Here is a 288,358-nt window from a genome sequence, read left to right as displayed (position 1 = left end):
CTGTGACACTTTCTCATAAGTACATTGTATTTTAAACAACCACTTCATTGACAGTGTTGAAAGTGGTATTTTCGAAGCAATCAAGTAAGGGAAAATTTCTATACAGCGTTCATTGTTAAGTACGAAATCACTACAGAAAATAGGAATAAGAAAGAAAAAAATAAATGGCAGAAAGCTAAGGAAGGCTTCTGAAAACATGAAGAGGACACACTGCACAACACAAAATAACTGCTGTGCCACTAAAAAGAAAGAAAACCACTATATGTCACTGGTATTCTTGATATTGTCATGCCAACGGAAGGGCAGTGAGCGGGAAACTAGCCGATTCAATGAAAAATCGACATGTAACGCCAGAATGATCAGCGGTGTTAACTGTCCAGGGACAAAAGAGGATAGAACGATCGAAGTGCTCGGTGATAGGTAGACAGAATGTCACCGGAAATTGCACGGCAGAGTCAAACACGAAGGAACGCAAGAATAGAGAACGACAATAACCGTAGAAGCTTAGTCGCCGAGATGGAACAGCCAGTTGATACCGGAGAAAATCTAATAAAGCGGAGCTGCTTTGCAGGACGCAGACAACGAAAAGGATATTTTTCTTCAGCGATGTTTGTATTCTAAAACCCTCAATACAGTAAGAGAGAGAAATCACACTTACATGCACCCATTGAGAATGACGGGGGGAAGGCTTTGGCCTCTGCCCCCATCACCCCTAATCGTCGGCTGAAATCCGTTGGGATTTGGTGGTGGTCATGGCGAGACCGATCACTTTGCGTTGTTCTTCAGCGCCATGGCTGAGCAGTAAAGCCTCTAAAAATTCTACATTTTTACTAGGATTGTTGTAGGAAAGGTTGGTCCAGACCACATCAAGAAGAACTGCGAAGCTAGTGTGCACACCTGGAATTGAACAGTTCCGGGTGCCATTCACTGTACAGTTTACGATGACATCACGACGTGCATTTTAACTTATTCAATGATAGGCATATTCTTGTGGCAGCTCAAAACAAGGGTATTGGTTTCTGCACAAGGCACTACGGTGGTTTGTGATTTCCATGATTCTCAAATTTCACTCACGGACAGTGCTCTATTATTTCTCACAAGCCACGACGCCAGCATCAACACTGATGCAGTCATCTCTCATTGTAGAGGAGAGTTAATAGTACTCTAAGCCGTCGACTATTTATGCTAACACTAGGTGTAATACTTTATAAGCAGGTAATGGTTCAGTAGTGGTAGATTGCATCGCATTATAAATCATGTATAGTTTTATTGCGATAGCCACTATATGAACACCTTCATCGGGTTTTAGCCGAATGCGTTGCCGTGCACTTTGTTTATTACTGCATAGGCATGCATATAGCATTAGGTACGCATGTAGTATATATAAAACCTACAAAGAAAAGTATTTTGAATAATCTTTTTTCCGACGCGCGTTACCAGAGATGCGAACCTGTGGCCCCTAGAACTGCAACCTGTTAAGCAACTCCGCCGGACAGCGTACTGTCTCGACCATACTAAAAGCGGGCTATTTATATGCATCATCAACTGCTAGTGGTAGGTAGAGGTTCTATTTTTTTTTAGCATGGCAAAGGCTTGTTCACTATCATCTGCGATATGACGCGAAGGGTGCGCTCTAAAGGTGCTTATCTCGCCCATATTTCGATGAAGTTGGGACGCTGATCTTCACGATCTACTTTGACCTACAGGGCGTGGTCACCAGTGCTCGCGAGCTTCAGTCTTAAAGTTTTTGATTGACGGGAGTTGCTCTCACCAGCTAGCACTGACGACAACTGTGGTCATTTTTGCGACAAAAATATTGTCATGGGCTTGTGACGGTGACGAAGGGAGCAGACAGTAGGTCGAAGATGAAACTGATTATTTGGCCGAAGTTGTGGCTGGTCAACGAAAAGTCAGCTTACAACGATACACACTGGGGCCGACAGGGGTTTACCGAGCGTCGGCCATTGATCAAGTGACATTTAGCGAAGTGCATCGGCATTTACACACGTGCCGTCGACTATTGAAGCCATAGCACTTGTCGTCGCTCAAGCTCCGCAATATTCTCAAGTGTTCGCGTCTTGCGCGCAATCTAAAGAGAATGATCAACAATAATCGTGACTGGCCTAGCGGTTTCCTCTGTTATGATTCGATGTTTCGCGACGGGGGTATGTCGAATTTTCGACTTAAATAAAAAGCTGTTCTTGTATGTCAGGACCAGGTTTCTGAGCTGTTCTTGTTTATGCATCGGAAGACTCGAATTAACCCCGAATCTTGGTTGAAGGGTTGTAGTCACCAGAGCGGACTAGGTGAGGGTGACAGCTATGCTAGCTTCTAGTATTTCTTCGACGTAGGCAACCATCACGCTTTTCCTCACGTGCTTGCACTTGTTGCTGAAGTTCGTGAGCACCACTCTTCCATTCTCTCCTCGCAGCTCATCTTTTTTCCTGTGGCGACGCAAATTTCGCGGTTGATCAACAGGTGATGGTTGCCTTCAACGACGCCTTGCATGTTTATTTATTCATGAGTGCCGACGAAAATGCTCATGTTGTAGCGAGAAGGAACAGTGACTTGGTGTTCCAGCACATTTGAGGCGTACCTTTTTGACGGCGTGTGCAGCGGCAGGGCTTTTTCTGTGGATAACGTTATCGACTCAGACCTCAGGTCAATGACAGTGCCGTGTTGACTTAAGAGGTCGATCCCAAGTATCACATTCTAGGAGCGATATTGTAGAATTGCAAAGCTCATAGGATTTGTTCGGTTATCTGTGGTGACTGTTGCTGTGCAATCTCAAACCAGCGTCGTTAGGTGGCCTCCAGCTGTGTGGATTTCGCGTTCATTTCAAGCAGTCTTCAATTTCTTCAGCTTGGCGATGAACGGCCCACTGATGACGGAATAGCTGGCCCCTGTGTCGTGGAGAGCGTTGACGTTGTGGCTGTCAATGAGAACGTCAAGGTCGCTTGTTCTTTATTTTTCGTTGCGGTCGAGCCACGACGTTAGATAACAGCTACCTCGGCTACGCTCTCCAATCATTTTAGAACGTCGACCACCCTCCAATCAACGATCTACAATGATCGCGACCATTGTAAAACAATGAGGCTCAGTTTCCGCAGAGCATTCCTTACAGGATTTGTTAGTGAAAATCTAATGAAAGAAAATGGAAAATAAGAAACACGCGTGGCATTATACACGCATTCTGGAGAGTAGTAGAGGGGTGTCCGTGGCGCTGTTTGGCCAAGCGTGGCCCTTGAGTCATTGGAACTAATATACGATCATTATGGAGAGGGTTACAAACAGCAGGAGAAGAAGCAGGTTTTCTTAGTGCATGCTCAGATGCCATTATTTGTCTAAACGGCACTTAATGCTGAAATGTGGGCCTAGTTAAAATATTTTTTAATGTGACAGATGGGAAGTTGATACATGAATGACCAGCCACAGTGATGGTAAAGGCATCACATATATCGTGGCTGGGGTTATCTTCGTACCAGAGCACGATGCGCGCCTAATTGAAGTTTGACGTGCATCCACATTCGGTACAAATTATAGCCAAACTGCTACCTGTTTTAGTTCTGATGTTGAAATATTCCCGAAAGCAATCGTTTATGCACAGCGGCTAGTCTGTCCAACGTATATTCTGCGAAAAGATGTGTAAACCTTGCAAATTAAACTAACCTTGACAGGACAATTAAAAACGTCTTTATATTCCTCTGTTGTTTTTCTTCTTTCCGAAATGCGGAGGCATTTCTACAAGAAAATTAAATGAAGTTGTTGATAGTCCCCGCTAATTCGATTTGGTCAGTCAAGTTGTTGTTTGGCGCAGTTTTTTTTTACGTTTAATATGTACCAATAAGCTCTAATTTGCACGCTTCTCGCCAGAAAGTATTGTTGATGCCATAGACCATGCCCAGCCATAGACCACACAAAAGTCACTTCTAACGCTGCAACGGCTGTCTTTGCAAAAGGAGTGAGGGACTAGCCTTTCTTCATAGGACATACTATTGCAATCAGCTGCTATCGCAATATTTGTTTCAATCTTGTGGTTGAACTGTGACCCGCAAGTACGTAGCACTGCAGGCGCGCAGCGTGCCGTTCATACACTCTTTCCATTTCGTATGGATAAGGCTAAAAATGCTTGAAACTGGTGTAATTTACACTAACACAGTCCAAAATAATAAAAATACATAACTACCCAATAAATATTTCTCACACTTTACGCAAAATTATGTAAACGATTTCTAAGCATCTGGCTGAGATCCGCGGCAAAATAGAGAAGGAAAATAGGAGGAAAAGAACGGCAGGAAGGTTAACCAGCCTAAGCAAAATAATGAGATGGTGATGAAATTGCCGAGGTGGTGACAAGCGCGCAATTTCCAAAGAAATGACTGGATCGTCTGATACTGATTGATTTATATGGGATGTTTAACGTCCCAAAACCACCATATCATTATGAAAGACGCCGTAGTGGAGGGCTCAGGAAATTCCGACCAACTTGGGTTCTTGGGTGTGCACCCAAATCTGAGCACACGGGCCTACAGCGTTTCCGCCTCGATAGAAAATGGAGCCGCCACAGCCGGTGTTCCACCCCGCAACCTGCGGGTCGGCAGCCGAGTACTAGACCATCACGGCGGGGCGGCTAGATCGCCTAGGCTCCGCACTTCACCCGGTTTTACAGTGGCGAAGCCTTATTAAACGCACGATCTAAAACTATACCAGTAGCTGCACAAGATGAACAATAACCCGAGATTTAGCGCGGGATTTAGAACTACAACCAAGGCATACCACAAGAACTGCACTAGCGATGCATTCAACCCAAAATTAACACTGAATCGAAGTAGAATCAGCCGTACATTAGGAGCCCAATTTAATTCTTTAAACAGTGAATAAATCACATTATTCATATAATTTGAGTAGTGGTCACTTACTCTAAACACACAATAAGTCTTGATCTACTTTCAAGTTTTCGATTCCTTCCCCACCATTGTGGCCCAGTGGCTGAGACACTCGGCTACACTGACCCTCAGGTCACGGGATCGAATCCTGTTGCCGGCAGCGGCATTTTTGATGGAGGCTAAATTATTGTAGGCCCATGTGCCGATTTTTCGGATGCACGTTAAAGAACCGCAAGTGGTCAAAATTTCCAGAGCCCTCCTCTACGGCGTCTCTCATAATTATACAATGGTTTTGGAACGTTCAACTTCACATATCAATCAATAATAATCAAGTTTTCTGTTCTTGTTGCAATATTGTGAAGAGAGCTAAATATAGCTACATATTACTAGTGTAATTGTATTGTGGGAACCGAGGCTAGCCCACCGACTTTGCGCGGGCGTTGGCGCCTTTTTCTGCGTTCTCTTGTCCCGACATGACTCCCCTCCTCCTTAGTCTGTCGCGCTGAGGGAGCGGGAAGTGACGTTTATCCCCTCTCACCCGGTAGCGGACGTCGACTGTGGCGCCGTGCGTGGAGTCTCACTCGAGCGACCACTCGAGCGACCACGTTTTTTTGTCTCGGTGTCTCCGTGTAACACATTTGCCCACGGAGACGTGCTTGCGGCACCTTGTGCAGTACGACTCGGCCGTGGCGTGGCTAAGCCCATTTGCTTTCACCGCCCCTGTTGCCACAGGCTCTGTGCTGCGTCTCTGGTGTCACCGCAGTCAATAAAGTGTTGCGACTTTGAGCAATATCTTGAGCAATAAAGTGTTGCGACGTACTTGAGCAGTACGCGTGCCCTGCGGCTCGCTATGACTGAAGCCACGCTAGTGGCCGTAATCCTTCGGGATACGTGTACACTAAAATGGTGCCGAACGTGTACACTACAGTATGTAGCTACCTAAATTGTGCACCTTTGTTCAAAAACCAGTTTTCCCTCGCACACATTCTCTTTATGATCGCAGGTTTATACCCCTTTTTTCTGCCTTAACTTTCCTGTAAGGTAGGGTATCAAACTGGCACTTTTTCTTCCGGTTAGCCTCCCGGCCTTTTCTTCAATTGCGTGGGCGAAGAAAATGGCTATTGCAAAAGAAAATCGCAGGCAGGGGCAGAATACATTGAACTTAAAGAGGTCATGAAAACGTCGCTATTAGAACGACTATGCGGCACCATCGACAGCCAAACGCGCTAGCTTGAAATCAGCCCAAGTATAGAGACCTGAACGGCCGCTTTGCCTATAGAGAAACTTGGAGCTCCACGGCATCTGCGAGCGCACGCAAAGGACGTCAATCGATGTTATTGCATAGCCGCCCATGGTTTTCGCCATACGTGATCAGCGTCAAACAAGAACACTGCCTTATATGACGTGAGCTGCAGAGCTCAAGTTAGTGCAGAGATTGTACGGAAAAGACGCCAGTGGGTGTTCTCATTGCACGCACTTGCAAGTACCATAAATTTTCGCATTATTCGATAGGCAAAACGTCCATGAAGCTCTGCTCTACTCATTTTGAGTTACCTAGTTGATGCTGTTGGACGCCGGTGTTTTCGAATTGTTGCTTTAGGAGTGATCTTTTCCCGACCCCATAAAATCGCTGTGTATATTGGATAGCTTAGGTAAAAAAGTTAGAAAGATTGCAGGTGCAACCACTGTAGTACGCACACACGCACCTACGCACACCCCCCTCACATGCAGACTCTCACACAGATATATAAAAACACGCACTCACTCTTTCTCTCCCTCCCTCCACAAACTAGTTCATCAAAAGCACCAATCAGACAAAGCAGTATGAGAGAAAATCCCAGCCACCGAAAGAATGAAAGGAAGCTCTGAAAACCTTTGAAGCTGCCCGAAGAAGCAAAAAATCTAATTTCGAGAGTGACTTCACGGAGCAGATGAGGGTCGGAAGCACTCTGGATAAATTTCTGGCTAACTGGTTCGTAACAATATCCGCCGCCTCCACAGGAGACCATCACACAGATTTCAGGAAGCAAAACTGTGAGAACGCAAGCGAGATGGCAGGTAAGCTACATTTATCCGTTAGTAATTTTCGGACGGCCACGTGCTTCACAGTCATTGGATGACGGTGATGATAATCACCACGACGATCAACATTTGAGATGCTTAATCACGCAAGGACCACTTATTTATATCTGACATAGTTATGTGCACGTTTTGGTAGCAGCTAAGCACTCTTTCCGGATTCCTCTAAATCACTGAACGGTACTTATTGGGAATAGGGGAAAGGATGTGATTGTGTGGTCACAAGACTTAAATGCTTAATCTTAGTTGATAGATGTGCAGCCGATGAACAAAGCTTACCTACAGTACGCGCATACAAGTTTTAACTTTACGGCTTCAGTCGACATTGTGAATGGTTATGAGGAATGAACTTTATTTTGCAGAAACCAGCAAGATTAGCTAGCTGGGTCTCAGCCTCCCATGAAGGCTTGGACGCCGGTTCGTGGGCATGTTGGGTCGCCCAAGTTTGTGCATGGAGCACGGAGCTCCGCAAAGCCTCATGCAGCATTGATGAGAGGGTCGTGGTCTTAGTGTGTGGGTAATGTGCATGGCACTCCCACAACATATGCGGAAGAGTAGCCGGGTGAGTACCACAGCTGTGACAGCTGCGAGTAGTGTTCACGTCCGGAATTATGGGATGGAGGCAGGCAAGTGAGGTATAGGTGTTAGTTCCAGCAGACGCAGTGTGTCTGCCAGAAACTTTACCACAGACACAGAATCCGCAGTTTACCACAGACGCAGATTCGCCGTTCGTCGTAAAAGGTCTTAACGAGATGATCGTAAGTTGTCAGATTGTCACAGGTGTCCAACTCGTCTGCAGTGGCTCCGGCGTGATTGACAAGACCTCGCACAATAGAGTGGGTGACCTGATTGATGTTAGGGAGGTTTGGATAGACAGAGCTTGCATGGGCGGGAATCCATTTTTTGGAAGATCATGCTTTCTTTAGAGTGTGTCGGCTGGCAGAGGATGCGAAGCGCTTGAAGGAGGGTGCGGCCTTTGCTGAAGTTAGTGACGGCTGAGCGAAAGTTGCACACGATGGCGTGACAGGTGGGATCTCGAGTGCGATGACCACTTCTTCAACCACCTCGACAGAGGGAGTAGTGACACTGGCTACGCGGTGTAAGACTCCGTCCCGTGTGGTGGCAGCCACGAATCTTGTGCCATGAAAATATTCAACGGTGCCAACAAATGGGACACCAGGCACGTGAGTTGCAGCGCGAGCTTTGCGCCTGGCCCTGTTATATTGAGGATGCATGCATCTAGGGGTAGGATCCGTGTAGATCAAGCTGTGGATGTCATTAAGAATTGATTTTTTAGGGCCCTGTTGCTGATTATACTTGAAGCCGAGCATGGAGAGAACGGAACATCCCGTTTCAGTGAGGGTGAGTCGTTAAATCTGAGAGCGTTGTTGGGCTTCAATGAGTTTGGCAAGGATGTTGTGAACTCAAAGTTGGTTGAAGAGTGGAGGTTCTGGTGTAATATTCAAAGGCAACAGCTTCTTTCTACACGAGTCATATGATGGCGTTGAGTTTGCATTGCTCAGCACGGTACCTGTTCAAGTACGCAACAACATTGGAGATGTGAGCTTTTTTTTTTTTTTTAGTTCTATTCGTTTGTTTAAATAGCCGAATGCCTCGGCGCCATCAGTAGAGCAGTATCCTGAACTAAACATATCGTATCAACTTCTGTTACTTGTCAAATTGTTGGACCTGCGGAAGAGCGACTGTGTCTTCTGCTCGGAAAGTGTTACAGGCGTTTTGCTAATTCATTATAATTTTGTCCTGAGATGTGTCCGCAATAGCTCTTGCATTTTGGCATCCAAACAGCCTCTTAAATCACATTAAATGCATTTATTATATATATATATATATATAAGAAAGAGAGAGAGCTTGTCAAAAAATGTAGTCAGCCAGTGACGCAGCGAACGCAAGCTGAACTTGCTTTTGCTTTCTATTCGATACAACGAAGGAAGTGCAACAATACAGTAAAAAAAAATGGCTAACTCACAAAAATGAACAAAGGATATGGTGCCTCAAGCAAAAAAGTGAGAAAAACTGCCGAGGCTTTGTTGAGAGTGCGAACAAAAGAGATTTCACATCCAAGGGGAGTACGTGGGAGTGAAAGCCAAGAGCACCTTCTCTTGGCTCGATAAGGCAGTGAGCTCTAAACGGGAGAAACCGAAGAAGAAAAAACGGGGGTGGCTGCAAGAAACTTGCGTCGTTCTGGCAGACAAAAGCGTATTTACGCCAACAACCTAGTGCACGTAAGCAGAAAGAAAAAAGTAACGCTAGGCAGTTTGCAAGAGCGTGAAACTACTAAACTTTGTATGCTCCCATTGTGTTAGCCCAGGGAGCGGGAGGTGAAGAGGCACAGCGTACTGTGTACCTTAAAACTTTACCTCAAGTCGATACGTGTAGTAGAGTACCTGTACTAGCACTCAACTTTGCCCTGCGATCTCGTAAACATCCAGTCTAGAAGGAAAGTTTTATGCGAATCTGAAAGCTTTGTTCAACCTCCATAAGGCTTACATGCGCACTACGATCTTTTTGGTCACTTCGAAATTGAAGTAAAAAAAATCGCAGCATATCCATGAGGTGAATGATGACGAGTGGGACGAAGCGGACGGACGCACAGATGAACGCACGGACAGACGCATGAACGGACGCGTGGACAGACGCACAGACGGATGCACAGACGGATGCACGGACGGATGGACGGACGGATGGACGGACGGATGGACGGTCCGGCGGACGCACTGACGGACGCACTGATGGATGGTAGGATGGACGGCCGGACTGACGGAAGCTTCAACCCACTCATCATCATTCACCCCGTGGATATGCTGCAACACCGTTTTTATTGACATGCGATGCAATGGAACTGGCTATCACGACTAAGACGACACGGGACATACGACTCGTGGTATAAGGAGCTTCACCCATAAAAGAATTTACTCCAATATATAGCGTAGCTGGTTTGGGACAGGACCTGTGCTTAGACGTACCTCATAACTCAGCAACATTACCAATAGTGACGACTGGGATATGTATAATGGCATGAATTAGTTTACACATCACGCATTTTGAGATAGACAAAAGCAGATTTATTACTAAACTATTGATTATCAAACGCTAACATAAAATGGTTCATGGCCACGGAAAAGATGGTGTGAAGATGGCTTTCCCAACAGTTGTTACAGCAGTCCAAATAAGAGTGCCATGAAAGTGCAATAGCCAATGACTGTGGGCTCCATAACCATCCGCTGAATTAAACCAATTGTTAATCGTAGATCGCAGCGGTAATGCAAAGGTGCCTAGTAGTATAGAGTACCCTTGTTTTGTTATTCTGTGTATAATATCCGCAATATGAAATACCTTAACTGAGCGCAGTGGAAGTACGCGCATGTTTTGGGACTCATGCACTGGTTCTATTCAAAAATGTAATAATTCTTATTACCTAGTTTTTTATGCAGCTGAGGAATTTCAAATATGTTTATATGTTCCGCCTCGAAATGCGACACAGCAGCTTGGAAGGATATGCACAAATGGGAAACATAGGGTACATAAGGAGGTTCCACTAAAGCACTTTTTGGGCTTTTTGTAACGTGAGGTTGTCATACGCTAACTGCAAGCATGAGTTGTATATATGTGACTTCCTGTTCGAATCTGAATAAAACATGAATCCCAAATATCTAAGCATAGATACCACCTGAAACAGTGCCGATATTAGATGAAAAGTAAAGCTATCAAAAAGAACTGCATCTTCCTAGAGTGAAAGAAAAACACATGTATTTTGTTTTGTCTGTATTCTGTTTAGGTGGTATCATTTAAACCATGAATGAACTCTCTGTAGCTCCTCGTTGATATCAAAAACTTACAAGAGCTTGACTACAAGCAAAGAATATTTGCGAATACTGAACATGAAGAATTGAACGAATCGCAATAAATTGATCAGCTATGGGCTATATTCTAGATGACTTCATTAAAAATTTTATTGTAATGTAGTCGAGGGTGCACTAATAATAAATAACTATTTATTTCCTCACCAGGTATGTGAATTACATTAGCGATGCTTTTGCACCCCCTAAAAGATAACAAAACCTGAGACGTTTTACAGGCACGTTAAAAAGCACAGACAGATAGCATGCATGGTGATGCTTACGCGAACTTCTCGGACATCTTAGATCCACGTATATCAATATCAGGCGCAATAATAAAAAAATTCGCAGGTCCCACGCACTTTCGGAATCAATGTTACGCGAAGCATGGGGGAAGGGGGGAGTGATAGTGTTGTAATTTTATATTTAGCGAAACCTTACGAAACGGTGCCATTGATGTGTACAAATATTGTACGCACAGATATGTATTAAACAGTCACATGTTTACTTTTGCTTAACGATGCCAACAGAAACACGAGCTTTAGTAGCGCCAGAAGCGGTATAAGCTCATGTGTATCGCTTGTGCCAGCGAGTATGGCGGCTCTGGACAATGCGAGGTGAATGGGCTTGAGTGGATAGCGCTTCACAATAATTGCTGTTAACCCGACGTGACGGCTGCATGACTGGAGTATGTGTTATGTTTATAAGTTTGAATAGCCAGCATTGAAACCACATTTGAAGTTTCATGAATATTACCGTCTATTTGAAAAGTAGTTCCGAGACCTGGCGAAGTTCTGTGGTAGAATACCACAGAACCTCGCCACATAGAATGTTGTGGTTCGATGGCTGGTGAGACCATGACATTTATTCTATGCGTTTCTTGGGTCAACGTTATACGGATGCCAAACTTTAGGGGCAAAGCTCCTTAACGGCCAACGTAGTTGGAGCCCATCCTGCCCCACAAAATTTCAACTGAAATTGAACACCTGCACAACAAAAAGCAAAAGCATATGTGTAAACAATTGACTTAAGTGTAATCAAATATAACGTTTTGTTAAAACTTTCAATAATTTACACTTCTCCTGAGCTAATGACGGCGTCTACGGATTACCTTATATCTACCGCGTCCAGAAGAACTATTAAGCCAGCCAGGATTCAACACTGCTATCTAGGCTTGCGCAGTCGCGAATGTCGAAAACTCATCATGAGTCATCGTGTACGACAGCTATGCGAAACAAGGCAGACCGGGCATGTGACTGCATGGTAAAGCAGGATAGGTTACAATTCAGAACAAATACATATCGAATATCGACCAATCAAGAGCTTATTCCATCTTGACGTCACGGAAAGAAACAACTGGCGTCGTGAATTGTGCCGCAAAGACTGAATATGCCGGCTGAGAATAATGCTCTCGTTCTTTGTATTTTCGGGGTTGTTTATGGTAACGTTAAGAATGTCATTCATACAGCATTTTACTCAGTTTGCTCTAACTTCAACGTAGAACTCTCATGAGTACATGTATTCACCATTGGGTATTTGCGATAGTGAAATTGAAGGAACATGTGTTTAATGTAGAGTTTGACTGAGCAAATTTAACCGAAGTACACTGTAAAAAAAGAGTAAAAGAAGAATTCTGACACGCTAATTCTCTTCGGGTACTCACTTGACAATTTTTGGAAGGTAGACGCAGAAAAATAGGTGCCGTTTACAAAGGAGTCATGGGCTCTCGCGAGGAGCGTTTAGATTGCCTTACATATCCCGCGTTTGCTGTTGAACGTCGTTGAAGCAGGTTCCCCTCTCACCCAGGCGACTTGTTGTCACGTGTGGCCACCACTGCGGGGCATCACCAGTGCTTTCAAGGAGCCTTAATGTGCGCGGGCACTGGCGCGCACATGAAGGCTCCCAAGTGCTTCCGCTGCCACTGCCTTCTCCCTATCTGTCTCTTCCGTCTATTGAATGCGCTGTGTTAGTTGCGCTGGTCGTATGTCTTCGTAGCTTCGAGTTAGAGCGAACATGCCCATCTTCGGTGGCGGTCAATCATGACTCCACGCTCGAAGTGACACTCGGATTAAAGAAAATTGATGGAGCAGCGGACACAACGTGCGCCTGTTAACGATGTGCGTATTGTTTTCATAGGTATTAATTATACAGCGCTAGCTGGGCGGCAGCAGCAGCTCTGTAGAAGTAGGCTACCAGCCATTTTCAACAGTACCATGCATTCGTGGGATTGTTAGGGATGCTCAATTAAAACTGTCGCTTAACGAGTTAAGACCGCTAGCAGCGTCACCAGCAAGAGTCACCTGACTCCCTAAAAAGCGGTAATGTGATTCTTCGTAAAAGAGTGCGTTCACTCTTCCTAAGAAGGTCAGGGGACTCCTAGAGCGCAACCAGTTTGACCCCCCCCCCCCCAAAAGAGTCACCCTGGCTCTCTAAAGAGAGTCGCAAACGTGGCAAGTCAGAACCATCCGTACTCTCCTTTTTTTTTAGTGTAAGATTACGGTGAATTATAATTGCAGCGCTCATGGCTACCCACTTGTCTTCACCGGTGCACACTATTTACGCTACACCTGGGAAACAAAGCCTCTCGTCCGAAATTAGTGTTGTTAATTTGTTTTTAACATTTCTCAAAAGCACCTAAACACCGTGTGCGCAAAAAATTTCACCCTGCAACAATGACAGCTCAGTCGTTAGTCTGCGCATTCGTCCGAGTCTTTTTGTCCCCACTTCTTACAGAGCTTCCGTCGTGTGTAACATAAACGTAGATTCAGAACAAAATATCTGTAAGTGTCTTTGTCGGCATTAATTGTCGAGTAATTAAGAAAGGAGAAAATAATTGGATGGTAAGAAGAAAACGAGGAAGCGTAAATAGCGTAGTAAATCCTCGCGAAGTGCGAGGGCCTCGTTTAATTATGAATGTGACCCTACAGAGAGGAACTGTGGCAACGCAAAACGCTTCGCATAGAAAGCTGCTGCGAACTTCTAGGAATGCATAGGACGTACGCCTGTGGCCGAACTCATTTCCCCACGTTGGTGGCATGGTGTGGCTGTTTAACCTAACGGAGTACGACTTGCGCAAGCACAACGCATACACCAGCCCAAATGAGATTCGCGCGCGGGGACGCGTCCACGCGTGGAGCGTGCAGAATCACTTCTGCCAGGCGTTTCTTCGCATTGTCGTGCTGCGCTGTCGCATCTCTATTTCGTAAGCTCTGAGGGAGAACTATCCCGCCACCGTAAGCAACTGAGACTGGAACGAAAGGTTAAGTATCTACGGAGAATACAGGTGCTTAGACGGGGTATGCCGGCACATCAAAGATAACGAAGAGACGTAACGGTTATACGAATAGAAGAAACACACCCACGCATGCACGTTCAAGCTACACTAAGCGGCACAAGCTATACTCAGCTACATATGATGGGTTTAGTGATGCAAAGTCTAGTTACGTTCAATACCGTCAGGAGCAATGAATTCATCTTCGCTGCGAAATTTCCGCGTGCGGGAATATTTTTCATTAATATAGGCTTCCGAAAGAATATCGCAAGGCTCTTCGAGCGCTATAACGCCATGCTATGCACCCTTGTGGTTGGCATTTGAGTCACAAAGGGGAAGGGCCTAGAACGAGGTGATACTGCTTCGTCCCTAACCTGCTTCTGTTTCACTCAGAGCCTTATTGACAGAACTTGCAACAACATCTAAACAGCAGGCTATGCAAATGCTAATTCAATGACGATTCTGGGGCTTAATGTTCCGAAACCATGACATGATTATGAGTAGAGGCCAGATTTATAGGCACTGAAAATTGGGCTATAGGTGCTCAAAACAGGCACGCAAAACAGAGTTTTAGGCCTCCAAAATAGTGAATATAGGCACAATACCTTTTAATAAAAACGCAAAATTTTGAAACAAATACGTGCGGGAGCGGTGTCTACGACAGGAAAGCAAGAATAAATCATTTAGTTCATGATAGTACAAGTGCACCAATAGTTTAGCATGGTGATGCTTTTTTTTTCGCGGGCTTTGCAGAACACGGTCTCGCCTTTTGTTGTCCAGCATAGTGACTTCAGTGTCCACCATCGAAAAAACACACTCCTGGGTCTCTCTCATTTTGGCACGGCTGAGGAAGGCCGCATAGGAACTAATATTCAGACGGCTAACATGTCATACGGGTGTTCCAGCCTCGTATCAACTGGGTCTAATCACACAGGGTCAATTTATCTTTTGTCTGTGAACTCCTCAAGGGGCCTCTCACTAGTTTTGAGAATTTCAAGCGGGCAATAAAAATGCGTGCACTGGGCGCTCACAATCTCGTCAGCCAAGATTTGCAACGCTAAGCGACCCGGAAGTAGGCGCGAAATTGCAGACCGAACCGCGCTTGCCCTTCATTTCACGAGCGAGCACCCCTACAGAGAGGAGATGACGTACAACAGGGAATCGTCCTGCGTAAGTCAAAGTAGTACGTGACACTTCGAGAAATATTCGCGGCGACGTATTGAATTTGTGCAATCTGTTGCTTCGATAGAGGATTGAAAGTTGCTGAAAAAAAATTGGAGGACCCTTAAGCTTCACCTTTAAGAGTTGAACGCGATAGCGAAATCCGGCCTCTAGTGCACCCTTCAACCGCTAAGTGCGTACTTATTCATATGTTTTGTTACATTCACATGTACGCACACAGTCGATTGAATCAGCGTGCGCTATTATAGCCAAACGGGCTCGTTTTCGTCGTGAAAACTGTCGAACAAAATGCGTTGAAGGGGCTCTGAAACTCTTTTTTTAAGTAATTATGGAATGAGTTAACTAGAAAAGCTTATTGCTTCACAAATTAGACGCCGCAAAAAATTTAAGAATTCGTTCAGTGCGAGTGGAGTTACAAAGGTTTGTCACATGCTTCCTGCAATTGCATTATCTCTTCTCTCATCCCGATGAAAGTGCTAGAGACTAAGCAGGAAGGGGTGGCAGAGCAAATAACTACCGCGCCTCGTGACCTTGAGCACTTTTTTTTTCTTCGAATGCACGGCTTTGTCAGTGTGATCGTGCGCGCACGGGTGGAAAAGTAGCTGCCTCCCACGGCTATCTCGGTAACTTGATTTCTCGGTCACAGAGGCACAGACTATTTTTCGCTCACAACCATTGAGATCGATGCCGGCGGCGGGTTGTCTGCGACACGAGCTCTTTAAAACTATCGCGTTAATATCTAAACATACAAATGTAATCAGTGTGCGTTATTCATAACTTCATATCGAGCTAGATGAGAGACTAAGCTGCCTCCATTTTGTTTGTGTTGGTGTTCTCACTGTTTTTGAATTGATGCGGTGCCACCTCTGACAATTCTTAGCGTATTTTTGGTGCATCGTCCTTTCCAGAAGTTCCAGTGGTGCGACTCTGTGTATCATAAAAAATACATTATCCATGTCACTCTCGAAACGTGCGCACAGAGACGAATCCATTCACAGAAACAGGGAGTACATACAATACAGAGAACGCCGAAACGACTTGGGCATGTCATGAGTATGTAACGTTGCGAGCACATGATGTGTTGATGCGCCTGTATACCGAAGAGGGCGGGGATAGAACTCGGCTAGCGAAGCCTGCACCGGGTTAGTGGCAAATGTTTCAAGCTCACCTCCTCGCATCATGTTTTCGTGGCTTGTAATGAACCAATCACTGATTTATTATGGTACAATGTGGTGGCATGCAACAAATTCCAGTGTATAACTAAAATTTCTCACGGGAGGCGGGGAAAAGTCATTGAAGAAGTAAACGACAAATCAAAAATTAAAGGCACGTGGAGATCAGATTTATTTTTTTAGCTGGACCCTATTTTACCCTGAGGACAGTCCACGGTGTCGCATTTTTTCCACCGCCCTACGGCTGCACAGAAGTACCTCCTGTTCCTTACGCGTGCGAACAGATGCCGGGGAGATTAGGAGCAAACGACGCAACGTGGATGTATCAATGAGTGGAGGTTAATGGGCATTTCTAATGACTAAGAGGCCTTGTAGCCTTGACAGTGTCTAAATGAACTTAAGAGGTAGAGTATGGGTTGCATCCTATAGAGTTTAGATTGCTCAATTTTGACTGGTAAAATGAATACCAGTCCGCAACAGTACTATATAGTAAAACTTGAGGTTAAAAAGTGGTCATACAGGCACCGATTTTGGAAATAGGAGTTTATAGGCACTTATAGTAATTAAGACACAAAAGTTGAAAATAGACTTATATAGGCAACATACAAAACACTATAAAAGCCATTCTTAATGTCTTATTCATGCTCATATATCAAAATGGCAGCATAGAAACCCGAGAAACAAAAGAGGCAGTTGCCTATAATCTGGTCTCCGATTGTGAGGCATGCTGTACTGAAGACCTCGAAAATTTTGACTATCTTGCGAGGAAATTCAAGTACACTGGCTTTTACTAATTAGCCTTCATCAAGATGCGACTACCACTTCCAGGAATGAACCCGCGTCCCTCGGCTAAGCAGCCGAGACGCGTAACTTTTCTACAATCACGTAGTTTACTGCGCTAGTATTGAATAACTGGAGAATTAAAGCTTGTGTAATATAGGCAAGCAATATTAATGGATCAAAATGTAACAAACGCTGCTCTGCTTCGCCTTGGGTGAGTATTAAAGAATATCTGCGTTATCAAATCTACGGTGGATTCTACAGAGGCATGATCACAATTACAACGTCGTTTGGCGCTCATAAACCGAGAATCGATTCGACTTCCCCTTCCCGACTTGTCAAAGGCGGTTCGAATCGATCAAGAAGCTTTCTCTTGATGGCGTCTCCTTACGAGACATCCGTACGAAGAAAGCCACAGGGGCCCGTCAATAAGCGTTCGATACGTCTGCCTTGTCACTTTCCTCGTCTGGAGCTCAGAGTGCCCCGGTGGTGCCATCTCGGTGCTTCAAGTACGGTCATTGCCACCGGCTCGAAACCCATTGTCCAGCCATCGATGGCAGCAAGAGCACTACCATTTCACACGAGAAGAGAGATTTCAAAAGAGAAGAGCGTGAAAAGCTGCCTACTCACCCGGACGTCCTCATGTTGCGACGACATGAAATGATGTCGAACAAGAGATATTTATCGAACAAACTTTAAGTAAAAGAAGGTTTTTCTTGCTTGAGGCAATGGTCACTTCTGAAGATAACACACAGATATATATATATATATATATATATATATATATATATATATATATATATATATATATATATATATATATATATATATATATATATATATATATATATATATATATATATATATATATATGTATGTATGTATGTATGTATGTATGTATGTATGTATGTATGTATGTATGTATGTATGTATGTATGCGTGTGTGTGTGTGTGTGTGTGTGTGTGTGTGTGCAGGGGGAGTGTGGAGAGAGAGAAAGAGCGAGAGAAAAAAAGGCAAAGTAAACGCAGATTAACTATATAACCATGGGTGAAAAGGTTAACCATATTGCACCCAGTTTGCAAAACTGCATTGGGGGAAGGGGAACGCCAGGAAAAAATCATAAAGAAAAAACTTGCACATGTCAACCCGTAACAAGAGCCGAGGGGGTGTTCAAGGTTAAACAGAGTAAAATAAGTAAGTAGCTTGCGGAACAGAATGGAATAGGATTAAAGAGTTTGCAATAGTTTGACGTAGATGGTACCACTTTAGGTATAAAGCTGGACAACGTTGAAACAAGCATTATTGTTTTACAACAAAAGTTGTTGTCTTAAAAAAAGTTTCAATGCTTTCTTTCGGTGAAACAATAAAACGCAATCTTCTAAACTTCTGATTAATTTACAAAACATAAAATTATAGTAGTACAAAAATATGAGCCCCAGTGTGACACCTCATTCGCGTTTTAAAAGCGATGCTTTTAAAGCACGAGTTGAAAAGTCGGGTGTCCGCAAAAATCCATCTGCAACATTGCTTATCAGTAAAGCCGCACCTGCCTACCACCCGAATTAAACCTCCCTTAACTATGCACGCGTCGCGAAGTGTCTCCGCCAAGCCACGCTCACAGACGGAGGCAGTCCGCGCCACCACCGCACCGAGTTTATTCGGCGTGACCCGAGCCGACTATATACGAGCGACGAAACCTTCGTGCTTCTATCAGTCGTGGCACAGCCAGGCTTGCACGTTAGTTTCTGGCTGTAGAATATGGGCAATATCGAATGATCTTCGACACGCTGTGTTTCAAGACTACTCTGACTGCGCCAAGGAAAGGCCTGGTGTCAGACAACAAGTCTACATTAAGCGCCTAAGGTGAACCAGCTTCACTGTTTCTTGATCTTCATGTGGCTAGTGTAAACTGCTCCTTTCTTTTTTATACCTGTTGAAAAAAAATTGAAAGTGTCTTTGGAAGAGAAGTTTTTTTTAAATAGGAGATATTCTTAAGCAAGATTACTGAAGTCCAATATGTAAGTTATTCAAACGCCATAACTGAATAACTCCTAATAAGGAAACCTCCCATATGTTTACGTTACCCGTGCTGCCATTCAGAGTCATGCTTTTCGAATGAAGAGCGTTTTACCGTGAAAAATGTCAAGGCATAGCTTCCAGTTCAAGTCATAGTAAATATGAATTAATAAACTGCACTAGTATTCCTGTTATGATCTACACTTGCCATATACGAAGTAAAAAAATGAAATGAGGATGTTCATATGAAAGACGCCCGTACGCGAAATGTTATTCGCTATATTGTATACATGCGGAAAAGCGTTAATGGGCAGTAATAAAACACCGGGCTTACCGGGATACCGGCGTACCGTGATAGCGGGATCGAAGTGCGCGTGAGCAAATACGTAAGTTACGCGTACCACTTACCGAACGCGCGCTATTTTTTTTTTTATTTAACGTTACCGTGGTAGCGTAGGTGTACGTAGTGTACGTACAGCATGGCGGCGCTCTCGGACGTCCACTTCGAAGTGACTTTGGCGTGGTTGTTGGAAGATTCACTTTGTTCACAGAAACGACTGTTCAAAGTGGCTTGGCTTGCCTTAGATTCGATGACCGAGTATTAAGGATAAGTTGGCGTAGTTTTCGAGATAGCTTCCCATTACAAACGCGTCTAGGCCTAACTACAAGATCGAAGTGAACAAATCGGCAACATAAATGTTTTCGCGTTTGGTGCTTCGTTCATAATTTATTTACTTTTATTTTACTAAAATAAACTTGTCACAATTCTTCACACCACGGCATAGGCGTTTTCTTTTCATTTTAGCTATTCTTTAATTTATTAACCATCTGATAGGTGGCACCAACATCCCAGCTGGAGCACCTAAACCACGTATACGCTATCCCGCTAAACTATAAGACGCTGTTCATAACGAACGTTTGCTGCACGGTAAAGCCATTCCTTTAACCTCCGTTAACAAGCTAATGGTGAACAATAACTGTCTAATCCCCTGACATGGTATCATAGCAAATGGTTATAGCCGGCCACTTGTTTTAGTGACTGTACGCATGCCGCTTTTGCCTATGATGTCTCTATATTTCCATAATGAAGTGGAAGTGTTCAGATTCAAACAAGAGTGAAATACTAATGTGAGCAGTAATCATCATCTTGTCCAAAGTCGTGGCTTTGTGTGATATCTTCTGCTTGACTTGTTTTGTTTCATCATAAACAACGCTTCCAACAGTATATTCACGATGAAAAAATCTTTTCGCGCTATGGGCATTGATAGCGAATCACCTCCCCACAGGTAAATGATGACGTTAAGGAAATACTTCTCTTTTCTTTGTCTTATTCAGAAGTTTTATATATGAATTTGCCCATTTTCGCTGCTTCTGAAATTATCAAAGTATATAATGATCCAGTTAAACTATGTATAGCAAGCTTTATTTGCAAACAGTGGGTGGTGTCAATATTTCACCTACTTTTCTCTGTAGACAACGAGTCCGCTTTTTTGTCGGTGGCTTGCAAATGCCGGATGGCTGCACAAGGTGTCCCGAGCACCTAGCCACCAATTTCGCTCCACTTCGCGTCCTAAGCCATTGAATGGCCCACCTGCGCAGAGAGCTCAACATCACGCGAAGTTGAACGAGCCAGCCCTGAGCGAATGGCTTCGCCGTGTCAGAGCTTCGGCGGTGTCGGTGATGTCATCACGATGCACCACGCTACGTATTCAACGGCCATCTCAAGAAGCTCTCGGCACGCAAATATTTGCCTATGTAAATGACCAAACTTTCCTCCTTGCACGTACTATAGCTTAGCGCAGCACGTATATCTTGTTAAGCCGACAGGAAGAGGCAGTATCCTATGCCTTATGAAAGCCTTCCTTCGCACGACACGCTGTACACGCACTACAGTGTCCTGGCACGCAAGCAGTCTTTCCAAATAAGACTCCTTGCATCGTTCACTACAGCTGTTGCTCATAAAGTGCACGGCCCTCTTGATAATGGTGGACGGTTTATTTGGGAAGGCATGCAGAGTCTCTTACGTCAGCTGTGTAGTATGTTGACTGGTTTTATGATGACTAAGCAAGCAATGTGCATCAGTTTACATGTCCGCATGTTCACTGAACATGCGGACATGTAACTGCGGACATGTAACTGCGGACATTTCCAAGCCCATTTCCACAAACCATGCCGAAAAGAAAGGAATGTTTCGGTGCGTTACATGGTATGTTCCAAACTCTCATGAAATGTCTACACAGTTCCTAAGTTGCACTGTTGCTAAGTGCCCACTACGCCATAATTCTTCCTTTTGATAATTGGCGAAATATGCGCTACGCCTCCGCAATGTGTCACATGCACTTGCACAGCCGCAGAGTTTTTAATGAGTCGGCAGCTTAAAACCACACGCTCGTTGCGTAGTTTCAACACCTGGTGCATTTCTAAGTTTCTAAAACGCAACAAAACATGCTTCAGGAGACTTTTGCAACATGAAATTCATATAACCTTTATTTTTTTTAAACAGTATCAAGTCATGGTGATTTTTCTAGTCTTGTGCGCTCTTCATTGTGCTGCGATAGGAGAAGAATGTGCCATGTAGTTCTCTCTCACCATTGAATACTGTCATGTTTATTTGAATAAATACCATGCAAAAAAGGCGTGGTTATGTGGTAAAACAGCTGCTTGCTGTGCAGGCGGCATGGGTTGTATTCTCTTTTGAACTAAAAATTTTTTTTTTGTCGGGCACGGACAGGATGAGAAATATTTGTTTGCTCACAACCAACGATGACAATACCAATGCCGGATTTTCCATGAAGCGAGCTGTTTAACGCTGTCGTGTTAAAATTGACTACACTGAAAAGTGCCGCTTCTTCCGAAGGTGGGTGCCGGAAGTACCGTTGGTCACAAGCGACTGCGGGTATACCGAACTGTGCACATTCATTTTCCTAAGCCTTGCAACAATGTGTATTTGCTCCTTATGCTCGCTTTAACACATAGGACCGATAGTTAGCAAGAAAATGGAGAATGTATCTTCCCTAAGCTCCTTATTTCTTGTCATACTTAGAACCAAAACTTTCAATGAAAATACGATTCTCAAGCAGCTTTTTAAAAGATTACTTTACGAAAAGCAAATATTTCTACCACTAGCTCTACTTACAAACGAAAGATTTACCATGTTTCATTTGGAGCAAAGACATGTTCAAAACGACGATATTAACAAAGAAAAATAATAAAATGATGCTGAACTGATTTCTTTGATTATGCAGGATTATTTCGTTTTAATCTGGTTGAGAATGTGGCAAGATTCTTTATCAGGGATTTGTTCGTCTGCGTCTTATGTTTCCTGCTAATATTGGAGCGTAGCTCCCTTTCGGCTGTGCTGTCCGTAATAAGCGTATATTCTCCTTGAATAGGGCTCGCAGTGCACTTTATTTCAATTTTTTTAAACTATCACCTTTTTGATAAGTTCCCTGCTCATGCCTGCGTATAATACAAGACAATGTTTCAAGTAAAAAGCTTGAAGCAGCCTTCCTTTGTAAACAAAATACTATAGTTGTAAAAAATTACGATAATAAAGCATTAACGTGCGAAAGCAATACTGGCTAAGCTACCGATATGACAATACTGACTCTTGTTGATGAGAAATGAAGCATTGGCATACGTGTATCAGCATGGGAGATTATTTAGACTCCAACCAAAAGTTTTGAAGATATCCGACGTTTCGAAACTGACTTGGTTCCTTCCTCGGGGGTGACTGTGCGGACTACGTAGCAGCGACGTCTTCAAAGCCCTCGGGGGTGGACAATGACCTCTCTCTCTCTCTCTCTCTCTCTCTCGTTTTGCCGTGAAGCGTAGACAATGTGTATACAGTGGGGGTAGGGCTCTGAGAGAGCGATGGATGTTATGGGCTGTCCTCTGTATGTGCCACGACTCGAGTAATAACCTTCTCCCGTCTGTTCAGATGTTGAATAGATAATGTTTCATTATCGGTTTTTGGAAGTTGTCACAATGCCTAAGAAATGCCTAAAATTTCTCCAGTGAACAATATAAGAGGTACCAGAAAAGGTGTGTAGGTTTACCAACTTTAAGAATTTCGCAAAACAGTTCCTTGCCAAATTTTATTGCAAGAGTGTTTCTCCTTAATAACAAGCTTATTGAGGCAAAGCACGCTTTAGGTTCACGAACTATTTGCGTCGAATGAAAACCGAACAGCGGCAGGCCTTTGCGATGGCATAGTGAACGCCCCATCAACAGGCACACATATATGTGCAGAGCTGTCGAACAGGATGCGTGCGCCTGTCAGTGGTGATAACTGGAGGGCACGCACTAAACTATCGCGAAGGCTTGCCGGTGTTCGGCTCTCATTTGACACTGCAAGCGTATTAGGTTATGAAAAATATTAGCGTTGAATATTATCGGTCGTAGTGCATTATGTAACAAGTGGTAAAGAAACAACCGAGGGAGAAGACATGAGAGATAACTATCACATTTGCCAACAGAGCCTAAAAAATACAGTTTATTGATTAGGCGGGACGGAGACGTGCTCGCATGTTACGTGCTTGAGCAAGCGGCAAGTCGCCATCTTGAACAACAGCCTGATCTTACTCTGAATGATCGGAGGCATTTTACTCCAAACGAACAATTTCAGCGTAAAAAGATACACTTGTACATTATTCAGTTCGATTTACTTCCTTATTTGCAGGCGTGAAAATGGAGAAATACCAAAACTGGCTAGACACATAGCGAAAAGCTAGGTGCGGGTCCAATGAAAAAGAAAAAAAAAAGATTTCCATCTACGAGAAGAATATACAGAAATATTTACGGGTTTAGTCGTTATATATAATAAATTTCACGAACGTACAAAAACAAACCAAAAGTATCGGCAAGTGCACAGCTACAGTTCTAGGCAAACATGTAAAGAGCAGTAAACAAGGCGATTTCATGCGTTAATATCAAAGGTTCAAATGTACATTTTTAACCTTGAGGAAAAAATTGTAAGCAGGTTTAAGTAAACTACTGACAACCAAAAGAAATGACATGATGAAACACGATCGTTCAGACTAAGTGAGTGTTTTTCTTTTTTAAACACGGGTGAAAAATTATTTGTTTGATTTATTTCTGCTAGTAGTTTATTCCAAACTTTTCGTCCTGAAAATTTCAGCAAGCATTTCCCGTAAGTATTTCTGGTTCGAGGAGGGTTAAAGTTTTTGCATGCTTGATTCCTGCTCACACAAGAGGATGTGTAAAATATGAAAATATGAAATATTAGGCTGTTTTAAAGCATTTCGAAAACGCATGTTATGATTTGTAATTCATGAATCCTATTATAGGCAAGATATAGCTTCTACAAATAATGGTAAATTAGATTGATCATAACGTGATTGGTTGATTATTCCGAAGGTATATTCTGAAGTTTGCGTACAGGTTCAATACCAGTTTTAGGGGCGAAGCTCCTTGAAGCGGCACCCGTTCATCCCTCGGAATAGTCGTAGTGCGTAACCAGCCTTACGTTGTGACCTGCAAGGTGGTGCCGGTGGGAGATTTCTCCTGTGTGTTCTTGAACAATAAAAGACTCGCAGCGTATGCGTTAACTAAAAGCCGAATTTTCCAGTCTCTCTTCACTGTTTAGCAGCCATTCGCATGTACATTGAGCACTTTCTGACAAGAAAGGGTTGCTAGGTTGTACTCGCTGGGCGTAACCTCCTTGGTTTTAGAAAGGTTTAGTGAGCGTTCAGCCACAGCGCCATGAATACAGTGAACTAGTATATACCATGAACTCGAGGAAGGTTAAACGTGGGAAGTAGACAAGAAGCGCAAGCCGTAAGAAAGTGTTCGTGTGCCACATCTCGTTTAGTCCTTGGAATGTCCACTGGATGGCGGTGCTTCTATATGCGGAATATATGATGAAAAGATGCGAGATGGTGGTACTTGGAGTGTGGACTAGATGGACGAACGGACGAACAGACAGATGCAAGGACGGACGCACAGATGGCTGCACGGACGGATGGACGCATGGACGGATGCAGGGGCGAATGCATGGACGAACGCAGGGATGGACGCACGGATGTACGTGCGGACGCGCGAACAGATGCACGCACGGACGGGCAGATGGACGCACGGGTGATCACACAGACGGATGCATGGACAGACGGAAGCATGAACGAATGGACGGACGAATGCTTCGCCCCACTCTCCACCATTCACCCCGTTGATATGCTGCCATTTTTTTAAATGTCGCATCCCATTAAGGTTCGCTTCTGAAGTTTGCGTACATGTTCAAGATCAGTTTTTAATGTCGCATCCCACGAATAATTGCAATATGTGGTATGGCTGTGGACGAGCGTGAAATATAAAATGCGCAAAATGTTAGATTCGAGTTGATGACGCGTTTGTGAAAGCGCGTTGCATTCCGAGGCGAGCTTTGCGCGAACTGCGTTTATTTGCTCTTTGCACTGCAAATTGCAATCAAATATCACAAGCAAGATATTTAGAAAAGCTGGCTTCGTCTAGTGCAAATTTGTCTATTCGTAAAGCTAGTGATTTAGCACATACCATATTTAGACATGTTCGAAACATCATGTATTTAATTTTGTGTGTGTGTGTGTGTGTGTGTGTGTGTGTGTGTGTGTGTGTGTGTGTGTGTGTGTGTGTGTGCGTGAGCGCGTGTGCGTGTTAATAGTAAGCTTGTTCGCTAGAAATGACTTACTTTTTTTGAGCTCGTTCTTTGCTTTAGTTTCCAGACCACAAATATTATAATGAGACTGTCCCGATCAAGCTTTCACAAGACCAGGCGTATATTATTTCACTATTGTCTTTGTTCCTATTATCACCGATTATTGCGATCTCACGCACCTACGAAAATGTGTACTCGTCCTCAGGTTGCAAGCCGTGACGGCTAGTCACTACGATAGGGATGCGCCCGGCGTAGACGGGAGGGGGGGGGCGAAGGTGCAGAGACTGCCTTATACATTGACATAATAGGGTGTATGTTGCTGCGACAAACCTTCGCCCCCCCCTACCCCAGCCCTTGCCCCTTCCCGAAAGAGAACATTGCGCACGCCTAATTTAACGTCATATGCTCTTGCAAGGCTCGTGAACTATCCCGATCCTCCCAACCAGGTATCAACGCGATACTGTTTATAGAATAAAATTTATATTGACTTTACATGGTCTCGTGACTTTCTGCTACATTTGTATTGAATCGAGTAAGTGAATATTGTCACGATGAGTCACAAGTACTGGGGATTTTATTGAACGACCGGGCAGCTAGCTCTAGGACGATGTGTCAGCCGTGGCTGGCTCTCGAGCCGAGAAGAGGCACGCAATCTTCAGATGGTAGAGCCGCTCTTGCAGTCGACCCACTACGTGTGGGTGGCATTATCCCCCCCCCCCCCCCTCGAAAAGAAAAAGAAGTCCTAAAAGGGGGAAAGAAAAGTACATAGCACCACCACGATGTTACGACATAGGCATGTCGTCTGCCTCTTCAAGCTATTTTTTCGGAAAGCTCTGCTAATCAACGTCTCTTAAAAAAAAACTATCGGCTCATTGTAGTTGTATTTAAGAGACTCGCCACATTTCCTTCATCGTGTTGATCTTTTTAAAAGTGCATGCAGAATTTTTCAAAAGTATGAGCCAAGTGACCGTTTAGAGAAGCGTTATTGTGAGAATTTATTTTCTAGCTGGTTTCTCCAGTGAATAAAAACAAATCAGCTATTACAACTCAGGTAATTCAACTGGGCTAGTGCAGCATTACTTTTTATTTAACCACAACCAAACCTAATGAGCACTTTTCATTAGAGCTATGTTCAGAGACTTCATAGAAATTCGAAGTAAAAGAGACAAATGCGAGAGATAAAATACGCATAAACCGAGGATTTCTTGCCCTGCTCTTGACGCATTTTTGATCTGACTCAGAGGTGAACGTGAACCGATTCCACCAATTGTGCTTCGAGGCTTTGGCAGAGTGCGCCACAGTAGGGAGCCGAACTGGGTCTTTCACAATTCCAAAAATAGCGAGAAATGGCGACGTGAAAATTTTTCCGCCTACCGCATTTTCGCCACATTTCGAAAGATGGTCATGTCCGGGCCGAATCGTTTCTCTCGCGAATATTGCAGTAGAATAAGCAACAAAATGAAGAAAAGAAAAGCTACGTGTCAAACTACAAAAGAAAGAGCTAGATACGTGGGCTAGGCGCGAGGGAAACGGAAGGTGCCACACGTCAGTCGTACATGGCAGTCAGACAAGCGAAGATGCGTGACCAGCTTCAATTACGCCAGCGCAGTCGTCTGCGCACTCACCATTGCTATGTCTGCAGAGTTAGGTGGTGTTCGGCGCGTGCACTCCGTGTCTGCAGTTACGTGCAGTGCAAGTGAAATTTTACACTGCCACTGAAACTCTACTGCGGCGCAAGCACTTTCGTTCCTTCGCTCATGCCGTTGCGAAAACAGTATGTGTTTAAAATAATGAATATGGTTTAACGCTACATACATAGTTCTTCTCCCACAAACAAACTAAATGGGTTAACAAGCAAGGCTAGTAAGGTGAAAGCCTTAGGAAGCTCATCAATGAGTAAAAAGAACAGTCGACACCGACGGTGTCAACATAAGTGGTGGGAGAAATTGTTACGTTTTGACGTTACCATATGCCGTCAAAGATCACCAATCATTCTGACGTAACATGACGACGTCTTCACATGCACTCTTCACTTGGTCAAAAAGGTGGACCCTTGGTCGAGGCATTGCAAGACCAGGCGATGTGCTGAAAGCTAGCAATGGCTCCAATCCTGGATGCAATGCAATGCCACGTTAGGAGCCCAAAGCTGCTAGGAGAGGGGGGTAATAATAATCGCTTTTGCCTTCGAGTCACGTTGACTGAATGCGTAACAGACTAAGTTTTTTTTTCTTTGTAGTCCACCCCACAATGGTGTTAACAAGGGTGGAGTGCTAGTGTCCAAATAAACATGACAGTACAACTTCTACTCAGCTTTAAAGTCGCACTCAAGTATGTGCAGTTACACAGTAACACTATTATTGACGTTTCCCACCACGAGACAAGCAATTTACCGCATCACAAATAATCGTTGCGACGCTCAAGTAAGTGGCGTACCCAGGGTGTGGAACACCGCACCTACCCCCCAATTTTTTTTTTTTCGCAAACACATACAAAGTTAAAAATGACCATTTAAAGGAGGTGCCCTCACCAAAACCAAGAAGTTGACCTCGCTTTCCTAAAATAATTTCTGCCTAATCCCCTTACCGAACTGCCCCATTACAATTTATGTGTTTTTCGGCTTCCATTCTATGAAGTCCCACTTTACTCCAGTATGGCCAAGGAACACCCCTCTTTATCAGCCCCTGAGATTGAACTAGCTAGATTGCATACATAAACATTAAACTCGCTATTACGCTTAACGAAAGGAAATGTTGACAAGGTGAGCCTATCAGTAGTTCGCTTTTCAAAAATGTATTATTATTTCGTTACGTATTTCACAGAGCCGCTTCAAAAGGGGAAGGGGGATTAGAACTAGTCGTATTTCGTAGAAGCCGCTGGTGCACTGAACTACGACCGAGGACGCAAAGCAAGGAGTGGAACAACTGCGGAAACGAAACGTGATTCGAGAAAAGCTTCGCGCAAACCACAAGCACGTAGCACCACCCAGGCCAGACACCACGTCGACCATAATGGTTGGCTATTGGCGCCGTTCCTGGAAGACTGTATGATAGCTTCACCTAAGTCGTACTCATCTATCTGGAAACTTGCACTCTCTTTTGCTTTCATAGACATTACAACTAAGTGCACATATTCACAATATATATATATTTATTTATTTATTTCGACATACTGCCAATCCCATCAGGAATTTTAGCAGGAAGGGCGTGAACATAAAAATTCGAATAGGTACACAATAAAGACATACATCACGATAAAGTACAGAATGAAACTAACAGAATCGGATCATTTAACAATTTTAGATCAAAGAAGGCATAAAACATTAGTGTAAAGAAAAGTTGTCAGAAGAAAATAAATGCAGCGACTAGGTTGACACATTGGTTGACATATTGGCATATGCATCAAGAAACACAACAAGAAATTACAGCAATAAGAAACTACCCTACAATATGGCGAAGTATTTCAAGGAAGGGCAAATTTATACACACTGAAAAACAGAAACATGTTCAAGAATCAACAGGGCGATTTCTCTTCACCTGGATTCAGTACTAAAAATTGCTTAAAGAAAAAATATGATGACATGATACTTCGCTCGTACATTGTTCACACGAACACCCATATTAAAATCAACCAGGTGATTCCGTTTGCATAATACAAAGTTCATTTTCGACAAGGGTTAGAAATTTTGCTAATTCGGTAGTGCTGGAGATACTCGGATCCAGTTTATTCCATTCATTAGTGGCTAACGGAAAGAATGAGTACCTAAAGCAGTTTGTGTTGAAGGAGTATTCGTTAAGTCTCATTGGGTGTTTTTGGCGTGTTTTTCTAGTTTGATCAAACGTAAGATAGGCGGATACATCAATGTTTAAATGACCATGTATTAATTCATGTATGAATTTTGCACGTGCTAACCTTGTTCTATTCATTAGAGTAAGTAATCCAGCTTTTTTCATTAGTTCAGTCGGAGAATCTGTATGTCTGTACTTGTTGTAGATGAACCTCATAGCTTTCCTTTGTATTCCTTCCAGTTTCGTGATTTGCTGTTTTATGAATGGTGACCAAATAATATTACCGTATTCCAGTAATGATCGCACAAGGGAAGTGTATGCAAGCAGTTTTAGAGAAGGCGGGACCTGGCGAAGCCGGTATCTGAGTGTAAACAAGCGGCGTAGTGCAGCTGAAGTAACGTAACTTATGTGTGCATCCCATCTTAGATCTTAAGTTATAATAATTCCAAGATATTTATGCTGGCTTACTCTAGTTATGGGAATGTCATTAATGGTGTAAAGAAAATTTGACCTAGTTTTTTTTCGACTTACTGATAAAATTGTACACTTGTTTGCATTAAGTGACATCTGCCATTTACGGCACCAGCAGGAAACATCTTGTAAAGCACTATTTAAAGCTACATGGTCCTCCGTTGAGTTTATTTCTCGATATAGCACGCAGTCATCCGCGAATAATTTGATTTTTTCTTTAATATTTGTAGGCAAATCATTAATAAAGAGAAGAAACAAAATTGGCGCCAGCACACAGCCCTGCGGAACTCCAGATGTGACGGAGGTGGTAGCAGAGGTTTCATCGTTAAATTCCACATACTGTGTACGATCAGTAAGATAATTTTTGATCCAGTTAAGAACAGTAGAATTTCCTAAGGTGGCCTCAAGTTTTTGAAGTAGTTTCTTGTGTGATACCTTGTCGAATGCTTTGGCAAAATCGAGGAAGATTAGATCAGTTTGTTTTTGGTTGTCAATACTCTGGGATACCTCATGTGTTAATTCCACTAATTGAGTTATGGTTGAAAGACCTCGGCGGAAGCCATGCTGATAGGGAGATAATATACGTTTTTCTTCTATGTAAACAGTTATTTGTTCAAGAATTATGTGCTCCAAGATTTTACAGATTGTACATGTCAGGGATATAGGTCTAAAGTTAGATATATCATTTCCGCATCCTCCTTTATGCACAGGAACAACTTTGGCCTTTTTCCACTCCACAGGTAAAGAGCACGTTGATAGTGATTTGTTAAACATGACGCACAGATATTTAGCTAGCACCTCTGCATATCTTACAAGAAAGATGTTAGTAATGTTGTCAGGCCCTGCTCCTTTTTTTGTGTCCAAGTTTAACAAGAGATTTATGACACCGGCCTCATTGACAATAATCGGTTCCAGGGTACCTTCCGCACTAGTGTCGATGTTTGGAATGTTTCCGTCATCGACAGTGAATACAGACTTGAAATAGTTATATGAAAGACGCCGTGTTGGAGGGTTCCGGAAATTTCTACCACATGTGTTTTTTTAACGTGCACCCATATCTGAGCATACGGGCCTACAACACTTCCGCCTCCATCGGAAAAGCAGCCGCCGCAGCCAAGATTCAATCCCGCGGCCTGCGGGTCAGCAGCCGAGTACCTTAGCCATTAGGCCACCACGGCGCGGCACTTTTTCATCAACGCCAAAAAACAGAAATTGTGAAGGAAAGGCAGAGAGATTAACCAGAAAGAAATCTGGTTGGCTACCCTACATGGGGAAAGTAAGCATGGTGAACGCGTCTTGGAAAGCCGGCTTGCTACCCTACACGCGAGAAAAAGAAAGGAGAGATCAGAAAAGAGAGAGAGGAAAGAGTGGGAAGAGATAAAGGTAGCACATAATAAGGCGCACACAAACATGCAGTCAGTTACATTCAAATCACGCTCGCGTGGTACCAGACATCGCTGGGTTAGCACGGAGCTTGAAGTTTCTAACAAAAACGAAGTTAGTATAAACACCAGACTCGACGTGTCTGGCAAGCCGAAGATGGGCACAGTACTCCTACTGCAAAATCATGTCGATCTACGTCTTAAAGATTGGGTCGCTTTCAAAAAAAAATGCCGCGCAAATACCTACTCACTGACTGCTACACAAGACAATGATTTCCACAATGCGTGGCATCTGCTGAACCCCAGGAAAGTAAACTACCTGGTCAGGGGGAGACAACGTTAGTGTGGCAGTTGAGGTTATGAAGATTGCAGCTACAAAGTGGCAGCAGCTGCCACAGGACCAAGTTTACTGGCGGAACATGGGAGAAAAATTCGTCCTGCATTAAGTGTAGGTAGGCTGATGATGATGAAGATACCTTATATAGATTACTGAACCAGTATGACTTGTGCATCCATAGACTTACGCTTTGCATTACAAGCTCACACAGGAGCCGGAAAAAAATGAATAAATAATAATCGAGTCAGCAAAAGGAGCCGTACGCGCACAAATATTTTCACCAAACCTAGCACTTGGAGCCATATTTGAATCGGCGCAGCATCCGTATATATAGAGTCCGTTAGCCGAGGTTAAAGGAGACGAAAACAGCATACGGTATTACGTTGCAAATCAAGAAGTATAGTAAATACTTGATTTTCATAATCGAGTCAGTATTCTTTCCTGAACATTAACCAATCAATAACAATTTTTCGTAGGGACTCCCGTGCCCTTAACGGATAGCAGCCAAACTGAATAAGTATGTGCGACTGGAATTATTGACAGCTGTGATGGTTGGTAAGTGTTCATTCTAAAATACCAGGTGTGCCTACGCGGACACTAAAAATAAGTCAATAAACAAAGAGCACGACTACAGCTATAGTTGTAAATTAAAACATCCGATGATTTCACCACATTCTCGAGAATATCCCAAGTGGTAAACGCTTTACACTATAAGGCCATGGGGCAATTTAAACATTATAAACACAGTGGCACGCCCACTAGCAGGCACGTCTTGATTGATAACCCGAGGAGTGTAGATGCGTTGCAGAAAGGGGGCGCTCCCTTTGCGAGGGAGCCAGGCCAGTCACACACGTCAACAGAGAGTCATTATTGGTCTGACAACAGACACACGCTCTTCCAATCGCCCACTACGGAAGAAAAAAAAAGCGAAGAGTGCCCCGCTAACTGCCAGGCTCCTGCGTTGCACCCAAAGAAGCAGCGCCGCATCCGTCGCTTCTTGCTTGCTTGCTCTGGGGGTTTGGCTGAAATCTGAGTAGCCTCTACTGAATTTCTTCTTGGATAGGCGTATCTAAAGCCTTAGCATTGATTAGCTAGTACCCTTCTGGCTAGTCAATCCAGACAGATGCCGCTTTCTTCGCCTGGACCAGGGACTTATCTCTGGTCTGCTTCTCTTTCACCGCAGGAGCTACCAGTGGACCAGTTCCTACGCAATGGCGTCGCTTCCGTTCCTGTGGCCCTAGTCCCAAGCAACGACGGAGTCATTAAGATGAAAAACCCTAAAGTGATCCAGTCGGAACTCAAAGCAGCGACAACTCACTATCACACCATCACAGAGGTCCGGCAGTTTGGCAAGGGAGGCATTGTCTGCTTTTCTCCTGACCAGCTCTGTGTCAAAGACTTACTTAAATGCTCGATGTTCGCTACCAATCCGGTGAGCGCCTTCATTCCTCCTCACCTAGCATGCGTCAGAGGTATTGTCCGAGGCGTAGACATCAACATGACTCCAGCTGAGGTCCTAGAGATGTTCTCTGAGGCAGGTGCTATTGCAGTTTATAGATGCTCACGAGTTGTAGAACAGACAAAGATCCCTACTGAGTCTGTAATTGTCACATTTGCCGGGTCGATTCGCCCCACTGAAATCAAGGCGTGGCCTTTAATATTCAGAGTCGAACAACTGTCACCTCGTCCCCTCCAGTGTCAGAAATGTTGGCGCTATGGACACACTTTAAAAGGATGTAGGTCAGCTCCCAGATGCCGAAAATGTGGTGAGGCACATACTGCAAATGAATGCAATTGTACTGAAGAAAAGTGTTGTCTTTGTCATGAGCAGCACTGCGCAGATAACGCTAATTGCTCAGCCAAAGCGCGGGAGACTCAAATTATGGAAATTGTTGATCGCAGACGCTGTTCACGAAAAGACGCCATCGCTGAAATTCAGGCAAGAACCCAGGGATATGCTGGTGTTGCAGCCCGACATAATGCAACTTTAGAAGCTTCTCTTTCAGTGTCCATTGCAGACATGATTGAAAAAGCGATGGAGAAAGCTATAGATCGCCTGGCCACCACCCTTTGTGACTCCTTATCTCATATTGTAGCCACTCAGTTGACGCAAATATATGGGACACCAAGAGATATGAAGGATACTTCCCAAGACAACGTAACTCTCCCACCAAGTGAAGCAGACGCAGAGTCATCTCCTTCAGGGGTACAGGCTGCAGGGCCCTCTTGTACAGACAACCAGAGGATAGGTGAAGACATACTAGAGGATGATCAGGATTATGATGATATGGACATGGACATCAAATCCCTAAAGCGCACTCGATCCCCTGTCTCCAAAAATACTGGCTCTTCAAAACATTCAAAAAACAAAAAATACCAGAAGGAGAACCTATCGAAGAGCGATTTTCTTAAAGACAGCATTTTAGATAAGGTAGTTGCCGAAACAATTCTGTCAAAATGATAGGTTCTATCAAAATTCTTCATTGGAACTGCCGATCTATTCATTCAGCTAGTACAGATTTATTGTATTTATCTTGTAAATTCAATCCAGACATTATTGCACTGCAAGAAACGTGGCTGTCAGCACATAATTCGTTTTACCTACCTAATTTCCGGTCTTTTCGCCTGGATCGCCCATCCAAAGGTGGAGGTTTAGCGTTCTTTGTCAATAATAAAATTAGTACAAAGATCAAAACTTCGTACAAAAGTATATCCCCCGAATGTGAAATTTTCGCTTTAGACATCACCTTGCCTGGATGCTCTCCCTTCTCTCTGGTAAATCTTTACTTTCCTCTGGGTGTACAAGACACGCGATGTTTAGACATGGCTGTTAGTTCGTGGTGCACAGAAAAAATTATGGTTGGAGATTTTAATTCTCACCACACTAGTTGGGGTTTTAGGACTGATCAATGTGGACAACGCTTGTGGGACTGGTCTATAGACCATAATTTATCATGCCTCAACGCTAGAACTCCCACATTTATCCGAGACCGATCCCGCTCTGCCTTAGATTTGAGTTTTATAAGCTCGGGTATTTCTAGCGTATCTTGGACTACTCTAGACTGCGCCACCAACAGTGACCACTTACCAGTACTGTTTGAAATTTCTTGCCCCATTATTCCATCTTACTCCCAAGCTCGAACCTTTATCAATTATTCCAAATTTAAAAATGACCTAGAAGTTGCTTTGACTACCCCCACTGAAGACAACGATGAAAATAAAGCCATGAAATTAAGTGCGGTAATTAAAAGAACGTTCAAAAAAGCAGAATTTTCTATTGAGTCTGATACGAGAAAGCCTTGTAGTCAGTGGTGGAATTCTGAGTGCTCTCGTGATCATAGACGACGACAAGCGGCTTGGAAGCAGCTAATTCATAATCAGTCCCCCAAAAATTGGGCAGATTACAAGTTTATTGCTGCTACATTTAAGCGCACCGTGGCTAAAGCTAAAGAAGACTATGACAAAAAACATTTCGACTTTCTTTCCAAACCTAGAAATAAGAAAGCGTTATTCCGATATATGAGATCGCGCAAAATTCTGCCGTCTCTAGCTAACTCTGATTATGACAGGTTATCGACGGAAGAAATGACTAATTCGTTAGAGGCAATCGGAAGAGGTTTAGCTAACAGATTTTCGTCGACTTTGACAATCAACTGGCAAAAGTCCTCTATAAAGACTGACTACGAAAAAGTGACATTGTCCGAAATGTCAAGCGTAATTAGAAACTTACCCTCTTCGGCTCCTGGTCCTGACGGTATAACAGTTCCTATGATTAAAATTTTATTCCAGATATCACCCGGCGACGTCCTCAACCTTATAAACTATTCCTTAAGCAATGCCTGGATACCACATGACTGGAAAATAGCTAGAGTGATTCCCATATTAAAAAAACAAGGGTCAGGTTTTAACATTGACAACATCAGACCAATCTCTCTAACATCTCACCTGATCAAAATTATAGAGAGAGTTCTTAATAATAGAATAAAAGTTTGGATGGCTGACAAGCTAATATTGAAACCATTTCAAATAGGTTTTCGTAGCGAATGCTCAATTTGGTGTGCTCATGCCGACTTAGAGAGCCGAATACAGCTTGCCCGAAAAAGACGACAATACGCGGTACTAGTAACACTAGACATAGCTAAAGCTTATGATAGCGTTGAGCACTCAATTTTATTGAATTCTTTACACGAATGTGACTTTCCGCGATATATTGTTGATTGGGTAGCAGAGTTTCTAAAATCGAGAGAATTTTATTGTGCAAAGGATGGATGTCACTCATCTAAATTCAAACAGCAACGTGGAGTACCTCAAGGGGCGGTCCTATCTCCGCTGTTATTCAATGTGTTGATGAGCTCAATTCCCATTGAACGAGATATCACTGTCTACATTTATGCAGACGACATTGCATTTTTCGTTGCAGACAGTGACATTTATTCTTTGCATCAAAAATTGCAAAAGTACATGTATTCTCTTGAAATTTGGCTGCATTCAATTTCATTGTCTCTAAACATCAGTAAAAGTGCGCTCCTGGTGTTCCCTATAGCAGATTCTATTCAAATTTCAGTACTTTATAATCAGGAACCGATTCCACAAGTAGAGTCTATCAAATATTTGGGCATTATTTATAACGAGAAACTTAACTGGAGCCCTCACATAGACTATAACGTGGCAAAGGCACAACGAGCTTCAGGCTTATTGCGAAGGTTGAGCAACAGAAAATATGGGTTACGTAGACACACCTTATTAATGATATATAAAATGTACATGCGCCCAATACTCGAATTTGGGTGTATATTATTTTCGGGTGGCCCTACGTACAAAATTAAACCGTTAGTTCTATTAGAGCGAGAAGCGTTACGGTTGTGTTTGCGACTCCCCAGGTATGTCGCTATTAATGTACTATATCAGGAAGCTCGCATACCAACTATTCTTTGCCGATTCCGTATCTTAACAGTACAAACATACTTGAAATTTTACGGCTTATCAGCGAGACGGTCTGCATATGCCTTTATTAGTGACCCCGACGCCTTCTTCCTCGCTCACTGGCCACGCTTTCGTACTCCCCAGATTATTTTTGTACAAAAGAAACTTGAAAGCATAAAGGTGGATATCAGATCGGTAATTGGAACCAAAGCATTAAATCACAATATTACGATAGAATGTGATGAAATTTTTCCCCCACTATCTAAGTTTCAATCTTCGAGTTACTTAAATGACAGGTTAGAAGACTACATAGCTCATGCGGAAATAAAGAACATAATAGCCACAGACGCTTCTGTGAATAAAGAAAAGGCAGCAGTAGGAATCGTCTCAGATTACCTCGGTTGGTCATTCTCGGTAAGACTACCAGACTTCACTCCGGTTTTCGAAGCTGAGCTCCTGGCTATTATTTTAGCGCTACGAAAACTTCCTTCAAACGAAGAGAGTGCAATGATAATTACTGATTCTCTTTCGCTGTGTACTACTCTCACAGCTTCAGAACAATCAAGAGCTCTAGCGACATTACAAACATTAGTTCCACCTCATGTGAAGTTCCTGAAGTTAGTCTGGGTCCCGGGACACTGTGGCATACGGTTGAATGAAATAGCCGATTCACTATCTCGAGCCACACTTGATGGCCCTGTGATCTCGGTACTACCAGAATCGGAACACATAGTGTCGATCAGATATAGAAAATGGGCTATTTATACGGATATTATGGAAAATATTACTAAATATACGGACTATCAGCACCTAACATACCCCTGGAAACCTCAGTGGAGTCAATCTAAAAAGTTAGAAGTTATTTTAACCAAATTTCGATGTCGTGTCCCTCCATTAAACTTTTACTTGCACAGAGCTGGTCTGGCGATATCCCCCCTCTGTCCATTCTGTGAAGAAACGGAAACAATAGAGCATTACTTTATAACATGTAAAAACTATTCATTAATTAGGAAAAGACTTTTAATTGTTCCGTTTCAAGCAGTAGGTTTAAATTTAACTGCAGATAATGTTCTAAGTTTCGGTGCCTTTAGCTTGGGACATTGCCACAGGAGCGTATTCGATGCTGTATGCAATTTCATTCGAGAATCAAAGCGCATGTCATAATAATGCCTGCTTAAATATATTTCTGAAGACACTTGTCTAATTTTGAATGAAATTTGCATATTCATTTGATTGTGACCGGGTGAGATAAGCTCGATTGTCTGGTCTACTCAAAATTTCTGTCTTCCACTGTAGTATTACCTCACCTTTTCTCTTCTTGATTCAATCTTCAATTATTTGTTTAGTTTAATATTCCTTTTTAGTTAATTATTATTTTCTATTACATCATTAGTTTTTTCATTAAGGATAAACCTTTTAATATATCTCATATAGGATACTTCTAGATTTCATGGCCAATCCCCCATAGTGGGTATGTGCCAGTGCGAAGGGGCAACAACAACAACAACATAACTGCCACCCACGGAAGCATTAGCAACCCTCGGCTCAGGAAGCACGGGATCATTCATTCGAGAAGAATCGCCTCGGAATGAAAGGGCCTAAGACCGTGGAACACATTATTGCCGTGCGTACAACAATCGGCGCTAATTAAATGGAGCTTCCAACGGAGATATTTGAGGCAGGAAGACTGCGCGCTGTGTTGCGTGTTTTAGTAGATAAGCGATGTATTATGTAGCTGCCAGAGAAAAAGTTATCTACACGCTCTGAAGGAGACGGACCCTACCAGGTGAAACTTATGCCACAAGCTCCTAGATCTTTAGCATGAAATGTTTATCTAAACCAATCGGTTCCCCCTTGAGAGCCCACTTATACCTTTATTTCAAGAACTGTTACGAACAAATAAATTCTAATTTGTAAGCCGTTCTAGTATTGCCTTAAGGAATGCTCTGATTAAGTGGGACTCACTTGTAGAGGCAGGAATTCTGGTGTTATTTGAGATAGTAGACATGGCACTGCTAGAGGTAATGTGTTTCATTACCTCCCTTTAATTGGTATTTGTGGGGTGCATAAGCAGAGTTGTTACCTTGACGTGCACGCATGAAACGGGCTGAATATTTTGGAAATTATGCATTTATTTTACTCTCTCGGGGAGACTTTATTGAAGTTTTCTTGTTCAAGCTCTAGCTACACCTTATAAAAACACAAATGGGGTTAAACACACAGCTTGAGGGCTATAAGGCACGAAAACTTCGGAATACCTTGGTCGACGTAGGCCTCTATGCTCGCTTAAACAACAACAGATATGCCTTTATGTAGTGAAAATATCTACCGCGAACATTCCATGTTCAGACACAGAATGTTATAGCCACTTTAGTACTGCGGAGTATAACATCATTATATATGTATATTAAACAACAATAAACATTTATAAAATATGGAGGAGTACGTAAGCGCCCAGCCACTCGTTCGCCCCAATAAAATGATTACGCTTACAACCATGCATATGATGATTTTTTTCAGCTTGCCTATTCACATCTTTCGTATTACACGAGGTTAATTGGCAAAGGAGATTAGCCTTGTTAACCACCCATGTCTGACTCTTCGTGCTTCTTGCTTTTTCGCCTCTTCATGTAAAATTCATCAACAAGGTATTTTAGAGGGGGTAGGTGGGAGGAAGAGGAGGGGGGGCATAATTATTGAGCAGTCCTAACTGGTCTATAAATATGTTTAGGACATAATAAAACAAATACTACACTATACTGTAAATCTTAGGCATGGAAGACACTGCTGCTTGCGTTTATTGCGGCAGCGATGAAATGATATAGCACTTTCTCTGTCACTGCCCTCATTGCAGCGTGCAAAGACGGCAGATAGCCGCTACGTTAGCTCTTCTTGAGAACAGACCCCTGTCAGAACAATCAGTGCTTGAAAGGTGACATGATCTGTCTTCACATAGAAAATCAGTGAAGGCCTTATCGAACTTTTTGCGTGGTAGTTGCCTATTGAATAGGCTGTAGCACCCCAGCTCAATTTTTTATTTTCTTTTTCGCGCGTCTATATCGTTCTTCTCTTTCTTTCCCATCTTTGTTTCCTATTCTTCCTTCTCTTAGTGCAGGGTAACAAACCAGATGCTCCACTTTCTGGTTAACCTCCTTGCCTTTCCCTTATTTTATTTTCTCTCTCTTAAGCTGTATGATTTCAGGAAGCTGCACTGGTGAAAAAGTGGCAGCATATGAATATCACTGGGATGTAATCATGGCTGTTTTTAGTTTTGTTTACCTTTTCGTACTTCATACTGGCCTTCTAGTTTTCCTTTTTTGAATCTGATTGATTTGTGGGGTTTAACATCCCAAAAACCACCATATGATTATAAGAGACGCCGTAGTGAAGGGCTCCGGAAATTTCGACCACCTGGGGTTCTTTAACGTGCATCCAAATCTGAGTACACGGGCCTACAACATTTCCGCCTCCATCGGAAATGCAGCCGCCACAGCCGGGATTTGATCCCGCGACGTACGGGTCAGCAGCCGAGTACCTTAGCCACTAGACCACCGTGGCGGGGCCTTTTTTGAGTCACTTTAGCACCAATACCGCATGCTCGTTTATCATTCACTCTTTGAAACTACTTCAAAAAAAAACTGTCACAAAGTCTTTATTTTCCCGGGTAATAGCGAGAAAACGAGCACATGGCAGCAGAACAAAAATGAAAATCAGAGAAACAAAAAAAAAGGAAATATTCTTTCGCATTACTGACGAAGCGCAAGCTAAAAATAGATTGCCCCTAATCTCGTTTACTCGGGAGGCACGCCAATCAAATCAGCCCAACGATCGCTTATGATGCGAGAGAAAATACTCGACGCGTAGCGCTGCGAGAATAAACGCTGCCGCGAAATCGCCCTCGAGGCTCATAGCGACCTGATGTAGCGCGCCCCGTCAACACAGTAGCAAAATTATGCTGATGAGACCACCAGATGGCTTCCGCGAGTCAACTAACATCACTAGTGCACTCGACGTTTATTGAGGCCTGAATTTAGAGTGATTGCTGCTCTCCCGCTCCTGATACGGTGAGACAAACTTGTCGCTCTCCAAGAGCGTATTTTTTCGCCGGAGTGCTAAATTCTCTTTGCGTCTACTTCGATACCAGCAACCTGGAGTGCGTTTTGGCTGTTGAGTCTACGAGGCAATCACAATTTGCCTCTTCACAACCAACGACTTTTTTTTATACTACTATGCAGTTCTTTGCAGGAACTGTTACTCTTCCTTCTACCGTCTCCAGGAACGTTGTATTGGCGAAGACATCTTCTGCTGATCGCAAGCATAGTCAACACACTCAAAAAAACAACTCATAGCGGAGGGAACCAGTAGTATTACTAGTAGAAAGTAGTAGTATAGTATAGTAGTGGTGGTGACGGTAGTAGTAGCAGTAATAGTAGCAGTGGTAGTGACGACGGTGGTGGTGGTAGTACTATTATTAGTAGTAGTACTTTATATAGCGGCGAGAGTAGTAAGACGGTATGTATGCAGAAGAATAAAAAAGGTTGAAGAGAAGCACGTATTGTAGTGTAGCTCCCAAGCTCAAGCAGCCGACACCTAAACAGCGGTCATCAGCGAAAGAGAATGTACTGCACACAGATTACTTTTTTCACTTTTGGAAAAATATTGACATTGCACATGCATACGAGAAAGATTTCGTTTTATACGCTGGTTTTCGCCGTGTCTCACTAAAGATGCCATTTTAGTAAGCCCGAGCTTGATAGTAAGAACTGCCCTTAATACCCTATGTACTGCTATGTAATACCCTATGACGGACGCATTTATGATAGAGTTTTCTGATCGAGGCTTGTGAACTTAGTTAGTTAAAGAATTACTGGTGGTAAAAATTTTTTGGGCCCTCCACTATGGCGTCTCATAAGTATATGGTGGTTTTGAAGGATTAAACGCTAAGACAATAAAAAATAGATGGAAAGCATTTCCAAAAAAGAAATGCAATCCAAATTTCATGTAGCGATATGGGTTTCCTTAAAGCGTGTATTGCGTTGCAGATTATTAGAGTTACACGAGGCGTTGATGATTGATTTGTAGGGTTTTATGTCCCAAAACCACCATATGATTCTGAGAGACGCCCTAGTGGAGGGCTCCACAAATTTCGACCACCTGGGGTTGTTTAACGTGCACCCAAATCGGAGCACACGGGCCTACAACATTTCCGCCTCCATCGGAAATGCAGCCGCCACAGCTGGGATTTGATTCCGTGACCTGCGGGTCAGCAGCTACATGAGGCGTCGACACACGTGAAATGTGCGAAGAATGAATGGTGCCAAGCTTCCTACTGATTACTAAGTGCGCGACGCAGGCGAGTGTGGTACTTTACAAAGGCGTAGAGGGTACTTCACTAATTGGGAAAAGGAAGAATTATGCTGCAGGGAGCATGTCGCAACTGTATTTGCAGTAGGCATTGTAGGATAGCGTGAAACAGTCATAGTTACGGCCACAAATGTTAAATTTCTTGTGGCACGGTCGAAGGCGAGGTGAACTGATCCGATTACGCTGACGCGTTCGACCATTTAGGCGAAGCTCAAGGGTCAAGATTTCCCTAAGAAGCTGTTGTAGATCGCCTAGTTTGTGTGGTGTCACCAAGAAACTCTGCAAGTGGGTGAGCATCACAGCCATTAGCCAAGACCTACTACCGTCTAAAGGACGTCCCAATGTTAAACGTGAACGAACACCCGAATAAAGTGAAAGAAAAAAAGCAACAGAAGGAAATAGAAAGCAAAATATATAGAAAAATGAATAGAATGAAAATATAAATGAAGAGACAGGGGGAAAAACAAAAGGAAAAGGGGGTAAAAATGAATAGAATAAAAATGAAGAAAAAATACTTTAAAAGACAGCAGCTGAGAGAGAAATAGATAATGAAATGAAAGAAATAATATCTAGGATTTACGTCCCACAAGCATCATACCATTATGATATTGATTAAAAAATTAGTCAGGGGTAGCTGTAAATCGGTGTATACTTTCCAATTGTGTATTGAATCAGAAGTATAGTGAAAATTGAAGCACCAACTTCTGTGGTTCGGTGATGCCACAACTGTAAACACCACTCGCGTACAAAACATAATTTACAAGACCACTTCAGCCGTTGTTCGAGAGTGCGATTATGATCCAAATGTGTGGATTGATATCCCCTGCCTTTCTTTTCCACAACTTCTACCATGTAGCTCAGGTGTGTGAACTTTCTGTGCAATAAGTTGTGTAATTTTTTCTCTTAGAGAGATATCACTAGCGCTTAAAAGGCTATGTTAGCGCTCGCAAGCAGCCTATACGAGACATTCTCTGAAGAGGTGGGAAGCGTTTTAACGGTGTTCGGTCAACACTTTTTGGCGGACCGAAAGAACGAGTGTTTACACATGTATATTGTTTGATGGTGAGTGGCCCACTTTCTTAGAACACGACACTTTAGGTGCGGCCGTGTTTTCTATAATACACAGTGGACATGTATTTTTGATACCAAAGTTTTAGTTATGAGGGGTCCATTTAAGTGTCTTATGTTTCTATCGCCAATACCTATCTATCGTGAAGTAGGGTAAAGTACAGAATAAAAACCTCAAATTCGTAATGCATTTTACATTTGTGAAGGACCGAGGGGCAACAGCCACATTGAGACAAGCTGGTACGTATACGAGAGTGCATGTAATGGTATGATGTTCGTAGAGAAATACAAAGCCTTTTTTATGGATTTTGCAGCTTCAACCATAAAACACGCCTTCGAGTATGACCATTATTTACGGCGGCTTTCAGGAACGCATTACGTCTTGTGTGTCACGGTAACACCCATTTGGGATCAGTTTGCTCGTCTGCTCTGCTGCATATAAAAATAGCGACAAAAAATGATATTCGTACAAGCGGTGTTTGAATCATGGTACTATAAGAAACAGCTCTGCAAAATTTCAAACACTGTATAGTAATGTAGATAGAACTGTTCGATTCCCCGTAAACAGGTAGAATAAAGAAGCTTGTAAACAAAAAAGGACATTTTGCATTCAAACACACATTATTCCGCGCCAACAAATGTGCCTTTGCGAATAAAAAAGAACATAACGGAAGAAAACGACATTGAGCACGAGAAATATGCGTATTGGAATGAAGCAAATTTTTTCATAGCAGCGAAAACTAAGACATTTCTTCGCAACGGGCCGGCTAAGCTGCTTCACACCTTTCAGAAAAACATTTCAACCTTCTGAACTTCTCATTGACAAATTTCAGCATTAAGACAGGAATTATCTATCGTATCGTATCGTATTATCGTATCTTATAGTGGTGCGCCAATTGCAAAACCGTTTAAAATCTGTCATGCTAGTACACATCCATGCAAAGAGTAAAAACTAAAAAAAGAAAGCGCCGCAGATCTCAGGAAAAGAAAAAGGCTCTTCTCGTTGAAAGTTGACAGGCCGAATTACAATGTTTTGCTGGCTTTCTGAAGCGTCTTCGTCAATGAAAGACGAGAGCCGATGAATAATTCATCGCTCACGAGAGGGCACTATAGCTGAGTGTGTACATCACTTCAGAGCTAGGACATCTCACCTTCCTTGGCAAACGTCACTGAACACTGGCTTCGCAACTACTTTGCGTGAAAATTGAAAGCACTGAGTGCTACACAAACAATATAACATCATTGAAAAAGAATCAAGATCAAGTGGCGATTTATGTAAATATGCACAGTAGCCACGGTGTTTGACGAATTTTATAGTGTGGGATTTCATGGTTGAACCTCCGTGCTGCTACGTATAAGTATAAACACGTTCTCAATAGATCACAATGAAACGACCACTAAATCAGCTTGTAGCATTAATGCCAATGCTTGAAGATGAATGCCGAAACATGCTTCATGATGTGTGAATATCCAACCATATTTAATACCCCACTCTTTCCCATTATGCGTATGAGATAAAAAAACGTACACTATGCATTACATCTTCCGACGTTGCCACATGCACATGCTCTAGATTTACAAAGGTAACATTCGCCCCTGATGAGTGAAGTGCTACATCAAAAAGTTGAAGTTGTTGTGAAACATACAAAGCCGTATTTTATCGTGAACTTCAAATCATAAGATAACGTTATGAAGTTCAAGTGCAGAAACCCGATTTCATGCATATGCATTTTTTAAAAGATGCAGACACAAATGAATCGTAAGCGCACTCTTCACTGGCCCTAAAGTATTCTTTATTTTGTTCCTTGCGTATATCACCTTCCTTACCGATAAAGTACCGAATAAGAGTTTATGTTCTTGCTCATTTTTGCACGCCGTTTTCAAAAACTCGCGTAGATTTGTTGCGTATCATACTAAATGTAAACCAATTGAAGTTTCATTCGCCCACCATCGGTGTAATATACCTCTGGTGCCTTTCAGGTGTCTGTAAGCGGTTTTCCTTAAGTTTCCTGTTCAAAGCGTACACTCCTACGAAAGCATTGCGATCGTTATAAACGTGAACTAACCAGGGTTCTGTCAGCGCCCTATTTCAACGTCCGCGAAAAATAGGTAAACAAAACAGAACAATTACAAATCTGGGTGAACAAAATAAAGTGTATGCACGCTATAGAAGTATAACTTAAGTGACTCATATGTGACACAGCAGCGTGGAAGGATTCCCGCGAATGAAATTAAGGCACGCGTCGACGTCATCTTGGGATGTTTACGCAAAGCTGTCATCATTATTTACACTCAGTGGGGGAGAGAGAGAAAATAAGGAGAAAGGCGGGGAGGTTAATGAGAGCTAAGCCCAAAACTAAAACCCAGAAAGGCTTGCTCACAGACAGAAGAATGGAAAAAGATCAGGAACCACATATTGTGCTCTTACTTAAGGTGCTTTTCTGCACCTTGAATTATTTGCTTGTCTTGCGCAGTCCAAAAAATGAGAGAGGAAGAGACGGTGACGTTGAAGAAATATCTGGCAACCACGCGCCGGCTCGGAATTCTTACTAAGCTGTCTGCGTTTACATTTAGGTGCAGCAGCGTCCAACAGTGACGAGCGTAAAACGTCTTTGACGTACAATGTTTGGCGTTCCTTGAGAACACTTACACCTCGCTGTTGTAAAGATCGTGGTATTATATCTCATGTTCGTGTGGACGACCAAGAAGGTACAAAAGAGGGAAGTTTCTTTAAGAGGTGTTTCTCGTTGTGCGCCTCGAAAAAGCTTTGGTACAAGCGTTTGTTTAGTATCTGAGGAAGCGCGTAAAAGCAGACGTCTTAGACAAACATTTACCTTGCTCTTTTGTAAACTGCGGAAACGAAAACTTTAATAATAATAAGCTGAATGAACGGTGAAAAGACAAGTGCAGATAAAATACAATCGGGAAGAGTTTAGGCTCATCCCCAATTGCTCTCAAAGTTTCATTTCTGTAATACTTTGTAGATAGAGTAAAGATGACCATAGCGCGTGAATGTAAGAATTGGGACTGTCACACTCCGAGATCCAATAATAGAACACCCAACTAACGAAGACCGCACGTCAAGAAACAGCACATGACAGCACGACCGAGGTACACAGCACAGGTAATCACTACAGGTAAGGACAACACGTGCCAAGAAATGTTTAGTGCCCAAAGTTAAATAGACTGCCGGAAGAAAGCAAAAAAAAAGTTGCTCATCAGAGCACGTAATAAAGTTCGGCTGGCTTGCTCACAGTTAGAAATAAAATGAGCCACATGTTCTTATGGCGTTTCGGGCTTCCACTGAAATGCGAGGGTTTCTGCTTCCTAACTCTGGGCACCTTGTGCCCCTTGTGAGCTCGCATTTTCTTTACGAAGACCAGAGAAACACTTCACGTTTGTCTCATCCTGTTATCCGCAGTTGTACCAACAAACTGAAGTTGTTCCAGGTAGTGCAGTACCCGGAACAATTCTGTTAGTTACCTCTCAACACCCCCCTCCTCCCTCCACTTCTTTTTCTTGGAATTACAATACCAGAACAGCCAAAGAGAACGAGTTGGTTTTGTAAAGCTTCTTACTTCGCAGAACTCACCCAATGCTGTATAATCTCTGAAATGGCAGGAGATAAATCTCATGTTTCGTTTTTAATAACAAGCTTTCGAAACTAATTTTTATTTTGCTTTCTCTACATATGCCCTTTGCTTTCCCCCGTCTTTGGAATGTAGACATTAAAATTTGGCAAGCTGGGAAAAATATGGACCTTCACTATTTGGCATGATGACTAATACCGGCGGATAATATTTAAACTTTAACTTTGGCGAGTTGTTTTGTATTTGGTTGAAAGAGCAGCGATTTCACTGTAGGTCTTGGTGTCCTGGCTTTCTCTCAGTCGCGCTGGCCATTTAAGCGAGACTGACCACTTATCAAAGCTTAATCGTCATCTCTTTTTTCTTTCCTTGCTGGCTAACCTGCACACGATGAATTACATAAATGACCCCCTACAGCAATAAGCTGTTTGCTGAGACGTTTTTATTTATTTAAAAACGCAGCATTGTCAGAGCAACCTTAAAAGACATGCAAGCATGCGACCCGCCAATCCATGTAGCCTGCGGATGTTTGTGTGTGTTCAGATGTTCGAAGTCGTCTGCCGGACCCTTTCTCAACAATGAAATCACGAGCATCACTCATTCATTAGATTTTTATCAGCAACAACTCTTTAAAAACCATAAATTTCGCTTCAGCTGTACGTCTGAACGATGCTGCTAGTCTGCTAAATCTATTGTTGTCCGCGCTCTCTCGCCATCCTTTTTTTCCAGCTGTTGCCATTTCGTGAGAACCTATTGCACGCCTTGAGTAAGATGAAACGGTTAGGTTGGCGAGAAGGCGAAATTGAGCGTAAATAATCAACTAGCTTTTCTACCTAATGCGCTGGCTGAATGAACAGCAAAGAAGGGCTGCAATAGAATGATTTTCTGCTTCTTGTAAAACTGTGGCTCTTGCCGACACTGCCATTTTCGCTCCCTCGCCCTCTGCGCTTGGCCAATTAAATTAGATGACAGATGGGCTAAAAATATTAGTGAACATTGCTTAGTATGTGGCCTTACGAAGCTGCGCCAAGGAAGCTCGATATACGGATGTATCAGCGAAATAGCCCCACTCGTTAAGAGAAGTCGTATTGAATGGTTAAAACAAAACTGAGTGAGTAAAATAGCGCTTGCTGCACACTACCACTTAAGCTTAACTTGATAGCTATTTCAAATGAAGTGCTCCGTTGGGAAAGTTACTCTGAATGGAGCGAAATTTTGAGAAGTTGTGCATAAGTTTCTGTATTGATCACTTCTGCAAAAAGAGACGACAGTTCATTGTGGTTACTGCGTTTACTCCGAGTTCATTTACTGCTACACAAGCATGGTTCTACAGCAAAACACCTCAATATTACTTCTGCTAAAGTTTTTTGAGATTTTCATCTATATATTGATATGCACATGACGGAAGGCGACTCTCGTTTCTCAATTCCTACATCATCGACATAGAAACGGCCAAGAAGCCAGCTGTTTCGTATAAACTCATTGGTGGAATGTGAAAGATGCTGCCGAATATATATTTAATAGGTTAATAGGACTTTGTTCGGCAGCGGTGCGTCAACAGTGCACATACTAACCGGCATCTTCTCATCTCGCAGTGGGACGATTATCTTTGAAGCACGATCACCGTCCGCACCAGGAAGGTGACATCGCCCGGTGCTGCTGCTCTACACCTGACAAGGAACGTCGCATGCGCAAGCGTCAGCGACACCTGACAAGGAACGTCGCGTGCGCAAGCGTCAGCGACACCTACAGCACCTATTTAAACCGCTGTGACATTGACTGGCGACTTTGTTCGGCAGCGGTGCGTCAACAGTGCACATACTAACCGGCATCTTCTCATCTCGCAGTGGGACGATTATCTTTGAAGCACGATCACCGTCCGCACCAGGAAGGTGACATCGCCCGGTGCTGCTGCTCTACACCTGACAAGGAACGTCGCATGCGCAAGCGTCAGCGACACCTGACAAGGAACGTCGCGTGCGCAAGCGTCAGCGACACCTACAGCACCTATTTAAACCGCTGTGACATTGACTGGCGACTTTGTTCGGCAGCGGTGCGTCAACAGTGCACATACTAACCGGCATCTTCTCATCTCGCAGTGGGACGATTATCTTTGAAGCACGATCACCGTCCGCACCAGGAAGGTGACATCGCCCGGTGCTGCTGCTCTACACCTGACAAGGAACGTCGCATGCGCAAGCGTCAGCGACACCTGACAAGGAACGTCGCGTGCGCAAGCGTCAGCGACACCTACAGCACCTATTTAAACCGCTGTGACATTGACTGGCGACTTTGTTCGGCAGCGGTGCGTCAACAGTGCACATACTAACCGGCATCTTCTCATCTCGCAGGTAAGCACAAGATTTTGTGCTCCTAAGTCCATAGTACCTTCTTGTTTTCTTGCACTGCTGCCGAGCAGAGTTCTTGTGTCACTTGCATTCGTTTTCTTTCAACATTGTGTTTCCATGTTCTTGCTGTCTGTGGCCATCTCGAAATGACTGGCCGCAACACGCGAAAAACGGGTAAAGAGGACACTGACGATAAACTTAGCGATAGCATGACAATGCAACAGGGGATTGATAGCCTTAGAAAGGAGGTGATGTCAGAACTTCGCTCACTGAAACAGAGCGTTCAGTACTGTAGCGAGTCTTGTGACAGCGTGACTGAGATGGGCAAAGACATAAAAGAGCTCATAAATGAGATAAAAGAGCTAAAGTTAAGCAATCGGAAACTAAAGGAAGAGAACGAGAGGTTGACTGCGCGAGTCGATGAATTGGAGCAATATACTCGCTCCAATAATGTAGAGATTAAGGGAGTTCCGGTAGAACCAGATGTGATTGACGTGGTCTCGAAGATGGGTCAGCTCATTGGAGAATCGGTATCGAAAGACGATATTGACATCTGTCACCGCGTCTTCACGACTAAGCACAGCGAACCAAACATAATTGTGCGCTTTGTCCGTCGTGAGAAGCGAAATTCTTTCCTGGCGAAGGCCAGGAAGACTCGCCAAACGGGCACATTGCTTGGTTGTAGTTCTACAAAACCTGTGTTTGTTAATGAGCACCTGACACGTCAGAATAAGCAACTTCTCGGTGCTGCTGTGGCTAGGAAGAGGGTGGCAGGCTGGCGATATGTCTGGACAAAGGATGGACGAATTTTTGCTCGTCGAGACGAAAACTCTGCCGTTCTGCGCTTAAATTCCGCAAGCGACTTGGAGAAGATGACGCAGTCAGCCGACGCGTCATAATTATGAGACTGTTGCCTACGTGGCCCTTTTTTCTTGTAGATTACTGCCGTCATGGCTGTAAAACCTTCTTCACTTAAACACCTACCTGGATATGATCACTTGTCTTTTCTGCATGTGAATGCGCGATCGCTGGAATCCAAACATGACGAATTCGAACTATTTCTTGCTAGCACGGGCGTACCGTTTGATATCATCATGGTATCTGAAACGTGGTACACAAAGTATTCCGTGCCGTTCGCCCAACCAGGCTACCAAGGCTTTGCTTTAAACCGCTCTCAACGTAAAGGAGGGGGCGTGCTGTTGTTGGCTAAGGCTGAGCTAAACGTGAGCATCATTGACGAATTCTCCGTTTCAAATGCTAACTTCGAAGTTCTAAGCGTGCGTAGTCGATCAAATATCTTTTGTGTCGTCTACCGCCCACCTGACGCCAATATACACACCTTTTTCTGTTTTCTTGAAGAATATTTTGACTTCATTCGTTCCAACAAATATTCTCTTTTTCTTGCCTGTGATTTCAATATAGACATGCTAAAAACCTCAAGAGATCAGATCGAACTGTCAGCTTTACTGCAGTCAAACGGGTTTGTAAACACTATTGTAAATTCTACCCGCATTACTCATTCGTCAAATACCCTTATCGATCTATTCATCACTAACACCGACAGAAAAAACCTTTGTAGCGGTTCGATTGCAAGCGATATGAGTGACCATCTTCCCATCTTTACTTTCATCGAAAATGAAGTGCCAACTAAGCGGATTATCGATCCGCCTCAGCGTTTCCAAGATATAAACAGTGCATCTCTGGACGCTTTCCGTAACGAGGTTGAAGCCCACGACTGGCGTCAAGTTTTTAGAAAACATGACTCAAATTCCATGTACGAGACCTTTATTGCTGAACTGAGGACACTGTACAATAAGCACTTCCCACACGTTGTCAGGCATAGAAGTAATAAATCGCGAAAACCATGGCTAACCAATTACCTTCGCAGCCAAATCAAGGTAAAAAATAACCTTTATTGGGATTTCATCAGGACCAGAAACCCTGAAACATGGAAAAAATTTAAATCTTTCCGAAATCGTTTGAATGCTACGCTAAAGAAAGCAAAGGAAGAATATTTTTTCAAGCATCTCTCTGTCGCGGCAAACACTGAGCTGTTGTGGAAACGACTAAACGCCATAGTTCATCCTAAGACTGACCGTGCGATTTCGAGCCTGTGTGTAAACGGTCTCATGAAGTGCGGTTCAGATTTGTCAAACGCACTCAATGACCATTTCATTGCGGTAGGCCAGTCAGGCGCTTGCAACGTAAATCCATATCCCATTCAAGGTACCAGTTCACCCTACTCCAGTATGGTATTTTTCCCAACAACGGAGAGTGAAGTTGTCGGTATATTTAGGAGCTTAAAAACTTCTAGATCACTGGATGCAAACGACATGCAAATCCGCCCTATAAAGCACATCATTGACATTATTGCTCCTATTCTGACAACACTGTACAATTTAGTGCTTGAAAGTAGCTGTTTTCCAGAAAAAATGCAAACAGCAAGGGTAATTGCCATACACAAGGGGGGCGATGAAAATGATTTGGGAAATTTTAGACCAATTTCTATACTCCCAATCTTATCAAAAGGCCTGGAAAAGATTATTCATGCACGACTTGTTCGCTTCCTGAATAAACACTCTTTCATTTCATTGGCCCAGTACGGGTTCTTGAAAGGAAAATCCACAGAACAAGCACTACTTGCTCAAAAAGAATGTATAATAGATGCCTTTGAAGATAAAAATATAGTACTAGGTGTATACATCGACTTCTCAAAAGCTTTTGATTGTGTGCAACATAACCTACTACTGTATAAGCTAGAACACTATGGCGTGCGTGGGAGGTCCAATGACCTTCTGCGTTCATACCTTCGCCATAGAAGTCAATTTGTCACAAATGACACTTTCGATTCAAAGACTAAACGCCTGAAGTCCGGGGTGCCCCAGGGCAGTATACTCGGCCCGCTCCTATTCATCGTCTACATAAACGACATTTTTTCCTCTTTTACTAATTGTAAGTGGGTAGGTTACGCCGATGATACAGCCCTTTTTTTCAGCGGAGTAAAGCCGGATGGGTTGGTATCTTTAGCTAATGATGCGCTTGCAGAAGTATCAGCGTGGTCAAAAAGAAATTCCTTGAAAATTAACACAAAAAAGACTCAAGCCATAATTTTCCGCACTAGAAACAGAGTTATTGAACTGACAAAAAAGTTGTATCTTGATAATGACGAAATTAGTGTTGTTAGAGAGATCAAAGCTTTGGGTGTCACTTTCACAGAAACATTGTCGTGGAATAAGCATGTGCAAAATGTTTGCAACAAGTTAAACTCCGTCACTGCATTAATTAATAAAAACCGTCAAATATTACCAGTAAAAGCTAAACGTCTGATATATAATGGATTATTTTTATCGACATTAAATTATTGTCATCTTGTATGGGGTACTACATCCTCTGACAACTTGAAAAAACTCGGTATATGCCAAAAGCGCGCAATTCGTGCAATAGCCAACGTTCCGTATGCTACTCATACTGCCCCTTATTTTGAAGCATATAATATACTCAAAGTTAAATTCGTCTACGCATTCCGTCTTTCCTGTACATACCGTCTCGCCATGAGGACTAATAACACCGAATTCATCAGTTCGTTTCGCCTAGCAAGACGTCACTATACATACGACACAAGAAGTCAGGATGACTGGATCCAGCCAATATGCCGCACAAACTATGGCAATCAGTCTGTATCGTATCAACTAGCCGTAATCTTAAACAAATATGCAAAACATGGCATAGCCACTGAGTCGGCCTCAGCACGCACCTTTCGCTCATTCTTATCGGGTGAAGTTTAGACTTCGTTTCACACTAACATCTAGTCGTATTCATCAGTCGCAGAATGATACGCACGGTTCATCTGTTTGTACATGGCGTTTTTTTCTCTTTTTGTCTGTGTGCGTTTGGCTTGCTCATTCTCTTTCGGAAATTGTTTACTTTTTTTGTTTTCTTTTTTTTTTCTTTTTTTTTTTTTTTGCATATGAATTTTTTTGTACTGTGCGTTGAAATTGTAATCTTCTTTTCACCAATAGGACTTATTATCATGGTCCACATAATAAACCGAGGCTATAACATTTCTCATACTAGAGAAATGTGCTCAGTGTTGGTAACTACTACCTGTTTTAGATTTCGTTCAAATGACTGTTACGTTCATGTCGTTTACCAATGACTACGGCATGTTTTTTAACGTTTTTTTTATGTTCTCAGTGTAATACTGATTTATTGCCTTTGCAGTTTTTTTGTTGGATTATTTATCAACTTCTGTTGTACACGTAATCATTACCTACAACTGTTCGTGTTTTTTCTTTTTTGTCCTTTTTTCCATAAGTCTTATGAATGTGTATTACTATGTATAATGATGTATAAAGACCAAGTCCTCCCATGTTTCTCCTAGAAATCGCTACATTTGCCTCTTCTTGTCAATGTGCATTCAAATCAAATGTTTTATTTTCCAGCAAAATCAATTTTTGTGTGGTTGATCATTGTTACTGCTGGACTTTGTAGGGGGCCGGAGCTTTGTCAAGCCGCAGTACTGCGGCTTTTTTTCCGTCACCCCCATATTTCTCTATGAGAAATAAAAGTTGATTGATTGATTGATTGATTGATTGATTGAAAAATATTTACAAAAAATATGTTACAAGTTTAATATGACGAAATGTTAGGTTATGAACTATTCAAACGTATAGACTGTTGTTTGGGTATATAATTATGAAACCACTTTTCAGCAACATCACTGTGTGACCCCCTGTCAAACCTGCACTGTGTGCGTAGTGTGTGTGTTATGCCCAAAGCGTATCTTCTCGTCCTCTTTCTGTTTTTCTCCATCATTCCCCTCTCTTCAAGCATAGCGTAGCAAACTGAACATAGTCTAATTAACCTCCCTACCTTTTTTATAACCATCCTCTCTCTCCCTTCAATGCATAGAACCTTTTTATAATGCTACATTGAAGTGAATGTCGTTGAAAGCAAAATGTCTTCGAAATTGAGAAAAATGTAGAATCTCGCATAATAATTACAAAATAGTCCTGGCGATTCACAACAACTATTGATACGAGAAACCCAAGCGTATGACTTTTCTTTAAGATATTTCCTAAAACATACTGATAACTTGCTAAGGTACCTCTATTTACCCTATTTTGGTCAGCACTACATTATTTTTTTATTTATTTTTGGAGAGCTCTAATGTACTTTTATCTTACAACAATCGAAATATTTTATTGTAAGGAAAGCCGAACCATCCCCTAGGAGCTGTTAACTTTAAAATAGCGTCACCTCAAGGTGCTGATTACACTCCGCAAGAACATATCTCAGTTTTCATTGGTTATTCGTGGGAAGCCGAATACTATGACAATACCATGACAAAATTAAAAGGTGTGAAAAACGTAAAATATTTAGCATAAGCTAAAGCGAAGGCTGATATTATCAGTCATCACAGAGGCGGTCACCCTTGCGAGCACAAAGGCGTAGGCGAGAAAGGTACATAATAAAATCGCAGCAGCCAGAGGGTCGCAGATTGTGCTTAAAGGTGAAAGCGCGTGAAGACAGAAGCTTGGCGTCACCGCCATTGGAGCGATCTGAAAAGCTCGTTCCATCAATCTTGCTCGCGCCATCAGATCCAGCCTCCGTCGAGGTTTCTTTTCAACGCATGCGAAACTTCGTGGTTCTAAGTTATTCGTCGCGAGCGATGGGCGCATCGGGTTAATCTATTGTTCTTTCTTCGCGAACTTTATTGTAGGTTTTATTGAAACACTTTCCGGGGAATCTCATCTATTGGTCTTCCTCTGCTGTGATTTAACACTGCTTAATTTATACTTGTAACTTTCTTACTTTTAAACAAAAATATTGCTATTTTCATGGTTTCTTACTCTTTCATACTCTTTTCTTCTTTCTCGGGACATTTTGTGTACTTCAACCAGGAAAATTGTTCTCGGTAGAAAGACTGTGCCGTATAATAAGTACACGTGCCAATCGCCCTCGGCATGAAACTCATTTATCAAAGCTTCCCTGACCTTTTTTCAATAAGTCGCTTGTTTCTGTTCGTTTTAGAGCCCTGCAGACTTCTCACAAAATTTCACTTTTGAATATAGAAACAGAAGTCAAGTCACCACCATCACAGTGACCTGAAAAGAACGTCATTGGTTCCCATAATTTTGATGAAGTACTGACACACATTTCATGCATTGTTTTTTTACTTGCATTCTTCAACTACGTCATACTGTGAAGCATCAATATTAGGCAACAATTTGGAAGACATAAATTTAAATATTTAGGTATTAGAGGGAGTTTATATGCGATTGTGCGACTTCATCGATCAAATGCGTTTTAGCCTAAAGGTATGCAAAAAAGGAAGGGTGGAGAGGTGAATAAAGAAATACTTCATTACGAGCCTCGCAATGACAATCGTAACCATATCCGATAACGTATACTAAATCTTCTGCGATCGGGTCCTGGCCTCGGGCACCTCACCTACATTTTACTGCATATTGCGGGGGCGAGTCGGGACGGTGCAAGAGCACAACATACTAGCTACATAGTGCCTAGTCGTATATCGCACAAAAGCAACGAGTGTAAAGTAGGAAACTAAGTGTACTCAAATGCGGCGTTGAATGAGGAATGAGTGCCATAAATGATGTCCCACGAAGTTTTTTTTAAATGCCCCCCAAAATAGCCAATCTGTCAAATGACAATGTTCTGTCAACGCGATATGGGGCTCATTCGCTTTAACATATTTGAGGGGACGTACCTAGTTTCTTGCATCAGGCGATCAATTTTAGTGGACCGAAAGAAACAGTGAATATCATGGTTACAAGCACAGTGTCGAAGCCATCTGCTCAAGAAAATAACCATGGGCGCATACCCTGTACTCTGTGATCTAAGTTGTCAACAAAAACGCTCTACAACGCCAGCCTGCTAATCAGCAACGAGTTCTCTGTTCGGCCAGCTACCCAGTGTTCCCGGCTCAAGAAAAGACAATAAACAACATACTCAATGACCAAAGCTGGTGGACAACACTGCGATGATGAGAAGAGCTTAGTTAGAAACGATTATACCTTAAATATTGTGCTTATTTATAAGAAGTATGCTTAAATTATTTGGCTAAATATATATAACTGTATACACGTATTCTCTATTCGGCAGTGGTTTCCAAAGTACTGTCATATCTGTGAATTTCACGCAGCCCTTCTGAGTGCGGAATGTACGACGGCATACAGTTCGCTTTGATTCGGTGGGGCACATACGCAGCTTTTTTTTATATTTGGGCCGCCAGAACTCAATAAAAATGCTTTATTAGGAAGCAAACATTTATCAGGAAGCATACATAATCTTCCTCTCTATCAGGACCGCAGAAATATAAACATGTTCTGCGCACAAAAACACTGCTGCGCGCATTCTTTAAAATAAAGAAGAAAAAAGTTAAAAGATACTTCTGGACTATAAAACAACTAGTCATAACAGAAAAGAAGTTTAAGTCTTCTGAAAACAATGTTGCGCTTACGCTCGAATCCTTTTTGCACGTTGCAACATCACAAAAGTGAAATGACGGCAGGCAAACATTTCTTTTGCGCGACTGGAATGCAAACAACCAGAAGTACTTTTCTTTACAGTTACCAAGAAGGAGGACTGTGCATCCCCTCAATATGGTAATCCAGGCTCTTTAAGACTCGCAATGCATACAAAGCATATTCAGTTCTGCGTGTCTGACAAGCGTGGCCTTTACTAAGAAGCGATCTGCTTTCACTGCGATAAGCAGCTCTATGATATGAAGCAAGCTTCGTGTGGAAAGTACGTAGGTTCAGAAAGCTTACCTTAATTTTTGCTGGTGACCATGAAGAAGGAAAACCTTCAGCAGATCCTTCGCATTGTGGAAGTCGTTTTCACACGAAGTGGTTAGCGAGGCTACGCTGTATCTGCCTTCCCCTGCCCCCTCTCCTTCGTTCCTTCTTTTTCAAACACGCATCATTCTATAACGCCGTTCAATCCTGGCTTGACTAATTAAGCGTCAAAAATAAACCAGTTGATTTTTCAGAAAATTTTCAGCGGAATATTGAACAGCGAATTGATTATTTAAAGCAGTTAAGTTTTATTATGGCATTTTATCATCAAAAATGGGAGGGCGCCTAATGCAGGGCTCCTTCGGCCCTTGCTATCATATCTGCAATTTAGACCAGTCAAAGCTGATCCTCCTATAGGATGAGCTGGACAGCAGTGCCTCCTATTTTTCCTATGTGTTGTTCATGTTGGGGTGTTCTTCACTGGGTGGCGTACACTTCCACGTGATGTAAAACAGAGTTGGCGTGTTCCCGCATGACGGAGATATATTTTTTGATGCTGTGGGTAGAATAAAGGTAGCCTGTGTGAGTTGGTGTGTGTATTTGTCCGGAGTTTGCGTAGCGCCGTAGATTCTATTGATGCGAGATCATTATGCAGTGCTGGATACATTTCGACATTAACCCTGCAATACTGAACAATTTTTGCTGCGTATTCAGAGTCCGCTGTAGCCTTCATGGAAGCTCAATGGTTTGAGATGCCTCGAGCCGTCTGGTCTACAAACTGATGCCCATATGACCTGGCACCCAGAATATGTTCTGGGTGTATTTGGTTGAGATGTCCTTAAAAGAATATTTAGAATTTTGTATGCATTTGTACGTACTTCTTTCGTATTTCCTACTTGCAACTTTCGAATTCTCGACAGTGGGGCAATTTCGCTCTCGGCCTTGCTTTCTTACCTGTTCGATTGTTACCTCTCCATTTTCTGTTGGGGAGACTTACGCTATTGAAGCGCGGCTTGCAAGTTTTGCTTTTCGGTACGCAACCATTGCCACCGTTTTGGTAGCGTTTGACTGATATGGTGGAGTGTCTGTAATTCTCTATAAGTTGTTTGTCCGAGACGAAGCTCCCGATAGCCTAGCCTTGTCGGCGTCTGTCACGCTACACAAAACCGAAACCGAAACTTAACACTTGCACAATGAGAGGCGAGAACACCTTTGTAAAATCCAACCTTATTCGTACATAAATCAAGTATATGACAGCCCAATAGATGGTCATCTGCGTTGTCCATCCGTAATTCTGTCCATCCATCCGTCCGTGCATGCGCACGTAGTCCACCCTACCATCTTCCCGTCTTTTATACAACTCAGCAACTTCGACGTAAACTTACGGACCTTAGGACCTAGCTTCAGTTATTAGTCATCATTCACTACGGAGAGATATGAAAGTTTTTGTCTTCTAAGTAAACTGTAGTTGCTTTTCTTCTCCCAGTATCCAGAGTTCGATCCCTGTTCTTCGGTAGTGATATATATTGCAGAGTCTTTGAGAAGGAAGGACCAACTCTTGGTTCTTCGGGCCTGTACTTGTACGCCGAGGCTAATCCTGTGGAGTTGCTGCAGGGTAGTGCTTGCAGCCGGAGGTTAATTAGGGTTGGCAGTTGAGCTTCTGTCAGCTCCTAATTGTGTTGTGGAGGCCAGACGCTAATAGCTTCTCAGCCGAAGGTCCTTGTAGCAGTCGTAGAGCTGTTTTACACGCCATACTTATTTGGTTTGCCTGTTCCTTAATCTTTCTATTCATGTGGTGCTAGGGTAGATATTATATCTGCTGACGGCTAAGCTTTTTACCAAACGGCATGCGTCTTATTCTTTCAGTCCTGCTCGACTGTTGGCTACTCGGACGGTCGTACGTAAAGTTTGTCAAGCTGTTGTTTATTCATTATATTCAATGGGTTGAGACACTGATTGCAAATAGCCACATCCCTAAGAATTGAATGGTTGTTCTCTCTGGATTGATATTTCACACTCATTTTACTTCAAGTAAACGCTCGAGTCTGTTCTCTGCCTATTTATTTTAGAGGATAAAATGAGCTCCAACTGGTCAACTAAGCACTGAAGTCCTCTTTCCAATCTGTAATTTTTTATTATTTTAGCTAGTTGCTAGTTGGAGCCGCTCTTCCCCTTCTGCCTAAATGCCCGTCTTTGTAAATACTGTTATATCATCTGCGTTGAAACAGCATCAGCTGTCTAGAGTTCCTTCGAGTTTTTGGCAGGACTAATCATGGCTGTGTTGAAAATAGTGGGAAATATGAAAGCTTTTTTAACGTGCCTTTCCGAAGGATCACTGAAAACAATGGTGAACAATTATTTCTTCCTGAATTATTGAATCTAACTGGGCTAACATAATCTGTCTTTTACAACATGTAGTGGTTCGCAACCTAAGGCTTACTAATGTTTAAGCCTGCTGGCAAAATTATTTCCTTCTTACTCTCTGCGTTGCCGTGGTTTTGCTAAAAAAAACATTTTTTTTAATATGTGATGCGGATAGGTAGGTCGCTGTCAAGGAGATAGCGCAGGTACAAGAAGCGAACTTCGAAGCAATCAAGCAAAAAATAAAATATATATATGCATAAAAGAGAAATACTTTCACATAAGAAATATCTCCAGTTCAGTCATCTAACGATATCACCTTGAAAATGAGATATAACTCCTCAACGAGCATCACGCTGATTATGTTGCTTGCACGGACATTCGAATGGCACCAAAGCGCAACGCAGATGCTCGTGCATTAAGTAGCATCGAAGAAAAAAAAATAAGCGCCAACAAATACACGGTGAACTTGTGGAAAACTTGTGCCAGTGACGTAAATGTGCGCACAGCGCAGCATCGTTGTCCCAACGTTATTGCTGAGACAATGATGAAAAATAGATAGATACTCGGCTTTTTGGTCTGTGTGAAGAAAGAAGAAAACATATCTTTCTTTTTTCATATCATGCCGACTTTGAGTCGGAACTTACGAGATTCTGATGACTTTCTGATGACTGCAAACGCCGCATAGTGGAATGAATACATGCCAGAATATAGTGGTGTTGAAAAGTACAACACAAAACGAAAGCGCCTCTGCGCAGCATAAAAATTTATAAATAAAAATGAAATTCGTCTGCTAAAGAAGGCTTCGTCTGCGGGGGGTGGTGCGTACATTCTTCAAAGGTGATACCATCGCCGGCCAAATCAATAGCTCCCGCCACTATGCTTACCCACCATTCCGCCCTTAACCCCCCATCTCTCTCTCTCTCTCTTTTGTTTTTAATCCCCTTCTACCCTCCGCTTTTTTTTTTTGAGATTTGGCTCAATACGAACCACCCTGACGACCATAGCCGCCTTTTTTCCGCATTAGTCGCTCGGCTGACCCAGAGTGGGGCTGTTCCGGACGCGTCTACTGGCGAGGACAGTGCCATCGCTTTGAATTGCAGATAGATGTATAGGAAGACCATGCAAAAGATACTGTTGAATCGAAGACGAGTGTGCCGCCATTAAAATGGAAGGATTCGTGCTCAATGCGAAGTGCTATTGTTGAGCCGTGAAATGTCTCCGGGAAAAAAAGGCTACTACATAGTGACAAATATGCATAATCATTTTCGACAAATATTCATAATTTTTTATGGAATCTCATCCGAAACGAAAACGTGCGTTTGATTCAAGACTATCTTGGGATAGTCAAAAGTGATTATAACAGTAGGCGCCAAATAAAATGAGATATGAGGCATTCAATAATTTTCCAGCCGATGGCCTGAGCATTATTTCTAAACTATGAAAAAAAAAACATTATGTACGCTTTGTAACTTTCCCTAATATCAGTTATCAGTTGCAGTTATCGCACGCCACTCAGATGGCGTGCGATAACTGCAACGTCCAGTCACAAAACCTTTCCTAAAATAAAGTATAACTAACAGAGAGCCTACTTGCGTTATACAAGCTGCCCAACTGAATTTTCTTGATGGTAATGAAATCTCTGGACGTGAGCTGCAAAGTTTATAAGACCGTAGTAACTATTGTATTAGGTGCTTGTTCTGTGATTGTCTCGTGTTTGCGGTCTTTACAATCTAGCAATCTTGCATTGTTAGCATTATTTAAACATCAGCTCCCAACATTGTGTTATTTCGCTTACGAGAACGTACTAAACTTTGTTTCTTATCTTATAACCTTTTGTTCACTTATCATCCTTTTTTCGTTTTTTTTTCTGGCAAGAAATCGCACGGATATGTATTTAACACATCCATAAGATGTATCTTATTTTATATGACGATTTAAGACATATTATGGTAAATATCGCACAAGTTAGCTCTAAATACCAGTAAATGATGTTTTTTTGCGGTTGCATATACCTCATCTAACGCAACTCCTTCACGAAGAGCATTTTCAAGCGATAACACACAAGAAAGTTGTACTAGTGCATAAAAGATGGCTTTCTGCTACCACGCTTTGGCAGGTTACCTCGCGTTGCTGTCATAAAGCTGAATACGCAGGTTCTCGTGCGGTAACTACTCTATACGAGCCATCAGCTCACGTGAGGTCTTTAGCGGGCACGCAACGCCTCACTCAGCGGCTTTATGCAGTAACGTTAAGAAAATACACCACTGTAATAATCCCTTGATGATGTACTTCCTGCGCCATGTGAGAAAGAAAGACGGTGCTGTGGGGCGAGTGTAGCATAGGACAAAGTGATACCCGACTCTCCGAGACGCCCCAACACCCTGAGCCCCTAAACGCGCGTTCTTTACAAAGGACCATCGCCAACGGTGCCAGTGACCGGACTCACCTCCTCTGCAAGGGAATTGCAGGGTGGTCACTGCTTCCTGGTGCGAACGTATCATGGTTGTAAAAACCTTACATCATTGCGGTTTCATGAATACTGAACATCTAAACAATAAAGTGAACCTATAGAAGTAACGCAGTTTCACTGGTTTATGCATTGTTCATTACACTTTGCCCTTGTGGCTCAAAGTTTTCCTCAAGCGGTCTCGCTCACCTGGACTCTAACTCACTACAATTTTTCTCCACTGTAACTCCTCTGTACTCATACTCAACAAAATCTTACACACTCGCACTTACACAGACTCTCGACTCAATCAGAGTCTCAGTCAGTCTGAGTGCATGGACTAATGAGTAAGTTTGCCTCTAAATGCTTGTATATTTTATCCGTGATTTGAGTTTTACGTGCATGTGGCTGCCTCGCACTTTTGTATACTGATATTAGGGGGTAAGTAACACTTTTGTCAGTGGAATACAAGAAACGCTTCGACAAGATAGCCCGTAGCAAAGTTTAATTGTGGTTTCCAAGATTACGCATGCAAGACAGTCATCACTGGCGCGAAGCTCCTCCCCAATGGGCGGCACAAGTTCCGTGCGTCGTATAATGTGACAATGGGTCGAAGGCATTGGCAAAATGATATTTTGCCCTCTTACTACCGGCTGGTAATAGAAAGCTATGACTGTTCGTCCCATCGGGTAGGTACATTGCACCCATCTTCTCCTTGCCTGCGTAATCATGAAAACCACAATTAAACTTTGCGTGGGATAGCACAGACATGCTAGAAGAATTTTCCCAAGTGTAACTGTGCAGAAACGCGAATGACTCCAACTTCTCAAAAGAAATATGCCCGCTTGCTCCAGTCACTCAAAAGTTAATTAATAAGTTGGGCTACTGAGAGCCATAACTACAGTCTCACTGTTTTCCCCAGGATACACAAGATATGTACAAAGGTGCTTTGTAAGTTCTTCCCGGTGCCGTATTTGAATAAAACCATAACGCTTTACGTTGAACAACCGGTATTTTATTGTTCTTTCTTTTCGAAGAAGAGGCTTTGGAACACCCTATGTTGTTTCATTTTGGTTGTTTGTGCAATCGGTAAACAGTTTGGAACAAGCAACAAATTCCTTCTTTTTAGATGTCGTGCCCGTGAACATGCATGTATACGAGCGTGCCGAATTGCGCTCTAATTATTTTACCAAGCTATCAACAAGCTAGGCCAAAAACAAGTTTTGCTAGGCCCAAACGTGCTGGTAGAAAACGTCTGTACCGGTCACCTGAGCACTCACTCGCAGTGATTCAGCTTTCGCGAGCGTCCTTCGTCACAATATGATCCGTCGGCACGCTGTCGCTACACGCAACTCCTCCTGGCACAGCCGGGGTGCACTCCGCACACATCGCTGCTTTTCATTCTCTCTTTCTGCCTATTTTGACGCACATACTTTTTTGTCCGCAGAGAGGAGAAACTATGCTGCAAGCAAGTATTTTGCGCAGGACACAGTGACCTTTATATGGCAAGTGCGGGCATCCTAGTTTCTCAACGCGTTTCTCTAAACCGGTGTGGAAGCCATTGGTGCAAAGTATATATGGTGGGATGTTATTAGAAGTAATTGTAATGTACATGTTAAGACGAAAACTAGACGAAAAGAAATTGCCGTTGGCAGGGGCCGAACTTGTGACCTTCGAATAACGCGTCCGATGCTCTACCAACTAAGCTACCATGGCGGCTATTCCCCCATAACCAATATTTATTTATTATGTCTATTTTTATTTTTATTATTTTACTGGTGCGAAGGTAGTATTTGAATTGATGCTTTCTTAATATAATTACGAGCAAGATCCCCTGGCACAGAACAAGGCATCAACTTTATGCAAGACGCGCAGACAACGGCCATATACAAACGTATCCATATAGATTAATTGATTACCGTAAATAAATAATCCGAAAAAATTTTGATGAAAAGTTTTTCGTGCACACATCACATTACTTTCTTTTTCTCTTTCCTGATATTTTATGCAAACTATGGTGTCACAATCCCTTTTTTTTCGTGAACAAAAAAAGATTTTGCAAGAACTGAAGTCTTCGCCAAGTCTTGTCCGCTCAACGAATGGAGAAATACATGCACGTGACAGCGCGTGCGGGTATGGATTTGCTTACCGTATACCATCGCAGTTCACGCGTGAACAAAAAAGCAAGCTAACTATAACCCGATATACCTACAAAGATAATGCACAAAAAATAGTTTTGTACTACAACTAAACAAGGATTTATAAATTTAGGAGCACCTCGTCGCTATGACTGCTGCCTTTGAATAGAGCCAAAAGATGTTCGGATGGCTGCCCTCGAAAGGAACCCGCCGGTAATCTTGTCCTATCTTTCCTCGAAAACGCCGCGCACCTTTTCCAGCTAGAATGCTCACACAGAAAGCTCGACAACATTCAAAAACAATTTTTAAAAAACGTACTTATTTTGAATGCATCATTTCTTGCTTGCGCGCAGAACTGCGTATACACATAAGTGAAAGAGCACTCTGAAAGTCAGAGCCTGCGTCCGCAAGAACCCACGCACTGTCACCGCACAAAGTGCTACGACGTTGACATGAATAGAAAGAGCCTCGAAAACATGAGATATATGCGGGTAGGAACGGTGGGTATGTGGGTGCGGTTTGTATGTGTGCGTGGTTAGAGTGGAGGCGAGGCAAGCCTACGAAATTCGTGTTGTTTATCTTATATATAGCAAACTATAAGAAGTATAACAAACATTCAGTTTGGCAGTTTCGAAAGAACAATAGTAAGAAACGCTAGCCAGCCTTTTCTTTTTTTTTTTGAACTTGGGTGGCTCGAACGCTTTCCGAGTACGCTCATCGCTATCCTAAGCTTAGAACCAGTATGACTACGGCCCGGCAAGAATACGATGACACTGTGACTACGAAACTGAGATATGGCATCATTCCGCCTTGGCAATGATTTTTCAGTTTTGGTAAAGCTGCGCTGTTATATATTCATAGCGGACATAGTGGGTTATGGTTCACTAGAAATACATTTGGCAAGGTTGTGAGTTAACATAATTATCTGCCAAGTCACAAAGGCGGAACTTTGTTTTTCTACAATTATAAAACCACTAAATGTGGTTCAAGTAGAGATTTACTAGTAGTTGAAGAAAGAATTTATAGAGATTTATTGTTGTTAAATGAGGAATGTTGCCGAAGAGTGTGCAATGCTGAAGAAAGCTAAATTGTAAACGCACAAACAACATTGAACGGCCAGTCAATTGGCTACAACATTTTGTTACAACCCCCCCACTCCTCACCCTCAACAAGCTCGGCAATTTGTAGAGTAAACAGCAGCGATCACGTTTTCTGAGTATTACAACGTTGCGTGCTGCGCAGAGCCTTCGTTTGAAAAAGCAAATACGGTGCTCATTTCCTACGCCTGACGAATCCTCCTTCTATGTATACGCTATTGACGCAAAGTCGGTGATCGGTGACATGACGCAGCACGCAGCTCGTCAATTGGTTTAAACCGGGTCTCAACAAACAGTAGTGAAGTCAACGTCAGTTTCTGTGTACACCCACAGCTGCGAAACTGCCCCTTGTTTCTTGGCACTGCGGTGACACATTTTAGGCCTCGCTGTTGTCGCGCGTACATTCCTCGCTCAACTACAGCTAAGCATAGCACCTGCACGAATGTGCTTGGCCCTCAATATGAGCAACACGGGGAAAAGCGGTGCTTTGTTTTTGGCTGCGAATCGAGCGACTGGGCGGCGGAGAATCATCGGCACCATGTGAATAGGGAACAACCAGGCATCACAGCAAACGAAAGTGCGTTGCGACTGATCGAGCTCGCAGATGACGTCAATTGCTGACGTCGTGTCAAGTTGCTGAAGTGGGTGGAGTCATGATGACGGGCTACGTCTTCCCTTCCATGTGAGGGAGAAGCGTGCCGTGGCCACGCAATAATGTGAAACCAACTGAAACCAATGTTCGAATACCTGTAACTTCCTTAATATAGCACGTATTCGCGAAACACTTGCGGCAGCATGTTCACGAAGTAAAAGTGCACAGATTTATACCAATTTTCGGACCTTGGGGTCGCATAATGACCCTTAAAATTTGTATTATCGGCTTACTGAAGTTAATTTAATTGTCAGAAACAGCGATAATATTACTTCATTTCCCAAACTGATGGCATGTCTTCAGTAAAAAGGCAACTTCACTAAAGTTGCTATTCAGGCCTGTTGGTGTGCAAATGGGTGGTTTTTGAATAACGTACGTAAACGATATTCTTTGCGGTCACTGCCACTGCGCATGTGTCATAACGGTAACCGACGTTATTGTTTGTCGTCCACCCGTGAAAATACGAAATGGCGTGTGGCCCACCCGCAGAGCACGCAAATACCCTTTGCAGCGACTCGAGCAGGAGCGTTAGCGTTTGAGGGGGACGAATGCTATTCATAAACTCATACGGCAGCCATTCGCAAACGCTACGCCCGCAACGCCCGCTAACTTAGCCGCTAAAACTGCCTAATAGCGGGTATCACATTGCGCATGAAGGACAAGTACACAAGAAGAGACAATGTCAGAGCCTGCGTCCGCAAGAATACACGTACGGCCCCCGTAGTGCTACGTCATCGTCATGGAGGAAGGGAGATATCCTCAAAAGAATGAAATATATAACGGTGCGCCCTGTGTGTTACGTCATCTCTTGTGTCCATGCACTTTATGTGCAACATTGTACACACTAATGGTGGCAAGCGCTCACTGACACATTTTCGAACAAGAACACGCACAGTCATATGCATATCATAGCGAACGTGCTACACAACATTGATAAATTGAGCTCTTTTAGGGGCGAAGCTCCTAATGGCGTGGGTCGGTCGTCACCGATGTATGTAGTACGTAGCCACATCGTGTCAGAATTCACCGCTAGATGATAGCTGTTCGTGGAATAATGGAGATGTTATAAACAGATGCGAAATGGCAATTCTCAGAGTGTTCACTAGATGGATGGACGGACGGACGAATGGACAGAAAGACAAGCAAACGAATGGATTTATGGATGCACGGATGAACGGATGGACAAACAGACAAGTAGACAGACAGATGGACGAACGCCCGGATGGACAGCCAGACAGACAGACAGACACACAAGCAGACGGACGGATGGATGGATGGACGCGCGGATGGACAGACAGACAGACAGACACACAAGCAGACGGACGGATGGATGGATGGACGCGCGGATGGACAGACAGACAGACAGACGGATGGATAGATGGACGCGCGGTTGACAGACAGACAGACAAACAAGCAGACGGACGGATGGATGGATGGACGCGCGGACAGACAGACAGACAGACAGACAGACAGACAGACAGACAGACAGACAGACAGACAGACAGACAGACAGACAGACAGACAGACGGATGGATGGACGCGCGGATGGACAGACAGACGGAAAGATGGATGGACGGACGGACAAAAAGCAGACGAAAAGATGGACGCACCGACAGATGGATGCATGGACGGACGGAAGCAAGAACGAACGCACTGATGGACGCTTCGCCCCACTCATCATCATTCAGTCCGTGGATATGCTGGGATTTTTTAATCAAAATCGCCTACGCTTTTTTTACGTTCAGTACAAGTCTGTTATTTGATTTATTAACATAATCAGACGAAATAAAGTAAGCAACTTTTATGTTATATATACCATCTCTCGTGGTAGTGACATCGTTATCGATATGACCATCAGTGTAGAAAAGCGTCGCAGGCAGCCTTCTCAGAAAAATCGCAAGCCACATCACGTCTTTCGACCGCCAACTGGATCAATGTGGTCGTTTTGGATCTCCGGCTAATAAAAATTGACATATAAAAGGAACAGCAACAACAAAAAAAAACAGCTTCAGATGTCCTTTTAGGTGCCTCTATAGCAGCAGCAGCAGCAGCAGCCACTTCGAGTAGTCATCTTTGGAAAAAGAATGGCAAAAGTAAAGGCCCGATAATGCCACTGGCGAACCAACCAAGCATCCACTCCAGGCGTCTGTTGAGCCGTGATATTGGAGTGGTATTTACCCTATATTCGCTATGTACTTGGCGCACTGCATTTGATAAAATTTAGGTGACAGTCTCTCACTGCAATAGTCAACCCTTCGGCGTTCGTTGCAGACATAAGGCAGACAGAAGTTTGATTGATTGACTAATTAATTAATTTATTTATTTATACATACTGTCGATCCCAGAGGGATTACAACAGGTGGACAATCTAAGGCAGTGATTAAGTACAGTCAATAGAAAGGGAAAAAATCATAAGAAAAAATTAACAAAACAACAACAAAAAGAGAAAACAGTTACTTAGTTAACTAATCCAATGGTTGATTGACTAATGATTGATGCAAGTGGGTTGGTAACTGACAAGGGTGACGAAAGCAGTTAACCAATCAAGTGGAAGAACAGAATAAGTGTGTCTGCCTGATTCCTGCATTTGTATAGCCTTTGGGTAATTTCATATGTCATGGGCATTCTACCCACTGCAGCAACATTGCTACCATATAGCTACGCCAGATCTTTCAGGAACATGGCGCTGGCTAATCAATAAAATGAGATAAAGTAAATTAATCTCAAAGCACGCATTCACAAAAAAATTGTTTGTCAACACAGTAATCAATATTTTCGGTTATTACTCAACGTTGTCTATAGGCTTAACACATGTCTAGCATCAGTATTAAAAACATAACCTATACTAATTAGACCACTTGCAATCTCTGCCTATGACAACCACCTTTTAATCAGGCGCACTGTTATGGTTCCGTGACTAGGGCCCAGAGACATCGTTCGTGCTCACTGTACTGCGCGTCAGCAACTTTTAATTAAGCGCTTGTGTTAATTTGGGCCACTCACCAGGGGACGCGATAGACGGGCGGCAATTTCATGCGAGCCCACCGCATCATCAGGGCTGATATGAGGCGGGCTTGCGTTCGGAAGCCATACATTCGCGAAATGACTATGTGGGGGAGCGCGGGACAGTGCATATATATATGAAGGATGGCACGGTGATATGGGCCGCACCTTAAACGACGTTGCACCATGCAGAAGAGAGCTAAATAAGAGATATCGTGGACACACGTGAGTACATATAAGCGCGAAAGCAACGAAATCGATCAATAATTTGACGCAAATCTCTCTTGTACTCCCAGCAGGGGTGGGGATAAGTAATTATAAGGCAGGGCGCTTGAAAGGGGTTCTGACAAGACATGATAAATAGAGGCGCTTTCAATTAATGCGTGACCAAGGGACGAAAACAACATCACTTACTTCGGGCATGTAGTAGCCACTTCATGCAAGCTCTACATATCTGCAAAGGGTTACAAAAATACATGAAAGTCTTAGTACATCAAAAGGGGAAGGGGCGGATGCGTGAAGGACGCGCTACATTTGCTGGACACAAGCTAATGAAATCAGTAGGAGGTAAAGCCAGGGAAGACGGAAGAGAGGACGGAATTCGCAGTCCTTTGACTTTTGTGTGGCATGTATAATACAAACGTGAAGAAATCGTAGTGGATGAAGGAGAGCTTGTCGACGGCATAAAAACCGAGCCTACAACCTTCGGATAACGCGCCTGATCAATTGAGCTACGGCACCATCATTCTTCCGTCCCTTTTATACCTGGCAGTGTTAGCCAACGCCGCGTTTAAAAGCACGTATGCGTTTAAAAGATGCGTTTCAGGAAGAGTGAGAGCTTTTAAATGCAAATAATTTCTTAGCGAACTTCGGCTACTTTGAGCGTATCTATCAATCAATCAATCATCAATAATCACATTTATCATTATGACAAAAATATCGATTGTATGTTACCCACCCCTTATGTAATACCCTCTCGGGGGTCTTTAAGAAATAAAAAAATGAAATAATGTATCTATCTATGTATAGTCGAAATTTTAAGAGCCCTCCACTACGGCGTCTCTCATAATCATATCGTGATTTTGAGATGTAAAGCCTCAACAACAAACACAACATTTATTATCATCATCATCATCATCATTATAATTATTATTGTTATCATTATTATTATTATTATCATTATTGTTATCATTATTATTATTATTATCATTATTATTATCATTATTATCATTATCATTATTATTATCATTATTATCATTATTATCATCATTATCATTATTATCATCATTATCATTATCATTATCATTATCATCATTATTATCATTATCATCATTATCATTATCATCATTATCATTATTATCATTATCATTATCATTATCATTATCATTATCATTATCATTATCATTATCATCATTATCATTATTATTATTATTATTATTATTATTATTATTATTATTATTATTATTATTATTATTATTATTATTATTATTATTATTATTATTATTATTATTATTATTATTATTATTATTATTATTATTATTATTATTGGTTTGACGTTCAAAAACCAGGATATGATTATAAGGGACGCAGTACTGCAGGGCTCTAGAAAGTTTTACCATCTGGTGTTCTTAACGTACACTTTCTGATTTTGTTGCCATACCTTGAGGACGCTCTTTATCATTTTGAAGAGGCATGAGCACCACCTGTGTAATGGCTGCTTCAGGTGTTGCTATTGCGACGTTGCGACATGTCCCGTTAATAATGATGTACACCATGTTAGACGGATCGTTTGAGGGTTAACTGTGCTTTGCATGGTCACGTTTGCTTCCCTCTACAAGATTTCGGTAACTTGAACTTCGTTTTTTTTTATTCGTGCCCGTATATTTTGGTTTAGATAAAGCAAGAACGAAAGAGATATTTAAAAACAATATCTGTTACTGTCTTGTATATAACACGTATTCCATGGAAACATGATCGCACACAGCGAGCATTCGCCTTCAAAGGTGTCCTTTGTAAGTGTAGCCTATGGCGACACACACACACACACACACATGTGTTTGCGTGCGCTGTTGCGTCTGTGCAGAAAGATAGAGAGGAATATAATGCGAAAGGCAATGTCACAATTTTGGCATCCAGTTCGCTATACGCCACACCGTGGGAAGAGTAAGTCGCAAAATGTGAAAAATTAGAAGCACTGAAACTCAGAGGCGGAAAAAATGTCTACTGTATAAGTAGGCCATTCATTGACCACCATTATTTATTATAACAAGATTAAGAAGCAATTGTTAAGTGTATCCTTTAGACAGCAGCAAGCTACCACAATATGCTTGTAGTATAAGAATGTCGCCGAAGTGCCGGCCGCGCGTAAAGCGCACGAATGGGAGGTCTCGTCTTTTATTCAAAAGATCGTGTCTCATACCGCGGGAAGGGATAGGGCACATAGCCACTGCTGAACCTTGCAGTACCCCGAGATATTGCGGCCTCCGATGGTCTCCGGAGGCCAACAAAAGTCGCCTAATTAAACCGCGTGCTCCCTATTAACGACGCGTTTGTAGTAATGAAACTACGCCGCCCTTAGGCGTTAGCAGCATGGAGCCCGGTAGACGATGGCTGCTCGTAGAACGTGCACGGGCAAGCACATTCCGGCCTGTAGGCGAGTCAAGTTTGCAGCCCGAAGCGAGCGCATTCCCGGCAAATGTGCTCTTCGAGGCTAACTCGAAGAAGGCAACGCGAAACTCGTCCGTGCTTCTACTTTCGCCTCTGGGGTTCACGTTGTAACGGTACTAATTTAAGCAGTGCTAATATATTTATTGTACAGTGAAAGTCAGATCCCATTGTACATCCAGTTCAGTGGAGAGTCTACTTTGGGACCGAAATTTTCTTTCACAGAACCCGAGACGTTCCTAGAGAATAGGCCCTGTCGTAAATTATGCGAAATGTATCCTCGCTTCGTTGTCCTTGGAACTGCCATCCATTCGAGCGCACCATACGCAAGACTTTGCTTTACGGCATGGCGCTAACTGTATATGCCACATCGTAGCCAGCGATCTTTCACAGTTGCTTATAGATACAGCGTTGTTGATTGCAGATTCATTATTATCCTCACCGTGGTGGCCTGTTTCTTCCACGGATGCATTCCACGCGATGTTTACAAGGTGCTGTAGCTATCTCTACCTAGCGGTAAAAATATACCAATGCACTCTGTGACACCACGACCATGCATGCATATTGCTGATTATTATATGGAGTAGGCATATTTTGGTTTACTGCCCAAATCCTTAGTTCATCAAGATTACATAGGTTTTGAAGGCACGTTGCTGAACAAAATATTTTCATAAAAAGCTGTAGATCAGTGTGTAAATCACCAGATTAGACAGTTTCCAACTTCCTATCTATTAAAAAACAGGTTTTTTTTCCTGTTACTAAAAGTTCCCGGGAAACGTACAAAGAGATACCACGTGACATTCCCACATCACGCATGCCATGCTGTCAGTCTTCCTTAACATTGCGCATGCACGAAACCCTTCCCTCGCGGTAGTTCACGACAGCGATAAGTAAACGCAACGGTGACCGCGTCCGTGGCCTCAAACAACACGTGCGCCAATGCAGAACCACTGTAATCTGTGTTCTGGGGGTAATCCTTGCACAGTACGGTCCACCGCTAGATGGAACATGCGAGTGCGGGGCCACCGGTCCACAGAGCGCTAACTGCTGGCGAGATTCTGAAATGCGGCAAGTGTCATAGTTTCTTCAACGCGGTGTGTGCCCCGCGTCGTCTGCTACTTAAATCCTATGCACTCGGCGTTCGCTAGCGAGCTCTGACTCTTGGCGCTTTTCGTTTTAGGAGCTTGCTCCTTTTGGTGGGGGGTTGTCTCTCGTCATTGCACCGGTGTGTACGCTAGTGCTCATTGCTCTCGCTAGAGGCGCAGCTGCACTCTTCGTTTCAAGAGTGCTCAGTAGATGGCGCGCCACCGCTCCATTTTCGGTGCGTGCTCTAGTTTGGAAGGAGACCGGTAGGTGGCCGCGCCTTTATATAGCACTTGCTCTCGGTGCGCTTTCTTTCTCTTTCGCCGGACATCACTCAATGTGCAAACAATACCGCTACCCACTATCAGATGACACTCGCTCCCCTCTCGGCGCGTGCTCTAGTTTGGTAGGAGATGGTTAGGTGGCCGCGCCTATAGATAGCGCTCGCTCTCGGCGTGCTTCCTTTCTCTTGCGCTGGACATCACTCAGTGCGCGTCGATACCGCTACCCACTATGAACAAGGTAGAATCCACTGTGGTGGCGCGGAGGGCTCGCAATGAGGCTGCAGCGCGGCCTTGCCGTCAAGACCCTTCTCGAACTTTACAATACATCCTATAATTCACACACAAAACCATTATATCAGAAAGAAAACGTTCTTTCGAGCTTATGTGATCCGTAAATAATCCTTTGAAGAAAATATATCTACTGCATCAGTACTTAAATAACTGTATATAGTACATTTATATGTAAATCATAAGCATTGTGTATATAACCGGTATATACAGACACACAACAACTCTCGTGTCATGTCTTAATATTACAATGATTGAGCATATGCACAAAGGATTCATGGTTAACCGGATTCAACCTTCGGAGCAAGCTCCTTCATCATCATTCACTGCATGGATATGCGGTAATTATTTTTGCACTGTAAATCAATAGATCCCAACTGGAATTTACGCTGCTCTGAGCCGGTATTTCATGATCGCAAATCCTAGCCTAGAATTCGCGCTGTATCAGACTTCAATGGCCTTATCTGTTATCAAAAGCGACCAGTTCAATTGACCATCACGTAATAAATATGATGGGCTTCATATGACAAGCTTTCGAAACACTGCAGTAACAAAAAAAATCATCCATTTTTTTAGGGGTGAAGCTCCTTAGGTCGTGGATCATTTTCTCATCAAATAAAGCCACCTTTAGTGTATGACTTGCTCAATAGATGGCGCTGTGTGTATATGTCCTTTTAAGCAGGAAATTGCAAAGGAAAAGATCTACGATAGTTCTCAGGGTAGTTCTATGCTCTTCGAGGCTAGAATGGGAGTACTGCAGACCCAGACGTACTGAGCAAAATACGAAGTCGCAGACACGGTATGTAGTGTGTGTGGAGAGGAGGAGGAGACGGCTGAACAATCGACAATGTTCTGTAAAGGGCTCCACCCTATAGTCGAAGATAATGGCGCCGAATTTTTCAAAGCATCGCAGTTTAGGGACAGTGAAGGCAAAATAGACTTTAAACGAGTAGAAATAATCAGGAGGAAGCTAACTGATTGATGGCTGCAATCGAGGCGCGAGTGAAATTCAATCCTTAAACACATAGTGATAGTACTCAACTTTATGGTGAGGTGGCGTGAGCCACCACACGATCTAAAGGGCAAAGCCGGATACATCCATCCATTCATCCTTGGGAATAATAGGACTAGATGGCGGTAGTGGTTTTCACAGCCTATCCGCGGAGTGAGTGAGGCGAAGCGTCCGTGTGTCCAACCGTCCATGCGCCCAGCCGTCAATCCGTCCGTGCTTTCGTCCATCCGTGTCCATGAGTCCATTCGTGCCTCCCTCTGTCCGTCCGTCTGTGCATCCATGTATCCATGCTTAGTTCGTCCACGCGTCCGTCCGTCCGTCTTGACGGATGGACAAATGGACGGACGCTTCGACCCACTCATTATCATTCCCTCCATGAATATGCTACAATTTTTTTTTGTGCTTGCTGGTAATCCGACGAGCCACAGGTTGATTGACGGCTAGATACGGAGCGCTTTTCAACGATTTCATCCGCACCGGCGAAGAGTAGCACACGAGACTAGGCGCGCGCCGCCATTACGATTCTTCGCGCATGCACTGCATTTACAAATCTCGCCGCCAGTTAGCGCCATGCGGCCTGCCGGCCATGAGCTCAGGTATTCCCCATAACAGTGGGCCGTACTGTACAATATAGACCATTGTAGGAGGGAACACGTGAGCTCGTGAGCCACGCGGTGCTAACTGGCGGTGATATTTATAGATGCGGCACATTCCCATAAAATCGTATTAGTACGGCGCGCACAGCATTCCGTCTGCTACTTCTCCTCCTGTGGGCATGAAATTGTTCTAAAGCCCTTCCGTAATTTTGCGTTCCAACTTATTCAGCTGTAACTCTGCTTGCAGCTCGTTGAATTGCCAGCAAGATAAAAAATTGTGTGATTTTATTAGTCATTGTCACATTTTTTTTTTTTTGGCAAGCGTGCACTGTTGTACCCGTCATATTTTTCATATTCTGCTCACTGAAACTGGCCGCTTTCGATTACAGATGAGGCCATTGAAGTGAGATGCAGGGAGCATTATAAGCTAAAACTGTGTTTCGCCTGCCTATTTTTGGCAGCTAAAACGCGATTTTTAGTGCCTAAAAATCCGGCCTCTACATATTATGAAAGCTGAAAGCCGAGTTGGCATCAGTTGATTTACAGGGTGGAAACGAAAAGCGCGAAAGGTCATAGCTCCATACGGCACCGCGAATGCATGAGCAGAGAAGTTTCCGACGATGCGGGGCACGCACCCCCTTCATGAACCAATGCGCATGCACCGCATTTCAAAATATCGCACGTAGTTAGCGCTATCTATGGGCGTGAGCGTGCGTGCGCACGCGTGAGTGTGCGTTTGATACATTTAAACAATATGTATCATATTGCAGCATATTAATCTTCAAGCTTTTACGAGGAAATAACCGCCGGTAACCGTAATCTTGTGATTGGCGCATTGTTGTTATGTTGGCCACCGCGGAGGCATTGTTGTTCAGCCTTTCCACTTACTAAATGAGATTAGATGTGTGACTGTACAGAGAACGCTCACCAATGCAAACTTCCTGTGTATGACTCATAATTAGGCAAGCCAACCTCATAATGAAGAATAACGCGGTCTTTATCAAGCTAAGTACGCTGTTTTTGTATAAAACCAGATCAGACTGCCGTAAGTGTATATATAGTGTCGGATGTTCGCTGGCAATGCGCACTCCTCATTTCCCCCCTACGATATGTAGTTCCTGCAAGGTTAGTTGCTCGCTGTAACATTTATAAATATTTCACCAACAATCGCGGCGCTCAACGATTTATCAATGTTGCAGCGCATACGAACCGCTTCCCTTTTATTGTTCTTTTTATGCACTTGTAGCGTAAACGTGTGTGCTGCACCCTCAGGGAAGCTCTGTCTGCTGATACTAGTGTCGTTTATTCCCGGAGCAATAATATGAATATAGGACGACAATGATAGTTTGCACATGTCCTTTGTATAAGTGGGACAACAGATGTCGGCTGTTCCCAGCCATATTTACTTCAAGAGGTGCAACGTCGCAGTAGTCGCGCGATAGTGTGTGTGCATCCGTATATACGAAGGCATTCGCTCGCCTGCATCATTCATCTATCCAGCGAGTAAACGTGCAGCACCTACGCCCGCTGCATGCAGTATTTACGGATGCGCGGCTCTCCGTCGACTCTCGTTGAGACGCTAAAACATCGCGACTATGACGCTGACTGCGTAAAGACTCGAAGTTGCTCAGACTTCTCTCCTGGCAAATGTTCTCAAGAAAGAAGCTTATGAAAACGCGGAAGGTAGCAGAATAGAAGGCGACTATATGCAGGTGTTGTGCCATGTTTTTGGAGGAAGGTTGATTCGTAGGTGCCTGTACATGTTTCTCATTGAAGTCTTTGTCGAGAATTACGTTTCTAACAAAACAACGAGATAGAGTCACCAAATGCGCCAGTGATTTTGTATACATTAAGTGCTAACTTCATCATTCCTTGAGGAACAACTTATATCGTAACATTTCATCGTTTACACTTGTTTGTTTCATGCTGGTCATGTCACCTTTCACGCGTGCGTGCATGTGTGTATTATTATATGTCTATTAATCTATATAAGACTGACCAAGCTGCTTTTCTGTAACAAGGAAGAGACTCAGCTCATTCATTTCTTTTTTTTTAATTCAGCGAATGACTTCCTAGTGGGCCTAGCCAGGTGATTTTTAGTTTGCTGGCGTCATTTGGGGCCTGAATAACGGCGCTTCACTCACTTACTCACTCACTCTGTCAATGACTCTTGCCATTTCTTCTCTGTGAATTCGCCGTAAGAATTCAACGTGACACGCAAGTCTGCCGACAAAAAAAGACAGTGGTACGACAGTGCCCAGCAAATAAAACGGGACAATCAGCCCGCATGGCAGGAGGCGTTCATTTGTGCCATCCTACGAATGTATAGTTCAAGTGCTACCATAATGCGGTGCCGTGGCTTCGGCCTTCACTTTTCCAGCTCGGTTTGTCAGTTTGGTGTGAAAAGCAATCTCCGGTGGCAAAAAAAAAATGCACCAGGCATCATGCTAGTTAACTATGTACTCTGCGTATCAAGGGTACCCAAGGTACGCCACCATGAACACGTATATGAATAGCTGGGTTGCAAAACCTTATACGGAGGAGCTGTAGCTCTTCCGTATGCACTGACAGCTCCTCGAAAGCCCTCAAGCCACCGATCTCTGACAGAATGCAATCACAGCGCCAAACCCACAAAGACGAGCGCGATGTTGCTTTGCCCGACGCTCGTGTATCTCTGTAGTGATGTGGATATAGTGACCCGTTTTTATGCTGTGGTGTCGTGCTTCTTCCCAGACGTTCATATGATAGACGCGAGAGATGCGTGTGCGTAAACAGGGAAAGAAAGCGTCAGTGGGAGAAACCACAGGCCAACGTCGTGGAAATCCGGTATTTTCACGTCGGTCGTGTGACATACGCACCCACAATCTTGTCAGCGAATGGCAACAGGAGGAGCTAAGGGTGATGTGTACCGAAGGGGCTACGTCAACACGGGGCGTTATTCAATGCGATTCACCGGGCGGCCACACAGGGGCGGTTCGTCAGCCGCGTTTATTGCACTCGTGGATTGAGACGTTGCGACAGTAAATGATATCTTTTCGATAAAAAAAATCTCGCTCTTCACTCTTACCCAAGAATTTTGCAATACAGAGACATGACTTGCGACCTGAAATATATATGATTCTTTGTAGCGCATTCATAAAAGAAAAACATTAAGAGAAAAAGATAGCCATGGCGTATCTGGCATAGCTCTTCTTTGCCTTCAGACCTTGTGCTATTCCGTGCTCTTTCATTTACAATATTTGCGCTCCTTTTATTATACGCCAAGCAGGTTCATTTTAAAGTGAATTGTTAACTCGGCTTTGTTATGTGAAGTGATTGATTTGTTGATCCCTGCGTCAACATTAGTCCTTGAGTTGTCTACCTACGATAACATTTTGAATTTGGCATCATACGTATACACACGCACTAAACTTGCATAGAGACTTTTCTTAATTCAGATATCACGTCTGAACAAAGTTGTGCTAATATAATTAGTATATTCGACGCGGAACAAAAATAGGTCATGTGGGCATTTAGTTTAAAAAGAAGTGGTTGGTAGTTTTATGACGAAACAGCGATATTATTAGGAGAGATGCTTCCTTGCGGGATTTTGGATGCTTGACAACGTGGCTTGTCTTTCAACGTACTTGGCCACAAAGGTAGAGATGCCAGGCCAGAACAAACGTTTCCTGATGCGGTTTTGTGTTTTGTTTATTCCCAAGTGGCCTGCACATGGGCCGTCGTGAAAGGCTTAGAGGACTTCGTGACGTAGAGAACGCAGAAGTACTGGAACCCTGCGGTGTCCATCAGTAGTGTAAACGTAACGATTGAGCACATTGTTATCGAGCTTAAATTGCCGTAGTTGTCGGCGCAATCTAGCATTAGGAGTAGGTGATATACCATTTAGGCGTTGAATAATGCGATTGCAATATGGATCATCACGCTGGCGTGTGGCGAACTCGGTGTAGCGATTTGAATCCGGCGTGTCGATAACCACAAGTTGTGATAATGTGAGGGTTGACGCAGTGTTTTGCTCACCAGACGAGCAATCACCTGACGTACTCGATGATGACAGTGGAAGGGGGCAGCGAGAGAGAGCATCTGCATCTTGGTGTGTTTTGCCAGACTTATAGATGACGTCAAAATTATACTCTTGTAGGCGGAGCACCCAACGACCGAGGCGACCAGACAAGTTTTTCAGTGACGATAGCCAGCACAAGGCGTGATGGTCGGTAATAACCGTGAAGTGGCGTCCGTAAAGATACGGTCGAAATTTTTGTATGACCCGAACGACAGCAAGGCACTCCTGCTCAGTTATGGAGTAGTTCTGTTCAGCAGCCGTAAGAGCACGACTAGCATACGCAATAACTCTTTCCCGTGAAGTGGTATCCACTGTAGAAGAACTGCACCAATGCCATGGCCACTCGCGTCGGTGTGGAGACATTTAGATGCGTTCTCTTCGAAATGGCACAGAACAGGGTCGGATGTCAAAGCATGCTTGAGGGCTTGAAAGGCACGCTCGCAGTCGTCATTCCAAGCGAATGTTGATCCGGATGTCAGCAGCTTATGCAGTGGCGACGCGTTGGCAGCAAAATGGCTGATGAAGTGGCGGAAGTAGGATGCCAGGCCCAGGAAACTTCGTAGGTGTTTCTGATTTTCTGGCCAAGGGAAGCGTATCACGGCAGCAAGCCTGTCAGGATCTGGGCGAACGCCATCTTTGCTGACAAGGTGGCCCAACACCTTAATGTTCTTGTCGGCGAAATGGCATTTCTTTGTGTTTAGCTGAAGTCCAGCATTAGAAATACACTTCAAAACTTCGTCCAAACGATCAAGATGCTGACGAAAAGAAGAGGAGAAAATGATGATGTCATCTAGATCGCAGAGACATGTTTTTCATTTTAGGCCGCGTATAACTGTGTCAATCATGCGTTAAAACGTTGCAGGAGCATTACATAAACCGAATGGCATCACGTTGAATTCATACAGACCGTCTGGTGTTGCAAAGGCAGTTTTTTCTTTGTCCGCTTCGTGCAGAGGTATTTGCCAATAACCAGACCGTAAATCGAGGCTGGATAAAAATTCAGCGCCTTGCAGAGAGTCAAGTACGTCGTCGACTCGTGGGATCGGGTACACGTCTTTGCGCGTGATCTTATTAAGTGCTCGATAATCGACGCAGAATCGCACCGAACCATCCTTCTTTCAGACTACCACTACAGGTGATGACCAGAGCTGGACGAAGACCGGATAACATCGTTTTGTCTGCAAGACACTTGTTTTACTTGCCGAGCCTCTGTCCCACAACACACTGATGATGATGATGAGTATGTACATATTATAAGATGACGTGCATGAATAATGCTCACAATATGTTTAAATTCACGAGCACTTTGAGATTTCGGCTTCATTGGAATGCCAACTTTTCTCCTCAAATTCAACAGGGCAACTTCATATTCACTAGGTTACCGGAGCACACACGTAAGTCGCGCCTGTGTGGCGCGATTCAATTGACAATATAGCAATTAGAATTCTCAACAGGCTAATCAGGAGCGATGTGACCTCATCGTAATCAAAATCTCATATCACATTGACGCTGTGGAAGGTATACAACTCCGTCTCATCGTATGAGTCGACGAACATAAGCTGGAAGTACTCGTGTGTTTGTGGAGATTCAAGCACCAAGTTCTAACAATTTAACTTGTTTGTTCTTATCATGAACTTTCGACAACTCGGAACGCTTGTTATAAACGTCGTGGGACCGTTTCTTCGGCAAAACCCGTGCCCCATCCAACACTACACCAGCTGTCTGAGAAGCCTACTCATTAACAGCCCTGCACGAAAGCAGCAATTTGCTGACGCCATATTCTTGGTGACACTGGTATACAGCGAAATTGTTAGTTGCGGCTTTATTTCTTTGCACATTTTTTTTTCTCAGGAGGGTTAGCTTTTTTTACTACCACCACTATCTTTTCGTAAGATAGTCAGCATTTTGGTGCACGCACGCTATTTATTGCCAACGCAGCAAAAGTTTTTCGACTTCTCACTCAGCTCATTATCTCCGTCAACTCTGACCTTTCAGGGCGAACGCCTGCAGACCTTAGAGAAAACTCTTAGATGAGTTCTGTTCCCGTATCGCATTCTGATCGTATATCGATGCGTCAACGAAAATATTATTAGGAATACCCACTCCTGAACGAACCATGCAATTAAGACTTCTTATGATTCTTATCCTACTTCTTATTCTTATCCTTATGATTCTTATCCTACATAAGAGCCATGTCTTGTTTACTAATGTCGAGTTCTTTATTGCCTTTAATTTTATTTGGCAACTTTCAAAAGTTTTAAGAAAATGTTTATAGAGTAAGCAATAATTGTCTAAATTATGTCTAAACAAGATGTGAACTTCGTGAATAAAGTTGCTACCGGAACGAGCCCTCCTACTATAGGCCGGTATCTGCTACAGTGCCACTAACAGATACAATACCTGTGCGCTCCACAGCGTTAAGAAAGTCATCAGAATCACTTGCACAACTCGAAATTAGGATGCACTCAACAAATTCTCCCCTGTGTCTGTTAGATTCGATCAGTAAAAGCCAGATTATAATAGTATCAATAAAGTTGTTGAACAGTCTCTGGGTATGGTTAACAATTAACGCATCCATAGAGGCTGGGACATCGGCATATATAAAAACCACAAGATCGTTGATGAATGAATTTGCGGCTGTTTGTTGGTCCTTTTCATTCATTCATTTATTAATACTTTCAACTCTGTTTAGGGCTATTACAGTAGGGGGATATTCAACAGAATATTGCTTCATAACCTAAATTCACATGCACATACCCATGTTATTACGTCGTCTTACCACAGCGTCTTTAAATAGAATTGCTGATGGAATGACACCCCCTGATAGTTTAGGCCAAATTGCTTCTGCATAATATTTGCAAATAATGAGTACATCCTAGCAGATAGAACTTCTTTCGCCCTTTGTTACGGAAATGACATTGTTTTGAGCCTCCAAACTTGGCGTTTGAGAAGACTTGATGCAAGGGCAATAGTGTATACCTTCAGTAAATCTTCCTTTTTCCTACGTAATGAATTCGAAACATATATGAAAAAGAAGACGAAACTCTTCAATCCCTCAGTTTAGTTATTCATCGATGCTCTTTGCATTTTGATATGAGAAGTCACAGTTGCTTGTTTTGTCTCCCAAAGTTAATTTGTGAACGCTAAGGAAGGAGCTGACATCGCGAAAGGAACCAATCTCAAATAGAACACAATAAACCTGTGAAACTACAATTTTGGGAACATTGGTCTGCCTATTTCCACGAAAGTTCTTTCCCATATCCCAAGAAAATTGTAACGCGCTCATTCATTCAGTCCAAACAGATTTGATCCACTGAACCAAATTGCCGTTTCTGCCAATGCAAACAATCGTTGTTTATACGTGTCTTTTTTTTTCTTTTTTCAGTAGGACACTTTGAACAGACTGTTCCATCTCCACTTCCCTCAGCAAATTTTCTCAGAAAAGACTTTCTTCGAGCTCAGCACACTCAATACAACGGGGTTAGCATAACAGCATCGGGAGGAAAAAAAAGGAATCTCTCGAATCGGGCTTCCGAACTCAATTATTTGCATAAATGGTCTAACAGCTGATTTCTTAGTAAGACCCGTCCTCGACAATGTGAAACCCTTCTGTGGCACTTTGCTGTAGTGTCGCTAACTGTTAGACAGTAAAAAAAATCAAATTTACGATTTGTGTACTTCAATCTTAGAGACCTCGATCACATCCCCTAGGGATGCAGAAACAAAAGCATTGAGTAGTTCTGGTCTTTTCAGTTTATTACGCCACTCGTGATCAGATAACATGATAGAACGCACTAAAAACCTAGAACTTGCAATCTTACAATTATTTGTGGAGTTACGAAATCTTTTAATTTGATGATCTTTCATGTCATTCAGTCCCAATTAAAGCGAGTCTGTAACGAACTGCTCCCTTATTATTGAAATATACTTTCCGAAACATAACAAAATAGGAGAAATAAAACATAACGAACAAAATAGGAGAAAAAAAGGTAACAAATGAATTGTTGCTTCTATATCATGCTTTAATATGCGTATAGAAAGTTCGCACACACCTCCTGTAAACGGAACCCTGAGTAGAATGCGAAGCAGATATGGGTCGACTTAAAGTATTGCAAATAGGTGCTCTTTATTCTCTACTGTAGGCGTTCATGGTTGCACACACAGCCGCTTTGTGAGCCCTCGCCTCCACTGCACTGATGCTCATGTGTTCATTCATACTACTACACTGTGTGTGTAAGAGATAGGAGTAATTATTATATAGAGCATCGCAGTGCCGCTAGCGGTCCCTATTCACACCTGAGCACGCGCCGGTGTGGAGTGAGCGCTTTACGGCAGAGCCTTCTAATGGACGCTCGGAGTACTAACGTGGCTACGTCGACGGACAATAGACAAACTCCGACCACAAGCCACTTCGCATCTAACAGGGTTGCTATCAATACCCTGAATATATAGCATTACAAACAGTGTGCACTGCTGTTGGTGGAGTGAAAGTAACACTTGTCAGTAATTTACTTTCAGAAAAGTATAGAACTCCAGATACACCGCCTTCAAGCACCAGTCACCGAATGTCATTGTGTCCCTGGTTACTTTCGACATGTGGTAGCAAAGCTCAGGTGGTTACAATAATGACACAATAGATTATTACAAACTGCATTTATTACTCGTGTTCGTGAGTCTCCCTTGTGCGGAGAATGGTTCCTTCAGCTCGTAATAATAATTCGAAAGAGGAGCAACATGGCTAATATTTAGAGAGGAAGGGTTAAGGCTATAGATAGCTTACAATTTAATATTGTCTGTGAGCGTAACTGTAGCTGGAATGACCCCTCGGTTGCATTAAACAAGCGTTGACCCAGTCTCCTAATTTTCTTACGTTTCTGAGCTGTTTCGATAATGTAGTGCCTGAAGGGACAATGATACGCACAGCACACTCAGTACAACCTGCGGGAATACTTTTGCATCTTGCTAAATAGAAGAGAATGCTGCCAGAAAGTGCCCATTTCCAATACTGTGCAAGCGAATAACCATCTGCGACAGCTGTGGCAAAGTTAGACGATAGCACTGCACATGCCATCAGCTTTAGTTATTGATATGCCTAACTTGGATGCACTAACATTTCTGGATTGGAAGAGAGTATGTAGCCATGAACACGCGGGTATAAAAAAAACACAACTTACTACAGGAGTGTTGGGACCGAAGGTAAAAGCAAATCGGAGCGTTCTTGGCCGGGAAGCGATGTCGCTACTATAGTCAGCTATCAGACGCAAAATGAAGACGTTGACACAAAAGATAAGCGGCCATAAAACGCAGGTGGCGCCTGCTGTGTGTGTTCCAGTCGGAGCTTTCCAGTACGCGAGAACAGCCAATGTTTGGCTGTCTAGCGCCTGCCTCAGTGTCATTACCGTTGCAGCTGCGAACAACACCTCGGGGCAAGAACGGCCCCTCAGAGTACACGATCGATGCCGTTGTGCGTGCTCGCAAAACTTTGCCCATAACTATACCAAGACACCGGTACGTCAATTCTCGGTCGTGTCAGCGCAGTGCAAGAGCTATTAATCATCTCGGAAACTGTGCTCACGTGAATGAACGAATGACTTTACGGATAAGGGCTGCCGAATGAATGCACGCATGCGACTAAGGCAAAAGAATGCATAAAAATAACTGCAAGCTCAGGCTCATTAAAATGTCATACGCCAATAAAGTTGAAACCTGAGCCACATCTGCGAACTTGTGCTAAGGGGGGAAGAAACAAGAAGAGGAAAGGCAGGCATGTTAACTAGATAAGCGTCCGTTTTGCTACCCTGCATTGGGGACAGGGGGATGGGGATTAAAAAGAGAAAAAAAAGAGACAAGGAGATCACTTCTCGCACAACAATGTACAGTTGGTCAGTCACTGAGGCCGGAAACTTTTCCGACCAACATGACTGCAGCATTCAGACATGCGACCGGGAAATTGCGGCCTTAAAGAGGGTTGGTGGCGATCCGTGGGGACTAGTGAAGCGCTGAAAACACTGGATTGATAACCTCCAGCAGTGTCAGGGCTGTTTGGGCTAACAGAGTATTTAGCTTTTCAAGAGCATAAATACGGTGTTCGCTAGAGATTTTAGCCTCGCAGGGATGTCCTGGTCTTTTGCAAGCATGGTGTGGTTAAACAGCGCTGTCGTCGACTCGGTCTATGTTGGCTCGGTCTGCTGCGACCGAACTTGGGATAATATATTCCTGTGAAGAATGCTATACGAGAAAGAACGTACAGCGAGAAGTAACGCGCTGCATAGAGGGTCCAATACCAAAAACTCGCGAACAACACTGCACTGTGCTTCGTCCACGATGAATACTGCCTTAGCAAAAGCTGGGAAAACCTGCTTGGTTCATTAGACAATACTCTAGGGAGTTTTATAATAGCGTACGCAAAGCTTTGCGTTAGTGTTTGAGCCACTGCATGCGAATACGTCATATACGCCATCCGCTTACGGCCATATATAGAAATAACGGGTGACATCAAAGGACGATTTACTTGCGTAGGCTATTTGCCTCGAAGAACTGAGTTGGTAATTCATTACGCTGAAAAGTGAGTAATAAAAATCGACGGATTCGTTGATTTTGGAAAGGGCAACGTATATATCATTTTCTTGTCTTGTGGAAAGCTCTATATCCGTCAAACAAGAAACTGTCCGGAAAATCGTTGAATGGATTACGTGGCAACGCTGAAGACTCGGTAGTCGTCCAATCTTTGTCTGCACTGCAAGAATTGAGAATGCAGCCCGTTGATGCATCAAACAAAGTTATGCCTAAAGAGGAAAAACGCAGAGTGTTGGAAGCATGGAATGGAATGAAAAAAACTATTTGTTGTTGGAAGTTGTATTAGTGTTGGAAGCATTGGAGATGTTTTTTATTTGCATGTATATATGGTAACATGTGCGTTGCTATGGCCAACCGTTGTCTTGCAGAAACTTGAGGTCGACATTCATAAACTTTCATTTGATAGTCTCCGCATGTGCGTTTGTCTTCCTTGTCCCAGTTTTTTTTGGAGGGGTGGGGGGTGGGGGGGGATTTTGTATTCACTGAATTCTCGCTGAATATAATGTCTTTCCAACTGCGGTAATCCTACTGCAAGCAATGATTTGGTAAAGCAGAAATGACGCAGGCAACGCTATATCAGGAAGTTTAAAATCATCGAGTTCATTTCTGTATCTGTGCGGTTATGCCTAATTGTTGGGGTTTAACGTCCCAAAACCGCCATATTATTGTGAGAGACGCCGTGGAGGGGTGGGTTCCGGGAATTTCGACCACCTCGTGTTCTTTACCGTACACCCAAGTTTACTATGAATGAGTGTGCGCGCGTGAGCTGCCGAATGTGCTGTGTTTATCTCTCTTCCCTCTCTCATCTCTATCTTCCATCTCCCCATCCCCCTCCCATTCGCAGGGTAGCGAACCGGCTGCTTATAGGCTGGTTAACCTCCCTGCCGTTATTTTTCTCCTATTTTCCTTCCTTCCTAAGCTAAGTGTACGCGGGACTCTATTTTTGCCTCCATCAAAAATGCGGTCACCGCGGTCGGAACTCAAGCCTGCGACCTGTAGGTCAGCAGTCTAGAAGCGTATCCACTAGACAAACGTGGCGGGTAATAAGATGGAGCTTCTTCCTAAAGAAGCGCATTTAGCTGAAGCGAGAGACAGTAAGTGTCCCCTGTACCAGAGGCCAGTAAATTTAATCATGCCGGCGTTGTGACAGTGAGTGTTTTCTGCGCGGCTTCGTTTACCTTAACATGAGCTTCCACGCTGCACTGGATATAGCTGTATACTGCGGCGGATATTATGCTTTCAACATTTTTTGTAGCATCAAACGAAGCAAAGACTTGCCTTTACCACCTAATTCTGAATGTGGCACTTCACCCGGTATACATCAGCTAGCTGAGATCGAGCATTTTATAAATGATTTCATAAAAAAAAAAACGGCTGCACACTTCCGTGGTATTGATATTTGAAAAAATATACAGTTACAGTGTTTCCCGCAATGTGCAGCTCCGGCATGCCCTTAAAAATTATTTTTCTAAGTTTTCAAGTTCAAACATTTCTTCCAGTACAAGTGATTGCAAAGTCAGAAGCGTCACCAGCCGTTTTAGCACTGCTTACGGTATCTCTGTTCGCGCACTCGGAGTCGCACAAACTGCGCTTTCGATGTAGCGTCTTTTAGCGGGTGGCGTCCTCAAACCTCAGACAGACAATTCACGGTTTTCCGATAAAACCCTTCAAAGCTTCGCCCCCACTCATTATCATTCACTCAGTGGATATGACGTAATTTTTTTCATTAAATGTGCTAATTGTGTTTCCTCAATAAAACGAGAGGCTGGTTCGCAGATATGACTCGACCTCCTGCTATTGTTTTACTTAATTCTTTCCGTCACGAAGTTAATAGTACTCAGGTAATGCCATATTCACGCATGAAAACATGCACAATTCTCAATTTGCAAAGACAATGCTCGCAAGTCAAACAATGCCCACTCGTGAACAGCAGTTTTCCAACAAAACACAAGAAACGATCAAGCTTTGCAGAAGTGTTTATTTTACAAACTTTTATTATTAAAGACGTTCATGGCTTTCTTCTCTGTTGTTCCCAATTTGTTACTCTTTTGAACGAAACCGCCACTTGTGTTTCAGTGCTCTACCTTTGTACATCTTGCCTGACGCGAGCACGCATAAGCGCATGCGCGAAGAAGTCTTAGGAAGGGGGTGGCAAATATAGTTATACATAAAACGCACGCATTGATGCGAAGCTATAAATTCTAATTGCGATCTTCCCTGGTAAGCAGCTCTGTACAAAATTGGCCCCGTATCTGCATGTTTCTGCAAATGTCGTCGAAAGACGATAGTCTTGCGTGGGGAGAGAGTGAACAAAGTATGCATTTGATGTTCTGCGCAAGAAAATCGGTGAGTGGTATTCTGGAGACGCTGCGTTAGAGTACCTCGAGTGTTCAGCGGAGGCGAACGAACGCATCAAGTCACGTCACACATGAGACAAGAGCGCCATCTGGCAGTTTTCTTAGAAAACAAAGCGCGTGGCTCTGAGACGGGTGTGCGCGCCCATCTCAGAGGTGCTAAGGTGTAGAACGCAAGGCGACCGTAGGCGCCACCATCGTCTCGTCTTAGCAAAGCGTTGGAAACACTCCGCGTTCGGTTCAAGCGTTGCATGGTCAGCGCAGCGTGATAAGCGTTACAGTCCTTAAAATTACCTATGCATGCATTTTCTAGTAAAAGACGCACATGCAGAATATATACGTGTTGTTATGGTGCCCCAAACATGCGCAATAATTGCTTTTAGTTGACAATTGCACAAGCATGAACGCTGAACCTTGAGCAACATTGGTGGGTGCTGCGGAAGGAGTCGGCCGCTTCAAGTACCCGATGCCGTTAAGAGTGGACAAACAGACAAATGTACAGACAGACATACAGAACAAATATTTTGTGTCGAAGGTCCCCAAGAGAGATATCGTCTTTAAAAACGTCTGTGTATTTTCCTACATTTAACCATTCTTTTGTTTCACAGAAGGCGGTACTACGAATGAGATTAGCTAAACACTATCTGACAGCTAGGGCAGCTGGTGAGTCTGGAAGCGAACGAAAAACACAAAAAAGGCAAGAAAGAACGCAAAAGCAACGCCAAGTTAGGGTAAACGTAGCATAAATTAAGACCGAGGATCCTCTTGCGCTTGGAACGCAGCTAATTGCAGAAGACAGTAGCCGACGCGAAAGAGTAAGCAGAAACTGCAATCCAGGAGTCAGTGTTCCTTGTTTTCTCGCATTTCTGGGTAGGCCTATTCAGTTATGGATACGGTGAGGCAGACCTGAGCGGCTAATGAAAATGAAAAGGGACGTCCCAGAAGGAAGTAGCTGTGTAGGCAAACTCTGTAGCTGCCATCTAGCGAACACAACGAGCTCACGCGGTAGGAAATAAAAAGGAATACGAAAGAGCATGAAAAAAATAAACAGTATGTTTGTTGATGCAAAGTAGTGTTATCTAATGCATATCTTAAAAACAGAGTATGTAACTGATTCTAAAGGGTTTCTGAAGCTTCTTAAAGCATATTTAAAGTTCTTATTAACAAGATGTAACTTGTTTTGCATTGCGTCCTTGCCACTGTATTTGAGTATGTTGTATTGTTAACAAGAAAGTAACAGATGTTTAAGAAATTTATAAGAAATTCTTATTGGCTGGCTGGTGTTGCTTCTAATGCAATAGCAACTTCATTACATAGTTCTCTGGAATAACTTGATAATGAGCTATGTGAAATATTGACTGTAACTACATTCAGCATTACGCTTCTTCCATGACACATTGTATTGCATTGCAAATAGTTGTGGTTGAGGGTACTGGATTTTTTTTCAAAAAGCGGCTTCAGACAATACAGACAGCAATTAATTTTCGTTTTATTTTAACCTACCAGCACTTCAATGTGATAGATATTAACGATCAGTGTAAACTCGTGACTATTTAGTAGAAACATTCAAAATGTGTTACGCAAGAAGACTGGTCGTTGTAGCACAAATAAATAAAAAGCAACAAATAAGCAAGTGAGCACCGAAACTGTGCTATAGATAAACCTACAGTGAAAACTAATTACGGCGAAGACGCAAAAGTTCGATTGATATGTGGGGTTTAACGTACAAAAACCACCATTTTGATTATGAGAGACGCCGTAGTGGAGGGCTCCGGAAATTTCGACCACCTGGGGCTCTTTAACGTGCGCCCAAATTTGAGCACATGGGCCTACAACATTTCCGCCTCCATCGGAAATGCAGCCGCCGCAGCCGAAATTCGATCCCGCGACCTGCGGGTCAGCAGCCGAGTACCTTAGCCACTAGACCACCACGGCGGGGCTAAGACGCAAAAGTTCGTCAATAGGGAAAGCCATAAGGCTATGGTAAAGAGGCGTCATGCAATGTCGAGAATCTCTTACTCTTATATCTGCGTTATAGCTACGAACAGCTGACAGGGTACGTGTAAGATAGGTATTCGTCTGAATTTGCATTGAGCCTTGAAATAAAGTTATTTCCAGAAAGCGAAGGCTTGGCGCAGCAGCTGGCACAAATACGTGTGCCGGTGGTCAATTATATTAGGCATTCCGAGCAACCCGGTAGCCTTCACGGATAGTCCACCACTAGTCACTATGTGCCATTCAGATGAGCGCGGAGCACTCAGCTCAAATTGACTGTAACTTAAAGCTGGTTTGGGCACGTTCCGCTGTGAAATAATTTTTTTTCCCTCCAGGTGGCTTCCGCTTTCTTTGACGAGAACTGAAGCTTCTACATACACTGTGCCGTATCACGGTAAGGACACTGGGCTATAGTGTGCTCTGCAGGAATACTAATCGCCCTCTATAGTGACAGACGTTTGGTGGAGGTGGCGTTTAACTAAATATTTTGAAACTTAAACGAGAGTCCTATGATTGTTTACTATTGGTGCTGTTTGTAGCAGCTTGTCCTAACATAAACATGGGATTATTCTGAACGATCGAAGAGAGGCAATTATTTCTACATGCGGTTTCACGTTATGTAAAAATGGGAATGATTTATGAGACAAAACACTCCTGAATTAACAATGGAGTGTTTATGTGCCCTGTTAAAGTTGTAGCACAGCCGCCACGGTAGTTCTATGGTTATGGTACTCAGCTTCTGACCAGAAAGATATGTGTTCGATACCAGCCGCGGCCGTTGAAATAACATGGATGCGATATGCTGAAGAGCTGTTGATTGTGCAAGTTCAACTGGTTCAGCGCCGCTTAAAATGGTTGAAATTGTCTACAGGTCTCCACTACGGCGTCTCTCGCAGCCTCAGTCGTCCCTGACGTCGAACGTGATAAAGCAAGCAACCGATTTTGTGACGCGCCATTCTTTTTCCTGCGTGGCGCTAGTCAAACACGTAAGATAAGGCGAGTTAGGCTGGCTATGAATAAGGTAAATGGATTGTCTCTTCACGTCTATTCATAACAACGAGCAGCACTACATGACAAAAACCAAGAGAGAAGACGCAAACATAGCGTTGCGTTTGTGAATTCCAACAAAATGGCCCGGTAACGTTTCACTGCAAATTTCATGTAGCGCATATGCGAATCTCTCACGATCTTGCAATTACGTAGCCCGTAACTTTTTATTGGATGATTAACATGCTGCTACAGAATGACTATGGTTGATCAATGATCACGTAAATCACGTAGTGAAATTGACACAGAGTGCATGGTCACTCGTACGAGAAGCGACGGCCATTGACGCCGGTGGCAGCAAGCTGTGGCACTGTGCCGCGTCCTTATTGCTACCGGTCATTAATAAGCTGTCGTGTTGCTCACGGTACCGCGCCACCGGTGCGTTGTAACCATGGGGCGCTTTTATATGCTTATGGAAGTGACTCCCCTTGACGCACCGTCACATGCAGCACTGGAGGTCCGCAGCCTATACCGCTGGCGCTATTGTTAACAGCTCATTCGCAACAGGGTGCCGTATTCATGCCCCCTCTCTGACGCCAATTCTTCCATTAACCTGGTACGCACATTTAGAGAGTGGCCCCTGCCCTCACTTTCTTGCTCTTCATTTACATGCGTGGGAGGTAAAACTTCGTATAGCTCACCTAGAAGCGAACACCATAGCACATGTCACAAAAGCACGAAGTAAACAAAATTCTTGCGCAAGACGCTCTCGTACATGAATTTATAGTCAGTCGTTCCACAAAAAAGCAAAGTTGCGGCGCGCTTTAATCAACACTCTCTCAGCGCACATCTTGTTTCCTTTTTTTTTTTGACAGATGCTTTAAAACAACTAATAGCACGCACGCATAGTACTGAGCTTGCGTCTATGACTGGATAATTTGCTGGACAGCTATACAGTTTAATAGGTTTATATAGTAATAAGGTGGCATCTGAACCTGTCCTAACACAGAGATTGAAGTAAGGTCAGCAGAGTCAGGAAATATTCCCTCACCTTTCGTGTTCCTGGTAGCCACTGATGTAATGCAGTGCTTACGATGAGCAGCTGAATCGCAAGACGCCGGTTTGATCCATGCTGCAGCGGTTGCACTTAGAGGAAGCGAAATGCGAGAGGCCTTAGGTTTTCGTGCACGTTAAAGAATTGCAGGTCATTGAAACGTTCGCAGCTTTTCACTACGGCGTGCCTTGTGTTCATATCGTTATTTCAGCCCGCAAAGCCCCAGAAATGATTATAACTGGCATTGTCAACGTTATCTCTTCAGAACTTGATAAGCATGTGGCATGTGAAGTAAGCAAGAACTGAAACCTGAAAAACTGTGCCAGACGCAGAGGCACGAGCGTTTCCTCCAGTTTCGGTAACAAAAGTAAAGCTTACGCAGCTCTCTAGGGCTTATAGGTTGGCAGATTGTTGCAAAAAAAGCAAGCTTCAAGATTACCCGACTAGCCTATATTACCACGCTTGAGTTCCTAGCCACATGGTTGATATTGCGTAGCGAGCAGCTTCGACCTAACACTCAGATCGAGATAAGCAGACTCATGCAACACGTGTTATCACGCTTCCTTTAATGCGTAGCGTTACTCACTAGTCGTTCTTTCCGCACGTCCATGTGTGGCCAGATTTATGTGGCCTAATTGAAGATATAGTGCAATACGGAATCGAGCTGAGGTGTGAAGACAAGCTTTGCGCCCATATAAAATATGCGTCAGTTCGAAAAATACTGATGTATAATTATGACATGATCTAACGAAACCCAATTTTACGAAGTTCCCGCTCTAACGAAGAAGTTTCCACACCTGAAAAATAACCATAAAGTTCAGTGCTGTCATCAAACAGAATGAACGAACTAACTTGACTAACAAGTAATCAATCAGAATAAATGAACTAACTCAACTAACAACCCTCGTTAACGAAGCTTCGCCTGAAAAACTCAGCAAAAAAGCGGACATTTTTTTTCTAATTTCCAACAAAACTGTTTTTCTTCGAGTGTGAATTCTCACAATATCGCAATAAACCATTTAGTCACCCTGTCCTAGCTTTATCTTAAAAAGGCTGTTCATGCACGAAACAATGAAATTGGCAGTCGATGGAAGTCCAACATGCCAGGAAGTGGTAGAAGCGGCAGCAGCTTGGTTTGTTTATTTTACGGTTTATGCGGCGGATAGCACTGATTATTTGTTCGCATCTCTACATATCCCTCTTTCAACCTGGTTCTACAACCACCGCACGTGTTCACCGTGTCGTAGTTTCACGTGACCATCTATATACCTGTGCTACATCAACCGCACATGTTGTCCCTTATGTCTGGGGTGCTTTTGGGGCGCCTTCGGATATTTTCGATTAATTCATTAATGCTGCAGTTTAACGCCCCAAAACCACTATATGACTATGAGGACGCCGCAGTTGGGGACTTTATTTCCTGAGGCCTTTTTATTTCCTGAGGCCTTTCAATCAGCAGCTAAACTTAGGTACACGGGCCTCAAGCTCTTTGGCCTCCATTAAAAATGCGGCCGCCCCAACCAGAACTCTCCGTGACCTTCAGGTTAGAAGTCTGGCACCATAACCAATAATAGACCACCATTTCGGGGTGCATAATTCTCAGTTGTGCAGGCATCATATGTAGCCGGAATAAAAGAAATTGCACGGTTTCCTACTAAAAAAAAACATGAGTAGCATGCGAAGCAGCGCATGGGTTAATTCAATACTCCGCCCGTTCATTACGGGCACCTTGCCTGATGTTAAAAGAGTCCTTGCATGTGGAGCACCCCAATGAATTCACTCATTTTTCTGCCACTCGTCCCGAACTCTTGATGGAGCAAGTCATTGCGGGTTCATCGCCATGCGGTGCGGAAGCACGTGGGTTCGTAGCACGTCTGCAGAATCTCGTTTCCCGACGCCATATCATGCGATTGCTGAGAGAGTGTAAGCCCCGCATTTTAGAACGTCCCTTCACTCAACGCTTCAACTTCACTTGAGAAAGCCGATGGAAGTGCCCTCTCTAGTCACGGCTAGTCACTGCGTATTAGCGATAATTGGGTGCGATTCTCGAGCAGTGCAGCGTCATTTTCAGCCAAACAGCGGCGCAGTGCTAAACTCTGTCAAGTGAAAGGCGAAAGTCGAGTCAAGGAGCGTTTGTGAATACGGGAATAAGCCCCTTACACAGGCCGGAACGCGCTAGCGCGTGAGCACATTCTGGCAGAGTTTAGGCCAGCTGTTTCGCATGCGCAGTACACCGGATCGAAGTCCGACATTTTTATTTTTATTTATTTTTTTTATTTAGAAAATACTGCGGTCACTGAAGACCAAGCAGGTGGGGAACATTACAATAAACAAATATGCAAACATCGAGAAAAAAATGAAAGAAATAATCAAATTTGCAAGAATACAAAATGGATGATACAATGAATTTAAGAAAAAATAAACAGACCATATAAAAATAAATAATAAATAATGGCGAAAATGGAGTGATGTCTTAAAGCACACAAAAAAAAGAATGTACACATACGTACAGACAAATTTATACACATGGAAACGCGTCAACTATTACAAGTACTGAGCACCAACAATCCGAAAAAGTGATATTGCATGAATACAGAGTATAAACATTATATTAAGCACTAGCAGTACAGAGAAGATGCGCTTATGTCACGGTTGAGATGCTCCGAGCAACGCTTTCTCGAAGTCATCAGATGAAATGACATCAGGTGGTAAGCTATTCCACTGAATAATTGTTCGGGGAAAGAAAGAATTTTTAAAGGTGTTAGTCCGCGTGGTGTATGGGAGCAGGTTATGCATATGACGATGCCTAGATGCGCGAGGAGAGAATTGTTGTATGTATTTATGGGCAGGAATATTCAGCTTACCATTATAAATGGAATGCAAGAATTTCAGGCGTGCGATTCTGCGGCGATCTTCAAGCACAGGAATATCGTTGTCGTTCATTAATTTTGTCGGAGAATCAGATGATTTAAACTTAGAAAAAATAAAACGTACAGCGCGTCTTTGAACCATTTCAAGTTTTTGAATGTCTTTTTTGTAGAAAGGGTCCCAAACCACTGATGCATGTTCAAGTTTAGGCAAAATATACGCTTTGTACGCGAGCATTTTTAATTTCGGAGGGGCTTTTTTAAGTTCTTCAGTTTTTCAGTGCCTCAGAAAACCAAGCTTACGAGAAGCTGATGCGGAGACATTTGTTATATGTGCGGACCAAGAAAGTGTGTTTGTAATGGTTACTCCTAGGTATTTATATTCATTTACTTCACGAACTGGTGTTCCTTGGACGTTGTAGGTAAACGTGAATGGCTGTTTTTTTCTTGTTACACGTAGGAGTACCGTTTTGTCAGAGTTTAATGTCATTGACGACCGAGTACACCACTCACTAACTTGTGTTAATGCAAGACTTAGATCAACCTGATCTTGTTGGCATGTCACTTTTTTTATATACTACGCAGTCGTCAGCGAACAATCGGATACTAATGTTAGACTCAACCATGTCAGCTATATCATTTATGTATATAAGAAAAAGAATCGGCCCTAAAACACTTCCCTGTGGGACACCTGATAATACCGGTAACGTGTTAGAAATATGTCCCCCCACATCAACGTACTGAGCGCGGTTTGAAAGATAAGCCTCTATCCAACTTATGATGAAAGATGGAACATTCAGGTTTCGGAGCTTTATGAGAAGTTTGCCATGGGGAACGCGGTCAAATGCCTTGCTAAAGTCTAAAAAAATTAAATCAACCTGGCCTGAAAAATCAAGTATTTGTGCGATATCATGAACTGTTGCAACTAGCTGGGTGCACGTTGATAATTTTTTCCGAAAGCCATGCTGGGCTGGAGACAACAGGTTATTATTTTCAAGAAAATCGGTAATAAAGTGAGCAATAATGTGTTCAAGTACCTTGCAGCATGTAGACGTTAGGGAAATTGGGCGGTAGTTTTCCTTCAGCAGGCGATCACCTTTCTTATGCACAGCTACAACCCTGGCGAGACGCCAGTCATCTGGTAACGTTGCCGTTTTGAGTGATTCAGAGAAAACAGTGGTTAAAATATGCGATATTGATTCAGCGTATCGACGCAAGAAAGAATTCGGTATGCCGTCAGGGCCACCAGAGGATTTTTCTTTTACGCCAAGTAACAGTGACAACACACCCTCAAAGCTGATAAAATTCGAATCAGGCAAGGATGGAACAAGCTCGAGAGTTGTATCTTTTGAAGAAAACACGGAATGAAGATAATCATTCATAATGTTGGAAATTTCTGTTAAGTCAGTAACTACTAAGTCATTCTCCCTTAATTTTTCCAAAGTTGGAGCCTTATTTCCCAAGTATTGCCAAAATTTTTCCGGATTATTCTTTAAGAAACTCGGTAAGGTCGATGAAAAATATTTATCTCGGGATGCTGTTAGTGCGCAAGAAAGTTCAGCTTGAATTTGTTGAATACCATCGGGATTTCTGTTTGATTTCTTTTTGGCGCGCTTTAGTTTGCGCTTAATGTGTACAATGTCGCGGGTTACCCAGGGATTAGCCCTCCTTGTTTTAACGTGGCGGTCAGGAACAAAAGATTCTAAACAGTGCAGTACAGCATGCTTAAAGGATAGCCACAAAGAAATGACATCACTGCGGGGTTCCTGGTCTACAAGCTGCCATAATACATCAAGAATAGACTGATCATCAGCCTTCGCCATATCTTTTACGCTTTTTGTAACTGTTTTGGGGTGTTGCGTACTATCAGCAAGTTTACAAGTCACCAGTACTAGCTTGTGGTCTGATATACCCTCTTCAATGGCTACGTCGTACGACGGAATATCTCTGTTAAGAAATACAAGATCTAATATCGAACCATGATTACCAATTACGCGCGTGTTTAAGTACCACTTGTTGCAAGTCGCAAGAAAGCATAATGTCATACAGAGGGCTATCAATTACATTGGCAGTCAGCTTTTGCGACCACTTGATGGAGGTCAAGTTGAAATCCCCAGCCGTTAAAATACGAGGACACTTTAACGACGACATGTGATCGCGTAGCAGTGATAAGAACTCGGGAGGAGAAGACGGGGGCCGATAGACAGCACATAGAACAAACACGTGGCCCCAGCAGTTTACTTTTAGAAAAAGGCTTTCGTGGTCATCCATTTGCGCAAGTGCGCTGGCGGCAAAACTGTTTTTCAATATTATCGCCACGCCTCCACCCCTACTTGTGCGATCGCGTCGAAAGATCTGATACGACGGAGGAATTACATCCACATCACTGATATCACTATGTAACCATGTTTCAGACACCAACGTTATATGCGGATCATATCTGAAAATAAGTTGTTCAAGCTGTTCAGTCTTATTCGCTAAACTTCGAGCATTGAAACTAAGCAGTCTAAGTTCCTTTGAACGAGTGTGCGTGTGAGGTCATTGATTATCGCGTGGCCTACGAGCTTCTCGGAAAAGGACACGCTGGTTTCTAGTCTCGTCCCATACGTAAAAGCTACCATCAATGCTTAGCTTCTCGTTAGCAAGGAAAACACGTTTTCCTCGAGATTTTTCATCCTGGGCGGTTTCCCAGAGAAGGCGCCTTTTACGCAGGGTGTATTGACTGTAGTCGTTCTGCAAATAAATTTTAGTGCCTTTGAGCATTTTAGCTTTCTGCATGACTGCTTCTTTTTCTAGGAAGTCCTGGAAGTAAACGATTACAGGCCTTTTGCCAGATTTTTGCCCAAGACGGTGAATTCTGGCAACAGAACGGACGGTTTCCCTTAGCTTCTGTGAGAAGAGCTCGTCGATCACTTCACGTCGCAGCGATTTTTCATTTTCGCCTTCCTGTTCACTAATTCCATGAATAATGATGTTGCAACGCCGACTGCGATCCTCAAGATCCGCCAGCTTAGTGTTTTGTTGTTGAATTACTTCTTTTAAGCTTTGAACTTCAGTCTGAAGTGATTCAATTTCTGAAGGTTTTTCACGAATTTCTATTAACCGTTCATTAACTTCTACCCATTTTGCATTTAGGGATGACAAGGTTTTTTCTGTTGTTAAAAGACGTTCTCGAATGTCGGCTAGTTCAGACAAGATTGTGGCCTGGCCAGATTGAAGTGACGCGAACATTTCATCGACAGACGGACCGGGGTTAAGTTCAATGTCACCACAGACAAGCAGTTCACAGACACGAATACAGTCGTACGCTATTAACAAGCATGTCCGTGGGCACGGCACAACTAACAAAATCAGGTCATCACTTTTAAATGATGAGTAACTAACCTGTGTTGCAAACAGGAAACGGTTCATGAGTGACATGATGCCTCCGGTCTCACCGTGCCCACTGGTGAAGAAACGTTGGGGCAAGTCTTTTAAAGCCTGGTTGAGTGACGTCGTGCCATGCATCTACTCACGTGATGACACCACTTGCGCAGTGAAGCCGAGAATCGGCTGCCAGTCAGACGATGACGAAATACAGGGCCAGAGGACGGGATCAGATTTGGCATCATCCATGTAGTAGCTTCGACACTTGCTTGCCGGGCATGATCCAACGGCGGCGGCCGCAGCCAGCAAAACCTGTGTTGCAAACAAGAAACGGTTCATGAGTGACATGATGCCTCCGGTCTCGCCGTGCCCACTGGTGAAGAAACGTTGGGGCAAGTCTTTTAAAGCCGGGTTGAGTGACGTCGTGCCATGCATCTGCTCACGTGATGACACCACTTGCGCAGTGAAGCCAAGAATCGGCTGCCAGTCAGACGATGACGAAATACAGGGCCAGAGGACGGGATCAGATTTGGCATCATCCATGTAGTAGCTTCGACACTTGCTTGCCGGGCATGATCCAACGGCGGCGGCCGCAGCCAGCAAAACCTGTGTTGCAAACAGGAAATGGTTCATGAGTGACATGATGCCTCCGGTCTCGCCGTGCCCACTCACATGATGCCTCCGGTCTCGCCGTGCCCACTCCCGGGTAGCACATAAGCTGTGCTACCCGGTCACGAAGTAAAACAGGCGCCCAGTGGTGCATTGTTCAGCTGACTTCCGACCTTCTGCTACCACATCTTCTTTTTCTTTTTTTTTTTTTGCAGTGCCGGAGTAACACACGAGTTTAGAATATCACAAAGCTGAGCTAGCTGGTATGCTTGGATTCTGAAAAAAAAAAGGGGGGGGGGGCGTGCAAACGCGGCCTTAAACCGAAAGTCAGGAGATCACACACGCCTACTAAGAACTGAAGATGCGCACAACGGCGGGAAAGAAAGAAAACACAAAAACATATCTGCGCATACCCATGCGATATGCAAACTTATTAATTTGGCATGCGTGGTTTTCTACGCGTAAGATAACTGTCACGACGTTTGATTTCTTATTTGTGTAGGTTAATCTACGGTTGTATGATGCATGCCTTACCACTATCATAACAAATGTGTCAGAATGTGGGTTTATCCTCTGTGTGCACGCGCATGACGGTGGCTGGCGCAAGTGTCGTGAAATGACGTAAGAAATCACCCCTTTAAACACTCTGGAGATGGTTGACCAGCAAAGTTAAAAAAAGGCGCGCAATACTGGCTGCAAACGCCACGCTCGTTTGCTTAGCTCACAGGTATACCACCGATTACTGTATGAACTGCCAACTTCTCAGTTAAACTGATATAAAGTCCTTTTTTGTACCTATACTTACTTATAATCGGAGCTGAAAGAGTGGAAAGAATACGCTGAAACTATTCGGGGTGTAAATAATTTGAACCACTTTTCATTCTTACACTACGGCGCACATGGAATCTGGTATAACTATTCATGTGATCTCACAGAATCGATTTCAGCACTGTGTTTCTAACAAACGTAATGTAAGCTTCAATATGTGCTCTAATGCTGCATCTGGAAGCGGCAGTAAAATGTCAAATAAAGCGATAAAAACGAAACAAAACTCGCGGTCTTCCATGAGGAGACATGTAGTCGTATTCCCCGCTGACATTCAGCGATGTGACAGCACGGATGGCGTGAGCCGAAATCATCTTATAGGGTCGCACTATATTTCCGCAAAGTGAGTCACAGTGGGACAGCATTTAAAATTTAAAATCCACATATCGAAAGCAGCACGTGAGTAGTTTTACCCAGAAGAAATACTGCTGCAGGGAGTTCAAAAAAGAGGAACACGAGAAACACCAAAACCCCGACTCTTTATGTTGAGATGCGTCGAATAAGATTACACAGCACTCGGTGAAAAATCACACGACTGAAAACGGGGGAGAATAAAGAATGGGCAACACCGGCCACCTTTGTCATCTTCGCATCCATTTTCGAGGCGCTTGTCAATACGAAATCGCCATCTGAGTCAATCTCAAGCGTGCCACAGAACCAACTATGGCACCTGTAACAAAGCCACTGAGAGGTTTACGGAAGCGGCCGCATACTAAACACAAAAGCCGCCCGAAGTAAGAAACAAACAGTGCAAAACTGATAGGAAATGGACGCCGGAGTCGAAGACAACCGCCTATGGCACTCAGCGATCCGAAATGGTGCCCGTCCATACACGGAAGCACTTCGCTGGTCTCAGCCATTCAGACAGCGCTGCGAGGGATGCCGCCTTCCAGTGGCGTCATCCGAAGACAAATGCATTCTTTTGAGCGGAGACGTTGCTGCTTCCCAATCGATGCGCCGAGGAGAACTATTCCGAAAGGAGGAGAGGGTGTACGAGGGATTGAGATCTGAAGGCAGACTGAGCGAAGAGAGTGTCAATGGCGCAAGGCATACGAGCTTTGTAGCATACGCCCTCTACAGGACAAAACACTGCTTTGTGTATATGTACATATAAGTTTGTTTGCTTCTTGTGAAAGGGAAACCGGAAATATAATTTAGCGAAAACGCAAGAACTGAGCGGCTGGCTTCTAAGAATTGGTAGGCCATAGACGAAAAAAAAAAGATAAACATTAAGAGCACGCAGGAAAGTGACGCGAGTGTTCTAGGCTGAGATTTCGTCAGCAGCCCATTTTGACACGCATATAGTGAAACTTTTTTTCTGGCACCTATACAAACAGATATATGCTTAGTGTTATGGCAATCTAAAACATTCGAGCGGCTGTTGGTAAATGCGTGGTCATGCATGGACGCGATCGGAAACAGCAGCGGGAAAAGTATATAGAAGAGATACTGGGGATAAACGGTGCATTTTGGGGGAAACACTCAGAGCGTACTTTCTTTGGGGAGGCATAATGCGTTTTGAAACATCAATATCGCCACAGCACGCCGACTGTCAACAGAGATCCGACACGTCCACTCGCATTTACGCTTTCAGAAGGATGTGCTCTTGGAGCGATGCGGCATTGATTCGCGCCCTGCTTTAGCTCTTCTTACAACGCAGCTGGCTTTCTGTTGTGGACCTGAGTGGGCCATCCGTCATTGTTGCGTGCCTCTATATGTGAATTCACGTCGCAGCATGTGTTTCACGTTTTTTTTTTTTTCGAAAGCTGGCCGTGGGTCATGCCATTACTTCTCCGAGTATGCGCGCATAACACCCTTCGCATCAAACAGAGCAACCTAAAACTTTGCGTATTGAACGTACCACAATAGAACAAGTCTTCTCGGGGTGTCGAAAATAGTTATGTGGAGTTTTACGTGCCAAGAACAGCAATATCATTATAAGGAACATCGTAACGGAGGACTCAGGAAATTTCGACCGTGTGGGGTTTATCGTGCACTGACATGGCATAGTACTCGGATTCTAGCAGTTCAATTGCATCAAAATGCGACCGCAAACAGTGGTGAGCAAACCCATGACTTTTGGTGCAGCAGTCAAGCATTGTAGTCCATGTACCACACTGTATTTACTACATTCTCAATAGGAATGAAAAAAAAACACGTCATTTTCATTTCTTGCGAGCCCCACACATTTTACGGCAGGTCAAATACATATAGGACTTGAAATATTGCTTCGATTTTGAACAAAGTAGCATCTGAATTGATCACAAAAACAAGGAGAAGTTAGGAGGTTTGTGACAGTGACAGTATTGTTTAAAAAAAGTGCTCTAGCAGTGATTGTTTTTTTTCTTATGGCGCTGTGCAGCAGTGGATAATAGTGAACAGTAGTGTGTGTATTTACGTAGGACTAAATGCCACTCAGGACAAGGTTTATTTTCTAATGACTGACGGTCAGATGACCCTAAAATATGTTCAATATATAGCACTTCACATACCAAAACAACAACAATATGATTCTAAAGCCCACCGTAAATGAGGGCGCTGGAAATTCCAACTACCTAGCGTCGTTTAAAGGGACAATAAAGGCAAATATTAAGTAAAAGTTGAATCCTCAAATAGGGGTCCAGACACCTCGTAATGCTACTTTTGTGCCAAGGAAGTGCTTATTTCGAAATGAAATACCGTTATAATGTCCGCATTGCATTAGCGCTTTTCAAATTGCCTGCCTAAAAGCGGAAACTTTCACGTCACTATTGCCGTGCACAACGTTGCTCGGCTTTAGTGTGTGGACGCCGACACAAGTAGCACCAGAGCAAAAGTACTGGGAGACACAGCAACAACAACGGTCGTTGAGCAATTTCCTGCCATGGCCCCCGAAATGGCGGACGTGCTTGCTTAAACTAGGATCTACTAGATGGCGCGACCTGCTTAGTTTAACCAGGCGGAAATAGAACTTATGAACAACTCGCACTCTTCCCCATAGCAACGTCCGGCGGTTCGTTTTTCCGTGAATCAAACGGAATCGAACAAGCAGCCCTTTATTACGTCTCTTGATGCACTTCTTCCTTTAGTGCACCAAGTTAGATTACTAATAAATAATTGTAAGCGATATCTATGACGTCATTTACGCTTATTTCTCCGTTAGTAGAGCACTGCTGTTAATAATATTATCATTTTAGACGTAATACATTAAGCTTTCACTCTTCACATCAATTTTTGTTATTGTTATTGACATCGCCCAGTAAAGGGCATCAAGTATTTGGCCGCCATACAAATGCGTTTACCATGGCCGGTATCGTACGCACAACATTAGGGTGAGTAGCCAAACACCGTAATCACTGTGCTAACTCGGTGAAGCACGCCGACACATACATTTATGATGGGTATTGATATGGATTATGAATGCTTGGGTTTTGACGCCGGCCCTGCCATTTTGCAGTGCCGGCTCCGCTATTTTGCAGTGACTAAACTGAGAAAATATTCACAGATATTTCAGTTGCCCACAAATACTGCTTGGCTGAGAAAATATTCACAGATATTTCAGTTGCCCACAAATACTGCTTGGCACGGAGACTCGAAATGCAGGAATTAGAAAGTTGAGAGAAACCATTAGCCAATCAGCAGCAAAATGTAAATTCACTGAAGTAACATTGCTTACTGCAATTTTAATGGTATATAAAAACCCCAATCAAGCTAATAGTTGTAATGAAGAGAACAAAATTTTGCAGAAAGGCAGCATTAGAAAAAATGTGCGCCAAATACACGAAAAAAATATACTTTATTTGCACAACTTACAGCCGAGAGATCTCGAACGCTTCATGAAGACAGCAATTCTTGTAGCTACACAAATAAATTCTTGCAGTCTCCCTGCAGAACCCCTATAAACACGGACAGGTGCAAACTTTATTGAAGTACTGACCCGCAAACGGGATGCTCTCTAAGGAAATAGAAATAAGAGAACGAGGCATATGCAAATACAAAACCACACTTGAACACACAATTGTTATTTGCTTTCAAAACAAACGCCATCTGGAATACTCTGCGCATGGTGTGAAAGAAAAAGCGAGGAGATATATCATCACTGATTTTTTTTTTTCAAGTAAAGAACAGCATGTCCGATTAATTGTGCGGAGTCTGCTTTTTCTCACTGATGACAGCAAATGAAGACAGGTAAGTTTGATGACATGACACATATGAAGTACCAATGCGGCAATAAAGCATAATGGAAAAATAGCAGTAACTCTATGGCATTGTTACTTTCATGCGAACAATGAGGATTATAAATGACTGAAGTAGCACCACCTGCATTAAGCAGCGTGAAGATTTAGCATGAGTGTTGAACTTGGAAAGATTATGTGTAAACTAGCAAAATTGACTGACTGCTAGTCAAGACCTAAGCTGCAAAGTTAGAAAGATGGAAACACGTCATAAAATGGAATGATAATTATTGTACTTCGTTACCGCCAGTTGTAACGATTTGTCATGCCGCTAAACGGAGGTGACTGTGTTGGCTTTGATTCACTTTGTTTATCAGCAGTATTTACGAGACTCAAAGAAATGAGGCCAATCAAGGAAAGTTATTGAAATAATTGCCATTGAACGTATAACGATTGGTGAAAAATGTTGCGCTTTTTTCAAGCACCAATATGACTCATATTTTCCAAAACGTTATTCTAAAGACATTATCAATGAGAAAAATTGTGTCCTCAATGTTACCTTGTTTAAGGCGAAAATAACCAGATGTGTAGAGATATTGTTCTTGAGCCATGCTATAGACAGTCCTAATCTATGTGAGAAAACCCCACCAGAGAAGTTTGTTTACCCATATTTTCCAGAATAACGAAATCGCTACAGTTGAAGCGTTTTTGAAAAATCCTTATCGTGGACCTTTAGCTACCAACATCAGCAAGTGAAATAAAAATGGAAAAGGGAAGTGCTGTATTGTTGATGGAATGAATACGTGAATAGAATGTTAATGCTTTGATTTGAAAAAACCGCATCAATACATTATGAACAAGATCAGGAAGTAGTAACTGAATCAGCCGTTAAGGTATATTTTTTGCAAAATTTATGCATAAGTGACAAACTAATACAAGGGCAGCATTTTCCCAGCAGCATGAAAACACTTTAGCCGAACGAAAGCGTGCTAATATGTTCAAGACTTTCTTTGTAAAGACACAGTAGAGCATTTGGCATTACCATAATATGCATTATTCTGTTGCAAGTACTATAAAAAGTAAGAATGCTTCCAACAATTTCAAAACGAAATGGACTGGGTATTTTGAGCCCCGATGACTACAATAGCTTATTCTATAATGTATTAGTCATTCATCTCATGAATACACGCACATGCATATACATGCAGACGACATAACAAATGACAACGTGCTAAGTAACAATGTTAGAAAAGCTCTTTTTAAACTGTAAATCCCTGTGTGCAGAACATATCGTCTACTCGTTTAATGACATATCTTGTTCACTACAGTGTATGTGCTATGAACTTTGTATATATGTTGAGAACAGGGAAGGTTGAGTCCTTATTCTTTTATGGTCTCTTCAAATATAATGTGGGACGCTTACTATTTTCAGGAAAGCACGCTTGTGATTTATTATTACCATGCTACATGATGCATGGCAAGCTCGTTACAGAGCCGAGTGCTGTTTTTTTTCTTCAGATTCGAAAGACATTGGAAACGATTTACAAAAAACTTCTCAATCTTTTGTATTTTCAAACCACCATGGGCTGTGAAGTAATAGGCGACGGAAAGTTTCTAGGGCAAGGCAAGGAGGGAGGCGGAGTTTGAGGGTTGTTTAATAGGGATGTGTAGTTGCATATCAATTAGGATTGTTCAGAACTGTCCATGCAAGCAATGGAGAAACCTGACTGGGCTGGTCGCGTTGTCACACGGCAAGCAAGTTCGCTATGGAAGGGCTGGACTTCATACTACGTTTTTTTATTAAAAAGCAGTGAGCTTATTTCTTTCATGCAATTGTCAGAGGAGCGACACACTGATTTTTATACTTCATACCAGTAATACTTTTCTTGAAAAAAACAAGATGATTCACAAAGTACTCGCCTACAAAGGCACCCTTTTAAGGACAACTATAATTCAACTTCTCAAAGATACATTTCTTTCATGTACGATGTATCCAACTATCTCAACGGACGGCACGAAATTTGTGCATCAAAAGTATAGCAAAGGGCCGCTGCTATTTACACTTATATTGTAGGCTAACCCTTTGTACCAATACATTTTCTTGGTACAAACATAGGCACTTTGCGTGAGGTGGCACTGAGGCCTTTAAACGCAGCGCACACGCACACATGCAAACACACACTCAAACACAGAAAAACACCAATTTTCACAAGACACACTGTGTAAGCATACAGCATATGGCTCCGAACGTAAAACACGTCGCAAATGGGGACGCGTCGTCGTCTCCTTTTGCACAGGTGTGAGCTAGGCAGTGCAAGCTTGTCCTTAAACTCGGTGCACCATCTCCTGGTGACTCGCTAGCCGACGCAAATTGTACAGCGCCGCTGTTCTTCTTCGAGACCTCTGAAGGAAAACTAGCAACACGCAAGGCAGGATCAACCTCATCGGAAGAACGACAATCATGTACTTTACAAAAACAACTTGTAAAGTGGGACGCTATGCCTGAAAATGACGCCCCATTCGGCAGGTAAGTGCAATCAGAGTCAAAGTAACATTGTCGATCCTTCTAGCAGTGCACTACAAATATATAGGACAATGCGATGACCGATGACCAAGCCCTAGGCTGACCAACTAACCAGTGAAAACATTCCTGCTGGAGAAAAAAAAAAGCTAATCCTTCTAGATAACCAAAGGCTAGCTTGCATGAGCCTTATGACACAATATTGTATTAAGTAAATTTTGCTTTACACTTATTTAGTACCGTATATATTACTGTTTCGACCGAAAACAAAAAAAAAACAGGCTTTTGCTGCAGACAACGTAAGAAGCGCAATTATTCGCAAGAAAAGTGCAACAATTTCTTGAAAGTGCACAGTACTGATAGTAGCATCAATGACCGTAATGCTATCGCCATCATTCAAAAAAGAAAAAAAAACCAGAATCAACTTTTAGCTTTCAACGAGTCGACATATTGTCGCGAGTAAAGAAAAAAACGCTCTGCTCTATTTTTGCATGCTACAAGTTATTTGCTCACGATAATTAACTCTCTGTCTTCTTAGTCGGCATTCCCCATTCTTAGATAGTCATTCTGTTAATCTTACTGTCCAACGGTTGTCTGCCAGTAACAGGCAATTTCAGATAACGTAGTTATAGAGTCACCTGGCTTATTTTTTATCCCACGTGGTCACGTACAGGGCCGAAGGCACAGTAAATGATGGTCGCGGCGCTGCACCAGCAAACTGCAACAACAGGTATCAAAATGACTGAAAATGAGATACCGCCGCAGCGGACCCAGCTTTCTTGTGCATTGTAGTGTGCCAGAGCAGGTAATGACGAACATACGAGGCTGTGGTCTATCCCACATAGCACCCTGTATGAAGCAGTCACACGTCACTCTGTCGGTCAGTCTATGAATGCGCTCTGCACTGGGTGGACTTTGCGTCCAATGGCGGCTCAGAGGGACGCGTGTTCTGAAGTGGGCTGCTGTGCTCCGTTGGCCTGGAACTGCAGCTCGGCGTACTCGGTGCGTTCCGGCGCTGGCCTGTTGCCGTTCTGGGTGGGCGCAGCCGGAAGGTCCAGGCTGGCATACACAATACTCCCGTCGGACGCCCGTGGTGGGGGCTCAGGTCGGCCATTTTGAGATCCGCTCTGTGCCGTTGGTAAGGATAAAGAAAACCAGAACGCTGGTTTTAGTTTCGTGCTTCTTTCCATAGGCTTAGCTTTTGTAGTGAATTATACTGTTGAAAGAAGAGTGCGACAGCTTACGCACGAAAAGAAAGATTGTTGATGCAGAATAGGGCTTTTTTTGTAAAAGTGTTTACACTTAAGGGCAATTGCCGCGTCAGTGTCCCAACAAGTACGACAAAAAAGGAAGGCGTTGACATATGTTGATAATGGCCTTTTTTCTGCACTTACTCAACGGGCTCCCTTCTGCAGTGTCCATGAGGGCCATCCCAGCTAGTTTAAATATTTAATTATTAAATATTTATTCTGTTAAATAACTAATAGTAGCAAATAGTAAAGCTATTTCGAGCGTTCTCTCCAGCACTGCGTAGTGAGGAGACGTTCCCGATCGGTGACCGTGAATTTAGCCATGGATTCATCGACCAATCGGTCCAAAGACCCGCGTTAAATAAAGCGTTAAAAGTAATGAAGATTCTGATAAATAATTAATTATAATATTTCCTATAGACATTATACAAAAGTCATAGACTGTACACACCTTGCCATTTTCGTACTGCGTTGAGTCCTTCGAAGAGCCGTTCGATTTCGATGTTGGCGTGTAGAGGGCGTCTGGTGGGATGGCTACGTGACTGCCTCCCCCTCCCGGCTGCTTCTTGGACAGGGGAGTACCTTGAGAGTTCGTGCTGCCCACGTCACTGCGATATCATTCAAACAATCATGAAGTGCAAATAAATTTTCAAAAAGGGTAGTGGTGCGCACTAAGAGCACCACTGGGAGAATCGCTATTAAAATACAAAAAGTAGGGAAGAAAAGAGCGTATCTTCTCAGAACTTAATTCTTTCCTCGCTTCTGACAAGGTTCAAGCAATGAAAGCTGTGAGCAACAGTGCGTTCTTCCACTGAGCACAACTCGTTTGATTAGAAAAGATCGGGATAGGCCAAGTGCTAAAAGAAGTGCACTAATAAAAAACATCGGAAAGAACATGCTGCAAATTGTAGTCTCAGACGACACCGCCCGAATTCTTATATATTCGATATTATGCCCCAAACCTAAGTTTTCCTATAGCAGTAAGAAAATTTTTGTTTCGCCTATGTGACTAGTCTCCTTTGTTATCCTGTGCAGTCAGTTATAAAAAAAGTTTGTCTGCAAAGTGCATTTTCTTTTTGTCCTTCTCACAACTCAACTTCAAACTCGGAGAACTCAAAAGTTTAAGATTGTCAAAACAGGTTTTTTTTTTTGCTGTTTGTGCTAAAGAACTCCAGGTTCTCGCGAAAGTTGTGTGCGGAAGCAATTACGAGTTTCACATCAAAGCAATCGCAGCTCTATCTCGCAAGAGTTCGCACACCAGCAAGTTTTGCGAACTTTCAAGGAAAGACATTCCTATCATACCTAAATGCTACGGAACATATTTCCAGGATATGCTCAAACTTCCCAGCACTCGGAAATGAAATGTCGGCCTCAGATGGAAAATCGTGTAATTAATTACTACAACCGACTATCGAAGATCACCATTTATTTGTTGACGTCACGGCTTCCTTTAAAAATCCCGCTATGTATGCAGCTCAATTCCTAAAGCAATCCAGCTCGTATACACTTAACACACGCATGCACGCAAGCTCACAAAATCTCTAACTCCCCCACTTCCTGAGTCGCTCACACACGCATTCAATTACTCGCTTCCTAAGTTGCTCACTCTCTCGCTCGCCCACTCACTTGCCCACTGCGATGCCTGCAGAAGCGTATAAGATAGTATGATTGAACATTTTTTGGAATAAATTGTGAGAATTTCATACGATAGTTTAGAAAATAGAAGTAAGATCTCGAAGACAAGCACAGCATTTCAGAAACTTAGGCACCTAGCCGACGTGCTCGAATACTAAGAAACTGCCAAAGGTGACCACACGATAAACGTTCATCAACAAAGAGAAACAGCCACTTTGAACACTCGTACGCGTCATACCGGCAACGTTGCAAAGCTGCACAGCTACTCGGAATTCGGTCATACCTAAGCGGTGTTTCTCACGCGTTTAGTTTATATCATATGAAGCATTTTATGTCGATTAATAAAAAAAACCATAACTGGTGCTTCATACCTTTGACAACTCTCAATATACCTTAACAGAAGCATGTCTATATGTAAAGGATTGGTGAATTTGTGCTACTCCTAATATTCCGTCACCTACAGATGTGAACATTGAAAAGTTTGTCAATAATTTATCACTCATTGACAACACACTTCCGTTAAAACATATTACACCGTTGTGTAGAACACACAATGAAAGCAAGCGAACACACGATAAACTGCGAAACTCTAGCTACTTTGGAGAGTTTTCCTGAAGGAGAAGCTCGCACTTCGAGTGCAATGTTCTCACTTGCATCATCATGCATTTACTTATGGCGTATTCGTTCGGGCGTTCACGAGTGCTCTAGAGCACTGTGAAAAGTGGCGGCGCTTTCGATTGGTAGAATACGAGTGCCCGAACTACCCTCAGTTGGTTTTTTCAGAGCGTCAGCCGCCGACTCGTAGCGCTCTCGGCCGCTTCGACTTCGATGTGGGAGCGCGGCGCGATCTGACCGGGAAGACGGATCACATGACACATTCCGGCAAATTACGTAGCCGCCGGCAGGTGGACCAGGTGAACAGCGCCAACAGGGCGAGCACGCCTTTCGCAAGGGGACATCGCCGGGTGCGTAATGCATCGTGCACGTGCGCTGTTAGAGGCGTTGCTGAGCGTGTGTGTGGCGAGTTCGCATCTACGAAGCTATAAATGCATCATGTCAAAATAGAGACCGCTAGCGAAAGCGGAGGCAACGTCAATGCCGTCATCACAGCAGCTCGCACACAGCCACGTGATTTGCCTTGAAAAACAGTGCTCGGACGATGTCGATCGCCACATTTGTGCGCTGAGCTCAGAAGGCTGTCGCTGCGTTACAGTGACTATAGCTGCGTCCAGACATGTCGGAGATGTCCACTCTGAACTGATTAGTGTCATTAGTAAAAGCGGCTCAAGAACGTTCAGCCGCCAGTTTCCAGAGCTGGCTGCATGGTAACACCATAGGCCCGCTGCTTTGAGATCGCCGACTTATTCGGTTGGTTCGCTGTCTCTCGCACTCTGATTGCGAGCTCTCTCGTCATCTGGCGATTCCGAGCCAGAGGACGGAATTCACAATTATTGTTGTCGAGAGCCAAGCAAGTGTCTCGCACAGCGTTGATCGTTCAACTCCTCCAAATAGTCGCTTATTCTTCTTTTTTTAAACACTTTGTGAACATATTCCTTCCGAAGTACTTTGTTACGACTATCTGCGCCATGATATCAGGGCAAATTCAGATACGACGTGACCCGAAACAAGTGAAAACCTGCTCAAGCATATCTGCTCACAGAGAGGTAGAGTTGCCTCTCATAAGTCTCTTGAACTCTGGCGTCCTTCTAAGTTCGCCAGCATACTGCTTTTGAAGTAATATCCCCTAGCTCGTAATTTGACTTTCTCCATTTTGCTCGTTCATTTATATAACGTAAATTGAGATTTCGCATTGCATTCTCGACTTTTACCGCACTCTCGAAACAGATGCACCGCTACCTATTGGCCGGCCGAGAACGATAATTCTATTCTTTTCCAGTGTCCAAAGCATAATTTTCTATCTTGGTAAGAACAAAAAAGAACAAAAAGAACAAGTGACGTCTCCTACCTCAAGATAGAACTGTTGCTCTAAATTCCATAGCTGGCGCAGTCTGCTCATTTTTTATGTGGACATCAGAATCAACATACGTGCTATTCTAAAAGCAAAAATAATCGATAAGAATTAGAATATACAGCTTACCTTTCTCCATCTGGTGAAAACTTATGCCGACCTGAAAGATGGCGAGAAAGAACAGGTCATAAGTAGTCTAACAGACACACCGTGAGACAGGACAGTGAAAGTTGTCTATCAGGAAAGAATCGTTCAACAAGCAAAAACAATCAAACAAATAACCAAACAAACTAATGGTGACGGTCATGCATTCATGCGAAATGCGTTTGCCTTGCGCACGCTTTTCATCGCACTGTGAAAGAAAAGTTGAACGGAAAGAAAAAAAAAAGAAATATGGTGAGACTAAGACGTGGTACGTTTACAAGTAATAATCATGCGTCTAAACAGTAATTCATTCATTCATGAAAGGTTCTCGCCACATGCACAATCAACGAAACACACGAAGTTGTTCGCGGCCATTGATGTGACCATGCTTTACTCACCGCTTTCACGTATAATCGTACACGTTTCAAATGAAATACCCTCAAATGCAAGAATACGGAACAGTGCAGTTCCTAGGAGCGTGAAGTATGTGTGCAGCCCAGTGAGTGGCGTGAGTTTGAGATTGTTTGTTTACGTAGTGTTGTGTCTGCTGTAGTTGCGATCTACACACGAGAAAACTTTTAACTGTCTCGTCACTGAGTACAACGTAGATTAGAAGAATACCTGAAAGAAACCTGCTCTGCTGCAGAAAACATTAGCTTGGCAAAGAAAAAGAAAAAAAAACATTGCTACAAACCAGAACGTTTTTTCGGCGTCAACGCCGAGTTGTACATCTCGGTATATATCAATGATTTCTCAAATGTGTTTTTTTGTTTCTTTTGTTTACCTTGCTTGTATAAATTGTTCCACAATAGTAGAGGCTAAGAAAAAAACTACTCCAGGCAGCTTGAAAAGTTCTGACCCCCACTCTCTACCGTGGCAGCAGGTTGCGGAGGTTGGTCAACTATTGTGCTTGGGTTAACGTTCAGGATTACACCGACAATGAGTAACAATGGCACAATACAAAAACATAAGCAAGAAAAAATACAATATATTGTCCAGTACATAAGTATAGGCGCACGTGAGGAAGCCATTTCTTTCGGACAAAGCAGACTGATTGAGGCTTAAGCACACTCTTCACAAAGGCAGTGGTAACTTCAAGCAAAAGAAGAAAAAAAAACAAAAAACTAGAATAATGACTGCATAAGTGAAACTAGTTGAGACCGCATTATGTTTGATGTAATGAAACCAGCATTTTTGAGCGAATTTAGCAATCTGAGTAATTTTCTGTTTAACACTTAATTACCATAATTTGTTCAGGATTGGGGTATAGACCACACATCACTGTAACGGGTGGTATAGGTAGCTGTGTTTTTATGCAGACAGGCTATTTCGTTAAATCCGCTATTTTCTCAATTTATATACTAGTGACAAACACGAAGTAGGATACGATTGTAGGAAGAAAAGATAGTGGGGACGTTAGTATGTTACGTTTGCTATTATACGTATTGTTTTTTGTTGTAATAACTGTATTTTAGTAGGGTTGGATTCAGTTGTAGTTCCTCACACGAGGAGCGCGTAATTGATGGGTGTTACAAATAGCGAGTAATAGATTAGTAGTTTTATAGATGTTTGTAGACTATATCTATTGCCCTTAAGCATTCCTGTGATACGGCTAAGCTTTGTCATAACAAAGTGCACGTGTTGGTCCCAGTGTAATGTGGTGCATAAATATGTTCTCAGTACTTTCATTTCATTAACTATTTCTATGTTTCCGTTGTTCAACATTAAGTTGAGATTAGTTGGAATGATTGTTTCATTGGCGTGAAAAATTAACGCTTTCGTTTCATCGCAATCTATTTTCATGTAGTTTTTGGTTGAATATTTTGACATGTTCCGGAGAAACTCATTGGCGTTCTTCATTAGTGTGGTGTAACATGGAGTTCTAATGAACGCACTCATGTCGCGTGCATATACGATATACTCACCATTATTTTACATTAAGACAATGTCCTCTATGCATAAATTAAAGAGCGAAGACTTAGGATACTACCTTGAGGAATATCCGTTTTTATATTCCTAGTTGATGATTTAAAATGTATAATTTGTACATAATGCCTTCTCTGAAGTAAATATAACCTAATGAACTGTAATGGGATGCCCCTGACGCCATAGGTCTAGAGATTTGGTATAATATATTATGGTTGATATGATCAAACGCTTTAGTGTAATCGACAAATTTACCTATTGTTAACATTTTCTTTTTAATATTGGTCGGTATATGATCTTTATGATCTAAAAATGCTAATTGCATGAACTTGTTTTTTTTTTTTGGGGGGGGGGGGGGGAGGGAATCCGTACTGAGTTTTCGTGATAATGTGGTGCTTTTCACAAAAAGGCGACATTTGAGCTAAAATGATTTTTTTTCGTGACCTTTAGAAAAATGAGCCAAAATTGTGCGGCGGTAGTTTTGGATGTTCAGCCTGTCAGCATTTTTTTTTGTATTGGTATAAATTTGGCAGTCTTCATTTTCGTTGGCAAGATACTTGTAGTTAAAACTGTGTTATATATGTGTACTACAACAGACGATGATGATGATAGTTTTGGGTTACTAAAGAGACATCACGTTCAGCTAGAACATCTTAGCTGGTAAAGAAAACCTGCGAAATAAATAATTGTACGCTCACGCTGATGACTCCCAAATGTCACACGATCCATTCGCAACTAAATTTCCCACACAGCAAGCGCGATTATGAACGAAACTCGCTGCGGTATATATAGTTGATCTGGTGAACATGTTGCGTCTTACAAATTGCTTTGTTGCCCCGTTCAGAACCGGCAAAGTTCGGGATGAGTATAGTTTTTGGCTTTTGATGTTGTGCACCCTCCTCCTCCTCACAAGAAAATAATGCAGTGCCACCTCAATATTTCTTCCCAAATTCTTACCGGGGCTGCTGCCTGTTTCTTCTTCTTTTGCAGCCAGTTGTCCTTCTTTGTCTAACTTATTTTTTCAGTTGCTCTTGTACAGAGTAAAGTAACAGTTAAGTCTGTGCTCAGGCAAACTGGTGCCGAAAACGAAGATTACGGAGAGGTGAGCTTGAGTGATTTTCACCGTGTATTAATGCATGACAGTGCTTATTATTCGTTTAAAGCGCGCGCTGACAGATAAGAAAGCCCTCGGGACACGATTGGTGGGGAGTGAGCAAAATTCACGGAAGCATGTTATTCTACGCCACCATCGGTGTCTGCACAGCCACAAAACATTTCAAAACACCTTTTTTTGCGAATATCTTTTGGTAAAATGTCCGAGGGCATCTGTTTTTTTTTTTTAAGACAGATTTAACAACCCCAACAATCGTGAACCCTAAGGTCACATGCTCGTCGAAATTTGGACGCAACGATATCAAGTTCACGTATATCAAAAAGATACACGCAACAGATAATATACATTAACGTTCTTTATTTATAGCCGAACAAAGATTATCAAAGTGTTCCTGCGTATGCTACAGCCACACATTCTTCGCCTGCCAAATACAAAACACTCAGTAGGGCAAAAACAACAATTCGCATCTGCCAAAACTCAAATGACGAGGAGCCGTGATATTAACATTGAGGACATGGTACTTCGCAATGAACTGCAGAGAAAAGCCTTCAACAATCTCATCATATCAGGGGTACTGTATTACAGGCTTCACTGCGGCACTTACGACCACCCATTGCGAGATAACAGTTCGATCTTGTCATGCAGGCTCGACGAAATCGCTCAGTAAAACGTGAAACAGCGTGCTTTCTATATACATGCGCATTTCGTCTGAGATTAGCACAAGCTCGGACACAAACAACTCGGTGTATCGACACGCCGCTCCTTTGTGACACATATCTAGTTTTTTTAAACACAGTTATGGCGAAAAAAACAGTTGGGAACAGTATCCAGGCTAAAGCTCACGAAGTGCCTCCAACAATCCACACGAACCAGCCAACTAGTTGGCTTGCATTCACACCAACCAGCCCTCCAACGCATTTTGTTTCCCCCAACAAGGAGGCCCTGCAATGGAACGTATGTTTCAAGAAGCTAAACGAAAATTGCCCCAACTTGATGGTGAAAATGTGGCAGCTCTGAAATACACTCACAACACCAGTGTATCCACGTATCACGTGTGAAATAGGTTTTCACGACTGTGCCAGCCATTAGGTATCAGCCATGTCTGCAGTCATCAAGCCATTGATTACGAAGTCAATTTTGAATGCCACCTAGTTTTATTAAAGGCGGTGGCAAACACTTCAATGAATTAAATGCGAAGTGTTCGCAAAAAAAAAACAGTAAAACGAAGTGTTTTTGCGGTTTCGCAAACAAACCAACGCTCAGAGGGGCAATTCAATCACACTTCGCAACTTTGCGTGTCACACAACAGCGTCAAAACTTCGCTTGTAACAGGAGTAAACAATAACGAGCCAACATCTTATTTCGGCTCGTATAAATTTGTCGGAAGAAAGAGTGGAGGCTCAGCTTAATCCAAGGCATAGATGTGCGGCGAAAAGCGATGCTTAGGAAATCTGGCATCTCAGCAGCGCCATTCAGGGTTCTCAGAAATGACGCCAAAAAAAAAATGAAATTTCAGGCGTTCAGTGTTTTATTTTAACCTTTCGGTTTACCAATTTATATATTGCATGCAGGGAATGCACTGTATGACAGCGTACATTCAGAAAGATCCCTAGACACGCCGAGAAGAGAGGAAGTCCTGCACTTCATGGCAGTTTACACGAAAATATCAGTACTTGACTGAAAGCATGATTCCAGATTTTCAAACCAAACGATTTGATGTATTAAAATGCAACACACCTAACGCCTCTAATGACGTGGCAGATCCGACATGACCGAATGTGATCTACCAGGTACACTGTGTTATGTCCTACGCATATGGATACAAACGAAAACTTATAACGGGCAGACCTTTATAAAATAAAACTTTTTCAACTATTGGGCGAGCGGTGTAACAAACCTACAGTCAACTGAAATTAGTGATCTGTCTTTTTAAGCGCTTTGCCTACTAGTCTCTCGAGTTTACAAACATTCACGCGTTTGTGTACTTTACCAGAACACAGATGTTAAGCGTGTTCAACATCTATGCAGAACATGACCTTGGATTGAATAAAAAAGCCACAACGAAGCCTTGAAAGCACATGAAAGTCTCATTCTCATGCAAGAACAAAACCACTTATATGCGTTTTATTACAGGTTGGTCATGTGTTGCGGGTCATTCTTTCCACGGTGGACAGCAATGATTTTTCTACCTTTACTTACCAGCCACAATTTCTGATGTCCTTGTTACTCAATTTTTTTAAAAAAAGACCAGCTCAGAAACAGATTGATGCAATGACAATACACAAAAGCTGTTTCAACAACGCTACCATGTCCGTGCAGCAAACGTAATATCGGGCGAGCAATCTGCAGGCTGCGTGCGTCTTCTCTTTCTCATCTTTCCATGTCTCAACAGTTTGATAGGCGACTTGAACACACGTCGTAAGTGGACCTAGAGACGGGAGCGCGGCTTGTTCCCGAATTCCGACATTTGGTGGACGCACACACTCACGATGTCTTGCAAAGTACCGGACCTCGTGCAACACGGCCGACTTCCACGGCCGCAGAGCGAATATTTTCTATTCACCAACTTGCACCGCGTGAAGCCTGAGGAAAACTGCGTCTTGAGGAGAGCGCGAGCGCTTGCAGTTCTTGAAACGCACGACTTGTGTGTCTTTGAGTGTGCGGATACGTGTTCCGTGTCGTCTCGCCGCCAGTCACACGGATGTACACGACAGTAATGCACTGTGGGGTGCGACCAACACACAAAGCTGGACGCATTAGTTAGAGAACAAAGCTCGCCACCGAAAGTTTCGCCATTGGCAGCATCGTCACACCTCTTCTTTCTACAAGTTGTTCCCCATGTGCAACTTGCAGTTGTCCACGTGTTGAAGGTGCTGCAGGTGCTGCAACTTCTTGCTATTTGACTTCGTGCCTGGAATACCAAAAAGTACGCTCGTAAATTTAAGAAATTTCTTAAACAGCTAGCGTTAAGGAATAATACAAACACTAATACTATGTAATATAATTTTTCTCATGTTCCTTCACGACACATGTCTATCTAAACCGATCATTGCATGAACTGTTGCTATGTATACTATGACAGCTTTTTTCTTCTTTTTCGAAATCTGAATCGTTTTTTATATTTTCGTTTGCTTCTCTACGTCCAAATACCTGTTCTTCATTCAAAATACCACTAAAGATGCATAAAGACTAGAATAACACATAGGCTTTGTGATACAAGGGTAGCACGGCGGGCTTGTTGGTTATTGATGTTTTTCGAGGTATAGCGCATCCAGGACGGGACAGAGAAGAAGACACGGAACACATACACGGCGGAGCACATACATAGCGCCGTGTATGTGTTCTGTGTCTTCTTCACTGTCCCGTCCTGGATGCGCTATACCTTGTGATACAAATTATGAACTCCAATATTCTTCTCGGCGAAATTGTGGAAGTCGGAAGTCAAAAACATGTCTAGCAATAACTTCAACGTTCGAGTGGTGCCTGCGCGTCCCATCATTTTATTCATAAAAAATATTTCTGTCAAACAAAAACAATTTATTGATCGAAAGCAAATTAGTTAGCGCTTTATAACTCGCAATCCAAAATAACAAATAAATCGCACTTTTTCGTTTACTGCTCGTCTATGCATAACCAGATTCGAGAATGAACCTCCGTTATGATGGCTGCGAGCGTTTCTTGCAAATCAGTCTTCAGACCTCTCTTGTTTATCTTGTAGAAATTATTGGCTGTCCAAACTTGAACACTGTAATTAATAAAAATAAATATTACTTCATTGTAAAAATGTATTTCACCAAGAAGTGGTCCTTCATGTCCAACCTCATTCTAGCATTTCTTTATACCGCCAAATACAGCAAAATTATTGGAATGCTAGTATTTTAACCATGTAGCTCTATACTTTCTCAGGCCTCTATTTTATACTTATATGACGACGGTAAATAAGCACAGCAATGCCTAACCACCCAAATGGGTACTTAAACTGGGAAGAACTACTGCGGGCAATCAAAAATTTTATTTTGTATATGTGAGCTGTGGTGCCGCAAGTGTGATCTCGAGTTACTTCATATTCAGAGAGATGCAAGCAGCAGAGCCCAACATCACACCATATTATGAACATATACAAGGAACAACTCTCACAAAATAAATGTTACAAAACAAACTAAATAATGCAAGGCATAATAAAGAAAGCTGTATAAAATATAGAAACAAAAAATTAAAAAAGCGATACTCACCCTCAATTTGGATGAACGGAAACATAACACGTGCACAAAAGATGTCATCCGTGAAACTTGGGCTGAATAAACATGCTTGAAAAACAAAAGGTCTCCTCGTTTTATCATTAAAAAGAATGAAACATGAAAAAACGGTGCATGCTAACGGAAGAAATGAAACTAAAACGAAGAAACGCAGAGCACACGTGCAGCGAGAAACAGTCATTGAGTGGTGATCCTAAACGTGTACGAGCGGTGCAAACAAACAAGACAAAAACATATGGACGTGCAATAGTTAAATAGTGAACGCGCATGACACACGGTGCAAGAAGCAACTAGAAATCGTTACATAAAACTTGCGAAGTAAGTATTTGTACGCTCACGCTGATGACTCCAAAATGTCACACTGTCAATTCGCAACTTAATTCCCTCCCCATTGAGCAAGCGAGATTCTGGACAAAACTCGCTGCGGTGTATATAGTTGAACTGGTGAACATGTTGCGTCGTACAAATTGCTTTATCGCCCCGTTCAGAACGGGGCAATAAAACAATTTGTACGACGCTCTGAAAAAGCATGTCCACGCAGTCCACGCTTGCGAACATGGTATGGGTGCCTTAAACACAGTGGGTCGGGTTTGACGAGACAATAATATCATTGCTTTGATACATAGCTGAATGCGGTTAATAAACCGCGTAATGGCCCGTCAAACGTTATGTCGTCAGAAAAATTGCGAGGAAACGCCGACTTTTTCATTGCGATAGCAATTATATGGACAGTCTCGGCTGGTTTTTGCCATCGCCGCCACCGCCACCCTCATTCCCGTATATGTATACGGAGAAGGGTGGGCTAGCCTTTTCTTTCTGCGGAGTGAACATAGCCTTTCCGGCCGGGTTCGTCTGCGGGAGCGCTTATCTCGTGAGCCAACAAAGGGGGAGGAGGGGGCATTCATGGTTGCCGCGCTATCACGGCAACGATCAGCGCGCGGCACTTGCCCCCACAGCAGGCGGAAGCTTTTATAGGGGCTGCGCTCTCAACAGGAAAAAAATGGTGCCCAAAATGTACCTGGAGCGGCCGTCCACCTATAGACGCGCTCTACACATAACTAAATGCCACCAGGAGCGACACACGACGCATAGCCCTTAGTACCAGCATATGCTGCCAGCGGGAGGCGCTTCTCATCAACGCCGTCACTACGCACGAGCCTTGTTGTGGTCAGCTACTGCGGCCACGCTGCAGGAAACTTGGTTACTTAGCAAGCGCGTGTTTGCTACAATTACCATTGCTCCTACAAATGCTAGCCTTGCTTCGTAAAACATTCGAATATGTTGCTATGGTTATGTATAAGTGAGAACGATGAAGTACGATAAATGTTCTTCCAATATATACATGCATATACATATACGTGAATGACGGCGGCACCAGCGGCGGGGGCGGTGACGACGACGGGAAAACCAGCCGAGACTGTCCATATAAATGCTATCGCAATAATACTGTCGTTTTATACGTTGTCATACATTGAGTTTTCACTCTGATTTAAATTGTTATTCGACTTTAGTATCCCTTTAATTTACGTGGTAGTCTACGCTGCAAATATATATATATATATATATATATATATATATATATATATATATATATATATATATATAAATGAGATATAACAGACAGTAATACCAAGGAATGTACAGGGGAAGTTATTAAAACCAATGGAATGTAAATAAAAAGAAAGAAAAGTGGATGAAAAAATTACCAACTGTGAGCTCACAGTTGGTAATTTTTTCATCCACTTTTCTTTCTTCTTATTTCCATTCCATTGGTTTTAATAACTTCCCCTGTACATTCCTTGGCATTACTGTCTGTTAGATCTCATTATTATATTGTGTTAAAACACAGAAAAACGAGCCCTTAGGTATACACTTTTTTCCCTTATATATATATATATATATATATATATATATATATATATATATATATATATATGCGTATACAAGAACGAAACACGTCTGTTCTTTCTTTTTCATCACTACAAGAGGGAATACCTTTACGATTTCGGGTCTTGCTATTTTGTTTCTTTTCTGTGGCAGTTCCATCAGCCATGAGTGCGCTTCCAGCATATGCGTAACTATGAATTCGATTCACAGCGTAAGCCTCTCCGAGTTATGCACTAGGCGTCATTTGCAGAATTGCATAGCTGCTTATCTTGAGCGCGTACTTTGATGCCAAAACATACAATCCGTGCTCGAAAATTGCATATTGAACGTTACGGCTATCTTTTTTTTTATTATCTGCGCGCCAGCGCGCAAACGGAAGCGACACCCAGGATCGCCGTCGAGGATGATATTACCAGCTCCGTTTCCTACGCATGGGGAGATTTCGTTTTCACAGAGATTGCTCCGGCATACACGCGTGTCAGCGTAATACCACGACTAGCACACTCGGCGACGCGTCGGACTGGAACTTACATACTTGGATTGAACTCCTTGTAGATCGGCGTGGCGGTGACGGTATTAAAGTGAGTGTTGCCGCGCAGCGACCCGTCACACTGCGACAGGAGTGTGCGCTAGCAATCACGTATGCGCATTTCATTCACTCTGCCGAGAAAGCGCTACTGAGACGAAGAGCGGCAGCAGTAGGAGCAAGGAATAGCTTATTTTAAAAATGTCTCAGTGAACGTGCAAATATAGAAGTGGGTCTGACAAAAGAAAAATCGAGGCATGCCAATCGCGGCTCCTTAAAAAATGTGCCCTCATGGTTATCTGCAAACGCTCATTGGATATTCAAGTTATTTCTTATCGATAACGACCAGAGTCGTTTGTATCTACGGTATTGCTCCCTTGTAATAAACAAATTGTTTTCGATGGTATTACGCACGAAGATCAAGATATTATAACGAGGCACACGACAGTGGAGAACTCCGGATTAGTTGCGGCCACGTGGCGTTCCTTAACATGCGCCTGACCCGCAGTCCTCGAGTTTTTCAAACACGAAAGTGTTTTATTCCGTCGTACACGAAGGCTCCGCTGACGTACGTCTGTCACGGAAGTGACGTTGAAACATATATACGAATGAAAAATCAGAAGGCAAACTTCTGCTGTGCGGAAGTAGAACCAGAAACTTCCAGATTCTCAGCGCGCGGCGCTAACCCCTACGCCACAATGCGTACGTTGTCTGGAGGGCTAACGGCAAACCATTTATATACACCATACACCGTTTGGCAGTCTTCCGAGCTTCGAAACTTTTGTCCGTTTTTGTTGTCAGTGGCGAGATGTAACCACGTTCTTGCGTTCTACGTGCTATCAAAGTCGCCACCTCCAAGAAGGGCCACCCCCACAGTCCCACGGAGCATAGTCTGACCTGCGCGCGCACTTATCAGACTCGTAATTCTGGAGAGGATGAAGGTCACTTCGCAAGCGGCCACGGCCGCGTTTAGAAAAGGAATGCGCTGCTGACACACGACGCAGAACGTGCGTTTTTTCTCCTTGAGGTGCGTGCTGCAAGTTTTGAGCTACTTGCTGTTGCTAACGTGACTTTTGAAATTTGTTGCTATCGCTGAAACAATGCCCAATAAACGCTAAACTACATCTGTTAAGACACGTTTCACTTTCGTGTTACACCGATTTCTATATAAGTAGATCAGCCACGTTTCTTTTTTTTTACATTAGGCTCGTTTAGAAATGTGATTATCATCGTCAGTGTTCCAACTCACGCCACTGTGCTCAACAATGCAACGCCTTAGTCGTTAAGCCACGCGGCGGGCATGTTCCCTGCGCTTAAAGCCTGAAACGCTTTAAAAACCTCACGGGTCATCTGCTTCCGGTGACAAAGAGTTAACGCTAGTGTCACTGTAGACTGCTGTTGCCATGCAAGGTGACATTGGGAATTTGTTCGAGTAATTTATAGCATAGCAGATGCCCTCTTCCTTCTATTTTGCTTTATGTTTTCACAACACTGCCTCCCGTGCAAATGCAAATCTCGTTTGAAATCAGCCTTCGAAAGTAGAGCTCATTTCGTATGTGCACTGTACGAATCTACGGCTCACTGGTAATCACTGCATACAATATGCGCGATACGTTGAAAACAGAATCGCATTGGCCAGAGCAACTTTATCTGCTGACATTAATCGGCAGCAGTGCGGCTTGCTAGATTTCATTCGAGTTTTGTCGGATAAATTCTATTTACTTTTTTAACTTTCTCTATCATTGTAGATGCGCCAGCTTACAATTTTCCTAGTGATATTAGTCATTGTATCTTCAGAATTGTTAAGCACTTTGAGAAAGACTAATCACGATCGAAAATAACTACGCGAGAACAAAAGTTTAAGATATGTTCACCTGCACAAGCCCAGTATAGTTCATTTCTTTGGAGCAAGGATTCAAAGCACAGTCAGAACATGTCTGCCAGTTTTCATGCGTTGTAAAGGAATAAAAACCAGCCCACAATGAAGCCAAGGATGGTTTGATGGACGTTATTTGGACTGTTTAAAATGCGTTGCAGTAGTTGCCTTAATGCAGCTAAAACAGTACAGGTAACGTTCCTTATGCTTTACCTGGCTTCGTTACCTGTTGGTTTTCATTATGGTTGCGTCAACACTAAAACAAACCCACAAAACTTTTGTGCATAATTAGCGATACAGTCACTCTCGCGCTCTCCACAACTTTCTATAGGAAATTTTAATGAAGGAACTACAATTACTATACGCTTTCTATCGACTATGCAAGCTAAATGACCAATTCAGGAGAGAAAAAAAAGCTACACTATTAGCTGCATGAATCCCAATGTACCAGTTATGAATCACGTATATTTTATTTCACATATCATAGTCCCACGAAAAACTTATTTACAACATTTATGTCGCTTCGTTCAACAGCATTTCTGTCGTTTTCTTCTTACTGTGTCATCGTCCTTCTCATACCGTCTTCGTATTGAAATACGAAGACGGTATGAGAAGGACGATGGCGTCATGTCAAACCCATTCCTGTTCTTTGTACAGGTATTCCTGCCTGTGGTGTCTACGGCGGCCAGCGCATCGACTACGCAGACGAAGATAAATGCCATCACGCTCCCGTATCAGCAGCTTACCCATGACCAAGAACCGCACGTGCTGAATCTTTCTACGCCGCATGATGGCGCCTCGACTGCATCGACTATGGCTATAAAAGGACGGCTGCAGCAACACCCGCGCAGTGGGCACGTCGGCTGGCATCGGAACGGCGTCATGTCAAACCCATTCCTGTTCTTTGTACAGGTATTCCTGCCTGTGGTGTCTACGGCGGCCAGCGCATCGACTACGCAGACGAAGATAAATGCCATCACGCTCCCGTATCAGCAGCTTACCCATGACCAAGAACCGCACGTGCTGAATCTTTCTACGCCGCATGATGGCGCCTCGACTGCATCGACTATGGCTATAAAAGGACGGCTGCAGCAACACCCGCGCAGTGGGCACGTCGGCTGGCATCGGAACGGCGTCATGTCAAACCCATTCCTGTTCTTTGTACAGGTTGGTGTCGATTACTCCTCAGTTAAAATAAGCAATCGTTGTTTTATACAGCTGACGTGCCCAAGCTGTCTACATGCTTTTTTTGTGAATACATGGGATCTTGTACGGTCTTTGCTAATGTTGTGCGGAGACGTAGAGCTCAATCCCGGACCTAGTACCGCGGAACTTCTCAAACAATTACTTGATGGTCAGAAACTTATACAAGAAAGGCTAAACGCCATTGAATCCAAGCTGCAAAAAGTTGACAAAATCGAAAAAACTGTGCAGTGCCTTGAAAAAAGGCTTGTGGATTTAGAAGACCGAAGCAGACGCAACAACCTTGTGGTATTTGGTATTCCGGAAAGCGAGAATGAATCAACCGTTGTCCTAAGCGAGAAGGTCGTTACTGAGCTTTTTAAAGATACTTTGGGAGTAGAAGTACACTCAGTAGAAAGATTACACAGAATGGGGCGTCGCCAACCAAATAAACCTCGCCCTGTGATACTGAAATTGTTCGACCATCGTGAAAAAATAACCGTTCTACAAAACTGTTTTAAGCTAAAAGGAAAGCGCATGTCAGTGTCTGAAGACTTCTCCGCTGCCACTAGGCAAATAAGAAAACAGCTCTGGGATAGCACGGCTGACCTACGCAAATCGGGAAAGAAAGTCAGACTCGTGCACGATAAAATTAGAATTGATGATGAGCTATTTGAATGGGACGACGAACAAATGACTAGAGTATCAGTTTCAAAACGCCGATCTAGGGCAAGGCAAAAAGATGCGTGACCACACAGTCACACAGAAAGTTTTACTTGCCTAAACATTAATGCTCGCAGCATCGTAAATAAAACAACCGATTTGGAAAGCATAGTCATCGCGCACAATCCAGAAATTATAGTAATCACAGAAACATGGCTTAACAGCGACATTGGTGATTACGAAATTACACCCTCGGGTTACTGCATCCTTCGAAACGATAGAGATACGCGTGGTGGCGGAGTTGCGATTATATTCAAGGACTCGCTGGAGTTGTTGAGACTGCCCGACATCATAGGAATCGAATGTGTTGTCGTGAAGGTTATCTTGAAAGAATGTGCATTGATAATTGGCGGTTTCTATAGGCCCCCTAGTTCAGACATATCTTTCTACGAAAGGCTTAATAACTTTTTATTGCCTTATAGAAATCACTCCAGTAATCTAATGCTTGTTGGAGACTTTAACGTTCCCCACGTTGCCTGGGACAATGACTTTCCCTATGCGCTTTCAAATGAGGCTGAACATATTCTTGATCTTGTGTTGTTTCATGATTTAACACAACTTGTTCATGCACCTACTCGAGTCCAAGGTACCAAACAATCAGTCTTGGATCTATTCTTGGTCAACCACAGGGTATTACAGCGAAATCCAACTATCCGAATCTTAGAGGGTATATCGGACCACAAAATTGTATGCCTGGATATGCAATTAAGCTGTATCCACAAGGTGACAAAGCGAGAAACTTTTGTTCCTGTGTTTGCACGTGCAAGTGATGTTGACGTACTTGACGTACTAGACAGCTCTTTCGCACACTTTGTATCCCTCTACGAGTCGGATAAGCACTCGGTTAATCACCTGTGGAACTTTTTCAAAAACCTTGTGACAAAGTGCATTGACGAATTTGTACCACGTAAGCGTAAAATAATACGGAACACTAACCCCTGGATAACCAAGGAGATAGTACGCTTGGGACGAAGACTTAAAAAAGTAAAACAAAAACTGAAACGGCGCAACGAAGCGTCCACAAGCAACTTGGTTTGCGCACTGAGATTGCAGCTTAAAAACTGTATTGCTGACGCTAAAGCTCATTATCAAAACGTGCAACTAAAAAAGTTTATTTCTTCGTCCCCGGCGAAATTTTGGAGGTATCTGTCACCAAATAAAAAATCGGCACCTACTCTTGTCTTAGACGGCAATGCGGTGACTAACAGCTCAGAAACAGCGCGCATACTCAATGAATACTTCTGTTCAGTTTTCACTGATGATAATGGCACGGAACCTGAATTTCTTTTGTTTGGTGATTTGCCACCGATTGACAATATAGAAATAGATGAAGAGGGCGTATTTTCCCTTCTGCTCAAGTTAGATGATAAGAAATCTAGTGGGATCGACAACATACCTAATGCTTTTCTGGTGCGCTACGCAGAATGGTGTTCTAAGTACCTAAACCTAATCTTTCGGAAATCTCTTTCTCGAGCAGAACTTCCTCATGACTGGCGTTACGCCAAAATAACTCCCATACCAAAAAAGGCAAACCAGTACATACCTTCCGCGTACAGACCAATATCGTTGTTATGCGCATGTGTTAAAGTTCTGGAACACATAATATTCAAGCACCTTTCCGCGTTTATCGAAAGCAACAACATAATAGACAGTCGCCAGCATGGCTTCCGACGCGGCTTATCGACGGTTACGCAGCTACTCGAAATGGTACATGACCTTGCCTCTGGTCTGGACAAACAAAGCCAAATTGATATATTATTTCTAGACTTTGAGAAAGCGTTTGACCGCGTGTCACACCGTAAGCTTCTAATCAAATTCAAGGCGATTCTGAAAAATGACTCTTTATTAGCCTGGATCGAAGCATACTTGAGCTGCAGGTACCAGTGCGTCACAGTTGGTGGAACCAACTCGCCATCCGCGCCAGTTCAATCCGGCATACCTCAGGGATCCGTCCTGGGGCCTCTTTTCTTTTTGGTTTTTATAAATGACATTGTCCGCGATATACCAGTTAAGATAAGGCTTTTCGCAGATGACTGCGTGCTTTATCAAGAAGTGAATGATCCTAGCGACCAGCTTCTTTTAAACGATTCTTTATCTAAAATTCAAGACTGGTGTACGAAATGGCAAATGAACATAAACCCCAAAAAAACTGTTGCGATGACCATAACCCTCAAAAAAGATCCTTTAAAATTCCGATACAACCTAGGCAATCACTCCTTATCATTCGTTTCGCAATATACGTACCTTGGCCTTGTAATCACATCTGATTTAAGGTGGAACGATCACATAGCTTACATTGAAAAAAAGGCTTTGAGAAAACTAGGTTATTTACGAAGGACGCTAGCTAAAGCAACCCGCGAGACTAAGCTACTCGCATATAAAACGTACGTAATACCATTACTTGAATACGCGTCGCCTGTATGGGACCCCCACACACAAGCTAACATTGATAAACTTGAATCAATACAGCGAAAATCTGTACGGTTCATGTTTAATGCCTACCGACACGACACATCTCCATCAGCTCTTTTGGAAAGCGCTAAGCTGGAAACTTTGCAATGGAGACGTTACCATGAAAGAATGAAGTTGTTCTACCTCATATATAATGACAAGCTAGCAATTCGGAAAACCAATTACATTAAACCAATTTTGCGCCGCGAAACGCGCTCCTCCCACCCTAAAAGAATTGATGAGCTTCTCTGTCATACTAACATATATCGGTACTCCTTTTTTCCCCGCGCAATCAACGAGTGGAACAAATTGCCACCAGAGGCTCTGGAAAGTGTCGATCTGAAATCATTTCTCCGTGCGTTACCTGCTCCATCTTTCTGATAGCTACACTCCCATTTCCTTTACAGTGCCTTTGTTCTTGTGCCCATTTTAGACAAAATATTTGCCTTACAATTTGCCACGCTTGTAACTAACATGCCCGGATGTACTTTTTGAATTGTTGCTGACTATTCTGTACTTGAACTTTTTTTTTTTTTTTTTTTTCCACACAGCAAAACCTGCTGAGCACTACTTTCGTGCAGTTTTCAGTATAGCCTTGTATGGCACGGCAATTGTGGACTGCATTTCCAGTTTCCTTTCTATGTGAATCAACGCGTTCCTTTTTTTTTGTTTTGTACCACTGTATAATCTGTTCAATATTTTTTTTGTACTTCCTGCATTTGTGTTCATTGTACCGCCCACCCCTGCCCAAAGTCTGGCATTCAGACTGGCAGTATTCTCCTAAATAAATAAATAAAATAAATGAACACGTGTTCCAGTTTATTCAAAAATGGCTCCATGTATTTACACTTGTGTCGTATTAAACAGTAATGGTACCTGTATTCAAAAATGCAGAATTAGTACAACAAAATGGAGCAGCTTCCACTTGCCCCACAATGCTCAAGAGACAACGGAGCTGATGAGTACCTAGGTGGTACTGTCTGTTACAGGTTTCTTATGTTCAATCAATTCTCTTTTTTATTCTTCTGTGTTCTCTCAGTTTCTTGTAGATTTCTTTTTTTTTTTTGCCTTCGTTTCTTTCCGAACTCTCAACTTTGTTTTCTTTTTCTGAGTCTGTATACTTTTCTACATCTTCTCGTTTTATCTCTCACTTCCTCTCTATCTCGCCCTCTATATTTCTGACTTTCTCTTACTTTCTCATTCTTTCTCTCACACTATTTCTCTCTTTCTTCGATTCTTACTCATTCTCTTATTTTGCTTAATCCTTTCATTCGTTCAACTTAGCTTTTTTTTCTATGCCCTGCTTCTTCGCTGCTCCTTTCTCTCCTCTTGGCCTCACTTTCATTTTTCACCCCGTGGTTATACTATACTACACAATACCAACTATATTAAACTCTACTATACTGTACTATACTATACTCTACTATACTGTACTATACTATATAAACTATACTATACTATTGCAAATGAGTTCAGAAGAAACCCGCAAGGTGGCGAAAGGTTCAAGAAAGGGAAAAAAGACGACCACCCATTTGTAGGACGAAGGCAAAAGGAAATCTGTACAGATTTCTCGGAAAGCAAACCTTCTTAGTTGCCGAAAAATTTGTCCTAGCCCGGAGCTCGAACTTGGGACCTCAACCTTGTGGCTTCGTGCTACAAACGGGTGGTTGTTTTCTTCCCCTGTCTTATACTATACTATACTATGAAAAGCCTGTAAACAGGGGGTTCTGTCGAGCTGACGTTTCGACAAGCGAACTCGTTTTCCTCAAGGCTAGTATAGAAGCGTCTTCAATCGAAGACAAGTCCGCTTGCCCGAACGTCGGCCCGGCACAACCCCTGTTTGCAGATTTTTCATGGCAAGCTTTCTTCTTTCCTTCATACCGTTTTCTCCGATTTATGCTATGCTATACTACGCTATACGAAGCTACGCTCTGCTAGCGAAGCCGGATAGCCGAATGATTAAAGGTACCGATAACCAGTTTTTATGGTGCCTTTTTTTCCGGCTCAGCGATAAACTTACCTATGAGAGCATCTAATCGCAGAAACTCAACGCGAAAGAACAGCGTAAAACATTTGCAAACATACTTCTTGCGTCTACGGCGAATATGAAGTCGCAAATACAAACGACAAATCATGCTGCAAACAGTGAGCAGGACTGCGGTTTATGTTCGACTTCGGCGGTTCGCTGCGCGTCCGTGCACCCACCGCGCATGCGCGGGTCTCGGTAAGTTCCACTCGCTACCGCGGAGGCAGAGCCGCTTCTCACCATTCAAACTCACTTTGCCTCGTAAGCAGGACACAACCAGGCAGGGATAGATAACAATATACGTGCTGCAATTTTAAGAGTCGATTATCGCGCGCATGACAGCGTCAGACCGCGGCACCACGTACAGCAAAACGATTGACTGTATATTTGGAGCTTCAGGTCTTTTCCTCTACACACTTGATCATGCCCTGGTTTATTACTAGATGTGCCAAGAAAACTAGACGAAAAATGTCCAATTTTCTGGCTATCGAAAGTTATAGGAGGTTAATACTATTAAACATTATTTAACCCCATCGGTTCTTGCATTTAAACATTATTTGAAATTTAAGTTACACTCACGCCACGAAAACGGTGCTGAAATGTGTTACTACACTTCACAGTCTTTTCGTTTCTGCCCGTATCTAATGACACGTTCTGACCAGTTGTCTGTCCCTTTACCACGCACGCCTTCAGATAGTGGGTACACGTATTCGAATCTCGTCTCGCGCAGAAATTTTTCTCCCCCAGCATTCTTTTCTTTATCTTTATTCCTCTTTCTTTAACTCTGTCTTTTCTAACTTTATTTTGTTACTCGTTGTCTCACCCACCAGAGTTATTGCATCTCCACGCTACAAGATCGGCGCGCGCGGGTTCGAAAGAAAGAAGGATAGATGAACCATTATACGACGAAAGCGCGCGCCTCGAGGTGGTCGTCAGCGTTTTTCGTTGGCGACGGACCCATTACGACGAGCTCAAAAGGCTCCACATTTAATATAACGAGACTGGTCACGAAATTTCGGATGTATGATTGTTAAGATATAAATTCTCTCAGCAATAAGTAGCTCTGTTTGTGTTTCCGACAAATAGTTAGGATAAACTAGTCACAACCAGGGCCGCAGCCAGGAGGAAGGGGGGAAGAGCTAGGGATTCAGCTCTCTCTCGAAAATTTGGATGGAGCTGTGTGTTTTACTGAAGACACTAATAAAAAAAACATTGGCCGCGTATCTCTGTTCTTCGTAGCAAAAGATGTCGAAAGATGATAGTCTTCTGTCTAGAGACACAACGTGACATATGGCGCCATCTGGCAATGGTGTGATGAAACGAAAGTTTCTTTAGAACGCAGAGTCACTGGTAAATGGCCGCACCGGGTAGTTAAAGCACCTGAATTTTTTAGCGAAGCATAAAAAAAATACCCGCCTTTTCGTTCATAGCGTCGCATTGTAAGCGTAGCGTAGACTTTGGTCTGTAGAGTTATGTATATCAGCAAATTTGAAATAAAAAAACACACTGCCAAACACTTACATATAGAAGTTGCACCTCAAATATGCGAAATACTTGCTTTTCGATTGACAATGTTCACACGTATGAAGGCAGCCAACAGATCAAGATGGGTGGGCTTTGAGCACGGGCTTCAACTTTTGCCGGGTTGCTGAATGGTTGGACAGGCACCACAAGACAGACGAACGAAAATTTTTGCGTTGACCTATCCCAATAAAGACTATCGTTTTCGTTTTAAAATGTGTGTTTCAAAACCTTAAACCTGTATCACCCCCGCCTCCACATTTGCGAAAAATTCCGGGCCCCGGTCCTTGTCACAAGTGAAAAATAAGTTGTCCAACAATGAATGTCGCTCCTGGCAACACTTTCATAAGAAAATTGGTCATCAAGGCGAAATTGCTTGCCAATGACTTCTGATCACTCAAACCTCCACATGCCCATTAACATCAACGCCGTTTAGAAATTCAATAAAGCAATTACAAGCAGTAGTTTATTAGTTTGGTCGATTACTCACATTTTGACTAAGCACCATCATTTTCACTGTGATCGTTCTTTTTTGAAGAAACGTCATTTTCTGATAAAGTAATGTTACCGGTGCGTTCTTGAAAGGAAACTGAAGTATTTTCCTTGTTACGAGATAAAAGTCGCCCTGTAAGAAAATGAGCGGTTTTCAACAAAGCAACTGTTTTTCTTCATCTGTAAACAAAACGAAATGACCGTCGACTGTATGAACTTAGTAAATACTTTAAAACGAAACATCTTGCCATGCAAGCAAAGTCTGACCAATGCAAAGCTCAACGTTGTGTTACCACAAGAGAAACACAATTCTTTTGCGGTTCTTTTGCGAGTGCATGTGTTTTGCTTGGACAGGTGAAAAAGCTAGCGATTGCTTGAGTGCAGAAACCAAACATTTAGCTTAAAAGGTTAAAGCTAGGTAAGTTGAACTTCCCACGATTAAGTTAGTAATAATTCATGCTGAAGTTTCATGTTTACACAAAATACAGGTCATAAATAGCATGATCTCATGCTTTGTTTCAATCTTATTGTATTTTTGTCTGAGACAGACAACGGCCTGCGACCCCATCATGAAGGTCAATGAAGAATATAGAGGTACCGCTAATTTTAGCCTACAAAGAAAATATAAGCATGAAGGTCTCAATAAAATACCACAATAAAAGATGAAGTATCCTTCTTCCATTATTGTTTACACATATCAGGACCATACTTTTACTCCCTATAGTGCTTTATTGTACTTTTGGTTGATTGTATGCTTGTTTGGCTTTCTTTGCATTTTGTTTCCTTTTATCCCTTTAACACAGGTAAACCCTTCGCTCCAACTATGGTTCAATTAATTGCAAGGCACAGAGCAGCTACTATTTTTGTCTTCCGTTTTTCACTTTCATAGGTTTTTTCAATATATTTAATCATTTTCAAGCCATTACTGAAAGTGTGCATTACTCACTAACAATTTGTTCATACCCATTCACTCCCCTCAGTTCTAACAAATAGGTCAAACTTTGAATCACCTAAGTCTCTAGGACCGACGCTACTAGGAAGCTCCGCATGCTTGCCCGCCAATGCTCGACGACACATTGAAATTAGGCTCTTTTTATGCATGCAAGAGTACGCTCCCTTGATCCTACGTTAAGCTTACGGCTTTCAACAAGACTCCGACGACGTGATGCTACTCTTCTGTGTAGACTTTAGCTGGGTGTCGCGTTTACCCGTGTGTGCGCGTACCAGCATAGGGATGGCCGACACGACCGCTTGCGCACACTGTGGAGATAAAGAGACGATTCCACACACCCTGTGCGACTGCCCGGAATATAAAATACAAAGTCAATATCTTTCTAGTACACTCACCAAGTTAGATGACCAGCCACTGCACACAGAAAGTATATTACGCCATCCACTAGACTCGTCATCACAGAAGAACGCCATGCAAGCGCACTTGGGCTTCTTGTGAACTACTGATGTGTGTGAAGGACTCCGAGTGGATTGATTTTATGGGTGCGTTTGTGTCTGTGTTTTATTTTAAATGCAAAGCATTTCTTACCGAACTTAGGCAACTTTGAGCGTCTCTCTCTTTATATATATATATATATATATATATATATATATATATATATATATATATATATATATATATATATATATATATATATATATATATAGCTCCTTCCGTTTACGTGCTCTCGTGGTCATCCCCTTAACTTGGTGTGAAGCAAAATAAGCATGCGAGGGTAAAATAGTTTGATGAAGATGACGCTCTGCTCAAAACATCAATAATGTGACGATTTCGTGGCGTACGTCGTCAAACACGTCCTGTAAGATAGTCGCACATACATATGGGCATTTATGTGCCGCTGGTATGCGGGTAAGAGCCACAGGTGATAGACACTTAGTATCTACCCAGGAAGGACGACAACACACATGGGCAATTTTAGCGCGTGAGCGTTAAGCAATACCCCACATTGGTGGCGTCGACCCAAGAAAGGCATAAAATAAATATCAGTGTTAAGAAAAACCTGACAACGACATAGTTGTGCAAGTGCGAACAACTGGTTATATAAACATCTGCAACTCTTCAACATATGTCTGCGCGTGCAACACTTGTACATATTATTAGTGTCATTTCATGACGTGTCGCTCCATAAAAAAAATGCATCATAGTCACCTTCTTTCAGCATGCTTCCCATAACGTCGATTCCCAGGTACGTGGGATTTGCCGAATTTTCCTGTTCTTATTTATTTTTTTATCTCTCTGTTTGTCCCTTTCAACCCCCTATTCTCCAAACCCAGCGCCGGACAGCGTACCAGATCCTAGCATCTGGGTAATCGCCCTGCTTTTATTTTTTTCTCCTCTCTCTCTCTCTCTCTCTCAAACTTCAAATTTTCTGATTGCATTGAAGAGGTTCTGCATTTATATATAATGCCACATAACAGTATCCCTGAATGAAAATTGAATCTTGATTGTTCAGGGCTATTTAAGTTCAGAAAGTAACAACCACGAATGAGTGCCTTTTTCTTCTAGGAGAAATAGGAATGAAATAAAAAAGCTTTTTTTCACGAACATATCGCATACATAGCTGAATATGCGTTGTCCTAACACTTGATAACAGCATATGCTGTCAGCGCTGATAGCTTATATTGGTTGCTGGTTTCAATTTTTAGAACGTACAGCGATACTCACGTCTGAAGCACATCTTTTCTGACCTCACGAGGTACACAAAGAGAGTGAGGAAGACTATCAAGAAGACGACGCCACCCACAGCAATAGCAATGACCAACGTCATTGCCAGTGGTTCTGAAAACGAAAGAGAGATTCATTGATTAGAAAATACTGCAACGAATACTATAGGGTTTATTTTTTTAAAAAATGTGCGTATAAATATCAACATAAAAATGAATTATTTGTTCATTGCATATGCAAACACAATGGGGTGATGCATAACCCAGCCCAATCGTGATATGGGTACATAGTCCTGCATGAATGTCAAGTTTTATGCCACACTGAAAGCCCTTGCCATTGCATCAGCCAGGAAACTCACAGGTAAACGATATTTTGTTTAGTATAAGCACTTCTTTTCTTGTGAAGCACTATCTACAACAAGCTTATGCTGAAGTTTATCATAAGGGGACATTTTACATGAACCAATCATGATAATAAAACTAAGGGTCATACGATGCATCTCAACTACAATATGGTCAACGTGTATATGCGAACAACACAATATACGATATTCAATTCTTTCAACATTTCTATGTGCAATGTCAGTGAAATATATGCATATAACTGTTGAACACCAATTGCATGTTTGGTCTAGTCGACAGTTTCTTTAAGTTATTGATGTTGTTCTCCACCGCAAATCCACGCTATCATTGTGAGGAACCTCAAAGTGGAGTTCTCCGGAAGTTTCGAACACCTGAGGTTTTTCAAACACGGACTTCATTCAACTTGATGTAGACTAACCTAACACTATATTTATGTGGAAGAGAAATTAATGTTTTCCTTAACTCTCTATTCGCAAGCGCTGTTACAGAAGTTATTTAGAAAGACATCAACCTTTACGAGCCTTTTTTTGAAAAGCTAAGCACATGGATAAGAGGCGTATGTTATGACCTTGCGTACTTAATTTGAACTGTTACCCTATGCTTTCCAAGGTCTCTGGAGTGTCAAAGCACGAGGCATGGGTCCTAGATTCCTTACTTTTAAAGCAAAAGCATACGCACCCTTCACTTCTAGCGAGACCGTGTACGAAGCCTTGCCCTTCCCGTTGTCCACATACAACGTGAACTTTCGGGAATCGTCGCTCTCGACCTTCTGAATGAGCAGGCGAGATTCGTAACAATCCTTCAGCTCTTCGTCCTGTAACGCAAAGAAAGATGCACGCATAAGCAACGAATGCAGCCAATGTGGCATCGCCAGAGACAAACAAAGTCTGCGCACAGCAACGACGTTTTGGTCAAATAGAGTTTCAGATTGTATAAGCGTACCTGTGTATGCCGAATGTCACAGGTGCACATACTAAATGATGCGGCGGCGGTATTTTCAGCTTTCTGTCAGCATCGCCAGTACCGAAAGTATGCACGCTCGCTACACATTCACACCCCGTTTCTTCCGTGTAATGCGAAAGATCGATGTTTGTGCGACAGTCTTTACAGAAACTTTGTTGGCAAATTCAAATGCATTCTGATGACTTCGTAAAAAGCAAAGGCAGCATGGAGACAGTTACAGCGCCACATTCCCGCATATAGATGTCAAATAATAACGATTTGGAACATAACCCAATGGAAGAGCAATAAACAAAATAAATCCCGTAGGCCTTAGGCCCCGTTCTCGGCGGAAAGTATGGCGTCTAAAGTGAACAGAATTTTCCTGTCACCTTGTTTCTGCGTCTTTCGCACTCCTTTCCCTCGGCATCATCCGTACGCTAAGCCGCACGTAGCGACGAAAGGAAAACAGTGTTGCTGAAACCCTGTGGGAAGGAGATGGTGCAGTCAGCACATCGGAGAGGGCGTGAGCAGGCTAGGCTATACTGTTCCCATATTAACAAACAGCAGTTTTTCAAGCAGTAAGTCAGCAACTATGACCTACGGGATGCAAGGGTTTACTAGAAGTGCCGCTTTTTAGCCTTTGGAAAGGTTCTTTTTTGGCATTAGACACTTTTTAAGATGTCTGTACTCATGCAACATTACCCGCTCGACTGAAACCCTGATTAGCACACCAACCCTTTTACCGTTAATCACATTATAAATTAAAAACCTGGGTTAAAAAGTCCAACAGTGTACACTAGTTTTTATAACAGCAATATTAGGAACAAGAATAATAATGACTGAATAGAAAAGCAATTCATCCTTGTTTTCGTATATTAGCACTGCCTGAGTTGGTGCATAAACATAGTGTCCGCCTTAAGCTAGCTTTTTATAAGCTCTTCGAAGCAGCTCATTTTGGCTCCAGAAGTCAGTGTTTTGATTTTCCCTCTTATCGTATAGATGACTATGAGGAATCTTGAAAAAGTGCATACAGCTACATAAGTTCAAGGCTTCTCAGCGCCATTTGTTATTGCGAAAAAATAAAAACGCACGTTACGTCCAAAAATGCGCGTAACAAGAATACACATTCGCTTTTTTTCCCACTTTCTCTCCAAGAGTCAACAGAACAGATTTTAATCTCTTGCCTTCTACTCGGCCTGCTTTTTTCAAAAGACCAGTGCACCGATGAATTATTCATGTCCAGTGCAGAAACTGTATGGCTGACTTTGGCTTGCCATTCAGCAGAACGTGAGCAAGCTGAGAGTTTCACGGAGCTCACCCTTAGCCTCGCCACTGGTTTAAAATATTCGGACGAAACAATAAAGCTATTCGCAAGCGCAGCAAATGTAAGCAGTCTAGCGGAAAATGAAGAAGGCCTGAGCTCACTTGAGCACGGCTATACGCAATGGTCAAAAAAGTGATGTTCAACTGATAACAAAATTTATCGAGGTGTGCTATCAAACGAAAACAAATTCTTAATTCTTGAGGAAACTTCAATCAATATTGATTCTGTGCAGCACCCTGTGATGACAAGACCACACGTTATTATTGATAGATATGTGGGGTTTAACGTCCCAAAACCACCATATCATTATGAGAGACGCCATAGTGGAGGGCTCCGGAAATTTCGACCACCTGGCGTTCCTTAACCTGCACCCAAATCTGAGCACACGGGCTGAAAGCATTTCCGCCTCCATCGGCAATGCAGCTGCCGCAGCCGGTATTCGATCTCGCGATTTGCGCGTCAGCAGGCGAGTACCTTAGCCTCTAGACCACTGTCGTTGGGCCCACACGTTATTATCATATTATAACATGAGGATAATTTAAGCACTCATGATCTAAGATTAAGTACAAGAAAGATGCACACATGCTCGCGCGTTAAATGCACAAAAAGAAGGAACACGCTGTCGCAAATTGCTAAGATGATTATTATCAATGCAAATGAGCTATAAAAACTTGCTTCCATTAGATAATACGTTTCCCGAATTTAGGTTATGTATATCGGTAAAATTATAGAAAAATATAGTTAATGGCAAACTTGATCATTCACTTAAATGTCTCGTAGCGGCAATCACACGTCAGTGTTCATGTACCTTGGTGTACTGCATAGGTTAACCCCATGTTTCGCACGCTCCAAAATGGATCTCACAGGACATGTAGAAAGAAGTGCGTAGTTGAGAACACCTCCGCCACTTGCTGTAACGATTCCAGCTGCTCAGAATCTTTCAGCTACCTTGGGGAATTCATTTTAGCAATTATTTTGATATGTAATTGACCCTCGGGTCAATATACTGCCTGATGTCATCTGCATTCAGTAAACTCTTACCTTGAGCTATAACCATCGATTTATATTTTATAAAGGCTTTTCACAATTATTTGATAAACCAGAATCAAGTGTTCAACTGGATATGTGCGAGAGAAAAAAAGTAAGATAGTCACACAATGCTCGTGAAAATAAAACCCAGTTTCTGTACCGTGAAACAAGCGCAAGTTTAATGAATCGGGCAAACGTATACAGCGAGATGCGGCAGCAAATTGCGACGACGTCGTGAAAGAAAGCAGCGTCTCACCGACAGCAGGGGCTCTGCGACGAAGCGCCCGAGGGCACTGCCGGTCTTGAGCTTGTAGGAGCCCCAGCCCCAGAAGGTGTCCACAGGTTTGGGGTCGGCGCAGAACACGACCGTGATCGCCGCGTCCTCTTCTTTGCTGGCGGCCACCACGGGGCGTGTCTTCATGCTTTCCACCATTATCTGCGGAGGACCTGCGAAAGGGGTGGCGAAAAACGCAAGAGGACGCGTATGGGATACAACGTGAGAAATAAGACACGCACTCTTCTTAGTGTTTACTGCCCCATATTTATTGATTTTCGCTATTGGCATTCTTAGCTGATAACGTAGCAGATGGCACGCAAATTACTTCCGCTTCTACAATCGACGAAGCTCGATGTAAACGCTATCTGCATGTTTTCATCTCTCTATTCTCTCGTTTTCAATTTATTGCACTTCGTTATCAGTAATTCGCGAACCGTTAGTAACAACAGAGAGCATAGCGTTCAGCAGTGAAATTGCCAGCATAAAATTGTTGTCCTATCTAGCCCTGTTCCAGAAAGGGGTCATTAGACTACACTGATGCTTCAGTTTATTACATGCGCGTTCAAACTTGTTCCCTTGATATCACGTTTTTTGTCTTTGTTTAGCCCGTGCAAAACGCCACAGAAAGTATTGTCGCACGTCTTAGGTGTCCATCGCATCCAGCTTATTTAATTGTTAGTAAAACAGAATTGCTCGTCCTTATTTTTACTGTAACATAAGACAGTTATAGTTTAACGTCAGCGTGATAGCGTAGGTTAAGGGAATGGCGTTACCGTGCAGCAAACGTTCGTTGTGGGCAGCATCTTATAGTTTAACGGGATAGCATTTACGTGGTTTACGTGCCCCACCTGGGACGATGGCGCTACCTATCGGATAGTTAATAAGTTAAAGACAGTGAAAAGGTAAAGAAAACGAGAATTTTTGCTTATGCCACCACTCGAAGCATTGTTAGAAGTTTCTTTTACTAATAATAAAAGCGAATAAATATGAACCAGGTACCAAACACGGAAAAAAAATTAGCCCCGCCGCGGTGGTCTATAGTGGCTAAGGTACTCGGCTGCTGACCCGCAGGTCGCGGGTTTGATTCCCGGCTGCGGCGGCTGCATTTCCGATGGAGGCGGAAATGTTGTAGGCCCGTGTGCTCAGATTTGGGCGCACGTTAAAGAGCCCCAGGTGGTCGAAATTTCCGGAGCCCTCCACTACGGCGTCTCTCATAATCATATGGTGGTTTTGGGACGTTAAACCCCACAAATCAATCAATCAAAAAAATGAGTTGCTGATTTGTTTACATCGATCTTGTGGTTAGGTCTAGACGCGTTCGAAATGGGAAGCCATCTCAAAAATTACGCCAACTTACTTGTAATACTCGGTCATCGAAGCTAACTGAAGGCAAGCGAAGCCACTTTGAACAGTTGTTTGCTGCGAACAAGGTGAATCTTTCAACAACTACGCCAAAATCACTTCGAAGCGGGCGGCCGAGGGCGCCACCATGTTTACGTACACTACGTACACCTGCGCTACCACGGTAACGTGAAATCTGAAAAATACCACGCGTACGGGAAGCGGTACGGGTGACGTACGTATCTGCGCATGCGCACTTCAATTCCGGTATCACGGTACACCCGGTAACCAGGTAAGCCCGGTATACTATAACTCTCTAGTATGTATACCGTTGTAGATAGCCACGAATGCAAGAAAATAGCAAGATATGACTAGTCTGACAGTATTCGTTCAGCTCAGCACCATACTGCATTCGCGGCCACTTCATTTAGAGATTGTTATCTAACAAAAGTTGTTAGTGAGTTTCTATTGCCTACCTAGTTATATTGAGCTATTTTATTCTTCTCCCTAAAGTACCGCATCACTTCTAGTATCGCAGACATATTCATACACAATATTCAAGAGGGCGCCTTCTTGACAGCCGGCAGCTGCAAGAAACCTGAGTCTCAGTGACAGCAGTGGTGCGTATCACGCATGCTTTCCCATTAAAGTCGGTTAGGCACCATGCTGCACGGAATTACACGGCAAAAAAAATACTTGCGATAAGCCGCTACCTCTAGGGGAGCCGCGCACAGAACGACGAAAATAGAATGCCCGCCGAGCGCGCCTCGTTTGGTGCAGCTGATGCACGGGGAAGCGAATGGCATCGGAGCGTGCGTCGTCGCCTACTACACCGAGCCGCACGCTCCATATGCAAAGTATATGCTACAAGGCCAGCAGACGCTCCTGCAAAGTGCTCGTTTCTCGTTCCGTGTTTTCCGAAACGAGAAACGAAAGCACGGCAGAAATGTTCCGATAGACAATGACCCTTAGTGTGATCGATGAAACCGCGCGGGAGGCTTCTAGACAGCAGTTGCGGAATCGTAGTAGGTCATCCCATGGCACCGTCTCCAGTCGCTATGTAATTCGCGAGGCAATTTTCTTTCTCTGTTCCATCAATTGTGATTTTGATTCGTCTGCATTCGATCCCCTTAGGCCGGGAATAACACATACACGCACCTGTGTACTTTTTTAGGCAAGCCTGAAGGACACAATAAATGTGCCTCTAACAATTAAAACGTGGTGAATATCAGTGCCTGTTATGCTTGCCTCAAACTAAAGTACAGAACTCAAAGTTTAGCACTCAAACTAAAGTGCAACACTCAAATAAAGTACACTTTTACTGAACTAACGTTAAATCAATTTTCTCTGCAGTATTCACTACTATCGCCTTTAACCTCCGTCAGGCACTACCACAAACCTACTGTTCGACTGTGAGTCTCCCAACTATTATTAATGAGAACATATTCTTTGAACCATTACACCTTTTTTTTTTCAATAAACAGCTATCCACAAGGGTAATCTGGGTGCGACGGCCACACTTCAGCAATATACACATGAGCAAAACCACTGTATATCTACAATTCAGCGCCTATGTTAAAGACAAGAACACCTAAAAGCGTAGGCAATTTAAATATGTATGCGAGAACACAAGGTATATTCTCGCATATAAGCCATCCCTGTATGGGACGCATTCATAGCTACAACCCGCAAAGGGGAGAAAAAAGTCACAGTTTCGCCAAAAGGGCGAAGCAATGAATGTGATAGCACCATATTCGAACGTTTTACGAAGCTAGGCTAGCAGTTTTAGGAGCAATAATAATTGTAGTGAACATGCGCTTGCTAAGTAACTAAGTTTCCTGCGGCGTTGTCACAGTAGATGACCACAACAAGGCTCGGGCGTAGTGAAGGCGTTGATGAGGAGCACCGCCCGCGGGCAGCACATGCTGGTACTAAGGGCTATACGTCGTGTGCCACCGCTGGTGGCAGTTTGTTATGTGTAGAGCGCATCTATTGCGAACGGCCGCTCCAGGTACACTTTTCCCACCGTTATTTCGTGTTGAGAGCGCAGTCCGTAAAAGCTCCCGCCTGCTGTGGGCGTAGAGCCGCGAGATAATCGTTACCGCGATAGCGCGGCAACCATAATTGTCCCCCCTCCCCCTGTTCGCTCACAAGATAAGAGCGCGCGCAGACGACCCCAGCCGGAAAGGCGATGTTCACTCCGCAGAAACAGGAGGCTAGCCCCCCCCCCCATATATATATATATATATATATATATATATATATATATATTGTTGAGACGTTTATTGGCGGACACTTGTCGACGATGCTTGACAGCGACAGTCAATGCGGGTACCGACTCTCTGCACGAGCTGCTCTTCTTTTTGATAAAAAGGGCAACCCACTAGAAGGCGCTGAAGAGGACGACCCACTGTTCGAAGGCTTCGCCACAACTACCCCGGGTACGAAGAGGGAGCCGCCTGGCGACCTAACAGCTGGTTACTATGAGCGGGTCGTGGTAGGCTTTGAGGCGCTCCACGTTGACAATGTCGCGCCCTCGACGGCGCATGTCCGAAGACGGTTCGATGGGTTCGATCAAGTAATTTACAGGGGAAGTGCGTTCGACGACACGGTAGGGGCCTTCGTATTTGGGCAATAGTTTTGAAGATAGGCCAGTTGAAGTGGTAGGGATCGAGAGCCAGACGAGCGCTCCAGGGAGGAACGTGGGCGCAGTAGTGCTGGTGTCAGCGCGAATGCCTTTTTGCCGCTCTTGATCATGCGCTGTAAAGGTCCTTGCAAGCTCTCGACACTCTTCAGCAAGCTTGGCTGTAGCAGAAATAGGCGCCCACTCTGACGGATCTGGCTTGTACGGAAGTATAGTGTCGATGGTGTGCGACGGGTGCCTTTCATATGATAAAAAGAAAGGTGAAAAGCCAGTAGTGCTCTGAGGGGCGGTGTTATATGCGTAGGTGACGAAGGGTAGAATGGAATCCCAATTTGTGTGATCGGCGGTGACGTACTTGGAGAGCATGTCGCCGAGCGTACGGTTGAAGCGTTCAGTGAGGCCATTCGTCTGCGGGTGGTAAGCAGCAGTTTTGCGGTGAACAACGTTGCACTCTTTGAGAATGGCTTCGACGACTTCAGACAGGAAGACACGGCCTCGATCACTGAGCAGTTCCTGAGGTGAACCGTGTCGCAGCATAAATCGTTGGAGAGGGAAGGAGGCCATATCGCTCGCTGTAGCCACGGGGAGAGCGGCAGTTTCGGCGTATCGCGTGAGGTGGTCCACAGCAACAATGGCCCAGCGGTTACCAGCCGACGTTAGTGGAAGTGGCCCATACATATCACAATATATACACGATATATATATATATATATATATATATATATATATATATATATATATATATATATATATATATATATATATATACATGACAAAGACCGGCCCAGACTTTGCATTCGCTCTAGTGTTATCAAGCTTGAAGCAAGTATGGAGGTGGTTATCCTTCTTTGTTTATCTTCGGTTTTTTTTCTTTCCTTGCTCTTCTCTTCTTGCTTACTCTCTTTCCAGTTTTGTTCTCGTTTTTTGTAAGCTCATATTATTATCTATTTTTTTCCTATTTGCTCTTTTATGTCTCTATTTCTTGCTTGTTTTTTTTTTCTAATTTTTTATACGTACTGTGTGTTGTCGTGTCTCCTTATTCATAGTAGCAATATCCGCTCGTAATGCAGTTAAACTTGCTTATAACGAACCTACATATAACAAATTCTTCGATATAACAAAGTTTTTCCGTTCCCTGCCACTGCCCCACAAAAGCACGTGTATTTGCGACCTCTATGTAACAAAGTAACAGTGGGAGACAACCTTGCTATAACAAATTTTTCCCACGAACAATTTAGAAATTTTACTCCGCATTTTGGCGGGAGCATGCATGTCTCGCGACTTCCCCGCCGCTGACGAAGCGCGAAGCGGCGGCGGCGGCGGCGCGCACGGCGCACCAGGCGAGAGCGATCGCTCGTTGCTGGGCGCGCGTGGGCCTGCACCCCACGTGCCGGCGTGGGCGGGTGTGTGCCCCCGCCCCCCCTCCACACCAAAATAAAAGAAGAACACTGCTTTTTCTCGTTGGCGATGCCACGCTTTTAGTCAGCGTCACATATGCGGGGCCGCGCTGCACATGGAAGGCGCTCTACCGACTAGTTTTCCGCGGTGTCCGTGTCGTTCGCGCTTCGTTTTCAACGCCGTGCGCGCGTGCATAGTTTCATTGCGCGCATGGCGCGGCCCCCGACGACGTTCAGCTTTGCTTTTTTTCATTATTGCTATAGCAACTATATGATGGACAATCTCAGCTGGTTTTCTGCCGTCGCCACTGTCATTCACACAAACTCCTCGAGAAAAAAAAGCCGCCCGTGCAGGGCGCCCAGTTTGTTGCGATGTGCCGACGCACGCTTATCTCCCACGCGTACTTTGCCCCACGAATGGAGGGGGGAGGGGGGGGGGTAGATGCTTGTGCGCGCGCGCTTACATATTTCGTTGAAGAGAATCGCGCGCCTTCGACTTTGACCGGAACGATTGTGTTTAGTTGCCGGGCGCACAAAGATCACTTCGTTCGAAGGACAGGCGTCGTTTGCGAAAAGAGTGCGCTTTTCAAACACAGCAAAGTAACAACTGGGGCACATGGTTGGTTCGCAATCATATATATATACCTGTGATTACGTTTCGTGCCTCGTTTTTGTTTACACAGCGCGTTAGGTGACAAACGGTAAATGTCGTTAGTTCGCTCTCGTCTTGTGTATGTCGTTTTCGTGCGTCATTTGTGCGTGAGCAGTGCGCTGCCCGTTTCAATCTGCTTGCCGTTCTCAGCGTCAATTCCAAGTTGTTGCTATCGCATTGCTTCGCCCTTGCAGCGAAACTGTGACTTTTGTTAATGTCGGACAACCGTGTCGCCAACCCCGAGGGAATGTCAGATTATGCGCTGATGGAAACTCTCCGAGACCACGGTGACGACGGTGATTTGGAGGTCGACTCGTTACGCACTTCCGTTTTCCGCCGCGAGTTCGCAGGCTGGTAGCTTTCGCGATTAGCCGATTTGTTCTGGCAACAACACGAAGGCGCGTTGAATGAAATGCAATGAACACGATGGCGCAAGATTGTAATGTTTTAAGAAGTAAGGCTTCGCAGCCACAAAACGCTTGTGTGAGCAAATACGGCCGCTCCAGGGAGAAGTGCTTTTTTCACATGGTCTTTTAGCCTTGAGACCACTCGGATACTCGCCGAGATGGCAAGCGCGCCAGCGATCGCGACCACCCTTATGCCTAGTTCACACTGAAACATCCGCTCTCTACAGTGATCGGAATTCCCCTGCCACCGAAACGATCGCGACCACCCTTATGCCTAGTTCACACTGAAACATCCGCTTTCCACAGCGACCGAAATTCCTCTGCCGCCGAAACGCAGCGTCGTTCGCACTGGACGCGCCCCGCGCCGCCGAATATGCCATCCTCTACGGGGCGAACGCGGATGGATGCGCTGTCACCCAGTTGTTGTCGCGGCTCGCAAACGCTACTACGCTATCCGGTGGTGTATACTTCGACGATTCTCGTACGCAAGGGGGGGCGCTGCGAGCGCTCGATGGTGACGGACGCACTCCACATCGCCTCCGTAGATTTCCTGCTATTTCTGCGGACATCCACCTTGGTACCCCTGAAACTTGGATTTATCGTCCCCGCCAAGTTCTCCGCTTCGCCTAGACAACACCTTCGTTCAGGTGGGTCCAGGTTTGACAACTTGAGGGACGTCCTTCATTCCCAGCTACAACGCCGCCTCGCTAAGGGCTCTCAGCCCGGCGATGGCGGCCGCTAACGTGGTTACGGGCTATGATCCTGCCTCAAGCCAAATGCTGTCCATGGAGATTTCATCCTCCGAAAACACTATGCCATCAGAAGATGAATACCTCGACGACATGATGAGACTGTACCTCACAAAAATCTAACCCGGCCCCAAGCACTTACATTAAGGCTTTTGCAAACGCGGATGTATCCTACTTTGAAAATGTTACACATCATGTACCCTGACCTATACCCAAGTAATCTTTGTCCACATTGTGGGGAAATAGCTTCATTAGAACACATGCTCTGGCAGTGCACCAAATTTTCTCATTTATCGCACATCACCTCTGCCAGATGGGAGGCGGCAATCCGCAGCTCGTCCTTGGCAGATCAGCTCTGGGCTGTCCACCAAGCCCGCGAGGCGGCTGAGGAGCTTGGCATCTCAGTCCCCACGTGGGAGCTGCCCGCAACACAGTGATCTGTGTTTTGGAGGACCAAATAAAAGTTTATCCAATCCATTGGTGAGACTGTGGCAAAGCAAGCAAGCGAAATCGAAGTCTGCGTCTCAACAACAACGAGACGCCACAGCGGGCCACCATTCCCCAGCCTTGCAAGGAACGCCGGCGCGCCATCCCTCCGGTGGTGTGCCTACCTCTGCTCCGTCCTCGCAGCCAGCGAAGCAACGCAAGTGGCGTCCGCGTCAAACTCCTCGCCTCTCTCGCGACGACTACATCGTAGTAGTGAAACCTCGCGTTCCCTGCGAGCTACGCACATTTGTCCCGGCCGATCGCGCGGGTGACGCCATCCGCAGCTACCTCGGCGACCGGACTACCACGCAAATTCAAGTGTGGCCAGTCTGGGAACAGAACATCTTGGTCTGTAGCACCACCATTTTGCCTATGGCACAGCGACTCCTCGGGGACTTCCAGCTGCAAGTGGGGGATCAGCAGCTGCCCGTTCGAGGCCCCGCCAAGGCACCAGGGGATACATGCAAGGGCGTCATCAACGTAAACCCTGCTGAAAGCCCGGAGAAAATAAAGTCTGAACTGTATTGGCCTCGAGGTACAATCCTTGCGGTCCGCAAACTTGGAGATTCCGCGGCGGCGGTGGTGACTTTCGAGGGCACGAAGTTACCCCGCTTCCTTTTCTACCACTGCGTGGCAACGTATATCCGCGCCTACAAGAAAACGGTCCCTGTTTGCACCAAGTGCGGTACCATCGGTCATCGACCACCTCAGTGTCCTCACCCCGCTCCAACCCAGTTTGCCAAATGTGGAACCCCCGCACCTGCAGGTCTCAATGCCCACGACTGCCACCCCAAGTGCCTCCTCTGCCACGGCGCCCATGAGACTGGGACCAGTGGCTGCACGGCAAAATATCGAAAATATCGGAAACGCAAGCAGCACTTAACATCTGCTCGAGGGACCACCTCATGTTCGTCACAGTCAGACAGCAGCACCAACCTGCATCATTCGGCTCCACCACTCCACGCCGACACTCAAGCATTCCCACCGCTCGAAACACCAGCGGCGGTACCTCAGGTGAGCAGTTGGGCAGGGAAAGCTGCTTCTAAGCCTCTCTCACCCCCTTCTGTCGATCCTCCTTCTCCCGAACTTGCGGCCCTTCGCCAGCAAGTTGCGGCACTTCAAAAGCAAAATTCTCTTTTAACTAAACAACTCGAACTCTTAAATAAGCGACTTCAACCCCAACAACAGTGTACTGCAAGGCCATCCGGTGTTGCCTCCTCTGTCCAGGCGGCTACGCCAGCTACGTCCAAGCTTAGTCCTCGCGCTAAGTCCACTCCCATTAAACCGCCGTTTCAAGCAGCGATGTGTACTCCAGCACTCGGAACCGGTGCCACATCTACTCCAGAAGCTCTTGAGGCTCCTGGGGCACCTCAGGTTCTCTTGCCCGCTAACCAAACTCTCCCTAGCGAAGAGCGCACCCCGCACGTAGAGGAACGCCTCAGGCGCGTCGAAGCTTCGATTAATCACCTCCTCACCAGCTTCTCAGTCCAACGCATAGTAGTAGAGGTTACCCAGGCTATTCAAGCCTGGGCAATCACCCAGTTTCAACCCAAGGCATCGCGTTCCCGCTCCTGCTCAGTGAGCAGTGAGGGTACAGCTCCACGGCGTCGTCGTAAGGTGGCTACCACCACCCCGCCGTCGGACAATCCAGCCTCCGTGCCCCTCCCTGCCTCTGAGGATTCCGAGCGGGACATGGAGGACCAAATATAAAACCTATGACAGTCACGATGGCTACATATCGTACGTCCCGTTCAAACGTTGCGTCTAAATTCGAGATCATACAGTGGAACCCTGGAGGCTTCGGGAACAGGCGAAAGCGTTCACATCTTTCCCTTTTCTTCAGCTCACTTGGCTCTCAGCCGGCCGTCTTGGCGCTCCAAGAATCTGGCCCTGCTCCATCCCTTTCTGGATACTGCTCCTATGTAGGCGGCACCACCACATGCCTTCTTGTGCATAAAGCTTACACGGCGATACAGATTGATCTCGATCTTGATCTTCCTTACGACTACTGCATGATATCAGTGCTGTCTCAGCGGAGGGGCCAACTATCAATACATATCTTAAACGTGTACTGTCCCCCTTGCCTTGCGAGGGCTTCGTTTGCGCATCTCTTCCATCAGGCGCTGCGTATAGCAGCCCGACAACCACTGGTGAGTGTCGGGGACTTTAATGCCCCCAGCCCTCACTGGGGTTACCACTACGAGAAGGCCCGGGGCAGAGAGCTCAAGGAGCTCATTTCCTCGCTGAGCCTGACGCTTCTTACCGATCCGGCACAACCCACACGTTCCGGCAACTCGGTCACGCGAGACACATGCCCCGACCTCTCCCTCACCCGTCACATCCGCGATGTTACATGGGAAAATTTAGGCGAAACCCTAGGCAGCGATCACTTTTTACTCCGCATTTCGTTCACATCGCGGCAGAAAATGCGCCAACACTGGGGCCAAGCCCGTCTCACCGATTGGACTCAGTTCAGAATGCAACCATTCCCCGCCGGCCTCTCCTCGACCGAATATGCAGCGTAGGCATCATACGCTCTTCATATGAAACAAGCGAACACTCGCACCCTTGCAACCTCTAATTTGACTCCTGCAATCGATCCACACCTCCTACATCTTTGGCACGCTCGTCGTGGGCTCATAAGGCGCTGGAAACGCAACAAACTTAATCGGAAACTTCGCGCTCGCATTGAGGCGCTCACTGCAGAGGCGGCCGCATACTCCGCACAACTTTCCGATGCTAACTGGGCAGACACCTGTTCGAAGGCTGCAAACCAGATGAGCTCTAAGAGTGCGTGGCGACTCTTTAGAAGCCTTCTCGATCCCTCCACCACCAGGGGAGAAACGCAACGCCAGCTCCACCATGTTCTGCATGCCTTTCAGGGCACTACGGATGAACTCGCGCGAGAACTTTGTGACCGCTACATCTGCCGCACAATTGATCCCGCAGGCCTAGCATATACGTATTCCGGCGCCCCTAACACCGACCTCGACGCCCCATACACGCTTTCTGATTTACGATTTGCACTCACGAAAATGCGACGGGGCAAGGCCCCTGGACGCGACGGAATCACAGTATCGCTCCTGGCAAATCTTCCTTACCAAGCACACCTCTCGCTACTCCACCTTATAAATTCGATATAGGACGGTTTTCCGCTTCCAACGGAATGGACCACATCGGTCGTGACATTCATTCCCAAATCGGCAAAGTCCGTTAGTATTGAGGTACTGAGACCCATCTCACTTACGCCTTGCGCAGGCAAACTCATGGAAACCATGGTTCGCGAACGCCTTTCCGCCTACTTGGAGGCCAGGACGACCTTTGCCGACACGACGTTTGGCTTTCGCCCGCATCTGTCGGCGCAGGACGTCCTGCTCCAGCTTCAACACGATATCATAGAGCCGACTACTATGCGCCATAACGATAAAGCCGTGCTCGCTCTCGATCTCCGCGGGGCGTTCGACAACGTCAAACACAGCACTATACTCACTAACCTGTCTACCACAAACTGCGGGCAGAAGACTTTCAACTACATTCGCGCCTTTCTATCACATCGCACCGCCTTCATTTGCCTTAATTCTACCGAGCACGGCCCGTACTTATTAGGCACGCGTGGTACACCTCAAGGGGCAGTCCTGTCTCCTCTGCTTTTTAACCTGGCGATGATGAACCTCCCCTCTCTTCTAAGCGAGGTCGAGGGAATACAACACGCACTATATGCGGACGATATCACAATCTGGACCAACACCGGCTCCTTAGCGCAAATCGAAGAACGCCTGCAAAAGGCTGCCCTTCTGGTGGACACCTACGCAGGTTCATGCGGCCTGGAGTGCTCTCCAGCTAAATCAGCTCTTCTTTCAGTCTCTCCGCTACCGCCGCCTCAAATTTTTCTTCCGTCCGGGCCCGTCCCGTCAGTGCAAAATATTCGGGTTCTTGGCCTTCACCTCACATCGTCCTTGAATCCAAAGGGCACAATAGCAGGCCTCAGACGCACCAGCGAACAGGTGAGCCGCATGATACGGCGAGTTTCTACCAAGCGCGGCGGCCTCCGCGGGTCTCAGTCCCTCCGATTGGCCCACGCGTTTGTGACCAGTCGCGTCCTCTACGCCTTGCCTTACCTTCGCCTGCGTCGTCGGCACGAGCACCAGCTGGACGTACTTCTTCGTTCAGTATACAAACGCGCTCTGGACCTACCTATTGTAACTTCCAACAGCCGATTCGCGGCTCTGGGGGTACACAACACCTTTGCAGAGATGCGCGAAGCTCATCGCGTTAACCAAATCAATCGACTGTCGCAGACGCCTTCAGGGTGCCGTCTTCTACACAGACTTGGCCTTAACCCGATATCTGACCAAGACCCTCTGCAGCCGGTACCAGAGCTCTGGCGTCAAAAGCTATTGGTGGAACCTCTACCCCGTAATATGAACCCCGACCTCCATCCTGGCCGTAGACTAGCACGCGCCGCGGACCTTCATACGCGACACTCCGATCGTCCTGGTGTTTTCTACGTGGACGTCTCGGGTCCCTCCCCCACGGGTCACTTCACGGCTGCCGTGATTACAGAGGGCAAACACGTCGATGGCCTCTCCTTTCGAGCAGACACAGTAACGCACGCTGAAGAGGTTGCCATAGCTTTGGCCGCCTCTCACCCTGCCTCACGCACCATCCTGACGGACTCGCGCTCGGCCTGTTCTCAGTACCTTCAGGGTTCCATTGCCCCGCTGGCGGCTAGCCTGCTACAGGCAGCCTCTTGGCGCTTTAACCCTCATCCCATTCGTATAGTCTGGACCCCAGGCCACTCGGGCCTGCCCGGCAACGAGGCGGCAAATGCCGCTGCCCGCGCTTCTCCTGTCCGGGCCGTTGCCCCTCCATGTCCCGAGACGGAATCTGGCAATACCAACCTGACGCGCTTTCACGAAATTTTGGCTTATTACTGGGCTTCGCGCCGCCTCTACCCGGACCCCGCACGCGGTTTGGAGAAAGCGGACGAACGACTGCTAGCTACGCCGCCTGCAGACGAACACCTTTATCAGTCCGGCGGTCACCAGGCACTTTTTGCCGGAAATCAATGGCACCTGCTCGACCTGTCATGTCCTCGCCGACACATATCACGTCGTAGCATCGTGCCCAGTTAATCCCGTCCCTTTCTCATCCCCTTTTCCTATCCCACCTAGAGAGGCTTGGGAGGAGCACCTGCTCAGCTGCTCTACCTTGGCTGCACAACGCTCCTTGGTAAAACGCGCACGGGCAGCTTCCAGATCCACTGGCGTCCCGGAATAGGGTCTTGCCACTCTAGCACGCCGATGGGCCACGTCGGCACTCTCTAGTAGACTTTTTCTGAAATAAATGTTTTTTACCACCTACCACCTCGTACGCAAGAAGCAAGAAAAGACAGTACTGCTTACTTTGCTGGCAAGTGGCTGTCTTGTAATGCACGAAGAGCAAGAAAAAAAAAACACCGACGCCAGCGGCGTCGGTGGGTTCGTTTTGCGGAGACTAACAAGTGAAGAATGGGCATTATTAAGAAGTCCGCACTAGAGATCTATCGAACTTTTAAGCAGGAAATTGCCAATGAAAGGATCTATGATAATACTCGGGGTAGTTCTCTACTGTTTGAGGCCAGGACGGGAGTACTGCGAACCAAGACATATCGGGCCAAATACGAAGGGGTAGACACAGTATGCAGTGCGTGTGGAGAGGAAGAAGAAACTGTCGAACACTTGATAATGTTCTGTAAAGGGCTTCACCCTATAGTTCAGGATGATGGCGCAGAGTTTTTCAAAGCACTGGGGTTTAGGGACCAGGAGGGCAAAATAGACTTTAAGCGGGTAGACTTAACTAGAAGGAGGTTATCTGATTGGAGGCTAAAGTCAAGGCACGAGTGAAAATTAAACTCTTCAATGCAAAGTACGAATCCTCAAACTCACTTAATAAAGAAAAAAAATAAATCTTGTTTTTGGTTCATTAAGTATTACGGCTTGGTGGCGCTAGCCACCGCCCGATCTAAAGGGTACAGCCATATCCATCCATCCATCCATCCATCCATCCATCCATCCATCCATGCTCTGCAAGACCACAACAAGCTAGGTCACGCCAACAGCAAGCGCGGTCACCTCTTTCACGAAATACGGAGGCGAAGTAGGCACAAAGTAGGCTAAACTCCCGTTGGTTTCAACATTCAGTTACGTGCACTGCGGCATAACAAGTGAGTAGGGCTTGGCCGCCATTTTTCCAAATTCCTCGACTAGCGCTCCTATTGGTCCGCGGTGACCGATTCGGCGGCAGACGCCGCAAAAATCGGTCCGAGAGCGATCGGCGCGGAGAGGGCCTTTTCGGCGGATCTCGCCGCCTCCGAACCGGATTCGAAGCACTTTCGGTGGCCGGAATGCTCAGTGTGAACACGGCTTTAAAATCCAAGTTCATTGTTACTACTCGAGCGATTCCCCTCCCCTCTCCCCACGTTGTTTCATGCTCGTTCAAGACGGATGGTTTACTTTTTGTTTGAACGATGGCAGTTCGACGGCAGTTCTAAAACGCGGGAGATGTTATGCACTTTCCAGGCGATAGGAATGGGCCGACTCATTTGATCCCTGCTTCAGCAGCGCTCGCGCGCTTTTACCCGTTCGCGAAAGTTACAATGCGCGAGGGCGTGTTATTAATTTGTACTTGTTACGGAACATGACGGCGACGGCAAAAACCCGCCGAGAGCGTCGATATAATTTCTATCGCATTAATAACGAAGTTTTTTTTTTTACTGTAAAATGAGTGTTTTGAGATAGCTCTGCCTTCAGACCCCTTTTTGTTTAATTTGCACCTTTGTTTTCCGAATTTTCGTACCAAACCTGTATATAACGAAATCCCATTTATAACGAATTTTTGCGGGAATTTATCAGTTTCGTTATATGCAGGTTTAACTGTATCATCATCAAGACGCTGGAAGAACGAGAGCAAGAAGAGTACTCCTCGACGCGAGCGAGCACTAGATATGCTACAGCTGGCCGTGTTATGTCGGGTTTTGCCTGCGTTACACCAGGCAACGACGACAGCATACGACAACATACGACAGCCTTACTCCCCTCGAGCGCCCCGAATTTCAAGGGTTCCCGCGCAATTCCGCGAAGCTAGCTTCTCTGCACTGAAGTGAACGCTTGCCGGGAAACACACTCGGAGCACAAGCCGTGCAACGAGTTAGCCCCAGATTTCGTGTATAATTTGCGCACATTATAACACGACAAACCACGGTAAGTGTTGGGCGTGAAGGTCACACCTCGGATATCGATGCGCACTTCCGGCGACTGGACGCGATAGGGCTGGTTCTTGACAACGTTGCTCGCCTCGCAGCGGTAGACGCCTTGGTGGCTGTAGCTGACGTTGGCAACCATGAGCGTCGCGTTGCGACCACGGATGTTCCACACATTGGGGTCTCTTCCGTTTTGTTGTAGCCACGTGATCCTGCGATGAAGAAAATGCAATTGTCACTACTGAACAGTACATGTAACTGCACATTTCTCGTATTTTGCGCAGAATTTCTCTCTGCAAAGATAACTGTTGTAGTTAAAAGTGGGGCAACTGGCAGACAATTTGCAGGCACCTGATATTTTTTTTAAAGAAGACTAAGGCACGTCTTTGCATTATGCGTGTAGATTATGTTTGTGTGAATATTTGTATTTTTAGAACTTTTTACTGCGTTAACATTTGTTTAAATTCAAGTACCGGGAATAAGTGCGCGAGCGCTCGTTCTTGTGTCTGTTTGCCTTTGTTCTCGCTTCTTTTGTTCACTACTTTCTGATGTCACCTTATAAAGAAGAATCGATGAGTAGCCATCGCCACCCACATACATCATTCTTTATTAATGCACAATAAAAAATCAATGCCCTCTCCAAAAAAGAGTTTTTTAGAAGTATTAACAAGGTACGCTCAAAGAAATTACGCTGTACGTTTGTAGTCGTTAGTGTACTGTGTAACAGCTGGTCTAAAATGGCTAGTGTCAAAATCACGCTCGGCATGCTTGATTTTATGCAGCTGGCGTACAATATTCCGTCTCCATACCTGGGTTTTTCGAAAAACTCAGCTGCCCAGTAAGCGAATCGGCTCCGAGCTGAAGTAGTGAGTATACGTTAAATAACACACACATGTTTCCTGCTTCACGTGACGTTCGTCAATTGAGACATACTTATTGCGGAAACAGATTTGATTGTCTTCAGAGTTGAAATAAAGCCGATAAAAGAATTCCAAGAAGTTGAAATGCAGAACTGGTCGGCTAACATCCTATACGCCTGAATTACCGCAAATATTCTAGTCAAGGTTTAGTTGTCAACTCAGGGTTAAACAATAACATGCAACGGTAAAAAGAGACTTACTTTGGCACAGGATTTCCTTCGGCGACACAGTGCAACGTCATGACTTCGTCCACGTTGAATGTGGCCGGTGACGAAGGATCCACTTGGATAATCTTCGGCCTGTCTGCTCGTGAGAAAAAAACAAAAACTAAGCAATGTTTCAGTAATTATAAGAGCGAAGCCTCATTACTGATGTCATTAGACGTACTAGTTGCGTTAGCAATAAAATAAGCTGCGCAGAAGGCACAAATTGCTACGAGTGAGAAATATGCCGCCAGGATATGCAATCGCAAATTGAAGCGCTGGATGGCTTATCGCCTGGCAGTAACTATAACTTGACCATAAGTAAACGTTATAGAACCCGAAATAAATTATACGATATAGCACCTGGGTTTATGAACGCAAAATATGTGCACCTCTAGTTATGCCTCTTTTCTTGCGTTAACTGCTGGTAAAGTACGACGTCTTGGGAAATACATCTTGAAAACGAACTCAGGTTGTTTTTACACGAGCGAAGAAAAATACGTAAATACGAAGAAAATACGTGGGATCAAGAAGCAAACATACCATTACGTGCCGTTATCGACCTTTCATAAAAACAATACGCTGCTAAAACGAAGTAGCCGCGAATTTCGCTATTGTTTTGGCAGCCCTCTCTAACGCGAAAGAACGAACGCCAGATGGCGCAACCCCCACGAGAAGCTCCTGCGTACATCAAGCCTAATGAGATATGCTGGAGAAAAAAAATGTGGATACGAAAAAAAAAGTGAGAACGAGTGCCAGCATCACCAGTGTGAGATCCGAGAGCCCACCGAAACCGCATTAGGTACATCACTCACGTGTAGGTGCATCTACTTTGCCGCGGCATGTTTCCGATAGAGCGAATCCGTGCACCAGACCTTGCACGCAGGAATTATGATATATTCGTTTCATATTAGCTTGGTTGCGAACAAGGTAATGTGTTTGTATAGCGTGTTTCGGCGCAGCTGCCTCAGATAAAAATACACGGATACAGGATGGCAGGATCTTAGTGGCGCACATTGTGCTACAAATAAAGGCGCCGAGCCACGCGGGAGAAAAAAAAAAGAGTAGTAACATCTTGAACGTTCATGTGTGGTAAACCTTTTATTTCATTTCATATTTTATATAACCGGGGATATTACATAACGACAAAGTAGCCATGCACAACATTTCTTCAAACACTTTTATATATAAGATTTGTTTATATCATCCGCATTGAAATTTCATTGAGCTTCTCTCTCTTTAAAGTCATTCTGTATTGATAATTAATGACATAAACACATAAACAATGTAAATCTTTATGATAAACTTTGACACTGAATTAACACAATCTTACAAAATGCTGTTCGTTCTTGCAATAAACTTTTTTTGGCCTCTATGGTCCCGCAAATTGTTCTTTTTTAACGCTCTGTGAGTAAACCAGTTTTATTAACTTACCGTGCTTCCAAATTTCAAGACGTGGCAAGGACATAATATTGAAAGTATAGGCCACAGATAAGATGGTGAGGTGTCACCCATATTGCGCAGAGGCAGTGTCGCATCCAATGAAGTCACCCATATTACACGAATAACGAGCACAATGTATGCGAGGCTGTTAAAGATTTTGAAGCACAATCAATCAGATTCCCTCTTCAACCAAAATTGGCTTCATCGTATATTCTTTCGTATTCCTATATAAAACCTTATTCGCCAATTCCCCTGCTTTTCTTAGTAAAAGAACTCAATCCGATAAAAATAATTATTTTTAAATAACAGCAAAAAAATCTTTCCTATATTTCAAGATACTTCATCTAACTTACCCTGTTCTTCACCAATAAGCCATGGTGGGTAAGCGTCAGACTTTAATATTTACAGTACTAACGTACCCCACGCTTGTGATAAAGATAGAGAGGAGGAAAGTTGGAGGAGAACGAAGGACTTACACTTGACGTTGACGGTGACCTGTATCTCGGCGCTCTCTCCAAAATCGTTCTTGGCCGAGCAGCTGTAGACGCCCGAGTCTGTGCGTTGGATGGAAGGGAAGTGGATGCTGTTGTTGATGTCGTAGATGCTCGACTGTCCCGACTTGCGCCACAGGATGTTCGCCGGTGGATTGGCGTCTGCCACGCAGTTCAGCGTCAGCGAGCCGCCCTCTTCGACCTCCTCGCGAGGATGACCCTCGTACTTGATCTCCGGGGGGTCTGCGCACACGCGGAAAAAAGTTGTCACTATACGCACATCTCTTCGCGTTCTAAAGTTTCGTGAAAGTTAAATCCGCAATTATAGAGACTTTTAGAACGTGTTCTTTGCTGGTTTGTTCATGAGAAGGTTAAGGACACAATCCTTGTAAACGTAAAAGAAGCTAGTATGCTTCATGTGAGCTACATTTCTCCATAGTGGGCCCTTACCATCTTTCCCCCCTTCTTCTACAGAGCATACTTGACACTCTATTTTGTTTTTGTTTTTTTTTCGTCTACGTGAGTGCCGTCCTTAACTTTTATTCAACATAATTATTTTTCACTATATTTGTTTTCGGCATGTTTGAGATCATCAAAAACTCAGTCCTTCCATCACTGTGAGGATGCGTGCTGGCGGAGTTGTGACATATGATTGGTCTTCCGTAGTCAATATTGCTGTACTTAATTTATTTACAATCACTGCCGACTATACTGAGCAAATAAAGAAGCATATGCACACAAAGATCCCAGTCTTTCTCTTGTGCATGGCGCACACTGTCTCATACATGCGACCGAAAGTAACCTAACAGTGAAATTCCATATAGTATACAACAACATTATTGTTTCGAAATTACAAAGATGGCATGCCGTTTGTTGTTTATGCAAGTGGGCTCATCTTCGAGGCAAATATATTACCCGTGTTTCGAAAGCAGACAATGCAGACACCCAAATGGCAGCAATAACGTCGGTACGACCAGCATAGATTTGACGTTAACGTGTCGGTACATACAGAAAGAACACCCCATGAACAGTGAATGTATTCGTATTGCATACAAATATTTTTTGTAATACTGTACGCAACCTGGACTTGTCTGCGCGTGGCGCTCTTACATTTGCATATCAAAATTAATTTAACTCTTGCGAACTTGCAACTTTTAAATTTTTCGGTGTTCCATTTCGTGCAAAACTAGATTCGCTCGCCGGCATTATTCTCATTCAGATGTTCGTTTTCAGAACGCGCTTCTGTAAAAACGAGAAAGAGAGCTGCGGGCAACAAAGAGCGCGCATCCATTGTATACGAAAAATGCCCGCAGCGCGTTGTTTATGGGCGCGTGACAACGGGAGAAACGAAGAAAGAGGTCTTTCTTTTCCGCTGTGCCACCGCATAGAAACCCCGAGGCGTTCGCGATATGGACCTGTAGTTTTCGTGCAACACGGCGGCATAAAGAGACGCACACAAGAGCGACCGGGATGCTTTTTTCCGCTTCGCTCTTTAACATACGCCCGTACTAGTTTCGCGCTCTTTCTTCGGAGTAAGTTGTACGTCCCTTATCTGTCGCAACCGAGGAAGAGCTAGGCGTGTGACTAAGAAGCCCAGATAAGGTGTAACAGTTCCCGCTTGTAAATGCCCAGCCACAAAGAAGTGCGTTCAGGAAGGTGGGAAATGAAGTATCGTACACAAAGGGAAGTATTTCTACACATGCAGATTCGCTTACGCATACGAGAAAACGATAAGAAAGCTTTGGTTGTATTCGGCGCTTTTTGCAGCCTGTGATACGATACGGACAATACATACAGCTCGCGGGAAAGAAAGCTCGCAAAAGCACCGCTCCTAAATTTAGTCAGAGATAAGGATGTTGAACTTCTATTGATGCTGCCATCGTCAGTCATTCATTGACATGAGCTTCTTTTCTTTAGCTTTAATCTCTTAGCAAAAACAGTGACTCCACTGGACTACGTAATGACGTTTAGTAATCAGCAATTCCACTAGACGACCTCTCGAATCTTATCGTCGTACGGTAAGCACTAAAATGCGTCCTGTCAGGGTTGTGTGTGTGTTTAATTTCCTAGAGATGCAACAAACAGCCCCAGTTCACGTGTTTTTTTTTTTTTGTATAAATGCCGCCACAGTGGGCGAGAAAATAAAGTGTCAATTTGTACCAACGCCGTAGCCCATATCGGAGCTAGCAACTCGGTAGTTCTAAACAAACATTGATATAAAAGCTCAACTCCTAATCCACAACTGTACCCATTAACGCAACCATAGGGAGGTCTAAAATCTTGGTAGCTAAAGTTGAAATTCTGGACAAGAATACCAGGCTGTTGTCGACAAGAGACACGATAGGAATAAGAGGCAGGTTGTGCCTCGCATACTGAGTATAAGTAGCTTTAGCGGCTCTTTTTTTTTTTCGAATAACTTTTGCTGCTAATTCTGATTTACCGTTTCAACGGCCTACACTTCTGCTTACAAATGCAATAATACTGTGCCTGTGGACCTTCAGTTTCCTGCTGTTAATTAACTAGAAAAATTAGAACATGAATTCATTTGCATGGTATGTCTCTTTATGAATCCCTGTTGATAGCGTACTCGTATTTTTTTTTCAATTAGTGCACAAGGACATCGAGTTCAAATTTGAAGATTACTTGACGCCTTGACCTCGTTCAAGTATCACTCAAGTCGCTAAGTGACCTTGTGCTCATGAAATTCCGAAATTACTCGACAACAAAAAATCACAGTTTTTTTAGAATAATGTTTACTTTTCCAAGTTGTCTGTTGAAGGAAAGAAAGACAATTACCCCTAAAAATATTACGAATCAGTTTTGTAACTATTAATGAGCGGAAGTGCTTGTTGGTAGTTATTAAACAACTTTACACATTAGAAAGGCACTACGCAATGAATATAGATCACTCTTTATTTCAAGTAATTAAAAATAACGAAGTGTTATATTTCGGAAGAAAACAGCTAAAGAATACAATATCATTGCACTCATATACCGCACCATGGTGGGTCTGTTCTTTCATAATGCAAACTTATGGAAAGCTATCGATAGAAAAGGAACCACTTGACTTCTCCGTCAAAAATGAAAACACTATTTTAGTGCTCCAAAAGAAATGAAGATCTGTGGAGGTGAGAGCCATTCGCTTGAACTACTCGCACAGGAAACATTCTGCCTCTTCCGAGACATGTTTCGCTTGTCTGAGACATCATTACAAGCACCTGGTACTTTTAACGAAGCCCATCTGTAAAACATTTCTACGAAGAAACAACAATCTCAGTGGGAAGTCTATGTGTCATTTGCACGTACTAATTCATTACGGTCGCGTTTAGCAATCGGCAAGTTACTTATGCCACGCAATATCCCTGCCATAACAAGAGCCACCTTCATTGCAAATGACCGTATAAGTAAAAATGAAGCGAACAAGGACGAATTACCGTGGTAACAAGAAAAGTCTATTCGCATCGCAGGCCCTGGAAGCGACGAGCGCATGGGAGCGAGGGAAAAACAAAGGCGTTGAAGCTAAAGTAAAAATGCATGCAAAGAAGCACGCGACGTGCTACACGCAGTGCGCAGAACGAGAAGCTCCCGCATCAGCTGCAGTTTACCGTGAAGTTTCTCCTGGGAGCTTCTTCTTCATACCGGGCCAGCATCATTAATTAGGCGGCGCAAAGCCGAGTACTCGGGAAGACAGCGAAAAGCAACGATGCGCTGTCAACAAGCGGCACCCACTTCTTTCACGCGAACACGCGCCTCTAGTACAAAGAGCGAGCGGGACGGCTCGAACGAGTGCGAAGAGAAAGCGGTATAGCGTCGTCCTTGCGCGGGAAAGGGCAAACCCTAGAGTATTTCGAAAGCTAGCACACGTGGGCTCACTTGTATAGCCGCCGGACGACGCTGATATAGAATGTCGTCGTGGCTGCGAAAACAAGCCCTGGTTTCGGATGTAGACGTGGCATTGCTCTTGATACGAAGTATTCTTTGCCTCATTCCTGGGAAGAATGATTACTGGTTCTCGCCTCGTGCACGGCCTTTTCCACATGAAGCGTGCGGCGAGTCGTGGAACCAAACTTTTGCTTTCCGTCACACTAGCAACAGCAAGCTATAATTGATTGTAAGGCATATGTCGTAACACTGATTCGCGAAGGGCGTTATGCTTGCGTGATCTCCACCAACGGTGTTCTCTTTACCAGGCCGAATTATTCATTGGTTCCTGAGATAACGAAAACGGAGGGAAGTCTGGCGCAGCAATCCTTTGTATGAAGTACGTCACGAGTGGTATGGCACGTTCACTTCCCTGTACATGTGCACCACAAATTTTGAACCAGTGCTACATTTAGAAATGCTGAAGACAAAAAAGACTCGTTTAATAAGTACAGTCCACTGCAAACATTTACAGACCACTCGGCCACGTGGCCGAAAGCGTCTTCGCGACATTACCGCTACGTCAGCGGCAGACAGCACCACAGCGCCCTAAAAGCATCCATCCCTCACTCTATAGCCCATGTATTTTCTCACAAAAATAATTTTAACTTTTCACTTTTTAACGCGACACAATTTTTGGCACCTACGTCTACGTGCTTTCGCCTCGAGAGCAGTGTATGAGCAGAACTGTTAGTCGCAGTCTTTATCACAAAGTGACACCTAGCCAACGAAACGCCGTTTAAGGCACGCCATGATAGCTTTTGTCTTGCTACGAAAACAACAATGTGACGGTCATACTACAGATAAGCGCTACGCGTGAAAACTGCGAACTAACATTGGGCTACGATGCAGTAGAAAATTTAGAGGACCTTCATTAACAAAAATAACTGTTGCCAGCCAAGTACTACAATCAACGGTAGATGGCGCATCGCTAAGTGGCGCGGACAGGCCATTTGGCATACATTTACTGTATATGCTACCTTTAGGTAGCAGAGTTGCGCCTCTGATAGAACTTCCCGCTCGCGCACCTATCTGCCAAGCGCGCTCACGTGCACATGTCCTCCTTTTGAGGGAAAGCCAACTTCAGGCCAGGCGGCTGCTGGCGACCAATGGCGCCACCACCACCACCGCTGCCCAAGCAGTCCGGTAAAGCGATCCCGCTGAGTGCGAAATGTACTTCGTTGGTGTTGTGGTGGTGTCTTGTGTTGTTCGTTTCTAGTAAACGTCAGTGTTAGTGGTGTCTGTGCGGCGCAACGCAGTGACTTAAGTGCTGCGAAGTTGCGCCGATGACATGATGCTGCGTTCCCCACTACACGAATCGACAAGGAAAACGGAAAGCCTTTCTGCTCCATTCCATATGGCAAGTTTATGGCATGAGTAACAAAAAAGGAAGTGCCAAATCTGCAACTCGCTAAGCTAGGTATATTGGGCGGAATTGTCAACGACCATGCTCTTCTCTGACCAGCTTGAATTGTCGAAGTACAAAATAAACTCTGCCCTTTCAAACACGTGCCAGAAAACCACTACACTGCAAGTAACGTAGTTCGCAGGAACAAAAATCGACATCACACTAAATGCTCAGGCGAAAGGTAGCTCTCGTAATCATGTACACCAAAATCAATTCAGTACATTGTAAGTAGTCGAATAAGCGCGAAACCGGTGTCACAGCTTGTATATTGCTCAGGAAAGTAGATCCGTCAGTCGTCGAAATCGTAACTGCAGGTCGACATGTCGGTAGTTCCATATGACTCACCACATATTCTAGCGTTACAGTACATTTCACAATGAATATCATCGTAGGTGCCACGCCTGATTCACATGTGATTATGAAATGAAGTTACAAATCTCCGGGAAATAATCCGGCAACTATGTAGGCGATAATAAGCAGGGTATGTATTCTTTTGCATGCGCTCGTCGACGTATACAGAACGGGGCGGAACGGTAAATTTATGCGCGAGTGAATGTTTAAATACGCACCTTATAGGTACCTAAAGTCAGTATAATTCAGTCCGGGCACTGTGCGGCATTGAATTCGAAGCCTCACTGGGTGTTTACATTATGCCACAGCTGCGTAGGTATGCTGAAAACTCTAGTTTGCTTGCGTTATTTGTAAAACACAGTTTTAGCAATTATTTTATCGATTCACCCACTTAATCCCTTCAAGCGCTTTGTTAAAGGCTAAGTGAAACGAGCTATTTGCGGAGCTTAATCTATCGGGAGTCATATACCTGATTATCAACAAATTGAGTCAAGTTTTCTTTTTGATTTGATATGTGGGGTTTAACGTCCCAAAACCACCATATGATTATGAGAGACGCCGTAGTGGAGGGCTGCGGAAATTTCGACCACCTCGTGTTCTTTAACGTGCACTCGAATCTGAGCAAACAGGCCTACAACATTTCCGACTTCATCGGAAATACAGACGCCGCCACCGCGATTCGATCCCGCGACCTGCGGGTCAGCAGCCGAGTACCTTGACCACCACTGCGGGGCACAAAGCCGATGGGCCAGGTCGGCTTATTCATTCGGAAAGGGTGGTTCTCCTGCATGATATTGCCGCCTACATAAAGGCAGCATTTACAGTTACTCTAATTTGACGTGCGCTCGCGTGGTATGCAAACGTTTGTGGTCGACTCTAGAGATGTTGCGAAACACCGCACTTACAATGCCGCATTTTGCTGAGAACGGTAAACTTGCAAAGTCCGACACCTGGCTGAAGGAGTAGCAACAGACTTTGGACGAACCCATCATTCCACTACTGCTGCACTGCCGTCCTTGGTGGTCCCGTAGAAACTAGTGCAAAAGAGCCCTGAGGTAATACTCTAAAGCTTCTGTTCGTTTTGATATGTCGGCCCACGTAGTAAGCAAAAGAAAATAAGTTCCGGGGTGTACACCAATTGTTCCTTTCTGCTTATTTTCTGCCCCTCTATTGTTCACAGAAAGATTTTTGTCCGGGCTGTATCGTGTTAAAAATGTAGCGCTCGTCTTACATGTTACGCACGCACACACACACACACACACACACAGTCCACTGTGTATCGCACAGTGGACTGTGTGTATCGCACTGTGTATCGCACATACACAGTCCACTGTGTATGTGTGTGTGTGTGTGTGTGTGTGTGCGCGCGCGCGCGCGCACACACACACACACACACACACACACACGCACGCACGCACGCACACACACACACACACACAAAATAAACGTAGCTAGAACGCATATCTAAGGTTTCGCGTAGCGCCTCTACCTAAACCATACTCTCAAAATATTTTCTGTGTAGATCTAGGACTGCGCAGCGATCAATGTCAGGGATGATACGACAAGACAGAAAGCACCAGAAATCAGAGAAGGGGCAGCAGAAGCAACAAAACCGACATCACAATCAGGGGAACTAGCGATGGCCTACAGACAACAAAAAACGAAGACACAACGTAAAGCGAAGCTGTCGAGAAAAGCGTGGACTTGCTAACAAAAGCAGAAACGAATGTGCCTTGCGGTATAACGAAGAAAATGTGGCGTATTGCTAAACCGTACACCTAAAGCACGTAGTAAGCAGAAGAAGAAAAGTACGTGGAGCCAAAGAAAAAAAAACAAACAAAGCAGAATCATGGAAGGAAATGACAAAGATTTGCTGGCACGTGTAATCAAGACAACCATGTTTATTTAGTTTTTTCATGACGGTGAGAGGAAATTGAATCCGCGGTCGATATAATGCTTTACGTTCCCTTCATCCTGTATTTTCGAACCTCATCGGCGATTATACGAATGGTTAGCTCAGACGTTTCTCGGCCTTTCGATATGTCTGTTGAGTTTCCTCTCAAACGAAATACTTTCTTCTCATCGCAAAATGACATCAAGGTTTCTGCATTGAAGCCGGTAGGGTTCGGTAAGGTATTTCTGCACAAACTGACATTCCAGACTACTGAAACCAACAGATATTCAACATGCCGAAGCTGCGGATTCGGCTCCCGATATGCGCAGTACGTAAAAGTTCTTGACAAACTTAACGACCATTGCTTTTGCACAATCAAAGTTCAGCAACACGAGTGTGAATTTATTCGACTGCTAACAAAACGCCTCCGTGACAACAAGGAAACAATGAAGTGAACGTATCACATCGCATTCAGCATGAGAATGCTCTTGCTAACGAGCCACCATGGTGGTTATGTAGACAGCCACCATTCGAAAGTTCACCACCATCATCTGTTCTTTAGGGCTCATTGCGACTCTTTGTAAAGGTGACTGAAGGAGGATTTCAAGCCCAGGAAATTCCTCATAGGTCGATGATTTGAGCGTCGGCGCTGGTAATAAATTTCATGTAGGGTTGCCTGTTGTTTATTATCTTGAATGAACATATATATATATATATATATATATATATATATATATATATATATATATATATATATATATATATATATATATATATATATGTATATATATATATATATATATATATATATATATATATATATATATATTCAGTCAGTGTTTTTCGTCGAAATTCGGTTACAAAGGTGTAATACCATATCACGGCAGAGAAACCTAGCTTCTAACGTCAAAGATTGGTGTAAACAATGCTTTCGGCAAGTACTGACAACTTAAGCTACACCTACATTAACCGATTTACTGCCGCGCCGTCGGCACGGAGTCGCTCAACGTAATAAGGAACTATAGCAGCGGTTACGTAAATGAAATAGGTACGAACACAACCAAAACTGCCATACAAATGCGCTCCTAGGCAACCGAGAGCATGTAAATAAGTCATTAGGCGACAAACAGTGGACCTAACTAAACCAGCAGAAATATTGACCCGGCGTGCAGAAGCGACTTTCAAATAAACTGCCGTCAATACGTGTTTTTATTCCATGCTTTCTTCTTCAGATAAAGTGAAACGATAGTAAAATATAAATTAAATAAATATGCGCTAGCTAAATGCTGCGTAAAGGATAAACAAGCAGGTATGTAAAAGTGTAAATGTCAAATTTGCCTAAGCACAATACTAAAAGGCATTAGACCACGCAACGATATGACAACTACATTGCATTTTACTCTAAATTTGCCAAAGAAGCGTTTCAAAGCGCAGCTCTCAGGCACCCGTTACATCATTGAGTGGCATTGCCAATGGCATTGGCAGCGTCTGCGTAACAGATATAACAACTAGGAAGAAAGTGAGCGAACGAAGACAAAAGGGAGCCACCGCAGCGGTGGCTACATGGTTATAGAACGTCTGCTTCCGATGCGGGAGGTGCCGGGTTTAACTTCCAGTGCCGACCGCAACACCAGCGATTTTACCCAATGGGTAGAGGAGTACACCAACCTGGCGCTTGGTTGTTTATGGGTGCTCATCTCCAAATCTAGCCCTATAAGGTTTAGCGAAAGCCTCTAGGCGTACGTTTACCCATCGCAGCGTTAATGAAATAGTTGAACATCCGCCGCTGCTGTGGGAGGCAGAGAATTGCTGTCACCAGGTACCTATACTGGTTAAATATGTACAAGCGCACTTCGGGCCTGCTGCTCGGCCGAACGAAGTTACAGTCGCTTGGGTGGGCACCCACCCAGTAGGAAATTGGCGCTATGGGATCGCTAGAGCTACAGTTAAGGTAATCCTTTTTTTTACGTAATGAATTAAGGAATGCTCGAAGATATTAAAGCGCCGTAATTGTTCGAAAGCTGTTCTCTTTTTTTTTCCGCCCAATTCGTGAAGGTACACCTCGGCGACAAGCACGGCATTCACGAATGAGTTCGAGACACTCACACATGACGTCCAGGATGACGCTGACGTCCCTGTGTCCTGGCCCGCCAGACGGGTCCTCGTAGGCTCCGTGGTAGGCGACGCATCGCAACTCCCGACCGTTGTGCTCCTTGATGAATGTGTAGTCAAGCACGGACAGGGCCTGCCACGTACCGCGCTTCTCGACGTCAGTCTGGTTAGTCTGGTTGGCCAGGGCGGTGATGTCCTGGCCGTCCAGCTGCCAGCGAAGCGACGCTGGCGGGTTCCCCTTGCGCGACACGCACTGGAACCTCCGCAGGTCGCCTGCCTTGGTCTTGAACTGACCGCTCAGTGGCTGGGTGCCTTCCTCTAGCCGTGGAGGGTGCGGCTTCTCTGCAATGCGAAAAGTAAGCATCTCAGTACTGCGAAAATATGGCCTTCACATTATGAGCGCTCCTGTCAGAAGGAAGGAAGGAATAAACTTTATTGTTCAAAATGGTATAGCGGTGCACGTTCCGCTTCTACCCTAGGTGGAAGGATGATTACTTTTTTTCGTCTTTGATATTTTCAGCCGCCCCGTAGCCCTGCAGTCACACCATCTTGAGCCTGAATCCCATGGGCACTTGCCTATTACAAATCACGGCACATTTTATCATTACTGTGTTTTCGGTCGTACTTGAGAAGTTTATTCCTCCAGCTGACTAAACATACAAACAAAGCTTCAGGGTATGTTTAGAAGTTTGTTTGAACCCAAGCCAGCGCATGACACCACTGTCTCCCGCCCCCCCTCCTGGCTGATCTGATAAAAATTAAGCGATGGCGTGCTTCTCATGAAGGCCTCTTCTCGGGGGTACAGGTCGCAGGTAAACAAATCTTTCAATGCAGCATCAGTAGTTCTTGGTCACCATTTTTTCAAACCCCCGTAAGCATAACCCTGATTATTAAAACATTACGTGAACCAGCAGACTGAGTCTACCCCATCAATGATCCCACTCCTCTTCCATGCGCACGCCTATGCTTTGGTTGACTATATCTCCTTAAAGGGGTCCTGCAGCACTTTTTGAGCATAGTCAGAAAACACTGCCGATCAGCAGTAGAGGCTTCCGACAACATGCTAGCCAAATAATATAGTACAGCATGTGGCCTTGAATTCACAATAAATTATCAAATTCAGCTAAATTTGCTTTCTCTTCTCTCGACAAATCACGTTATATGCCCAATAATCACACGTAAACGACCCATCTATTAGCCATGGGCTGATTTGAACATGGCGCGCTCGCTCGATACAAAGTTCGCCACGGGAGACCACTACTTGTCCACGCGTGCGCGCGCGATCACACTAAAAAGCCGCGCATTCGAAGAAAAAAAAAGTTCTCAATGTCGCGAAGCGCAAGTGACGTTTTTCTGTGGCCTTGCAATGCCTCCCTGATTAGTTTCCAGCACTTTTATCGAGACGAGAGAAGAGAGGATGCAATTGCAGCATGCGACAAATCTTTGTAACTCCACTCGCACTAAACGGATTCTTAAAATTTTTGCGGCGTTGAATTCGTGAGGAAATTAGCTCTTCCAGTGAATTCATTCCATGGTTACTTGAAAAAGTGTTACAGGGCCCTTTAAGCCATTTACAGAAGTGCATCGCTACGCTATGCAAACGTGTATTTGTGCACAGCTCCTGAAACATCACTTTTCAATAAAGCTCGCTTGTAGTAACTGTAATCTCACCTGCCATGAAGGAAAGAGCCCGGCAGAATCGTCACAGAACAGTATTTCTGTGAATATGAGATCTCATACAAGAAAGTTTGTGATGTGAACAAAGCATACCATGCACATACCTGCTGCCTCCGTGGTACAAATATTAACAGCTTGCTTTCCATGGAAGATATAGAACGCTTCAGCAGATGCGCTTTCTGTGTTTCCTAATGCAGAATCCATGTACTACTGATCATAGTGAGTGTCTTTTTTTTTTGCACCCTTTGACACGTGGTAGCAGTTTTCACGCAACTGGAAAAGGGAACATGACCGTTCGAAGAGAACAGCGCCCTCCTTTCATGTTGATCGTTCGGAGATTAGTTTTGTACGCCGCGTCCCTGAGGTTTCATTAGAGTGCTTTAATGATCGCGGATGACTTTGTTCGGCTAATAGTTTTGTTTTGTGTCGGTTGCCTGGAGAACGACATTCAGTGAAGAACGCATTACGATAGTCGGAAAGGAGAAACTCTTCTTCCGATATGGTCATAAAAATGTAAATGTGAAATTTAGGTAGAGGGGGAGGATTTCAACTGGCTTTGTTTCAGTACAGCTGCAAAATATGACCCACTCATTATAGAATACGCGATGGAGTATATGACAATTTGATGCATTTATATTTTCGAATGAATTCCTTATTACGTACTATTACCTTCTTCTATGCAGTGATGTAGCCTAAGTCTTTCAGCATCGAGAAAATAAAAGTGGTAAGCCGTATATATACCTACATTGCACCACGCCCAGCTATATTTATTTAACAGATATCCGTATCTTCCGTCATCTTGTTGGCAGCCTGTAGCGTACCGCGTTCCGTGTTAAAATGAACAGGCCAGTTCTCGAGAAAGTGCAAAAGGCTGAATGGTGACGGCTGTCCTTGTGTACCACATTTACACGCATACTTCCAGCAGTTTGCCTACCACTTTTATTTGCACACAACTAGAAGTGGACATTACTGGTTAATTTTGGCAAGCTAGCAACAGTCAGCTAGCGTTGACTAATTAGATTAAGGGCCGGCTAATGTTGCCTTGAAAATGACTAATATAGGTATTGGATAGAGGGTGTGTTTTGTCAGATACTATTGGATAAACAATGACTAGCATCAGCAACTGTTCCCAATCATAGCTGAAGAATCTAAAAAAAAAATAATGCTTACCCAGCGCATGGCTAATCCCTTGGAGGAAGTGTGTGTTATTTCATTATTTTCTTTTGTGATATTTACCGCGACGCTGTTGCCTCTTTTCTGTGAGAGCCGCCGGCTGAAGAAATTAACGAAAGATTTATCAAAGGTCTGTTTTCTTTTCGACAAAAGCTCAATGACAACCAACAGGTAAAGAAGACAAGAGAGGCAAATGGCAAGTTATTCGTAGCATATTAAATGTATTTTAAAGTTACGATATGAAAAGGAAGAAATTAACGTGAGAAAAATAATAACTTCACCACCGGCGAAAACCGAACCAACCTGCAAGTTATGCATACGCGTTTGATACTCAATCACTGCAGCTCGATTGGTAGAGAACAGACGCACTCTCCGAAAGTTGCAGGCTCGGTGCCTATCTACAACGTGTTGTCTGTTCACGCACGCTAACCTATTTACATTTTAATTATAATTACAAAATGACAGCTGAAACGACAACGCGTCCCCCTGAGCTTTTACGGCTTTCCCGTCTCTTGTCTTTCACTACTCCTGAAGATATGGTAGAAGAACAGCACACGATATAACGAACCAAGCGCCTGAGGATTTGAAATAGCAGACAACCGAGCTCGTTAGTAAGTAATATTTAAAAAAAATGAATACGTACCTGGATTTATTGTAAAAAATACATTTAAAATGAAGCAGTAGTAATACCGCAAAGAAAATCATGCCAGCTTCGTAATCATGGTTCCAAGCCTAAAGTCAGAGCGGAGCTGGGCAGCCGGCTTTGTGTCTCTTCTGTTTTCTATATATTTCTACCTCTCTTTCCTTTTGTTCTTTTAATTTCAGATTTTGCTGCGCTTCTTTTACTTGTACTTGCTCACTTTTTTCTTTTTTTTCCTTACTTTGTATTTCACGCTTGGTCCATTTTTCGATTTTGATGCGTGGTTTGTGTTGTCGTGTTTCCTAGGACAAAGTAGTAATGTCCACGCTTATTATCGTCATCAAGACGCTCGAAGAACAAGAAGACTGCTATCTGGCACGAGCGTGCTCAGTATGCTATAGTTGGCTGTGCCACATGCGGTTTTGCCCGCGTTAACATCATCATCAATGAGCTCAAAGAACGACGAAGACGACTTACGCTATTATTATGATCAAGATGCTAGAAGAACAACAGGAAGAAGACTTCTGTTTGACGCGAGCTTGCACTCAATATGCAACAGTTGCCTATGCCACAAGTGGGTTGGCCTGCGTTACGCCGAGCGAATACGACCGGATACGACAGCATACAACAGCCTGGTCACAGAAAGTGCTCGGCACTTGAAAACCCAAAGCCTTACCTCTTACAACGAGGTTCGCAGCGTTAGAGTTGAGCGCCGCATCCTCCAGAGATGCCCTGGTGACCTGGCACTGCCAGGAGCCGTCGTCCTCGTCCAAGTTGACCTTGCGAATGAGCACCGAACAGTCGCCGTCCTGCGGCTCTCGCTCGAAGTCGTACTTGTCCGGGATCTTGCCCACGGCGTGGCCATTCTTCAGCCACACGCACTCGCCTCTTCGGTTTCGCACCTGACACTGCAACCGCACTTCGGTTCCTGGGTTGACCTCGGCGTCAGAAGGCGTCTTCTCGAACTCTTGCACGCCCGATACGATACCTGTAGAGAAAAGAGAAAACAAAAACGAGCCGACTGTTTTATTCGAGAAAAAACTGGATGAAAAGGTAGATGTTCTAGACGTAGCACAGCTACATTAAAGGGAGAGCTTGTAAAGTGGGCTCTATGTGAATGACCGAGCATGAAACTCAAAGCTTCACATTGATCAATGTAGACGCTTGAACTACTCTGTGAGGTATGTACGTAGGTGAGCAACGCAAAAATAACAACGAGTTGCGCTGCACACCCACGCATAGTCTTTGATACGAATGCATTTGACTCGTTAGTTCTTACCTGTGTCAGTCAGGGATGCGCGGGTGCATATATAAGAAGTATTGTTGCTGAAATAAAATTGTTTGCAAGTGTAGCTAGCGTCGTGCCTTTCTTGTGTTTTTTCTTTTCGTCAAAGTGCACTACTTCACCTACACGATGTGATGAAGAACGCGGACAACAGATATAGTCGTACGAGCGCCCCAAAACATCAGTAAATACCTCTAAGTTCGAGGCAAAGAGATTTTACAGTTGCTATCCCGAGGTTTTTGGTTGACGACGGCGACAACGATTGCGTTCGAAAGTTTAGCCTCAGAGAACACCCGCAAAGTGCCATTTCGGTCTTTTCTTTGCACCTGTACCTTGGCCTGTGGCCTATGGCACTTCTTTTTTCACCACAAATCTTGGAAAGTCACCATCAATGAGCGTAAGTTATTAGAAAATTATTTTAGAACAACAAAGCAAATGAAGCGTAAATACCTGAACTGAGAATTCTTAACATCAAACCATCCACGCTGTCGTTCTCTTGTTTCTAGCTTTCAGAGCTTTCAGCTTTAGTTTATAATGGTAGGATGCTGTGCACGCTGTGCATGAAAGCTCTGTTTTTTTTTATGTGTGATCCAGTTTTCACTGATTCTTTGCATTGTACATCATTCTTTGTAAATAATCCTACACATAAACATCTACTGTTAACTGCTACATCTATTCGTTAATTCTCACCCCACCTACCATACGCGAGCTATTCGCTAACGGGATAACCAGATATCATCACTATTACAAGCATCTGAATCCAGTTGAAAACAGTATAACCACCCATTTATCACCAGCATACGGCCATCTTCTGAAGCCAAACAGGGAGTTTTAGAAAGTAAACAGCATCATTGAAGAAATCTTGCTGCTCTATAAATCAAGCGCTATAAGTAAATCTGGAATGCGCACATTGTGAGCCAACAAGCAAACCGAAAACTTGATTTTAGTTCTCGTAAAACACAAACACACACACACACACACACACACGCACGTACACACACGCAAGCACGCACGCACACACGCGCGTGCACACACACACGCACGCAAGCACGCACGCAAACATACATACACACACGCACACACGCGCACACACAAACACGCACGCACGCACGCACACATACATACACAAGGCGTAAGCCCTGCTGCACTGTTCGTCACTGACAGTGTTCCTCGTGTCCAGTTATGAATACCTTACCATCAGCCTAATGTCAAAGCTCACCAAATCAGTGCGAGACTTGAATGATGACGGAACAATGTGAAATACCGGCCGCACGGTTTGCCTCTTGTTAATATACCGCGTGGTCTACAGATTGCCTTTCTTACTTTCATAAGTTGATCCTTAATTTCTTCAAATTGAGGATGGTAGCGCTGCTTTGAGATTTTCCTTTATATTAGAGCATGTCTTAGACATAGACATCAGAACAACGATGTTCTCTATGGTAGCATGAAAGAAGTAATTTCTATATAAAGCAATGACTGAAAGAAAATATAACCATATAAAGTCAGTGACCTGGCCACTTTTTTTTTTGCTTTTACAGATATTTAGGTTCCATAATTTTTTCCTTGTGGTTTATATTTTTATTGGTTTTAGTTCGTTTAATTCGTGATTATGTACTAGCAGTTTGCATTGTCCTAACCCTTTTTATCTGAGGTTTTTTTTCTTGTTTAGGAAGCAAAGCATAACTGCCACCTTTGACTTGTCATTTTTTTAAATTTACCTTTGCCGATAATTACTTTTGTTGCACAGACAAACTTCCTAGCTTCATTTTTAACTTGTATGCTTACAACACAAGAAATATCCACAAAAGCTTACCGACGCTAACAAATGGCTTTTTAATTAGAACGACCACTGTTAGCAGCATTTATTTCCCTTGAGTCAAAGTGAGAATGCGATTAAAAGAAAAAAGACGTGCATGCCTAATTGCGAGCACCACTCATGATGTTTATTTGTTTTTTTGTACAGTTTGTTTGCTTTGCCCTGTCGAGTACAAACATGCGTGTTGAAACGTAAGTGCGCAACCAAAAATTGTTTCGCTGCGCTTCAATCGTTCTTTTATTTGGTGCTTCGTGCTTATTTTTTTTGTCCACTCATTGTTTCAGCACAAAGTTTGAGCATACAATTTTCAGTTTATTTTCCCGCTATCCTATGATCATAGTGCACCAAAAACTTCTGCAACGTCTTTTTTGAAGCAATGAACTTACATGGCTTTTGAGTTAAGAAGTTTTAGGGGTTTAGCGAGACCTGACGATACATGGCGAGACCCTTTCGGCGTTGGTGCCAACATGAATGATGAAAAAAAAGCTTCGTAAATAAAAGTTGGGCTAAAGTCACGTGATACCGAAGTGAATGTGTGTTTTGACGGTGTACCAAAAGACACATGACCCCAATGTAACCTGATGTCATGATGAGACGTCGTGTGGCACTACAAATTTTGGTGGTATCTGATGTCGTCAGTGACGTCACCGTGCAACGTCATCATTGCATCACATATCACTACAATTCGTTAAGGCGCACGATGTACCGTGAAAACTTAATCGCACGACATTGTCGCTTGGTCCAAAGCGAACCGATCACAGAGGCTTGGATTTGCAAAAGCATGTCAGGTGCAGGAAGCTAGTCACTTATCTGATCACGGAGGCCGTACTAAACGACGTTAGGTGCAGCGAGATTTAAAGGGGGGAGGGGTTACCAATACAATAAACTCACGTGCAAAGTAAGATGGACGAAAAAGATAAATTTCGCCCAGCAGTCATTAGGAAAATACATCAACAACCGAACGATTTTACATCTTTTGTTGTTGCCCCGCCGCGGTGGTCTAGTGGCTATGGTACTCGGCTGCTGACCCGCAGGGCGCGGGTTCAAATCCCGGCTGCGGCGGCTGCATTTCCGATGGAGGCGGAAATGTTGTAGGCCCGTGTGCTCAGATTTGGCTGCACGTTAAAGAACCCCAGGTGGTCTAAATTTCCGGAGCCCTCCACTACGGCGTCTCTCATAATCATATAGTGGTTTTGGGACGTTAAACCCCACATATCAATCATCTTTTGTAGCTACACAGCCAATTAATTCCAGCAAGACCTTTCCTCGGTCACGCTTTGCCAATGACAAAATAGCTTCCTCTTTTCTTCATTTGAAATTCGAAGATGTTCTCCCGCCTCTACGCTTATCTCCGTCGCTAAAGGCTAACTAATTACGTGGCTTACGGCAGGAAATGAATTCAGGTCATCCGAGACTTCCAAGCAGAAGGCGAATTCCCGGATGAGCATAAAATGGAACTGCGAACGGAGTCACTGTCAAAAAGGGCGTTCGTTCTCCCGCTAATTAAAAAGAGCGTACCGTCGTTTTGTTCGTGCCTTGTCGTTTTGCTCGTATTTCGCGAGCAGCTAATCTAGTATCGTAAACGCTGGATGGAAAGACTTGTCTTTTATTTAGCTCGAACAGCTCCGAGGTCCAAGTACAATAGTTTAGCGCGTTCATTTGGGAGACTTTTGTACCTTACGTATTTCTGGGACAGAAAGCTCAAATCAACGAGTAATGTGTCAGAAATACTGGAACCCTCAATCCGTGACAGTCACTGCTGCCTGCCGACGGTAGGATTGGTACTCCACAATTTACATAAAAAACAGCTTGTTGTTGCGATAGCATACTCATGGCGCATTCTTGCCGCGGTCGTCATGTTCAGTATGACATTTAAACTATACCATGCCGGGGCAACGCAACTATGAGAGATGGCTTGCGTGGCTTGGGCAAAAATGCTTATTTGGACATGTTTGGCGTGGTCACCTGTGGTCGCAGGCGCCGTGCCTTTGGAGGAGTCAGCTGACGATCTACACACGTGTAAATGCTATGCTCCCATCGCAAAGCTTGCGCTGAAGCCATCAACAGCTCTAGAGCTGTTTCTCTCTCTGCCACGGTAGCACTCCTTATGTTCAGTTAGGCTCATTACGCCAGATCGCAGTCTGAAAGAATGAGGTGCTAGCCTTGCTACGTATAGCATTCCTTTTTTCTTTCTTTTATGGCATTCAATTCTTAGCTCTGGTAATGAAACTGTGTTTTTCCCAGTTAAATGGCAGTTGCATGAATGGCAGTTGCATGAAGATATTACATAAAATGAGAAATCACGTGAAACAACCTCTAATAAGAGTTTCTCCAAGACACCTCGTGCTAAAGTTTTCAAACTTTTGTTTCCTCAGTCCCTTTGATTAGCAGGGCGAGCATAAACACTTACATAATGTACACGCATGTTCTCTCACTACGCTTCTACACGTTTTCATTGCATGGAGAAACAATATTCTTGCTATCTGTCTGTGACGTTGCCTTTTACGAAAGTGAAGGCAGTCTCACTCTCGTGATAACAAAAATAAACACGCTAATCTGAAGTCCTTCTCGATTGTGTGTGTCTGCCGATACATAGGCTACGACTGGCCATCATGGGGATCATGTATTCAACGACGTGAGTAGAGAAGTTTAGCAAAATACGCCTATTACTAGTTACTGGGCAGTTGGTTAAATCCATCTCGTGCATAGCAGTAACTTCCAGAAAGGTTCGTCTCGTGTGTGCATTAACTGGTACACGCATTTTAGATGACGCGTACATTAAACGAGTGCAACGAAAAACCTCGTAGAGCAGATATATGTGCGTTTAGGCTTTGCGACAGTTGACTGACCGCGATAAGCCGGCCAACGACTCCAGTTTGCGTAAAAGCCCTGGCATGTTGATAGCACTCCAATTGGTAGCGGCGAGTGTTTTCTCATAAGACGACTCAGTAATGCATATAGTTGACTGAGATTCGCAACGTGCCTTGAAAGTCTCACAGAAAATTATTCTAGTTTAATTATTTCGTGCTCCTAAGGATGTGTTACGGTGGAATGAAGAGCATTTCTATAGATTTTAGGCTGATATACAGAACAGAACTTCACAGAAACATAGTTTGCATAGCGAGAGAAGACTAAAACGTCACGGCTGCGGTCGTACTTCTAAGGTAAGGATACAATAAAACTACGAAGAAACTACAAACAGGCACGTCAAACTGCTAGAATGACCATAACCAGCCTGACAATATTTAACAACAGCCACGTTCTAAAGCAAGTGGCGCTTTCCCAGAATTCGCTGATTACTTAGAAGGTAATTTCGAGTATGAGTAGACTATATTTTCTTATTCACTTCCACAAATACTGCTGTGATAAAACCTGTTGACTTACAGGGTTTGAAGGTTCTAAGCGACTCATGTAATCAGGGGCGCCGGAGTGTAGGCGTCAGAAAAATAGAAACCACTTACGCTTTTTTTTTTTTTTTGGCAGGAACTAAAATTACGAAGTACGCGGTCCTCTGGCATTTCTCCTCAATCGAAATGAGACCCCGAAAGCCAATATTGCACACGCGTCTTTCGGGTCAGCACCCGAGTGTAATAATCTTTGTGACACTACGGCGGCTCTAGAAATGAAACTATGTGTTATATTTTTAGATGTAATAATTATTGTCTGGGTAAATTCCCAAATCATGATATGACTACAAGGTACGCTGTAGCAGAGGGCTACGGGAATTTCCATTATACGGGTTCTTCAACGTGGACATAACTGCAGGCACGTGGGCCCCTAGCATTTTGTAACCGTCGGAAAATGGCTGCCACGGCTGGGATTCGAACCCGCGCTCTTCGGGTCAGCAGTCAATTAATATAACTGCTAGACCACCATGGCAGGTCAAACGTTCAATGTGGAAAATAAACGAGAATAGGACGAGAAATAAATGTAAACTCATAGAAAAACACGTCCGTCCAAGCAAACGAGACACGGCAAGGAAAGAGACAATCGGATGCCTGGGGACATATTGTGCCGCCAACGGTGAAGCAAGCAACGAGCACCTGCCATCACTAGCGATTGCAGCCGCCGCCAATCAAAGCGCATCCAGCGGAAAGGGACTCGGCGGAGCAGAAAATCGACACGCAACGCGGCCGTGATCACCGCTGAAGTCTGCGGCGAGATGTAGACAGCGGCAATATCGCCAGCCACGGAAGACAAGGTAAAGTCAACATCAGAAAAAATGGCACTACGTCTTTACAGATGAAGATAAAAGCATGACAGGAACGGCAACGGAAGCACCTGTGCAGAAGTGTGGCCTGTACAACTTTCGAAGCGAAGAAAAAAAGACGTCAAAGCAGATACACTGAGCATTCGATTTGAACCGCCATATTTACCTTCCCCAAACTGAAACGAACGTAACTGGTTATAATAAATTTTTCTCGTTCCACCATGAAACACGTGACAAGCGTGTAACTGTGTCTCAAGCGTACAACGTTGTTTGCGTAAATTAGTCAAGTTTGAGCATTTGGAAAAGAAAATCAATAACGTGTTGTGCTGATGGCAACGTTGGTTCAATTAAACAATATTTGGGCTCATTTTTGCTGTACAGAAAAAGACGAAAACTGATAGCTACGTTTCAATCTCCCAATGCAAGACGAAAGATTGCCGCTTTAGGAACGCGAGCCGCGACAAACTGTTTACATGGAAACAGCGTTCATTATTGCGAGCGCCCCCAGCTAAAGCAGGGCATGTTCTAAATTTCCATAATATCTTAGGCCACTTTCAATGAGCGAGAAAACATAGACACGTAAATAGATATCTTCATTAAAAACAACTAAAGGAAAAATAGCTTCAGTAAGTCACCATAGAGTGCTGAAAATTGGAGCAGCTAAAAAGGCCCTGGGATTATCTAGAAATAACTACACCGGCTTATCACGCTGAGGCTACTTTGTACAGTCTAAGTATGCTGCTCTAGGACTGAAGAATTAGTATGCAAGAGCACGGAGACTTATGACCAGCACTCGTTTATCCGCTCTTGATCACGCGCTCAGAGGCTTTGGAACAATATTTGAAAGGCTGTAAATCATTGTGAGAGAAAGTTATGCCTCTTCTTTGGCGAGTTTTTGTCCTAGAAGCTATTGCAAAATGGCAATGCAAGCATTCTGCCCATTTATGTTATCCGCTCGGTCAACTCGCGCAGCCTGTCGAAGTGTACATTTTTCTCGTTAAGTTCCGTGCCCTGGAAGAAGAATACATATTCTTGAGCGTCCCGCGAAAAAATCGAGCGGTAGGAATAGACTTATAAATTCAAATTAAGGCTAAACTTCTATTACTTTCACCTCCTCCAACAAAAAATACCACCACCACAACACTGTAAAGCTTGTTCTGCCACAAAAAGGGTATGCATGCGGCAGAGCCAAAACTACACCAAAAATAAATGTAAAAAAATTGCAGCATATCCACGGAGTGAATGATGATGAGTGGAGCGAAGAGTCGCGTCCATTTGTTTGTGCGTCCGTCCGTCCGTGCATCCGTCCGTCCCTGCGTCCATTTGTGGATCTGTAGGACCGCGCTAAGAATTGGTTGGGTGGCATTTTTATTCTGATTTTATTTGCCTAGGGTCGTAAGTTTGGAGAGGCACGTGAGCCGTTGGCAGGCAGCATTGCTTTAGTTGCACTCGGTAGAAGCGTGTCCAACCGGATTTGTCGTGAACTCAGATAGTAGGGCGCCAGCATGGTAGCCCGCGTAGTTCTGCCGCGCTAAAAACGGCCGAGCATTACGAGTTCCTGTTAAATTAGGAAAAAGAAACCAACCACCACGTCGGCAACGGGGATTAGAAACGTCGGCACATCAATGAACATCTTTCAAGAGCGGCGCAGTGACGCCTCACTCCGGTTCAGCTGCAGCCCAGTCGTATGCGGTGTTCGCACACGCCGTTTTGAGGCAGCGTGCGTCGCGAAACTCGGAGATCACCGGCAACCTTCTGTCCCGGCTCGGGTAAGCTCCGGTGGCTCACGGAAGCGGGTGGATTGGTGACACGAGGGAGCTTGGCAGATGTCGCAGCAATCGGGCGCCTAATCGGCGATTTGGCGCGTATGGTGGCAGTGGCATGTCTTCTACTGTTCCCGCGCTAATTCTCGCAATTGAGCTCGTAAGTGCAACCACGGGCGGTCAGCGAGCGGTTCCTCTTACAGCGCAACGGGGACAAACGCGTTATTGCTTCGTCGTTAAGAAGTTGAAGTATTACAGGGAAGTCATCCTATGGCCGCAATACCCAGTACGTGTAGCTCTGTCTAATAATTGTGCCCCGCGGAGTTGGCCCTTGCCTCTATGACCTTTTCTAGTTTTGTGTCATTTACATTTTGGTTGTTGTGCTATTTGGGGAGAGGGTATGAGCCCTCACACATGCACGAAGGTTGCGTCATCGTGGCGTGTTTTTCATCAACTAAGTGGGTGGGTTGGCGACACGAGGGAGTCTTCTAAGTGGACAAGCAGGCGACGATTCACCGAGAGTTGTGTAAGAGCGGAGCACCGAGGGTATAAGAAGAGGCCCCGAAGTTCCGCCAAGGGTTCTGAACCGGGCTTGAGGTGTTAGGCACCGCCGGCTCTGCCGACTCCCGTAGGGTCGCCCTACAGAAGACGGTTAATTTCCAAAGTGTTTTTCTTTTCTTTTTTTTTCGTGACTTTGATGTCCATCACTTTGTAAAATGTGTACAGTCTGTGAATATAAGTTATTCTCAGCCTATAGAACTTCTCCGGCGTTTCTGCGTCATCTTCAAGCGATTAGCAAGCCAATCGCCGCTATTGAAATAGCGGCAGCACGTTGTGTTCTCCCACTTTGCTACACCACCTGGGGTGGTGCGTCTCGCGCGCCGAGTGGTTAGAGTTGGTTTCTCAACAACGGAAAGAACCTTGATTTTGCTCCATCCGTCCTTGAGTCCGTCCATGCGTGCGTCCATCCATGCGGCCGTTCGTTCGTGCGTGCGTGCATCCGTCCATGCTTCCGTTCGTCCATCCACTCGTCCGTGCTTGCGTGTGGCCGTCCGTCTATCCGTCTATGCATGCATCCGCCTGTCCGACCGTCCGTCTGTCTGTCGTTCTACCTGTCCGTTTGTCTGCTGCCTGTCTGTTTGTCTGTCTGGCGACGAACATGGGCCACGACGGCCCTCCGCTTCGTCCATGCCCCACCAACAATACGACACGTACGGTGACGATCCAAGAGACAAAGAGGCAGTCGTTCCCTGCGCACCGAGGCACAGCCCGCGCAGCAGGCAATTAGATTGATTGATTGATTTGTGGGGTTTCACGTCCCAAAACCACCATATGATTATGAGAGACGCCGTAGTGGAGGACTCCGGAAATTTTGACCACCTGGGGTTCTTTAACGTGCACCCAAATCTGAGCACACGACAGCAGGCAATTAGAGAGTAGCAGTACAGCGCCATCTAGAATATTCTCACTCAGCTGCAGTTTGTGTGTCCACACTGCCGGTTACGCCTTACGCTGGACAAGTTTAAACTAACAGGAACTTAGCTCCTAAACTTTCTTGATATCAAGTTATGACACACATTTTTATATTCGCTACAACGGCCTAATGGATGTACCTAGCTTTCCCTAAATATGAGTTTACAGATGTAGTTCTCAAGAAAACGCCTAATATATAAAACATTTCGCGAATACGTTAATTTTGGATTTATGGCTTCGTACACGAGGCATGAAAAAAAAAAAAATAGGTTCTCCTAGATCACCCGTCATAACTGTCAGCATTTATGCAAAACAGTGAAAGCAGCCAAGAATTTGACAACTTCTCGGTGGCTCATTTAATGTTAACAGGTTAGATCACAGCTGCGGTGGACGCTTTTCAATGGAGGCGAAATGGTTCAGGCCCGTGTACTGTGTGATGTGAGTGCATGTTAAAAAACACCAAATGGTAAAAATTTCCGGACCCCTCCACTACGGTGGGCTCATAATCATACAGTTAGTATTATTATTATTATTATTATTATTATTATTATTATTAAACTTTGAAAAGCCCACCCTCTCATAACACGGAAACAAAGCGAGATTTTCGTGAAGCTAAGACACAACAGTAATCTGAAATGATAAGCTACGAGAGGCGAAGAAACGTGAAAGAGTGGCGTAGGGTTTACCCATCACTGTTTTCGTCCGATGCATCAAAGACACTCGGGACAAAGGTGCCGCCTAGAAAGGGGCGGCGCGACTGCATTAACGAAGCCGTCGGTAGCCCGAAAGAGCAACGGAAGGCCGCCAGGAGTCATCTGATTGGACCAAGGATACCTAAATGCTTCTGGCGTTCGTTTACAGCTACGTGCAGTCCGTAATGATATATGTAATCTTGCGTCGCGACGGAAGATTCCATTGTGCAAAGCTTCACTGATGACCCAGTGGGCGCTAAATAATTAAGACAGGAAGAGGCAGCAATGGGAAACACACCAACCAAGAGATGTTTACTCACGGAAAACGTTGTGGCATCAGCGCCGCCTGAGATCGATCCTAATCATTCAGGGACACCACAAGCCAAATAAACAAAACATAGTAAAAAGCGTGTTTTAGGGGCGAAGCTCCTTAAGGCGTGGTTCGGTCGTCCCCTATATGCGTGCATGTATGTAGTAAGCACCTCACAGGATATCCACGGAGTGAATGATGATGAGTGGGGCGAAGCTTCGGAAGGTTTTATCGGCAAATCATGAATCATCCACTGGACACATCCGTCAGTCCATCTGCTTGACGCACTGATTGACGAACGAATGGACGCACGGACGGACACACGAACAGACACACAGGCGGACTCACGGATGGGCGCATGGGTAGACGGACGCACGCACGGACGGATGCACGAACGGGTGCACGGATAAATGGACGGATGGACACACGCACTGACGGACGGAAGCAAGAACGAATGAATGGACGGAAGTGCGAACAGACTGATGAACGCTTCGTCCCATTCATCATCATTCACTCCGTGGATGTGCTGTGATTTTTGCCATTGCCACGGGGCACTATAGATATACTCGTAACGTCCTGAGCGAGGTACTAGTTATAGCTAGGTCATTTTTCTCGCGTGTTTGGTTATGTTCAGGCGATGAGAGGCGCCGTCGTGGAGAGCACCTTATAACATAGCCCCCCTCTCTCCTCCCCGGGTTCTTTATCGTGTACTATCTCACAGCGCGCAGCCATTTTTCGGATAGATTACTGGCTATAGCTAGCCCTTTACCAGGCACCTTGTTAGGATGAAGCCACCCAATGACTGGCTTTATTATTTCTGTTATTTTCAACAATCCCTGTTTCCCAATGTAAAACCACATTAATAATGTTAAGACGAGAAAAAACAAAAAAATGGGCCCGCGAGAATGTTATACGATAATAAATATGGACTCATCAACACCTTTAGAGTGCGTCATTATCCGAGACAGTTAACCAGCCAGTGTGAGAGCATGTTGCTTACGAAAGGTCTAAGACGATTTAGGTTACTGAAATAAATGTAGGCGAAAACAAATAGGCCAGTACAGTACATTTATATTGACTGCAGTCCTCATGGTATCACAAAAAGAACTTTCCGTCCATTATGTTCGCACCATGAGCTTCAGCGCACGTCAGCAACCTTCATTATAGCGCACAGCACAAGTTCGCATTAAGGATTCGTGTTTTTATTTTATTATTCGCCTCGCTTTCTTACATCTTCACCAGGCGTGCTTCTTTGACTTATCCAGCCTTGCCAGACATTTGAATGGGAGTACAGCTAAGAGTCTTCGCGCATGTGACCACGTCGCTTAGGGACAGCTATTGCTTCACAACTCAAATACCTCATGAAAGACATTTTTAAGTAGATACAAATTAAACGATGTTAAGAAAAAGTGTTTAAAATTTGTTAAACCTCATCTCTTTGTGTTTAAAATATAGTAAATAAAAAGGCAAACGATCGTTTTGGTAAAGAGCTGGGCATGATAAAAAGAAAGTGATCCCCACACCGCGGCAATTTGTCAGCTTAGCACAAGAGTAAAAGAAAATGAAGACGGGTGGAACCCCACAAATAATCTACGCGGAAAAAAATATAGAGTAAAAAATTCATAGCAAAAACCGAACGAGCTCACAGTAAAAAAAAACAAAGAGCCTTTTTTTTTTCGGAAACGATAAATTAAATTTCGAGAGTCGCTCCCCGCAGCGGTTCAACGTCAGCAGCCCTCTTGATGCATTTCCGGATGGCTGGCTGGCCAGAAACGGTATCTGGCCGCAGTTCCGTGTTGTCCGCGTCGAATATCACAAGCGGAGCTGTGCGACGGACAGCCGTGCGAAGAAAGACGGTAGTCTCTCGGTAATAAAACTGTGCAGTGCGGTTGACGCCGTAAAGTGTGCGTAGGAATATCACACAGCTCACAGAGAGGATGTTTACTGTGCTACCAGTGAGGTGGTGACCGAGAAAGAAGTAATAAACAAAATGATGATGAAGTTGGCCAGTTAGGCCAGCTGTCTACAACATGCTGGAAAAGGGGGGTAAGGAGAATGAAAAACAGCACAGAAACATCTCACACGCGAGAAACATATTTTTGTAAAGTGACGCAACCAGAGGACAGGTACACAGGTCAGCGTAAGACCGAAAGTTATGTTTTACTAATAGTACATTAAAAAAAACAAAACACACTCATTACCAGCAGGCCAATAGAAGCTCCAGTGTTTCTGGTTTCTTCTACAATACGTAAATCTTAGCTTCTTTTTACAGAGCCACTTGTACAATTTTCAGTCGCTTGCTGCGTTTTGTGGGTTTACTTGCATTTTTATATACATACATGCACTTATAATTGAGCCCATCATGTTCACTAACAGCGGGTTTGTCAAGCAGTCTGCTCAGCTAGTTGAGCGCTGAAATTGAACGCACGGTTGAGGAGTCAGCTAGTAATGTTATGTTATTAACGCACCAAAAACGTAAAACGAACATCGTGTATGCTGCTAAGGACACTACGTTAAAGTTTAAGTATTTGTTATCACCCATAGCTGAGCATATTTTCGATGTACAAAATAATCGAAACCAGATATTCTACCTTTCTCTTGAACTTGGGCGACCTCAATTATCAGGAAACCTATTAAACTATATACCACATTTTTTTGGGTAGCTGGTTTGAGAATGATTGTCGGCCTGTTAGTTGAATAAAGCCTTTGGATATTAGTTCATGGTTGTGAACGACCTGAAATTTAAGTTCTGGCTAGATGCCCATGTTACACAAATAGTATCGCTTTACAATTTACTTTTTTTAAAAGAACGCAGACGTTATTCCGCCTGTAAAATCTAATAATCAAATCAGTGAAATAAATTACGAAGCTGTCAAAGGATAGGTTTTAAAAGCCTAAGACAAAAACTATTGGCCAAGCGTTCAAGTTTATCTGCAGCAAAACGTTCGTTGTTTTAGACCCAGATGATGAAAAATATTGACAGCTACTTGCTTACTGAGCCACAGGTCGCACACTGCAAACTTTGTGCCATTTTCTGTCACGCCAAGTCACACTACGCTTCGTTACAGAAGTTCATATCCCCACATGTGTTGAAGTGTTTTTATTCTTTCATAACATGTCTCCATTACACTCGCCTAATTAACACAAATGCTTCAAAGCTTCGATGCGAGGATTGAAGAAATATTAAAGGAAGACTCACAAAAAAGCACTGAGGTTTTTTAGAAACCTGCAAGTACAATACGTGTTTGAAAATCTAGTACACCTTCCCTATATTGTTAATAAAGCAATGCATCTTTCCATTTAGGTTTGATATTTACATGCTCGTTCTTCATCCCAAAGTTCATTGAAGAGAAAGTGCGTTAAAATTACACGAAAAAAGATGAGACCAGTCCGATTTCACATAACGCCAGTGCGCCCTTTACAAACGTGCTGCAAGAAAAAAACTAACAGCATGCCCGTGCAGCTGCGGAGCCGGGCCTAGTTGCGTGCTGTATTTGGCGTACGCGTCGGCGAACGTGTCCACATCAAGCACGTGCTTTTGCATACTACAATGCCTTAACGTACGTTCATAGCTAGATCAATCAATTGCTCAATGAAAATGGAGCGCCATTTATATAACTGGAAAAATACTTTTGTCTGAGAACATGCACACCAATTAAGCGATAAGCTGCGAGGTGTTCCAAAGCAGCTGCTTGCGTATGCCTAACACCTCCTATAAAACAATAAAACAAAAAAGCAGGCAATTAAATCTTATAATTATGGCAAGTAAAAACAGTTTCTTCCCGGTGCTTCTCGAACCAGTACAACTCAGGCAAGCGGGCGAGGTTCTACAAGACCCATTTTCTCATCGGGAATCACTCCTTTTATCGCCTGTCCCCGCTGCATACAATTCAACTTTCACTGCTTACACGTTGGGCCAACACGGCGATTAGAGCGACAAATATAAGGTCACGGACAATCAGCCGTATCGTGCAGTGCGCAAGACGTCTGCTGCAGGAAACTAACGATGAAAATCAGTGATGCGGAGGCAAGTTTCGGGCTGGTGCATAGGATGTCCGAAGGACCGCAGGGAAGATTAGCGAGAAATTGATTAATGCCGCTACTTCGAACACTGACTTGATTAGCTGCACACTCCCTGGACGACAGCAGCTGTGAGCCAGCTGCTGGACGAAGTACTAGCGTGTCAGCATGCACCGCGTTAAAGGCGGTGACTTTCTGGCGCATAAAATTATTACATTTCTTTTAGGTCTTAAAATTTTTTCGTGCGCTACTTAAAATCTCGGAACTTCTAGACAGTGAGAAAATGAACGCCGATTGAAGCAGATTAAGCTAGCAGCTCGACGAAAGTAATTAGCCTTGGCAATTTGCGAGGACACTACATTTTTTTTTTGTACTCCTTACTTTATTGCAACACCGCCATTTAACAGCTTATATATTTCGATACAGAAACATCAGAAATAAACTTTAAATAAACCTTTGGGCCTAAACTTGTGTCCATTTAGTGATTAGTACACCTATCCCGTGTTTCATGGGATTAAGCTGCGTAATTGCTTCACACGCGTCGTAGTAAATATGTCATTTTTTTTCATACGTGCATCTTTCATTAAGTAGGTGTGCCCACCCAAATGCGCACTACACTTTATCGCACGATTTTATGACTCTCTCGCAAAATGGCGCTATCAGTGCTTGCGTCGTTGTTATATTTCTGAAATGTATCGTGGTTGCCAAAAGGGCAAATACCGGCGGCTTTTGAAAGTGAATAATTTATATTGATTGACACACAAACATCATTTATTCTACTGCTTCAACATTGAACTTTCATATAAGATACTGTGCTGTCAGAAGCATGGCACTGGGCAAGTTCTACATAGATATAGATAGATTACACTTTTTCAACCAACGAGGAAAACTTAAAAGTGCAGGTGAAAGATAAAAAGTATCTTACGGCAAGCTGGAATAAGTTTAATGCATTTCACTTGTTTCTTTGTCATAGCCTAGCGTCTACAAGTTAATGACAGCACTTAGAAAGAGAAGCAGCATGCACACATTGCTCAATTGATGAACACACCATAGTCGCAAAGTGTGATTATGCCACATCGTCACAGTCAAAGAGCAAGCCAGTCTCTAGGCGAGAACGTTCATTATTATTTTTAGACAATATTTTCTGCTACCGAGCACAACGGTGCTGTTTTCTGATGGAGTTATGTAGGTATAAAGTGTATTTACTTTTTGTGTGCCTAAAAATTGTCAACTCCAAGCCCATCTATCCCTGCCACAGACTTACAGCAAGTGCTGTGGTAAAACAGACCCAAATGCCAAAAATTAAACGAGAGAGCAATTGAATACATTGATCTCATGATTTATTACCCAAGCAACAAAACTTTGAGTAAGTAAAGATGCAGTTCCTTACATTTAAAAATGTGCACAGGTTTCAGGTATGTAGCCATGAGCAATATGAGATTAAACACAAATCGTTTATTAAAGGTGACGGTGGCTAAACGCATATTCCAACTGTAAAAGTATTGACGACATCGGATGCCTTAACGGAAAGCTCTCTGACTCTTACTACCTCAAACATATCATCATATTGCGCGAATTCGATATACTAGCTCTTATTGCTCACAAAAGCACAGCTTCGCATTGCTTTTAACACACGTCAGTGTACCATGGCAATAAAACGATTACGTTATTGTCTGTTTACGTTTACGTGAGTCAACAATAGGTGGATGAGATCATCATCATCATCATCATCATCATCATCATCGTAATCATCACCACCACCCCCACTCTCAGCCTCACTACGTCCACTGCAGGACAAAGGCCTCTCTCATGTTACGCCAGTCAACTTGGCCCTGTGCTTGTTGCTGCTATTTTATACCCGCAAATTTCCTAATCTCATCTGCCTCAATTGCTCACATAATTAGGACAACATTAGAAATGAATAAACCAAAAAAAAAGCAACAATCCACCACAATCATACTATTATTTAGGTAATGGGGAAATGCTCAGAATACAGCCAACCACAATACATAGGCTTCATAGATTATGAGGGGGCGTTTGATTCAGTAGAAATATCAGCAGTCATGCAGACACTGCAGAATCAGGACGTCGACGAAACATATATAAACATTCAGGAAGAAATCTACAGGGGATCAACTGCTACCACAGTGCTTCATAAAGAAAGCAACAGAATACCAATGAAGAAGGGTGTAATGCAGGGGGATACCATCTCCCTATTGATATTTACCGCGTGCTTACAGGAGGTTTTCAGAGGCTCAGAATGGGAAGAGTTAGGGATAAGAGTTTGGGGAGAGCACCTTAGCAACCTGCGCTTCGCCGATAACATTTCATTGCTCAGTAACTCAGGGTACAAATTGCAACTCATGATTACGGAGTTAGACAAAGAGAGCAGAAAGGCAGGTCTTAAAATTAATCTGTGGAAAAAAAAAGTAATGTACAGCAACTTCGGAAGAGAACAGCGCTTCGAGATAGGTAGGTGATAGTGCGCTTGAAGTTGTAGAAGACTATGTCTACGTATGACAGGTAATTATCACGGAGCCGAACCACGATATTGAAGTAACTAGAAGAATAAGAATGGGATGGAGCACATTTAGCAAGCACACTCAAATCATGACATGTAGATTGCCACTTGTCTCAAGAGAAAGGTATATAACAGCTGCAACTTGCCGGTACTTAGCTACGGAGCAGACACCAAAAGACTTGCAAAGAGGGTTCAGCTTAAGGTGAGGATGACGCCGCGAGCAACGGAAAGGAAAATGTTAGGTGTAACCTTAAGAGACAAGAAGAGAGCAGAGTAGATCAAGGAAGAAACCAGGGTTAAGGATATCATTGTTGAAATCAAGAAGAGGAAATGGACATGGGCGGGCCTGTAGTGCGTAGACGGGATAACCGCTGTTCATTAGAGGTACTAACTGGATTCCCAGGGAAGGCAAGCGGATTAGAGAGAGACGGAAAGTTAGATTACATTAGAGGGTAGGCTAACCACAGCGTTTGCGTACGTCCTCATATCTCTACTGCGCGTCCATTTTTAGTTCTAGGTTCCTCCAACAGAGGTGTAAGATTGATAAACCAACTGCTCGCGCCTCTTTCGCCAAAAAAATTCGTAATAGTTGCATAAATCATTGAGGTTATAACAAACGTATATTGGGTTAACTACCTCACGATTGTATGACTGAGTAATTGAGAGCCATAGGCAGCACAAGTAACATGATGAATTTTAAGACTTATGAAGTCGTGGTAGTTTAATATTGATGTTTAACTTAAACTTCCACATTATTTGCGTGTATACTTTATGAAAATGCGTATGGCGGATTCAACATCTATTTTCAAGTCTCATTAGAGCTTGTTTTCACTTTTTTATGTATATTGTGTGCGGCTAAAATTGCAGCTAGCCATCTTCACTTTTTTGAAACTCTTCTTTTTGATCTTTTCATTGTAATTGAAGCTTTAAAAAAACAGCTTTGAAGAAAATAGAAAATGTGTAGTGCATGGTTACGCTAACTGCGGTTGCGCTAATACTACCATTCAGCGCCGGAAAGAACACATGTAACAAAGAAAGGTCAGGTCAATTTTTAGGTTAACTATGCTGCCTCACAATGTAATCATTCTTTTACATAGCATTACCTTGTCCAGTTGTATAACTACTGTAGTGCACGTTTTTGGTAATAAGCTCGTACTTCAAGTATTACCAATTCCCAACTTGTACAATCAGCCATTTCGAGAAATATCAGAGCACGGGAAACATTCTCTTGAAATCTCGTCACATTAGAACTCTGACGGCCGTGTAACAATGTTTCTTGTACCGATCATAAAGTGTTCCGGGTTCGCAAACACTGATGATGCGCGCACTGAAACAAACGAAAGAGTCAGTGGTACAAACCCCGACACGGCCGACCACGGGGAAACGGGTGGAGTGTAAAGATAACACGGAAAAGCCAACTATGGCAACACTCGATAACAAAACAGGAAAAGAGAAACGGTCGAGACGTAGTAAAGGAAACAAACCGTTGGTACGCGCGCAAGAAAGTATCTCACGACGCGGATAACCGGGGGCATGGAAACATTCTACACCGGCCTTTGAGTAGAAGAAGACGTCGAGGAAGCTCAACCGCCTCACCCCCCCCCCCCCACCCACTCCCCAAACCTCCTTCTGTATGCGAAACAATAGCGCGGGAACAAGCTGTTCGAACCGTAAGCAGAGAGTAAACCTTCGGGGGATGCCTCGGGAGCGAGAAACTAACAATCTTCTACGGACAGATAAGCCGGAAAAGTTGTGAGAGCACCACGGATCGAAGAAAAGAGAGGCTTGAGTCGGGTCTTTCACGCCCGATAAAACGCCTTGTGCATGCGAGCAGCACCACGTACCCGGATAATGGAACCTGTTGAAGTGCGTATAGTGCATAGAAAATTAAGGAGCGCGAAGGAGCGCCGGCGTGGGAAAGTTGACGTTTTAAGCGAGAGGAAAGCCGCGACTCGCGCTTGTCGACAACCGAATTAAGGTCAGGCGTAGCACAGTTTCATGCAGCATCTATTGCCTCGTGTAAGTAATGCAGGGGGGTCCAGAAAACGGCGTTAAAAAGTGTGAGTATTATAGATTACTCGATATGGCTTTGACAGCAATCCCATAAATTAGATTGTACAATTGGGAGCACGGTTCATCTAAGCCGAGCGTGGAGCTGCCGGGCACCTTTGTCTTCGCCTGTGTTTCAAAACGCGCAAAACAGACCACGGAGAACAGTCCTCCCATAAATTACGCAGGGCCCCAGGTGTCGGCTTATGCTATAATATAGAAGAATGTACCGAATGAATAGGTTGTTGTAGAAACGAATAGGCATTGCGTCAAGCAAGGTGAGATTGATGTCATTTCACGATTACCAGAAGCGCTACAATGTTCTTCGTTCATGAGCTAAATCACGTTTGCATCTATTCCTTCAAAAGTACAAGATGCAGAAACCAGTTGATTAGGCAGCCTAACTGAATTGTGTTAGACTTGAAGTTCAAATCAGGCCAATGAAACTCGTACATATGAAAAGAAATTATATACTAGTGCTATTTTCTTTATCTTCCCCCCCTCACACCACTCGAGTTTAAAATATCAGGTAACTATACAGCAAAAATAATTCACAAAGTGGTTCTCAGAAGATGTACTTGGTTCGTGATGTTTGAGAAATAAGCGTCTTTTGTTCGTGCTCTCAAAATGAGCATGTGCTTGTACGCTTAGAAATTAGTCAAGTTTGCCATATAATGGTTCTCGGCAAAATCGATGAAAACAATTAAGCGATATTGACCACGTTTATTATAATAAGTTTTCAATGCATTGTGTAGGGAGAGCCCAAAAAGGCGTGTACGGAATTGATGCATGTAACTTTAACACATGCGTTGACAGCATGGAGAGCCCATAACCCATCTTTTAAAGACAAGTTAATATTCCTGACCGCCGCCATGTTGCATCTACGTGAATGAGTTGTCACTTTTATTATCTCGCATCGTCTAATAACACAGCTCATGAAATGCCGGACGCACTTTTAACTCATTCAATTAATTGTCTGTGAGTTCGATGCCGAAAATCAGCAATACCACCGCACCATGGTGAAGCTGATACGCATCCGTGCAATAGTTTTATACATATTGAAACATGTATATTGCCAGCTTCTTGAACCATATGCGTATGCACCCGACGAAGACGACAAAAATCTCTCTCTCTCTCTGCTCGGGCTCTAGGCTGAACCAGCCTGTACTACAACCACTGTTAAGAATATAGTTTGTAAATAGGCAACAGTGCGAGCTACTCGTCATTCACGTAACAATATTGCCACAGTATTTCTATGTAACCGGTTTGTTACACGCAGTATCACTGCCTTTCGCAAACCACGCACGAATGTGTGGAAACCTCCCAGATTATTATAGAATCTCCTGACAGGTTTGATCATGTAATCACGAACAATGGAGTTTATTTCGGAACAATCACGGTCACCTTAAATAAGACTCGATCTTTCGCAGCCGCACGTACAAATGTCGAGGCGTCTAAACCTCAGATGAGATTATCAGTGGTCGTTGCTCCGTCCACCGCTATCAGTGTCCAGCGTGTATCGCCGGCAGTTTGACTTCTCATTTATCATGCGCAGTTTCGCCCAAATAAAAAGTTTCATATTGAACCCGCCGACTGCTCTCTTCTCTAAAGTCACGACCACGTGACAATGTTGATGAATGTTTAGTAAATGCATGTATTTAAAACAGTGAAAAAATATAGATTTTTCTAAAAGTGGCACATCTTTCATACTCGAGGATCCAAGCAATATTACCAGCTGTCTTTGTCAAAATTATTCATGTTACGGTGTCTTTTCACAAAAGCCGAAGACATTGGATTGATTCTTTGAAGATAGGACAATGTTTTTTTTTTTTTTTTTTGGGGGGGGGGGGGGCATTTACAGCTAAAAGCGTTGGCCGAAACAAGCATTTTGCGTGCAAGACAGCACTTAAAACACGTCATTGGAACTATGTTGGGACATTGTATAGACAGTTACAACTAGAGACAATGGCTGAGAATCATAAATTCACTTGAGGCTGAAAATAGTCTCCGCTTTCTCATCTCTTGATCTAGCTGGTGTTCTTTTTACTCACTGATCTCTTGCAAAATGTATACGCCACCATTTACTGCCACCAACAAAACAGCGTCACATGAAGGAACTCGGGTGTTGCAGGAATAGAGAGACGGGATAGTAAGAAGGGTCTCACGAAGGCTCTGAGATGGTGTGGCTGAGTAGCAGCTAGTCAAGGCGTAACGAACACCAACAAGACGCAAGTGTTCGCAGGGCAAGACACGGTAGTTGGTAGGAAAGCACAGGCCATTTCTAGCAGATGCTGCCAGTCCCGCGCGCTCATCAGAAGCACCCGGCAGAACATCGCAGATCTACACCCTCGTTCTCCCGCGCAAAAGTAGCACAGATCTGAAGACGCAAGCAAGAAGGCTTCCAAGCCCTGCCCTAGCGAGCGGTAAACGCTCCATGCTGGCGCTCGGCACAGAGGGTGGTGTCGCTAATTCGTGCGACGAACAGCAACTGCAAGCGAAACATTGGTGTCAGCAGTGTTACCCAGGTATAATAAAAATACACGTCTACTTATAATTAGTCGTACGTTAAAGAACGAAAGGTGGTCCATTTTACCCGAGCCTTTCCCTACGACAACCCTGACACTCATATTGTGGCTTCGGGACGTTAAAGCCCAGCAATTTAAATCATCCCTTTAAAAACTTGTTTTCTTCTAATTAAGAAATCTCAAAATAAGTGAATGAGCGGAAGTGCTTAGAATATGAGTAAATCTGTCACTTGGTGCACTTGTCACTGAAAAAAAAAGAAAGAAAACTCGAATATAAAATGTGCAGAGAAGCTTATGATTTATAACCTCACTCTAGTAACAAGTGTAAGCCGAACTTCGGCAGCCGCGTTCAAAGCATACGTAGCGAAATAAATGGGAGATCCATGACGGATCTTTGAAGGAGGCGGGGCGAAACAGCATAGACTGTGCCATTTTCATCTCAACCACTCCGAGTGCTTCCGATCCACTCCGACGTCATGCAACAAAAGCGAGACTCACGCTATATCCCATACTTCAAGTACTCCAGCGAGCACTGATTCGCATCGTTAGTGAGGTGGACGCAAACAACGCTTGTCGCAGCAAACATTCTTGACGTTTCCGCACTTCCGTGCGTGACTTACAGCGAGACCATTTCTTTGCCATCTGAGTGCGCCTTCACCGTCGAAAATGATATACGCATCCGCCGGCGTTCCGCAGAGATTTTCCTATAGCCTTTTGCTGTCGCGGTTGCTGTTCATCGGGAAACCGGCTCTCCCAACCACTTTCCGTCTCACATGAGGTTGAAAGCGAGCCTTCGTGATTGCTTCGCTTCGTGAGACCACTTTCATACGGTTTTTAAGCAGAGCCGTCCACTGAGCACAAAAATGGGACCCATTCGATCACGAAGACGGCCTCTTTACCGCAGTGGCAAGCCTGTGTATATCCGTACTGTGTAAGCTCCTTTCTGTACCGAGTGCCTTTTTTCTGTTTCGATCCCACTTTCACTCGGTAGATGTCATCGTTCCAGGTAGTCCTGCTATACCAGTAGAAACAAGTTGGCCAAGTTTCTATTGAAAGGCGGATCACGCACGACAATAGCAAAGTATTAGACAGCTACGGAAAACAAAAAAAAATTAGATTTTGTCGGGAGAATAAATTACACTTGCTGAAAATTGCGCTAACCAAAAAACTTACCAGGCCCCCTATGCCCTCGCATAAAGCGACTCTAAGCTGAAAGTAGTTTTTTTTTCTTTTTTTCACAGTCAATGTGTAGACTCTTACCTTCTGTCCCCCTCTCACCCAAAAATTTTCTGCACACAACGTGATATTGCACTGCATCCGGTATCAGAGACCCTACAAGCTTTCTCTACTTCACTTGTTTTTGCACTGCCTCTGTGATCGGCCCGTTTTTGGACAATCGATGACGTCATGGCTTGAGTTTATCGTATGACTTAACATTATGTGACGTCACGACGATCTCACATGTGGACGCCAGAACGTCATGATAATTTTCTGCATCCCTCGTGTTCACACCAGCGACGCGGGACGCGGAAGATCAATTTTCGCGTTTGATTAGGCATCTGAGTATTTTCACATTAAAATACAAACACCCCACTTATACCAAGACCAAAAGGCAGGCGCCGTGAACAAGTCATCTAATATTCCAAGCTACCCTGCACTAGCGCTGTCTAAAAAAAAAAGAAACTGCTTAAGCTTTCATTCCGTAATGCGTCAGTACAATAAGCAGAGCTATATGAGAAGGCCAAGCGCAGAACTTAGATTCGAGAGCGCAGCATGAAAAAAAAAATATCCCTGCCACAGTCAAAATAGATCCACTTTCAAGATGGCCAGCGAGATGGCTAGCCAAACGGCCAGTGTCAGAGCCGGACTCCACTCTTGATTGAACACGCTTGATTAGAGCCGGATTAGAGGACAGAAACATCCGACTATCGTGAACCTGAATCACAGAGCTACCATTTGAACTTATACTTTTGTTTTCGAGTTACGTTCCTTCTCGTATGGATTTCCCGAATAGTATCCAACCTTCATCTGCCGTAAGAAAAATAGCCACAATTTCTAGTCTCACGTACATCTTCATTTTTTTCCCCGTTGATAGAAGGACGAGAATAAAGGACAGTCTCCCCTATTAGGCTTCGCTAGCCCAAGCAAATAAAGTAGGTCAGAGTGAGAACTTAAAGAAGGTGTAAAGAAATATCAAAGCATAAATACCTGCCTACAGCGGAGCCCTTGTGAGGCTAAATTGCAAGCACGGAGGTGCGGACAGAGGAGATAAAGAAAAGAACGAGGGTATATGAAGAGCTGTCAGGCTTCAAAAAGACAGCTGAGAAAAAAATCGGATTGCTGGACGCTGCGACAGGACACTCTAGACCCTTTGTCATTTCTGCCTGCTGACTGCTCCCTTCTTGGAACTTTGGGCGAGCCACATGTACACTCCCTTGATTCTCTATCAAAGCGCAGAACACTAAGGCCTGTCAAAAAAAACGACAAAGTTATACTCTACCATCAACTTTGGACACCCTTGCTAAAGTAAAATGAAGAGGGAGAAGAACAGAGAAATATTAGACAGCAGCTATATCAATACCATTTTTTCGCGGGGCTTCAATTCGAAGAATTTCTCGCTTCATTACATTTTCCGGAACTTCGACGACCATCCTCCCCTCCGCTTCTTTGGATTCCCACCGGATCTGTGGGTGAGCTCCGTCTCAAGTTCATTATTTTATTTCAATATACTCACCCGGCTGAAAGCAGTCCTTTTGCTTTTTCATTTTTGTCGAGTCACGTCGACGATGGAGGTCCGCACTCACACGCATGACATTTGAGATTCACCATCGCGCCAGCGTCGAACATTGCAACGACTGCGTCGCTTTCAAAGGGTCACGTCGCAAAACGCCTACTTAGATTGCTAGAGCCGGTTTTTTTTTTTTTTACGTGAATTTCACATTACATACAGTTGAACAATTTCCCGATAGAAAGAAGCTTACTATTTTGTACTCGTGATTCTCATGTGAAGCGAACAGTAAACGCGAAATTTCTATCCTCTTTTTTCACGTCCCCTCGGGAATTGCAGGTTAAATTCATCCTCCAACTGGCACGACGGCCCTAGCTCCATAAAGCAAGATCCATGTACATTTTTTCATTGCATGTGCATTTGCATTTGCATTTGTAGACGATCACATTGTTCACGCTGGTCCGCATCACTTCTCCCAGCAGTCACGTCTCTAGTGCAACTTTCAGAGAACAATTCTCTAGCCGCTGCGATGCAGGGCAGACTTCAAACTTCAATAGAATAAAGCCCATCCAGTAATGTCAGCATTTTCTTTTATGTTTGTAATTGTGATGACATATTTCTTCATTGACCAATGCATTCCTCTATTATACTTATGTTTGACGCCATCGTGAAGTGGCTCAAAGTTATTTAAAAATGCAGTGGGCGGTACGGTGCAACGTTCAATTTTTCAGTACTAGAAAAGCACAAAAATTCACGTGGCTTTTTTTTTACTTTTTTGTGTAGAGGAGTAATTGGCGGAGTACAAGAATTTTATACCGTGCACAGACATAGCGTTTTTGCGCACAATTTAGAAACTACTACGAAAAGACGAAGAAAGAAACCAGAAAAAAGCAGTGAAAGATTATGTACTAAAGTTTAACTTTTTTTATCTTTTTCTTCATCTTCGTACGGCGAGCAATACGAACCTGTGTTGCCATGTATAAGCGGCTTAAAAAAACCTTACCCCAACCAAGTCACTTCGTTCGCATAAAATTGAGTCTTCATTGAACTAGTTAGGTTAACCAGCCAAAAGATATTCGTTCATAAAAGGCTGGTAATCAAAAAAGAGTTCATGTGGAAGTCATTGGTCATGGCTCGTGTGTCAACAACAAGTTACATAAACAGAGTGCAATGAAAAGTAAGAGAAAGGTGAATAATTTCGAAGCGGTGACAAAGGCGCGAATCAAGTTCAGTGCACTGAAATTTACATAGTACTAATGATGAAAAAACAATTTTTTTCTAAAGGTAGGGCTATTCAGAGCAAAGATATTAACTTCATGATAAAAGACCCTTTTTATTTTTTCGCTGAGATGAGCCTAACGACCATTCCGCATACAAGAAATACGAGATTCCCTTGAGGAAATACGAGAATCCATTGTTTATTGTGCTTGTTCCTTTTCGTCAATAAGAATGTGGATTATACGACGTTAGGCAGTAGTCAACAAAAACTCTGTCATAAATGGGGAAGAACAAAAGTTTGACCATTTGTCAATCTTCTCAGTAATCCTAACGAATAAATTTATTTGAAGCTGTATCAACCAGTATAGCGACTAGCAAATTAGAACGCACAGATAGAGACGCAGAAATAAGAGAGGCTGATCAGACCCATTCCACCCTTTTTCGAGATGCCACATTCGAAATACTTTACAGCTGGCGATGAACAATACTTGCATCAAGTTTTGTAGCACCAATGAAGACAGTAGGCACAGCCCAGGACTTGCGTGCATTTCCTGCCTTTTCACCATACTAGGTGACAAACAGATGCTTAGGCAATGCATCAACCTCAAGAATGCACTTTTTTATGGTGCAATAGCCTTCCGAGAACATCTTCCTCGAGAAAAACACCTGAATCTGCCTGCATCCAACACTAAATTCAGCGTTGGCTCGAACGCGACAAAACCCCTAAAAACCATAAGAACTCGCATAACAAGAAGATAATGGTTCATGTTCACATGTTAATAGGTACGCTCGAGCACCGTCACCAAATAAAAATTTAGGTGCTCCGTAGCTATTCGACTATTCATTAGAAAAAGTCATGCTAATGAGAACCTCAACCAGTCTGTCTACGTTCGCGGAACCACCACAACCGCTTACTTTTCTTTTTACAGTCTTCTGTCCTGAACAGAAGCAATTCCAAGGTCTCCGCGGAACTGGGTGTCTACAATCTGAAAATATTTCGCTTTATTTTACTATGGATACCCGGAACGTTTCCTTGTAACGTCCCTTCACGAGTCCCCAAAAGATCATACCTTTGTCTCCAACAAGCTCTTCATTTTGGCTGCTTAAAACTAAACGCCACTAAAGGGATCTGGCAGAAAAACTTCGGCGAAAACAGGCAAGTAGTTCCCATTTCGCGTGGGCTTTTGTGAACGTAGGTAAGCAATATACTCTACAGCAGCTGAAGTCAACAAAATAGAATACAGCACGGAACCACATCTCACGCATACAGAAACACTCTACATGCATGGATTGGTCAAAAACAGCACCAAATGGGTCTTTTTTTATTATTCTGCGTGCGCGAGAACTTCAGCGGAGCTACCAAGAATAACTGAACACTCTCTATATGGAAATAACTGATGGTTCAAGAATAGCAATGCACCCGTAGACACTGGCGCTTTATAAAGACTCGGTGAGATGGAAGAGTTCGCTCACAGCGAACGGAGTATACAATCACCATCTTGTTTAATAATGAGTTGAGCCTTCTACTTGAAGTACATGTTCCACCTCATCATCTCTAATTTTTAAACACTGAAAAATATTTTTCAAGGCGAAAGAAAGAGCTTCGTGACTTCGTGTTTTTTTTTTTGCTGGTACTAAAATATTAAAATACTACTAAAATACTAAAATATTACTAAAATATTAATGCGCAGAGCTCTTATATTGTTCGCGCTGAGCACACAAGTTTGTACTGATGGATTGGATTACACAGAAGAAGATGATGTTCGTACCACGTCAGGCCTTTGACGAGTCCCCTGGCTTTCATCCTGGGACCACAAAGAAAGACAAGTCTATGTCCAAAGGAGCTTCACCACTGAAACATTGAACTTGCGTGTTTACTGAAAACTCTCTATATGGAAATACCTGATGGTTCAAGAATAGCAATGCACCCGTAGACACTGGCGCTCACTCGGTGAGGCCCCGCCGCTGTGGTCTAGTGGCTAAGGTACTCGGCTGCTGACCCGCAGGTAGCGGAATCGAATCCCGGCTGTGGCGGCTGCATTTTCTATGGAGGCGGAAATGTTGTAGGCCCGTGTGCTCAGATTTGGGTGCACGTTAAAGAACCCCAGGTGGTCGAAATTTCCGGAGCCCTCCACTACGGCGTCTCTAATAATCATATGGTGGTTTTGGGACGTTAAACCCCACATATCAATCAATCACTCGGTGAGATGGAAGAGTTCGCTCACAGCGAACGGAGCATACAATCACCATCTTGTTTAATAATGAGTTGAGCCTTCTACTTGAAGTACATGTTCCACCTCATCATCTCTTATTTTTAAACACTGAAAAAAATTTTTCAAGGCGAAATAAAGAGCTTCGTGACTTCGTGTTTTTTTTTTTTGCTGGTACTAAAAATATTATTGCGCAGAGCTCTTATATTGTTCGCACTGGGCACACAAGTTTGTAATAATGGATTGGATTACACAGAAGAAAATGATGTTCGTACCACGTCAGGCCTTTGACGAGTCCCCTGGCTTTCATCCTGGGACCACAAAGAAAGACAAGTCTATGTCCAAAGGAGCTTCACCACTGAAACATTGAACTTGCGTGGTTACTTGCGCTCGTATTTAAAAAGTGGGGCAAAGGTTTAACAGATTCGTCACATGTTCTTCGAAAGAGTGGAACTAACTACGTCAGGGATTCTTACCAACTAGCACGAAGCAGTACCATCCAAGCCATTATATTTATTTTTCAAACGTCATTTGCGATTTTTTTAGCGGGCTCACTGTGTTCTGTCAAGAGTGGGGGCATATCACCTCGAAAGCAGTTTTTCATAAAATGCACTTGCTGATCTCTGTAATGTAAGAGACCGCAGTTCTGAAAATAAAACAAATTTTTGCGCCGAGAATTCCCTTCTCACGCTGGTTTTCTTAACAGGCACTCGGAAGTCCACTTTCGTTAACAAAAACATCTCTATTTGCCACTGGTTTTGTTTTTGCATATCTTCAACATAATTTTACTTAATGCCTGCCAGGTATGTGTGCTAATACTGTGCTTCGAGATACGCATGCTTCACCATGCATCATTGCATGAACTCGGTTGTTCCGTATTGCCATGTTTTCCTGGAACGAAAAACGAATAAAAAATCAGTGTCACTCAGCAACGAAATAATAAATAACATTTCATTTACGTTTTTGTTCTGGTCAAAAATAACTAATATTGCCGTTTTACGCTTTTGGTTTTCTTTCCGTTCCTGCACACTGACGACGAGTCATACAAGCTAGAAATGACAGTAAAAATCAGTGACATATTCAGTCAGGATTCGTTTTTTTTTTCTCAATCCAATCTTCTTCAAGTGAATTACAGAACGATTTCTAATATTGCTGAGACACTACACCCTGTCATTGTCTGTATACTTAATGTACTACGTTGTTACTAAGTAAATAAATACTAAACTCGTCAAATAATTTAATTGAAAAATGTATTCACTACAGTTGGCAGAAAATGTAATCTCGTTGTTCACTTTTATTCTCTTGTATAAAATTGGCAGACACGATTTTTGTGTGCCAGTCATGGAGATTGAAAGATGACATTGATATTAAATGTTGAAGCACCTAATATTGCACTCAATCAGGTTTCCAGTAAACCGTACCCTTTAACGTTAAACTGACGGAGGATTTCTATATATATATTGCTACTTGCTGCTGAGTTGATCTTTAGTAGCGATGCATCAAGCTACAAACATCACCATAACTTTCCTAACGTCACATAAAGGCAAGGTTAAAAATTTATCTTAATTTACTTTCACGTGAAATAAACTTGCTTACCGATCCAACGCCTCCTTAAAAGCTGATCAAGCGAATTGTTGGTTAAGAAAGGCTGTGCTAGGTACGTACAGAAAACACGTGCGTATGTGCATGTCCGATGTGAATGGATCAATTTGTATGTGCTCATTTTGTCTTTGGAAAATATATTCAATCAGACAGGCATAGTGTTTCTGTTGAAACTCTATGCCCACCTTTTTTTATTATGTTCATGTGGTGTTTACGTGTATTGATAGGTATAATAACAATAAACTAGTTATTAAGGATACAAACTTTGGCATGCTCGTAGTATAGGCCTGTACGTGTATTTCTTTGCCAGATCTGTTGGGTTCTTACATTCGTTACGATAAAATAGGAAGAAGCAAACAACGATAGCACAAAAAATTATTATAATGAAAATGCATGGGACCGTAAAGTAATAGAGATCCAGCTGAAGTCATTTTGGACGCAAGTATACATTCCCATTATTAAGGTGCGGCAAGATTGTCGAGGATAAATGGCGACTTCACCGCGGAAAAACCCTAAAAAGTTGAGCGCCGCGCATAAGTGTACTTTTGAGAAAAAGCGATCGTCATCGACGCAGTCGAGCACAGCACTGTCTTTCACGTACAGTGCTTAACTCCGAGAGGACGCAGTGTCGTGACAATGTAATACCTAGTTGCTGATAGAGCTTCGTGCTTTATTTTACCACAGATGCTCTCAGATAAACTGTTTTATTGATATATTTTGTTTCGCTTCACGTTTTCATGCCGCTAACCAAAAACTCACAAGGTATCCTGTGCATTCACCCAAGGAAACTCGAAAGCAAAAGCATTCTTATTTTGTGGCTCAGTCGTAGTATTGTAGCTTCTTCATCCTATTTTACAAGCTATTTTTACCTGACACAGCCTCCGGGATCGGAGACGTTGGAAGCCTTCTGCATCTCACCTGGTATTTCACGGCCTCCGTTATAGGCCCACTTTTGACCAAGCGCTAATGCATTATGATGACGTCATCAAGGCTTCAGGTCGTAAATGCTTCTCAAAGTCCAATCGATCACTTCATACCAATCTGAACGACGTGCTATGAAAACCAAGCTCCGTCACCTGGATTCACGACCACTTTAGGAAAGAAGATCCTAAGACCTTGGCCGACGATCTCGCATACGCGCAAAGCCACGAAAGCTCTCTCGTGCTTCTTAAGGACCACCGGACTTCACGAGCACTTGTGAAAGAACAGCGCAACACCATTCTGAGTATTGTCGAGCTGACTATTCATTCATATCTCTCTTACTCATCTATTGTTTTCTTTCCTTTCTATTATTCCCTCTTCACCCCACCCCAAGTGTAGGGTATCTTTTTTTACTCTTCTTTTTTCTTTTATTTCGATTATTTTCTCTTCACCACACTCCAAGTGTAAGGTAGCTAACCTAGCCAAGCATTGTTAACCTTTCTGCGTTTCCTCTCGATTTCAGTCTACTCGTACGATTGATCACGGCACCACCGACCATTCACGTTCTGCGTTATCGCTGTCAATCTGCCCCCATTCTCGACAACTAAAACTTAACTTTACTTGGCAGCGGCCACTTGCCCACAAAAGCGCAAGCAGCAAAAAAACAGACATGAAAGGTGCGCGGCGGCCGACGCCGGAGCAAGGCCGGCGCGGTTTCGTCCGCTAATGCGTCTCGCTTGTAACTAAACCCCTGGCGACGGCCACGGGAATAAACAAACACCGAGACGCAACCGCATTGGAAGGCACGGGCGGCGCGTGGCAGCAGAAGAGCGGCTGCGGCCAAATGGACGAGGACGGCGTTTCCACTAATTGCTTTCATTAACCCTGTTTCAATCCGGCGCGCTGTTTCTGCAAGTGCGCGCCGCGGCGAAGAAGTAAAGCGAGCGACTGGTCCCCGTCGACCAGGCGCCGGTGATTAGTCGCCGCCTTCATACGACGCAACGGAAAAGTAACTACATTTACAAACAAAACAAACAGGGCAGAAATAAAGGAGAGAGCAACTTCAAGAGGGAGTTCAGATAGCATCAGCAACATCGCTCAGAGGCGAAAAAGTAAAACAAGCCGAACACGGCCACAAAACTAGAGCTAAGAAAACTTATACATGGCGCCTGTGGGCTGCAGTGCGGCAAGGGGACCTCAAGGAAATCACATTGTGACACGCTGGCTCCGTCGCTGGTATACGTCGTCGTCGACCGCACTGTCTCTCCTCTTATGTGGTTGTGATTTTATTGCTCGATCTTCCTTGACCCTTGCTTATTAGTCGTCGTGTCTGTTTAGCGAGGGAGCGAGACCATGCAAGCATGGCGGCCGACAGTACGAGCGTTTTCAATTACGCGTCTGTCTCGGGCAAATATACGTAGACGTGGCGGTACACGGCAAGCGGATGGAACGGAGGAACGTATTCGTCCGAACATCAGACGTGGGCGGCGTGGCACACGAAGAGGTTTTAGGATAAGTACGTGATAGCACATGAGTGGTCAAAGACAGCAGAGTGTACACAAAACTCTGTCGAGTCATAGCGTTCGGCAGGCATAGAAGTATACAGGCAGCGCTTGAGATATCGGCTCGTTCAAAAATTATTCGAGAGAAGACGAACTCGTATTCGCTCGGTTGCAGTGTCGCCCTTCGGAACAGCTTGCTAAAGGCAAAAAAAAAAAAAGAAGAAAAGGTGTGCTCCAAACTCACCTTAATGCTATTGCCGGTGCTGACTGACACTCCCACGTTTAATAAAAAGGCGGACGAAGGAATGACCGATGCCGTAGCTTAGTGATAGAGCATCAGACGCGTTATTCGAACGTCACAGGTTCGACTCCTGTCGGCGGCAAGTTATCTCTTCTGCTTTTCCTTCTCCACATATGCATTACAATATCACTAATAACGTTCCCTATACCTTCCTGCAGATCACTATTGGTTAGTTCTCATAAATGAACGTAATGTACCTTAGATAGGAAACATTTTTGCTTAATTGTTCATTTTTACATGGTTTTTATAAGTTCATATTGATGCGTGTGTCTTCCTAGAAAGCCGTCGGTGTCACACATGCGTGAGCGTGACAGGAAGGTTATACAGGGTGTCCCAGGTATCTTGAGCCTCTGTTTAAAAAAATAAATATGCCGGCAAACTCTATAGTGACGTGACCAAATGCATGTTCCAGGCTTTAGAGTCACACAGCTTTTTCCCCATTAAAATGCCCAATCAGTCATGCTTTGCTAACTACATTATGAAGCAACTGAACTGACCATAAAATACCAAACAGCAAGTTGTTGATTGCCTTGTAAAACAATTCATATTTCGCGGGACTCTGTAGGAAGCATATGAACGCTAATAAATGGCAAATATAAAGCTGGAAACTGTCTAGTCCAACGTTTTACAAACTTATCCACAACTTCCTCAAGTAAACTTTTATCCCAGCTTTGTTTTTTTTAAGGTTAGCCAAATGAAAACCTAATTAGGCAATTAGAAAAAACACAAATAGTGCGACTCCTTTAATGCAATTGTTGTCAACATTCATTTCTTCGTGTCGTGATAGAGTGTGCTGGCATGTTTTTAAACGCCGGCTTTTAAACTGGGGCACCCAGATTATGTAAATAATCATATAATAAATTAAAAAATCTGTTTGTTTCCATCATATAGTCACCGACTTTCCATCGACGCATTTGCTGAATAAATTTTCTGGACGGTTATATTTCACTGTAAGGTCACCCCATAGCTATTTCTTGTGCAGAACATTCATACTTTCGGAATACAATTTGCTGCAGTAAATAGTAAGATAAATTTTAAAGCAATAATTTTTAAAGGTATTGAAAGCAATAACCAACCAAATCAATTAAAATCCAGGGATCGCGGCGGGTGCTTCATGTCAGCGTTATTTACGAGGTCGATTCGCAGACAGAATGTTCGCAAGCTATACATTGAAGCAGAAAACGCATGGCTATTAGACTTGCGACCCAAGGAAGGACATTCCTACACACTTCTCATCCTCACTCGACAAACGTCGGGCACTTCCCCGTGTTTGGGAATGCCAAGGACGCCGGCGTCAGCGCTCATTTCGCCTCGACGCCGGCCATGGCTATTGCAACCGAGACAGTATACGACTTGCGCAAGCGTCCGGAGAAACGCTGTGCCAGATGTTATTTGCGTTCTACGACGAGCTCGCGCATAAAAGGTGCCGAGTTGGCTACGTGCAGCGCGTCTAGATTTCTCACTCTGCCCTTTTCTTTTTTTTTATTGTCTAGAATGACTGACACACGCCGGGATAATGACGTGTTACTCAAGTCAGCGGTTTATCTCAAAGCGCCGTGCCGAGCAAGAAAGAAACTGCTTAGTTAGTGCCCAGGTTGGTGTTTTGAAGCGACGCGTTACGATTTATTCTGTGGTATGTCTTATCGTCCATCTTTTTCGGCCATTCGTTATCTGAGGACACTGATACAGTGGGCGTACCACAGCTCTTGGTGCTGTGGAAGCACGATAAGTGTGACGAGGAATTAGCGTGATTGATTGATTGATTTGTGGGGTTTAACGTCCCAAAACCGCCATTTGATTATGAGAGACGCCGTAGTGGAGGGCTCCGGAAATTTTGACCACCTGGGGTTCTTTAACGTGCACCCAAATCTGAGTACACGGGCCTACAACATTTCCGCCTCCATCGGAAATGCAGCCGCCGCAGCCGGGAATCGAACCCGCGACCTGCGGGTCAGCAGTCGAGTACCTTAGCCACTAGACCACCGCGGCGGGGCGAGGAATTAGCGTGAAAGTAATCGCTACTAATTACCAGCTCGACATAACAGATCGCGAACAGTCATGTTGAAGGGACGTCTTGTACTGTGACATTTCCATGTCATTCATATTCGCCTCTTATCGCGATGCTTTCTTTATATGCTGTAAATGGGCGTCTATGTCACAGATTAAAAAAAAATTATGAACCATCTCTCCGAAGGGAACACTGGCGGGATGCGAAGCAGCAACGGGGCGCACGGCGTCGACCCGGTTGAAACAGACGCCGACGCGAGTGCTGAAACAAGAGTTTTAAGCAAAACTCGGTGTAGCCTTTGCTCAAGTAAACGTTTCTTAAAGATGATGAGTGGTATTTTATGGCGCAAGGGCCAATCGATTATGGCGAAAGGGCAAGAGCCAAGTTTTTTTTTTATGAAACGCAAAGACACGGGAGGCGGGTTGCATTACGTGCAAGTTTCATCGCAGACAGACGAGCCCAAAAGAGTGTTTCCACTCGACGTACGGTCGAGCTTTGTGGGCGGTGGAGAGAGTGAAGCTAGAAAGAAGTGTGTTGCGAGCGGGCGAAGGAGCCGACAGCTGCGGGCACTGCGGCAAGCGTACTGTGTATGCTCCCTACCGGGCTGCAGAAATTAGGTGCATTTTTCCTCTTCTAACCACTACTACCAGTAAGTGACGTCAGTGCACACTTGCGAGGGAAGCGTGAAGTCAACGCGAAGCTGCAGCGTCCCCTACTTGGCATCGCTCCAACATCTGCGGAGAGGGGAATGCGTTGCGGCACGTTCGTACGAACGCACGTACGTACGACGTTACACACGTGAGTAGAAGATGTGCTTCATATCTAAAAAAAAAAAAACATCTGGGGTGTAGCTGACAAAGCATTACATTCGCAAATTTTCCTTGTTATCACTTGATCGTCTTCGCTAGTATAATGTGCCCATCATGTCAGTTGGCTGAACATTTCTAGCGGAACCGTATATGGCACATCTCCCCGATTTATTTGTGTTGCTGGCCGCATGCGCACTCTTATACCCCTTTAGAAAGTACGAGAACTTTATTGTGTAAGTTATGCCACCGCTCCCTTAGGGTGTTTTAGCACTTTACGGCTACAAACGTTTATTTGAAGCCTTGAACTCATAAACGCAGTGGTGTCATCTAGCGAGTGGCACGTGGAATATCTAATGCAGCGAAGTGATAAAAGTACGCGTTTCACTGCATTCGTCGAGTCACGAAGCTGCGCTGGCATGGTCGTCCGTAGCAAGTACGCGTCTCCGCCCATCGTGACAACGCTCAAATATTAATAATATGCGAGGTTTTATTTCCCAAAACCACGATATGATAATGAGAAACGCTGTAGTGGAGGGCTTCGGAAATTTCGACCACCTGATGTTCTTTAACGTGCACTGACACCGTATAGTACACGGGACTCTACCATTTCGCCTCCATCGAAATGCGACAGCCGCCGCCTGGATTGAACCCGTGACCTCCGGGCCAGCAGCGGAGGACCCTAACTACAAGAACACCACGGCAGACGTACGCCCAAAAAGGAGCGAGCTTACAAACAACAGCGACGAGAGTAGAGACAGGAGTGTCCTCTATTGGTCACTTACAAGCGCGGAATGGAATGGTCTCATTTCTTGAAGGGGCCCTGCAACACTTTTCCAAGTAGCCATCGAATATCTTCGTTAAAAAAGTTTATTTCCTCACGAATCGACCAACGCGAAAATGTTAAGAAACTATCAAGTACGAAAACAGTTGCAGAGATTTGTCACACTCTGTAATTGATATCTCCCTTCTCTCCTCGTAGAGAGTACGCTGGAAGTTAAGCAGGGAGAGATGTCACGGGAGAATGAAGCTACGTCAAGCGCGCGTCATGACCTTTAGCACTTATACTTTTGTTTCTTCGAACGTGTGGCTTATATTCAGGGCGATAGTGAGTGCCTGCTTTGGGCACGTGGCGTTCTTGATAACTATGCAGCTATCGACATGGTCTCTGAGATGGCGGGCGCGCGGCGTCTTTCTCTTCGGCCGTTTCAATTGCAGGAGAGCGTGTTTCCAAAGGTGGCTTCTCCGCATCACGGGGCTACCAGAGAGATTGATTGATCGATATGTGAGGTTTAACGTCCCAAAACCACCATATGATTATGAGAAAGACCATAGTGGAGGGCTCCGGAAATTTCAACCACCTGGGGTTCTTTAACGTCCACCCAAATCTGAGCTACCACAGAGGATCCATGAGGATGGTACGCGGTTGGCGCAGCTTGCACGTGGCAAGAAAAAAAAGAAATGGTTTAGCACTTTTATATAACCTCGCGCTCATTTAGAAATGTCAAGTGAAGGTGTACGAGAGGCAAAGTTTACGCTGGAGCATACATATTCTTAAATGGGCTTCTTTTCTCTACATATTGGCGCCGCCGGTAATATAGCAATTGTAGTGGCGATGACTCAGCAAGAGATCTGCTTGCTGAGCCGACCAAAGTCGACACTTCACATGAACAGTCTTCAAGATCTTTCCTCGAAATGTCGCCGACGCCGTCATGTCTCGCGCGAAAGCCGGTGGTGGTAGTGGTTAGAAGAAGTATCATCTCTGCAGCCCGGTAGGGAGCACGGCAGAGCGCCTGGCGCGAAGGCTGAGCTCGCATAGCGCACAATGACTTGCACTCACCCGCGGGGCTTCCTCAGTTTCCCTTTTCAACTACCTCCCGTCACGCCGTGAAAGCAGGATACAAGGAGAAGGGTGCAGGCGGTCGTCATGAGTCGTCACTATGTCTAGAGTGAACGTCGCCGATTTTGCGACGACCACGGGCTGGTCACAGGCGCATTTTGGTCACTTGTGGTCACCCGTTCGCCCTGTGAACTTCGCGGTGTTCAGTGGATACGTTGCGCAATGCAAGAACAAACATATAAATCTCTGCTTGTTCGAGATGAACACAAAAAGCGTTCATAGCATGGTGTACCTGGTACCAAACACTGCGTGTTACAGTGACCTGACCTGAGCCCTGGTGAGATCACTGCAGCACTGATCGGGTCACTGTAACAATACGTGGTACAGTGACCTGACTAGGGCACTCAGTTACTTATAATGTAACTGTGCTCTGGTCGACCACCACATGAATATCCGTACGCGATAAAATAACAAAACAATGTGTGCCGGTAGGAGGGCAATAAGGTTAAACGATGACGATTAGCCCAGTTTTCACCTATACACCTTTCCGGGAAGGAGGAATGCTAGATTACCACTACATTTCTCAAATCAAAGTACGAAGCCCAAAGACAAAAAGGACGGTACTTCAAAAAAGTAATACTGCCACAGACGAACTGGCACTTCCTTACAATGATCTACATAAGAAAAGTTCAGCAGTTCCCATGCTTTATTCGTAAATTTGATCACAATAAATGAAGTAACAGGAAAAAAAAGTTGCCTTCACCGCTAAAGGATTCTGGCAGTGATTCTTGTTCGTACGCAAAAGAAAAAAGGAACATATGCACGCTGGAACATCGTGCGCTTTGTTTTGTGCCGCGGTCTCTACTGCCACCGGAGTCCACAGTGAATACGCCCTCTCGCAGTAGCTGTGCGCACAAGGTAATACTCACTGGTTTTGCTGGAAGCGCGGCAATTGGGACGACCGGGGAGAAACACGCCACGCGTCTGCCATCTCGGAGGCCACGCTATCGATGCTCCAATCAGTCAAATACCGTGAATTTCGGTATAGGCATCATGTGTAGAAATAAGAGGGATCAATTTCCAGCTGACTTTCGAAATCAGCTCAATTCAAAATTTTAGGTCATGTGATGCGCTATGATGTTGGACTCGCGTGTTCCCAGGAGCCTCGACTACTGATCGGTAGCGTTTTCTGATCATGCTGAAAAGGTGTTGCGGGGCCCCTTTAAGAGAAATAACAGCGTAAGCACTTTACCTAGAATGTCTATTCTCCAGCCTTTTAACGTCATCAACATTGACACGCTTATGTTCTTATGCTATCAATGTAATCACTAAAAAACTCTGGATACTTCCACGTTATTTCACGCATATTACGATTGATTCTTCAATCTGATCTTTCAAAAATATGCGTACGACTTCAATGTTCACTTTCGTAACAAAAGCAAAAAAAAAACCTATAGTCAATGAAGCCCAAAAACGATTAGGGAAGGTAATATATTTTTACTGGATAAAATCAGTGTGTATATGTTACAGTTGATAATGTTATTATGACTAATTTACAGTCCTTCGCACTAAAAAGGAATTAACTGGGGAGTGCGTAAAGCTCATTATGTCCTTATTTTTAATTAGATGCTCTTGGTCTTAGACACTCGGGAAACTACTGTAGGAAACAAAAATAAAAATAGTTCCACTATATGCCAGAACTAAAGAAAGACACGAATGTACGGGGCTTCTAGAAAAAAAAAAACGTCCGCAATTCCCTTATTCAAGCTCCAGAGATGCTCGTATATCCTGACTGTTGCGACTCCGAAGCTGCTGACAAAAATTTTGCCAGAAATGTAAGTACAGATCCGTTAGACGACAGAGGGGAGCGTACTGGGCCGATAAGCCTGCAAAAACACAGGAATCATGAACATTTCTTTTTGTTTCATGGATAAAAGCATTCTCGCGAAGCCAGGGCGATCCGCTTAAAGCGAGGCATCAATAAATCGTCTCGCCCGTCTCACCCAGGGATTGGTAATGCGTACCACACTGGCATCTGTACGGAGGGCGTTAGCTGGAAAGAGCTCGCTTTTCAGCACTGACGCGCTCGCACACACAAAGAGAGGCTTTGAGCTACACAAGATGGAATATAGCACCGGAAATATACGACGACACGGAAGCACACTAAAGCACTGAGGAAGAGAAAAGGGTCACTCAGAACGTCATCGGTGGGAGAAGGCTGGAAGTAGCGAGCTCGAGTCGTGATTGCGAGAACAGGGGGAAAGCGGGGAGGCTTTGTTTTTTTGCAGAAAGCATCGAGGTCAATCGATGCCCAATCATTTGCGACGAACGAACGCTGCTTTGGAAACGGCGGCCTTCATCAACGACTTGCGTTCTCGCTGACTGAACTCGATCGCTTTACTTTTTTAAGGCACACGTCGAAATGTGCGCTACGCTATTTAAGAAGGTTTATTAGCCTGCACGGGGCCCCGTTAAAGAACGATAGCGCTTAAGCACTTAGTTGCAACATACTCAATCAGAAGCGCGCGTGAGATTTTTAACTTACAGTACACCTATACGTTGTTTCCTCAAGTAGTCTCCAAGGTTTACTTTTATATTTACTTTTAAATTTCAAACAGTACTTATACGCCGGACAAAAGGCGCCCTTGACAATGTGACAACAATGGTTATACATGATCAATTATGCACTCATGTATACCTGCACAAAGGTAATAAGCTTGAGCTTTCTCATGTTTTTAGTGCGAATAAAGCAACATACAAACACGCTGACGTTTAGAATCCATAAATGCTTGCACATTCAGTAACACAGCTTTAGCAAACATCTAATAGGTTAATCGCACTTTCACAATTTAATTGCATAACATATATTGTCATGTTTAGAACGCGTTTTTGCATACAACTTCATTCCATTAACTAACCGTATTCAACTGAGATACCGATTATATTAGTTAGCCTGGCAACATAGTAATTTCTTTTGAAATGCCACCGTACTGAAGCAAAATCGAAAATACGACGTTAAATAAAACGGGAGTATCTTTTTTTTTATAATGCCTCCTTGCATACACACGTCTGAGTATATATTGAGACTCTCCTATTGCAAACATCGCTTTAGGCTCTCCATTTTCGAGTCGCTTTCTTGTTTCTTACAACTCCGAAATTCCAGCAAGTTTTAACCGCTTCATTGTCATATTTCTCTGTGGGGTGCGAAATCGTGCAAAGCATTTTACGAAAACATCAGGAACGACCTCCCAGCTCTCGTTCATCGTCTATCATACGACTGAGCAAAGCGGAGCATTACGCGAATAGCCACACCGTTGTTTTAGTCTGTGCCATCAACAAAACTTAAAACCAATATACCCCCAAACGACGAACACACGAGTAAGTGTCAGTCATGGCTATCCAGATCACGACACGTTGGTTTCAAAACGCTCATTTCTAGTCAAATTGCCTTCAGTGCTGACACCTGCGGCCGAGCACATCACTGCCGTAGGGATTTGTGACTTCTTTATGACAGAGCGAAACTATGAAGACTAGAACAAATGTCATACTCAGTTGCTAGAGTCGTCACATTTGCTAGAGTCGTCTATTACAAGTTTTTGGTACAAATCTTCTGTTCATATCATTTTTATTTTCCGCTGAAAGCAGCGTCTACAACCAGCAATATGGTAAAGTTGACCATGATGTCTTGTTTTTTAGGTCGCTCCGAAATTATGAGCAAGCAAACGCTACTACTTTAGCTCTGGGCTCACAGACCATCACTCCAGACGAGCCTATTTCTTATTGACCTAAAAAATATACACCTATTCTCATTTAATATACAAGAATCTTAGCACTACCTTAGGTTTTAGTGTGCCACCCTGCCGCAATGGTCTAGTGGCTAAGGTACTCGGCTGCTGACCTACAGGTCGCGGGATCGAATCCCGGCTGCGGCGGCAGCATTTCCGATGATGGCGTAAATGTTGTAGGCCCATGTGCTTAGATTTGGGTGCACGCCAAAGAACCCCAGGTGGTCGAAATTTCCGGAGCCCTCCACTACGGTGTCTCTCATAATCATATGGTGGTTTTGGGACGTTAAACCTCACATATTATCATATCATACGTTTTAGTGCCGTCTGCTCCACTAGCCATAACGATAAGACTTTCTGAGCAGTCTATCGGGATCCTTAACACTATGTCTACTTTATTTGAATACTGAACTTTTTGTCCGTGCTCGGTTGGTTACTACTGGAGTTTCATAAATGGATGTCCCATTTTCTTGTGATTTTTTCAAATAGATTTGCAGAAGACCTGATCTATTGTGTAACAAATTAAAGTCATAAGAATTCCAGCCGCCATTGAATGCTTTGCGACACAGTATTCGAGAACTCGCTGTAGCTTAGACAACAATTTTGTTTATTTAAATGAAGTCCCTTTTGTATCTCACATACGTGACAAGTCACAATTCTTGCAATTGCGACAGCTTAGCACTTCTGTCCGCGACAACCCCTCAAGCCGTCAAAAGATTTGATTGATATGTAGGGTTTAACGTCCCAAAACCACCATATGATTATGAGAGACGCCGTAGTGGAGGGCTCCGGAAATTTAGACCACCTGGGGTTCTTTAACGTGCACCCAAATCTGAGCACACGGGCCTACAACATTTCCGCCTCCATCGCAAATGCAGCCGCCGCAGCCGGGATCCGAACCCGCGACCTGCGGGTCAGTAGCCGAGTACCTTAGCCATTAGACCAGCGCGGCGGGGTTCAAGTCGTCAAAAGACGCAGGCAGCATAATGTCCTAACGCATGGGCGTCCGCACCAGACAGCAGCAGGCACCTCACTAAAGATTTTTCTCGCGCACTAAATCGTCCTATAGCCCGTCGTTTCGGACCACCATCACGCAAAGTAGGCTGAGCCACGTCCGGGGAGAACCGCCTACGCTTGTCGCTGTTTTGCCTTGCGGTGACATTTGTACGGTACTCGCTTCGTGCTCTGCATTCGCCAGCCAGGACACAAACCACGCTGCATGCATACGTATGCGCAATAGTGGAGTATCTTTTGCGGCTTTTGATTAGCGTATGGCACCGAGTGCATTTCGCTAAGCCAATCGGCACGATCAGTGAGACCTCATGGAACACTGTGCATCATGTGTTAACCGTAGCGCCCGAGCGTGAGCAAGGGCCCTGCGATAAAGTTTCTCAGCTTCGCTCTTCTATACTGTTACTGGCGCACATAAAATGTCCAGCTATTTCCGCGGGGCTAGGTGCTTCCATTGCGACGTTACCTCCAGCTCGTTAGGCCAGCTTACCTACGAGGTTTTATATATACTCTGTCCTCGTATGCACTGCACAAGCTGCTGAATTTTCTGCGAGCACAACGGCGTTTCTCGGTGCACCTGCATGAAGACTAAGGCCGACGCACGTGCGCTGAAGTAAGTGCTCAGTACTTTGGTATCTCTGTTAGGATGGGCATTACTGGGTATACTTAAGGCATGTCACTACATGTAATATTTATTTGCGAGCATTCATTCTATTTAAAAGACGCAACAAAACTGTGGCTACTTTTTCCAACAAAGAGACGGAACGCAAACCCTTCCTACATTAGTCGTGCTAGTGTTAGTTACGAGATCTCAACGTGCTTGGAAACGTAGATTAGTGAAGTGCCTCCACTACGAGTGTCCCTACGTCACGCACGGAAGAAATTTCTAATAAAACGTAAATAAGGTTTGCAGGCGAACCCACGACGAACAACAACGAGTGAGACAAACTACATCTACTGCGAATGTTCAGCGGTTGCACGCTTTGAATCGCGGCTCAAGGCTCGCCTGCGATGCAAGCTAACAAGGTTGCCGAGCACGCTTCCCAAGCTGGCGGAGTTCCTTTTTATGCTCGTTGTATCCTTTACACGCTCGAGATTTGATTAGGATGTGGCCAACTGCCGCCATGCTAGGTCAGATCCTGCGTTCGCGGAGGTTGTCGATCAGTGGGAATGCGGCGAGGACCGAGCACGTCCCCTCACACGTAACACCGGCTGCTGTTGTACCCGACGGAGCCCGCCTCTTCCTCTCGTGGTCGACGTGCGCTGGAAACGTCTGCATCTTCTTCGCAGCGTCTACTCGTAGCCCACAGCCGGTGGAAGACAGGATGTGCGCATGCGCGCGTGGCTTTTCCAACGAGCGAGGACTACAGTCCGGTCATGTCCGGCACAGGAGGTGCCATGATTTCTGGGGTTGTGCAGCTCCCTGCCGTTGTGTTTGTTCACAGCCGGCGTTCCGCGCCAAAGGAAGACCCCTAGCGGCTGGAAGTAAAAGGGGCGTCTCAGCGCGCAGCTAGCCAATCGCGTAAATCAAGCATCAGTGCCTGGCCGTGGCTCTTGTGTTCCGCTCGCTCAGCGTAAGCAACGCCTTTTATGTATCTGCAGGCCTTGCCGTTGACTCTGATCTTGATACAATGAAAAAAAAAAAAGTGCGTAGCCGCTACTTTCGCATTCGCAGCACGCAAGGGATGGTGCAAGGAGCCTGTCTGCTGCGCTGTGATTGCAAGACACGGTGACGTGAACTTTTTTTTTTCACAGATATGAAAAATTAGGTTAAAGAAACGGCACGTTCATTACACTTTTTTCTCTTCATCCTTAAACAAAATAAATACAAGAACAGCACCCTTAGTAATGGTTTAAAAATATTGTTTTCGTACTGAAAAGATAGTGGCGTCTTGAAAAAATATTACGAAATTGCGCATGACAGAAAACTGCAAATCGTTGATGGATGGTAGCCAAATATGCTGACTGCATATCTGAAGTAAACTGGCGTTGTGGGTGAGCTGGTATAGATTCGTTCAGAGACAGTGCGTCAAAAACACGACACAAAGAAGAAGCGCCTGTGCTGCTTTTTATTCGCTGTGTCTTATTTTCAACGCGCCAAGTCTCACCATCCCTGCATATCTGTTAGAAGAGGTCGTTTGAACACGCTGCTCAATTTTTAAAGACGATGGTCTTTCTTGAGATACTTCAACGCAAACTTTCTCCTCTGTCTGACTTTCTGGTGCACTGTTAGTCACATAATTCAGCCACCCAGCGTTAGTTTAGGTACCTTCTGAACGCCTAGTCACAATGACCTGCTTACTGCGTCCATACTTGTGAATATCTTCAATTAAAAAGCAGGTATTACGCATATTTTGGGTAAAACTCAATGCGTAAGTATTATCAGAGTCCTTTAAGGATTTTGTAGTGACGAAGTTTCATTCGTAGTTTCATGCAGCTACAGAAGTCACCGCTATAAGGTCGCCGCAATCAACGAAAGTGCATCGAAGCGCGCGCTGCTCTCGGCTTAATGTCGTGGTGGTTCGAGTCAGTGAATTATCTTGCACCAAACCACAGTAATTCAGTTAACACTTATACTTCACCTAATATACAATACGTATGTTGCACACTCATGCGAAAAAAACTTATTTTCACTTGTTTGCTAAATATGTCAAGGCTGCGATTGATCCAGAGGTGAAAGGGCGCAGCAATATTCGCTGCATATGTTATTCCAGCGCGGTTTCCTGTACCTCATGCGGTAGAGCCCGATAGTACTTATATTCAAGCAACAAATGATACGGACAAGCCTTGTAAACCCACCAACTCACTAAATAAAGTATCAGCTCACAGCAAGAGTTGAGCTAGTGCCGACTGCACTATTTACAACCAAACCCCCAACTGTGCGGCACATGACTGCATTACAAAAAAATAAAAGCTGCAAATCTTTTTTTTTTCGTTACAGCCTATGAAAGTTCAGCTCACTCCACTACCACACAACACACATAAATTTGGGAAAAACTTCGGGAATGACGAATATTTCACCAGGTAATAACCATGTGCAGTGTCAACACACGCCGATCTCATGGATCTACAGCCAAGACTTAATTCCGAGCTTGTAACCACGTTCTGCTTATTTTCGACGTGTTGATTGTATGTGGGGTTTAACGTCCCAAAACCACTATATGATTATGAGAGACGCTATTTTCGACGTGTAGCTTCGAAAACTACATGTTACGTGGGCAATATTGCAAGAGTGTAAGTCTGTCATACTTAACATTACGCAGCACAGCAAGGTCACTAAGGCACGGTGGCACCTTCACAAATCACAACGAGCGTTATTGTAACTGCTTAGACGAACTACGTTTGCACGGTGATGCAACGAAATTATTGATACTGACTGCTCGCAGGGCAGACTTGATTGAGTGAGCCGATGCAACGTTTCTCTAATCAAGAGAAAATAAGCACATGTGTTCGCAAGCGTATATCTGTTCTGCTTTCGATTTATTCAAAACATGAAAAACGCAACACCGGCAAAATATTCGAAAACGTGTCAGGCCGGGGAAGCGCTATGTCCAACTAGTTCAATGCTTTCTTTATGATTACTTATTTCAATGCTTATGTTTAAGAACTTCACAGTGTTGATCCACCGATTTTCAGCAAAGAAAGAAAGACTGATACGATTAAAAAAAAAGAGAAACAATACTGAAAATAACTAAAGAAATCGGATTGCTATAAACGACACTTTTTCTATCATAGAGAAGCTCTGCGTAAAGCCAGTAAATGGAGGCCGCAAGCTATTGAAAAAAAAAACAGAAAGAACTGATGTGAATTAGAAAAAATGGCCAACTTTTGCTGACATTGAGTCAATGGAAATAGCAAATAAGCTTCTTTTAACAACCACAAATAAGGAAAGAATAACGCCTGATAAAATGGCAAGAACCTAAAAAAATTTTGCAAGCTGCGGAAGAAACAGCTCTAGTCGCCAACTTGCCTTCTCGCGTTACGAAGGCACATTTTTTTTCATTTACTACAAAGTCAGTATGAATAGTGTTGGTGGCACCGAAAGCGAGGTGCGGACAAGACAACCTTTGTGAAAGCCGGGAAGCGCTCGTAGCCGAGAAGACGAAAGCCTCGAAAACTTCAGAAGGCGTGCCCCTCAACGCCTAACATGTTATGACAGCCCGTGTGCCTTATAATACATCTGGTCCGGGAAGGATTCAGGAAAGACGTGACCATTCTTTAATCAAACGTATTAGGAATATGAACACACAGGCGCGTTCTCCCAACCACCTGGCGGATGACGCTGACTTGAGGATTCCATTAATAATGACTTCCCGACGTACTTAGCTTTTCTTATCAAGTTTTATTAAGGCTAGAGTCGGTAGAGTTTGGTAGAGCCAACACTACCGTGAAATCCAGCAAAATCCTTCATGGATTAGAGACATCCGTCAACTGCTGCTATGCCTTATTAGGTGCTAATGCCACAACCATTTTGTCTTAACCTTCCAAAAGTTCGCAAGAAGTCATAATTATGAAGTTTTTAAAAAAATCACGTTCTAGTTCATGCATAGCGACGCATCCTTTATTAGAGAACAAAACTAGGAGCACTTCTCGAAGCTGCTACGGTAATAAACTGTGCAGATGAAAAGAAAATTAGTGTATCAACCTATCGATAATTTTATTTGCGGATAACGTAAACAGAAGCAGTACAAGAAAAATTCACAAGACACAAGCGTACTTGCCATGAACAGAAAGTATGAGGATTACAATAAACTAAACTGTGAGATCCTACGCAAATTCCGCGGTTGATTATGAAGCACTCCGTTCTTTTTTATTATTGTTGTTGGAGTAAAAAAATAAAAGCGAAATTTTTGTTTTCACTACTACTTGGTGACGGCTACTTCTTTCCACTTGATCGTTACAAAAAACAAGTAAAACACAAAATAACACATACATATAGTTTGGGTGTAGTATACAGGCATACCTTTGACCTCTTCAAGTTCGTTCATAGACATTTAAATCAGAGTACTTTAGCAGTTTTGCATTTTACTCTGTTGATAAGCGGCCGCACTGTTCAGGATCGAATAAAAAGCCTTGCAACAGCGCCAGTTTCAGTTTTATTGCGTGGTTCCCACGCAAGAAAAGCAAAATTTTGACGGTGTTTAGTTGAACGACCACGACAGATGTATGTCAATGAAAAAAAAGACATTTTCGATAAAGTTGCCAAGAATTTTCAGGTATCTGCTTTCAGGTACGCCAGCACATTGTCAAACGTACTGAATATAATATTAATCTGGAGCGTAATCTGTTAAAGGGCCCCTAAACTACACAGAGGTCAAAGGTGACAGAGTAGTTGATTTTTCACCTTAACTACTCTTCTTACAAGCACTGTCTCTTCGTCGTACCTCATTTCGTCATAAAACACGTGGAATACTGGCACTCAGGCTCGGGCCGGTGTTATGCCAGCGAGTCCTCGTCAAACGACCGTGCCTCTGAAAAAGGCAATCTGGGTCAAGGCCAGCCCGCCGTCTGCCCGACGCGAACATCTCAACGGCGTGAACACGCGCGGCGCCTCTCTCGCCCACGTGCATTGAGTCAGCGGCGCACGTGACAGCGAGCCGGCGTTCTCGTGCCTGGTGGTATGACGCATGGCGCGGCGACCCCCATTGGCGGAATCTGCCCGGACGACCAGCGGCGCTTCTGATTGGACATTTTGGTTGGACCCGGTGTAAATAAAAGAAGCCCTGCGGCGCGTCGCGATCGGCGGTCCTATGTGAGAGGCGTCCCCGTGTCGGAGTGCCGACATGTGTGTGAGTCAGCGGTCTTAGGCGAAAGACTGACCTATGTGTTAGAGAGAAGAGCTCGGCTCTTCGAGTCTCTGTCGGCCCCAGTGCCGAAATTGTAACGCCTCTGTAAATATGCTGTACATAAACCTTGTTTAACTCACCGTCGTCTCGTCCGCTCGTCTTATCAGCTCTGCGCAGAAGCAGTCGCGAGCTGATAAACATACGCTACCAAACGGCTGGTGACCTTCCCGGCGGAGTTGAAAGCAGTGGCGCCTCCGGGGCCGTGTTGGCGTCGCCGTCTTTCGCAACAGTGGTGGCTTCGGCGGGATCGGTCCGTCGTTCGCAACAGTGGTGGCAGCGGTGGGATCACGGAGGCCCGCTTCGCAACAGTGGAGGTCAGCGGCGGGATTTCGGAGGTGGCTACGCAACAGTGGTTGGCAGCTGCGGGATCGGCCGGCGTCAGCGACATCGATGCGGTGAGTGCCTGATGTTTTCCCCTCAGTTCACCAGACTACTCTAGCTCAGGTTGTAGTAGTTTAGAGAAGGGCTGTGTGAAGCATTGAAGTGAGCTTTGATAGTTTCAAGCCAAGTCGAAGCGCTTTGAAACCAAAGTTAATGCGGAGGGGGTAAACACGGGAGTGTGAAAAATTGCTTGCGCGTCTTGCTAGTAGGCTTATAGTGGGTACGGCAAGTAGATTCTTAACAGGGGCAAACAGCAAGAGGCTAGTGTGAACGATGGAGAACCTTAAAGTGAAGGAACTCATCGAAATTTGTGAGGAACTCGGCATTACTTTGGGCCGTGCGAAACGAAAGCAAGCGATCCTTGAGATTATGAAGGATGAGGGAGTGTCGGCTGAGGAAGTCGATGAGGCCTGGGTGGATATTAAAGCACGCCGTGAGGAGGCTGAAAGGCGAGAAGTAGAAGCTCGCGAACGTGAGGAGGCTGAAAGGCGCGAAGCTCGCGAACGTGAGGAGGCTGAAAGGCGCGAAGCTCGCGAACGTGAAGAAGCTGAAAGGCGCGAACGTCGCGAGCGCGAGGAGGCCGAGAGACAAGAGCGCCTAGAGTTGAAACGACTAGAATTGGCAATCCTACAGTGTTCGCAGGCGCCTAGCGCAGCTTCTCCGACGATGCAGGTCAGCGGTATTAGAATTCGGGATCAACTGCCACCGTTCGTAGTAGGCGAGGACATGGCGAAGTATCTCGTCAAGTTTGAACACGTCTGTGAGCGAAATGCTTTGGAGCGGTCTCTTTGGGCGCAGAACCTGTTAGCTCTTCTTCCCGGCGAAGTGTCCGACGCGATAACTTGCTTGTCTAGGGAAGCGTTTGAGAGCTATGACGAGGTTAAGGAAGTGCTCTTGAGACGTTATAAGTTGTCACCTGAGGCTTTCAGGCAAAGGTTCCGGTATGCTAAAAAGGGGAATGAGTCACACGTTGACTTCGCGTTTCGTCTTAAAGCCGATTTGATTGAATGGCTCAACGGCGAAGGTGTTTATGACGACCGCGATAAAGTGGTGGAATGCGTTGCATTGGAGCAATTCTACCGCTGCATCGAGGAGGATGTCAAACTTTGGCTGCAGGACAGACTTGGAGACGTACAGTTAAACAAGGCAGCTGAGTTAGCTGAGGAGTATTATACTCGCCGAAAGTTGCATAGCAGGGCAGCGCGCGTTGAAAAGGATGAAAGGAAAGAGGGCTTTTCAAGGAAACCTGATCAACGGAAACCCGCTCCGCACCGTAATTTCAAGAAGGACCCGTCTCTTACGAAGGACAGTGTAGGGGAAGGGCAAACAGAAGCGGAGAAATCGAGTGAGGTTTCTACCACACAGGCATTAGAACCGGAAAACAAACGGAAGCCGCTAATCTGCTACAACTGTAAAAAGGAAGGGCACATCGCGAGAAACTGTCAGGAAAAGTTTGCCTTCGCAATAATCCGAGAATCAGAAAAAAACATTCGGTTGTTGGAGCCGTATCTCCAAGAAATTAGGGTCAATGAGAAAACGTGCCGAGCACTTAGAGACTCAGCGGCAACCATGGACGTTGTCCACCCTTCATTGGTGTCTCCGGATGACTTCACAGGAGAATGCGCGTGGATCAGGCAAGTCGCCGAGGTGCAGAGTGTTCGCTTACCAATCGCCACGGTTGTCATTGAAGGCCCGTTCGGTAAGCTTCGCACCAAAGCAGCTGTGTCTGCCGCGCTAAATGATCGTTTTCCTTATCTTTTCTCCAACAACTCGGAGCAGCTTCTCAAAGAGCAGGGCAAATCGTTTTTCCCCAACTTAGCGTGCATGGCCCTCACGCGATCGCAAGCGCGAAAGCTTTCGCGGAAGCTGGACCTGGTTCCATGCGGTGAACTCTCAAGTGACCTTGTCGGTGGGTCGACGGAACCCCAGAAAGGAAAGTTTCCGCATGAGTCATGTGAGCAGTCACGCGAGCGGCCCGTCGCCGACACGACCGGCGCGGTTTCCGGAGAAAGGGGAGACGACATGGCGCCATTGGATCAGAGAGAGAGGGCTGCAATGCTCTCGCCTGTAGCGGAAAGTTGGAGCGAGCTGCCGAGAGTTGATCGAGAAACGCTCATTCGAGAGCAGAGTGAGGATCTCTCGATTGAAGCGCTAGTGGAAAGCCAAATTGAAGCGCTAGTGGAAAGCCAAATTGAAGCGCTTGTGGAAAGCCAAATTGAAGCGCTAGCGGAAAGCCAAATTGAAGCGCTAGTGGAAAGCCAGAAAAACGCGGCAAAAGTGCTGTCGAAGGAGCACTACGGGGAATCGGTGAAGAAGCGTGCTTTTGAAGTAGAGAGTCAGGTAATGCTGCTGCAGCCGTTCAAAAGGAACAAGCTTGAGGTTGATTGGGAAGGGCCCGCCGAAGTATTATCGAAGCCTTGCGATACAATTTATGAGGTGCAAGTAGGAAGGCGGCAGAACAAAATTTACAACTTGAAAGCAGTCGTCAATCAGCTGTTGAATGCTTCAGAGGAAGAGGGAGCAGAAATTTGGAGTTCTACTGATATATTCGAAGGGGGATCGAAAGTAATCTGGGAGGAGTTGAACCTAAAGCCTAGGTTAAGTGAAGTCCAGGAGGAGGACCTGAAAAGGATTGTTTCCGAGTTTGGATATGTGTTCTCGGACCGTCCCGGAGACACGACGGTGATCGAACACGAAATAGAGCTAACTTGTGAGGAACCAATCCATAGCAAGCCGTATCGTTGTTCTCCTGTGGAACGTCGCAAGTGTGAGCCGCTCTTGGTGCCGCATAGGTATCGTCGCCTAAAAGTGGCCGGTTACTGAGGTGGAGCATGTTGCTCCACAGCGCAACTTTGACGTTCGCTAAAGAAAAAAAAAAGGGAAAGGTAAACGTTAATGCAGGTGCATTGAGCAGTGCGTTTAGTTAGTACCTTCTCAACCTTTCGGTTTCTCGCTGGCGATTCGGGGCAAAATTTTGACCTCATCACGACCTGGGCCGAGCGCTCTCGTTCAGAGTGCTCTCAAGGGGCCAACTTTATGTGGTATTCTAATTCGTTGCGTTGTTGTAATTGTGAAAAATTCAAGTTCTTACTTTAAGAGTCTTGTGTCCCACATGTGCCTCTTGATGTAGAGGGAACAAAATTCCGATAGACACGTAGATAGGTATATATTGTACTATACTTTGTCTGGTGTTCTGTCGGGTGACCGAAGGCACTTGCGTGTGTCGTGTGTTGTCTGTTGTCGATCCGTTCTTGGCAAGTTGCAGAACCATCGACAAGTGCTGAAACCGAAGATGGTCAGAAGAGACGAGCGAAGTTGGCCAGCAAGTTGTGGCGACAAGCCAGTGGAGCTGGGATCCGTCGTCAAAAATGGGATGTGTTCCCGGACCAGTCTGGAGCTGTATTCTCCCCATGGCCCTGGAGGCGAACCTGGAGGGACCTGGCGAACGAGCGCACCTGACATCCGAGCCCCGTGGAAGCAGCTCGTCTTTCCGGTGCATTGTCTGGCGGCGGGGGTGCTGTTATGCCAGCGAGTCCTCGTCAAACGACCGTGCCTCTGAAAAAGGCAATCTGGGTCAAGGCCAGCCCGCCGTCTGCCCGACGCGAACATCTCAACGGCGGGAACACGCGCGGCGCCTCTCTCGCCCACGTGCATTGAGTCAGCGGCGCACGTGACAGCGAGCCGGCGTTCTCGTGCCTGGTGGTCTGACGCATGGCGCGGCGACCCCCATTGGCGGAATCTGCCCGGACGACCAGCGGCGCTTCTGATTGGACATTTTGGTTGGACCCGGTGTAAATAAAAGAAGCCCTGCGGCGCGTCGCGATCGGCGGTCCTATGTGAGAGGCGTCCCCGTGTCGGAGTGCCGACATGTGTGTGAGTCAGCGGTCTTAGGCGAAAGACTGACCTATGTGTTAGAGAGAAGAGCTCGGCTCTTCGAGTCTCTGTCGGCCCCAGTGCCGAAATTGTAACGCCTCTGTAAATATGCTGTACATAAACCTTGTTTAACTCACCGTCGTCTCGTCCGCTCGTCTTATCAGCTCTGCGCAGAAGCAGTCGCGAGCTGATAAACATACGCTACCAAACGGCTGGTGACCTTCCCGGCGGAGTTGAAGCAGTGGCGCCTCCGGGGCCGTGTTGGCGTCGCCGTCTTTCGCAACAGTGGTGGCTTCGGCGGGATCGGTCCGTCGTTTCTCAACACCGGTCAACATTTCACGCTTTTTCAGCTACACCGTAATATCTCCTCTTGTGCAGGCGCAGATGTATAAAACGAACTGCCCACGATGCTTTGCCGAGGCGAGGCAGACCTGGCATGCGACTGCAAGGGAAAGGATGCCAATGGACAATGCACGACAGGTATCTCTTTCATATCGACCAATCGAAAGCTTGCTGAATCCTGACGTCAGAGGAACAAACAGACGGCGTCGCTTATTTCGCCGTGAAGACGGGAAACGACGGGAGAGAATACGCTCATTCTTCGTATATACAGTGATTGTGTGTGGTTCCTTTAAGCTTACATTGCTCTGCCAGCTGGGCTAAATAATGATATTCCAATCACCCACATGGTCTGACTTACATGGTGTATTCTCAAAAATACCAACGTAGGTAAGTTAAGGTAATGTACACCCTGCCCTAACCAAATGTGTGTGTTTCTTCATTTCTTAGTACAAACATAGCCATGTTTTCTTGAACCTAGCCCAACATAGCCAAAGAATTTTTATCTGAAACATAGGTACTCGGAAAATAAAAGGCGCACCTTCGGTCTAATGGCGAATCACCGATGGAAATAACAAAGCGTTAGAATCTGCAGAAACGTACGTAGCTTTACCATCTTCCGTATGGAGTCCAATAAACGCACGCCTACGAACCGAACTAGTCCACATGACTTTACAAGGTCCCGAATAAGTATGAAGAGCAAATTTTTTTGAACGGCTAGGTCACTCTTGATGAAAAACGACGTCTATCAGTCACAACGCTGCCACGATAAAGTGTACAAACAGCTGGGGAGAGGGAGAAGGGGGGGGGGGGGGTTGGACAGTGGGCATACCATGCAGGAGCTCGTTGCATCGACGCGCTTTGAAGACTCAAGACTTCGCGAGTGGGAACATAACACCAATTAAGGAACCGACCATCGTCTTTCACGTCCTAACGCTAAGCTTTCGCCATCTCATAGCTCGCTTAGCTTTTGCATACAGCCCGTAGTTGTCATGCGCATTTCGCCACTCGCGCGGTTTTCCGCAGCTGGGGCAAAGCTAGAGGAGGAAGCGAGCGCTATCGTCTGTCTGGATGACGGCGAAAATATACTACGTATTCATTTACGCCGATGCACAGGTGAGCTGAGATACTCAAATATCGTTACTTTTCTTTATCACCGAGCAAGCACGAGACGTCCATTGACGGTATTATTTCAGCAGCTTTAGTAGTCGTGCGTGCAACTACAGGCCTTACAAAACAAGGGTACGTCATTTATTAGTTTTAATACTGCGCAGAAACTGGAACTAATTTCTTCATTTGTTTTTTTTCAGCGACCATAGTTAAAATTTTGACTTCTTTTATTGGAACGTTCAGTTCATAAAAGAAAAATAAATAGTATGAGAGGCATGCTCACTCGAGTGGACAGTAAAAAAAGTACACAAATAACACTCAACAAAATTTAACGACTTAATAATAGAAGCTACCGCGAGCCCGAATCATTCCGGCTTAAAAAAATAATAAGCCGTTTAACTTGGATAATCTGCGCTGGCTGCATTTTCCTTCATGGTTATTTGAAAAACAGTGCGGTAAAAAAAAAAAAGATTTTTTTAAATGACGACAGTCGGCATTTTTGCTCGAAATATTTCAATTTATTCTTTGAGTTTTCAAGTTCCAAAAACTTACTCTTTAAACGCGATTTTTCACTCCGTAGATAGGGTCGCTTCTCCTGTATAAGGCTGTTTATGAGGCAAAGCCAGCTTCTGAAGCTGAAGGAGAGCAAATGTTAAAACTCCTACAAATAAAATTCTGCTTTCATTGAGGAGATCCTACAAAGCATCAACATAAAGCAAGTGTCCGAGACACTTTTACTTCATTGAGATGGAATTTCAGAAGTATACCTTCACTTCACACAAACGTTTCAGATGTTGTACTTTTCCAAATACCCATACGCGCCAGTAGTAGATGGCACATATGCTGAACTTGGTTCAACAAACAAAAGTAAGTTACGTATACTAAAAAGTCTTGATGATTTCGAAGGCAGCTCAAACCTTGGGTAACTACAAACACCTTCAATTGTAATTTATAAGAGACAACTTGGTTTACAACAACGAACCAATCAAATACACAAATCGTGTCCTTCGAAAAGCAGCATTTTTCTGGACGCACATTCACTGAAGCGTGTGCCTTACGGAAATCCGCATGTTTGATCGGGTTTGATACGACAGTGGAGCTTCTGCGGAAGGCGTGGAAACCGCGCTAAAGAGGGCGATTAACGAAAAGTCTGCTAGTGAAACATGATAAAACAATTTACTAACAGAAAATCAAATGCCACAGAGTACGAGAACGCGTCATTCAAAGCGTATCTTACCAGCTAACAAAGTCAGGAGCACGTCATGTTTATTGAATAAAACTTTAAATACAGAAACATACGCAAACAGCTGCGCTAACAAACAAATCGCGCCAGTGCACCACGAACGATGACTCATATCCAAACGCTCACATACAAATGCGCACACTTCAGCACACTCGCGCACACAGACACACACTGCAAAAGCGCAACGAAGTCGGCACCTTCTAACGACTTCCGCCTACGGGTCGCCTATTAGGCGAATGCGAACGGGTACCGGTTCACGAGCATTCTCTGCGTCCCCAACATCGGCTATCGAGCGTTTAAAATTCCGCTGCGAAAGACGGAACCTCCCTCTCCCGCACACACTTACAAAAGTTGATTACGACCTCCCACACGGCTGCACAATGAAGAACCGCTCAGCTCCAGTCAATTTCAAAAGGCCTCTTTCTCGCCGACAAACGTTTATTACTCCTTTTCCTCTATTCCTGCCTCTCAAAAACTTTCTACGAGAATGGAAGGGAAAGGTCGGCAAACTGCGAAGCGTTCATGCAGCCGCACCGGGTGTTAATGTCTGAGAAAAAATACAGAAAACAGCTAAAGAGTTCATGACCTGTGTACCAGTTTCATTCCTGAATGTGAGAAACTAAGGCTTTTCGAAAAAGACAAAAACAAGAACTTTAAAACGAGAAAACAAGGTTAAACGTAAATGTCGTCATTGATGGGCGTTCGTGGCCCTGAAAGCACTCTCGACTCGGAACGCTCATTCCGCAAGTGAGTCGGGCAGCAGGCGCCGGCTGCGATCCGAGCGCGAATTCTTGACGGTTACGTCCCCCTTCCTCTCGCTCAAAAAAAAAAAAAAGCTATCCCAAGTGCCTCGGAAGCGGTGTCTATTTCTACTCAACTGCGTGAATCGCCAGTGAAGAGCTCCTTTGTCTGCGAGTGCGCAGATTAGAAACAATTTACCGAAGCTCTCTTTCTCTTTGAAAGCCATTCCCTTCTCACCCTAAAGACGTGACAACTTGATTTGAGAAGGAAAGGAAAACGGAAGGGGAAATTGCCGGCACACCCAGCGATTGCCATCCGATTTGGTTACGCGAGCCGCATACCCGCCGAGGGCGCTGCATAGATTTGGGCCGCTTTTAGCCAGGCGAACGACATTCGTTCTGCATAATGCAATGTTCAAAGCGGAAAGGGCACAGTCTCATCTCCACGCACCAAGCGCGTTTCAAATGAGCCGGTGAGTGACATGAAGTTCTACTCAGACACAATCTGTGGTCCGATATATATACTTTTTTCTTCTCCTTGCGCACGTAGCTGGACGATACGAAGAGCTACTTTTTATGGCTGTCATTAAATGAACACGGCGCCACTTCTATCTCCTTGTTTATTGTCCTCCATTGCTAATATCAAAAAAAAACGATCCCAGTGTTCATTTCGCAGAAAGCGCAACGGATTGTAAAATGGTATGGAATAATGGAACACATTGAAAGTAAGCGCTTTCTTCTCTGGTATGTGAGCCGTCCTGTTTTATGAATAGTGTCGCCGTAATTTGAACCCCTGTGCACTATTAAGGTTGCTGTAATCGATTGTTTTTAGAGCTGCGCCACAAACTGTTTTCTTGACTGTTTTGTACGTTAGCAAATCGTATCATGCAATTTTTCTATGTGTAGTTTTTTCAAGCATGGATGGAATGTAAATCTTGTGAAAAGAAACAATGCAAGGGGACATTATGTCTGGCATGCTTGAAGTGCAAAATAGATTGATGTCGTTTGAACATTAGATAAGGGCATAGGCTCATTTACTGAGGATACGGGGGTGGGAGGGGGTGCTGTTACTTAGGTGGGTTTTTATCTAAGCTGACACACGTGGAACGACTGCAGAGAAACGACTGCTTTCAACTTTACAACGCGTGACAAGCGTGTGAGGAAAGTGTAAGAATACAAGCGCCAGTTTTGAAGATTATGCTTCATGCTTAACACCGCCATTGCAAACACTGCCAGCAGCACACGTACAAAGTAGTGACTAAAGAAAAAGAAACAAGCAACGAATGTTTCCGACGAATTCGTCACAAAAAAATCTAGAAATTGACGTGATTACAGTCTTTAGGGGCTTGTGAATGTTCACGACTGCAATACATAGCTCCGCCATGATAACATGAAAATGACGACGCATATCTGACCACATATTTTGAATGCTCGCCCAACGATAGTATTACAATTCATAGTAGCACGATAGTGCGATAGTACTACCATGTAGTATAGTGTATCACGACAGTACTGCGCTTAGTACTGCCAGTGTAATACTATCGTAGTAAGTGTAGTACGATAGCACTACACTTCGCCTTCACTCCCAAGAAGTATGCCGAAGGGCGCATGTCGTCATGGGAACAATGCCAGAACCACGATACAGAATTTAGCCAGCATTCATGTTGCGTTCAGCATGTGACCAGCGAGCACTTGATATACATAGTACGGGTTGAATTTCCCCGGTACGAAGATCCGATACGGCAGCCGGAGGAAAAGGAGAGGGTGCGGTGGTGGGTGGAGGGGGCAGTCAACCGTCGACCTTTTCCGGCGTCGTGGCTCGCCGCATGTGTCATTCGCTGGACCGGAAGAGACGAAGCGACACACCCGAATCGGACAGCGAAAGAAGGAAGCTTAGCCGCTCACCGAATGAAATGAACTACCAAACACGGTGAGAAGGGCATGTCAGAAAAAAAAAGTGGGAAAATATACGACGACCTAAAGAAATGTTTCTGACAAAACAGGGTGAAAATCAGCTACGTTGTGGCATTAAAAAAGCATGCAGATTATAAAACAGAAAATATTAGGCATTGTGATGTTAGAGGAAAGGGGGAGAGATGGTCAGATTTTCTGTGAAGGGTCGAGGTCGCGCCTGTGTGCAAATCGTTTTTTTTTTCTTTTTGAACAGGATCCACGGGCCGTTAGCCCCGTCCCGTAGGCGACCATGCGTTTCGACTTTGTCGGCCGGGCCGCATCCCCGTCTCCCCGCGCGACTGATCCGCCACTCGAGCCGACAACCTGACCGAACGGTGGTTGGCGACCGTGCGTTTTGCTTTCTGGTCGTCAGAAAGAGCGATGGCACTCTCAGACAATGTACGAAGATGCTGCCCCGTCGATTATAACGGTTCGGAGAAGCGCTAAAAACTTGACAACACCGCTTACGAGAACATTTCTTCGCGGAGTTCGCTCACGAACATATGTCTAAGCAAGTAGAGCAGGGAAGTAGCGAGAAATTATTTTCCGGGAACGGCTTCGTACTGTTAATAGAACGAAATTACACCAACTCACCATAATTCAATGTCACTCAGTAAGGTACTAACCACTATACGATCACGGCAATGTCACTCAGTGCATGACACTTTACCTTATATGCGCATGCTCTACGTCACGATTCTGTTCATGACAAATAGGATGGGGGTGTTCAACGACCTTTTATGAATGTTCGTTCGTGTTTGTAGAAGTGCGTGATATATATATATATATATATATATATATATATATATATATATATATATATATATATATATATATATATATATATATATATGCCCCAGTAACGTGCCCCGAGCCCCGCCGCGGTGGTCTAGTGGCTAAGGTAGTCGGCTGCTGACCCGCAGGGCGCGGGTTCGAATCCCGGCTGCGGCGGCTGCATTTCCGATGGAGGCGAAAATGTTGTAGGCCCGTGTGCTCAGATTTGGGTGCACGTTAAAGAACCCCAGGTGGTCTAAATTTCCGGAGCCCTCCACTACGGCGTCTCTCATATAGTGGTTTTGGGACGTTAAACCCCACATATCAATCAGTAACGTGCCCCGACTAACATCGCACATGCGTAAGTTGGTGGTACTTTATTTTCTTGACAGCGCAAATTAAAAATACATGAATGACAAACCAACAAATTCCTAACTAAATTCTTATGTTCTCGCTATAGGCTCAATGAAAAACATCGAAATCAACTTATTTGCAGGACAACTGCACAACGACAAAAACTCGCCGCGATCTTTTTGCACATTTCTAGTTGTATTCTAAGGATTCTCTTTCGGTCTCTTGAATATTAAGATAGGTTAGTACAACCGTAGTTTACATTAATAATGAATAAAGTATTGATATTCGGACTTTCATATAAAGAGCCCTTCCTGAATTTTCGGAAGGTCGAATTACATATCTGTTTTTTTTAGAAATTGTTCCACTTTTTCCTAACGGCTCGTATTGTACTATTAGAACAGAGAGGAACTTTGTTATATTATCTCTCAAAGGACGTTTCATAGTTCAGAACCTGCGAGCCAACATTTCTGAGCACAGGTATCTGTCATAGTTGAAAGGTAGCTTCGTGATCTTGTGCTGTTTCTTCTACGTCTCCGTCAGTCTATGCAAATGCTTCTCCAAGGATAACCAAGTGCGCTCACCGTATACGGCGCTGCATTTAGATTGCAGTTGTCGAGTTATCCTTACCTGCAAAATAAAAAAGAAAGCACAGTGAGGCATTTAGCACAGTGCACGAGTGGTTGCATTGCATCGGCACTGAATGCATACCACAAAAAAAAACGCGTCTCTGCTAATTCAATATGAACATACTTGCCAGACAACCATAAAAGTACTAAATGTACACGCCTGAATCATTCAAAACACTTTAAGGGGGCATTCACCATGCCAATTGATTTGGGTGGAATGAACATTCAATTTACACAGATATAGAAAGATCAAATCAGGGAAAACAGAAGATATGATCACAAAGAATTCACGGTGTGCTGAACACTACTAAGAGCACAGGAGTGGAGTATAATTATTAGGATGAGAAGGGAAAGTACAAGCAGGCCACGTGGGCTTTATGACTACTGCTCACAGAACACTGACACCTGTCAGTAACAGAGTCGCTAAAGCGGGCTGGTTGTTTAAAGAAGCTGCAAAAACCCAGTCGTCCACCTCTGGTGCGATGACGAGTTCTAGTTCGGTTTGTTTTGCACGATGCTGCTCGTAAAAACTACTTAGACAAGCGCAACTTTACTAGGAGGCACACACACACACACACACACACACACACACACACACACACACACACACACACACACACACAGACAGACACACACACACACACACACACACATACACACACATACATTGTCACGTGCTACAAAAGGTCTTCAACTACGAAGAACTGAGCCGGCGGGAAGACGCACCGAAAACTGCCAAGATGGCTGCTTCAATAATCAACAACTAGCCAGAGCACGAGCTGCCCCAGAACATCGTCTTCCATTCTCGCGGGCAGGCATGGCTTGCGCTCGCCGTAACTAGCGGCCAAGTGGCATTATTCCCCCTCTGAGAAAAAAAAAAGGCATCACTCTGATGCTTGGAAAATGCAAAGGCAAAGGCGGGGCGAACCAACAGAAAATACGCGCATACACAAAAACAGCGATATGGTTCATGCGCAGTCACACTACCGCGTGAAGTACGGCTTCAGGTGCACCACTTGGACAATCTCCGAAGATTAAGTCTCGGGAACAGTCACGAAGTACGAGGCAGCTGGCGAGAAACGTACGTCCCCGAATGCTCACTCTGATAGTGCACATGCCGATTAGGGTGACTACGTGCCCGCCGGCAGTACGAATTTGTGCTTCGTACCAAGGCGTTACAACTTCCTTTATGTGCGCTGCTAGTTTCCCGCTTATGATCGAGTAGTCCGCACCTGTGTCTAATAATGCACTAACGTCGTGGTGACCGTCGACTACCACATGTATATCTAGAGAAAATCTGCTTCTGGCTTTCGTCGCTGTCGTCGGGGAATCGCTCCGTGTCCGCGCTTGCGTCGGTGGGAGGCCTTGCTTGCGTTGAGTGTCAGCGGCCTCGCTTCCGAAGGTCGCTGTCGTTAGTTTTCCCGCCTAGGGCTTGGCGAGCGCACCGGCGCCGCTCCGGGGAGGCTCCGAAAATTTGGAGAAGATCGCCTTGGGGATGGGGACTGCGACTGCCGCCGCAGTGGCATGCGCTGTTGCGAGAGGTAATCTTCAATAGCTCTCGGTCTTTCGCCAAAACTCGGGTGTGGTGCGTCGACGGCAAAACCCTGTAGTCTGAGGCGACCATCGGGACATTCCCGGTACACATGTCCAGCTTCACCACAGTGGTAACACAGTGGTCGTCTGTCCGGTGTGCGCCATACGTCGGATTTTTTGAGAAGCGGCTGTCGAAGTGCTGAATTGGCTGCAGCGAAGGAAGTGCATCCTGAGTAATAGGATTAACGAAGCGCGGTGAAGCAGGAATATATCGGCTTACAGCTTCTGCGTATGATGCACGATGTGGCTCCACCAGGACAGGCGGTACATAGCTGGAAGGCGGCACTTGGAGAGCCTGTCGTGCTTCGTTTCTGACAAGGCTGCAAATAGACCCTGCAGTAGGTTGGGACTGACACTGAATCTTTTGTAGTTCGTCGCTCACCACCGATCGAATGAGATCGCAAAGAGACTCGATGTTGATGTTGCTTGCCGCACCTCTGATCTGACCTATTGACGAAGCGGCATCACTTGCCGGTGGTACACAGTAGAGCGTTGCTGCAGCACTTGCTCCATGGTTGTGGCTTCGGTCAAAAATTCCGCCACGGTCTTTGGGGGACAGCGAACGAGGCCAGCGAAAAGCTGCTTCTTCACTCCTCGCATTAAATGACGGACCATCTTTTCTTCTGCCATTTCGGGGTCGGCTCGACAAAAGAGACTCGTCATGTCCACGACGTACATCATGACGATTTCATTCGGCATTTGGAGGCGCGACTGAATCGCTCGCTCGGCTCGTTCGCAGCAATCGGGATTGGCCCAACTTGCCAGCAGGTATCGACGAAAGACGCTCCACGAGGGAAAAGGCTCACGGTTTTCGTACCAAGTACGAGCGCTGTCCTCCAAGCTGAAATACACGTTCGTCATTTTGTCGAAGTCGGTTCAACCATTTTAGTCCGAAACCCGTTCGAACCGAGCCAGCAATTCTTCGACATCCTCCAAGACGGAACCGTGCAACACCTTCGGCACACGTGGCTTCCACAGCGTATGATGCGTGGCTGCAGCGCTTTCCTCTGCGTTGGAGGCTGCAGCGCCTTCCGTAGCGTTCGGGGGTGTGACAGACGTCATCTCGGGAAGAGGTCCACACGCTCAGGAGGTAGTCCTCGGAGTCTTCGGCTTGAGCGGTGGACAGGTGTTGTCACTGCAGGTACAGGGCTACCTGGAGGCGTTTGGAACATCGGATGGGGGTTACCCAGCACCTCCAGCAGTTGACACGTGCTACAAAAGGTCTTCAACTAGGAAGAACTGAGCCGGCGGGGAGACGCACCGAAAACTGGCAAGATGGCTGCTTCAATAATCAACAACTAGCCAGAGCACGCGCTGCCCCAGAACATCGTCTTCCATTCTCGCGGGCAGCCATGGCTTGCGCTCGCCGTAACTAGCGTCCAAGTGGCAATACACACACACACACACACACACACACACACACACACACACACACACACACACACACACACACACACACACACACACACACACACACACACACACACACACACACACACACACACACACACACACACACACACACACACACACACACACACACACACACACACACACACACACACACACACACACACACACACACACACACCTATATTTTATAATGGCGTTTCTACAAATTCCTGTCAATGATCACTAAAAATAATATCATGTTTCACTGGTTAGCGGCAACAGACGACTTAATTAAATCAACACTATGCAAGTGCCGTAGTCAGGTGGAGGTCAGACAGCTTTCGCAATTTTTCCTCTTTTTTTCTTTCTCCCCTCTGTTCTCTTTCATTGCTGTCACAGCTTCCTTCACAACTATGCGCAATTTTCTTCTCACTCTGCCCAGCATATTATTCATGCTCACGTTTCCTTGTCGAAGGCTCGTAGCGTGCTGCGGTGGTCCCAGCGGTCACTTTTGTTTCTTCCATGGCTCGGCCTCTAAGCGTTATCTGAGTACGTCGCTCGTTAACAGTGTCAGCTATAGCAACGGTCAACGCGTTGCTTCCAACTTTTACAGCCTCTTTGGGTTGTGTGCCTCATTTTCGCGGCTCTCCTTGCAATGTCATTAGTGAAATTCTGATGGTCACAAAGTGCAGTATCCCGTTTCACACTGTTGCGACGCCTGCAGTGTCAAGTATTCCACGCCCACATTCATTTCATTCTTTTCGCCCCTCAACGTTCAATCATGCCCTTTTATGCTTTCATTTTCTTGAACCCGGGGTTACGAAAACCGCTTTGATTTGACATTTCGTGCTTTTCTTTTTTTGAATTTAGTCACTTATTCATCTGGGCAAACGTAATGCTGCAACATGATCACTGTCGACGTGTTTAACAGAAACGGTGGCGCAAGACAGTCATTTGGCGGCAGTATCGGAACAAATATTGGACGCGAACACCGTGGAATAAAAATAAAAACTTTAAGCAAAATGAATTCTAGTCTGTGCTAGAGAACGGTAATATAAGAAGCCAAAAAAAAAAAACTAAAGTTTTTGAGATGCAAGAAGTTGAACGACAAGCGTATGAGCTTTTTGTAAAAGAAACACACAGAGATAGAGAGGATGTTCAGAACTACGAATACTTGAAGAATGTTTCGGAGTATTTATGCTTCTCTTTCTTACTCCTCTTCTTTTCTGTCTCTTTCCGTTCTATTATTCTCCTTTTCCCCCACCCCAAGTGTAGGGTAGCCAACCGAGTCTAGCTTGGTTAACCTCCCTGCCTTTCCTCTCTATTTATCTCTCTCTCTCTCTCTCTCTCTTAAGAATGTTCCACGAGTGTGAGAAACAGTCTAGCATAAAGGATGAAAATTTGGTGTTTCACATTTTTTTAGTTATAAAACGGTGCAGAAGACAATCAGTTCTCCCAAGTTTAATGATATTTCAGACAGTAAATGTTGTTGCCTTTAATGACTGAATTGTAGCGAGGTGACGCAAGAAGTCGTCACCGGTCACATTTTTGTGCAATACGGCCGGATTCGTCGCACGTTACTTTCCTTTAGAATAGGCTTCCGTGAAGTCTTCAGTTGATATAAAACGCGGTGCCGAAAAAGAAATGCCATATAGTATTCAATTCTCTGAAATCAAAAGAATTACTCAAACGGAAAACTTTCAGTGTTCTAATAGGATAAGCCAACAAAACTCTCAGACCTTAATAAAGTCTCCCCCCCTTTTTTTATCCTTTGTGGCCTTAGACCCAAAAAGGCTCTAAACTGAAAGAACAGATTAAACATTGAGCAAAAAAAGAAGGCGGGCAGCTGTCCGGTTTGGAAAAGCCATAAAAGTCAGGGTGCCGAGGTAAAAGAACCTAACACCATAGATCGTTAACAGGCACCCGCACACGCGCACGCACCTGCGAAGGAGAGAAGTCAACGACTCCGCCGAAGACGCCTTTGAATGCACGACACCAGCAAAGCAAGAAACGAAAGACATACTGGCAGAGCGTGAAGGGAGGCCGCGGCCTTTCGGTATCCCAAGCAAAGCCCCGGCAAGTCGCGAAGCACTTTCGCCAGGCTACACGCATACACGACAGCGCTTGCACCGACGCAGGCGCGTCCGCAAGAGTCGCCAAGGGAACAGTGTGCGCACGCAGAAAGTTTGCCAGTTTTATGCGTTCGCCTAGGAGCAAGTTAGGCAGGTATTCCCGGTGGTCATTAAGGCGTCGAGCGCGCGAACAAGTATGGCCCCAAAACGGCTGCCGCATAAACAGTGATTGACAGAAAGATGATATCAAAAAAGGAAAAAGAAGAAATAGATGGAAAGAAGAGGGGCAGGGGATGCTGAAGCGGCGGTGTCAGGGGGAGGAGGCACGAGTGGCTGAGCTGCAAATTCAGCATATGCACCTGGAAGACATCAAACCCGCGTACTTGGATTTCGGCACGCGATAACTAACACCAGATGGCCTACGTTTCAAGAGCCCTGCGCTGCGGCGTACATTATATGTCCTTGGTTTGGCGCTTTAAACGCCAGATAATATTAAGTGGGGAATTTCGCTCCTTTTAGCTCCCTGCGTAATCCACGTTAAAGTGAACTGGAGACAAAAGCCAATGCTTCTAGAAACCGAGCCACGGAGCTACTGCATCTAAAATTTATTGAATGTTCTAATGAATGTTAAGGCAGGTTAGAAAGGTGTCTCATCATATCGCGATAACTACCTTAATGCTGCCTGTAGTGTACGCGAGCGTCAGTAATTACATCGGAATGTAACGTAATGAATGTATGAATAGCAAACTTAACATCCCTGAGGCCAGGCTTCTGAGGTGGATATCAGTGTCCTCTCTGTGAAAGTAAGTTGAGTTTTGCTGATCGTTCTAAACTGGTCAAGCTCGTTGAAAAAATAAGCGCAGAATTTTATCTGCCAATGCTATTATCTGGCTAAAAACTAACAAAAAACGTGTGAGGATATGATCTGACATTATTTTCCTCAAATAACTTGCACTTAGTCTACACGGTATATATAGTATTCTTGCGTGTTTTCTCCGTGGTTGTATTGTCCTTGTAATCAGCATATCGAAGCCATAAGCACAGAAGTTAAAGTGGTGGGCACAAGTAAAACCAATTAAGAGTTAAACGCGCAGTTCTGAGAGGGATTTATTTTGCACCACCCTTGCATTGCAATATTAAATTCCGGAAATACACCCAAGTTTAGGTAGACGTCCCAAAACATGTGACAATGGTAATTTTCTGAATACCCCTTCAGACGTGTCGTTACCTATAGAAATTCGAGAACGGTAGTTTCCGCCTTCTCTACCCCGTTGTTTTTAATGACATGTATCTTTTACCAGCCAATGGTGCCCAATTGGTACCTAAGAACCTCCACATTATTTTTTTTGCGTGATATTCATCTGCCTCTTCTGCATTTCGCTAGAAAAGTCATCTGCTTGTCATTAGCACAGAATTACATTCTTAACCGAAAGTAACACCCATATTTTTGCTACCTGATGTCGGCCCTCACGTTAAAATCAAATAAGAAAATTCAGGTTGTTTTTGTTCGTGGTTTTTTTATTGCCGGAAAGTCACTAATTGTGTTACACTTCTGGTCACGTTATAGTTACAGTCGAGTAAATACGATAGTTTTGCTATGTTTTCCTCCCTTTTATCTCTACTTCTGCCCCGGTCCTTTTGACGCAATGGGCCCGCACTACAATCGATACGTCGATCAAACCCTTTCGGCAGATTGGCACTACTAGTACGCACGCAGCTGTCTCAGTTGTATGAGGTAAAGCACCACAGCGGTAAAACCGAAAAACGGGACGAATTCCAAAAGGTTGGAAGGGAGTGAGCTCACCTACATAAACCCAATTCCGACTAGATAGCTGAAGTGCACATTCAAATGACTCTTCTGTGCCCGGTGTCACTGCAAATTTCCATAAAGGCGGGTGCACGATCGGCACACCTCCTTTTACAATACTTGTTTTTTTTTCCTTCTTACCAGGCAGCCAGCATATTCGCTTTGACAGACAAAACACAACAGAACGGTCACTTTCTCACTCAGAAAGAACGCACACAGATCATTCTCGTGTGCCGCAAAAATGAGGTCATTATTATTCTTTTGCAGGGTGTACGTTTCCTTTTTACGCAGTTAGATCGATTCAGCAATTGCTGTAGGAACAGTTGACCGAATCCATGCGTTTATCTCCGGTCATCTACTTTTATCACTATTACTTCAGTGCCTCACGTGAGATTTTTTTTCGCTCAAATGCTGCATCGACTGACAGCACTTGTTGAAAAACCCTATCATTGTCCTTTCTGAGAAAAGCCAGCGCTTGCATTTTCAGTAATGGGATCTACGAGTTTAATCTCTTGGCCAGAAAGGTACGCTACAGCTAATGTACGATTCACCCGCCTGATATCACATTGACGATTTTATGTAAAAACAAGCCTAATGACATTCTGCTACCACAAATAAGTATTTCGCTACGAAACGTAATTTTCTTATTTTATTATGTCTTCTCTTCTGTTTTCAAGGGGGGAGATGGCGATGGCTAGGAGAAGTGCGGTAATAGTTTTTCTTGTTTCCGAGCCACGGAAACGTGGCTTTTCTTCTGCGACAGGAACACTTTCCAAGACGATGCCATTTCCAAGACGTCAGGTACAGTACGACATAAAGAAGCCGTTCAACGTTACGCGGGCGTTACCGGAAATGCATATCATGATTCGAACAAACCACCATTGCGCAATTTTTTTGTTTTGAAAACTTCGCTCTTTATCTGACGTGTCATACTCTACAGCCTGGAAATGCCTCCGCTATGCAGGTTTAGCAGTAATCTTTTGACTGTGAATAAATATGTCTTTGCCGTACCACGCAAAACCCATTAGTTGTGTATAGACAAGTGCCTATTCGATCCATTCATTTATTTTTTGTGATGAAAAATAGTTGCAACTAAATTCACTGAAGCTGAGTGAAATTACACTTCAAAGTGTCAGGCGTCAAGTGTTTTAAGTGTTAATAGGATAAGCAGTAGGTGGCTGAGTGCTTAGGGATGCTCAGGAAGGCCGTGTTGATAACCTGGTTGCTCTTATCAGCACCATTTTTTTTAGCGCGTAAAAACATTGATATCTGGGGTTTAACGTCCCAAAACCACCATATGATTATCAGAGACGCCGTAGTGGAAAGCTCCGGAAATTTAGACCACCGAAGGTTCTTTAACATGCACCCAAATCTGAGCACACGGGCATACAACATTTCCGCCTCCGTCGGGAATGCAGCCGCCGCAGCCGGGATTCGATCCCGCGACCTGCAGGTCAGCAGCTGAGTACCATAGCCACTAGACTACCGTGGCGGGGCAGCGCGTAAAAACAGGAATACGAGCCAGACAGATGTCTTCGTATTTTGTGGTTTGCGCGGAATTCTGCTGTGGATTTTACTAACCCGTTTGGCTTTCCATACTACTGCTATTATCGGCTTCTCCGAACGAAATCCGTGATAGAAGAAATATAGGACATTAAATCAGATGCGGCATTAGGACGAGCAGGGAAGAAAGAAGAGATGAAAGGCGGCTTTGCAGCCTATAGTGCGCAATTGAAGCTAGTACAGAGAACTATGATGATGTCAACAACAACAACAACAACGACTACGAAGACAAGCAGAGAAGCGCTCCACGAAATCCCTTAAGCTATGTCAGAATCGCCAATGCTGAAAGAGAGGAAGGCCACGCGTCTCGCTTCAGATCATTCCGATCCCATCACGTGTCGTCAGTTCGCGAAGTGCACGCACCGAGAGAGAGAGAGAGAGAGAGAGAGAGAGAGAGAGAGAGAGAGAGAGAGAGAGAGGGGTCATGCACGTATGAAAACGGGAAGGGGACGAGGCCGCCGTCTCGAAAGCTCAATATTTCACCGGACCAGCTCGCACGCAGACTATTATACGCGGGGCGGGCAAGACGCCTGTAGAGCGCAGCATTCCCATTCTTCACGAGCCGCAAAACGCCACAACCCATTGGCCGCAACGGCCGTGCATTACTACACCGAAGCACTGGCAGCGACGTTCAGCAGCGAAGGAAGATCCACGGAGAAAACACGAAGCTATAGCGAAATAAAAGCTTCGCGTATAAAGCATGCGCGCGTTTCGTGTATAGCGTGCTATATGAAGCGAAACGGAGCTCGCCTTAAGGGTCTGCAGTGTGAAAAGGAAATGCCCTAAAGTCACCGCAGACCACTTTTATTTCTTTCAAAAAGCCACGCGACGAAAAACTCTACTACTGCCGTTACGTGTTTTCGTTTGCCCATTGCCTCTCGTGTATCAAGCGTTCGAGAAGAAAAAAACGCGATCCGAACAGGAGCGGAAAATTGAAATGTGACGTCTTTCAGCGAATGTCATTGGCTTCCCGCGTAGTCTATTCGGAGCACACTGGCGTCCTATTTCATGACAGAAAGTCTACCCCTGTTTCTTTGCTGGAATAGAAAGAACCTAGTTTGAACAGGATTAGCAAATGTGAAGGAGTGCAGGTTAAAGAACAAAGGGAATGTGCTAGTAAAGGCGCTGTTTTGAACACTACAGCCTGTAAAATCTGGTGGCGGGCTTCTAAGCTTGTAGTTAATTTCATACATATTTCTGTTATGCTTGTTGTACTGAAATCACTCAGTCAGGCTCGTAGCCAGGAATGTCTTTCTAGGGAGAATTGGGAGCACTTGTAGAAAGGCCTTGAAAAGCGCCTATTTTGATTAATTATTCTCGGTAACACCCCCCCCCCCCTCCATCCAATTCACAGGGGGGGGGGGAGCGGATTTTAAGAGCAGTCTTTATGGCTACGGGACTGTATTTTTTATAAGTGCAAGGACAATTGACGCATAGTTTTTATAATAATAATATTTGCTGGGGCTTCGCGTGCAAAAAAAATGATATAATTATGAGGCAAGTCACGATGGGAAACTCTACCATAATTTCAGCCATCTGGCGTTTCTCGACCTGCACGTAAATCTGTCGATGATTGTGGATTTAACGTTTAAAGCAACACTGTTGTTAGAGACGTTATGTCGTAGAGATATGCAATCATTGTGGCCATCCACGTTTCTTTATTGAACACTTCAGGTGTACGAGCGTGGTTTTTTCCGCCTACATGTATTCGTCGTCATCGTCATCGTCGTCGTCGTCGTCGTTTACATTGAGAGACAACCCACAAGCAATATGTGGCGTGAATTTTTCCGCCTGCAAATGGTCTATACAACGCATATACATAAAATTCCGCAAGCGCGCCCAGAAGCGTACCTTTAGCTTCTTAGCCGTGTGTATGCTTCGAACTACATGGATTAAAAACAAGAATATTCTAGGCTACAAAGGCCGTCTCCCGCGACCGGGCCACTTCAGATATTTTGAGCGATATAAAAAAAAGAAGAGAAAAACATGTCTACCTGAAAGATGACAAAATGTAAACAGGCTGTACTATCAGGCTGAGCAGAACACCTTAGCAGCCCTGATAAAGGACAAGGTAGTTCAAATTGACGTTCGCCAAGCGCCCCCCCCCCCCAAAAAAAAAGCGACCGTATTGGAAACGGCGCAGATGCACTGGAGCCGGTAGAGACCAGGGAGGGGGTTTCCGCGACGCGAAGTAAGTTTATAAAAGCCACCGCAGAAAAGTTGAAGCGAACATTGGTCGAATCGATGAAATGTAAGAAACGTACACAGCTACAGCCCAAAAGCCAATAGACGCCGGAAGAAAAATTATCGATGGCCACTCTAGGAAACGTTCGATGCGGTAGAGCATCATACGCGTCGGTGCACCGTAATAGATAACAATGGCTCACGGAGTTCCAAAAAAATAAGGTTCAGAAAAGCTGTCTGCGCTGGTCATCAGAAACACCAAGATAGGGTTAAAAAACAACGTAACAAAAATTTATAGATTTCTTCCCGACGGCGTTATATCTTAAAGGGTCGAAGAATGGGCGGAAGACCCATCACCTTGAACGTCTGCAGCAAACGCCAGATGAGGCAAACTGGAAGACGAAAGTGCAATGGGTGTCAACGATGCTCGGAGGCTACACGTAAAAGAATCTCTTCGGGCGAAAAAAAAAACAATAATGATGTTCGGAAGACAAGCCTACGGCGTCTCGTGCTTTCCTAGAGGCGAGAAAACAAATAACTTGCGGCTTCTAGATGACCACCATTGACGCCTGGCTTGTGGCACAACATATCTAGACAATTGAGCACTACAGTGTTAGAAAGACTAAGAAACAAAAAAATAGGCTGAAGCACGAATGATGCGAAGGAAAAGATGAATGCTCTAACCACGTAAGCGTTGGGCTGTATGAGAGAAACAGGGTGGAAAAGAAGGGCGTCCTACAGACGAGCAGCTCAGAGACGCCTGCGGTGCTTGACAAATGGTCGTCTTGGCGGCAGGCCTTTCTTCAGCTCAACCTCCCGTGGTAGTCAAATGAAAAAAAAAAGCATGTTTTGTTATTTGCGAGGCGCGAACAAAAACCGGCCTCGCGGGGGCCTCCCATGGCACACGACGAGCTCTCTCGTCGCCAGACGGCGTGGCACTCTCACACGCTTGAGAAGAGCGCCTGTCATAACACGACGGTGACGGAGAAGGGTGCACGCTGTTGTTTCTCGAGGGATCGTGCATTATCAATACCTTGGCGAAGCGGCGAAAAGCTTCAAGCTTCTTACAAGCGGCCAGAGCAAGCCATTCCTTTAAATGTTAGTTTTTTTTTTGAAGTTTTCTGGGACTTATATATATATTTTTTGTCATTTGAAGCTAAAAAAATCATGATATGGTTATAAGGGACATCGTAGTGGAGGACTACGAGATCTGCCATCCCCCTAAATCCAAGTACACGAGCTTCTCGCATTTCGACTCAGTTGAATCCGCCTTTTATCATGATGCCACGGGGCCGGCACCTTTCCCCAAGCGGTAATCTCGCGAAACGTCTCTCTATCTCTGAGGCTTTGCTTTCGGTCATAACGGTCGAGCCAGCCGCCCCCAAATCGCTACCACAACGACAGAAAAATGAGAAAGGAGGATTGCGGCCGCAGAGGCCGGGATTCACTACCACGACTTTCGGGTCCGCAGTCCTGCCCCATAACCTCTCGACCAACACGGCGGGCACTTATCGCACATCTCTGTGATGCTCAACTGCTTATCGGCAAGTTGGAAAACATGAGCGTACCTTCCGTCTTGACGGAAAATGTCTCCACAATTAACGCTCACTTGCCGTGATAGCTTCGATAGTAAGAAATCGCGTCGATTTGTTCGAGGACACATGTTCGTGTCCCGCCACATCGGCTGGATGTCTAAAAATAAAAATAAAAGTAGAGCGAAGATAACACAAGAGACAGGAAACAAGTATATATACAGGAATAGGCATTCACTGCTAACTGAGTTAATTACGAAAACAACTGTGAGAAAAAAATACTTGCTTTTTTTTTCATAGACAATCGCACAAGTATGAACGCTGAAACTTGAGCAATATTGGTGGGCGCTGTGGTTGAGGCCCGCAGTTTTGGGTATCGCCTGGTGCCGTTTAGGTCATAATTACGACGGACAAACAGACAAATGTACAGACAGACAGACCAAAACTTTTGCGTCGAGACACCCCAAGAAAGATTATCGTCTTTAAAATGCAGATGGTACGTCACAAACGCGGCTGCGCACATATTAGGGCTGTTCGCATCAAAAGCTATTGATTGATATGTGGCGTTTAACGCCCCAAAACCACCATTTGATTATGGGAGACGCCGTAGTGGAGGGCTGCGCAAATTTCGACCACCTGGGGTTCTTTAACGTGCACCCAAATCTGAGCACACGGGCCTACAACATTACCGCCTCCATCGGAAATGCAGCCGCCGCAGCCGGGATTCAAACCCGCGACCTGCGGGTCAGCAGCCGAGTACCTTAGCCACTAGACCACCGCAGCGGGGCTCGCATCAAAAGCTAAGGCGTATTACGGCATAGCTATTGAAGTTCGCACTTCCCCAAGCACACTGACGTCTGGCTGACGCAATCTTCACCCTTCAATTTCATTAGGAATACCTCCAACAGTTCACAAAAAACCGTTTTCCTGCTGCTTCCCAACACCTTCCCCCCCGCCGCGATGGTCTAGTGGCTAAGGTACTCGGCTGCTGACCCGCAGGGCGCGGGTTCGAATCCCGGCTGCGGCGGCTGCATTTCCGATGGAGGCGGAAGTGTTGTAGGCCCGTGTGCTCAGATTTGGGTGCACGTTAAAGAACCCCAGGTGGTCGAAATTTCCGGAGCCCTCCACTACGGCGTCTCTCATAATCATATAGTGGTTTTGGGACGTTAAACCCCACATATCAATCAATCCCAACACCTTCAGTCTAGCAAACAAAGGCACACAGCCACACACTGCATAGTGCGTAGAAATAGGCGCGCGCTTGTCCTTTGAGAGGGTCAACTCATGCTTCCGGACCCGCTGGTTTACACACGTGGCCGCTTGGCCAATGTATGATTTGCCACAGCTCAACGGCAATTCATGGTTTCATTCTCCAGCCGACCACAGTGCGAACGCGCGAAGATCGGCTCCTGCTTTCAAGCATGCTTTCCTGTGGTATTCACGAATTCGTCGCCGAGTTTTTAGTCCCATCGTGTACCTAAGTTCTCAAGAAATCAGCAGATACCACCTTTGTGCTGGTGAGTGGACTTTTAAACCGTTTTAGGGACATTTTTACACGGCAACGCCACCGGGGGATTTAAGCCTAACCAAGGAGGCGATTGTCGCCGATGCGCCGGCCCGGCGCCAACGCGACTCAACGCTCTGCGCGTTCCAGGATCTGCAACTGAGAATGGAATACCAAGTAGATGGAGAGGACATCTCTCCAGAGGATTGCACGGAAGACATGGGTTGGAAGGAAGCCGAAACAAGACGCTCAAGGAATAAGCAAGCCGCGGTTAGCGTTCCTCCTGCCAAGGGTTCGACCAAGGCTGGCGTTGCGGGAGACGCTCGAGCCAGTCGTAGTAGATATGACACCAAGCATACAATCGTGCGAGCTGGACGCATGCCGCCACTACCTAAGGACTTCAGCAAAATTGTGCTACGACCACGTGGAGGATTAAATATCTCGAGAATTGGCACTGGAGCCGTGGCAGACGCGATAGTACTGGCGGCCGGCGTCAAAGAGGAAGAGGCCATGCAGGACATCATCTGTTCCAACTTCCAGCAGAACATTATGGTGGCAAGCACTCCGGACCAAGACAGAGCTTCAAGATACCTCAAGGTCAAGCAAATTGACATTGGAGGCAAAGTTTTCGAGGTTAGCGCGTACGCCGAGGCACCCCACGATACTTGTAAAGGAGTGATTCGCGGGATCCCCGTAAGCGATACTCAGGACATTTTGACCCGAAAGATTGTGAACGCGAACAACCCGCTCGCGCTGCAGGCCAAGAGAATCAAGGACACCGGGACAATCATCATAGCGTTCGAAGGACACAAGGTGCCTAGATTCGTGAGATATGGACCTTCACTTTTGCAGTGCTCCCTCTACCGCAAGAACATCGATATTTGTTACGTCTGTGGAAAGCTGGGACATCGGACTGACGTCTGTCCGAACCCAGCTGAAACAATCTGCAAAGGCTGCGAGATCAAGAACCCAGATAGCCTGCACCAGTGCAATCCAAGATGCAGGCTGTGCGACGGTCACCATCCCACGGCAGACAAGGAGTGCAAGAACAGGTTCTTAGTGCCATACGTCGTCAGACGCAGACGTTGGGATAGATCGCGAGCAGCCGCAAAAGCCCGGGACGCATCAATCACATCGAGTCCAGACATCAACGACAAGAAGCTTATTCCAGCCTACGGGACCCAGAGCATCCAGACTACACAAGAACAGGAAAGACGGCCCCACTCCAGGGGGAGGTCGCGTTCCCGAAGAGGTTCTAGACCCAAGGCCCGCTCCCAATCACGGGGGCGCTCGAGTTCTCACGGTCACCATCAGGGTCGGGATCAGCCTGGGCGGCATCCGAATGGCCAGCTGCCTGGCGTTCAGTTCGAGATTACGGCTCCCCACCCGGGGAGGACGCCTGCAGTTACTTCAAAAGGCAGCTGGGCTGAGCGAGTGCGCAACGGCGGGGCAGAGGTAATGACAGGTAAGCTGCCAGAGCATGATAGAATTGCACAGCTAGAGCACGAAAACGCGAGACTTACAAAATCAAATGAGAGGCTATCAGCTGAGTTAAAGGAAATAAAAATTCTTCTCACTAAGCTAACCAGCGCGCAATCTTCACAGCCAATGCCTCAACCAGTTGATGTCCCTGTGGCTGAAAACGTGGGGGACTCGAGAACCACGAAAAAGAGGGCAGTCATGGCAGAACACGTGGAAGCCAACCAAACGACCATGTCAGATATGAAAGAGGTGTTTGACACGCTCAGCAAAGTAGTAGCCAATCTTAGCGAGCAGATGGGTAGGCTACAATCAAGCGTGGCGGCACTGGAAGAGCATATGACTTTGCGCATTACAAAGGTGGAAGCATATCTGCACAACACAGCAAGGCCTCCTCATGCACCAAGCTCACCACTTCGGCCACCAATACTAGTGGTACCAAACCTGTCGACAGGTGCAGCATCAGGCTCTGGCCGCCCATGTAGTAACCATGATGGCAGCGCTACGTGAAGCATTTCGTATCTGGCAATGGAACTGTAGAGGTTACCTTAAAAAGAAGGCAACCCTGCAGCAGTATATCAGGAGCAGCCAAGAAAAGCCTCATATTATATCATTACAAGAGACCCTTTCACCGCAAGCAACGTTGCCTAGATTCCGGCCTGTAATAGGGGATACTGAAGGGAGGGGAGTCTGCCCCTTCGCATGCAACAAACTAACGCACGTAACCCACGACCTCAAGATAGACGCAGGCCGGTTGGAATACGTCTTGGTAGAGATCGTGCCGGGTACCAGCAACCGTCAGAGCATTTTCATTCTCAATATATACAGCAGTCCAAAGGAACAAAAGAAAGGGTTCAAGACGGTTCTAAAAAAGGCTGTTAATATCGCCGGGGAATGTCCACTCGTCATAGCAGGTGATTTCAACGCCCCTCATCATACATGGGGTTACAAGTACAACACTGGGAAAGGAAATCGACTTTGGCAAAGTGCCAGTGAACTTGATCTCACCCTAATTACAGACCCCAGCCTACCAACAAGGCTTGGTACATCTTGCTGCAGGGATTCCACCCCGGACCTTACATTTGTAAGGAACATCAAGAAGGCCCAGTGGATGAACCTTGCTGTAGATCTAGGGAGTGACCACTGCATTCTTGCCACTACCTTCTCCGTGGAGCGTAAAAAGCAGAGAGAATTTCACTTCACAGACTGGGATAAGTTCAGGAAGATAAGGATGGAAAGAGAACAAGATGGCCACAAACAAGGCTTGGAGCAGTGGGTCAAACAGATTAAAGATGACATCATATCCGTCTCCTCCACCATTACCACAGATTTTCCGGTTGAAAGAATGGATAGCCGGCTCGCTCATCTTCTTGAGGCAAAGCAAGCACTACTGAACCGTTGGAAGGGTCAGCGCCTGAACCGAAGACTGAGGAAGAAGATAGCTGAGGTAAACAGATCAGTCGAGGAACATTGTCGCGCACTATCGAGGCAGCAATGGGACGAAATCTGCAACTCCGTCGATGGTCAGATGCGCAATGGCAAGACATAGAATATGTTAAAGCATCTCCTCAACGAAAACACCACCAAAACAAATCAAAAGTATGTTATCGCTCGAATTTTGCATAAAGAGATAGGGCGCACTACAGAACAGCAAGTTGTCCAGCAGCTAGTGCATAAGTACCTCCCAATCAAAAGAGGATTGGCACCACCAAGTAGACAGTACCAGGGCGCGCCAAATCCAGGTCTTGAGGGCGACTTTAACATCGAGGAGATCAGAAGAGCCTTGCATGATCTCAACGGCAGGTCAGCCCCTGGCCCGGACGGTATATCAAACAAGGCCCTGCGTAACCTCGATGACGATTCAATTGAAACCCTGAGGGATATGATCAATTCAGCATGGAAAGACGGCAGGGTGCCAGAGCAGTGGAAGCTGGCCAGCACGATCCTTATTCCTAAGCCAGGAAAGCCCCCTAACTTGGACAACATGAGGCCAATATCCTTGACATCATGTATCGGCAAGGTCGCAGAACATGCCACACTGCACAGGATAAACAAGTACTTGGAAGATAACGACATATATACACACAATATGGTTGGATTCAGGGCAGGGATATCCACACAAGATGCATTGAAGCTTATCAAAAACCAGGTCATTGACAATGAAACCAGAGACGTGAGAGCCATTCTGTGCCTAGATCTAGAAAAAGCGTTTGACAACATCCACCACTCATTCATACTCGAAGCAATTTCCAAGCTTGGTCTAGGGAAAGCCTTCTATGACTACGTATGGTCCTTTCTTACAGATCGGAAAGCCGTGATGAAGATTGCAGATATCGAGACCACAGCAATCGAACTAGAAGCTAGGGGCAGGCCACAAGGGGAAGTGATTTCACCAATGCTGTTCAACATTGCCATGATTGGACTGTCAAAGAAATTATCGAGCATTGAAGGATTGAAGCACAGCATCTACGCAGATGACATTACCATCTGGTGCACAGGTGGAAGCGAGGGGCAGAAATAGAGCGCTCTGCAAGAGGCGATTGACACCGTAGAAGACTACCTTCGCCCTTCCGGGCTTAAGTGCTCCTCGAGTAAGTCAGAACTTTTGCTTTATCGGACTGCACGCCGGGGACCGAAGCCCAGGGGATGGAAGCCGTTAAACCAGATAGACATCCACCTCCGTACAAATCAAGGGGATGCCATCCAGAGGGTCGACTCCATCAAAGTCCTGGGAATGCTGATAGAGTCTACCGGCGCCAACAGCAAATCTATAGCCAAGTTAACTCGGAAAACAGACAGTGCGGTGCACCTCATACGCAGAGGGGCCAACAAAAGAAATGGGATCAAGGAAGACTACCTCATCAGGTTGATGCATGCATTTGTTCTAAGTCACTTCACATACGAGGCAGCAATGCACAACTGGTCAAGAACAGAGTCCGAGACACTGAATGTGCTCCTCAGGAAAGTTATCAAGAAGGTCCTGGGCCTACCCATACATACCAGCACCGAGCGTCTGCTTGAGCTTGGCATACACAACACGCTCGAAGAAATAGCAGAAGCCTAAGAGAGAGCACAGTTTGCAAGGTTGTCTACTACAAGGTCGGGGAGAATGATCCTGCAGGAGCTGGGCCAACACCCGATAGCAATCAGACGCAATTACAATGATATCCCTGACAACATCAGGGAGACTATCACGGTATCTCCTATACCGAGAAACATGCATCCAGAACACAACGTCGGAAGAAGAGTAGCGAGGGCCAGGACTATACTTCGTCAAGTCTCAAACGAGAAACGAGGGGTCGTATTTGTTGACGCGGCTTCCTACACCAATGGGAAAGCGTTTGTGGCAGTGGTAGTCGATGGGGCTGGCCATGTCGTCAACTCAGCGACGGTCAGGACGAAAGACCCAATCATTGCGGAACAAGTGGCCATCGCCTTAGCACTCAAGATGGATAACATTGAAGTCGTCTACAGTGATTCCATGGCAGCACTACGGGCGTTCGCCAAGGGGACGGTCTTTGAACAAACGCTGAATGTACTGCAAGGCAAGAACATATCACATCATCTTCTGAGTTGGTTCCCAGCTCACCTTGGACAAATCAACGATTCCCCTCCCAATCTCAACAAAGCAGCACACAAGGCGGCGCGAGAACTCTCCAACCGCGCCTCCCCGGGGATGCGTTCTACCGGTGAAGGGGATAACCGGGAAATTCTTACAACATATAACGAGCTCACTAAACATTTCTACCTGTCTAGAAGGATTTTCTCTCCACCTCACAAAAATCTAACCCGGCCCCAAGCACTTACATTAAGGCTTTTGCAAACGCGGGTGTACCCTACTTTGAAAATGTTACACATCATGTACCCTGACCTATACCCAAGTAATCTTTGTCCACATTGTGGGGAAATAGCTTCATTAGAACACATGTTCTGGCAGTGCACCAAATTCGCTCATACATCGAACATCACCTCTGCCAGATGGGAGGCGGCAATCCGCAGCTCATCCTTGGCAGATCAGCTCTGGGCTGTCCACCAAGCCCGCGAGGCGGCTGAGGAGCTAGGCATCTCAGTCCCCACGTGAGAGCTGCCCGCAGCACAGTGATCTGTGTTTTGGAGGACCAAATAAAAGTTTATCCAATCGAATCCAACGGCAATTCATATACCCCCCAACCCCACAAGGTCCACGTAACGCCTAGTGGCCTTTGTTCCACAATTTGTCTTGTGGATAACCTTATCGGGAATATGATTCTTACATAGCTCGGGCAGCTTGGGCGGCGCTGAAAAGACGATCGGCACATTGTGCTTAGTCACAACATTCTTAAAGGTTATGCGCTACTTTGTGGATTTCGGGGATCGCCTCAGGCCTTGTGCTGTTTTCGTGTGTGTGTCTGTTTTCTTCCGGCCCTGGCACTTTACCTTCTGTAGCAACGACTCGGCTGCAGCCATGTGCACCAGTATACATTGTCAGAATACACTGACAACCACAACCGTTTCACTTGCTGATAAAAACATTGTTAGCGATAAAAACATTGATAGTGATAAAAAAAACATGGAGACATTGTTAGCTTCAAATCTAAAAAAAGTCCTAACTCACCCAGCAACGTAGTCTATTAGGCTGCATCTCGATTGTGGGTCCATGACTACGATATAAGAGCAAAAACCGTGTCCGCGCTTAGAGTAAACGTAGGCAGCCGATCCAACAAACGTGATCGATCGCACGAAACATTCTGAGCTAACAGACGGGTTCTCAATGTGAGCCCTGATAATTTAGTGCAGTGTTCGTCAGCAGTGGATGTTTCGGGGACCTTTCATAGACCGGTAGGAGTGATGAGAGCCCCGTTGCAGTGAGAGAAAATGGCAGAAGGGGGCACCATTATTAACACAGCATGTCGCGTGATATAGGCGGCTTTTATTTCTTCCCGGCAGAGAATTATCAAACTGAAGTGCCGCGCTAAGTCTATCTCAACAACCAGCCATTAAGTGATCCGGTCTGCGACCATGTTCAACCTCTTCGTAGCTGTGATTTTTCTTCAAGTACGCAAGCGAGGAAAAACCATGCCCGTTTGCTCATGTGGTGGAAAGCTGCAAGAAAAACTTCACTTACATCTCATGTAGAAGGTGAAACATAAGTAAGCCTCGTTTTAGTGCATAAATAATATGTGGTGTAGCGTAACAAAATGTTTCGAAGGGGCCATTGTTATTGTGCCTCAAAAAGCGTATTTCTTTTTCAAGCATTCGTTCTGTAGAATGTTATCTTTTTTTTAGAATGAACTTTCCGCGTTCCCAAAAATGACTCCGAGGAACCTCTGGGGTCCACGGGCCTGTATATGAGAACCACTGGTTTGGTTTTCTATCCATACACTCATTAATTTACCTAACTCTACATGCGTTTTACAGCCTACTTGCTCAGGTGCCCGCAGAATTGTAAAAGTAATAAACGAAGAAAAAACGGAACAGGAATCATGCTCTAAAGCTAGGAGTGACGTGGCCATTAGCAAAGAACTCTGCTTCGCAGACTCATCTACATAAGTAACTCAGTTCGTAAGAGGGAAAATAAAATGCAGGTCACGTAGTCGACGATACAACGCCGAAAGAGCTAATTAAAAATCACGTGACGCCGAAACAATGTGCCCAGAAAAGAAAGTTTAGAGAGATTACCTTGGCAACAGGCTGGACATGCGACTCCATATGTGGCGTATGGAAATTATAAAGGAAAATAAGCAAGAGAGAATAAAGAAGTATCAAACGTGGACACACAAATATGTCACTTTGTTCACTTGAGTGCCCCTGCAAGCGTGCGCGTTTGTGAGGGTTTTACAGCAGGTATAAATTCGATTAGAGCGAATGCGTCGGAGAGTTCTTATCACATCAGGGGAGAAACGTAATAAAATCAAAGAAGGCACCAAACGTGGCTAGGAAGGAAGCGCCAAAATTGAACAGGTGGCGAAAACTAGCTAGAAAATGTAATACGTGTGCACCCTTTGTGAATGTGTAAGTGTGTAAAGTATTAACTCATGTAAATCCAAAACGCACACCACTGGCCCAATTTTAATGAGTGGTGATAATTTCGACTTCACTGTGAACCATCATTCGCGGCTGTTACTAGTGAAGAAAGAAAGAGAGTAGACCTTCAATCAATAAGCCCTTTTCTTTGTTGTTTTACTTGATGTGATTTTAGGAAAAGCAAATAGATCACAGCAGCTTTTCCGGGCATCTTTCTTTCTCAACGTTAATTCTTGGTATACATTCAAACTGTTTGCGGGGTATTGAGTTATTCTTAATATTATGACTTTTCTTTACGAGTACTGAATCATTTTCCAGAACATAAGGAATTAATTCGTGTAATACACAGCTTTTTATCGTAAATAATTAGTTACACTATGCTGCTGCGTTTTCTTCAAGAGTGTCTATTATGAGACGCTTTGAACGGTCCATGCGCGAATTGGTTAAAATATTTCATCGTTTACATTGTTACTGACTGCCGATTTTGCGTGAGGGCGACGCAGCAAGCAATGCTGGCAAAAATATTGGTAAGAATAAATCATACGCCCTGCGGCAAGATCTGCGCAAAGAAGAAAACGCTACATTTTAATTGATGATATCACAACAGAGGACATCCACATGAAAACGCGTCTTGAGAAGACATGAAAGATTAAAAATTGTGCTAATCGGGTGCTTTCTTCCTCGATGTGATGATGTTCACACTACAATGAACGCTGACGTCAGGCTCGATTTCATCTAACTTGAATCCTCCAAATTTTTTCGGTGGGTTTACCTAGGCGTCAAGATTGAGATATCCCAACGATACGTAATGCGCTTGTTCTGCCTTCGATGCCTCCAGGCGAATCAGAAAGTGCAGCTGGCTGTAGAGCGGAAAGGAAAAAAATAGGAAAGCCACTCAAAAATCACTTCCAAGAGGCAAGCCGAAATGACAAGTTCGCCAACAATTACGCCAGGGGCCGATGCTGGCAAAAACTTGCGCCAGCAACAAACCCGATTTGCGCACTCCACATGCACCGAGACATGAAATGTGGGAGAGACGAAAGCTCATTGGAATACTCCAGATACCACCGTTACCAGATTACCGTTTCTAGTAGCTTCGTTGGGCGTGCCCTGCCAAATAAGCCACCTTCGAAAGTCGAGCACTATCACCGGAGGGCCAGGGCCGCATCTCGAAGTACGAAATTAAATCCAAAAAAGCAACGGCAGCGGCCGTTTTGTAGTGGTAGCACAAACGATACGATTTTCGCCATCTGTATATTGATTGCATCTTCGTCACGTCGCTCTTGCTCTTGTATACTTATGTTTCGTTTTTTTAACCCCCTGTCATAACTGCAACCATGCTGATTCCCACGCATACTATAAAATTTATGGCTCACCGTCCGAACATTGAATTTTTACGCCGTCATGATTGATGATTTATTGATTAATTGATTGATTGATTGATTGATTGATTGATTGATTGGTTGATTGATTGATTGATTGGTTGATTGATTGATTGATATGTGGGTTTTAACGTCCCAAAACCACCATATGATTATGATTATGATAGACGCCATAGTGGAGAGCTCCGGAAATTTCGACCAACTGGGGTTCTTTAACGTGCACCCAAATCTGAGCACACGGGCCTACAACGTTTCCGCCTCCATCGAAAATGCAGCCACCGCAACCGAGATTCGATCCCGCGACCTGCGGGTCAGCAGCCGAGTACATTAGCCACTAGACCACCACGGCGGGACACGCAGCCACAAATGTTTTCCGAAAACAATTTTAAAACAGTTGCGTAGCCGGGATAGCATGTCTTGATTTTATTATAATGCAATAAAAGTGCAGTAATGGCGACAATGAAAGTGAACAAACTTTACAAATACGGAAATAAGGTTCATGAAATGATGTCGACCAAGCATACCAAAAAAACTCAAAATGCGCAAGATGGACTTTGAATGTTTTAGCGCGTAGAACCAATAAGGGCACGTCTTTGAAAAAAAAACTTCCTATTGAGATTCAATGCGTTTCACGTGAATCGCAAGACACTAAGCGCATGTCATACACAAAAATAACGCGAATACGTATCTTTTGTAAACAAAACAATCTATGCAAACTTTTCTCATTAGACATTTTTTATACTGCTTCATAAATGAATATTATTTATTAGTACAACGTTACGGTAGCACAATGTTGAATGAACAGTGTGTTCATTGTCTTGTTTTTCTGCTTTAAAGCGAAGCTTGTATTGACCTTCTGACTTAAAAGATGGCACTTAGAAATTCCCTCCTCAACCACAGCTGGTGTACACCAAGAAAACAACAAACGAAAATAAACCGATTCTCCTTCTGGGGCTCGAATTAGAGCCTAGGTGCTCCCGGTCCGTTTATGGTGGTGTCCCATCGTGGTACAACTCAGTGGCTATATGACGCTACACTGCGAAGCATGAGGACACGAGATCGATCGAGGGAGATCTCAAAAAACAATTGGCTCGATCAACGGTCGCATCAGCCAATCTCGTTATGCGAGTGGAGTGAAGAACCACCTGTGTATTTATATTGCTAATATGTACACGTCGAAAAGGACCAAATGTGGCAAAATAAATTCGGAGCCACCAGCAATAGCTTGCTTCATAGTAATATCTCGTTTCCACCATTTTCAGTTTGTGTCGTGTCAGCATAATTTCGACTGGAGCACCTAAATCAGAGCCAAAATTACTTATAGCGTACAGTTTCCTAACCATATAACGCAGTTATAACGAATGTAATTTGTTATACTAAAAATTTCGTGCCACGTTTGACTACATAAGCACTGTACGTGTGCGAAATAAAATGCGCAAGCAAGAGAACTCAGTCTCTCGTATACATTGCCTGCTCTCCTGAAGTGAACTTCCACTAAATCTATTATCAGACACTGCATAGCAATAAGCCCAAATGGTCACGATGATAAAGTGCAGCGTTAGATTACACGGTACATGAAATTATATTTACGTTATATCTATTCGTCAGCCGAGTTTGTGAGTGACAAAGAAAGATTTACCATTCAGAATGCGCATATCTATCTAAAGCAGTCTTTTATGACCAGGCAGAGTACCCGTTAAGTTTTTACATTTACAGTCGATCATGGAAATCGAGATTATCAATATAATTCAATAAAACAATAACGCAATATGGTGATTGAGAATACCACTAGTTTTGACATGGCAGATCACTCACAACATTTGCGAGTGCACAAGACATCCTCCTACTGAATATATATTACCATGTCACGGGCACTCTTTCTGTCGTCTCTATAAATCATAGTTTATGGTAGATTATGTGGAAATAGAATAAAACAGCAACGGAACCATCCGAGCTGTAACGTTCACGTCAGCGTGCACCAGCAGTAACTTTTCATCAGTAAAGTGCAGTAGTCTCTTGCTCAAAAAAGTAGTGGTAGCGAATGTACAAGTTCGCTTCAACATATCTGCAGAAAGAAGCGCAAACGCACACACGATTGTCTTTTTTGTTTCTTGCTTTACTGCCAACAAAGCGGAGATCTACGCTCGCCACTAGCGTGCATTCACTGCCAGTGATCCGTCAACGTATTTTTCGTTACGGTATCTCAGCGGCAGCCACGCAGTATACTTTCTCGGTCGTTTTTTTGAAATGAACCAAGTCTGATCAAACTGGAGCGTTTGAAAGTGAGATGTTCAATAACTCAAGAAGCGAATAAATAATTTTTGATTTAAGGCAATAGTGATAAAGCAAGGAAGAATTTGGACATGGTGTTCTGGAGAACGGTTGCCGTGTCTAAAGCACGCCTATGTGAGGCAACACCATGGTACGCATAGAGTACAGGTCGCGCCCTTGCTGATGCTGAAATTTACAAGGCCATTCGACTGAAAGCCGGAGTTGCGCTCAAAAAGAAGGAGCTTCATAAGCGATAGAAACAAAATATAAAATCATTACGTATAATAAGTTATAATAAAATAGAATAGAATAGAAATAATAGAATAGAATAGAATAGAATAGAATAGAAACAAATACGTTTTCTTATACGTATGGTAAAAAATCAACAAATTTGATTTCATGACACCGAACAAATCCTCTAACAGGCTGACGCCATACAGTTTAAGAATAAAAATAGAGTTTTCGAGGAGAAGTTCTGCTATACAGCCGTAATCGTCATCTGACTTGATTACGTTTCTTCTCGAAAACTCGGCGCTGGCCATTTTCCTGTCAACAATGCTATGTCACACTAATACCTCGCATGCCGTGCGAACTACCGGAACCTTGATGATAACGCGAGGAAAGTACTCGAAGTGGATGACGATTATTGTTGCGTGGCAGATATACTCCCCAAATACTTCATTTTTTATACATGCAGGTAGCACAAGTAGCGGGAAGCGCATCTACTTGTCTCGATTCGAGCGGGGTGAACTCGTTCATCATTCAGCTTCGCGGAAGTCCACAGACCTGAATTCCATATACAATGGTACACACGCCAATCCCAAAAGACGACTATGCGAGAAAATAAAAGACTGCAGTACAGCAACTGGGTCTTGCATAATGCGCGTGAACGCGCTGCCAAAAATATGACCGCACATACGCTTGATGCTACCGCCATAACTGACATCTGGTATACTGTCGCATATTAGCATCTGCGCCACATGCAATGAAGCTCCGTATCGTTTTAATTTTTGCCCAATTCCTATTGTTCGGGGCATGAGCAAGTTGATGCTTACATCGGCATACGCAGTTTCACCGATCATACCATTTTATCGGGAAAGCGGGAGCTCGTGCCTAATAATAAAAAGCAATCAATGCGATAACAAATCGTATTGTCATACGAAGAAAGGCTGGCAGCTCACTTGTTTCGTAAATAAGACCGCTTCAGCAAGTGAAGAGAACTTCTTGGGGTGTGTGGCTTGAAGGCAAACATAGCCATGGAAACGATAAGTGCACGAGCATAGGCGAGCACACCCTGTAGGGCAAAGTACAGAGCCGAAGGCATGCAGGCAGCTAAGAGTCGGCGAGAGACGGACGGGGAGACGCCCTAAGCTCGCCCTATGTATTGTCGCTCTATCTCGTGTGTGATACCGAAACACGTTTCTGGCATGCTGAGCCACCTCAACTACGAGCGTACTACGAAAGGGAAATTCAGTATATGAATAGGTGGCGTTTAATAAGTTGGTGGATGTATGCCTATAGTTACCGAGTGGATTAGAACAGCTCGGGGTGTTGAAAGTTCGAATTCTCGGTTGCGCGCTTCGGATAAACTTTCCTCGGACTATTTTTTTCTTTGTGGCATTCACATAAATATATAGACACCTACAGTCCTGTACATATACGAAACGCCACGACTGCGGAGACGTTGGCAGTAGATACCACCCAAGAGTGACCGAAATCACTATCGCAATAAAAATCTTAACGTTTAGCTCAGTCCTTCGCCATCTCTCGCGACTCCCAACAACACTTTCACTTCGGCATGACAGTTGCACTCTGCCGACAACGTATCCGGTCCTACCGAAATGTCGCTGTCACTAAATGTTCCGGGTATCTCGGAGTGCTTGGCAGGCCGCTGAAAGGCGAGTCGAGACGTCTCCTCCACTCACCGTGAGTGTCGTAATCACAGCTTCCCTCGACTTTGCAAGAAGAACACGGATCAGGTATCCCGGAAACAAGATATCGCAAGATATTCCCTTTCAAAGAAAGAAATAATTATATGGCGAGAAAAGGAGCCAAAGAAGGAAAGCTCGAACACACACACACAAAAAAAAAAGATTGTCAGTTTATCCTGTCGTGCAAGACCTTGCTTTTCATTATTGTGACACTTGATGCACCTTTCTTTTTCTTTTTGTTTCGTTTGTGGAAGGAGACACGTAGATGTACGATGCCACTATCAAGATCTGGGCGAGGATATGAGACACCTCGGTAAGTGCGAGTGAAAAGGCAGCGCAGACGCGGGTCAAGTCGAGCCGAAGACGTAGAAGGGAGGACATTCCAGCACCGGGTTCCCGGAGAATTACTCGACGCCATACATGCTGTCATCCGGGGAATGCCAGCCTCGCAAACAATGAAGGCAAATATGCGAGGCGTCGTTCGCGCTGACCTTTTACAATGCCTGCGAGGCATCTTTGCAGACCGCGCTTTCCCATTTCATCTTATTTGGTCTGATGCCTCGACCGAGGTTTTAACGATCGATACACCGTGACAGCCAAGCGAAAGAGAAGCAGTCTGTGTGTGCAGAGTAATTTTACCGTCGTAATACTCTTTAAACGATAGCTAGTATGTAATATCCCCTTCCTCAGGCTGAAACCTGTGCTGTACAATGACCTCTGTAACTTTTTCTGGACAGCTTTCAGTTAGCTTACGCGGTAAACGCTGCTTTTTTTCAATCACGATTGCGACATGTTTCTCGCCACAATCAATCAATGAAACACTAGAAAACTATTCTGCTAGTCGCAAGAATAAACCAACATCATTGCTACACCTCGTTTGTCTAAAGCAATGACTTTTCTTGACCTTGAGAAGAACGAATAAATTAAAAAATGCCACTAGTTTAAAGCAAGATTGCTACAATAGCGCCATATTGCTGAAAAGGTGAAGCGCTACAGCATAGCATTTGATGCAGTGGTTTCTTCTTTGTTTTGCGAAAATATGTACGAAAGTTTTCAACTTTACTTTCCCTGTGAAGTGAGAAAACATATTACTTTTTCGAAAAATTTGAAATACATAGCACTGATAACGAAAACACTTGGCTGAACCCTCAGTCAGAGGAATCGTTATAGCGCGAAACTAAAACGTGCCCTCGTAGAAACAATTGAATGTTTGGGGCAAATTTATACAACACAGCTTGCACAATGATTATTTGTGTTTGGCAGCTATTTAACGCGGATGCACGAACATTGACACTTGGTTGTACATCTCTAACCTGAAGACAAGCAATTTTTTTAGAGGAGGGGGGTGTACCTAATAATATATTCGCAATGCATAACAACAATATTGAAAAAGGGGGCCTAAGAAAAACATTTCCTCAACAATTCTGTTCTTCTCTTACGCTTAAGCAGAATAGCCACTATCTGCTTTCTCCAAAAATGGTAAGAAGGGGAAGATGCAATTTGTAAACAGAGGTCGCTTCGAGCCAACGTGTTGACAAGCAGACTTGTCTTCCTCAAGGCTGGAACAGCACAGTTCTGTTCCATCTTCGAGGAAGGCAAATCCGCTTGTCGACACGTCCTCAGGAAACGATCCCTGTTTACGGTTTTTTCTTCGCTGCTTTAAGTAATAAAAGTGCAGGGCTTGCAATGTGCAAGTAATTCTTGCCTGTATTTGTACGCTACCTCATTAGGTTACTTCTACATATATCTAGTTTTACTCTTTTGGAACATTGTCACAGTCTATGTGGGTGAAAGTCGCATTACATATTCGAACTGAATTTATACAGATCGTTTACTTAACGAACAGGTTGCAACCTGAGCAATTTTTTCTTTAGTGTCATTCTATGCATTGCGTGACCTCTATGCGTATCTCTATGCGTATTCGTCCCACATGTCACAACAAAATCTCGTAAAATATTTTTGCTCATGAACACCCCCTTCCGACGCTGTACGCGAACAACACTTCAAGCGAATGCACACTCATGGAGGTCGACGCAATAATGACATGATAATCAAGATGATTCATGATACCAGTGAAGACAACACGATTTGCATACATAGTTGAGAGATAGGTTGGTTATTAAGCTTCGCGCGTGCTCCTGTTGCCTCACTACAACTGGAGCGTGAGCGCATGTACTTGTACGTATCATGTAACGCAGCTGCGCGTGACTGTTAGGCAGTATAGCTAGAAAAGCGAGTGTGAATAAAATATGTAACGAATAGAATATGAAATATAGCTACAATATCAGTTGGTTTACATTCCATGTCTCACTGTGCCCACCCTTAAATCAATCTACCGAGACCTACAACGTTACACTTATCTTTGCCTCCTAGCAACCATGCTATGCGGTGATGCTACTTACGAAAAAGAATGACAATGAGGCGACGTTTCTCGTCCTCCACACAAACTAACGCCATTCTAGAAGCACCACATGACATGGCTGCGCTCATCTGTCAGAACACGTTCATACACTATTGTGTTATCAATATTTCGTTATAACATAGCTAGTATCGTAACGAACGTACCTAAGCACAACTCTTTTAAGCAGCTATGCCGAAGCCCTCAATGAGATAGTTGTGAGCTTGCTGTCTAAACACTTTGCTTGATACGATGAAGCATGCTTTTAGAATACCAGTTATAGTGTCTCTACTGTGAAAAGATGCAGCTAGCTTGGGAAATGCTTTCGTCAAAATGGTTTATTTGATTGCTGTTTGTACGGCCTGTAAAAACGGCCTGTAAAAACCAAAATTGGCAGAATCGTTCAGCCGTTCACGCAGTTTTCGAGTTTACTTCATCGATTGTCATTACTTTAACGTATGGTCTGCTTCTTACGGACTCAACAGAAACAATCACTTAACGTTGCTTTGTTGAAAATGTGCTACTGCAACGACGATCGTAAACATAGTAATTATAAGACACTGTTATAACATTTTATAGAGGTCACGTCACAACCCATCGAAATAGAATCTGCCGATATTGACCGAGTCGTATCTCCCCTTTTGATCGCAAAATAACAAGTAGAGCTGGAGAAGTAAAAGGAAAGCAGTGAGTGAGCTAATCAATACTTAAACCGATTTGATTCACGTATGAACTTCCAATGCTACGAGTTGGATTATCGATTCAGTTTTAATGTGATTTCAATACAGGCTGACGACAACCAATTTCTAGATATTCATTGAGCATAAAATAAAAGGCCAATATTAAATACAGTGCAGCCTTACATAGGATCTCAAAGCTTCAGTGGCCAAAAATTTTAAAAAACGAGTAAATTGCGCATCATCCACCATCAGACGTTTCCAACGGGAAAGTGCGGCTCGAGAGTGGAGAGTCTGCGATGCGACATAAAGACTACATCGCTGAGACACCAGCTGGAAGACAAGCATTCAAGCCCGATATTTTTTGTGAATATGGTCATAAAATTAACTGCATACTACGAACGCTTGAGCTATCTAACATAAAAGTCGAGGTACGTTGAGCGTTGGTGACTAACGTGGTTGCTTGGGCGAATTGGTACGACATTGTTCGCGTAAAAACAGCGTCAATAACGAGGGACAAAAAAAGAAGGAGACAGACAGCGGCACTGAAGACAGAGAGCGTAGGTGAATACACCAAATGTGTGCATGAAACAGCAAGATTTTAAAAGGTACTTTAAAATTTTAAATCGACTTTTTTTTTCTCATTACCTATACCTCTTGTTTTCTCTTGATGCGCTTATTCATGTTCCACTGATATAATTGTAAACACTTTAACTCACTTGTTTTGATTTTGCTCCATATTCCGTTCTTTTGCTGTACTACTCATCACGCTCTGTATATGCATAATTAACTAAGGGGTCCCACTACAGTTTCTTACTTTGGGAGCCTTGCCTGTATATTTTTCATGTTGTAACATCTTGTTTTCAAAGCAATAAACTGAAACTGAAACTGAAAAACTCAAACTGAAGCGTAGGAACGTAAATCGATGAATCGGTGTAGGCACGGCCGGCATCACAAATGCGAACGCAGCTACGGGGGTAACTACTACGTGCAGAAAGATGTGTCCCTATTTAGAAAATGAAAAGTCAGCTAGGTTGTGTGGCTGAGGCAGGTAACAAGCATCCTCACTCTACTTTCATCAGTAGATCACATACCTTAAAAGCCCTAATTAGCACCTGCATTTTATTCTCAACTTCCAGTTTATTAGTATTATAAACATTCCACGAACTTCAAAGTTTCCTTCGCGAGAAAGACATTTATTTTGTATGGCCATTCTAATTACAATGCGCACTTACTACTTATCTCTCCTAAACTATTCCCCCAGCTTCCAGTCTTTTCTCCTCCACTCATAAACGCAGACTGCGCAACCACCTCAAGACAGTTTTATTTGCATAATTTAGTTTTTAAGTTTCGAACTATCATACTATACTTGCCTCTGTGGTGTTACTGTGTTTAGAAGTGTCATTATGCTGGTTGTGAGGCTCATTTTTCCTCTTGTTTCTGTAACGTATATGACTTTGAGCACTAAGGCTATCTTAATTACTAAAATGACCAAGAATCGTATTCATCAAGGCATTCATTGGGATAATTGGGGTAGATTGCACTGGAGGTGCAATATTGAAGTGGCAGCAGAGCTGCTGGGCACCTAGGTAGACCCAGCTGTTTATGTTTTGCTAAGGCTTACTAGTATTCTCTTTCTTCTTCTCGTTCTTTGTCCCACGCTTTCTTCTCTCTGTTTTTGCGTATGTTTTTAATGCCTATATTTGTCCTTTTTTTTTCTCTTTTAAGGGTGATGCAGCCTAGGGCTGTGGCTTGTCTGTACACTTCCCTAAAGTCTGTTGTCATGGGGATATGTGAGGATGCGAGACTAAAAATAGTATAACAACGCACTCACATGAATCGTAATTTACCGAACAATATAAAACACCTACGAACACAAACTATTTATACTGGTCAGCGCCTTCAACGTATATATTATAGACCTTAGGACCTAGCTTCGCCGTCGGCTTCTTATGAGATTTTATGTCACTCAATTTATTATAATTATATCGGCGATGCTCGGATAACGCACGGTTACTCATCCATACCCAGAGCTTTGCTCACTCGTCATGATTCGTAACTCACTTTGTGGAAAAGCGTGAGTTTTCTTCGATTCTCACTCATTCTCTCTTTTTTTTCTTTCTGCCTTTAGTTCGTTCTAGTTCTCTCATTTTCTTCTATATTACTTTTTAATCTCCACCTCCTCCTTCTCTTCTTCCCGACCCTCGTTTTCATAAACTACCACCTTGCCATACCATGCTAACCTCACAAGGAGTATGCTATGATCCGCTATAGTACCTGCATAGCCAAGGTTATGACACTCCCCTTTTGATCGTGGGTACAAGTGTTCGAATCTCGCTTCACAAGTAAATTTCCCCATAGAGTTTTCCTGTCTGTCTATTTTTTTATTTCTCTGTCACCCTCCGCAACTGTCTTCCACCTCAGAGTTTAGCAACCACAGCGCTAAAGCAATCGGTGCACGTGTTTTGGACACGAAGAAGACAATGAAGTGGATGGATGAAAAACTTTTATTGGGGTCCTGAAGGATTCCACCCCCGTTTTATAGGGGTAGAATCGCGGGCCGCTCCCACGTTGGGACGGGGAGGCCCAGCCTCACCGCCGCATCGTGGGCCTTCTGGACAGCCTTGAGTTGTTGTATGAGAACCGGACTCGTGAGCATTAAATGAAAGGAGTTCTCAGAAAATTCTTCATTTTTTCTTTGTAAAGAGGGGCACCTCCAGAGCATGTGGTTAAAATCACTGCGATTCTGGCAGTCTGGACAAAGTTCTGAAATATCGGAGTAATTTCGCTCACAATGAAGAATAGGACAAAAAAAGCGCATGCTTGTTCGAGATGGCAATTTTCTTTTCGCAACAAACAGATCACGGTGGGGTAAAAAAAGCTTCATTATTAAGAAAAAAAAGACGGCAAAAAGTATTCATGACAAAATAATGAAGAGATTTGCACGCGAGGTAACAACTAAAGTGGTAAGGGTTAGAACTGTTTTTTTTAGTTATTCTACGTAAACAGCACAGTGTGTAATTGGTAATTGGTGATTCTTTGAGGCAAAAATACAAAACTTAGGCGCACTACCAGCTCACACTTTTTCGACAGTTTGGCCACAATAAACGTTACGAAGCAAAACACAGAGTGCCGTTAAGTGCAAATAAAAAGAAGCCCTTTGTCGACAGCTTGTACAAATACTGAAGGGCCTTCTGAAGTGTCATGCTTAGACCGGCCGCAACATAACTGCGCTAGATAAGCACCCTAGGAGCATAGTGTCTTAAGCAAACACTGACGCCGTTATGCGGGCGATGGCAAATATGAGCCGAACGGAGCGTTGTGAAAACAAACTAGTTTTTAAGTACCAGGCCGAACGCCTGTTCAAGTGCGATAAGATGCTTTGTATAGCATAGCGTTCGCGAACAATGAGGCTTGATGATTATAAAATTTGCTGAAGGAAATACTGACGCAGAAAATGAAACAATGAATCATGTATTGATTCGGGCCAGAAATCATCTTTCCAAGCTTGAAAACTTTGAACCGCACTAGTGCATGTTAATTTTTTAATTAGCAGTAATTAGATTAAGACGTACAGGAAAAAGCAAAATGAAGGAATCTTATCGTGTTTAAGGCTCAACAATGCCAATCTGCTGCTTTTTTTTCTTCTTGAAAACTCCGCTGTCTTGGTCCTCTCGCTTTTGTCTGTTATACTGCCGTTGTTGTTGTTGTTGTTGTTGTTGTTATTGTTATTGTTGTTGTTGTTGTTGTTGTTGTTGTTTTTGTTGTTTTTGTTTTTGTTTTTGTTGTTGTTGTTGTTGTTGTTGTTGTTGTTGTTGTTGTTGTTGTTGTTGTTGTTGTTGTTGTTGTTGTTGTTGTTGTTGTTGTTGTTGTTGTTGTTGTTGTTGTTGTTGTTGTTGTTGTTGTTGTTGTTGTTGTTGTTGTTGTTGTTGTTGTTGTTGTTGTTGTTGTTGTACGGTAGAGGACGAGGTATTTAATGAGCCGTTATTCGCAAAAACGCCTTACGCTAGAATTCTATGCAGGAGAACACTTAGCGCCAAGTTTGACAGAGGACATATCAGTAGCGGAGTGGTCTAGCTTATTTTATTGAGCGGTTATGAAAGGAAGTCTTCGTGCAATCCACATCAGAATGTCACTCATGTTTCTAATGCAACTGCAGTACACTCGCTTGGGTGACCAATTGACGCATGACCTGCTTCTGCAGATTCCTGGCATTACAGTTCTAGCAAGGATGCGCAAAGCTGCGAACCCCGTCTAGAAGTGTACATTGGTCACCTTATTGCACTGACCTTTCGTTTAAAAGCAGACAGATCGGTAAACAACCAGCCTATTTATCTTGATTGTTTTTCCTAGTTTTAACTGAGAAAAACTGCCTTTTCCGTATACTAAAACGTGAACTCAAGCGCAAGTCGGAAACAGACAACTGTAGCACGTGTTCGCTTTTCACAATCGTGTCTTATATCGGCATCACACAGTGAACCACCAATCACGGTCAGACCCGATCGAGATAAATTAGATTCACAACAATAACTGGCTCGTTCGCTCAGCTTTCGTAAAGAAGCCAATCACAATCAACATATTTAATCCCGATCCGTGTGATAACGATCAAAAGTCAACGTGGGACACCGATATTATTCAGAGAACAAACGTGACTACTTACGGCGAGGACATATCAACCAAACGACTATGAACAATAAGTGAAGCGTTTAAATAAAGGAAGAGACTATGCGTGTCTAGTTTGGAATCAGTTTCACTCTGTAGCACAATGTGTTCCGAAAATGCTAGAGCACACAATACAAAACTGACACCCAAACGGTACTGTTCAAAGCTGCTAAACAATCATCATTGAGGCAGTGCTTACAACGGAAGAACCTCGGCGTTTCCAGTTAAGAGATGTTTGCCTTCGCTACAGTGAAACACCCAGTTACGACTGCTGGTTACATGACAATTCATTCCACACGGCACTTCTCCTCCTCATACACAACATCGTCATAACGGCGTGCATTTGATACATATGCACGCACAAAATTTCATGCCTTAAGAGCAAGTCTACGAAGCAACAAAAAAAAAGAATATGACATCACCGCAAAGTTGTGTTTTCCGACCTAAAATATTACATTACCAGTACGCAATTGCATAAAAATTTCAAATGTCAATAAAATTGAAGAAAAAAATTATTATTTTGGTTCCCGTATTCCTGACAACCAAATGCAATATATTCGGCATGCACGGACACGCACAGTCATGAAAGCTAACGCTCCTGCGCCAGTTATTTATGTAGCGCATAGCCTATATTAGATGAGAGCACTTGTCGCGGGCATCGCGTGCACAATTTCGAGAGCAGTGCCTGAAATCAACAGTTCTGGATGTTCCGTGCCGCATAGCACAAGCATTCATAACAAGAGTAGAATCCACGCAAGTGTCTAGCAAACAGTAAAAAGCAAAAGAAGACAACCGTTCTTTCAAACGCGTTTCTCTTATTTTGCGCTTCCTCATCGTAAATGCGCATGATCACACGAAAATACTTTCCTGTTCAAAACAACAGCTCAATATCACATGGATTACTTTTCAAGCAAATATCTGTATATTCATCGCAAGCACTTCTCCCATACTTCATCATTCTCACTTATTTATACCTATCAACTCTCGTCTTTATGTTTGAGAGTGGTACGTATACCAGCGGAAAAAACGGATCTGCTGGCATTTCTGTTCCGGGCATTTCTGGTATGCCAACAAATTGGCTCTAGTTGTTCCTTTTTCATACTAGCGACTCAGAAATGTCTCTATGAACAGATGATCGAAATGGTACAGAAAAAAACACATGGTTGCGCTTTCCACGAATGGCCGACTCGAGCAACGTTTCATTCAAAACGTGGCAGACTGAAGGACGGCACCGAACGCTCATTCACGTGACCGTTTCCGGGAAACAACACGAATAGCGCATGCAAGAGAATGTAGGCATCAAACTTACCGCCGCTGTTCCTAGCAAGATAAACGAGAGAGCTGTCTATAGGAGGCGTGCGCGATGAGAGAGGTTCGTGGCTGATTCGCTATACACGGTTTGTCTGCGTGTGAGTTTTGGACGGCACAAGATTGATAAAACATCAAAAGTGAGAAAAACGTCTTTCATAAAAAGCCCACTCACAACTTCAGCAGCATTATGCGACCACTGTCGTACATGTAGCTTTAACGCTGTTCAAAATAATTAGAATATGAAGCAGTGGAGGGAAGGACTACAGGAGAGAAGTAGCGCAGCTTTCCATTGAATGTAAATCGAGGTACTTTTACTGTATTTCGGCAATTTATATCCATGTCTTTCTTTTTTAGGTAGCACGACTGTTATGCAAGGCACCAGCCTTTATTGGTGAAACAGGGTGATTTCTTCCTTAGTTAGAACGTAGCCTTTCGTGCTTGCGTATTCCCCATCGGCAAGCTCAATAGCATAAAGCCGAAATTGTCTAACGCTTTCGGTGCCATTGTCCATCCACCGATCACCGATTGTGGTCAATATGTTTTGTGTACTAAATTCATATTATTATTATTATTATTATTATTATTATTATTATTATTATATTATTATTATATTATTATTATTATTATTATTATTATTATTATTATTATTATTATTATTATTATTATTATTATTATTATTATTATTATTATTATTATTATTATTATTATTTTGTTGTTGTTATTGTTATTATTATTAATATTGTTGTTGTTGTTGTTGTTGTTATCTGGCGCTTAACGTCCCAAAACCACCATATTTGGGCACCGTAGCAGAAAGCTCAAGAAATTCTAACCATCCGGTATTCTTTAATGTGCACTGACATCCCACAGTACAACGAACTCAGCTGGCTAGACGGTGAACTATTCTGATAAAGCAATCCTGATACCGTAACTGAAGAACTGAATGGTGTGTATGTAGACTGCGTCGCGAAAGTGTTAATGCCTATCTTGAAGGCAACCAGATATTACGAGTGCGTGTTCCAGCATAAAAGAATGTCTCCGTCTGCACATACATGCTCACCTTCTCTCGTTACTCCACCTTCTGTGTGCGTGTTTTTTTTTTCGCACTGCCATTTGACGAGTACGACAGTTAAATGGGTGCCGTCTGTGGTTATCCTCCCTCTGACCTATTTTCTTTCGGACCATCAACCATATACGGCCTGACCTGCTTCTATAATGTGGGCCTTCACCGAAAGACTTTGCAGTGCCAAGTGTGACCGAGATGCGAGTCGGTATGCGACGCTTATACGGCACAGTACACGCTATTAGTTTTTCTACATGACTCACTACTGTGAGCTGAATACAACATAAAGTATGGGATAAAAGTCTGTGTAGCACACGCACAACGTCAAAAGCGGCGGTTATGAAAATCCGTGCGTGAGGTATCTCCCAATAGTTCTCAGAAATTCTGCTAGTCCTCTCCGCCGTGCCCTTCAGGACATCGACATAAACAGAAAGAGCGGCGGCACCGCTTCAAAAGCAGACATGAACGACACTTCTCGTCGGAATGTTATGCGGCCGATGCCCGCGCGCGCCGAGCTTGAGTCGCGGTTGCTAGCGTAAATAAACAGGACCGCAGACCAGTGCGAAATGGCTCCATTATGCATCATTCTCACAGCTCCCGCAGCCAGTCGGGCTGGGTGGCATGCACGTGTGGTCCGCTAAGTAGGCTGCGCTGTATCCAGCAGCCGTCATTCTTCGATCTGTCTCGTTCCTTGCAAACTAGTGCGGAAGAAAAGCTTGCCCGCTCGATATTGGTGGGGGTCAAATATAGCAGCCCATAGGCGCCGCTCTTGACGAGGGACATGGGCAATATGACGAGCACTTAAGCGGTATAATGAGCGCTGAACGTAAACACACCTCTCTCCATAAACCTCAAAGGACCGCTGGAATGCGTAGGCGACTAAGGTTTTCGAGAAACTCCTTTGCCAGTCGGGAGCCACTCTTTTTTTCGAACACCGATATAAACGTACGTTACGCATCTCTTGGGCTAAATGGCCACCACAGAGTGAAATAAATGACGAGGCAACCAAATCATTCTTTTTCTTCTTTTTTTTTCAATGAACAGGAAAAAAAGTGACGTCTAAGAAATTTGCGTCTTCGTAAGAATAACAGCTTTGCGAAGAGAAACTGTGTTTTCTGAGTTTTAGGAACAAATTATGAGACACGCTGTTTTCTTGCTGGAACTCAAGATTCTGTTTATTATGCTCAATTTAATTCAATTCTCAAATTCACAGCCCATTCGTCGTGTCTGCGTGTTGTTTGGCAACGGTGTTTTTTTTATTTCGACGTAAGCACACTAATTATTCCTCTATTAGTTTTCTAACATAAATTCTGTGCAAGACTACAAACAAATGTATGTGTAACCCTGACACCCGTTGACGAGCCAAAGAGTACCTGGCAAGGCAGGAAAGAAAATAGGAGGAAAAGAACAGCAGGGAGGTTAACCAGCCTACAGGTAGCCGGTTTGCTGCCCTGCGCATGGGAGGGGGACGGGGGAGATGAAAGGTAGAGAGGAGAGAGGGAAGAGTATCAGTGCGCTATCATGCTCTTTTAGCTCGTAACTGAAAGCAATGAAGACAAAAAAATACCCAGCGTCTCTATCTACATGCTGGCGTCAGTTCATTTTACTGCGTTAGTATTTTGGAGAAAGAAACCGCCTTGAACATTGTCCGCGGCATATATTCGAGCCTCCTATGGTGCTAACGACCATCACTTCTTGGAACAAAAAGTTATCTTCGGTTATGCAAGTCCTTGGCGAAGCGTTGCAGCATTCTGAATGAAGATAAATGCAGACACAATTTATCATACCCGATGTTGATCAGGGCCCTTGCTGACTACTTTATCAGGCCAACTGGACGTGCGAGTGATTTATGTCCCACACCAGCGAATTTTCATCACCGGTATAACCAACGTGGTCATAAAGGCCATTTCGCATTCATTTGGGTATATTTCGCCACGCAGCAACTGGTTCAAAATAGTACAACGCTATGTAAATTATTAGGTGTTAACGATGCCTTCAGCCACTTTTCATCACTCTGCTGTCACATTGCCACATGAACGTTGCGAAGTTGCAAAAAAAAAGCTAACTACAAACCAAAAGGTGAAACAATTCCTTAAATCGGAGACTGCGCCCACTTTTGTACTAAAAAAAATGGCAGCATATCCACGGGGTGAATGATGGAGAGTGGGGCGAAGCATCCGTCCGTCCATTCGTTCTTGCTTCCGTCCGTTGATGCGTCCGTCTGTGTGACCGTCCATGCATCCATCCGCCCATCTGTGCGTACATCTGTTTGTGCGTCCGCACGTCCATCCGTGCGTCCGTCCCTACATTCGTTCATGCATCCGCCCCTGCGTCCGTCCATGTGTCCATCCGTCCATGCAGCCATCCGTACGTTCGTCCGTGCATCTGCCTGTCTGTCCGATCGTCCATCTATTCAACACTCCAAGTACCACCATCACACATCTTTTCATCATATATTCCGTATATAGAAGCACCGCCATCCAGCGGACATTCCAAGGACTAATGAAGGGGTGGCACACGCACACTTTCTTAAGGCTTGTGCTTCGTGTCTACTTCCCACCTTTAACCACCTCTAGTTCATGGTATATACTAGTTCACTGTATTCATGGCACTGCGGCTCAACGCTCACTAAACGTTTCTAAAACCAAGGAGGTTACGCTCAGCGAGTATAACGTAGCAACCCTTTCTTGTCAGATGGCGCTCGATGTACATGCCAATGGCTGCTAATGGGGAATGAGAGACGGGAGAATGCGACTTTTAGTTAACACGCACGCTGCGAATTTTTTTTACTGTTCAACAACGCCCAGGAGAAATCTCCCACCGGCACCACCTTGCAGGTCAAAGCGTAAGACATGTTACGCACTACCACGAGGGACGAACGGGTGCCGCTTCAAGGAGCTTCGCCCCTTAAGAGAGAAATGAGTGTGCGTGAAGCCGGCGTTCGCCGGTAAACTGTTGTCAAGGCAATTACCTGACGGCAATTTTCTATAGGCCTTCGGGACGGCTTTAACTCTCCCATAGTAGAGTACTTAGTACTCTAAATCGTTAACCACTTTTTCTAAACGCACTGACCATCTGATCCTGACGGGACTCGAGCATGAGGCACGAGACGCGAGGCACGAGCGTGCGCTGTGGGGTTGCCAACGCCAACGCCGAGGCTGGATTTGCGAGTAGGTGCGACTATAAAATGCTCCGCATTCAAAACACCTGTGTGATGCTTACAGCCGTAAAGAGTAGTTATGAGGCAACACACCTCAATGCATTCAGAGAGACTAAAGCTACCTTGAAGAGAGCCCGTCTACTACTGAAAATTTCGAGAGCACTACAATTCCTCTTAAAAAAAAAACTACCGGCATCTTGAAGGAATCAGACAAAAGCTTAGAATCGTAGAAGCGTAATAATTCCTAACGCTGAACTTCTGCACGTTTCTCGTGTTTTTTTTTTTTAACGCACCGATTCAAGTTCTAACGAGCCTTACATTATGCGTAGTTACTTGCTCAAAATTAGTCCCTACCCTCCTCCCCCCTAATTGATTGCAGCACGAAATATCCACTTCTGTGTTTACAAAATGCATTGCGAACCTACAGACATGAGTGCCATGACACTGGTACCGCGAGGCCAGCATCCACTTTGTCTCCGGTCTTATTACACGAATTACAGCACCAGGCCGCGTGCCTTAGACCGTTTCAGACCATGGCACCTTTTTCCTGTTTCTGGTGTCTAAAGATATGGGAAAAAATATTCAGCAGTATGACTGTTTTCAATGCCCTCGCGTTCATCAATACTTTTAATGCAGTGGTTTAGCACACTAATGGCGTTATCTATGGTCACGTGTCCATTAAGATAGGTATAGGCCGGTATACCAGACACGCGCTACATATTGCTTACAACTATATTTTCAAGCTGCTAAGTATTTACCCCAGTTTTCATTTTTGCTTCTATTTATTTTTTATATTTGGTACATAGAATGGCTATATACAGGGAAGAAACATTTGCTTGTAGCTTAAATTAGCTCACTTAAAAAACACAGCAGGCTTTGGTATACAACTTAACCAACAGAAATGTATATTTATTGATTGATATGTGGGCTTTAACGTCCCAAAACTACCATATGATTATGAGAGACGCCGTAGTGGAGGGCTCCAGAAATTTCGGCCACCTGGGGTTCTTAAACGTGTGCCCAAATATGAGCACACGGGCCTACAACACTTCCGCCTCCATCGAAAATGCAGCCGCTGCAGCTGGGATTCGATCCAGCGATTTGCGGGTCAGCAGCCGAGTACCTTAGCTACTATACCACCGCGGCGGGGCAGACAAATGTATATTAGCATGGTGCGTTTTGCTAATACATTAATAGCAGTACTGAAATTCGTACAGTCGAAGAGCATTGAGTCAGAAAACAATGAGTACAGAAAAAAAAAGAGTTGCTGAGGTTTTTTGCCCCTTTTGTTTCTTGACGAGGTTGGTACAATAAATATATCTTCCCCGGAGCCTCGTAGGAATTTAATTGTCTACGAAGCTGGGCTTCGCGCTCATAAGAACAAAACAATTACTCTCAACAAAAGCATTGACGCGACCTATCTGTAAGAAACGTCAGGACAACTTTCCCTTCCTAACACAATATTCAACATCTACTGATGGTCATTTCTCCTTCTTGGGGGTTGAAGTGTAGTGTAGTCAGAGAAGAAAGACTAGCCAGTGATGCAGGGTCCCTCCATTGTGTTACTCTCTTCCGTAGGCCTGCAGTGAAGACAACTGTCTAAGCGTGACGCAGTCAACGAGAAATCGAATAGAATTACGTCCACAAAAGAAATAACCACGGGTTTCTCTACGCTAGTACCCCGTAGACCTCGTTCCTATATAATGTCACCTCCATTCACTCTCTTCGAGCGTATCTCCATTATAGTTGTCGGGTGCATGCTTCATCGTAGCGTCCTCTTATCACAGTTTGCTTTCACACATCCTTCCGGCCCGATAATGGCACGTCCGCCATGGTTCGATGAAGGGTTATGTTCCCGACGCTGAGTATGACGTTATTTACTGCCCGACGGGGTTGGATAGCTTCGTTTCCGCACCGCTGCAAGCGTCTCTTGGAGTCTGACTCTGTTGCCGCGTCCCACCCATGAGACTCTCCGGGCTGCCTGCACGAGTCATCGCTTTGTTGTTCTGGACGGAAGCGAAGGGAGAGGGGGGGACCGAGAAGGACTCATTTCCTGTTGGATTCGGCGACGTTTCCGCATTTACTTGATCAACGCTCTTTTTCACCCAGTGAGAAGATAGAAGAGAGCCCTAAGTGACACCACGAGACGGATCCTAAGATTATGTATCAAACGTCGAGCATTCGACCGATGAATAGGCACGGCATTGCCACAATATTCTGTATAATATCGAGCGAGTCGCTTATTGCTTAGAGCAAGCATCGAGCGACCGTAGTTGCAAGCAAAGCAGAGTTTCAAGCAGTCTTCGCGCTTGCTACCCGTCTCAGAGACATCTCTTGATAGAGACGCGGGCGTAAGCTACCGACTTCTTGACGCAGTAGCACTCATGTTATGTAAATGAGCGACAACTCGTTTGTAAAGTGTATACAGCGATGAAGGCAACACACGTAAGTGGCACATATTCCGATCCAAGCGCAGATTTCTTTAGTCAGACTTTCTGGGCGTAACGCATAGGTGGTGTATTCACTATTGCGATATCGATAATCGCTGTCATGAGCTTACTTGCATCCAATTCTCATGCGCACGCAGTCTTTTCTTTTGTGAATTATTCACATGCGAGAAAAAAAAAAACAGAGTTCTTTGCACGTCTTTTTTGAGCTCCAACGGTACGTAATAGCTGTTTGTCGTTTTCTTTTATTATTATTTATTACTATTCTACTCTGCGGAGGAGCCTTTGACTTCTTTCCAGTTGAGATCGCTTTTTAAGTCAGACCTCTGAGGAAATCAGTAACTTCAAAATTTCCCTCGAATGCTTCAAACTTATCGGCGTCCTTCTGCGAGAGAACGTGTGGATTAATGTGCGACTCCGCAAAAATATACTGATCGGAAGTATGTGTCATAGAAAATATGTGTTAGACATCAAACATTCCATGACCTCATCTCACAACCTAAATAAAAATAGGAGCCGCACTCAATGAGCATTCATTTCTTGTCTTGCGTCATGATATTCACCGAAGCTGACTTCACCGAAAGAGGAAGTGGCTCGCATTCCCACAACACGGGAAAATGTCTATCGGTCGTCTTCCAAGACATTGAGCCAAGCTAAAAAAAAAGAGACAAACCAAAATAACGAAAAAAAGATGCAACAATAAAATACAAAAGAATGCAGGGAACGGTGACTGCCAAGTGAGGCGTCCGAGTGGGTCACGCTAATGGAAGTTCCTGCCACAGATGTTACTGCGCCGAGGACACAGATTGTGGACTGCGCTTGTTCCTCTTCTCCGTAAGATGAGTCGTCACGTCAAGCTCCGGCCAGATAGAGCACAGGACTGATGCCAGGCGAGAGACAGGAAAGGAGATCGGGAGCCATATGGATAGCCTCCCGGTAAAACCAGAGGACCCACTATACGTTGCCATCTATGATCTATATCTGAAAGCATGTGACGTGCAATTCGGAAGGAGCGCCTGTCACGTTCGTATTGTTACCGCTGCTGTCATGACATTAATTGAGTTTACAGACCATACCGGATATGCCTCATAAACCAAATGCATTGTAGCGCATGCTATGGTATAATTGAAAAAAAAAAATTCGTTAGAGACCGTGATTTACGGCAGCTCCTCCTGCCGTATATTGTTTTTACTACATCTTTATCCACCACGTCATGTTTTCAATAAAAATTGGTTATATACTACTTATCTCCAAGGCACTGTATAATGCTGTATGTTAGCTATTGATGCTTGGCATTACCATATAGCATTTCTTTTTTAATTTTTTTTTACTTGTACAGTTTGAAAAGGGCAGGTAAAGTGAACGAAGATATCTTCTTGGCTCCGTGTTCCTTCGTTCAGCGTCCACTCAGACTACGTAGTATGAGTGACAGAAAAAAGCCTGTCGACTCAGGTGTCGATTTTTAATACCATAACTCAGTGCGAATGTGACATATATCAACCTAAATTTGTTCTGTAACATAATTCGGACCTTCAGAGCTTTTAATCTGTATTTGCCTATTATACCCGAGCGCATTTAGTATCTCAGATTAAGCTTGTCTTGGGTAAAATTAAACAAAATATGAAAACAGTGAGTATTTATTTTTATTTCAGTCATTACATTAGACATCATTGCAGAAACTTTAATTTGGATACAAGGTATGTGCAACATGAATATTACCTTCTTTCCACTATTGGAAACACTATTTAGAAATAAAGAAATGCTCCAGATGTCTTATTTCGCCCATACCTGCAGGACAAAACGAAACGCTGCGTGGGGCAAAACGAGACAATGTAAAAAAATATTTCTCTTGTTATTGCAGTGACTTAAAATTCACTTCTTGGGCCCTCACGTAGGTTCAAAGAGCCCGTCCTTGCACTCTACGCACTGAATCTAGACAGAATCCGGTGCTGTGCGCTTCGAAGCCCTTTGCAGATGAAACACCACCAGTCTTTCTTTGTGATAAAGTTGTGTTTTGTTGAACGATTGCACCTCATTGAAGTATTCAACAATTGGACGCTATAGATGTGTTTTGACGTATTTTATTCACCTCTTCTTGTTGTTTGATGCATAACTGCTCAGAAGTTTGATGGCTTCTAACTTCGCATGTCGGAATTTGTGAAGCATTGAATTCGAAACTGTGCTAGATTGAGATTTTTAAGCGCTAGTTTTTTTTTTTACTAAGGCTGTTGGAGAAACTCATTAAATTTCAATCCCAAGACGTGTTTGTGAACGACATAGATATTCCGCCTTTTTTTTCATGCACCTTTTGATGGCATTTATGAGAACACGGAAAAACATTGATGTAGCGCGAATGGAGGTTGTGATGTCCTGAACAGCTATTAGTGATTTTTCATTTCGTTTTGCTCCCAGGAAGCACCGTATGATACTCTCTTGTACGTCCAAACCTTCTTTAACAAATAAATATAACATATAATCAGTGAAAATAAATTTCTCAGTTAATAAGACAATTTTTCAAGCGATTCCATGCCTTTTTTGTCGCGTTTTGCGCCTCTCACATGCCCGAATGGAAAACGAATTCCCCTTTGAACCACGGCACCAAATGAACTAAACGTTTTGAGACATGTAGATAGAAGTATAAGGTTGTCGTACTGACGCTACAGTAGCTCACTTTGTCGTACTGACGTTACAGTAGCTTCCTGCACAGATTAGAAAAGTTGGCCGAGCAGAATTTCAAGTCTTTTTGGCGGGTCGCGAGAACACTCACGTCAGCTGCGCAATTTTTCCCGCTTGAAGGCTTTGAGCAACCACTAACTTTTGCACCAGAAACTTTTGACAACTACCGGCACTTATTACTTTAAAATAAACTAAAGAAAAGTAGCTCCTGTATTCGCGATAGAGGTCTATAAAGTCAAAATATCGAGTTTCACCCCGCATCTCATTTTGCCCCACCCTACCACTACTGTGAAGTACAATAACTATGAAGCTTCTCGGCTGAAAAATAAACATTAGTATTGAGCGGCAAATGTCACATAGGCACCGCTCACCCCTCTAAATGATTTCACCAATGATGCTACCAGGTACTCACTACAGAAGCCGCGATGCACAGTCACGGGTCTTTCTCGAATACGTTTAAGTTCTGCGTGCACACTGCACCATCATTGAATCTGCATTTGCTATAGAGATCGTTACAATATGATGTGATATTTGCTATAGAGATCGTCATAATGTGATGTGATCTTTCTACGGCGCATCTAAGGCTGTCCCAATAGCATAAGAGGACGTGACAACCAAAACTTCAATTTTCTTTCCTTTGCTACACAACATATAGACGCAAATATTAACGTAAATACACTATGCAAAATTTTATATGTTGAAGCTCACGCTAACATGAACTATATGGTGTCACTCTTTGTGTCGTCGTTCATGCATTTTCGTCATCGCCTGCCTTCAATTTTCACGCACAAGAAAATACAACCGGTGATATAAGGTTTATATGAGCATTCCTGAAACCATAGCCCAGCCAACGTTACTTTTAGTAAACGTGAAATAACGTACAAACATAGACTCAGCCTCGATCGAAGCCTGCTTAGATAAAAAAAAATATCGAGCATTATAGAGCGTGCAGCGAGAAATGACGCTGTTGAAAGCCCACAAACACGTTAAGTAAATCTTGTCCCGTGTTTACATTCATTTACGGCCCCTTACTCACACAGACTATACGAGCTTTATAGACGAGCACATAAACCAGGACTCAAGGCGATTACTCAACTTCCGCAAACACTGGCACTTTCGTTGAAGCCTTTCCTTGATGGCTCAACTCGTGTAGAGAGGCTGCGTTTGATGCCGAAGCATTACGGCAAAGCAGGCGTCCACTTCTTACAGTACGCTTCCGCGAGGCGAAAACAGAATCAACACTTTCTCCCCCGCAAGCTGGTGACCGTTCACCTCGACTCGTTCGCCCCCACAGGCAACCACGATGGTGGTATCAGAACAATAACGACCCTGCTTGACCTCCGCTTCCCGACATCTTGCCGATCCCTGCGCCTGGTTTGCCTCATGCGAACGATGATGTGCGAGCGTCGGCGACCAGACGCCACGAAATGTTGTTCCTGCGCATACACGGTCGCACAGAAGCGAGCCCCTCTGCTCTTTTATGGCGTGTCATTTAGGAACGAGTCCCTCACTCGAGCAACAGCCATTTCAGGGACGCCATGAGATGATTCAGGCGCGAGTATACGCAGAAAGGCGCTTGTCGGGCGTCAAAAAAGAGAGGGGAATCGTCGATAAAGAGACGGACGACGACGTGTACGGCGAAACCGTGGGGATATCAAAGTCGGCCTTCTTTATTTACCTTTGCATTCATAACGTTTTGATGGTCTCACGGTGTTTCGCCAAATAAGAGAAATATAAGGAAGACAAAAAGTCTGTATACTTATGCAAGCATGTATGTTTTGTATGAAGGTGAATAAACTGAAGCTGATTCTTTAAGTAAGAAGCCGGAGCGGATCGAATCTAAACAAAGTTCTCGCAATATTTTAGCGGCTATTTGAGCCTGGAATGGATTGCATCAGTGATCTAATGCATGACAAGAGACAAAAATAACTCACTTTCCTTTGGTTAGTGTTTTTTCCTGCAGCTAGGAAGAAGAGAAAAAAGAACAGTTGATAAAAGTAATTCAGTTTTTAATAAAAAAAAAGTGACGCACTTCATTTAATCTGAATTTTTTGTTCTACATTTATGCCAGAAAACTGCTACGTTTAGAGGATGTCATTTCCACTTGCCATTTTTCAAAATTTTCTACGGAGCTGCATTGTAGGTTACTGTTCAATTAGGTTTGCATGCTTGACCGTCAGTTAACACTACAAGATTCAGCTTACTCACAGAAAATAGCTTGCAACTCGTTAGCTACTTATTACTAGTAACTGTCATATTCAGCGGCATTGAGGAATAACTTCTACTATCATAGATCATTAGCTCATGCTAATAATCGTGAATCATAAGCAACACTCACGAAAAAAATCACCGCATATCCACGGAGTGAATGATGATGAGTGGGATGAAGCGCTGGAGGGTTTCGTCGCTAAACCGTGAACCATCCGCGAACATCGCCCACTACATAATCAAAGACGTGACAAACACTGTATATAACTATACAAGAAATTCAATACTCTTAAGTGGTAGCTATATGTCGATTCCGTTTCCCTTTCATTATAATGGTTTTATTGTCGGTGAAGTGGTGGATTGGTGGTGGGGCGTGATGGAATGTTTGCAAGGACGAAGTAGTAAGTATTTTGCTAAGGTGGAACTATAGGCAGCACCGTACAAAAAGTGGATGGACACGGTGGAACAATATATGGTTCTTTAACTCGCACCTGGATACAAGCACATGACCATCTTGCATTTCATATTGGCTACTTCGCAGCAGTATTTGCTTTACAGGCGGTGAAGTGGTGGATCGGTGATGGGGCATAGTGGGATGTTTGCAAGGACGACGTAGTGGGCAGTTGGCAAAGGTAGAACTATAGGCGGCCCCGCACAAACAGGGGATGGACCCAGTGGGACAATATATGGTTCTTTAACTCGCACCTGGATACAAGCACATGACCATCTTGCATTTCATATTGGCTACTTCGCAGCAGTATTTGCTTTATGGTCGGTGAAGTGGTGGATCGGTGATGGGGCATAGTGGGATGTTTGCAAGGACGAAGTAGTGGGCAGTTGGCAAAGGTAGAACTATAGGCGGCCCCGCACAAACAGGGGATGGACCCAGTGGGACAATATATGGTTCTTTAACTCGCACCTGGATACAAGCACATGACCATCTTGCATTTCATATTGGCTACTTCGCAGCAGTATTTGCTTTACAGGCGGTGAAGTGGTGGATCGGTGATGGGGCATAGTGGGATGTTTGCAAGGACGAAGTAGTGGGCAGTTGGCAAAGGTAGAACTATAGGCGGCCCCGCACAAACAGGGGATGGACCCAGTGGGACAATATATGGTTCTTTAACTCGCACCTGGATACAAGCACATGACCATCTTGCATTTCATATTGGCTACTTCGCAGCAGTATTTGCTTTATGGTCGGTGAAGTGGTGGATCGGTGATGGGGCATAGTGGGACGTTTGCAAAGACGAAGTAGTGGGCAGTTGGCAAAGGTTGAACTGTAGGCGGTCACGTACATACATACAAGGGATGGACAGACCCACGCCTTTAGGAGCATTGACCCTTAGAATTTTGAATGTGCGAAGCCACATTGTCATTTTACGGCTTCTGTGAATACTCATTACAAAGTACCTTTACCATTAAAATGATTGCTCCCAATTTTTGAAATATAGATCACAGTGACATACCCAGCTGTCCCTTAACACGCAATAAATAACACGCTGATATGTTCAGCCGTTATATGCGCCATTTTATCTATGTATCAACAAAACGCGCTTGACAAAAGGTATAAAAAAAATTAAACATGTTCGAGATAGCTTGCGTTTTCATTTATGAAGAAAACTAAGTGTACAACTGTTTACTTTTGTCACAAAGCTGAAAAGTGCAGTTTATACACCGAGGTACTCCGAAGGAACGGCTTCACGAAATTTACCTATCCTTACTTAGCAACAATGCATCTATTCTCGTACTTATCAGAACGGGGGGAAAAACGCCGCCTGCAGTTGTGTCCTTAATAGCACACCACATTTTCTATTAGCCCCACAACTCGTACAAAGTTCTTCCTCAGTCAAACTCTTTGTGTTAAAACACGCTCGCTATGTCGCCATACAAAACGAGCATTTAAGACAGAATTAGCTCTATCGCTAGTGTCTTTCTTTTTTTCGTCGAGGTATCAAGCTCCTTAATCAAGAAATAGTTCCGGGTTCTAAAAGAGGACTGGGAATGGGTGGTCCCTGAGGCGCAACAAACGAGGAAACGCGTGAACTAATTCACACGTGAATCACTTTTGTATTTATTCGTTTATTTCTTCTTTTTTGTGTCCTTAAATTCGGGAGGTAAACAAAGCCTCGGTACTAAGTGGAACAATTAGTCTTCGCGAAGTGGAGAGGTGGAGCTACATTCGTGTCCTCCGTTCGAATAATACAGCAGCTGTTCAGAGCGGTATGGAGTGCTGTACGTCCTATATCTCTGCCATGTATGACCGTTTAGTCAAATAAAAAAATAACGAGTATTTCACACAAAGGCGCCTATAATAATGAGCCGAGCTGAAGTCCTCGTCCGAAAGCGACCACCCATTCATTACCATTTCATGTTGTCAAAGCAAGGTCCACTAAACAAAAAAAAATATTTAAAAGAAAGCACACACACGAGTGTGCGCATCTGGCTTTAGAACGCTAGTACTACCAGACGATTCAGCTCATGCAGAAGGCACAATGCTTGAAGTGAGGTTCCTTTATAAGCATCACAAGATATAGGTTATGGTTACCAGTGACCAGCGAATACCAACTGGATCATAGGTGTCCGAACAAACACGGACTATGTCATTAAATAAGTAACTTCGAAGCATGCAGTCTGTCCATATTGCCAATGCGCCACCTCGCCGTACAATAACGGTTCACTCACAAGAACGTATTGAACACATGTCAACAGTACCACTGTATACGAAGCACAGCCTCGTAGGTGCAGCAATCTCTGTACGCGTTCGAATGGCTTCCATGAGTAAGGCCATAAGACCATAACCAACAGAAGCTCCAAAGCCAGAATCCGAGCTTGAGACAAGGAGATATAGTTGCACAGCGAAGCGTGTCCTGCCAAGTGTGTAATATTTGTGATCAGTGGTCGTACTTCTTCGAGCATCGGAGCGTGAACGCTAGTTCTGGTAGACAGCCACAGTAACGATAAAGAAAAAAATGACATGAAAAAAAAAGGTGCAACAAAGGCCGACCAGACCGGAGCGTCGGCAATTGAGTCGGGGCCTCCCGCTTGCGTACAGTGGGTACCTGCTTCAGCCTGCTATTCCCGCTATTACTCTACTGCACACGTCACCCGAGAAAACTGCCCAATACCACTTGCCTCCTACGCGCGGGGAATCAAGAGCAAGGTCTGCCGCTCTCTCTTCTATTGGCAGACGGCGGTGCCGGTAGGTTGTTATCAGACCCTATACAGCTTCGGGGTGTTCTGGTCGCCTATGTAGAGCGGCCGTGAGACGCTGTTTGTCGATGGGAACAGGAGGCCTGAGACTGGGGCGAAACAAGATGGACAAAATAAAAGAAAGAGGTCAGTAAGAGCTGGTCGTCGAGACCACTGGGGACGACCAACGGTGAGCGGTGGTACAAACCTCAGCGAGGCAGGAGATGAATGTGGACGACACAACGTCTACGGCGATTTCTTTTTACTTCGTCTTGGAAGATTGCGGAGAAGGTTAGCTGGATTCCCGAGGACAAGGTCAGTTTAAAAAGTTGCGACAAATAATAGAAGATAATTTCAGGGATGATGTGAGGTCCATGCGCAAAGCTTGTTCTTCAACTTCCCTAATAACATTTTTCTGTGCCTTCACAGTTACCTAGAGATGAAGGAAATACGACAGCTGGCGGTTTATGGCTACCAGCGCAGTGGATCTGTCCATGATGGCAGGCAAAGGGCGCGCGTTCATGAACGACGGGATTGGTCTCGCGAGCCCGCCCATTTGCAGTGGCCGCATTTATTTTTTTTTCTCTCCCTCGAAGAGCCCAATGCGAATCACCTAGTTATACAGCCCAGAAGCAACAGCAGTAAAGCGCGGAGATAACGAAGCAAAAAAAATGGCGTACACCTTCTCGTAGAACCAGTGCGTGCGCATTACCCTTGAGGACGAGACGTGGCGTTCGGCAGCAATCACTGCTGCGCTTTTCGGGCCGGTCCCATCGTGGCGTACCCGGCAAACAACATACCTCTGCGATGTTCAGACTGGTGAGAACGCTCAGCAGCGGCTTCGGAAACCGGGGTAACGGGGCGGCCTTCATTCGGTGGCCCCACCATCGCAACCCTGTGCTTCTCTGCCATCGTGAGTGACGTGTCTGGGTATGCTCTCTTTTACGCGCACTCGTTTTTGCGGCGTCGTAATTATAGATGTCTCTCTCCGAATCACACGGTTAGGAAACGTGACAGGCCCGTCTTTTATGATGGACAGTCGGTACATAGACGCGTCCGTTCGGAAATATGCACTTGCTTATGCATTAAGTTGCATACTCTATATTTGCCGTGCGTCAGAAAAAAAAAGAGATGATTACTTTCTTGTACTCTTTGATGCACTGCTTTTCCACGGGTTTGCAGAGACTAGTCAGCACCTAGACGGCAAGAAATCTGTTATTAAACAGCACACTGAAAGCCCGCGAGAATACAAGTCCAGCATTACATCGTGGAAACGTTGAGTTGTGGATTCGACGTGCCCCGGTAAACTCAAAGATTACAACCAGCAGTTTTATAGATTCCCCCAACACTCTCTTGGGCCCTCTCCGACCACTTCACGATGTCAAGGCTTAGTACTGTTACAGAAAGAGGAGGAACGAGTGATTTAACATTCCCTTCGGAAGGAAAATCTCTAGACAATAGTATGAAAATTTTAGAGACCAGCATGCTTAGTGTAGAAGATAACAGGTACTGTCAATAGGGAGCTGGCTGCACACTATCTTCGCATTATTTGTGATATCTTTCCACAACTGATACACCAAAATCACTGCGTGTACGATGACATGGCTTCCTTCTAGCTGACGATCCTGCTGTTGCTCCACTTGCTTTTTTTTTCATAGTGTCACTCTAACAAAAAAATAAATCTAAATAAATGGAATACATATATGAGCTAGTCGATTCCCAGACATTATAAGCGAATACCGAATAACAATTCATTGCCGAAACGACATCAGCTACTGATTCGTGTGAAGTCTGTTTAGTAAAGTGGTCAGTCATTGAAATACACCACACGTGTTTTAATGGTGACATTTAAACGTCTGAAAAACAGTACAAGTTTTAGATAACCAATAACTTCATTTGTCGGTAGTACCAATCATGACATTGCTGAAATGATATGACCGCTAATTCATACATTCATGCAATGTTGTGTTGACTGTAGGATATAAATATAATAATATCCGGCGGTGTACATGCCTCAAAAGGGATGCAGACATAATGAACTTTGCTGACTATTCAATAATAGCAAGGCTACCCAAAATTTGTTTTTAATGAATGACTTTAATTATCAACCAGAATTATTTTACCTGCCCAAGCGTTCAGCTCCGAAGTTACAGCACGTAAGCAAATGCATCCACGGCACAGCAAATTATTTCGTATAAGCTTTTGCATTGTTTTGTCTTCCTCGATATTACAATAAATACTCTTGTTCATAGCATACTCAAACAAACTGAACACTGAACAACTTCAAACTGACAATTCTCGAGTCAAATGTGAATATATTCCAAGAAACAGTTCCATTCAAACATAATATGAATATTAACGTACACAAGTTTTATTAGTCTAGAACAAATTGAGTTGTTCTTTGCTAAGTCTGCCAACTGTAGCAAAAGGACTGTACTATTAAAGATGCAGGGAAAATTTACATAACATTTTTTTAAGAACAAAAGGGGGTGTTGACACGAAAATACCACTTCTTGATGTACCTGTTTGAAAGGGCGAATGTGATATGTGAAAGTGCTCTTCAGTACTTTAAAGGTAAATTGGTGTGCAACAATTTCGCGCAAGCACACAAAGAAGATAGAAGCAAAAAAAACTTCGTGTTTTTTTTGTGTTTTTCATGGTGTCCTTGCTTACAATTTGCCTCTAAAGTATGAACCAAGGAGCCTACCAAGAAGTTTTGACTAACCTGTTCACCGCATTACAAAACGTACAAAACGGCAAGTACGAAGCGTACACTGAAGAAATTCGTAATTCCGAAGCGAGGCCCATCATCACAGCGAACCGACAACTGACCCGAAAAGACGGCATCACGAAGCAGCCTACAATCACTGCGAGCATGGAAGCTCGCACGTTTATTACCCGAATACACAGGCAGACGCCATGAATATTCCTCCGTTTAAAACTAAATGCAGGTCAGGAAGTGTACTAAGACAAAGGCGATATAACGTGACGCACGATTTTCGTTGCCTTCAAGACAAGTTGCCTCGTTTGTTCGTGTGGCCTGCTTCGAGTCCAGCGGCTCTTCATTCTTCCCTTGCGCAAAATTTGCGAGAATTCAGCGCTCGCCGTGCCTTTCCCAGGCGTGAGCCAGTTTTTGCACGTGAGTCAATTGTTCGGTTTGATCACGTTCCCAGTTGCTAGCGACGGCGGCGAAGGCAAAGGATGAGTAAGAAGAGCGAATTCGGGAGGCCGACCCAATTCCACCGTTTGGCAATTAGGCCCTGCGGGTGATACATGTGAGCGGAAAGCGTGCACCTGGAGCCTAGGATGTGATGGAACCGCGACTGATTGCGGACCACGGAGCTTCATTGAAGCATGGAGACGAGGTCTGTACGGCCGCGCAGATAGCGGGCTAGTTAAGGTACAGAGCGTGCCCAACGAGGATGCTGTTCGGATCTAATGGCTTCGAATGAGCGCGAGCAGCCTTCACGCTCTGAAAGACGCGCGGGGCAAATGCAATCGACTAAACTCAGCGGCATTCTAATGAATTGCGCAGCGAGACGCTGGGTTTCGATGCTCAATAGCACTGCATACTTGCACGTACAATCGCCGTAGAGCAATTAAACTGCGACGAGAAATTAAATAGTTGTCAGAACATTTTTCAAGCGGGATTGTGTACAAGCGGTGTCGGTTAGTAATCGGCAGCGGCTTCCAAGTATGGTGTGCTTCTTAAGATAGGTTGCTCAGCCTGAAGTTGGACGACGTCAGCATTCATTTTAATGCATGTGAACCTGAAATATACGAAGTCTTCTATTTATTCGGTGACTTGCTCGGTGTTCGAACTTAGAGTGAGTTGTGGTGTCATTATTGCAGGTTCCTGTGAGAACACAGCTAACAAGAGCGGCTTTAACTATATTACGTTAGCTTCCGATTGCTCTAAACTACGGCAAACTTGCTGAAACAAGACCTACAAACGTATTTCATTATTCCGAACCCACAACCCCGACCCCCCTCCCTGAAAAAAAAAAAAGCCCACCGTGAGAAACACATTTTAGCACCACCTGTGCGACGACATTTAATCATGTCAAGTCTCCATCTTCCCCTCAGATTTGGTCTAGTTTACGTTTTAGCATATTTGCATGAGTGTACTGCCCGTTTGTGTATTGAATATAAAATACATTGCCAAACACTGAGGATCAGGACTCAATTTAAAATGGCTTAAATACATGTTTCTTCTTTTTTCCCTCAAATAAGTGCTTCCAAATCGAAGCTTAAGTGGGTTCTTGCAGTTTAAAAGAATTTGAATACATTGCCAGAGCGCTTTCCAACTGCAAGTAAGCATTTGAGTGGCTTTAACATACAGTGATAAGAATTGTTAACTACACTAATGACGTACAAATGCTCACCTTCTCTACGCTCAGTTACAAAAAGGTACGACATACGGTGGTCTCCAACATAACTTCTTAAAAACTATCGCAACTAGAGTCGTTGCTAGTTCATCCAGTATCGACATATGCGCTCCCGCCAATTTGTGACCATGTGCTGTGATAGGTGCAATGCGACGCTGTGACTAGCATGAAATTGCAGCTGTTGAGGCGCAAAGACCCTGCCATGATTTCTGAGGTTTTACTCACGTGTTAGCCAACAATGCAGAAGAATATCTTAATATTACATTTAAGAAGATTCGCATTTGACCAGCGGTTACATAAAACAAAACAAATTCTATAGTAATTCACCGCATATGCTTGAATCCACATATAATAACTAAAATATAAAATACGAGTACGGTGCTGCGCAAGCTACAATAAAAAAATATTTTTTTCTCTGCGCTAAACTACACACATAAATACAAAACAAAAAGGCAGATGTGGGCAATCGTTTTATACTTGTAACTCAATTTATCACAGTAAAATAACAATGCCATAACAACTAGTCCCCGTCGTAATCTAAATACGAAAAGGATATTAAAACAACAGGACAGGTTGTGGTGTCGTGTGCTTCAGTTGCATAATTCTTTTGCTAACTTTCAACTTCTGCACGTTACTAGTTAAGCACGAATAAACTAGTGCGCAACAAAGTTCTACTGCTGTATAGGATTCAATGAAACCTCACTGTGACTGCCATTTGCAGTAATTTTTGTCGTGCTCTTGCTTGCCATCAACGAACGCTTTTTTTTAAAGACCAATTCAACGAAAGATTGCCGATTGCGTTGATATACCTAAGCTCATAATTGTGAGCTATATTGATTGATATGTGCGTTTTAACGACCCAAAACAACCATATGACTTTAAGAGACGCCGTATTGGAGGGCTCCGGAAATTTCGACAACCTGGGGTATATTACCGTGCCCCTAAATCTAAGCACATGGGCATACAGCATTTTCACCTCCATCGAAAGTGCAGCCGCCGCCACCGGGATTTGATCCTACAACCTGCGGGCCAGCGGCTGAGTACCTTAGCAGCCACTAGACCACAGCGGCGCGGCAATTATGAGCGATAAAAAAGGACTGACCGAGAAGACAGAACAGTGAGCTGTTGCCTGGGTTTCACGACAGAGACACGCCTATTAGTTATGTGGCCCACAGTTTAATTTGCGCTGTAGAAATTAAGCGACTCTTTGAATTAAATCCCTGATTCGCGCACACACGTGACCGACTCGAATAAAAATTAATTAAATCTTGTACGACTCAACCTAATGCACGATCAAAAGGCAGCCGCGATCCCGATTAAAGGACAGGTCGTGCCTTTAATTTTTTGCTGTCTCCTTGTCGTTGAAAGGCAGTGACACGGCAAACATATTACGGAACAAAAGAACAAAGAGTCACGAGGCGGGGAAATATTTGCTCTTTTTACTTCGTGGTGAACGATCTCGTCGAGTCTTGATAATGTGATGTATTTTTTTCCTTGGTCCATTTATTTTTATTTTCTTTTACAGCAATCCTACGTTAGCAACGAGGCACATTCCATACGGATTGTCTCGGTGGCGAAGAACACTTTGTTATTGACCCTTTGAAGCGTGGCACATCCTTATTTTTTTTTAACCTCGGGGCTTTTTCCTCGATACCGAATGTTATAATCTTACGTGCGCGGTAAGTCCTACTGCATTTTTATTTTTAAGACTCTCTACCTGAACCAGCTCATTTCCGGCTTCAGCATCGCAGCGACCAATTCGGGCACATTTTACCGTAAACAGAGTATGTCGGTTTAAATATGCTTAGCAAGAGATTCACTTGAATGCTCACCCATCCGTACAGGTCAGAAGCGAGTGCTCTCTGCTGCTGCGTGTCTCTTTTATACCGGCTAAGGTAGAAGCCAAACGTGATATTAAACCAAAATCACGAAAGGGGGCAGCCGCGGGTAAAACGTGAAATTCGTGAAGCGTATGTGCGTGACTAACATGTATATTTAACTGAATTATTGAGACAATTTTTTTTTGCTTGATGATTATTTCCGAGTTCTTGGCCCGTATCCGAAACGTCTTAGGTTAAACATTTTCGCAACAAATTGTTTCCTCTAAATAGAATGTTGGGCATAAGATAAGTGGAGCCTTCTGACCAATTGACAAACGCACCTACGAAAGAGGTTCTGCCAATTCGGGTCCTATTCACGAAACATTTCAACAAAATGATCAGCATTTTTACCTCGCAGCTACACCAACGAAATAGTTCCATCTTTCAGGGGAGCCTGCTGAAAGCATTTTACAAAGACACAACAGAATATTAAGACCACGTTACTCTCCCGGTGATACTGTTGGTACGTCCTAAATTGGCTTCTTTTTTGTAATGTAAATAAGAAGAAAGAAAAGTGGGTGAAAAAATAACCTGCTCACGGCAGGTTATTTTTTCACCCACTTTTCTTTCTACGTATTTACATTACACTGGTTTTAATAACTCCCCCTATACATTGCTTGGCATTATTGTTTGTAAGATATTATTATTATTGTACCAAACACGGAAAACGAGCCCTTAGGTATACATTTCTATCCCTCAGATTATATATATATATATATATATATATATATATATATATATATATATATATATATATATATATATATATATATATATATATATATATATATATATATATGCAGGCATGGTAGTTGAGTGGCCGTAGCGTTGCATGTAGTCCAGTAGATCCTCCGTGAGCGGTCACAACGTGGTTTATTTCGACGTTTCGGCCTAGAGTCTCGCCTTCATCAATCCTGATGAAGGCCAGACTCTAGGCCGAAACGTCGAAATAAACCACGTTGTGACCGCTCACGGAGTATCTACTGGACTATATATATATATATATATATATATATATATGTATATGGCTGGAACATCTCCACCCAATTTACACTCAGGTGTAATCTTGAACAATGTGATTGTGTATGAAAGAAAAACCAGAGCATTGCCAGAAAATATTAAAATCTATGTCTTATGCCACCTTCCGCTGTGTCTCGCATGTCTCAGAAAAAGACATCCAAATTTTCACACACAAATGAAGTTGCGGCAACTCGCAAGCAATTTTTTTCTAAATTTTTCTAACGGGTTCCACCGAACCCTATTTGTCTAATTTATTCATTTACAGGAACAGTACAGCTGCTAAACAGGAAGCGGTCTTACGGCCAATCACTCAGGCCAGTAATAACTCCCATGTCACACTTTGCAGACGCTAAAAGAAACGGTCCACGTTTTCTTCCTCGTGCATGTCGACGTTGACCGTCGTTGAGCGACGCCATGATATACCAGGGACGACGTAGAAAAGGCGCGCCAGCTTAAAGGAAAACAATTTACCCGACGAAGAGGACAGTCAGCCTTCTTCCATCTACTTCTCTCCCCTTTCTCTTCTTTTCTGTGTCTTTTTGTTTCACTAGTCCCCCTTCACGGTCACCTCGAAGCAGTCGCGCGACCGAGACCAGACTCGGCCGGGGGTCCATGAACTTCCTCGAGCAAAATCAGCGCCGTCGAAAAGACGCGCTGCTCTCTTTCTACTTCGTGGTCGAGTAGCTGCCTCTATTTTATTTTACCGCTTAGAAAACCTGTGCGTTTGTGCGCTTGTCTAGTGTTTCTGAGTACCGAATTTATTTTCCGTTACTTCTCTTTTTTTTTCTCTCTCTCGCAAGTTTCGACCGTTTCGACGACGTTCCACCAGCGACCTCGCGAAAGATAAACCGGTTTCACCTCGCCAGCCTGGCTTGACCAGGTGATCGTTCCATCCTGTCCGGCGTCGAAGAAAGTCCAGAAGAGGGCGTGGCTCTCCTACTTATCTCTCTTTCTCTCTCTTTCTATCTATCTATCTCTTTGTTTTCCTTCGCTCTATTAGCAGCGCGCATGCAACGCCCGCAACAACGGACAAAATCGACGCTATAGGGTCCTGGGCATCGCCCCGTTTGTATTACGTCGCCTCTCTGCCAGGCCCATCTCGAGCGTTTCGACGACTCGTGAATCTACTCGCAGGGATCCCGCCAAACCTCCTCTCCCTCGTACGCCAACTGAGGTCACCTGGCCTCCGAAGACGGCCTCAAGACGGCTTGCCCTAAAAGAGGCCCGCGCGTCAGCAGATGGGCGGTCTGGTAGGCTCGTCCAGCGGACAGGCGAGAAGACGAGGCAGATACTCCTGGTTTTAGAAGCCGTGACCGCTTCTGTCCACTGAGCACACGCTCATCATACAGCCGGGTATCTATCTGCAACATGGCCCAACCTGTGCGTTTCTGCATACAACTGCCAGCTAGGCGACCGGGCTTCGTATTCGTGGCATGGCGTTTTAAGTGTTGCCTCCTGGGGTTTTTTGTTTCTTTGTTTGTTTCAGCATTTTGTTTCTTTTTTGTTTATGAATAGTCGCTGTAGTCAAGAGCCGTTGTTTTTAGGTCGGCTCTGCCTGCACAGCACAGGGCCACGCATCGCTGAACGGCTCAATCAACTCGCGCTTCAAGGCGAACGGCGTCCAACGTGAAGCGCTGTTCTACCTTCTACCTTTTTACGCCATTTTACACAGTTTCATCTTGGAAGGTAAGAAACGTGTTCAGGATACGCGTATAAAAAAAAAGGCCGCAACGGGAAAACTGAAACCATAGTGCAGAAAAAAAAAAGAAGAGAACTTTCACGTATAAGGCCTCACATAGATTACCTTTTTTTCTTGTTTTTCTTCTAATTTTTTCCCTTCCTTTTGGATAAGTGTAGCACAAGAAGGGCTCACAGAAGCCAATAACGCTTAGAGCTCTGAAGTTTTCGAGTAAAAGAAAAGTTAAGCGCGAGGAGGGCCGAACCTCAAAGAAGCGCATACGTCTTTCAAAGAAAAAAGACTGAGAACGTCTACCCCGCTTTAAAGCCTTCAAGACTTTAAAAAATGGGCGAGGCCGCGACTGAAGAAAGCGAGAACAACATGGTTGGTGACACCCAA

At 44.2% G+C, this 288,358-nt stretch overlaps 2 protein-coding genes across 2 annotated transcripts; one reads left to right on the top strand and one right to left on the bottom strand.

Moving 5' to 3' along the window:
* Positions 1–102,997: 102,997 nt before the first annotated feature.
* On the bottom strand, positions 102,998–279,905 carry LOC142814067 (kin of IRRE-like protein 2). The gene is made up of 14 exons (XM_075892005.1): positions 279,794–279,905; positions 254,453–254,565; positions 228,445–228,490; positions 169,331–169,642; positions 165,159–165,506; positions 155,464–155,721; positions 153,542–153,644; positions 152,449–152,633; positions 137,485–137,675; positions 134,612–134,747; positions 133,572–133,685; positions 110,900–110,930; positions 107,618–107,774; positions 102,998–107,043 (listed from the first exon to the last, which is right to left on the bottom strand). The coding sequence occupies exons 1-14, from the start codon at positions 279,903–279,905 to the stop codon at positions 106,849–106,851; spliced, it is 2,301 nt and encodes a 766-aa protein (XP_075748120.1). The 3' UTR covers positions 102,998–106,848.
* Positions 123,104–127,661, top strand: LOC142814147 (uncharacterized). The gene is made up of 2 exons (XM_075892100.1): positions 123,104–123,666; positions 127,407–127,661. The coding sequence occupies exons 1-2, from the start codon at positions 123,127–123,129 to the stop codon at positions 127,446–127,448; spliced, it is 582 nt and encodes a 193-aa protein (XP_075748215.1). The 5' UTR covers positions 123,104–123,126; the 3' UTR covers positions 127,449–127,661.
* Positions 279,906–288,358: the final 8,453 nt, after the last annotated feature.

This window comes from Rhipicephalus microplus, chromosome 4, assembly GCF_043290135.1.
Source record: "Rhipicephalus microplus isolate Deutch F79 chromosome 4, USDA_Rmic, whole genome shotgun sequence".
Taxonomy (NCBI): domain Eukaryota; kingdom Metazoa; phylum Arthropoda; class Arachnida; order Ixodida; family Ixodidae; genus Rhipicephalus; species Rhipicephalus microplus.
This window is presented reverse-complemented; position numbering and strand designations above follow the sequence as displayed.

What these genes read in the sequence shown, in the direction of transcription:
- LOC142814147 (XM_075892100.1), top strand. Translation starts at nt 123,127, where the DNA reads ATGTCAAACCCATTCCTGTTCTTTGTACAGGTATTCCTGCCTGTGGTG. An exon ending in CATTCCTGTTCTTTGTACAG is followed by an intron (nt 123,667 to 127,406) that starts GTTGGTGTCGAT and finishes TTTTCCACACAG; the next exon opens with CAAAACCTGCTGAGCACTAC.
- LOC142814067 (XM_075892005.1), bottom strand. Translation starts at nt 279,905, where the DNA reads ATGGCAGAGAAGCACAGGGTTGCGATGGTGGGGCCACCGAATGAAGGC. An exon ending in AGTGCGCATCGATATCCGAG is followed by an intron (nt 137,676 to 152,448) that starts GTGTGACCTTCA and finishes CCCCTTTCGCAG; the next exon opens with GTCCTCCGCAGATAATGGTG. An exon ending in TTTTCACCAGATGGAGAAAG is followed by an intron (nt 107,775 to 110,899) that starts GTAAGCTGTATA and finishes ATGATATCGCAG; the next exon opens with TGACGTGGGCAGCACGAACT.